Consider the following 288,358-nt stretch of genomic DNA (forward strand, 5'->3'; position numbering starts at 1 on the left):
CAGCTGGAGCAGCCAATCAGGGCCCAGCCGGCCTACATAAAAGGAAGCTGCAGACCAGCGCACATAGTCTGCTGCAGGGAGTCCCAGGGAGAAGACTGGCTTCCTAGAGGGCTACAGAGAGACCAGCACTGGGGGAAGGGCAGGTGCTAACAGGGACCAGGAGAGCTCCTGACAGGCTGCCAGGACTTACAGGCTTGAGGCCCTGGGAAAAGGAGCTGGAGCCAGAGGCAGGAGCAGAAGGAACCGAGGCTGAGGGGAAGTGGCCCAGGGAATAGAGACAGTGAGCTGGAAGGAAGGAGCAGCCTGGCTGTGGACTGCCAAGCTGCTGAGAGGAGTGGCTGGACGCTTGTTGGAGGAGTCCCCCGGAAGTGGGGAACCGGATGGTGACATGGCTGGAGGGCTGTGCCACAAAGCAGATGAGAGAAAGGAGCTGTAATGGGTCTGCAGGCAGAGGTGAGAACGGGAGAGCCACCACCCGAGTACGCACCTGCTGGACTGAGCTAATTCCTGAAATGACCAGCAGGTGGTGCCAGTGTGGTGAGTGATGCCGTGACAGGGATAAGCAGGTTCCTTTCAAGCAGGAGGTGAGAGATGCTTCTCTCTCTGTCTGAACTGGTGTGTGCTGTAAGACTCACACTGGATGCCTATTTGCTTTACGGAGCCTGAGCCTAATCAAGAGTTTGCAAAGTCTACAAGAAAGATGCAGACAGGAGAAAGCATCCAGCAGGGGGCATCCTGTTTATGAGCAAAGACAATGGATGTGGGAGGAGGGGTATAACTGGGAGTACTGGGGTACACATGTGAGCCTAAAACTAGGACGGGTTACCAGCATGCATGTCTTATGAAAGGAGGGTCCCAGCTGTTAAGTGCTGAGAGAAAGACTTTGGGTGAGCTAAGCTTCGTTAGATGGGGAAGTATCTCTGGTTAGTTAAGTTTAGGCTCTAGAAACCATGTTATGATTTTATTTGACAGGTAACCATTTGTTTCCAATATTTGTTACTTGCTGCTTCTCAAACCTCTATTCTTAATTAAACTTATACTTGGTTTCACTTTATAAACATGTCTAAGCACTGTGTTTCAAGTGGAGCTGTGTTCTGAGGTGTAGCTGCTAAACTGCAGTGTCTGGCTCCTTTGGGAGCAGTGTAGCCAAAGGCATGGTGAGTGTCCCATGGCACAGGGGCTGGCCTCTCCAGGGGGATGCTCACAGGGCTTGGGTTGGAGTGCATCTATTGCTAACCCTCACAATTACTCTGTCCCCTTTTCCCTCCCCAACATCCCTGTCCCTCCCTCCCTCTCCCCCCCCCCCACAATTCCACTGTGTCCCTCCTCCTCCCCACTAGTAGGGTTGCCAACTTTCTAATCCCTGAAAACCAAACACCCCTGCCCCACCTCTCCCCCACTCCATCACTTGCTCTCCACCCCAGCCCCCATGACTCATGCCCCCAGGACTCACCTGCTGCCTTGTCACCATGCCTCAGTGGGTCACAACTGAATACCAAATTCAGACCAAACGGCTGAGAAATAGGGCAGATACGCCCCAAAACTGGTGGCTATTCTTCCATAAAATATACCAAATCAGCAACAAAAGTAAACTTCTGTCTCACCACACTGGCTAACAAGAAGTCAGAAATTTAGCCTCCTTAGATATTCCAGTCCTGGATTCAACATCCAGACACTAGACTTAATGATGAGTGATTATTTAAAACCAATTTCATCAAACAAAGGGTTCTTCTGATCCCAAAGGAGCGGCCACATACCCAGGTCAATATATAACTCAGATCTTACCCAATAATCACGCTGTTGTCAGTCCTTTAGTATCTCATATCTAAAGGTTTATTTACAGAAAGAGGTGAGAGTTAAAATTGGTTAAAGGAATCAAATACATATAATAATTGTGAAGTTCTTGGTTCAGGCTTGAAGCAGGGATGCACTAAACTGCTGGCTTGTTAAATCTCTGGTTGCTTCCAAATGACTTGGAAGGTCCTCAGTCCTTTGGTTAGAATGCTTCCATAGCCCAGACATTACAGCAGGGACGAGGCAAAATGGAGATGTTTCTTGGGCCTGTTATAGCTTCTGCTGTGTGGAGGGAAACCCATTGTTCTAAGCAAAGCCCTCAGCACAGTTTGTGGAAAAGTACAGGCACACAAGATGGAGTTTAGTATCCCATGATCTAGTCACATGCCCATGCATGCTTCGATGAGTCATATCAGAGGCCATGACCCATATTCTAGCTGGAAAGTCCATCAGGTAGGGATAAGCCTTTTCTATGGTCCAGTGTGAGTTAAGTGTTCTTTGATGGGCCATTCAACTTGTATAATCCCTTCACAATGTGCTGGCCAGACTAGAAGTAAGATGTCTTGTGGGTGTGACCACAGGAGCAAACACATTTGAAATGCAGGTATACAATCAATATTCATAACGTTAGATATAAAAAGATAGGATAATCCTATTCAGCAAACCATAACTTTTGGGGGGCACAGTGGGGTGGGGTGGGGGGGGTCCCTGGAGCGAGGGGCTGGGGAGGGGAAATCAGAGCACAGCAGAGTGAGGGAGGTCGGCCCCTGGAGTGAGGGGCTGGGGAAATCGGGGCGGGAGGCAGACAGGTTACCCCCCCCCCCCGGACGGCACTGGTATCTACTTTGGAGACCAATCCAGGAGCCAATCAGTTCTGTCTGTCAGGCCTGGAGGGGCGGGAAGAGCAGCAGCTGCTGAGCGGAGCCGCTTCTCCAGCAACAGCTGCTGCTCTTCCCGCTCCCCGGTGGCAGAGGCGGGTTACTGCACGTAACTGGACTTTTAGTGTCCGGTCAGCTGTGCTGACTGGACCCTGCTAGTTTCCCTTTTTGACCGGACGTTCTAGTCAAAAACTGGACACCTGGCAACCCTACCCACTAGTCCCTGAGCTCCCCACATCGCTGGGGCGCCCCCAGGGGTGAAAGTAAGTTAGAGGACTTACCGGTACGCCGGAGTCCTGAGCAGGGGGTGTGGCCTCCTCTGGAAGAGGCAGGGCCTTAACTCCCCAGGCCAGGGCTCCAGCTGCGGTAGTGGCGGCTGGGAGCCCGGGGCCCTTTAAATCACACCCGAGCTACCAGCTGCAGAGGCGGCTGGGAGGCTCGGGGGCGATTTAAAGGGCCCAGGGCTCCAGCTGCCGCTACCGCAGCTGAGCCCTGGGCCTTTTAAATCACTGAGGAGCCCTGGAGGCTCCCGGCTGTCACTGCTACCCCGGGACTCTGGGCTCTGGCAGAGCTTTAAAGGGCCTGGGGCTTCGCTGTGGTAGCAGCTGCCAGAGCCCCGAGCCCTTTAAATCCCCACCTGAGCCCTGCTGCCCGAGCCCTGGGGTAGCGGTGGCCAGGCTCCATTGGGGATTTAAGGGGCTCCAGCCGCCGCTACCGCCCCGGCCCTTTAAATGCCCGCCGGAGCCCCACCGCCGCTACCCCAGGGCTTCGGCAGCAGGGCTCCGGCGGGGATTTAAAGGGCCGGGGCAGTAGCGGTGACTGGAGCTCCGGGGCTCTTTAAATCCCCGCCAGAGCCCCCCCACCCCTACCCCAGGGCTCGGGCAGCAGGGGCAGTTAGTCCTGCTTGCCAGTACTGCTTGCCGTTAGCGTTCTTTGTCAAAAACTCCTGAAAAAAGAAAATAATTGATTGCAATAAAATATGGCCCAAATCTAAGGCACCACCCCAATCCCACCTCACACAGCCCGTACTCCTCTCTGGCTCTCTGTTGTTCTCCTTGTGCCGAGATGTGGCCCATTGGGTTAGGCAGCGACTGAGATCGAGGCCCCATTGTGCCAGGTGCTTCACAGACACCTAGTGAAAGACGCTCCCTGCCCCAAAGAGCTTACAATCCAACAGACAAAACCAAGGGTGAGAGGGGAAACTAAGGCATGGTGATTTGTGCCAGGTCACACAGAAGGTCAGTGGCAGAGCAGCGAGTAGGACCCAGCTGTCCTGGCTCCCAGGCTTGTCCTGCACCACTAGACCAGGCTGGCTCCCCTCCCAAAGGACCTGCTGAGGGAGCTGCGGCTCTGGATGGATGTGGAAGCACCCTGTGGACATGGAGGCTAGGCAGGAAACATCAGGGAGCTCCCAAGTGACCATGATCTCATGGATCCCAGTCCTCCACCAGACGCTGTGTGTCCTTTCCCCATCACTCCTTACAATCAGGGGTCTCTCTCGACTCCCGCAAAGGTTTGCTTCCCAGGGAGCTTCCCTGGAGCTGTCAGGCTGACTTGCCTGAGGGTCCCCAGCAGCCTGACTGGCGCTTGGGATGAATTGTGCAGTAACTCTTGGGAGCTGGGGGAGTGCCCGAAGTCTGTGTTCTGGGAAGCGGTTTGCTACTCGGTCCTGTGCCAATAGATGGTGCTCAAGTATATGTAGCCTGGTCCCTGGGTTTTGTAGGGCCAAGACAATTTCTTGTGCACTGCAAATGGCTACCTCAGAGCGGCCATACTGGGTCAGGCCAATGGCCCATCTAGCCCAGTGTCCTGTCTTGCGACAGTGGCCAGGGCCAGGTGCTTCAGAGGGCATGAACAGAACAGGGCAATTATTGAGTAATCCATCCCTTGTTATCCACTCCCAGCTTCTGGCAGTCGGAGGCTTAGGGACACCCAGAGCATGGGGTTACGTCCCTGACCATCTTGGCTAATAGCCATTGTTGGACCTGTCCTCCAGGATCTCATCTCATTCTTTTTTGACCCTAGTTATACTTTTGGCCTCCACAACATCCCCTGGCAGTGAGTTCCTCAGACTGACTTTGTGCTGTGTGAAGAAATACCTCCTTAGGTTTGGTTTAAACCTGCTGCCTATTAATTTCATCAGGTGACGCCTAGTTCTTGTGTTCTGTGAAGGGTCAATAACACTTCTTTATTCACTGTCTCCGCACCCGTCCTGGTTTTATAGCCTCTGTCACATCCCCCCCTTAGCCGTCCCTTTTCCAAGCTGAACAGTCCCACTCTTTTTAATCTCTCCTCATCTGGAAGCTGTTCCAGCCCCCTGATCATTTTTGTTGCCCTTCTTGTGCACATCTTTACACTGGTGCATAATGTATTTCCTAGGCACTGAGCAGAGAAACATCAGCTACTATCCTGTCCCCAGGCATCTCTCTCATGCCAAGAGCCTCCCAGTTGCTGGGAGACCATCTCCACCCCCTGTCCGGGCTGTGTGGCTGGACTCAGTGAGCCTGACTTACCTGCTTTTGTGGGTTATCAAGAATAATCAGCTCGGCACCTTGGTCTTTGCAGGCCTGCTTGGCATAGGACCAGTGTTTACACACTGTGGAGAAGTAGTAGCAGGTCCCTGAATTCAGCAGCCAGCCAGCTGGACAAATGCTGCAGGCAGAGTCTGCAATGCGAGACAAGCAGAGGTCACTCTCAGCGCTGGACTGCAACGGACAATAATAGCGTCTGCCTAGTGCCCTTTAGCCAATGACCTCAACGCGCTTAGCCAAGGTGGGGAAGCGTCACCCTTAATTTGCAGAGGGGGGGAAACTGAGACAGAGAGAGGTGCAGTAACTTGCTCAAGACCATTCCCAAGCTGGGAAGAGAACTCAGGAGACCTGATTTCCGGCCTCACCTGCCCTAACCACTAGCCCAGTGGTTTTCAACCTTTTTTCGTTTACGGCCCTTTAAACCATTTCTAATGGTGGTGCAGACCCCTTTGGAAATCTTAGACATAGTCTGCAGACCCCCAGGGATCCGTGTACCACAGGTTGAAAGCCACTGCACTGGACAACATTGACTTCAAGGAGCTGGGAATAGAAGCCAGGAGTCCCAGTGGCCAGCCCTCTGCTCTAACCACTAGACTTCATATACCTCCCAGAGATGGGAATAGAAGCCAGGTGTCCTGCATTCCAGTCCCCTGCTCTAACTATTAGACAAAACTGACTCCTTGACAAACTAGGGGAAATCCCAGCTAGCCCCCTGAACATTATCACTGCTTGTGGGGAAAAGGAGCAGGAATCCTAACTGCACGAGGTGCCATGGCCCAGGCCCCCATTTGCTGGGTGCTGTACATTATTTATTACATGAATTATGGCAGTGCTTAGATGCCGCAGTCATAGATCAGGCCCCATTCTGTTAGGCATGGTACAAACACAAAACAGAAAGACAGTCCCTGCCGTGAAGAGCTGACAGTCTCAGCAAGTCGAGGCTGGCGTGTGTCTCACCGTTCCTTTTCTGGACAGCATCCAGAATCTTGTAGGCTTCAGCCCTGATGTCATCTCTGTCACTTTTCGCTTTGGCCAGACCCTCCGACACTGCAAACACAACACATGTCACATGTAGGAATAGGGTTGTATCCCTATAAACAGTCTGTGAGCCTCCAGTGGCGCTCACCATATTCTGTACTTCAGAAGCTGCCAGAAGCCAGCTAGAGCAGCGGGTGTGTGCAGCTAGGCCTGGCACACCTGTGTGCAGATCGTAAACACTAGGACTTGGGGCCTGGCTGTGACACTGAAGTGGGGCCCGTATCCCAGCAGCAGGAGTCACAGAGCTTGTTACACGGTCAGTCTGATACAGTCATTAGGGACTGGAGACCTGGCCGGAATCACCAGCTGAACCTGAACCTTTCACAAGGGTCAAAATCATTCATCTAAAACCAGGTCCCCACCCCCAAACCTCAGCAGGAGCCCTGCCCTCGCCTCACACCCAGGCACACTGCCCTGCCCCACAATTCCCTACCTCTGGCTCCCCAGTTTATTACACCTGGGCCATCTTCTGCCCAGCCCTTTAATCTATCTGCCTCCCCTCAGCCACTAATGAGTCACCATCCCTATTTCCCTCCCCCCGGCCCTCCCCTGCTTCCAAAACACATATCCCCTCTCCTAGCGGTCCCAAGTGAACCTAGGGAGAAAGAAACGGCCAGATCCCCCCTCTGTAGCAGCCCAGCCCATGGGAGTCCCTGAAGGCCAGAGACTCCTGCAGTGACCGGGAATGCACCTGGGGTGAGAATCCCTGGAACTGAAGAGTGAACTGGCTTCCCCAGTTCACCCCAGCTAGTCACACACCCTGAGCCTGGTACAAGAGGAGCCCTGAGTGCAGAGGCTCTGTGGGCACTGGCTGTGTCCCCGCCCCTCCGGTGGGTCACCCAGAGTAGGGCAGGGCCCTGGTTTCCGGCCTCGGTGACTTGATCCCAAATGCTGCTTGCGCGGGCTGGCCTGGCGGGGTAGGGTGGAATGGATCCCAAATCGCCATGGGAACCTGGCGCTGGGATTCTCCACCCCGCTCTCTTCTTTCTGCTGTTCTCCACCCCCTCCTCTGCCTGAGCCCTGCTCCTTGCCCCCCACCCCGCCATGGGCACTCACCTTCCACTCTCAGCGTGGCCTGGTCCGACTGCAGCCTCTTCAGCTCCGTGGCCAGCTCCACCTCTGAGAGATAAACAGGGCTGATCACGTTCCTGAGAGGGGACCCAGGGCTCAGCGGGAACAAGGAGGTGGCCAGGGAATGGGGGATGTTGGGGGGAGCTTGGAAGGAGGAGGAGTGACTTGACTGGGGTGCAGGAGGTTCGTAGAGGTGATGCTGGGCTGTGGGTCTGTGAGGGCTTCAGTACGTACCAGTGCTGTGCATGGCGGACTGGTTGAAATGAAGTGTCTCCAGTTGCTTCGCTGTCTTGGAGCCTGGAAGAGACAGAGGCCGGTGAGCTGGGAACTACCCCTCTCTTCATCTCGTGGGGCAGGGCCGTGTTCCCTAGCAGAGCGGGTCTGTCAGGTACTGGGGTCTCCTGGGGCTGGTTTCCTTCCTGGGAAGAGGCGGCGCGGGTGGATTTTCTTTCATCCCCTGGCCATGACGGTCCATGACTCAGGCTCCGAGATGGAGAGCGACTTGCCCCAGGCCAGGTAGTGAAGCAAGATTAGAACTCGGGGCTCCCTGACTTGTGCTCATTCCCTCAGACCCCACCTCCAGCTACCAGCCCTGCCTGGGGACAGCTTGTTAGTGAGTTTAGTTAGGGCCCATCCAGACTAGGGAAATTTGTACTAGTGTCACCGTGGACTGGTGCAAATCCCTAGTGCAGACACATGGCACAAGGCTTGCACAGGTTACCAGGATTAGACCCACTGATGTGAGTCCTACTTTGCATTATCCCAGTGTGTGTCTACATTAGTGGTTTGCATCAGCATTTACCTATCAGGACACGGTCTGTAGACAAGGGGCAGGTTCTCCATCACCTGGAATTATTAAAAGATTGTCTGTCTCTTCCTAAAAGTTCCACTCCAGCTTGACTGCCAGATATGGGCTGGATATAGGAATCGCTGGGTGGGATTCTGTGGCCTCTGCTATGCAGGAGGTCAGACTAGAGGCCCATAACAGTCCCTTCTGGCTGTAACATCTATGAGCAACGATGGTGCAAACTTCCCTAATGCAGACAGGAACCTAGCTAGTTAGATAGACCCTGAGCCAAACACCACTGAAGACAATGGGAGCCTTTCTATTGGTTCGGTGGGTTTCAGATCAAACCATTAGTTAGTTAATAGGAGCAGAACAGAAAAGAAGAGAGGTTTGGAATTTCTTGTTTCCCTGTGTCCCTCTGCCTGTCTGTCTGTCTCCACCTATCACCCCATGTCTTACACTTAGGTTGGAAGCTCTTTGGGGCAGGAACTGGATTTGTGTACTGTGTTTGTACAGCACCTCACACAATGGAGTCCTGGTTCATAACTGGGGCTCCTGGGTGCTGCCATAATACACCTAACAGGCGAGTCTGGGATCCATAGACAATCACAGTCCTTGTTATAGCCAATGAGTGCCAAGTATCCACTTTTAGACACAACAGGAGGAGCTATCAACCTCATTTATGTAGTGAAACAGCTGCAGATAATGAAAGTGACCACCCAAGGCACCAGGCTGCATGGCAGGAAAGAGCCGTGTGGGCCGAGGGGCACCCTGGTTGTAGCCCCAGGTGTTCGGAGCAGCCTGTGTGTGAGGGAGGCTGAAGGAGCTGTGAGCGGGACCCTGTCAGGAAGCAGAGATGGAGTTTCTTGGGCACAGAGCTTAAGGGGCAGAAGGGGGATTTCCGAGGCAGGGAACAGCCTGCAGCTGTTTGTTCCTGCTGTGTTCAAGGGAACAAGATGTTCTAACTAAACAAGATCACAGCGAGAACAGACCTGCTTGGGAGCAGCGATTGCTCCCCCTAACAGGAACAAACCTGACAGCACCTCTGATTTTTGGCTTCTGCCAAAGGGGCAACATCAGTAATACAAATACACGGACACTCATAAGTAAACTGAATTGTTACCGTTGCCTCTCAGCACGGATTGACCAGTCCGCAACTGCTCCAGCTCCTTGGACATCTCCGAGTCTAGACAGAAGGACAGATGCCAGCTGTTGTTTATATGGTTTGGGGGGGGGGGAGGGGGCTGAGTTTTCGATTTGGGTTCACAGCGTAGAGCGACATGCTGCATTTCTACTTTCCAACTTCCCCCTGTGGAGATAATCTCTGAGGGTGATATCCCCAAAGGGATTTCGGCATTGCAATGCTGAGCACCACAGTGCCTAGAAAATCCCAGGAACACCCACAAAGCCGAGTTACATGCCCAGGCTCCGATACAATGACTGGGGAGAGCAATGCATCTGAGTGCAATCCCCAAAACCCAGCACGCTAGGCGGGGAGCTGTGTAAGTAGCCAATGGGAGATACTGATGAGCCATCCCCACCCTTTTCTCAGAGCTAGGCATGCTAATCCAGGCTGCAGGAATGGGAAGTATCTAGCTCCTCTAGTCATCCACAGACAGGAACTCCTCTCCTGGCTTAGGCACCTAGGTAGTGTCTTTTGGGAATGAGTTAGGTGCCTGCCTCATTCTACACAAAATGCAGGGGAGGAGGTGCTGCTGCCCACCTTATAATTTATAGCCCAATGGTCAGAACACTCACTTGGGATGTGGGCGACCCAGGTTCAAATCCCTCCTCCCTGGCAGAGGAGCAGAAAGGATTTGTATAGGGGCTTAGGTGGGAGACAAGCATCCAGATGCCTCGAGGGAGGCAGGAGTGCGCATGTCTAGAGGTGTCGAGTGAGTTTAGGCGCCTACAGTGCTCAGTGGGAGTTTTGTGGATTGCAGTAGGAGACTTAGGTGCCTCACTGGCTTCAAGGATTTCACCCAGAGTCCCCTCTGAATGACTTCTGCCCTGGCGCAGTCTGGCCAACTCCAGAGGTTAAAAACCAATCACAAGATTGGCTTAAAAATCATGAGATTTGTGAAAAATAATAGACTTTACTTTTCTTTTCTTTGCCTCCTGGTTTCTGAGCCATTACATCGCTTTCCCAAGTTTTTCTGTGCAACTAGAATCCGTCTCAGTATCTTTAAATGAAAGCTCAGATTCTCACCTAATCACAAGACTCCTGGAGCCGGGGCTTCAATTCAAACACCACCTAGAGTTCACAACGCTGAGGCTGCTGTGTGTAATGACACCCACCAAGGCTCCTCAGCAGGACGTGAATCCCTGCCACAGCAAAGACCTTTTGAGCTACAGGAGCTACTCTGTTAGCTGGCAGGAGTAGTTAGGCTGTTATCCTGTGTGGAGCAGCTGCTAGAGGGCATCCCAGCACACATTGTACTCACTTGTACCTGTGAATACATTCAAGAGTCAAACACCAGCGTGTTCCTGCTCACAGTGTGGGCTCTGGGAAGGTGCCCCACTGCTGTGAATTGGAGGGCAGGTGGCCTGACTTAATGAGCCTTGTCTTACAATTAGCAGCACTATGGCACAATGAAACACATTGCGGGGGCCTATATCCCTTCTCCTGCAGTGTCTTGACACTGGCCATTGCCAGACATAAGGGGACCTGGCTGGGAGGGACTCTTGGCCTGAAATCCTGGCCTTGCTGAAGCCAATGAGAGTTTGGCCATTGACTTAATGGAGTCAGGATTTCACCCCGGTCTTTTCCACGGGTCCATTCCTGTGTGATAGTCCTAAATGCACTCCGGGATACTTACACTTTCCAATCACCATGGCGAGGAGGATGACCCATAACACAAACGACACGGCGTGCACAGCGTAAAGGGTTAATACTGACCTTTCCTCCCCATTCAGGCCCCTACCGCACTGCAGCAAGGAATTCCCTGGAAGGCAGGAGCAGAGACAGCGGGGGTTAGAGCATCGGTCCCTGCCCTCTGGCGAACCAGTGCTGCGGGGGCAGGTGTGCTCGAAGCCTCGCGGGGAAGGCACTAGGGGAATTCAGAATTCACTGTTATTGTAATTCATAAATAGTGATGGACGTGCCACTGGGGTCAGGAATCTCTGTGCAGCACAGAGCATGCCGGGGAATTCACACCCTCTATCTATCTATCCCTATAGAATCATAGAATATTAGGGTTGAAAGAGACATCAGGAGGTCATCTAGTCCAACCCCCTGCTCAAAGCAGGACCAATCCCCAACTAAATCATCCCAGCCAGGGCTTTGTCAAGCCGGGCCTTAAAAACTTCTAAGGATGGAGATTCCACCACCTCCCTAGGTAACCCATTCCAGTGCTTCACCACCCTCCTAGTGAAAGAGTTTTTCCTAATATCCAACCTAGACCTCTGCCACTGCAACTTGCGACCATTGCTCCTTATATCCACCCTATCTATCTATCATTTGCCCACCTGGATTTCCATTGAGCCTAAGCCCCAGAAGTAAGAGAACCCCATTTCCTGGGAGTCCCCTCTGTTTTCCCAAGGATCCTTTGGGGGAGCCAGGCCATGAGATCCATGTGAGATGCTGGGATGATTCCCTGGGGTTTCACCTCCCACCCTTTCTTCTCTCTGCTTTGACTGCCTTCCACCATCAGGATACAGCTCCGCGGCTGCAACCCCTGCCTACATCTCCCCCTCACCCCCTGTTCAGTCCGTGCTCCCCTCCTGATGGTTGCTTGTACCACCTCCCTATTGCCAGCCCTGGCCTCCCCCCCAGTGCCCTATGCTCTCCCATACACTGTCCTCTAAGATTCCTCCCCATCTTGCTGCAGACTCATGCGCCATGAAGCCTGCCAGGCAGAAAGGCTGCCCCCCGCTCTGTGCTGCTCTGTCCCATCCACTGTAGCCTCCTCCAGGCAGGGACAAGCCCTTGGTTCAGAGCGTTGCTCCATGCACAGTACCATGTACTCACCAGCCAAACCCCCCTTCCTCCACTGCCTCAGCCCACTGTGCTGCTGTCAGTGGGGAGGGGAAGGAAGCAGCTGTGTCTCCAACGCCTACATCTCAAATCAGCGCCCCCTCCCACACACACATGCACATATCCCCCTTCACTTCCCAGGAATGAAAGTAAAAAAAGAGGAAGAAAAGAAGCACAAATCTGCTGTAAGCACAGAATTGCACGAGGCATGTTCCTATTGCACAATGCAGGGACAGTCCGCCTGATCAGCAGAACTCTGGCTCCGAAATGCCTCTCGTAACACGTCCACCCCTGGGCCTGGGACAGGGATCAGGGCCAAGGCTCCTGATGGTATAACCTGCAATTGTGTACGACGGGCTCCAGCGCCCAGCAACTCGTGCATTGTGGACACTAGTCCTGAGTGCAATATGGATGCAAAATGGATCTATTTATCCATTTATCCATTCAATCCCATAAATGCTAGCCATCCCTATACAACCCCAGCCAGCCATCCCCATACTCCTCCATCCGTCCATCCATCCATCCATCCCCATACACCCCCCTCCATTCATCTCCATATACCCCCCATCCACCCATCACCATAAACCCCCCTCCATCCAACCATCCCCATACACCCCCCTCCATCCATCTCCATATACCCCCCCATCCATCTATCCATCCCCATACACACACATCCATCCCTATCTATCTCACAATCTCCATACACACCAGTTCATCCACATCTATCTATCTATCTATCATCATACAGCACCCCTCCGTCCCCACACACTCTCTCTCTCACTCCCCCGCTTTTAAACCCCTCATTGCCATAGTATGCAAGCACCAAACATAAACATCTGATGAAATGCTGCTGAGACAAGCCTGGAATTCTCAGCCTGGCTCTGCCCAGCACCTCCTGCTGTGACGTATGAAACGCCACCCTCCCAAAGTACAGACCTGCCTTCGAGTCTGACTTCGCTGCTGAGCACTATGCCACTCCATAAGTAGGGCCCAATCCTGCAAACCTCGCTGACACCGCCCTCCTCTTGGCTTCACTGGGGTGTGAAGTCTGCAGGATCAGGACGTGTTATCAAGGAGTGAGCTGATTAGCAGGAAATGATTGCGCACTCTCCCACTAATGCAGCCTGCTCTCCCAAAAGCCATTTCTGTCTCCTGTTCCTTGAGCGTCCCTTGGTTGGACTCTTCGCACTTTTGGTAAATGCTGCATCTGAGCCTCTTCCTACCCCAATGGCTCCAGCGGCTTTTATACCAGCTGAGGCTCTGAGCATCTTTCCTGGAAAAGGAAACACATGTACCCAGCCACTCTTCCTCTCTTCAGAACACAGAGATCTGTGACCCTGTCACTTCTCCTCTAGCAGCTGGGAGCCTTCATCCAACCAGGATTCCTGGTGCAGCTGACAAATAATAGCCACCCACCCAGTGACCCAAGGGGCACAGACAATCTTTAAGTGGGAGGATCTTTTCGGAGCTGGGCATGTCCTTACCCTGGGCCCGGCAAGAGGGGTTCTCGCGTGTGCAGTCTGTGAACATTGCTGTTCAGGGAAACAGAATGGTGAACATCTTGCAAATAAACAAACGGCACTAAGAAAACACCTGACTCCATGTCACCGATTTCTGCTCCAAACAGGAAGCCAATCTGCAAGGGCCTGAAAAGTCACTTGTCAAAGGGCACCAACATCTTTCTCTCTTTTCAGGGTCTTTGTGCCATTGATGGCACTTGGCATCTTGTCAGTTTCACTGGTTTGCAGCCCTGCATAGGCTGTGTGTCGGGTTCCCCTGTTGTTTGCATTGGTCTCTCTCACAGCACCAGGGAGGGGAAAACAAGGAAAATGTAATGGTAAAAGTACAAAAATTGGCAGGAGTACCCGGGGGAGGAGTAGGAGCTGAAACAACTTGTGTAACTAAAATCACTAGGGGGAATATTTTCAAAAGCACCTAAGGGGATGTCTACACTGCAGCAAAAGCCATGCGGCATGGCTGCGGCTGACCCAGGTCAGCTGACTCAGGCTTGTGGGATGCAGCCTGCAGGGGCTAAAAATTGCAGTGTAGACATTTGGGCTCGGGTGGGAGCCCAGGCTTTGAGACCCTGCCCCTCACCATGTTTCAGAGCCGGGGCTCCAGCCCAAGCCCAAATGTCTATGCTGCAATTTTTAGCTCCACAGCACAAGTCCCAGAAGCCCAAGTCGATTGACCCCAGTTCTGTGGCTCAGTGCAGTGGATTTTTTATCACAGTGTAGACGTACCCTAAGTAATTTAGGAGCATAAATCCCAGTTTCAAAAGGCACTTGGGGCCAGATTTTCAAAGGTATCTGGCCCCTAGAGATGCAAAATCATCTCTCCAGCCCAGAGACTGTAACAGTGATGTTGGTGTCTCAGGGAGTTCTGTTCTGAGTAGAGTTCTAAGAAAGGGGATGATATCTTGGGTTCTGGTACCTGACCAGGACTCCTAGATGCTACTGTAATACAAATAAATAATAATCGTCTGTTCCTCAAGAAATGGCTCTCATCTCCAGCTGGCTGACTCCAACGCCAAGATTGCTCAGGACAGAGACACTGCCAGTGACAGAGCTGCAGAATACCTCTGAAAACTGGGCTGAGAGGGGAACCCAGCGGAGGAAGAGGAAAAGGAAGATCTCACCTGGGCCAGCAGGTAAATGATTGGCTTGGCTCCGCCGCCTCTCTGTGGGCTGCTCTGCCTCAGTTTTTGCACCAATGTCACTAAGCCCTGGTCTACACTAGGACTTTAGGTCGAATTTAGCAGCGTAAAATCGATCTAAACCTGCACCCGTCCACAGGATGAAGCCCTTTATTTCGACTTAAAGGGCTCTTAAAATTGATTTCCATACTCCACCCCTGACAAGTGGATTAGCGCTTAAATCGGCCTTGCCGGGTCGAATTTGGGCTACTGTGGACACAATTCGACGGTATTGGCCTCCAGGAGCTATCCCAGAGTGCTCCATTGTGACCGCCCTGGACAGCACTCTCAACTCAGATGCATTGGCCAGGTAGACAGGAAAAGAACTGCGAACTTTTGAATCTCGTTTCCTGTTTGGCCAGCGTGGCAAGCTGCAGGTGAGCATGCAGAGCTCATCAGCAGAGGTGACCATGATGGAGTCCCAGAATCGCAAAAGAGCTCCAGCATGGACTGAACGGGAGGTATGGGATCTGATCACTGTATGGGGAGAGGAATCCGTGCTATCAGAACTCTGTTCCAGTTTTCGAAATGCCAAAACCTTTGTCAAAATCTCCCAGGGCATGAAGGACAGAGGCCATAACAGGGATCCGAAGCAGTGCCGCGTGAAACTTAAGGAGCTGAGGCAAGCCTACCAGAAAACCAGAGGGGCGAACGGCCGCTCCGGGTCAGAGCCCCAGACATGCCACTTCTATGATGAGCAGCATGCCATTTTAGGGGGTTCAGCCACCACTACCCCAGCCGTGTTGTTTGACTCTGTCAAGGTTCCTTCCCCACTCTGAACACCAGGGTACAGATGTGGGGACCTGCATGAAAAACCTCCTAAGCTTCTCTTTACCAGCGTAGGTCAAAACTTCCCCAAGGTACAAAATATTCCACCCTTTGTCCTTGGATTGGCCGCTGCCACCACCAAACAAATACTGGTTACTGGGGAAGAGCTGTTTGGAAACGTCTTTCCCTCCAAAATCCTTCCCAAAACCTTGCACCCCACTTCCTGGACAAGGTTTGGTAAAAAGCCTCACCAATTTGCCTAGGTGACTACAGACCCTGACCCTTGGATCTTAAGAACAATGAACAATCCTCCCAACACTTGCACTCCCCCTTTCCAGGGAAATGTTGGATTAAAAAGCCTCACCAATTTGCATAGGTGACCACAGACCCAAACCCTTGGATCTGAGAACAATGAAAAAGCATTCAGTTTTCTTACAAGAAGACTTTTAATAGAAATAAAAGTAAATAGAAGTAAAGAAATCCCCTCTGTAAAATCAGGATGGTAGATACCTTACAGGGTAATTAGATTCAAAACATAGAGAACCCCTCTAGGCAAAACCTTAAGTTACAAAAAAGATACACAGACAGAAATAGTTATTCTATTCAGCACAATTCTTTTCTCAGCCATTTAAAGAAATCATAATCTAACACATACCTAGCTAGATTACTTACTAAAAGTTCTAAGACTCCATTCCTGGTCTATCCCCGACAAAAGCAGCATATAGACAGACAGAGACCCTTTGTTTCTCTCCCTCCTCCCAGCTTTTGAAAGTATCTTGTCTCCTCACTGGTCATTTTGGTCAGGTGCCAGCGAGGTTACCTTTAGCTTCTTAACCCTTTACAGGTGAGAGGAGTTTTCCTCTGGCCAGGAGGGATTTTAAAGGGGTTTACCCTTCCCTTTATATTTATGACACGCCCCCCAAATCTCAGCTAGGGTGAAACACTGGCTGGGATTTCTTCCTGGAGCTCTAGGAAAAACAGAGGTAATAAGACACATGCATCTCTAAATATACTACCAAGTACATAAAGACTAACAATATTTTCCACATCTCAAGGACGATTTTAACCAGTTGATTCTGGGAAACTTTCACGGGAGAGTGCATCAGCCACTTTCTTAGAAGCTCCTGAGATGTGTTGGATGTCAAAATCAAAATCTTGGAGAGCTAAACTCCACCGAAGAAGTTTTTTGCTATTTTCTTTGACGGTGTGAAGCCACTTCAGTGCAGCATGGTCGGTTTGCAGGTGGAAACGCCGTCCCCAAACATATGGGCGTAGCTCTTCCAGAGCATAGACAATGGCGTAACATTCTTTTTCAGTGACTGACCAGTTGCTTTCCTTCTCAGACAGTTTTTTGCTGAGAAACACTACAGGGTGAAATTCTTGATCAGGTCCTTTCTACATTAAAACTGCTCCCACACCACGCTCGGATGCATCTGTGGTTACTAGGAACGGTTTGTCAAAGTCTGGGGCCCTTAGTACAGGGTCAGACATGAGTGTCGCTTTAAGCTTGTTAAAGGCCTTCTGACACTTTTCGGTCCACTGAACAGCATTTGGCTGTTTCTTTTTGGTTAGGTCTGTCAGTGGGGCAGCGATTTGGCTCTATTGCGGTACAAATCGTCTGTAATAACCAGCCAAGCCTAAGAAGGATTGAACCTGTTTCTTTGACTTTGGGACAGGCCACTTTTGGATAGCATCCACTTTGGCCTGTAGGGGGCTGATAGTTCCTTGACCCACCTGGTGTCCAAGGTAAGTCACTCTGTTTAGACCTATTTGACACTTCTTAGCCTTAACAGTTAGTCCTGCCTCCCTTATGCGCTCAAGGACTTTTTGTAGATGTTCCAGGTGGTCTGCCCAGGAATCCGAAAATATGGCCACATCGTCAAGGTAGGCGACTGCATATTCTCCTAATCCCGCTAGGAGACCATCTAAAAGTCTTTGGAAGGTGGCGGGTGCATTTCACAGCCCGAAAGGGAGTACATTAAATTCATGTAGCCCGAGATGTGTGGTGAAGGCTGACCTTTCCTTGGCAGATTCATCTAGCGGTACCTGCCAGTACCCCTTGGTTAAGTCCAAGGTAGAGATGAACTGGGCCCGTCCCAGTTTCTCTAATAGTTCATCTGTGCGTGGCATTGGATAGTTGTCTGGGCGAGTTACAGCATTTAGCTTACGGTAGTCCATGCAAAAACGTATTTCCCCATCTGGTTTGGGAACTAGAACCACTGGAGATGCCCATGCACTTCCAGAGGGGCGGATTACACCCATCTGTAACATATCCTGGATCTCCCGGTCTATAGCAGTTTTAGCTTGAGGAGACACCCGGTAAGGTTGGACCCTAATTGGGTGAGCATTACCTGTGTCAATGGAGTGGTATGCCCGTTCAGTCAGTCCTGGGGTGGCTGAGAATGTTGGCACGTAGCTAGTGCACAGCTCCTTGATCTGCTGTCGCTGCATACGCCCAAGGGTCATGGAGAGGTTCACCTCTTCCACGCCACCAGCACTTTTCCCTTCGTAGTAGACACCTTCAGGCCACTCAGCGTCGTCTCCTCCCTGGGCTGTAAACTGACAAACCTTTAATTCTCTGGAATAAAAGGGCTTTAGAGAATTAATATGGTACACCTTAGGCTTTTTGTTGGAGGTGGGGAATGCTATGAGATAATTAACAGCTCCCAGGCGCTCCTGGACCGTGAATGGCCCTTCCCACGATGCTTCCATTTTATGGGCCTGGAGCGCCTTTAAGACCATGACCTAGACCCCTACTTTGAAGGAACGCTCTCTGGCATGTTTATCATACCAGGCTTTTTGCTCTTTTTGAGCATCCTGTAAGTTTTCTTTAGCAAGGGCTAAAGAGGTTCGGAGGGTGTTTTGTAGGTTGGTTACAAAGTCCAGAATGTTAGTTCCTGGAGAAGGTGTAAATCCCTCCCATTGCTGCTTCACCAACTGTAATGTCACCTTAACCTCACGGCCATATACAAGTTCAAATGGGGAAAACCCGAAACTGGGATGTGGTACAGCTCTGTAGGCAAAGAGCAACTGCTGCAACACTAGGTCCCAATCATTGGAGTGCTCATTTACGAATTTACGTATCATGGCCACCAAAGTTCCATTAAACTTCTCCACCATGCCATTTGTTTGATGGTGGTAAGGAGTGGCAACCAAGTGATTTACCCTCAAGGGATTATGAGTGGTACACTGTCGGTAGCAGTACTGTAATAGATGGGCAAAGGAGGGCGGGTTGTGCTGTTGTGACCCTCCATGACACTGTGGAAGCTGAAGGTTTGCCTGCTGGGACCTCTGCCTAGCTTGCCAAACTAATAGCCCTGACCCGTGCACTTGAACTGTCAAAAGGAAAGCCGGTCAACATTTTTACTGATTCAAAGTATGCTTTTGGTGTGCTACATGCTCATGCTGGCCTATGGAAGCAAAGGGGAATGCTGACAGCCCAAGGCTCCCCAGTCAAGTACGGGCCCCAAATCCTCCGGCTCCTAGAAGCTGTACAGCTTCCCTCGGAAGTGGCGGTGGTACACTGTAAGGCCCATCAAAGGGAAGATCAAGATGTGGCCAGAGGTAACGCCCGGGCAGATAGAGAGGCTAAGCATGCTGCCACCCTGCCATCCCCTCAGACTGAGAATGCCCATATGCATGCCCTTATCCCATCAGTAGGGGAGCTTCCAACCCCTCAGTACTCGGAGGAGGAGAGACAGCTAACTGACAAACTCGGTCTCCGGGAAAAGGAAGGATGGCTCCATTCCCCAGAAGGGAAGGTCCTCTTACCAAAGGGCCTGATCCAGCCGGTGCTGCAGAAACTACATCAAACCGCTCATGCTGGCAGGGAAGCACTTATCCAGCTAATGGGAAAATACTTTATCACTTCCGGACTCCGACCCCTGGCTGCCCAGGTACAAGCGGACTGCTTAGTCTGCCAAAAGAATAACCCCCGACCGGGACATCCTGTGCCACCAGCTGCCCTAGAACCCACTCCGGGCCCCGGACAAATGTGGCAAATAGACTTTACTGAGTTTCCCCGGACCCAAGGGTTCAAATATCTCCTTGTCATAGTGGATTGGTTCAGCGGATGGCCAGAAGCCTTCCCATGCCGTAATTGCACTGCCAGAACAGTGGCCCTCAAGTTTGTTAAGGAGATCATTCCTCGCTTTGGACTCCCCCTGTGGATGGAATCTGACAACAGGACACATTTCACGTCAAAAATCATTCAAAGCATCTCACATGCCTTACAGATCCCCTGGAAACTCCATACGCCCTGGAGACTGCAAGCCAGTGGGGTAGTGGAGCGTACCAATCAGACCCTTAAACGGCATCTCTCAAAAGTGTGCCAAGAAGCCTCACTGCGATGGCCTGATGCTTTGCCCCTCGTCCTACTTCGTATCTGCATTCTTCCTAAGGGTAGATTAGGGCTTAGTCCCTTTGAAATTATGTTTGGAAGGGCATGGCCTATGAATGGTACCCCGGTTCTGTCAGGGGAATGGGAGCTGGGTAATGTTTTTTTGTTACAGTATATGTGTTCCCTGTCTGCTGTTCTCTTGTCTCTTCACAGGTATACCAAGGATTCCCAGCCTCTCCCCTTGGACTCTCCCTTCCACTCCTTACAGCCCGATGACTCTGTGCTTGTTCGTACCTGGAAAGACGAGCCTCTCCAGGAAAAGTGGAAAGGACCCTATACCATCCTGCTGGTCTCCCATACAGCGGCAAAGATCGAGGGACACAAAAACTGGATCCATCACTCTCGTCTGAAGGCAGTACCCGCCCCCTCGTCAGCAGAACAGTGGACTGTCCAACCTGCTGACTCCTCATCTAGTGACGATCTCGGGCTAAAGCTACTGTTTAAAAGACACAAATAGTGGGCATCTTAACGCTAAAATGGGCCCACCCAGGTACTGGAGACCCTGGGTTGGGAAGACTCTGGTGATAATTAATTGGGTAACATTGTTATTCTCTGTATTGTTATTTCCAAACTGTGCATATCGGGAGCATAACTCCTTTGTTTCGCTTGCGCACCATGTTGCTACTTTAACAAACCAGACTGATTGCTGGGTATGTGCTCCGACTCCACGGTCCCCCAAAACGGGAATGCCCCTTGACATGCTGCCCTTGACCCTAGCAGAATTAGCCGCCACCAAAGAGCAGGAAAGAACGGACTCGCCGTTCTGGAATAAGACCTCTTTACAGCAGGCCACCTATCAGGACCAGGAGTATTCAGTTGCAGTACTCACTGAGGGAGCGTTATGTTTTACCCGAAACCAATCTGATCACTATGGGCGTCCTGTGGGAAAAAGCTCCTGTGTTATTACACAGTGGGCTGATGGGTATTGGGTAAAGACCAAAAGGGGAGGCCAACAGTGTGGGTGTAATGGTTCCTCCCCTTTTAGGGAAACTCTTACAAATAATCTTACCACAAAAGAAAGGTTTGGAAATAGAACTTCCCGTCCAGTTAATATCTCCAACGTAGCAAGCCAATGGTGGGTTTGTAGTGGTCCCTATGGCGAGTGTAATTTGAACGGCACAATTATAAACGCCCCCACTTGAACCCAATCAGGAAGATGGGATGTCCCTTTAGGGGCATATGAACCATTTGGAAAAGCAGCCAAAGCAGCTTTAAATATCCCAGGAATCCCCTTAAGAAACAGTCCTTACTGGGCCCTACAGGGTCACTATTTTGTATGTGGCCGAAAGGCTTACAAGGTGCTGCCAGCCAACTGGACAGGTAGCTGTTATATAGCTCGTGGAGTTCCTCATCTTTCCATAAATGCCACACTGCCCAAAGGAAAGATTAGAAATGCCCGAGAAACCTCTGTTGAGTCACGAGAAAAGACCCTGCGGTGACTGACTACGGCATTGGAGGGCAATATGAAGAATTCCCTCACAACCGAGAAGCTTGTAGGATGCTCTGTACTGGGAATAGCGTCACTGTTTACTGGGCCAGCCATGGCATGCATAGGCCGCTATACTGCAAGGCTGCAAGTGGTACTTGAGAAAGTGGCCTTTGAGTTAGAGGACTTGGTTAGTGATTTAGGATCAGCAGTAAAAACATTAAATAAAGAGGTACAGCAGCTCAGGACATTTTCCCTCCAAAAAAGGCTGGCTTTGGACTAATCTCTTGGCATCCCAAGGAGGGGTTTGTGCCCTCGTCGGGCCCCGATGTTGTGTATATGTCAGTGATAGCAGTTATGAGATCTATGAAAAGATGGTACAGGTTGAGGCCCATGCCTGAGCCGGAGCACAGGTTGCCTATACTGTTCCAGAGAGCGATTGGTTGCAAACCTTGTTTTCAGGCTGGGGTTTGTTGTCTTGGCATGGTGGTATATTTAGCCTGTTATTGAAACTTTTCTTTCCTGTATTGCTTGTATTACTGGTATTATGCTGTGCAGTATCATGTGTTAGGGCCCTTTTGCAAAAGTTAATAAGTCATTCTCTTCAGGGCTATCACAAAGTGCTTATGCAAAGTCCTATTGTAAAGAAATAAGTAGCCCAAGTGAGAAAACTCAGAGCCAAGGCTGTTGAGTGTTCTCAAGGGAGGGAGTTGTTGGGGACACTGGGGCATGGCCACTAGGTAACTCGAGGGGATGGAAGACCACGAGTGTCGATGAAGCCCCCTCGCACTAGGCCCAGGTGTCCTTACTTTATGTTTCAAATGTGAATGGTGTCCGCTGTGTCAATTAATTTTTTTAAATTATGACCATGATCTAAGATCCACATTTTCAGAATTTTCTTACATCATTCACATGCTCGGATGAATAAGGCTGCTTTCCTGAACTGCGGTCCATATTTGGAACTGTCTTTATAGTTTAGACTCAACCACCCTTCTTATACAGTTTGGAAGTTGTTCGATACTCCCTCGGGACCAGATTTACTCTTCTTTACACAGATTTGGGCCCTAGTCGGGGAGCGACGTACTCATGTAACCGAGGAGCAGAATTTGGCCCTCATATGGGTTCAGTCTCTCAGTTAGGCCTGTCTTTTTATCTTATCTATTGATATGGCATCCATCCCGAGAGTAGAAGAGCAGCTGTCCCATTTCAGACAAGATACATCAATACCTATATTGATTATTCACAATGTTTTTATCTTTGTTGTACTGTTCCTTTTGAGAAATAAGAAAATAGAGTAAAAGTAAAATGTACTTTTTCTCCCAAATCTATGTGCCATTCCTGATCTTGATTGAACAGGGGAGAGCGTCTTTCCTCTGGATTAAGAATCCAGCTGAGACAACTACCCCAGCCCCACACATTCTACAAGGGAATCCAAAGTCAGAGCAGTGGCATTCAGTGAAGGGTAGCTGCTCTCTTTGAACATCCTGATAGATGAAATAAAGGACTGGGGGTCATCATTAAAAGTACCTTAAATGGGAGCTCAATCCCCAGAGCTATGATTGCCGAATCAGGAAAAAACAAGAAAGTATGTCCTCTCAGGGATTGGCATATTCAAGTTTACAAGAGAGACGATAAAGACTGGCCATGACGTAGAAAAATCAAAATTCAAGATCGCCAGTAAGAAAAGAGCCTGAGTAATAGTCAGCTAAAGAGTGAAAGGGACCAGTTTACCCAGGAAGTTACAAGAGCCTTTATTAAAATGGAGAGCTACTTTTGTCCTTCTGTCTGCTTGCTTCTGGCAAAGGTTGATTCAGGAATAGAGGGGGAATCTCTTGGGGTCCAGCAACTCTGCTGGCTTGGGAAAGTGTGCACTGCATCACCCACTCCTCCCTGTGTGAGACAATCTCTGGGCCTCTGTTTCGACAGTTCAAAACCCTTAAAAATATCTTTCTTTACAGCTCAATTCAGAAATTGCCAGAACCTAGTCCTGTACTTTTTTCTTTAAAAACAAACAATGAAATGGGGATGTTTGCACGACAATGATATGAATCGATGTCTGTATTTTTATATCTTTAGACGCCCAACAAATATATAAAAATCTGCATTAAAATAACAATTAGTAAGTTTGCAAAACTGAGCAATGGAAAGTTCAGAAATGTTAGGATTCAGGGAGTCTGAGTACTGCGCACGTGCATTTTGACACAGTCTTTAATTGCACAATTGTACTATTTTTTTTCACAGGCCCCTCATTCTGTGACCATTGAAGTGTTGTTTGCCTTCAGACACTGTGTACATACTTCTGCAACGTGACCACATCAAGTCAGGTTCCAGGTCGCAGTCCTTCTCTTCCAGGGGCTCAGTGGCCAGGGCCCAGTATATCTAAAATATCAGGTAAATCCCTGGGATTAGGGTTGTGGCTGACAGGGCCTATTTCTCAGGCACCATGAAGTGTTCTACTATAAGGATGAGGCTTGTCTGTGCAGTAGATAGAGCTTTCTCAGGGGACAGTCTGTGACAGGAGAACAAACTCCCATGTCATTCCGAGGCTATTAGAGAGACAAGGTGGGTGAGGGATAGGGTGACCAGATAGTGAGTATGAAAAATCGTGATGGGGGTGGGGTGGGATTGATAGGCGCCTAAACCCCGAATATCTGGACTGTCCCTATAAACTTAGGACATCTGGTCACCCTAGCTGAGGTAATATCTTCTCTTGGACCAACTTCTGTTGGTGAAAGAAATAACCTTTCAAGGACCTGAAGGAGAACTCTGTGCAGTCCTTTCACCAACAGAAGTTAGTCCAATAAAAGATATTACCATGACAGATGTGAGTCATATTATTAATGTACTAGAGGAAGCTGCTCAGATACTTCATTGATGAGATCAGTAGAAAAACCTATATAGAATAAAGTGAAGGAGAAAGAGAGAGCCTCTTTCTGAGATTATCCTTTTCCTTCTCCCTAATGATCCTATTTGCTAACAAATACATACATTCTTAGTGCTGTTGTGGCTTTGTGCAGAAGTGTGAATTGTCTCAGTAGATTCTGATGTATTGTATCTTTTAGGCAAAGATATCGAAAACAGGGAATACAAACAACACCTGTTATGCAAACCCGCACCAGTAGGTGGAAGCAGATATTCTGAGTTGTCATTAATTGAGAAACCATTTCAAAAAGCGAAGTAATGTTCTTGGAATTCTGCTTTAAGCCACAAGGCACACAGCTAAGCAGAGTCATCTTTTGCGTGCTGGATCTTTAATTTTTTTTCCATACGAGAACCTGCTTAAAATCCCATTAATAAACTGTGTTCTCTTCACTCTCCTATTTGTCTGTGCTGTGACAGAAGAATAGAATTGTCTGTCAATAATGGCTTTTATTTGAAGCAGAGAGTTAGAAAACATGTGTGTAAAATGCTTTGAAGAAGAAAATCTCTCTAGAAATGCAAATTATTATTATTGTTGTTATTGGGTCAAATTCTACAGTAGGGATTTAGGCTCCTAGCTTCCACTGATTTCAGTGGAAGTTAGGAGTCGAAAGACCTTTGAGGAGCTGGGCCTCATACCCTACTCAGACAAAACTTTGACTGACTTTAATTCAGCCTAGCCCTGCGTTGGGTTAAGCCCAATATCTTACTGTACATTGTACAGAAGCTTCTTGCTAGCAGGAGTCAATCTGCAGCTGTTCTTTCAGTAATGCTGTCAAGGTTCCTTCCCCACTCTGAACTCTAGGGTACAGATGTGGGGACCTGCATGAAAACCTCCTAAGCTTACTTTTACCAGCTTAGGTTAAAACTTCCCCAAGGTACAAATTAATTTTACCCTTTGCCCTTGGAATTTCCACTGCCACCACCAAACTTTAACTGGGTTTACTGGGAAACGTAGTTTGGACACATCTTTCCCCCCCAAAAAATCCTCCCAACCCTTGCACCCCACTTCCTGGGGAAGGTTTGGTAAAAATCCTCACCAATTTGCATAGGTGACCACAGACCCACACCCTTGGATCTTAGAACAATGAAAAAGCATTCAGTTTTCTTACAAGAAGACTTTTAATAGAAGTAAAGGAATCACCTCTGTAAAATCAGGATGGTAGATACCTTACAGGGTAATTAGATTCAAAACATAGAGAATCCCTCTAGGCAAAACCTTAAGTTACAAAAAAGACACACAGACAAGAATCGTCATTCTATTCAGCACAACTCTTCTCAGCCATTTAAAGAAATCATAATCTAACTCATACCTAGCTAGATTACTTACTAAAAGTTCTAAGACTCCAGTCCTGTTCTGTCCCCGGCACAAGCAGCATACAGACAGACACAGACCCTTTGTTTTTTCTCCCTCCTCCCAGCTTTTGAAAGGATCTTGTCTCCTCATCGGTCATTTTGGTCAGGTGCCAACGAGGTTCCCTTTAGCTTCTTAACCCTTTACAGGTGAGAGGATTTTTCCTCTGGCCAGGAGGGATTTTAAAGGGGTTTACCCTTCCCTTTATATTTATGACAAATGCATTTTCTGAATTTACCAGCTTTGTTTTCTTGCATCCTCAGTCATTTTGGGCCTTGTACATAATGTGTATAAATGGAATATTTATCATCCTCTCTGACTGTAATGTGTTTTAAGTGATGGTATATTGTCAAGCTGCATTCAGTATGGGTTGATCTGTTGATCCTCATTAGTGAGAGAAGTGTATGAATTACGAGCCCAAGCAGGATCCCGCTGCTCATTGCTGCAGCTCAGCTTGCACTGCTGCAGAACACTATTTGTGTGTGTGCACAAGGCTTGTGTTGTGAAAACCTTGCCCCCTGTAAATACACTCAAAGTCAACCTCTGATCCAGCTCTTGTCAAATGCAGCCAGTTAACATCACAGTGACCACGGCTGTAAAGCTGTGGCCTCCTCCTTTTGAGGGTCTACTGTTGCCCAAGCTCTAAGTCAAGCTGAGGCGGTGTTGGGGTGATGAGGTGCTAATTTATGAGCTCCTTGATGCCTGCACAGTGTTTGTCATGGCTTTGCCACACATACTCTTGTTCTGTTCTTGATCTTAATTTGTTCTGTGGCATTACATAGTTCATGGTGTTACTTGTCACATGCATGAACACTCTTCCCATCACTGGTCCATCCGTCGTGGACTTATATGTGGATGCCTTGCCCGGATGTTAACAGCTGCAATGAGCAAGCATTCTTACAATTACCTGTGCTCCTACCTGATGCTGCATTTTGGAAAGGCCCGACTTTATGGAGCCAGGTGTAGACAGTGAGGGGTGCAGAACACCAGCACAGAGACAGGCAAACTCTCTGTGCTGACCAGGCCCTTAGCTTCTTGCAGAGTGGCCTACTGTTTATGTACTAAACATGGAGTAGGCCTCAACGGTGTGCCACTGGATACTTTCCATCTTGTGCAAATGTACGAGTCCCCAGTTTACACAATGGCATGGAACAGGGGCTGAGTCACATCAGACCCTGAATCAGGAAGAAAGTTCCCGAAATAGGTAGCACTATATTAGTTATCTGCTGATACCTGGTCAAAGGGGGCTTTTTTGCTTGCTTTATTATCCTCTTGTCTGTTTGTTGTGCTGTTAAGATGTGTTAATTAATTAATGACAGTTAAGGACCATCTTGTTCTCTGTTTGTACAGGTCCTAGCGCAATGGGATCCTGCTCTGTGACTGGGACTGTGAGGCAGGACTGCAATACAAATAATCACATGCTGATCTCCAGAAATATTTTTATACCGTGGCCATCCCCACTAGCTTAAGAGATTAATCACAGAAAATGGAAGTTTGTGAACCTGACATCTGCAGTTTAACTCAGTCCCCTTGTCTCCTGCACTGAGTGTTCTTTCTGCTCAATACACACTCAATGGTAGGCATGCCCACGGAATAGGGTTATGAAGATGGGTCTCTGGGAGGCTTTGACTTCCTCTACCATGGGATGCTATTGCAGCAAGGAGGTTTGCTGGGAAGAGATGGGGTCCGTCTGACCAAGAAGGAGAAGAACATCTTCATGCACTGACTCACCAACCTTAGGAGAAGAGCTTAAAACTAAGTTCAGAGGGGGCAGGTGAAAAAAGCCACCAGGTAAAAAAAGGTGGCCTTAATAGAGGACTAGCTGCGTGGGGAGAAGTAGATGTGGAAAACTGCAGTAGAATTATCGGAGAAACAAGAGGGAAATCCATGGGGGCATCTGCTTAACATCTTAGATGTCTGTACACACAAGCAAGGAGTAATAACAATGGGAAATAAACAGTAAGAACTGGGAGTTTTAGTACATAAATCTTAACTGAGCTTAACTGCATCACAGATACTTGATGGGATAAATCTCATGACTGGACTATTGGTATAGAGGGCTATAGCTTGTTGAGGAAGGACAGGCAGGAAAAAAAAGAGAGGACATATTGCATTGTAAACCTGTTCTGAGGTCCAGAAGGAGGTGAGAAGCAGACCAGTTGAAAGTCTCTGAGTAAAGATAAAAGAGGGAATAAACAGGGGTGAGGTCCTGGTAGGGGTCTATTACAGACCACCAAATCAGGAAGAGGAGGGAGACGAGGCATTTCTAGGACAAACAACAGAAATATGCAAAACACAAATCCTGATCGTAATGGGGGACTTTACCTACCCAGACATCTGCTGAAAAAGGAATATGGTAAAACCCAAAATTACCCAATAAGTTCCTGGAATGTACTGGGGACAATGCTTTGTTTCAGAAAATGGAGGAAGTGACCGGGGGGACAGCCATTTTAGACTTGATTCTGACCAGCAGGGAGGAGCTGGTGGTGAATGTGAAGGTGGAAGGTGATTTGGGTGAAAGGGGTCATGAATGATAGATTTCATGATTCTAAGGAAAGGAAGGAGTGAGAGTGACAGGAGAAGGACTGCCAAAAGCAGACTTTAACATCCTGAGAGAATTGGTAGGTAGCGACCCATGGGGAAAAAGTCTAAGGCATAAAGGAGTTCAGGAAAGCTGGCAGTTTCTCCAGGAGACAATATTAAAGGCACAACTGCCAATGCAAAGGAAAGAGAGGAAGAATTGTAAGAGGCCAATGGCTCCATCAGAAGTTTTGTAATGACCTGAAAATCAAAAAGAAATCCTACAAAATGGGGAAACATGGACGAATTACTAAGGAGGAGTACAAAAGAATAGCATGTCCGTGTAAGGGCAAAATCAGAAAGGGTAAGGCACAAAATCAGTTATACATAGCAAAGGACACATGTAACTGGAATTCTTTTTCCATATGGTTTACTGCAAAGAGTGTCATCACTCTGAATGCTTTAAAGGCAACATCATCTCCAAAATCAAGTGTGGCCTCTACATATGGCCATACATATGACACCACACTGTATTAAACGCAACAAAAAATAATTTAGTTGATTTGTTTGGCGGGACATGGAAATGAAGAATAAATTTCAATTCATTGTAAAACAATATAAAAATCAATATTTGTAATACAGTCCAATAAGATTTCATCAAGCTTTTTAATCAACCGAATTAAAAAGCAAAGGAAACCAACCACCCACACTCAAGTGTCACTGTGCATTCCAACCAACCAACCACACTCAAGTGTCACTGTGCATTCCAACCAACCAACCACACTCAAGTGTCACTGTGCATTCTCCAAGGCAGTTTCTTCTCTTTCTTTGTTCGGTGCTTTTATTTTCTATCTATTCAACCAGGAGCAGATTTTCCAATAAAACCAATATTGGCAAGTGTGGCAAACTGAGAGAGGGATGGAACCAAAATTCAAAATGATTTAGAGCGAATGAGAAATTCTACACTGGAGCAAATGTAGCCACCTATTGGACTGCGTACATGGATGGGCCCAGATATTGAAATGTATTTAGGTTCCTCACATCTATTGATTTCAGTGCGAGTTAGGAGCCTAAATACCTTTGAGGCTCTTGTCCATGTCATCACAGCACCTACCTGGTCAGTGGCAGTTTATGTGCTATGCCACAGTCACAGCGATGTCATAATAGTGCTTGCATAATCTGAACTGGCTATCCTGGACAGGACAGCCTGAGAGGCCAGCTGCCTATCAGTACTGGAGCTCTTTGGAGAAAGGACTGGAGGAAGTGTTGAGGAAAGATTAAAACATGAATAAATTTGTGAGTGAGCAGGAGGTAACCGACAGAGGTAAGGGTCAGCATTGTATTCTCTATATCCAGTCTATATTCACACACACATTTAGAAAGCATAGGCATACAGATTAGCTGTAATGTTCTCCATTTGTATGAGCAGAACCTTAGCTGCTGTAAACCAATGTCCCTCTGTTGACTTCCTTGTAGCTGTGTTGATTTACAGCAGTTGAGGAGTTGGCCTACAGCCTCTGGACCTGGAAACTTTCCTGAGAATCTGAGTTTCTAGGGAATGTTATGGGGGAGGTCTTCCTTCTTTTCTCCCAGTTGTTTTATGTTTGTTCTGGGTCCTCATTTTGTGTCTTCTGCATCCATGGAGCCAACTCCATCAGAAATAGGGGAAATTAGAACAAAAAAGGCAGAAGGACTTCTCCTCTAGCTGTCTAAATGAAGCTCTGCTAATATCTTAAATGAGGGAGAACAAAGCATGGGGTCACATTTCTTAGCAATACTAGTGCTCCTCATCCCACACAGATGGGCAGAGTAGGTTACAGTTATGATTCCGTTTGCATCTGGGTGTTACAACTGAAGGATGCAATTTGCATAACGGATGGGCAATCACCTAACCTCAAGCAGTCTTTCCTGGGAAGGGGAAATCTTGTTAGTTCCTCCTTCATGCTTGGAATGCTGTTACAATGGAGACAGATAAACACGGCATTTCAGATTTCTTGTGAAATATTAAGTCTCCTGGAGAATTTCTGCCCAGAGCGAAGAGATACATGGGAGATCAAATCCTGATTTTTTTCATACACCAGCTATTTCATTGTTTCCTCGAGTTTAAGGCCAGAAGGGACCATTAGATCATCTAGTCTGACTTCCTGTATTTCACAGGCCACTAAATTTCACCTAGCAACCCTACACTGAACCCCAAAACTTGTCTTGGATGAAAACATTTCAGTCTTTAGGAGACAAAACTGTTGTGTGCCATCGGCAGAGGACAGGAGAGACTGAGGTTCCACCAATGCTTGAGGCCCTTGCCGTGGTCGAGAATTGATTAGGTCAGATATACTCAGATTATCCTAGCAGGTGATCAGTGCCCCATCCTGCCACTCAAAGGTCCCTGCCAATCTGACCAGGGGGAAATTCCTTCCCACCCACAACTCTGGAGATCAGTTGGACCCTGAGCATGTGAGCAGGACAGCTAAGGAAACAGATTCTCTGAACCATCTTAGAGCACTGGTCCACCCTAGCAGGTGTCCCGTCTCCTGCTATGGTCAATCCCTGACGCTTCAGATGAAGGTTGGAGGGACCCACCCCACCCCACCCCACTCACAGCGTACACCTCGCCAATTGTGCATGGGGGTGGGGGGGGCGGGGGCGGGGGAATTCCTTTATGACCTCTACAGGCAACTGTACAGGGGGGAGGGATAGCTCAGTGGTTTGAGCATTGGCCTGCTAAACCCAGGGTTGTGAGTTCAATCCTTGAGGGGGCCATTTAGGGATCTGGGGCAAAATTTGGGGATTGGTCCTGCTTTGAGCAGGGGGTCGGACTAGATGACCTCCTGAGGTCCCTTCCAACCCTGATATTCTATGAACTGGATGAACTCCATTCCATGAGTCTTCTCTGCAAGTATTTCAACTACCATAAAAGAAGATTAAAGGCTTTCTTCAAAACAAGGGGCCTAAAGTTAGGCTTCTAAATTCATACTGAGGTCTCCAACAGTGGCCTGATTTTCAAGAGATACCGAGCCCCAAAAGTTCCCAGCATAGCTAATAGGTACATCTGGGTGCTCAGGATTTTTGAAAATGAGGCCCTGACTAAGCAAAACTCTTAAGCATGTGCTTAACTTTAGCTCTATTTCTTGGCTTAGAGTTAAATTATTACTCTGTATGCTATCAAAACTCATCAATTGACAGTAAAGAGGGAAAGGAAGATTATTTTACGTGGGAACCTACTTGAAAGGAGCAAATTTGCTTCATTATGATTTCCCCCCAAGCACACTGGGTAGTTCAGCAAACAAACCTGGTCATGAGGAGGAAGGAAGAGGATTTCCAGGATTCCCAGGTCTCCTTCTCACAGTGTTTGGGCTCCTGCAGAATCTTTACTGGATAGTGAATTAAAGAGGCCAGCACCAATTTCTGCTATCAGTGGTAACCAGCCGAATCCTTTTATTTAATTTCAGGTGTTTATAATGAGGTTGTTTCCCTCCTGGCACATATGGATGACCAAAATAAGGACAAAATTGCCCTCAGGATTGCCTTTATAGCCAAGATCAAGCAGGCTATCATTCTGACAGTTCTGCTCGAGAAACTGCAAAAGGATGAGGTAGGGCAGTTTCATGAAATTACATCCGCTTTCCAGGTGTCCACACCAAATTCTGCCTGACTTCATGGGGGTACAGGGGACTGCACGGGGGTAATTCAGTGTAGAACTTGGCCTGGCGCACCATCAGGAGAATCAGTATTCGCCCTTCTGTCCTCAGGCGTAAACTCATCATGCAAAATGCTGTTCTTACAGATCAGGATGATATAATGCTCTCTAAAGAGAGCATTGTCCTTTTACACACAGTGGAGTACATGGGCTGTAGACAGTAAAAGTACACGATCGGACCAGCAGAAATCTCTTCTAATAATACTTTGCCCTTCTTTAGCATCTTCATCCAAAAATCTCAAAGCACTTCCCTAATACTAATGAATTAAGACTCACAGCACCCTGGTGAGAATGGGAAGCATTATCCCCATTTACGGATGACTTGTGTCACAGGGAATTAAGTAACTTGCTCAACACCACTTAGCAAGTTAGTCAAAGAATGTGAATAAAACCCAAGTGAACTGACTCCCTGCTCTAAATCCCAGCCAACTCTCCTTTATTATGATGACATATTATTGAGATTATAGCATTGAAGGGACCCTTATCTATATATTTTCTACTGGGGGAGTTCTGCAAGAAAAAAATAAAAATGATGCGTACAATATTTGAGAAGTTCTGCAAAATTCTGCATATTTTGTTTGTCAAAATAATACAATATAATTACACCCGTTAAAATTATTTTTGGTTATTTATTTCAAAATACCTGTCAGCAAGTATGTCTGTATGAATACAGACAACAAAAAGGATTCAGGAAATGTTTTTTGACAAACCAATTCCTTACTATGCATGTTAATAGAGAACTCTGAGTAATAATTCATTTAAACTCAATACAGAAGCATATTTCTTGCACCCCTTAGGCGCAGTGCGAAGGCTTGGTAGAGTCAGGGGTAATGGAGGAGCTGAGGGAGAGGGAAGTAAATTGCTGAGAAGGAGCCTGGGTGTGAACTTGGAGCGTTGCTGGGTATGGGTGGGAAAAGTATGGAACAGTTTTTTTGGGAGGGGCGGGGAGGAATTGTTAGGCAGCTCCCCCCATGCAGACCCTGTCTGACCCCTAAGCTCTCCCATTCAGTAAGGCACATCTGCCCCTGTCTCCATGTGTTCCTGCACACCCATGGGTCCTTGCACCCCCTGTCCACATGTGTCCCTCCACCCCCACTCATAAACCCACTCCCCCCATCCCCATGTGTGTTAGGGGGATTATTCCTTCACCCACTTACTTCCCTGGTCCTTCTCGCATGAACAGACAGCAACAATACCCGAAGTCCAAAGATGCAAACAATTCGATATTTATTGGGTGAACTTCCAGCAAGCATGATTCCAGTTTCCTTCCTTAGTGTCCCCCTTCCCAGCTCTGACACCACAGAGCCTTACAGCTGTGTCCCTGTTCTCATTCCTGCCTTTAGCCAAACATGATTCCAATTTCCCCACCCCATTCCCTGTTCCCGTTTCCCCCTTTAGCAAAACATGATTCCAATTTCCCCACCCCCATTCCCTGTTCCCATTTCCCCCACCCACACACCCACCCCCTCACCTCCTGATTGACTGCAGACTATCTAGTAAAACTTGACTTCTGCTTAGCTATACCTTAACCAATCCTTTTCCTGAAATTTAACTAACCAATCCTAACATATTGTAACATGATTATTTAACCAATTATATCCCACCACCTTAATTAGTTTACACCCAGCAAAATTAATTATACAGCAGAGAAAAACAATCACAGAACCAGACAGAGATTATACAGACAAACAATGGGGACTACAGTGATAGAAGAAACACAGAAATGAGGATTTCACATCCCAGCTAGTGATAAGTGAGTTCTTGCCAGACAGGATGCTATCAAACTAAGTTTCCTTTTACATCTTCTTGGCCCTTCCCTTTCTCTGGAGGCGATAGGCATTATCAGGACAGCATTGTGTTCCTAACAGCCCAATAGCACCTTATTTCAATGTGACTAGCTGGGAATGTGAGGAGGTGACCTGTCACTTCCCAGCTTATGGCTGCCTCTGCTGCTTAGCCAAAGGCCTTAGCCTAAGAACAGGGCCTCAGACTGTCACAGTAAGAGAAGAACCTTACACTGGCAGACAGTGATTTTGATTCTTTCTTTTATACCTCTAGAACTAGCCAAGTGATAAGAATACACCTAAATTCTTAGATGATAGGCCTTTACAGACAGGCCTGAACATCTATATCCTAACAATGTGTCCCTGTACCCCCTCCCCCTGTCCCCATGTGTCTCTGTGCCCCCAGCCAACCACCCCCTGTCCTTATGTAACTCTGCACCTCCTCCCCAATCTCTACGGGGCCCTGAACTTCCCTCCTCCTCTAACTCTGTGCCTCCACTCCCATTCAGCCCCTGCCCCAGTCTGTCCTCCCCCACTAGCCCTTATGAGCCCCTGACTGACCCCACTCCAGCATCCCACACTGTCTTTCTCCCCATAGCCCCTATCTCCTGACCTGGCCTGCTGTGAAGAAGACAGGCTCTCTCTCTTCCTTCGCTGATAGGGAGTTGCTGCTTTGTTCTATTGCCACAGCACCCTTTGGTGGGCAAGAGATGGAACGGCAGCAGCATTTCAGCAGAAGCTTTTTACTGTGCAAAAAAATAAAAATATGCGGGGCTCATTAATTATGCACCTGTGCAGTAGTGCAGAATTGCCCCAGGAGGAATATTCAGACCCCTTTTTTCCATTGATTAATACTTGCATCCGACAAAGTCCATTTCTCTATTAAGGGCCAACACAGAAGGCATTTTAGTTTCCATTAAAGTACTAGGAGGCCAACTGAACTGCTTGTCTTGGCCTCCGACTCCTTTAATTATTTGAATTACTTGATTAATTATAAAAAGAAAAGGAGGATTTGTGGCACCTTAGAGACTAACCAATTTATTTGAGCATAAGTTTTCGTGAGCTACAGCTCACTTCATCGGATGCATTCAGTGGAAAATACAGTGAGGAGATTGATATACACACAGAACATGAAAAAATGGGTGTTATCATACTCACTGTAAGGAGAGTGATTAATTATGTTAATTCATTTGATTAATTACTTGAATTATGTAGTGCTTATGTATTGATAAGTTATCAGTGACAATATTCAATTAAAAAAATCCTCCTTACATTTAAAAATGAATGGAAGGGGCTTCTCCCCAGTGGAGCTGTCTGCTATGATTGCAGTTTGCAGAAGCATGCCTTTTAAAGCAGAACCACTGGAACGTATAGCCAATCAAGAGATCTGATGCAGACCCTGTCTGACCCCTAACCTCTCCCATTCAGAGATCTGATTGGCTTTGAACATTCCAAAGTGGGTTATGACCTTGGCATGCAGGTCACACAGATGTCTAGACTCACAGGAGACAGAGATGGAAAAGACCTATTGGATCATCCAGTCCATTTCCCTGCTAATGCAGGAGCATTCCCAGCAGCCATTTTCCACTGTTTTGGCCAAACTAATTTGAAAAGCCCCTAAGGACTGAACTTCCGCCTCTTTCCTAGGAAGACTATGTCATAACCTAATAGCCCTGTCTCACAGTTGGGGCATTTTTCCTGTTATCAAAGTCTAAATTGAAGGTCCTTTTTTAGCTTAATCTCATTACTGCTACTTTTACCGAAATGTATTATCCTAAAAAATTCCTCTCCCTCCTTGGTGTTCACACCCTCCAGGTAGTTGTATGGTATTATCCTCTCTCCCTCAGAGTCATCCCTTGGCCGCATCGGACACAGACAGCTCTTTCCGTCTGTCTGCAGAAGTAGGGGTCTGCTCGGGCCCAATTTTTAAGCCCAACCTGAACTGGCCCCCGGCCCACTCACCTCACCCTGAGAGGGCTGAATCATTTTCCATCCTGGTCCCAACCCTTCCCCCCGCAACTGGATACTGCCGCTGCATCCTGCTCATGGGGCTGGTGCAGCGGCCACTGTGTGCAGCGATGGCTCCATCCTCTGACACGGCCCCTGTTGCGCTGGGTCTGCGCTGCAGGGAGAGAGGGAGACACTGTGACTCCTCGGCATCCTCGCTCCACAGCGCGTGCAGCGCAGGAAGGAGGTGGTGGCTGGCAGGAACACGCAGTCACGGTTGTGCCGATCCCAGGGGCTAAAGGAGGAGAGCCGACCTGACCCGAGCCCAAGAGGGTCCAGTTGTTTTCTCATCCAACCTGACCCGGACGCCTGTGGTCAGGTCCCCTAGGATTTGGGTCAGGTTGCAGGGCTCTATCCAGAAGTCACTTCTGCCAGCCCCCTGCATTCTTTTTTGCTCTCCCAGGAATGACTTCCCATTTGTTGATCTCTCTGGGAATGTGGGGCTAGAAAAGGCACTCATCCAGATGCAGTCACAGCTCAGCTGAACAGAGAGGAACTGTTGTCTTCCTGCTTTGTGCCATGATCCCTGTGTGTAAAAGACCCAACCACATGGCTCTTTGTGGTAGCCATCACACCTTGCATATACCTGTTGACTTTGTTTTCCACTGTCTCCCCCAGGGCACTTGTTGCTTCCCACTTGTCTCCCTCCCATTCTGTCAGTTACTTCTACCTCCTTTCCAGAGGTGCTAGTTTGCAGTTTTCTGAAATGAATCTTGTTCTCTCCTCAGGCTTTTAATTGCTCTGTGTCCCGCTTTATTTTTTCTCGGTCCCAACTGATCCTACAACTCCTCCATAGTTAGTCTCATCTGTGAAGTTCTACACTGATGGGCCGCATAAAAGACACCTTCGAGCGTGCTACTGTCAGTGTAGATCTAACGGCTGAGCTCATTGCCCCTGGGAGCGGTTGAGGACTTACTGCAGGAGTTGGGTATTTTATATTCCACATTTACAAATTCTGCCTGGAGTGGCTAGAGCAAGGGCAAGGGGCTCATTTTTATTGTTTGTTCTGAATAAATGAAACTAGAGAAGGGGGCAGTGAAGGGCGCTTCTTCTGGCTCTTTTCTCTCCAGGAAGATTAAACGATGTCAGTTGCTCGGCTGCTTCTGAAGCGCTGCTAAATGCGGTGCTTGTGGAGGGCAGGGCATGTTTTACACCAATTAAGCCACCAATTAGGGCAGGGGCTTATTAGCCAAATTACTGTCTGGTCGTCAAGAAAAACTTTTCCCAATTCTTCTCTTTTATGTTTTGTCCCCAGCAAAACAGAGTAAACATTTACTGTGTCCTGGAGAAAGTCTTACAGCAGGACATCCAGGGCCTAGAGAGACGGCTTCTGGAGAAACTAATAACACTAGCCTCAAACCACATGACAGAGACTCAGGTAAGTTAGTTCTCCCGAGATACCAATCAAAGGATCCAAAGCTTTAACTCATTCAAACTCTCTTTTTGGGGGATAAACTATATACTGAAATGAAAATGTATTCTTCTGTTAGAGGCCCACACCTTCCTCCAGACCAAAGCCCAGGTCCTAGACAGCACTTGTGCACATGCATAAGATGGGACAACTCACGTGCTGAAAGTTACACATGTGCTGAAGTGCTTTGCAGGATCAGGACCTGAGACACATGATCTCAGACCCAGAGACAGGCCTATGGTGTCTTAAGGAGCAAGTCTTTCCCAAAGTCTACTCGGGATTTCATTACTGATACTGATTTTATGTGGAAGGCGCTCTGATACCGTAGCGATAAGTGGCAGTATAAAGCCCCAAGACAGACAGAATCTGAGCTATCTCCAAAAGAAGCAGCATTGGATTTAGAATATAGTTTGCCAGCAGGAAAACCCATGGAAAAATCCCCCTCTTGTTCCAAAGGAAGTCAGCCTCCTTTTGGGGGACAGTTTATTCCAGGAAAGCTCTCGGAATATCGTGAAGCTGCCCAGTCTGTGTCTCACTTACCGCCTCAGGGAAGGGCAGGGAAAATATCATGTGACTATGGTGACCAGTCACCCACCACAAGTAGCTAACAGCGAATAGGCTAACGAGGCAGCTTGCAAGCAACTCAAAGGCTGAAAACTGTTTCGCCAAGTGACTCAAGGAATATTTATGACGAATGACTCTACCCTCAGAAAGTTGGGTTGGTTCATTCACAACTTGTGCACAGAAAGAAGGACTTGACTCATGTAAACAACTCTGGCTAGTGCAACCGGCTTCAGTCACCTCAGTCTCTCTCTTTTGGTTTTTGTTTTTAGGAAGCAAGAAATGAACTAAAAGTGGCAGCTAGCAACACCTTAGTGACTCTGGCACGCTGCTATTTCAATGATGTCATGTTTGAGCTGATGTATCGTCTGGAGCTGCCTGAAGAGTTTATTTTCATTACGTTGGGCAACCTGTCATCCGCCTATGGTATGGTCACTTCCCTCTTTTCTTTCAAAGTGATTCTTTTTCATTTAAGGACAGGGGATTATCTCTCTACCTAAAAATGTTACCGCTAAACAGAGCTCTGTTTGAGTGTGTGTGTGTGTGTGTGTGTGTGTGTGTGTAGAAACACAAGATTAACTGCTGTTGCTAGTTCTGGACTCCAGATCATGAGCGATCCAGATGGAGGTGCAAGCTCTAACTTATGCCCCTGAGTGAAGTACCTTAAGGATGGGAATGAGTGGAAGATCAGGTCTAGTGGAGCTCTTCTCCACCCCACTTCCCATCCCGCCCCAGTGCCCTCTCCCTTTACTCTGGGAGTGAGTTGGGCATTGGGCACAGCTGTACACTTGTGGAGGATTCCCCTCTTCAGGGTGAATCCCCCACTGGCTTTCAATGGCTGCTTTAAAGCCATTCTGCTCTGCTTACGCAGCGCCAATGGCCTCGGAACCCATAGCATCCTGCCCCACAGTGTTTCTAAGTGTGTTGTCAGAAGGCAGAGAGCAGCTGATTGTCTGTCTTCCTTCTCTTCTGGCCTTTCTCTGCAGCACTTAAGTGTATCCCTTTTGTGGGAGTGATCCTGAACGACATGATCTCCATGTTGGAGTTAGTCAAGGACAGCAGGATGAGACAAGCATCTTGTGGTGGTAAGTGCCAGCACTTCCTGTAGGTGCCCCAAATGGATATTTAGGGGGTCTTGGTACAGATTTAAGTGACTGACCAAGTTTGCAAACAGGCCCTGAATTGTGCTCCCTTCCCTGGATTGCACCAGGTGCTGTGTTCCTTGGCTCCCGTGGCACTCAGTGAAGTTGAGAGTGCTCCTTACTTTGCAGGAGGTGCTGAGCATTTGTAACTTCAGGCCCTTTGTGACTCACGCATATCGTTTAAAATAAACAGACACAAAGGCTGAAGCTGTCCCTCTGCCAGGAGGCTCCTGGGGGAGGAGGTGAAGGGAGCAGATTTCATTACTGTACATTTAAAAATCCCCTGTTTCCCACTCCTCCACCCATTCTCTCTCCTTAGTTTCTTCCTCATCATCATCTCCTTTCACCCTCTTTCTCTGTCTTCTCCACTTCTCTCTTCCTTTGCTTTTCAGGTGATGCTCAGTAAGGGGTTAATCCTGTGCCCTTGAGGGAAATGGGAATTTTGCCATCCACTTCAGAGAGAACAGGATTGGGCCCTAATTCGTCTTAGCAAGGACACTAGATACACCTACTTTTAGGGCAAAGTGCTCCCCACTACCTTCAAATCCCAGGAAAGCCAATGGCAGTTAGGGGCACTGAACATCTTTCAGACAAACTGTAACTCAAGATGAAATCATACAGTGTTCGGGTTGAACAAACAACAACTGCAGAGGACGCGAGTCTTCAGATGATGGTCATTGAAAAAAGATGGAGAGATGTACAAAGAAAAAAGCCTTTTAAGAAACAAGAAATGGAATGGGGGAAAGAGAAATAGCTCCAGATTGATATGGGATTTCAGCATCTAGTCCTGAACTGAGCAGTAGCTGCCATGGAATTGGAGTAAGCGATAGGCCTGGGTGTCTTCTCTGAGAAAGCAACTTCTCCTCATTATTACTATGTCCTTTTCACATTGCCTGTCTTCTCTCCTTCCGTGCAGTTCTGGAAAAATGGTCAAGGGCAGTGAATGTATATTTTACAAACTGGGAAAAGTGCCCATTCCCCAGAATGGGGGAATCACAATTCTGCATAGAATCATAGAATCATAGAATATCAGGGTTGGAAGGGACCCCAGAAGGTCATCTAGTCCAACCCCCTGCTCAAAGCAGGACCAATTCCCAGTTAAATCATCCCAGCCAGGGCTTTGTCAAGCCTGACCTTAAAAACCTCTAAGGAAGGAGATTCTACCACCTCCCTAGGTAACGCATTCCAGTGTTTCACCACCCTCTTAGTGAAAAAGTTTTTCCTAATATCCAATCTAAACCTCCCCCATTGCAACTTGAGACCATTACTCCTCGTTCTGTCATCTGCTACCATTGAGAACAGTCTAGAGCCATCCTCTTTGGAACCCCCTTTCAGGTAGTTGAAAGCAGCTATCAAATCCCCCCTCATTCTTCTCTTCTGCAGACTAAACAATCCCAGCTCCCTCAGCCTCTCCTCATAAGTCATGTGCTCTAGACCCCTAATCATTTTTGTTGCCCTTCGCTGGACTCTCTCCAATTTATCCACATCCTTCTTGTAGTGGGGGGCCCAAAACTGGACACAGTACTCCAGATGAGGCCTCACCAGTGTCGAATAGAGGGGAACGATCACATCCCTCGATCTGCTCGCTATGCCCCTACTTATACATCCCAAAATGCCATTGGCCTTCTTGGCAACAAGGGCACACTGTTGACTCATATCCAGCTTCTCGTCCACTGTCACCCCTAGGTCCTTTTCCGCAGAACTGCTGCCTAGCCATTCGGTCCCTAGTCTGTAGCGGTGCATTGGATTCTTCCATCCTAAGTGCAGGACCCTGCACTTATCCTTATTGAACCTCATCAGATTTCTTTTGGCCCAATCCTCCAATTTGTCTAGGTCCTTCTGTATCCTATCCCTCCCCTCCAGCGTATCTACCACTCCTCCCAGTTTAGTATCATCTGCAAATTTGCTGAGAGTGCAATCCACACCATCCTCCAGATCATTTATGAAGATATTGAACAAAACCGGCCCCAGGACCGACCCCTGGGGCACTCCACTTGACACCGGCTGCCAACTAGACATGGAGCCATTGATCACTACCCGTTGAGCCCGACAATCTAGCCAGCTTTCTACCCACCTTATAGTGCATTCATCTAGCCCATACTTCCTTAACTTGCTGACAAGAATACTGTGGGAGACCGTGTCAAAAGCTTTGCTAAAGTCAAGAAACAATACATCCACTGCTTTCCTTTCATCCACAGAACCAGTAATCTCATCATAAAAGGCGATTAGATTAGTAAGGCATGACCTTCCCTTGGTGAATCCATGCTGACTGTTCCTGATCACTTTCCTCTCATGTAAGTGCTTCAGGATTGATTCTTTGAGGACCTGCTCCATGATTTTTCCAGGGACTGAGGTGAGGCTGACTGGCCTGTAGTTCCCAGGATCCTCCTTCTTCCCTTTTTTAAAGATTGGCACTACATTAGCCTTTTTCCAGTCATCCGGGACTTCCCCCGTTCGCCACGAGTTTTCAAAGATAATGGCCAAGGGCTCTGCAATCACAGCCGCCAATTCCTTCAGCACTCTCGGATGTAACTCGTCCAGCCCCATGGACTTGTGCACGTCCAGCTTTTCTAAATAGTCCCTAACCACCTCTATCTCCACAGAGGGCTGGCCATCTCTTCCCCATTCTGTGATGCCCAGCGCAGCAGTCTGGGAGCTGACCTTGTTAGTGAAAACAGAGGCAAAAAAAGCATTGAGTACATTAGCTTTTTTTTTTTTTTTTTTTTTTTTAGCAATGACATTCTTCCCTTATATTGTCATGTGACCAGCAACTGGCTGACCTGTGAGGAGCTGGAGGTGAGAATTGCTGGCTTTCTAAACCTTTAGCGGAAATTGTGATGTTACATTCTGTGTGTCTGGCACTCTTTGTGATGATGGCATTTAATGGTAGGTCCTTTTGGATGGAACAGATTGTCATGTAAAACATCGAAAACCCATACGTTTATAATGTCACCACATCATGGAAATTCTGTCTGTACCCAGTGTACATGGAGTCTAGTTTTGTGCACCTAATGTGCAGATGAACCCGGGATAGTGGGCTAAATTAATTCCTGGTCTAAGTCCATTCAGCCCCAGTGGAGTTACAGCAGGGATGAGTTGGCCTAGAAAGCATACTAATCTGGGGAAATATTTTACCTGGTCTAGGTGTGAGGTGCATTAGAATATAATCCTGACACCAATCCCTACGAGTCCTGGTTCTTTACCAGGAAATATTGGGATAGGACCGTTCCGACAGTGGAACAAGGGAAACTGCACTCATTAGAAGTAGAAAAGGTGTGCCTATTGGAAGATATTGAATGAATTCGTAGGAACATAAATTCTGTGTCTCATCTATGCAGCTCAAGCAGGCCATCATCAAAGCCCTTGGTCCCATGATGGGCATCCTGCTACACAAAAAGGAGCCACAAAATCCCATATTTAAAGAGATCTCATGGCTCCTTGAGCAATATAAGGAGGAAATTGATGTTTTGCACATCACCAAGGTGAGGTACCACTCATTAAGGTAACTGTCTCTGTGTGTGCATGTATGAACTGCAGGAGGAATTTGCTGCCAGTGGGGTTTCCTGGTCTAGATAGTGACTTGTTAGATAATAAATATGCACACAAGTTCTGGGTTTATACACATGGTGACCCAGGCAACAAGATTTGTAGGTAACTGCCTCTGATGAAAAGCATCCTCTGTTTCCTGGGGGGGAGGAGGAGGAGGAGGAGGAGATAAAAAACAAAACACCTGCACAACAAGATACTCCCTCCTTGTGATTTCGCAAAACATCCTGTCAACTCTGTGTCTCTCTTTTAGATCATAAGCTCCTCAGAGCAGGGGCTACCATATGTTGTCTCTGGTCGGTACCAAGCCAACTGTCAACGGTTGAAAATTAATAATAAGGAGGCTTGAGGGTCATTGCTTTGCACTGCATAACTAGATAGATATAAAATCATTGCCCGTCTGTTTCATCTACCGTTCTATGCAGTGCTGTTGTAGCCATGTTGGTCCAAGATATTGGAGCGACAAGGTGGGTGTGATAATCTAATTGAAGATATTGTCTCACTCACCTTGTCTCTCTATTTCATCCCCCCTCAGTACCACATGAGCGAGAAGTAAGGGGCCATATTCTGTCTTCAGTGGGGCTACACAGTTGTAAATGAAGTCATGAGACAGCTCTAACTTCTTGGTAGTGATATTTACTCACCGTCTATGTTGGTTGAAGCTTTCTAGTACAGAGTATGTGGTCACTTTGGGGGTTGAAATACCCATGATTTGGAGGGAACCAATGCATCATGGACTTGTTTGATAGCATCAGGGCACTACGCAACTGTGTAAACATAGTAAAATATGTAGATGGCATCCGAGACATTCTGGAAGCGTCAAGCAGCAAAGGAGAAAAGTGTGTTAGATGCAGGAAGGAATTCGATTTTCACCTTTTTTTTAATCAATAACCTGGCAGAGGACATAAAATCATCCCTGATAAAGTTTGCAGATGAGATAAAAATGGGGGAGTGGTAAATAATGGAGAGGACAGCTCACGGATTCAGAGTGATCTAGATCACTTAGCAAACAGGGCGCAAAGAAACAATATGCCACAATATGCCTTTAAATACGGCTGAATGTAAATGTATGCGTCTAGGCACAAGGGATTTAGGCCAGACATACATGATGGGGGATGCTGTCCTGGGAAGCAGTGACTCTGAAAAAGATTTTGGAGGTCATGGGGCATAATCAGCTGAACATGAACTCATGCTGTGGCCAGAAAAGCTAAAGCTGGGATGCATAAAAAGGGGAATCTCAAGGAGGAGCACAGTGGTTATTTTACCTCTAAATCTGGCACTTGTCTGACGACCGTTGGAATCCTGTGTCCAGTTCTAGTGCCCACAATTCAAAAAGGGTGTTGATAAATTGGCAGAAGAGCCACAGTGACGAAAGGATTAGAAAACATGCCTTACAGAGGGAGAATCAAGGAAGTCAATCTATTTAGTTTAATACACAGAAAGTAAAAGGGTGTGTGATGGGGTTTACCTACGCCGCATTGGTTCAGCAGGGGTTAATCATGCTTTGTGGGCCGAGGAGGCCAGGCCCCCTCATCTCTGCTGGGCATGCTTCAGCTGGACCCAGGATACAAAAGAGAGCCGCTCAGCTCAGGCTGGGATGGCTGCCGAAGGGAGCGGAGGCGCATTGCAGGCTCCTGCAGAGAGACTGCCAGTGCTCCAGGATTCAGAGGCCAGCCGGACTGTGGCTGCAGCTGACCCCAGCCACCCAATGCCAGAGATGGAGGAGAGACCCCAGAATCCCTGAGACTCCCAGCTGCGGAAGAACGGGTGGGAAGCAGCCTAGGTGGACGAAGCATTGATCCAGTTGAGGTAGCAGGCTTGACTCAGCATGCTTTGGAAGGATCCCCGCTGAGTTGGTGGCAGATACCCCTGCGCCCTGGGCTGGGACCCTGTGGAATAGGTAGGACCCAGTGGAGAAGGGCTCACCACTAGGCAACACTTCCCTGCCGCAAAAGGTGGTTCTATCGACTCTGGCCACTAGGCCGCATTGCCCTGCAGCCAAGGGTGGGTCTATTGACTTTGGCCACTAGGCCGCACTGCCATCCCTAGGAGGGCAGCCCAAGTGACTCAGGCTGTTGGGCCGCGGACCCTCACCCAAGGGCTGCTGCACTGATCCCGACCATTAGGTGATGCTGCCCTAGGAGCCCGGACTGCTGTGGTGGTTAGGGAGACTAGGCCAGTTGGGCCACTCCAGATCTACTTCAATTCCTCCTCAACCTGATACCACCCTGACGGGGTGGACCTATCCTGTGACAGGGTAACTTAATTACAGTCTATAATATCTTACATGAGGGACTCCTATTATCTAATGGGCTCTTCCCATTAGCAGAGAAAGGTGTCACTTGATCCAATGGCTAGAAACTGAAGCTAGACACTTGCAGACTGGAAATACGGCGTGCATTTTTAATGGTGAGATAATTAACCATTAGAGCCATTTATCAAGGGCCGAGGCGGATTCTGACGATTTTTCAATCAGGATTGGTATGTTTTTCTAAAAGCTCTGCTCTGGGAATTATTCTGGGCAAGGTCTATGGCCTGTGTCATACCGACCGGAGGTCAGACTAGATGATGGCAAGAATCCGGTCCGGCTTTGGAATCTAGGAATCCCCTGAATCTGCTTCAGTCACTACATATGGCTCCTTTGTGTGCCCACCATCTGACTTTCGCCCTCTGTTGCAGAGTCTGAGCCAGCTCTTGGAGGTCTCTGTTGAATATAAGATCCCTCTACCTAAAGGGAAGTTTCAAGCCATCTGCAGTGCTCTGCACAACCAGGTGAGGGTTGGTTTTGCTTGGATCCCTTGAGCTTAGGCACAGCAGATCTGAAGCATATTAACACTAAAAAATCGATGGAATGATCGTGCAGAGCCTGGGGACCTCCTCATGCCTTACTGATTTCTGCAGGCTCAAGAGTAAGCAGGGAGCGCTCTAATTTTCTTAGCTACTATCCAGCTCAGTTTGTAAAGCAATTTCACCATAAGCCGATTATCGGGGGGAGTCAGAGTTGTAAAGTAAAAACTGTGGCCGTGTCTTGATTAGGTCAGCTCTGCTGCTCAAAACACTTTAGCTTCTCTTATCTAATGGATTGGTCATTGTCTTTGAGTCTTGCTGTGCATGCAGGACCATCTCCCTGGGGTTCAGACCTCTAGTTGGAGCAGCAGGAAGTGGAAGCTTAGAAATTAATTGAACATTTTTCTTTTCCATTGCTTGTGATTAGTTTTTCTTTGACCATTTCCCTTCTTCCCACAGATCTATTCTCCAGCTAAGCAGCTCAGCATAGAAAACCACAAAGAGCTCTTCCATTGTGTACTTCTGCTAGGTAAGGGGAAGAGACTCTGAGTTGCACAGTGGTTTCTTTGTAACTTCCTTACCTTTGTGAGGTACGGTAAGAAGAAGAGTTCTGCAGACAGTGAGGATGTGATTTCTTCCCTTGCAGCCCGTTCTTCTCCTGATGACCTGCTAGCATTTCTACACCAGCAGCTGCAGATTGAGCATGAGGCCGTTCGTGTGGCGTCTTTAGAGCTCCTGAGAGCTATTGTTGGGGCTGACTGTAAGTAACACAGGAGCAACTGTGCCAGCTGCCCTCTTGGCCGACATGCTGAGGGTTGAGTTGAGGACATCCAGAGCTAAAAGCTTGAGCTACTAGAGATTGAGCTAAAGAACCAAGGCTCTGTAGGCACGGCAGGGCTGCAACAGACTCATCACCTCTGCACCTGGGGCACAGAGGCTCTAGAACACACAGTCACCAGTGGTTTGGAGATCCACTAAGGGACCAAATGCTGCCCTAAGTTACCCCCATATGGCCCCATATGGAAATCAACAGGTTCAACTAAGTGCTGAATGTAGCCCAAGATATTTGTCAAGGTCTTTTTCAACGTCAAATACAGAAGTTAACTTGGGGCTAATGCATGTTAACAATAATTAGATAAAAATAGAATAATACTCCTGACTCGAGAATCCTAAGTATTATACACTCTAGACTAGATTCTGAGTCCTCTTATGCCGGTGTAAACACAGATTAACTTCAGTCTCCTCAGTCTATCAAACTCCTTTATAATATTTCCATCATGGTAGTAGGATGGCACTATTTAGAGAAATGGAATTACTTTAGATTTACACTGGTGCAACTGAGACCAGAATCTGGTCCTATGTTTTCCCCACTGATTCTGTAGAGGAGAGAAGCTTGGTACTGTTCTTAACTAGGGCCCTTTGAAATCCAGGATTAATTCCAATGTGGAAAGTGAGTGTGTGTGGAACAAAGAAGTACTGTACACCTCTCCTTATCTTTCAGTGCCTGAGACAAGAGTTAAAAAGCTTCTGATTGTGAAGGCAGTGAAATCCACTCTCAGTGATCAGAATGCTACGGTAAGATTGTGTGTGGAACAGTGAACTATTTCAACTTTTTCAGTGTTATGGGATGAATGGATATCTGGGTGGAGCTTTCATTCCGATCCAGATGAGAGACTGCAGAATAGAGAAGACATGTCATTCTCCTGCCGGTGTTAAATGTATCCATGTTTCTAATCCAAGGAGACAAAATCAAAAGCATAAGGACTCTCCTATCATATCCTAGCTCCTATTTCAGGCAGAAGGGCTAACAAGAAGTCCTGTGTGTAATCTCTACCCTTGCAGGTGAGGAAGGCAGCTCTTCATTTCATCAGGACGCTGCTCAGTTCAGGAAGTGTGGAGAATTGTGCAGCATGGGATCTGGTAGCATATGTTTTCAGCGAGTTCAGTGTGTCCACCAGCAAATTGGTAAGGAGAGTTCTTATCACTCAGGACTCGGTCCTACCATTCTTGCATGCTGATTGCTCCCCTTGACTTCAGTGGGAGTTTTGACTCCAGGACAGCTGGACTGAATGAATAGAGCCAGAATCGGATCCGTGATATTGGTGTAAAGTCAAGGTAACTCCACTGACTTTAGTGGTGTTACTCTGGATTTATACCAGTGTAACAGAGACCAGAATCTCACGCTGGGTATTTCCATCTAACAGAGTTATCTGTGCTACACACAGAATGACCAAGCTGGTTGGGGCATCAGAAGAAAGAGATTGGATCCCCCTGTTCTGCATATTTGTTTCCCCTGGGCAGAATCGGAATGTTTTTCCTCAGAGATCAAAAGATGAAACAGTTTTTCAAATTTTAAAAAATTGAACACTGTTGGGGGAACTCTTTTGTGTTCAGTGAATCATTCCCTTCATTTTAGGGTTTTCCTAAGCCTGGGATCTGACCCACCAGTTCGGAGTTTCTATTATTCTCTTCCCTTCAGACATTTGTGCACTTCCAGTGCCGTAGAAAAGCAGGCACAGGTCAATGCTCAAGATGGCTTTGTAAGAGAAGGACACTGGTTCTATTGCCAGTGTCTCACTACTAGCGAATAAGTTCTATGTAGCTATCTCACAGCAGGGAACAACACTTCTCGCCCAGGGTGTTGAGGAAGAAAGCACGATCCAAACCCTGTGCATTGACATCCTGCAATCTCTGGACACCTCAGTCAATGGAATGACCCAAGTAAGTGACCTCTTGCTACTGCTTCTTGAAATAGGGACCTTCTTCCTTACGTTCCTTGTACCCCTCCACGAGGAAGCTTTCTGAAAGTCAGCATAATGGAGGATCAGCATGTCAAATTCATGTCAGGGATGATGTGACCCCTTCATCATGGAGTAAGCGGTTCACATTAGAGAAAAAATATAAAGCAACTTAACTGGAAAGAATCATGTTGCAGAGATCGTCTCTTAATTCTTTCCACTGTCTGAGTGCAACTTCCCCTTAGATCCCCCATGAATACTTCTGAAATATAGAGTTGGTGATCCTGGATTTGAAGAGATATTGGGGCTGGGACTGTGCCTTATATAGGTCTGTCAAGTTCTGGGTAAGCTTATGGTATTATCTAAAAATCTCCATAATGCTCTAATGCTGGGAAAGAGGATTCATCTCTGGGTGAGAGCCCAATTGCTCACCAAACAAGATAGTGTCTTTAAAAGACAGAGTGAGGGGGCAGCGGACAGGTAGAGTGAGCTAATGGGGAGAGAGAGGTGAGGTGATAGGTTAAGGAAGGGTCCTTGATGAATCAAAGGAGAAGCTACATGACAGGGAGGGATTCAGACAGCAGGATACTGGAGGTCGGGGAACGGAAATAGCTCCGTACTGAACAGTCTCGCTCTTCTGTGCAGGTGTTATGGCCAAGGCTGCTGGAATATGTGGTGCCAGCTCAGTACATGGGTACTTTGAAGCCTCTCTGCGGATGCCTGAGGGAACTGGCTGAGAAAAAGCAGCAGGAAGGAGAAGCAGCTGCTTGCCTCGACTACAGTGGATGAGGTTTATAACAGAAACTCTTTCATTTCTTCTCTCCAGGCACTATGAAATGAACAGGTTCAGTCTGCTCCAGTTCTCTCATCTGTGATCAGGAGGCTCAAATGAATGAGGGATGGTCTTGTGATTACAACACGGCCATGGGAGGGAGCTAGGAAATGTGGGTTCTGTTCCCAGCTCGCCACCAAAATTCTGATGTGACCTTGGGGAAATCACTTGATCTTTCTCTCTCAGCTTCCCCACTTGTGAAATGAAGGAGTAATTCATGTCAAGCTCACAGAGGTGCTGTGAGGTGGAATTCATACATGTTTGTAGAGCATTTTGAGATGCTCAGACTGAAAGCACTATGGAAATGCAAATTATTATCAGCTGTATTCAACATTGGTGGGCATGTTGGAAATGGATAGGTGAAGAACATCAGCAGGACTCTCTGCAAAGCCTGGCATAATTAACGCTATTCTGTTTCTTTCCCTAGTGCAACTCCCTACACCCCAGGGGCTGCTGGCGCGACTCCTGGTGAGTAGACCATGAAAACAGGTTTTCTGTGGAATGGGACAGTTAACTATACAAATTGGTTTTGTAGCTAGATGCTTGACTTAGGCTGAGGAATGTGTATGATTGGCTCTCTCTCTCTCCGGCCTCTCCTGAGACACACTGTTCTGCATCCTCCTACTAGCTAGAATGCTTTCTTCTTCAGGAAGGCACTGCAGTAGAAGCAACAACTCTATTGGATGGTCTCCATAATGAGAGTCTCTGAACTATTCCCTCCCTCCGGAACAAACGGGTATTGTGCCGACAAAACTTAGCCTGTTTTTTCTCTTTCATTGACAGGTAGTAGCCTCATCCCCTTATGAAAGAGAAGGACACGGATGTGCTGCCTTGCAGTTACTAAAGACCCTGCACCAAACTATCCATGCAGCAGTGGGTGAGATGTGGGGAGTAAAGATCCCATCTCTGCTGCAGTACATTGAAGGTAAAGTGCTAGTTAGGAGGAGTGTGGTCCATGGAGAATAGAAGGGAAGCCAGAAAATGCAGCTTCGTATTGACGTGTGTTGTGCCATTCCTGTTGCAGTACGTGGGAACAGTGGGGAATTGAAATGGGGCTTCTAGGCCCACACTTTTCCTTCATCTGGATATCTGTGAACCACTGAGGCCAATTCAAACAGGGCAGAATCAGGCCAGGAAGGTTTCAGCTGAATGGAAATTTCACAGCAGTTTCCCCCACACCTTTGCTAGGTTATTTTTTGGGAAGGTCAATATGCAGGAAGCTGGAGGTTAGTGGAAGATTTTGGGGTTACATATAGAGTCTGATTTTGCAAACGGACTTTTTCTGAAAATTAAACCCCATGTTTACTTTCAGGGGGGATTCAGTTAAAAAACCCAGAGTTTGTCTTTCTGTAAGGAAACCTGAGCCATAAAAGCTAGGCTGGCCAAGTGGGTGCCCTAGGGAGAATCTAGGTATTGTGGGCCTAATAATGTCTTTCACCAATTTTACAGCGGTATGAATCTATTGACATCCATGGAAAAAACCCGTCAGTCAGCGTAGGCTGCGTCTACACGGTGCCGTTATGCCAGCAGAGCTCCAGTGACACTAGCTGCGGCTGTCTAGTCTCTGTGGAGCAGGACAGACCCTAAGTGCAGCACAAGCCCGATATGTTTCTCATGAACTTCGAACCCCACAATGGACAAGTGGGTTTGATATTCCGAAAAAGATTTAAAAAAATGAGCTGTATCTTCCCTCCTTGCTGTGGCTGTACAGAGTCCCCAGCACTACATTGTGCCGACATTAAAGAAGGCTAGGTTAGAGCTGGACACTCAGAAACAGGGCCAGATTCTCAGCTGATGTAAATCAGTATAATTCCATTGACTTCAGTGAAGCTACACCGATTTACATCCAGTTCGGATCAAGTCCAGAATCTCTGATTCTGCAGGAAAAGTTTGTATTCCTATTAAACCCAGTCTTCTGATGTGCTGAACAGTTTTGTGAGGTGCTCAGCACCCTCAGCTCCCATTCAAGTCAAGAGGAATTGGGAGGGCTCAGCATCTCACTCCTGGTGGGTTGACAGACCCTGAATAAAAATGCCAGCAGGGTACGTAACATCTGACGAAGTGAGCTGTAGCTCACGAAAGCTTACGCTCAAATAAATTTCTTAGTCTCTAAGGTGCCACAAGTCCTCCGTTTCTTTTTGCGGATACAGGCTGACACGGCTGCTACTCTGAAACAGGACATTTTCTGTTGGTCCAACAAAGAACGTTGGCGCAGGTCCCTGTGACGGCGCAACGACTCACCCCTGCAGCGCCTCCTGCTGGCCATCTGGGAATTAGCTCTTTCCAGCACAGAGCACCCTCTGCAGGCCCGTGTCCCTCTCAGACCCCGGTGCCCTTTTTACCCAGGGTGCTGCCCCCTGGCAGTACCCCCTCAGTCTGTATGGGTCTCCCTTCTCTGGGGAATGCCCAACCCTCTAATCCCCACCTTGCCTCAGTCTGGGCTACTGCCCATCATCATCGTCACTATCAAGCCCCTGCACCTTGGGGCAGATTGCAGTGTAAGAGCCAGTCACCACAGGCAAGGGGGTTTGGGTCTGCTGCCTTTCCCTGCAACCCAGTACTCCTATGGGCCTTGGACCAGGCCCGATAACCTGGGGAGTTGCCAGCCTAGAGCTTCCCTGCTCCTCTGGCCTTTCCCCAGCCCGCCCTCATTCCCAGTACCCTTTCTGCAGGCAGGCCCTGCTCCCTTCAAAACTAGAGAGAAAGACCTTCTCCTACTGGCCCACGGCCCTGATTACCCTGGCTACGGCTGTGGCTGCTTTCCCTGTCAGCCCAGCTGTTGTTAATCCCTTTCATAGATTCATAGATAGCAAGGTCAGAAGGGACCATTATGATCATCTAGTCCGACCTCCTGCACAACGCAGGCCACAGAATCTCACCCACCCGCTCCTGCGAAAAACCTCTCACCTCTTTCCCTCCTACAGCCCTCGCCCAGGGCTGTTTTAAGCCCCTCAGGACAGGAGCGGGGTGACTCTCCCAGAACCCAATAGGTACAGTCCCATTTCGCCTTGAAAGCCCAGGTATGTTACAGCTTGGCAGACCAGGAGTTTTAGAAGGACTCATCGCAAAGGAGATACCTGGGATGACTCTTCTTGCTAATCTAGGTGACATTATTGTTTTGCCTCCTGCTTTATAGGAAACACAGAGAATTCCCTGGACCATGCACGGTGGGAGCACATGCTGCTTCAGGTAGAGGATGGCTTTCAGATGTATTGTCACAGTCCTCCCTTCCCCCTCCAAATGTATCAGCTGGGGAAAAAAATAATGATAAATTATTCATTATAAGCAGAGCTGGTCAAACCATTTCATTTGCAACTTTTGTTCAATTAAAAATGGCCTTTTTATTTTCATGGGACATTTTCAAATTTTTCAGGGTTCTTTTTTTTTTTTAAACACACACACAAAAAAACCAAAACAAAATAAGCCCAACCCAAATAGAAAATGTTTAGTTTTTTGAAACTGAAGCTGATTTTTTTTCCCAGTTGCTTTGCTGTTTGTCTCCTTCCCCCTTCCCTTCCCCCCCCACCTTTTCAATCACAAGTGGAAGAGGGGGAAAAAAGCACAGGGACGAGGGATAAAGGGAAGGAAATGGGGAAAACAAAGAATTGAATAATGGTCATTTTTGATTTTGAAAAACAAAATATTTTTGTGTTTTCACTTTTCATTTGTATGTTGAAAAATCAAGAAAACAAAAAAATCCCACTTGTTTTGTGAAATGGACTTACTATTGTTCAACCAGCTCTAGTTATAAATCCCTCTGTATTACCCCTGGGAACAACACAAAACTTAACCAGAAACCCAGCATGCTAATGGTGCTAATGCATCACTGGGGGACGTCTAAAGGATTTTTTTTTTCTATTTGCCACTCAAAAGAAAACTTGCTCTGAGAAACCCAAAAAGGAAAAGAGACAAGACAAGGTTTGGTGTCTGTATCTCATGGAGAAGCCTTTGTGGTCAGAAAGAGCTCTTTACAGCCTCATGTAAATCCAGAGAAGGAAGATTTTTATGGCGAGGGCTGAAAATGAAAGGAAAGGACCGAGTGACAAAGAAGCCCCAGAAGGTTTGGAGTTCCATTTGGGGTTGGATTACACTCTAGAATTTCCCATTCCAGATCCAGCCTCATTTGAAATTCTTTGGGCTCAAAAATCAACTAAGATTAGGTTCTCTTGTGAGGTTTCTGATATTTCCTGGCTGCTGTTCAAAAGTCGGGCCTGAAACAGCAAAGTGCTGAGAGTTACTAACCTCTGGCTGACTTCAATGGGAGTTGAGGGTGTGAGCCCGGGTCCTTTGGGTACCCACTGGCAGAGGCCACAGGAGTGCATAGGGTTCCCAGGATTCCCTGGATCTGATCTCTATATCATCAAAGGGTGTCATGTAAAGCCTTTCCTGGATGCCTGTGCCACACTGCATAATCCTCATAATCATTGCACAGTGACTGGATGGATAATATCTAAGGAGTTATGGTTGTCTACTGAAATTGATGCTTTGAAGGTCTGTGCGTTGGGGCTGGTCACCAGAAGGCGATAAAGAAGTTTCTTTCAGGCAGAAGATGCTTACCTGCTTGAATGGCTGTATGTAGACTGAGTAATTATTCCCAGTGGATGCTAATCAACAGAGCAAAATTCTAATCAAGTGATTGCAAAGTCTCCAGAGGAGATTCGAGACAAGAAAAACAAACAAACAATAGGGGGTACCCTGTTTACAAGCGGACAATGGATGCTTGGAACTATATCTGGAGGTCCAGAGGTATCCTGCACCAGGTATCCTTCACCTATTGGACAAATTGCCAAGTGGCTTGTCTTATGAATGGAGGATCACATTTGGTCTGGGTGTTTCCTGCTGGGAGAGAGATTTGGGGGAGCTATCCCTTGTGAGACAGGGGACTGTTTGGTTCTTTAAGTTGAAGCTCTAGAAGTGTGTTAGGATTTTATTTTTATGTAACCATTTGTTTCCATTAATTTTTCTTGCTGCTTCTCAAATCTCTGATCTTGGTGAATTAAGCTCTACTTGTTTTCACTGTCAATGTATCGAAGTGTGTGAAATGGAGCGGTGATGCTGAGGTGAAACGGGTAAGGTGGTGTGTGGCAAACCTCTGAATTCTGTGAGTGTCCAGTGGAACAGGGGCTGGACATTCTGGGGATGCCCAGAGGGCTGGGCGGGTGGAGTGTACCGATTGCTTATCTGTAGAAGGAGAGTGGAGCCTGGATGGGGTGAGAAGGGTGTGCTTGTGTTTCCTGTGACTGGCAGAGTCAGGAGCTGACACTTGGCAGGTACAGAGAAGGCTTCCTCATGCTAAGGGCAGGTGGTAGTGAGGTCCCTCACAACCCTGGGTACCCTCGGGAGGTGTCCTAAAGGGTCCATAGCACTTCAGAGAAGGTGCCTGGTCCTTCGTAGTCCAGGGCCCTTTGTTCAAGTTGACTAGACCCATCGTCCATCCACTCGAAAATCACTCCTCGATGGTCAGATGTCTTGGCTCCCTCTCATTCTCCAATTCAGTGTCCATCTGGGTTTGGGGACTGAGAGGAATCCTCAGGCAAAGGTTCAAGAACAAGAGGCAGAGGAAGTCTGGGTTGTCAATGTTTATAGTTCTCATAGGGAAATAATCTTCCCATGACACCTGAATATTGGAAAGTTTACAACAGAACAAGGAAGCAAAAACCAACCAACCAAACAAAACCCCAAAACAACCCCCACATTCTTGCAATTAACCATCTGCTTTAACTCTGGTTTTACACTCAGTTCCTAAGAACATCTCTGGAGATGATAGACGACAGTGCCTGGAGCAGCCAGATATCCCTTGAGTTGAGCTGGCAGATGGGCGGCTATGCCAGCCCCTCCAAAGAGAAGGTTTGTTCTCTGTTAAGGTTTAGTTTCTAGTTACTTTCCCCTGAAATTCTGATTGGAGGGCTGCATAAGGCTTCTCTCAAGGTTTCATTATTTGATATTTTATTCTGCGTATAAAATGTGTTTGTACTTCTTCCCTGCTCTCTTGCCCCCCTGCCCTTCCAATATTTGCTTGGACAGGCTGCTTCTCTGTACTGCATTGTTGGTTCTCTGGCTGGGCTAGACGATGGGATGTTTCTGCAGCATGGGTGCTTGGACTTGGCTGTCTTGTTCCTTCCTGAGTGTTGCTGAGCTGGGTCTGTACTGACAGGCACGTTGTGTTCCTGATATCCCAGGGCTGGTCTCTTTCTTTCAGAGTTTCCTGTATAAGGCGCTAGGAACGTCCTTAGCAGCTTGTCAGGACCTGGTCCATGTTAAATCACAGATTCATACACTTCTGACGACAGCAGATTATATGGAAGCCCCTGAGAGACAGGTGAGGCCTCTGTCCCTCTCCCCATTTTACCAAGTAATCCCTGAATGCTCCCTGTGGGGCTCAGCTCTGAGTTGGCCTGGGACAGATGCCATTTTGCTTCCTATCCTCTTGATTGCTATTTCACTCAGCGCCCGCTCCCCATGTGTCTCAGGCCTGATTGGCACTTTACACCACTTTGGGTGAAAGGAATGGACTTGTGGGCTCTATCAGACACCTGGTTCGATCGTAACCTGTATTTCTCTTGGGTGACAGGGAGTCGTTTCCATCCTCGCAGTCTGTGCTGCGAGCCACTTGGACCTCACCTTGAAGGCACTTCAGGAGTTTGGGGCTGCAATGAGCCAGGTTAAGATTTCTGGGTTCGTCAGCCGCCTGAAGGTAAAGGAGCCAGGGGGTTCTCTCAAACTTTCTCTCCCTCTAAAGCAGGGGCAGCAGCCCCACGGTAGTGTCTGCTCCGGTCAGCTAGCATTGTCCCCCAATGTATGCGTTCTACGTGATGCCTGCCGTTAAGCAGAGAGGAGCACAATGTGGAGCTGGGGTTCTCTCAAATGATTTTTATGGTCTGATGTCTCATGGCTTGAGCGCCCCCCCCCATGCACAATGTGTGGGAATTACATCAGGCATAAAATTATAAAAGTGTCCTAGCACATTATTCCTGAAAAAAGACTGCTTATTTTCCCATTTTTGCCCTAGAATTAGAAAATAAATCAACTGGAATCTACATATTGTACCTGCATTTCAGTGGGCAGTATATAGAGTAGTCTAAAGAAGCCATTGTATGAAATTTGAGTTAGTAACTTTGCAAGTGCTTTCTTTGTCGTCTGCTGTAAAACTAGGCAAATATCTAGATGAGTTGATATACCCCCTGGAAGACCCCTGCAGACCCTCAGGGGTACAGAAGTCCCCCTGGTTGAACACCACTGATCTAGAGGATAGAGCAGGAGACTAGGCCTCTGGGCTCCCATTGCTGGCTCGGCCATTTACTCACTGTGCAGCCTTAGGCAAGACATTTAGCGCCTGATCTTGTACCCACCAGTGTCAATGACTAAGCTCCCGTGTACTCCACTGCTGTCGGTTCAGCCTTTTTGGCTCTCTGGGTCAGAGTTACCCAGTGGGAATGATGGCGACGGGGTGGCGAGTTCTATGAGCTCATGGTGCCCGGGCTCCAGCAGTATTCAAGGCTCGGGGGCCCGGCTCCACCAATGTTTGATTCATTCCAAGGCCAAATGAATCAGAAGAACTTGTCTCTAGTGACGTTTCCTATTGTCTAGGACTACCACCATGAGACAAGAGGCAAGACTCGCCGCACCCTGATGCTGACATACAGCAACGTGGCTGTCCATGCTCCAACAGAGCAGCTTCTCTCCCGAGTAGAGGCAGACTGTGACGATGTGACGCAGCAGGGAGGGGGGAGTGTTGACCTGGGAATGCGCCCTGGGGACGGGAGACCTGAGAGCCTGTCACCTGAGCCAGGAGGGGGAGGGGGAGGTAACACCTCTGCCCAGGAATGTGGAGGGAGGCTGCAGCAGGGAACCTGCTCGGTGGGTTTAGTTTCAGTTTGGGGCTGGGTGGAGGAACACAGGGAACCCCAGGGCTGGGGTCTAAGCTCCCTGCTCCCCCAGAAGGACTTCACTGAGGGGTCCTGGGTGTACCCACAAGCTCTGTTTTGGACTGTGTTCCTGTTGTCCAATAAACCTTCGGTTTTACTGGCTGGCTGAGAGTCTCAGTGAATCCCAGGAAGAGGGGTGCAGGGCCTGGACTCCCCCACACTCCGTGACAACTGGTGGCAGCGGTGGGATCTACTGCACCCCGTGAACGGCGCTTCCTGCAGTAAGTGACTGGGGAACAGTAAAACGAAGGGGGATTGACGGGGACCAGGCGTGCTGAAGATTCAGAGAGAGAGACGGTTTCAGGGGGCGGTTAACCCCTGGGAGTGTGTCACCAGAGAGAAGGACTTTTGCAGTAACAGGGTCCCCCGGGGGATTGCAGCGAGCGGTCCCAGGGGCGGAGGAGTCTGCAACTCGACCCTGGCAAAGAGGTGGTGACCTCAAGAAGGACTGGCACACTAGGGGCTTTTCCTGGAAACCGTGGACAGCTGCCCGGCCTGCGAGTGGCCAGCCGGGAGATGTACGCTAAACGCCTTAAGAGCGACCTGGTGGAGCTGTGCAGGCAGAGGGGGCTGCGCGTCGGGAGGTCCACCAAGGAACAGCTGATTGCCCAGCTGGAGGAGAGGGATCGCTTGGATGACCCGATCCCTGTCCCTGAGGGAAGCCGCCCGGCGGACGCAGCGTGGGCCCTGGGGCCTGACCAGGCTGGGAGGGGTCAGACTGCTGCCCAGGACACCCCGAGACCCTTCCTACCTATGCCTGGGGGAGGGGTTGTGGGAAGCCCAGCGAATACCGAGGGCCCCCTGACCCCAGCAGCCAGCAGGGGATCCTCCCAGCGGAGCTCCCCATCCCTGGAGCGGATGCGGCTGGAATGGGAGAGGGAGAGGAAAATGAGGGAGCTGGAGGATCATGAAAAACAACGTCAACATGAGGAGAAACAACGTCAACATGAGCAGGAGGAGAAGGAGAAACAACGTCAACATGAGCAGGAGGAGAAGGAGAGGGAGCGTCAGGAGAAGGAGAGGGAGCGTCAGGAGAAGGAGAGGGAACGTCAGGAGAAGGAGAGGGAGCGTCAGGAGAAGGAGAGGGAACGTCAACATGAGCAGCAGGAGAAGGAGAAACAAAGACAGCATGAACTGGAGCTGGCCAGGCTGAGGAGCAGTGGGGCCCCGGCTGCGGTGAGTGAGGGGGGACCCAAGACTGCAAGGAGCTTTGATAAGTGCTTCCTGGCCCAGCGGAAGGAGGGGGAGGACATAGATAGCTTCCTGACGGCCTTTGAGAATGCCTGCGAGCTGCACAGGGTTGACCCTGCAGACAGGCTCCAGTTCCTCACCCCCTTACTGGACCCCAAAGCCGTGGAGGTCTACAGCCGGATGACAGGGGCAGAGGCAGGGGACTATGAACTGTTCAAACAGGCTCTGCTCCGTGAGTTTGGGCTGACCCCCGAGATGTACCGGAGAAGGTTCCGGAGTCAGCGTAAAACGCCTGAGGTCACCTACCTACAACTGGTCAACAGGATGCAGGGATATGCCCGCAAGTGGACAGCGGGGGCCCAAACTAAAGAGGACCTGCTTGACCTGTTTGTACTGGAGCACCTGTATGAACAGTGCCCTTCCCACCTGAGGCTGTGGCTGGTGGACAAAAAGCTCGCGAACCCCCAGCATGCAGGGCAGCGGGCCGACGAGTTTGTGAACAGTCGGTCAGGGGGTAGCCGGGAGGAGTCCCAAAAGAACAGGCCCCCCCCGATGCAGAGAGAGAGTCACCATGGGGCCTCCCAGTGGGGAAATAGGGAGAACCCCCTCCAAAGGGGAACGCCTGGTGTCGGGCCCCTCCGACCCGTTCGAGGGGACCAACGTGACCTGAGCTGCTATCACTGTGGCCAGAGAGGCCACGTACGGGCCCAGTGCCCCGGGCTCAGGGACAAACTGAGCAGACCCAACCTACCCAGGGTTAACTGGGTAGGGACTCAGCTGGACGAGGGGCAGGCGACCCAGGAAAGGGGGGCTACCAGTTTGCCACCTGCTCAGGAGGGAAGAGTACCCCCAGCCAGCCCCGCCAGAGGGCTGGAGGCTCTGGACTCAGGGTGCTCGGTTTACAGGGTGGGTGCGGGGCTGTCCCTCCGGAGAGAGTGCCTTGTTCCCCTGGAGGTGGATGGGAGGAAGGTCAATGGATACTGGGATACGGGCGCGGAGGTGACGCTGGCCCGGCCCGAGGTGGTGGCCCCAGATCGGGTGGTGCCCAACACCTACCTGACCCTGACGGGGGTGGGCGGGACCCCATTTAAGGTGCCCGTGGCAAGGGTACACCTGAAATGGGGGACCAAGGAGGGCCCCAAGGATGTGGGGGTACACCACCATTTGCCCACTGAAGTTTTGATGGGGGGAGACCTAGAGGACTGGCCAAGCGACCCCCAGACCGCCCTGGTTGTGACCCGTAGCCAGAGCCGGCGAGGGGCACTGCGACCTGACCCTGGGGAGGGTACCACACTGGAGGCGCGAGACCCTACTCGGGTGGGGAGGGAGCGCCGAGGGGCACGGCTCAGAGAGGCTGCGGCCTCAGACCTGGCCACGGAGGGGGAACCGGGCCCCATCCCTTCCCCAGCCGCTGAGTTCCAGGCCGAGTTGAGGAAAGATCCCTCCTTGCAGAAGCTCAGGGACCTGGCCGACCTCAGTGAGGGACGGACCATGAGGAGAGGCTGCCAGGAGAGGTTCCTGTGGGAGAAGGGGTTCCTGTACCGAGAATGGGCTCCCCCAGGGGAAGGGGAGTCCTGTGGGATCAGGAGGCAGCTGGTGGTCCCCCAGAAGTACCGCCGCAAGCTCCTGTCCCTGGCCCATGACATCCCCCTCGCAGGGCACCAGGGAATCCGGCGCACCCGGCAGAGGTTGCTACAGAACTTTTACTGGCCCGGGGTCTTTACCACCGTCCGGCAGTATTGCCGATCCTGTGACCCCTGTCAGAGGGTGGGGAAGGCCCGGGACAAGGGGAAAGCGGCGTTGAGACCTTTGCCCATCATAGAGGAGCCTTTCCAGAAGGTGGCCATGGACATCGTGGGGCCTCTCAGCAAGACGACCCGGTCGGGGAAGAAATACATTCTGGTGGTGGTAGATTTCGCCACCCGCTACCCCGAGGCAGTGCCCTTAGCTTCCATTGAAGCAGACACCGTGGCAGATGCGCTCCTGACCATTTTCAGCCGAGTGGGGTTCCCCAGGGAAGTCTTGACAGACCAAGGCTCCAACTTCATGTCGGCCCTGCTCCGGTGCTTGTGGGAGAAATGTGGGGTCCGGCATGACTGGGCCTCAGCGTATCACCCCCAGTCCAATGGGCTGGTGGAGAGGTTTAACGGGACGCTAAAGATGATGCTGAAAACCTTTATGAACCAGCACCCGCAGGATTGGGACAAGTACTTACCTCACCTGCTGTTCGCGTACAGGGAGGTGCCCCAGGAGTCTACCGGATTTTCGCCTTTCGAACTGTTATATGGAAGGAGGGTGAGGGGCCCCCTGGACCTGATGAGAGACGAGTGGGAGGGGAAGGCCACTCCCGATGGAGAGTCAGTGGTGGAGTATGTCCTGACCTTCCGAGAGAGACTGGCTGAACTCATGGGCCTGGCCAGGGAGAATCTGGCCAGAGCCCAGAGGAAGCAGAAGGTCTGGTATGACCGCACGGCGCGGGCCCGTGCCTACGCCACCGGGGATCAGGTGATGGTTCTCATCCCCGTGAGAAAGAACAAACTACAGGCCGCCTGGGAGGGCCCGTTCAAGGTCGTCAAGCAGCTCAATGAGGTAAACTATGTGGTGGAGCTGTCGAACCGGGCCCACCACCGCCGGGTGTACCATGTGAATATGATGAAGCCATATTATGCCAGGGGGAATGTGGTGTTAGCTGTGTGTGGTCAGTGGGAGGAGCAGGGAGATGACCCTTTAGTAGATCTATTCCCTGGGACCAGAGCTGGTTCCCCCCTGGAAACAATCCCCCTCTCGGATCAGCTCACCCCTGCCCAGCAAGCTGAGGTCAGGGGGGTGCTGCATCCGTACCGACAGCTGTTTTCCAACCAGCCTGGACGCACTAATCTGACTGTCCACCGGGTGCAGACAGGGTCGCACCCGCCGATAAGATGCTCCCCCTTCCGAGTCACAGGGAAAACTGCTCAGGACCTGGAAAGAGAGGTCCGGGACATGCTGGCTTTGGGGGTGATCCAGCCATCGGCCAGCCCTTGGGCCTCGCCGGTGGTGCTGGTCCCCAAAAAGGATGGGTCAGTCCGGTTCTGTGTGGACTATCGGAAGCTCAATGCCATCACTGTATCGGATGCCTACCCCATGCCCAGGCCGGACGAGCTCCTAGACAAGCTGGGAGGAGCTCGGTACCTTACCACCATGGACCTTACAAAGGGCTACTGGCAAGTGCCGCTGGATGCAGATGCCCGGCTGAAATCGGCCTTTATCACCCCTCTGGGGCTCTATGAGTTTCTGACCCTGCCTTTCGGCCTCAAGGGAGCGCCGGCCACCTTCCAGCGCCTGGTGGACCAGCTCCTGAGGGGGATGGAGAGTTTTGCCGTGGCGTATATTGACGACATCTGTGTCTTTAGCCAGACCTGGGAGGACCACGTGTCCCAGGTTAGACAAGTGCTGGACCGACTCCAGGGGGCTGGGCTGACTGTCAAAGCGGAGAAGTGCAAGGTGGGGATGGCTGAAGTATCTTACCTGGGCCATCGGGTGGGGAGCGGCCGCCTAAAGCCGGAACCGGCCAAGGTGGAGGTGATCAGAGACTGGCCCGCTCCCCACACCAAAAAGCAGGTCCAAGCCTTTATTGGGATGGCAGGATACTACCGAAGATTTGTGCCCCACTTTAGCGCCATAGCCACCCCCATCACTGAGCTATGCAAGAAGGGGAAGCCAGACAAGGTGGTCTGGACCGAGCAGTGCCAGGAGGCTTTCCGGGCGCTGAAGGAGGCTCTGGTCAGTGGCCCAGTTCTAGCAAACCCAGACTTTGACAAGCCCTTTGTGGTGTTCACCGACGCCTCCGACACGGGACTGGGGGCGGTGCTAATGCAGGAGGATGAAAAGGGGGAGAGACACCCCGTCGTGTACCTGAGCAAGAAGTTGCTACCCCGGGAGCAACACTACGCGGCCATCGAGAAGGAGTGCCTGGCCATGGTGTGGGCCCTCAAGAAACTAGAGCCCTATCTCTTCGGGCGACACTTCACCGTCTACACCGACCACTCTCCCCTGACCTGGCTGCACCAGATGAAAGGAGCCAACGCCAAGCTCCTGAGGTGGAGCCTGCTCCTGCAGGATTACGACATGGACGTGGTCCACGTGAAGGGAAGTGCCAACCTGATAGCGGATGCGCTGTCCCGGAGAGGGGGCCCCGAACTTCCCCAGGTCACTGGTCACAGTGACCCCGCTCAGTTCAGTCTCGAAGGGGGGAGAGATGTGACGATGTGACGCAGCAGGGAGGGGGGAGTGTTGACCTGGGAATGCGCCCTGGGGACGGGAGACCTGAGAGCCTGTCACCTGAGCCAGGAGGGGGAGGGGGAGGTAACACCTCTGCCCAGGAATGTGGAGGGAGGCTGCAGCAGGGAACCTGCTCGGTGGGTTTAGTTTCAGTTTGGGGCTGGGTGGAGGAACACAGGGAACCCCAGGGCTGGGGTCTAAGCTCCCTGCTCCCCCAGAAGGACTTCACTGAGGGGTCCTGGGTGTACCCACAAGCTCTGTTTTGGACTGTGTTCCTGTTGTCCAATAAACCTTCGGTTTTACTGGCTGGCTGAGAGTCTCAGTGAATCCCAGGAAGAGGGGTGCAGGGCCTGGACTCCCCCACACTCCGTGACACAGACATCACAAGGAACGTCATTCACCATTACAGAACCAGTTGTCAGGTAAGAGCTTTTGCGTGACAACTGTGAGGGGCATTACCCTGAAGTTATAGCATTGCCTCTGAGTTTATAGAGAGAGGGCTTGTATTTTCTAAAACTCTCCTTTGAGCAATAATTTGTCACGTAATTCAAATTTAAAACTGTAATGGAAGGAGCGTGAGCTGTCACATGTTGTGTCACTTTTGTTGCTCTTCTTTGTGTTTTCTCTAGTTTTTCTATATTCTTCTGAAATTCTGTCGAGCACAGCTACACAGTAATTCAGACGCAGTCACACTCAGGCTATTCAGAATAACACTCTAACTCCCCTAATATGTATGTGTATCTCGCTCTATCTTTTGCTAACCAAGAGAGAATGGTGCTAATTTGTATTTAGTTTCTTTGCTGTCACTCTGTTTCTTGGACTCACTACTTCCCTTACCTCTTCTCTGTCGTCTTGTTTGTCTGTGTGCTCGTTATTTCTGTTCCCTAGGTATCTGACTGCTGGTACTGACTCTCCTCTCAGTGCAACCTCGCCACGTCACTTTGCCATTCAATTCTGTCCTGTCTAAGTGAGAATCTCATTTAGCCTTTGTCAAAAAAGTTGATCACAGTTGAACCAAACGGATATCTTCCAGAAGTTCACAAATGCAAATATTCCGTAGGATGGCCCCTGATCTTGACCTCTGCAAAACACCCCCTCTGAATACATTTCCTGCCTTTTGGAAGATTTAACAATTATGATTTCTCTCTGCTCCATATTCACCAGCCAGGCCATTTTGAGGATGTGTGTTATGTGGGACTATAGACATTGCTAATAGCTGTTTTGCATTTCGTTTTTCAGGTGCTGGGCATCGCTCTTACAAACAAGGTAAATTCTAAATAATCTGCCCTCAGCTCTTGCCTTTTCTATCCACAAGTTGCTTGTTTAAATTGCATAGAGCTTGATTTCCTTGCTACATCAAGCAGGAGTCCTGGCTGCTCTGGTGTAAGTGGCCCTGGATTTCTTTCATGAACCTGGGTTTTCTCTTCTTCTGAGGTGGGTGCAGAGCCAGGGTCCTCTGCCTTCTGGAGTCTGTGGACACCTCTCTCCTCTCCTGAGGCTAGATTTAATTCCTGATCTTTATCTTCTGGACTCTGGTTCTTCTCTCTGTTTCTCATCCACATCCTCTTGTTTCTCCTTCTGGATTATGTAGGACATGCACCTAAAATTAACCCTCATCCAGAATGTCACGGAGATTAGCTGTGCCATTTTGGAGACCAGAGACTCCCAGAAGTTCAACTTCTCTTACAAACTGGAGCTCCTTGGCTACATGCTGGTGAGTGATTAGGAGCTTTGAGGACTGAAGTACAAAGGAGTTTGTTGTAATGTCATAAGACTGGTTTTCCAGGTAGATGTTGTTTTATCCATTGGCTGTGACTTTACCACTGCAGTCTCATAAGCTACCTGCACGGCACCCAGAATGCTGCTGGGTCCACTCTGAGCTTGGCAGGGATGCCGACCTATTGTGGGCTGTTAGTGGCAGGAATGGCTTGCGTCTGGCGAGTTATCTTTCTGTCCTCTATATAGCCTGCAGATGGCCCTACGGTCCATTTCTGAGGCAGAGAGCCTGCCGAGCACGGTGTCTGTTTATTACAGGTCTGGCATATGGCCCTGTTTCAGGGTGTGAGAGGAAAGCCTCTCTGCCTTTCAAACCCATTTCCCATTTTTTTCATTTCCCTATTCATGCATTTCAGGACTTCATTAAAAAGGAACCACTGGATTCCCTGGCATCTCCAGTTCACTACAAGGCAATTGTTGCCATTAGACATCTGAGGTAGGCTATTTTCTGCCATATTTCCTGGCACTGTGACGTCGTCTTTGTTAGTTCATGAGTGCCAGGTTGGGAGCAGTTTGATGCCTGCCGGGTTTGGCTCACATGCTGCTCACCAGCAGAACTTTAGTTCTTGAGGGTTTGAATGTGTCCATTTGGAGGTTTGTGCTTGAAAGACACAAACTTGGAGGTTGTGGGGCATGCAGTACAATGCAGGAGAGTTCAGATGGGGAGGGAGGTGTCTGGCTTGCTGGCAGGGGGAAGGAAGCTTGTGGGTTTCTCTAAAAAGGGGACTTGAAGCTTTAGCTTTACTTCTCGATGAGCCAATACTTAATAGAGGTGCAAAGAGGTGCTCAGCTGCAAAGTGAAGGGTTGTTTGCATTTGGGGTTTTAGATTGAGACAATCTCCAGTCATTGGACCCATTTCTTTTACTTGGAGGTGGTACTGAGTCTAATGCATGACTTTTCTCTCTCTCTCTCTCTTTCTTCTGCCAGCAAACTCAAACCGTCTTTGACCTTGAAGGAAAACCGTGAGCTCCTTCATCAGTGTTTCAAAAGTTTGTTTCCCCTCCCTTCCTTGGAGAAGATGATGAAAGAGGAAGGTGAGACAGCAAAGGATGCTCTGCCTATACAGGTACGTGACAACAATTCTCCTCAGGCACCATCCACTGTATTTCTGCCCAGCAGGCACTGGGTGATGGCAGTCACACATGGCCTCCCTGGCAAGGTTATGGTTAGCTTTCCCCAGCCCCCAGTCCCGTCCCCCCCCCGCCACACACACATAAATTATCTGTGCTGAGCCTCACTCCTTCTCTTCTGGTTTCAGTCACTGTACGTAGAGTCCTTGGAAGCCCTTGGCAAGCTAATGAAGACTTTGCTGGAGGAAGAACCAACCGCACACTGGTTCCAGGAAATGTTTCAAGTGAGTAGACCATTGAACCATGGTAGAGATTGTTTGTTTGTTTGTTTGTTTGTTTGTTGTGTTACTGCAGGGAAGAGTCAGAGATTTAGGGGGTCAAGCTTCAGTTGTGGAGGAATTTTCCACAATGGAGTGAATTGTCGGGGGAAAAAGCACCAAATTCTTCCTGGGATAAGCAGGCATGTGCCCCGCTGAAATCCACAGAAGCTATGCCATTTTATGCCAGGGCTGGATTGGGACCAACTTCTTACAATGTAGTTGACACTACTTGGACCGGCAAGAAAATCACCACTGCAGTAGCCAAATCCAAGAGATCCAGTTGAAACTGATCACTTCTTCAAAGAGGAATTCATTCATATTGAGTTAAGCCCTGTGTATGGAAACTCATCCAGAGGAGACTTCCTGTTCCTCAGACATGAACAGAATATCCTGAAGAGCTGAGGGGTGGGGAGTTTGATGCACCTTCAGTATAAAAATGAAGTTCTAAAAGGAGCTGGGCTGGGGGGGACTTCTCTGCTCTTCTTCAAATTATTAAAAAGAAATGCTCCTCTCTGTCATTTGGCCACTCCACGTGGGAGAAGTTGCCCAGGAAACAGAACACAGCAGCAGACATCAAACAGCATGCAATGTGGTAGACAGCGCCCATCAGACAGTCTACAGGAGACATCACGTACACAGGCCCAGATTCATCTCTCATGTAACTCCTTTGGCTTCAATCACTCAGAGGTGAATCTGGTCCCTGGGACTTCCATTAGACATGTAATTCCTTTGCTCCATGGAGGTCGGATGCTTTGGAGAGGGATTTTAGTGACAATTAAACCTGTTTAAGAGGAACTTTTGGGAGGGATTTTCTGGTATTAACTCTGTCCATTCCCCTGCTCTACCAAAAGCTATTAGAGACATGGCTCCGTTCAGAGAAGGAGTGGGAGAGAGAAAGGGCCTTGCAGGCCACCATCCAGCTGCTGACTGCCTATCAAGAGACAGTTCATAGCACAGTGAGTATAGCCTTCCTCTTCCTTGAGCTGACTTCCCTGCTTATATCCGATCTGACACTCAACGCAAATGCATGAAAAACACTTCCAGGGCAGCAGCTGGGATCTCAAAGTGACTAAGATCCCTCTGCTTCCATAAGAGAGAGGTTTACACAACAATGCTGTGACCACACTCCGGGCAGACTGCAAGAAGTAAAGGGCAGACAATCCCCCAAACTGATGGCTTATTCTAGAATTACATTCACCAAGTCAACAGCAAAAGAGCTTCCACCCTAGTTAACAAAATGCCAAACACGGTCCCCTTTTGGCATTCCAGACCTAGGCTCCCATCTAAACAGCCCAGTCTAATATAGTGAGGGGTTACTGAAAACCTGATTCACCATATGTGAGGTTCACCCATCATAAAAGACCAGATGCTTATCCCCAGGTCAATGTGAATCTCAGGTCTTTCCCAAATAGCATGCTGCCAGCCAATCCTTAATAACTAAATTGAAGATTTCTTCTTAAAAGAAAGAAGAGAGGTACAAATGGTTAAAAGATCAATAGCCATATAAGTGACTGTCAATGTTCATAGTTCAGGATCACAACAGTGATGGAATAAACTGCTGGCTTGTACAAGTCTCTCTGGAATCATCCCAACAGATCAGAATCCAAAGGCAGCTTAGATGTAAAGTCTGTTAGTTTTTCCATGCATTTTCCAGGTTCTTTCAAATGATGATTTGGAAGCTCTCTGTCTTATGGCTTACACTTTCCCTGTTCAAAGTTTCAGCAGACTAGAGATGACAGGATGAGGCCCGAGCCTTCTCTTTTCTAGCTATTCTAGCAGGCTGACAAGCCTACCTCACAAAAATGGTTACAGCAGGACCTTCCCCTGAGAAAGACTAGGCAATGCAGATCGCCTCCTGTATTTGGCTTTGAAGCTAATCTTCTATTGCTTGTGCATACACAGTAAACTAGTTACTCATTCGCATAAGGTGATTAGCCGTTCTTCCATTATAACACAGAGAGTTAAGCTGAAGACAATGTAGAAATTATTAGTTTCCTGCAGTATCTTACATCCTTCATTTTAAGGTTAACTGAACACCTTGCATACATAATGAAGACCTGAAAGGGAATGAGCATCTACAAGCTAATTTGGTTACATAGTGAAACTTCTAACCGCCTATAGATCAACACAGACAAATAGGCTTAGCATCTATTGTTCATTTTTGAATGAGTTGATGTTTGCTAGTCTAATCCCTCTCTTTGAAATTCACATGCAAGTGAACTGTCTTGATACAGTGGAAGTGCCTCTTGTTAAGTAATTATGGGTCATACACAGGTTGCCTGGTCTGCCAGTGTCACAAATGCATTCTTGGTTCTTATGCTCCCAGGGTGGTAAAGGAAAATTTCTATTTAACCAGCTAAGAACATAAAACATAAGAATGGCTAACCTGCCTCCCGCAAAAGAATGGTTCATCTGGCCCAGTATCCTGTCTTCTGACTGCATTGTGTGAAGATATGCTTCCTTTGGTTTGTTTTAAACCTGCTGCCTTTTAATTTCATTGGGGGACCCCTTGGTCTTGTGTTAGGTGAAGGGCTAAATAACACTTCCTTATTGACTTTCTCTACACCAGTCATGATTTTATAGACCTCTAGCATATTCCCTCTTAGTCGTCTCTTTTCCAAGCTGAAACGTCACTCTTTTTTTAATCTCCCTTGGGTGAGAAGTTATCCCATAGGCCTAATTTGTGTTGCTCTTCTCCGTATTTCTTCCCATTCTAACACATCTTTTTTGAGATGAGATGACCAAAACTGCACGCAGTACTCAAGGTGTGGGGGTCCTGTAGATTCATATTGTGGCATAATGATATTTGCTGTCTTCTTATCGATCCCTTTCCTAAGGGTTCCTAACATGTTGTTAACTTTTTTGACTGCATGTTGAGCGGCTGCTTTCAGAGAACTGTACACAATGACTCTGAGGTCTCTTTCTTGAGTGATAACAGCTAATTTAAACCCCATCCATTTCTATGTACAATTGGGATTATGTTTTCCAATGTGCATTACCCAGTACGGTACAGGAATCAGGGGCACAATGTTACCAGATGTACGTGTTACTTTGGGGTAGGCTCATTGATTAGGGTTACTCTTCTTGGGGGCGGGGTCTGTAATTCTATTACTGTGCTGCTTATGTCACTTGTGTGTTCCTATGGAGCTCTACTCCTTCCTTCTGCAAGTGCCCTCCCAATGGAGCTACCCTGCAGGACCTCGGTTCCCCAGGGCTGGGTCCCTCCAGCCCTAGAACTAGATGAACACGCACGCACGCACGCACACACTAGCAGAGCAAGTCTGAGCGGACCAGGTCCATCAGCCCTCTCCAGCTGATCCTCTCGTATGTCCCTGTACTCACTGGGCTGGGTTAAGCAGCACTTTCAGCTGCTCCCCTGTCAAGGTTCCTCCCCCACTCTGAACTCTAGGGTACAGATGTGGGGACCTGCATGAAAAAAACCTCCTAAGCTTATCTTTACCGGCTTAGGTCAAAACTTCCCCAAGGTACAAAATATTCCACCCTTTGTCCTTGGATTGGCCGCTACCACCACCAAACAAATACTGGTTACTGGGGAAGAGCTGTTTGGACACGTCTTTCCCCCCAAAATACTTCCCAAAACCACAAGGTTTGGTAAAAAGCCTCACCAATTTGCCTAGGTGACTACAGACCCAGACCCTTGGATCTTAAGAACAATGAACAATCCTTCAGTTTTCTTACAAAAAGACTTTTAATAGAAATAGAAGTAAATAGAAATAAAAAAAAATCCCCCCTGTAAAATCAGGATGGTAGATACCTTACAGGGTAATTAGATTCAGAACATAGAGAACCCCTCTAGGCAAAAACCTTAAGTTACAAAAAAGATACACAGACAGAAATAGTTATTCTATTCAGCACAATTCTTTTCTCAGCCATTTAAAGAAATCATAATCTAACACGTACCTAGCTAGATTACTTACTAAAAGTTCTAAGGCTTCATTCCTGGTCTATCCCCGGCAAAGACAGAATATAGACAGACACACATACCCTTTGTTTCTCTCCCTCCTCCCAGCTTTTTAAAGTATCTTGTCTCCTCATTGGTCATTTTGGTCAGGTGCCAGCGAGGTTACCTTTAGCTTCTTAACCCTTTACAGGTGAGAGGAGATTTCCTCTGGCCAGGAGGGATTTTAAAGGGGTTTACCCTTCCCTTTATATTTATGACATCCCCTCTTATGTGCCCCAAGTTTAACACATCCCTATCCCACTTTCACGTTACAATTGTACTGGTAGTAACCCACTTCATGAGCAAACCCCACAGTATTTTTGGGCGCTACCGGGATCTTTAGCTTAGGTAAAAGAAGGTTTGCTGCAGAGTAAATGGGGGAAGCGGAAAATACAGAGTAAAATTTGGAGAGAGAGAGAGAGAGAGAGAGAGAGAGAGAAGCAACCAGCTGAACCATAAAAGTTATTTATTGAATAATAGTGATAACTACACAAGGAGGGCTAAACAAACATAATGGTTACATTTGAAAGGTTAATACCTGAGGAAGAAAAGAAAACGGAGGGGCGAGGGGGGGGGAATCTCACCCACTCCATGAGGCTTGAACTCGGCGGGGTTCCCAGGTGATAGTGGTAGCTCAGGGTCCTGAGTGCTGGAGACAGGCAGAGCCCCCACCACGATCAGTCAGGAGATGGAATCCCAGTGGAACTGATGCAGAGTTTGGGTCTATACATCAGAACCCTTACTTGGGCATAGGTAGGGGGGTTTGTAGAGAAAATACAGTGGTTCAAGGGAGAACACTAGATTTGTTTATGGCTAAACTGATGGGTTTTCAAGGGTTTTCTTTAGGCTAGACAATAGGAGCTGATCGCTCTTGGGTATGGGTGGTGGTTTTTTCCAGGGAGCTCACAAGACAACTAGGCTGCTTCAGTATTTTAGGATAATAAAGATTTATTACTAGAATTGGTCTGATAATTGCTGAGCTAGGTGTGTGCAGGCGTAGGTTCATTAGCATCTGGAGCAGGGATTCCCATGATGCAGTGCGTCCCTGCTTTTCTGGTCCCAGAGTTGAGTGCGGTTCTCTGTTCCTCATTCTTCATGCTAATTCCTATCCCATCTTTCATGCAGATGAGGCTAGGGGAGTTGTCTCTGTTCTTCATTCTGTATGCAAATGGAGATGTCTTAATCTTGTCACCCTTCTCAGGAGGGGTCTAGGTGTGTCTCCCAATACCCTTCATTGTTCTCTGCAAGCCTTTTCTCTGATGGGTTTTGGTTCAAACAGAGACTGGTGGGGGCGGGGGGTGCCTTTCATGAGTCAGACAGGCTAGATACTGTGCCCTGGTTCCCCAAAAACACAGAGCTGACTGGTCTCAACAATAAGGATGGCAAGTGAAGTCTAGTCCAACTGGAGACCATTCATTCTTCGTTTTTCGTTCTTTTTTCATTAGACTCAGGGAACTTTTGATCGGTTTGGATCTCTGATTGGACTAATAGCACCATACAGCTGTGATTCGCTGGCCACGTCCCGTCAGTGGGTGGTTGACTGTATCAGCTGCCTTCTCTGTATACAAGGTGAGGAGACCATTAGCAGGTATAAGGAATTCTTCACCTTCTTTCACTGTTGTAATGTCCATTTGTCTGCCTGTCTAGTTCTTTCTGTCCTGTCTGTTGTCGCTTAGATAACAGAATGGTGGGCATCTTGTAAATACCTCATTAGAAGAGAAGATTCTGATGTGTAAAGAGCCTAGCACACTTTTGGGAACTGTACAACTAATCAATGGTCTGCATACAGGTAGATAAGCGCTAAATTCCTTCGGGCTTGTCTACACAGGGACACTAAGGAAAGTTAATCCAAATGAACTAAAGGTGTCCATTTAAAGTGCATGAGGTAAATGGCATTAAACACATGTGTGGATGCTCGGATTCTGAATTAAAATGGGCCTTATTAATTGTAGTGAATTCCATGAATGAAACTAACCTGAATGAAGGCCACTTTAATTCTAAATAAGTGTGTCCCCATAGGTGTTTAATGAAGTTTAACTAATGCATTTTGAAAATGAATGTGGATTAGCTTTCTTGAATATCTCCATGGAGACAAGCCCTTGGTACTAAACATTTTCATTCTCTTTCCCCTGCCACTGGCTGGATTGGAGGGGTTTCCTGGAATAATTCTGTAAACAAAAAGTTCTTCCAGCAGCCCTCTGTCATGAGCATTCAGAGCTATTGGAGTAAGTAGAGGCCATTTTTCCCCTCTGTGAAAGAGTAGGATATTCTCTTCACCTAATGGTTAGATGTTAAGGGATAGAGCTTGGTTATCGTTTAAGGCCATTTCCAATGAGGGTGACCAGACAGCAAATGTGAAACCTCGGGACAGGGGGTGGGGGGGAAGAGGAGTCTATATAAGAAAAAGACCCCAAAATGGGGACTGTCCCTATAAAATCGGGACCCCTGGTCACCCTATTTCCAATTATTCTTAATCAGTCCTAAAAACAGTGTTGGTGATTCAGAAACAGAATAAAGGACTCCAACCTTTGAATGTATGACATAGTAATCCCAGCATTGTTTAGAAGTGACTGATGAGCCTGGGTTTCTTGCCGAAGTTTTTTGTCTATCCCCGTCTCTTTTACAAGGAGAGTTTGGGGGAGGGATTCACCTCTGAACTGGAACCTCTGATCTACCTGCATGAGTTGTACTTGAATAGGAGCTGAGATGTAAATAGTGAGAGCAGAGAGACTACTGAAACCAGACACCCACAGAAAGCTGCTCCAAGCTGAACACAGAGCTTGTTCAATCCTGGATCATTCACAATAACATACCACGACTGGTAACGTTCAGACATTTCAGGGTGTAATCCCGACTCCATTCCAGTCACCAGGAGTTTTGCCATTGACTTCAATGGGGCCAAGATTTTACCCTATGCTGATGACAACATAGCACATGGATCCTCCCGTATGAAGATCCATGCAGTAGGGGTTCAGTTTCCTTAATCGTTACAGTACTTTTTCTCCTTTTCTCCACTCCAGGCCAGTCCATAAACCTGGGCTCAGCAGAGGAGGAGCTGAGATGTCTCCGTGAAGCAGTAACAGCTCCAGACCCCGAGGCTCTGTTTCAGGCATCTTCCAAAATGGCCAGGGTAACTGACTCAAAAAGCTTGTGCGGATGTGCGAGTGACCGGGCACCGTTCATTTGACATTTGCTCTTTCATGATGCCTTTCCGTACTCGGAGCGAGCTGTGGGAGCGGGGCGTTGGTTGCTAGTAACCAGCAAGATGCTTTTCATAGATGTGTGCTCTGAATGCCACGTAAAAACCAGATTCCACAGAACGTTGCACACCCATGAAAATGCGCACGCGGATGCACACACATGTACCTATCCAGCAGGGCCGGCTCTTGCTTTTTCACTGATCCAGAGCGGTGAAGCACAAAAAAAAAATGAAATAAAAGAGCCCCCATGCCACCCTAAGATTGTCCGGAACACCGCCCCTTGCAATCTGCCGCCCCAAGCACGAGCTTCCTCGGCGGGTGCCTGGAGCCGGCCCTGCCATCCAGCCATCCAGGAGAAAAACTGTGTTAGTGGAACATCAAGCTGAGAAACCACCCAGGATTCATTCTGTCACCTTGTGGGTTTGCCTTCGCCGATATTTGTGTGCATGCCTCTCTTGACTGACTTCTATGTGCTGTAAAAAGATGCAGTGTATGTAAGAGACTACAAAGGGGAAACTTACCTCCTGCATATCCAGTACAATGTTGTGCTAACTATGCAACAGAGTCTTTGCTTCTAACCTGATATCATCAGTGTAGAAGACAAAAATGTAGTCTATAGACTAGAGAGAGAATTGTAATCCCAAATGGCGAGCTAGACAGGAGGCTAATTCACCATTTGCTGATGCAGGTATATATATTTTTCCATTTTTAAAAGTGCTGGAGCCAAACATCATTGCGGTCTCTCCTGGTTTTGATTTGTTCCCAGGTTGTTAGTGAGTACTTTCCCTCCGAACAGGCCACAGACTTTATTGCGGCCACATTGGGTGGTCTGCTGTCTGCTAGCCCCACCTGTGCCACGGCAGCTGGACTGTGGATGAAGATCATCCTGAAGGAGTGTGGAGATGCCATGCTGGACCAGGTAAAACTGGGAACTGGAGAGCTTTTCTGCCTAAACTCTAGGCTTTTTGATCTTTGCCCTCATGTGTAAGGAAGAAAAATCTTGCTGTTTCTCCCCCTCGGACATAGAGTCGATTCCATCTCTGTTCCTACCCTAAGATAGGCAATGGCAGAATCAATAGCAGTAGACCGAGATAATCCAAGGGAAAAGGAAGATGGTTGGTTATTTATTGGTCTAGCTTGTTGCCACAGTATTCAGCCAAGAAAGTCTTGAGAAAACAGACTCTGGGGAAAATACAAGAAGACAGAATGACTGGCACTTGGAGGCCTCCAGGTATTAGGAGGCCTATGGCTAAGAGCTACATGGATTAAAAAGAGCACTGGGCTATTGCCACCATCTTGCCAGGTTTCTGAGCCTGGGCTCCAGCCTGAGCAGGAACAGCTCCACTTTTAGCCCCATCGTGCAAGCCCCACAGGCCCAGGTTGACCTGAGCTCTGAAACTCAGTGCTGTGGGATTTTTTTGCTGTGTAGACCTACCCTCCCTTTAAGAAGAGAAGGAGGGAGGGAGAAAACTCTAGTGTCTTTGGGATCCACTATTTATATGCCTTATTCTGGAGCCCAGTGCATTAGGGCTAGATGAAAGGAGCTCTCCACAAATCTTCTAACAAGGCTGGTGAAAGGCCTCAGGACAGGGAACCCTCGCAGCAGAACTGCCATGTTTGCACAGTGTTTTGAAGATGTGAAGGGCTAGGAATGAATATGAGAGGTAGTCCCCTGTTCACAGTCCCAGGCATTTACACACTGTCTTGAAAGCACTTGCATATTTTGTGCTTGTGGTTGTTGATGAGCTCTGCATTCTTCGAGGCAAATGGTCAGATTTGGCTGCTTAAATCACACCTGCAAAATCTGGGCAAGCAAAGCCACCTTTTGTGCATGTGAACTGGTTTATGTAATGCATAGCTGGGCACCACCACATTCAATTACCTGGTATGTCTATGTGTGTGTCAGTGTTAATTTTTACAGCCGTGTGTGGGCAATTTGTGTGGGTTCAAATTACGCAGACGTATTTGAACATTTGCTTCTTGAAGTGAGGCATTTCTAAAAAAGCAGCAAATGGCTAAAGAAAGGTTTTGATTCTGTAGACTGAATGGAGAGAAAGAAAAAGGGACATTTCTTTCTGGTTTTGTTCCTTCCAGGTGCCTGATATCCTGGCTATACTATATCGCCACATGCCTACTATCCAGGAGGGCAGCTTGAGGCAGTTCCTGGTGGAGGCAGTGTCCATTTTAGCTCACCATCACCAAGAGGCAGTGATCTCCAGCCTCCTCAGCAAAGGTCTGCCGATGGACAGGTATATACCGCTACCTATTGCATTCATCTTGGTAAAACATGGATCCCACAGCTTTACTAGGAGATGTAGGGCTTCATTTAAGCAGCAGACAGTTTGGGATCATTCCTAAGGGTTAATAGCCTGGCTCTTTCTGCAGGAAGGTCCAAGAACATGTTAAGGTGGGGTGCGGAGAGAAATTAAGTGTCATCCTGTTTCCATTCATTAATAGCTGCTTTGACATCCTAAAGACCTATCTTTACTGGTATAACTGGAGTGTATTGTTGGAAACATCTACCTCTCTAGACGCCTGAATTGAGCTCACTCTGGAAATGAGCAGTGGCTATTGGTTTCCTGGTAGCATGACAGCTTCAGGTGCAAATCCCTGGCTGATTGCAAAGACTAGGGCCAATATTATCATCAGACCTCTGCTTGGCATCAGTGAGGGTGTGGCCGCCAGAGCAGAATTGCCACCCTTGGTACTTAAAAGTGGACTGGAAGCAGATCCATCATTTCATTTAAAGATCCCTAACTGAGTTATCAGTGATCAGTGCTGGAATCTAAGATCATGAGAACGGCCATACTGGGTCAGACCAAAAGGCCATCTAGGCCAGTAGTCTGTCTTGCGACCGTGACCAGTGCCACATGCCCCAGAGGAAATGAACACAACAGGTCCTTGTCAAGTGATCCATCCCCTGTTGCCCAGTCCCAGCTTCTGGCAAACAGAGGGTAGGGACACCATTTGTGAAGGGGACCTAGGATGGCCATGAATATTCGTTCTCATAGTTGTATGTCCATCGAGTAGGAATCTGGCTTTTCTTTCATCCACTTGCCTTCCAAACCCTAGCTCTTCGGGAGCCACATGCTCATGATTCCATATTGACTGGGAAGTGGAGCAAACAGGAAGTGAGGTTGGCGCTCTGTGTCCTGTTCTTCTGAAGTCTAGTATTAATGGTTAGGCTGCAGGAAGACTAGGTCACTTAACTTAGTTCTGTAACTGGAAACTCCATATTTAAACACGAGGAGCGTTAAAGGAGGACAGGACTCCTAACTCTCTCATCATAGGCAAGGAGAACATTTGGTCTTTACTAAAATATGACGCATTCAGTGTGAGCCACAAAAGTGTCCAGGGCTCACCTGTAACTTCTGTTAAACTGCAGTGACACCGCTGAGCTGTGGAGATCTCTGGGGGGAGACCCCTTGCTTGCCACTCAAGTCCTACAAGCCCTAATAGAGAAGATAAAGACTCCAACAAGAACAGAAGGCAGCATCACCTCACAGACAGAAATTGACAGGCATTTGGCAGCTGCTGAACCTCTCTCAGTAAGTTAGATGACAGACACGTCTTTCAGGCTTTCCTGTGCCCTGTGACAATCCCGCTGATGGAAAGCGGGAAGTGTGGTATAATATTGGTGTGTGGGCACTATCTCCTCTGATGGACTGTTTCCCTGAGTCCGGCTCTGCTGTCTGTGGAACAAATACGGCAGTTTTAGATACGTTACTGATTTACTTAATACTCTCTGGCCATTAGAAAGTCTTTGGAGCAGGTTTCTCACAGTGCTTTGCAAATCTTCCTTTGGACTCACAGCATGCCTTGGGAGGTCATACACATTTGTACAGATGTGGGAAAGTAAGCCACGAGTTAAGCAAGTTGCTCGCTGTCATTCAAGTTACTGGCAGAAGGGAGAATTTAGTACAGCAGATATCAGAAGGGGAGACAGGGTGTGATGGCGTTGGGAAGAGATCTCCTTTTTTACCATGCTCTCCTTTCAGGCAACATGTGCCATCTTTGAGGTGGTGTCAGCCCTGCAGTCGAGCAAAGCTGTGCAGGAACTGCTCCCAGAGTTGTTTCCTGTTCTCCTGCAGCAGGTCAGCCATACCCTTGGACAAAAGTTGCCTTTGCCAACGAGAAGCAGCCCGAGCCAATTGCGAAGAGGGCTACAACTTACTGAGGGGAACCCTTGCCGGTAATTAGAAGGAAGGGAGAGAAACAAAGAGAATTCCAGTAGAGTTGTGTGACGCTCCCCAGGAGCTCCCAGGGTTACGAGGCACCTTACCATCATATGCCCTTCGAGTGAGGAAGTCTTGTCTGTGCCTGCTGTGGGTCAGTTCCCTGAAACAAACGCTGGCAAAACAAACGCTGCCACCCAGGCCTCCTCAGACCTCAGTCTCTTTGTACAGGTTAATGACAGGCACACACCAACCCCCGAGTCTTCTGACCATTCCGTAGAGTGTCCAGACCTTTATCCACTGAACTCCCACAGAATGATCAGGCCTGCTGTTCCCAATGGAACAGGACACACCAGTTTATTACTTCTACTTTAGACTCTACACTAGATACTTATACTCTGTACTGCAAAACACACAGCACCTAGATATATTTCTAGTGAAAACAAGAACCGAGATTCTCGAAGACCAGAGATTCCAGTGACCGTGAGTAAGAATGCAAGCAAAAAATGGTTACATTTCAAATGAAATCATATCCTGCTCCTAGAAACTAAACTTAACCAACAGGTTAACCTCCTGTCTAAAGAGGTTTCTCACCCAAAGTTCTCAACCAAGCCTGATCGTGACCCCTCTTTCATGAAGCAAACTCGCGGTCCATCTACTTCCTAAGTGAAAGATGTCCCCCAAATAGACTAGAGCAAACCTTTGATGTGTACCCCAAAATTGGGTCCCCACCCCCTGTCTACTTCCTGCTACTTTTCTTTCTTTGAAGTTCTCACAGGCCTTCTCAACTGAATGTGAACCCTACATGCTTAATGTACATGTAAACAAAGAGATGGATAAACATTTCTTGCCTGAAAGAAAACCATTTTGTCACCTTTCCTGGTGACTAGTCCCGAGACACAGATCCTAAGAATGTAATTTTCAACGCATATCCATGACTCTTGACACAGCATCTGTACATGCATTTCACAATGATGTTGGTGACATGGGCTTTTATTTGAGACTCATGGGGCAATCTTTTAGTGAGCTAGAATGTACGTACCAGGCCCCTCGGCACCCACTCTGTGCCCCTCGCCAGTTAACACTAAGATTCCTGAGTCCTCAGTTGACTTCAGCTCTGGTAGCACATTCATGTACATTTCCCACCAATCTCACAACATTATTAGTTTCTCTTCTTGTTGTGTTTCTTTATTCACTGCCAACAAGGTGCTCAAATTACAGACTTCATGGTTTTATAATGTCTCTGAATTTTCCTAGGAAACCAGGATCTCAGCTCTGTTCACGGATGGGCAGCAGGTATCAAATAAACATAAGGAAGTACTACTTCACACAACACACGGTCAACCTGTGGAACTCATTGCCAAGGGGTGTTGTGAAGGCCAAAAGTATAACTGGGTTTAAAAAAAAAAAAAGAATGAGATAAGTTCATGGAGAACAGGTCCATCAATGGCTATTAGGCAAGATGGTCAGGGATGCAACCCCAAGCTCTGGGTGTCCCTAGGCCTCTGACCGCCAGAAACTGAGACTGGAGAACAGGGATTGGATCATTTCATGATTGCCCTGTTCTGTTCATTCCTGCTGAAGAAGCTGGCATAGACCACTGTTGGAAGACAGTGTACTGGACTAGATGGACCATTGGACTGACCCAGTAAGGCTGATCTTATGTAGTGGCCACAGTGGGTCAGGTTTTCAAGATGGGTGCCTCAGTTTTGTCCACAAAACTTGAATTTGTTCAGATGGATGGGTACCTAGCTATGTGATTGCTGGCGCTGCAGACACGAGTATATATTCTGCTCATGCTGTTGGCCCATGTGCAGGCCCATTTTAGGTACCTATATGTGACGGGGTGGTAGGCTGTGCCCCGGCCTCTTCCATGGACACAGACTGCTCTGAGTCCCTCCAAAGTGTTCTAGGGATGCCTGCTCCTGAGATCCTGGTGGTAAGGGCTCTGATGACTGTTTGACCCCAATGGATGATCTTAAGTCACCTTTACGCTTGACCTTTGTTTTCTTTCTCCTCCCTCTTGTCTATACTTTCGTGTCTAGGTTCCTCCAGCCCCTTTACCTATATTTCCTCTTTACCTGGCCCTTCAGGTTTTATTTCCGCCCTCCTGGGCCTCCATACCTGCCTTGGTGTCCCTGTTAGAAAGGGATTCCAGTCCATGCCCAGTAGAAGGCAGTGGGGCAATCCATCCACTACCCCTACATGTTTCTGCCTAAACTTCCCCTTAATTTTCAGAGTCACCTCTGCCATTGGGCAGAATTTATTGTCCCCATGGACCTGGTATTCAGTTTTGATCCTACCTCTGGGAAGTATCCAGTGGGGTTTCACTAACTCCTGCCTGATTAGCAAACAGGATGAAGCTGTGTCCATTAGTCCCTTTGGTGGCTCCTCCCTACCCAGACCGATATGGTAGGTACTTTCTTTTTTCTTCCCTGCCTGGGAGTCTTGTCCCAACCACAAAACTGGGCAAACCCACAGTCCATTTTCGGACAGTCTCTTTTTAGATGTCCTTCAGGTCCATGTCGGAAGCACACCGTAGGCCAAGCTCCCACTACAGTTCCTTGAGGCTCCTCCCTCTTCTTCTTGCTGCCCTTCCCAGCTGTAGGCACTCTGGTCCTTCTCAAATCTAGTCCCTTAAACCACTGACTCACTCTGGGAATGTCCGCCTCTGCAAATTCCTCTCACTTGAACTGTGGGGTCCAGATGAACTGGCTGGCGCCACAGAACCCATACTCGGGTATGCTCAGGGAGACTCTGAAGAAACTTCCAGAACCATGCAGTCCATGATCTCCCCCACAGTCTGAGTATCTGGCCTTACCAATGAGTGGCCCAATCTTTTAATTTCTGTCCAAATGCACAGAGGCATAATCCCTCAATCCATCTTTCAACTCTACATTTCTGGCAGTACTTTTCCGTGGACAGGCCCCACCTCGTCCAGCATGGCTGCCTTAATCATGTCATAATCTCTTGCCTGCTCATCACTAAAAGCCCTATATGTGCTTCCCCGGTTAAATAGGGTGTCAGTTGAAGGGCCCACATTGTTCTGTCCCTAAGAGGTCTCACTGCTCCTCCTTGAAGAGTAACCAAAAACACATCGGGGTTGTTCGCAGGTCCCATTTTACAGTCTGATCTCCTGTGCCTGGTTTCCATTTCCTGTCACGGGACTCACCAAACTTTGGAGGAGTTGTTGCCAGACCTGGGCTTGCTCCCGTATAAATTCCTGCCGACTCTTTTGCTGTTAAACCTCCCAGGCAAGGAAAGGCTGTTTTTCTGTCTGCTGGGATTGTTGGAAGGTCTGTCGGGTCTTCTGCACCAGTGGTCTCCAAACTAGGGTGTGTGGGATGATCCCGGGGGGTGCGTGGCAGCAGTAGCGCCGCCGGACTGCACTCCGCCATTTTTTTCCTTCAGCAGCAGCTCTGCACGTCCACGGCTGGTGCTCCCCTCTGGCGGCCCGCCTGCGGCAGGTCTTCCATCGGTGGCGCATCTGCGGCAGGTCACCCTGGGGGTGCGAGAGCCAAAACGTTTGGAGACCACTGTTCTACACCAGCAGTTCTCAACCGGGCCGGTTTTAGGGGGTCTGCCAAGCAGGGTTGGCTTTAGACTAGCTGGGGCTCAGGGCAGAAAGCTGAAGCCTTGAGCCCAGCACCTGCACTAAAGCCCCAAGCCCCTGCACCCTGTGGGGTTAAAATCTGGAGCCAGGAGCCCCAAACTCTGATGCCTGGCGGGGCAGAGGCCTGGAACTGGGCCATGGAGTATTTCTAGTATGTTGAGGGTGGGGGGAGGCTCAGAAACAGAAAGGTTGAGAACCCCTGTTCTACACTTCTCTTTGCTGCTTCATCACCCATTTCAGTGCTCCCTCCATCACCTGGACTGCCAAACCTCTACACCGGCTTCTCCAACAGGCTCTCCATTTGCATAGATAACAGGGAAATCCCTGATGATCCCCCAGCTGTGACAGAGAGGGGTGTTGCACCCCCACATCCTCCACAAACACAGACTGCGTTGAGACTTTTTTGCTTGTAAACACCAACGTATAGTCTATTTAATCCCCCTACCAATACATAGCACCTTTATATTGTATCTCAACTTTCTAAACTCTTCTCCAAAAGTCAGGTGGGGGGTAAGGTGTTTCCACTCAGAGACCTCACTTTGTCAGGCTCTCCTAGCTTTTTGTCTTTCTGTTTCTCTTAGGGTGACCAGACAGCAAGTGTCAAAAACCAGGACGGGGGTGGGGGTGGGGGGGAGGGAATAGGCACGTGTATAAGATAAAGCCCCAAATATCGCTCCATCTGGTCACCCAAGTTTCTTTCTCTGTCTGTTCCCCTCAAAGGGCTCCTGCCCATGTCCTTTTATACAGTTTCCCTGTTAATGGAATGATTGGTTCCTTGACTCACTAGCTCCAATCTGACCTCGTAATCAGGTACACCTCTATCCAATTAGGCCTTCTGTGAGGAACCGAATTCGTACGAATAGTGACCAGAGTGCTGACTCAAGTGCAAACCCCCAGCACTCTGTCACCTCATATCTGGAGATATGACCCCAAAATGTCCATTAGTGATCACCACACTCTATGCCCCCTGTTTCTGGGTCCTGATCATGTATCTTTTCCATATCACTGTACTCTGCTAGTGCCCATACTCCTTGCAGAAAGAGAAAAAGGACTGCAAAATTTTGTCCCTAGCAAAACTAGTCCTATGAGATGTATGAGACTGAAACTTACCTCCCAGCATCAAGTCCTTCCAGGGACACTGGTGTCCAGGACATTGCCAATGGGTGAACTGCCGATTGAACAGCAGACCTGAGAAGTAACCGGGGCTTCCTGACTCTCTGTTCAAGCTGCACCTTCCTCCTGATTGCTGCAGTTCTGTGCCTCTCTTTCCCCAGGCTTTCTATCAAAGCATTAGAATCTGTGCTTTTCAAGGGTGGCAATGAGAGACTGGTGAGAGCGCTCAGGAAGCAGAGGACTTGGACTCTTGTGGAAAACCCCAAGACTCACCATGAGGGAGTGTGTCTGCTGGTGAGGTAAGAGATCTAGGAGGCATCATTTTATCCTTGGGAATGAGTAGCCAATAGAGTGGCTGAGAGGGAACCTCCCGTTTATAGCTTTGTGGGCAGGGGGTGCGGGGGTGTCCTGGGTGGAAACACACAGCTCCCACTCCTAGCTATCAGAGCTGTATGCTCAGAGCAGCTGAGTTTTTGAAGTGTGCAATCTAGCCCATGAGCGGTTTCTTTTGTCTTCCAGTCTTCTGCTAAGATCTGGACTCATAACACCTGAGATCATACAGAGCCTCCTCCCCTGGGTGAATTCCCCCTCAGAAAACCACCGAGTCACCAGCACAGCTTTCCTTGCCCAGGTAAGACACAGGGCTCTGAAGAGCAGTTTCACCATTAGACTCTTGTCTGCCTTTCTTTCGGGAGTTGTACAGTTCAGTTCATAGGAGTAATTGTCATTTTAGACGGTAGAATAGCTCCTCCTTTATATGGAAACCTCACCAGGAACTTCACGATACCTTTCTGAGTCCTCTCTCTGTGGTTTTTATTGCCGTCATTGCCTATACTAGCTACACAGCCACAGGTGCTGGCTGAGAGAGATACGGACAGAGTTTGGATGAGTGGACCTCTTCTGCCAAGTCCTAGTGCTGATCCTAACCAACAGCTCCTGATTTTGGTTTAGCTCAGCACATCTTCTGAATGAACCGAGTGTCCTAATACTACCAACCAAGCAACCTACAACTACATTAATGTCTATCTTAGGTTCTCATTACTCTAGTATCTGAGTAGCTCCAAACTCTTTAATGTCTGTATCCCCACCACACTCCTGCGAGGTAGGGAAGCACTATGTTTCCTATTTTACAGGCAGGGAACTGATGCACAGAAGGGCTAAGTGACTTGCCCAAGGTCACACAGGAAGTCTTTGAGGGAGCAGGAAATGGAACCTGGGTCTCCTAAGTCCTAGGCTAGTGTGGGGATACCTGCTGGAGCATCCTCCCTTTCCACAGTCTTCCTCCAACATCTGCATCATATTTCCCACTTATGCTAAGCAACTATCTTCGGGGCTTATCTGGTTCTAAGAAAAACAACCTCTCTGTGCCTGTGATGGGCTGTACCTGGGCTTTAAGGCTCCTTACAAGAGGCCCCGTGGTCCTACTACACCCTGCCCCAGGAAAAGAGCCCCCAATCTGGGTCTGTCTAGAGAGGCCTCATGAAAGCAGCCAATCCGAGCCCATCAGGCTTGGCTAAAAGGAGCTGAAGGGCTTTAGCAGGTCGGTTCCTGGCAGGAACTGGAGGGGCAAGAAAGGGCGCTGCTCTCTGGCCACAGAAATTCAGGGGACAGCCAGAGTTTGATTCTGGCAGCCTTTACTTAAGCTGGGTTTTCAGGAAGAGAGTCCCGAAGAACTTTAACCCTGAGGTGAGGGTGAAGCTAAAAGTGGCCGGTAGGAAGAAGTGACAATGAACTGAAATCAAGCAGTGCCTAGCTCCTGTTTATAGGATCCATGGTTTGGAACCCAGAGTTAGGGGAAGGCCCAGGTTCCCCTACCACCAACAGTGGCATAAGCCCCATGGAGGGGACAATGCTAATGGAGAGCTTGAACAAAGGGCAGAATGTAAAGGACCCAGAGTTGGGGCTGGAGACCCTAGTGAGGGCAATGGGACTGTTCTGGACTACCCCAGAAGGGGTTCATTTGGACTTTGGGACTCAGCCAGAGGCCTGAGCCACAGAAGACTCACTGAGGACGGCTGGCAGGGTGCACCAGGGGTGAGAAAAGGACTGTGATACCATACCCAGCCACTAAGAGGCTCTCAAGAGGTGAGTGGATCCCTATTCTAGTGCCCAAAAGGAAAGCTCCATGTTTTGTAGACCTTTCTCATTTGTGTGGAATACTAAAGTTACAGTGTATTATGTGCCAAGTATCAGAGGGGTAGCCATATTTGTTTGTATCCTCAAGACTGGGGCTGTAGGAGGACTCCTTGTTGTTTTTATTGTATGACATGTCTGCTCAAATTCTATTCCCAATCTTAACGATCCTATTGGGGCTAATGGACAAGTTGATTTTCTTTCAGCTAATGAGTGATCCCATGCTCAGGGAGAAGAAGTTCCTTAAGCCAGTCTTACACATCTTGGAAGAAAAGTCCCATGATAGGAACAGCATTGTCCGGCAGATGGCTGTAAGAGGCCTGGGAAATTTAGTCTATGGGGCGCCTGAGAAGGTAAGAGAGAATACTGACTAGAATGCAGCATAACTAGAGAAACCAAGGGAAACAGTTGTTCGGCATTTACAGAGGCTGCACACAATGCACTAGGCCAAATTCTGCTCTCTCACATACCCGAGTAACCTCTTTGCAGTCAATACAGAGCAAGCTAGATCCTTTGCTAAGCTGGGCATAAGCAAACAATCTGTGCACTTTAATATGACCATGTGTAAATGTCTCCATCTAGGAACAAAAAATGCAGGCCATACTTACAGGATGAGAGACTCTATCCTAAGAAGCAATGATGCTGAAAACCACTTGAGTCATGGCAGAGAATCAGTTGAACATAAGGTGTCCCAATGCGAAGTTGTGGCCAAAAGGGCTGAAATGATCCTTAGAGGCATAAAGAGAGGAATCTTGACTAAGAGTAAAGAAGTTCTTTTCCCTCTGAATATGACACTCATGTGAGCACTGCTGGAATGCTGTGTCCAGATAAGGTGTCCACAATTCAAGAAGGATGCTGATAAATTAGAGAGGATTCAGAGAAGAGTCCCAAGAATTCTCAAAGGATTGGGAAAGATACCTCTAGTGATAGACTCAAGGAGCTCAATCTATTTAGCTTTACAAAGAGAAGGTTAAGGAGTGACTTGAGGACAGTCTAGAACTACTCACATGGGGAGCACATTTTGAGAATGGGTTCTTCCCATTAGCAAACAAAGGGATAAGAAGATTCAATGGGGGAAAATGAAGCTAGACTAATTCAGACTGGTCACAAGGCATTGATTTTTAATGGTAATTTTAATTAACCATTGGAACAATTTACCAAGGGTTGTAGTGGATTCTCTGTCACTAGCAATTTTAAAATCAAGATTGGATGTTTTTCTAAAAGATACACTCTAGTTCCAACAGAGTCTATTTCGGGGAAGTTCAATGTTATGCAGGAGGTCAGACTGGATAATCACAAGGGTTCCTTTTGGCCTTGGAATCTAAGTAACTAGGAATCTAATAATAGGATGACACAGGTGTATTATGGCCCCGAGTTTGGCTCATTGTAGCTGGAACCTGGTCTGAAATATAGCTATAGGCCTCCAGGGGGTGGAAGGGGGATATGAAATTCCCACAGCTTCATAATGCTAAAGAAAACGTATTAGAAGTGTGATCAGGGATAAGTGTTCTTTAATGTCGTATGTTTGTCCAGGTGAAAAAGCACAAGAACTTTCTTATGGTCATACTGATCAGGGCCTTAAGTGACCCTTTCAGTTCTGAAGTCATTGGCGAGAGCATGAAAGCAGTGGCCAAAGTCCTGAAGGAGCTGAAAGAGAAGGACATAGGTTCTTCCTTCAGAGACCTCACCCAACAGATCCGGACCTACTTTGACAACGTATGTGACCAGAACTCTCCAGCCCCAGTTCAACCGATCTTGATTAGACTCCATTTACTCCCTGGGCATTGCTCATGTCAGAGTGAAGAGATGTTTCGGCCCCAGGGAAGAGAGGTGTTTTACAGAGGAGGAGAACATTAGGAGGATGGGGATGACATCCCTGCTCCCACAGTCTCCCCCTTCTGTTCTTCTTTCTTGCCACTGAGAACCTCAAAGAAAGTCTGAATACTAGATTAGGTAGCTAGATAACCATGAAAAGGGGGTTCCAAGGTACAATAGAGAGTGTTGGGCCTGCTCTATACCATTTTCACGTGAGAGGGTTGGAATGATTCCGTTTTGCAGAGAATTCTGAGATTTCAAATTTTGGTTTTGTTCCTATTTGTGGGAATCCCTCTCCCCAAACTTCAAGACTCTTTGTGAAACAGAATGACTATTCTCAGCCGAGCTCTATTGAAAGCCTTGGGTCCGGGCAGTCTGCTCTCAGACTATCCCGGTGCTGGGAACCCAGGAAACTGTGGGAGCTAGAAGTGCCAGGGAGTTGCCAATTTGAGAGCTGGGGTCCCAGACGCTGGGGGTTTGGAAGCCCACGATCCCAGTCAGCCTGCTAGATGGGCTTCCAAGGAGCTGAATGGGTGCACTGGCAAGACAGCAGGCAGGTTTCGAAGGACCCCTGCCTGGCTTCTGGAGGAATTTCATCCAAATGGAACTGTCGCTAAAATAGTTTGATGAATCAGCAAATTCGAATCAAAAATTAGTTCATGAAAGTGTTTCCGACTAGCTGTAGTTGGAATCCCTCGACTTTAGCGTAGAAGAGATGGCTGTGCGAAGTACGTGATGTGATTGTCCCTTAGTTACTAACTTGTGGGGCTTTCTTGGCTGTAGGAGGACGATGCTCTTCGTTTATTGTCCTTTGTCCTGTTTGGCATCCTGGCCCGCCTGATCAAAAGAAAATGGAAGGGCTATTTCGCCGAGCAGGTTAGACAGAGCTGGGTCACACTTCTGCTGCACCTGCAAGACCCGAACCCCAGGGTTTCAGTGGTAAGACCGAGAGTGACTTATTTACTAAGCCAAAGGAATCTTCCTCCCAATGCCAGGGGAGCTCTGCTATTCCTGCCTGCTGTGGAGGCCCAAATTCTCCCCTCAGTTCATTGCCCTCCTGCTGAGTCAGTTCCCGCCAGGTTGCTCCATGGCTGCCTCACCAGAATCCAGGATAGGTCCTGGGTCTGAGCCTGACAGCTCTCTATTCCTGTCTGTCTCTGCACCCCAGGCCCCTGCCTCCCCAGAACAGAAGAGAGACCTGGTGAAGCAGCTTTCATAGGTAGATCTGTTCCAAAAAGACATTGATGCTACCTCCAGGTTGCAGTGGAAGCTCTCCCCTCTATTAGTCATTCCTGCATGTTTTCTGCCAATTACATCCAGATGAATCCCTTTTTATCCTGGAATAGATGAGCAGTCAAGCAGATGAGTTCCCTTTGAACGACCATAGCACTCGGTAGGGAACAATTAAATGGTGTGACACGCTTTCTTTTTTTCAGGAATGCAGAGCTACGTTTCACCTCTGTGTCCCGTTTTTGGGACTGAAGAGGCTCCAAACTGCCATGAATCAACACCTTGATGTCACAGCCGAGCTGAAGCCTGAAGAGCTCCAGGTGGACATTTGCAGACACCTTGTGAGTGAGCTGTTGAAGTGTCTGAGATTCTTGACTGGAGTGGCATGTGGTGGCGTAGAGGTGTGGGGGGGATGTGTGATGGGTAATGGAAATAACGGTCAGAGTGGGATATATGACTGAGGGTGACGGGAAATGTAAATCTGCCACAGATCCCCATTTTTCCCACGTCCACCCAGTCACCTGTTCTTTCTCTGATTTACCTGTGGCTCGTAAAAGCATGTGCTGGCAGTCAAAGGGCACTTCTAGCCAGAGAGAGCTCATGTGTCCCTGATTTCCTCTAGGCCAAAGAGAATGCTGAGCTGCTGGAGAATTTGTACAAAAGCACCATCACGTACTTCTTTAGCAGCTGGGAAGAGATCCGGTCAGTTGCAGCCAAGTTAGCTGGTGAGAGATGATGCCCAGTGTCCCTTTTGGTATTCCCATTGAGGGAGAGAGAAAAAAATCCCACTGTGCAGCACTGAGCTGCCATTAATCTCTCTGTGTCTCAGCTTCCCATACATAAATCTCTCCAGTGTGGTGGTCGGAGGAAATCATGACTTGCTATAAAGTGCTTTGGGATTGTTGCAGGGAAAGCACGGTGCAGTCATTTAGTAGTAGAGGCTGGGACACTGTCTCATAGGGCATGTTTACACTTGGAGCTGGGGTCTAATTCCCAGCTTGATGAGACATACCCGCACTAGCCCTGAGTGCTAAAAATAGAGAGTAGCTGCGATGGCAGGAGCAGCAGGAGGTTTAACCACCCCAAGTATGTCCCATCCAAACCCCAAAGTCGATTCTCAAGGTGGCTAGCTCCTCCCACTGCTCGTGCTGCTTTAGCTACATTCTAATTTTAGCATGCGAGCGCTGTGCGAGCTAGTGTGGGCCTGTCCCATTGAACTGGGAGTGATCCCCCTCGCTCAAAGTGCAGACCCACCCACAGTGTTGCTCAGTGCTCTTCACTACTACTTCATCATTGGGAGGCATGCAGCTCACCTGCCCTCAGCGCCTGCTGTTTCAGGTTCCTGGCCACACCACCTTGTCAAGGAGACAAAAGGTTCCTCCGCTTTGGCCGTCTGCCCTCTTCTCCCAAGCATACCCAGGTGAGACAGGCAGGCATTGTGGCCTAAGTCTCACCTATCAGTCACCTTGTGGGATCCCTGCTTAGAACTCACTTATTCCTGGCCCCAGTCCTTTGCTCAGACCACTAGACCAAGACACTAGCTTAGTATATCTCCAATAAGTGACAGCAGTGGCAAGAGGAACACAGACTCTTTAAAGCAAACGGGTTTTGTGTAAACATTCTTAAAAAAAAAAGTCTTTCTCATTCTCTTCAGTGTGGACTCTAAACTGCACTAGCATCCTCTTGCCCACAGCTCACCCTTAGGCCCACAGTAGGAGAGGCCAAAGACCTGTCTAGGGGCTGCTAATATCACTTTGCACTCAACAAGGGAAGGTTTTATTGTTGTTGTTGTTTGTTTTCCATTGTGTATTTAGGCATCATCCTGGAACACACAGACAGGCAGCGTATGAAATGGCTGGACCTGGAACATCTGCTGATGTGTAAGTAATAAATACAGCTGAAGTTCTGCTCATCCGTGAGTTCTAAAGGAATTTAGCTGACAAGCAGCAGTAACCGATACCACTGGTGCAAAGTGCATCAGCCACACATCAAGGGACAAATTCACTCTCGCCCAGTAGAAAGTCAGCTTTAATTTCCCCTGAAGGAGGCAGCTGCAGAGGGTGTGATGTGAGTCCATGCATCTCCTGGTTGTCCTGGCAAGGCCCCCTCCGCAGCCAGTGCTATCCATTCTTTGGGCTTTATTGGCTCTCTGTGGACTCCCCAGGTGAGGAGAAATTGTAGCCACTTCCTGCTACCCCCAATTTCCCACCAGCAATTTTTCTTCCAGTAGGTGCCCTGCATCCTGCACAAACCAGCTTGGACCTGGCCTCTGTTCAATTCCAGGGTTAGAGATGGAAAATAAACTGAAAAGTGGAAGCTATTGAAACAATGGACCTTCTTCCATTTACAGCAGAGTGGATGACCTTCTGGTCGAGTCAGGGTCTCCCCGCCTGTTGGGAGCACGGAAGGGAGCCAATGGAGGAACCTAAAGCTTTCTTTGTATTGGAGAGCTTCTGTAGCGTGGTATTCAGAGGTAGTAAGTCTCCAGCTATTTCAGGCACAGGTGACAATATGAAAAGTGAGGCATATTCATCTCTCATGTAATTTCCATCCCAATAGAAGGACTGAGCCCAGTTTCACATTTTACCATGTGATCATTCTGCTCTGGTACTTCAAGATTCTGTGATCACGCTTAGCTGTGATTTGACAGTCTGTACACTAACATGTTGTCCTCTGTCATTTCAGCTCTCCACGTCCTCAAGAAAGACCCAAGTCCCTCTGTCCAGCTGGTGGCAACTGAGGTCCTAAATGACATCTGTCCTGGCCGAGTGCTTGGGGAATGAAGCGGGAGACAAAGAGAACAAGGCGCTCCAGTAGTATAAGGCCCTACCGTCAATCAAACGTTAACCCCACACTTGGCCCTCGTAAGCCTTGCCCACCGGTCACTGGAAGTCCCAAGCCATGAGGTATTACTTCCAGGGTCAAGGCAGACAAACGACTGGAAGCAACGTGTGTCATTTGACCCCTCTAAGAACTCCTCCCATTGTCCTTTACCAATCGGGATGGGTTTTGCCCTGATAGGAACGCCCCAAGAGAAGATTTGACCAATCAGGGGGAGTTCCGGGGCAGGATGACCTGTCTGGAAGTGGTTCGTGTGACCCCTCTAAGAATACCTCCCACCACCTCTACCAATCAGTAGGGGTTTGAGCCACTGGGGACCACCCCGAGAGGAGGTTTGACCAATCATGTGGAGTTCCGGGGTGGGGTGATGTGTCTGGAAGTGGTTTGTGTGACCCCTCTAAGAATTCCTCCCACCTCCCTCTACCAATCAGGAGGAGTTTGAGCCACTGGGGACCACCCCGAGAGGAGGTTTGACCAATCATGGGGAGTTCCGGGGTGGGGTGATCTGTCTGGAAGTGGTTTGTGTGACCCCTCTAAGAATTCCTCCCACCGCCCTCTACCAATCAGGAGGGTTTTGAGCCACTGGGGACCACCCCGAGAGGAGATTTGACCAACTGGGGGGATTCCGGGGTGGGGTGACCCGTCTGGAAGTGCTTCGTGTGACCGCTCTAAGAACTCCTCCCACCACCTTCTACCAATCACGATGGGTTACGGCTGCAGAGGACCGCCCCGAGAAGAGATTTGACCAAAATGGGGCAGGTTCTCGGATTGGGTGAACCGTCCAGAAGAGGGTCATGTGAGCCCTCTAAGAACTCCTCCCAACGCCCTCTGCCAATCAGAGTGCAGCACCATCACCCCATAAGTCCCAGCGCTGGGCAGAGGATGCCATCTCTTACCAAGAAGACATGTTTTAGAAATTGTGGAAAGGCTGAGAGGAAACATGGACTCCTTTACCACCCCCGTGAGACCTTCAGATTTTGTTTTAGCTCCGAGGACCTTTGGAGTTGTGTGGAGAAAGCGCTACGGCAGTGACAGTTCCGAGGAGGGCCCTTTGACTCAACCCTTGATGGATACGTCGGAACCCGACCCCAAAATCCAAACCTTTGTGAGGCACCCCGATGAGTGTGACAGCCTCTCATTGTCCATGCCCTAAAGTTGGAAGGCGATTGTGGCTTGGGGGAGTCACAAGGTGAACGGGAAAGACGGCGCTCAGGTAAATGAATGATTAAGAAGCGACGGTCGATCATGGGGGTGTAATGGGGTTAGGAATCGACCTGGCATTGCATAAATCTAAAAACAGGCAGTGGGGTGCTTACACTGTTTTTTTTGTCTGAAAATCTCTCAACAGCTCGACGATGCCTTTCTAGAGGCCTTTGAGAAGTTACACATCGGTAGCCCTGTGGGAGTAAATCCATCACACATCAGCTGTTTTTGCTCCTGTCTGAGACCCAGATCTCAAGAGGAAAATCCAGAAAAGGACAAAAATGGAAGAATGAACCAGCTCAGACTCCCTCATGGTAGGGATCATGGCATCCTTTGTTTCAGGCGGCTGTAAAAGATTGTGTTAAACCAGGCGATTAATAAAACTTATTTAAATGTGTCAGAATGAACGTGTCCCCCTCCATACTTGTGTTCATAAAAGACGGTCCCAGGAACAGTTATGTCTCCACAGACGGCTCCGTTAAAGAAAATCTGTTAAGCCCCCAGGAAAGTTGGGGGCTTTGACGGGGTCAATCTTCTTTTTCAAGTGGCCAAAAAGCATCCTAAAACTTTAAATAGAAGACAGGTAAGAGCTTGGCTTTCACACCAGGATGCTTACACTTTACACAAACCAGCTCAAATACGTTTTAAAAGAACCAGGACCGTTGTTTCAGATGTGGACGCGCAATGGCAGGCAGATTTGGTCCGTATGCACCGCTTCTCCAAACACAACAGCGGTTTTAAGTACATCTTAACAGTGATAGACATTCTATCCAAATATGCCTGGGCCTTAGGCCTAAAAGACAAGATGAGCGGTGAGGAATCCAAGGCCTTTAAAGCTATTTCTTGCCAAGGTCGCGTGCCTCAAAAATGACAAACTAATCGGTGGAAAGAATTTTGAAACAAACCTTTTAGCAGATTGTTGAAACGGCACAGCGTTAATGCTTTTTGTTACTGATAATGAAGTCAAAGCAGGGGTTGTGAAGCGATTTTAACAGAACTTGAAAAAGATGTGGAGGATGTGGCGATATTTTACAGCCCATAACGCCTTTCGCCACATTGACCTGTTACCTGACTTTATGAAGAGTTACAACCAGAGCTTTTACAGAACTCTACGTACCAGACCCGCTGATGTTAACCCTTCCAATTCTCTGAAGATATGGAAACCGGTCGATAGAGACGGTTTTAAAATAAAACTGGTTGTTGCCCCTTTTAGAAAAGGCGACCACATGAGACTATCTAAAACCAAAGGAGCTTTTGAAAAAGGTTGTGAACAGACGTTTACCAATGAGATATTTATAGTGGATGAAGCCTTAACCAGGAGCCCGAGACCTGTATACCGATTAAAAGATTACGAGGGTGAGACAGTTACTGGATCTTTTTACCCTGAAGATTTACAAAAAGTAAACCCCAAACAAGACAAGATTTGCAGGATCGAAAAAGTTCTAGCGGAGAAAGGAAAAGGGAGAAAAAAGCAGCTACTGGTGAAATGGTTTGTGGGGGGGGCGATAAGTTTACCAGCTGGGTGGAAGCTTCTCAATTCTGACGTTTAGACACAAGCAAAAAAAAAGATTCCTCCTGCAAAGACTGAGGGAGCGAAAAATGAGCGACAGCGGGTTTTACATGACTTTGCCCAGCAATGCCAGCTCTCCAGTTTTTCCTCAAAACACCAGCTCGAACTTTACAATACAGCTAATTAAGCCCTTGGGTCTCCCGGGTGCCTGGCAGGTGGGGTTAGTGGAAATACAACAGCCGCACAGCTGGAACGCTATATCAACGAGGACACCCCTTTTGAAATCACCTTTGAAGATATGGCATAGAGTTTTATCCTACAACGAGGTTATTACTCGTCCATACCCGAATGATTGGATCATATGAACAGTACCGTGACTCGTCCTCCCCCACCGCCTGAGGTGGTCATGAACGATGACCCTGTGGGTAGAAAAGTTAGCCTTAAATCCGCTGATTTTACTTTTATGTTTTCTACCAGCAGGGAGCTAGCTAACATTCTAGGTTTGGGCCCCAAGCGCAGCGTCCAAAAATTCCCCTTCTGGGCAGACATCACAGGGGGGGTTAATTCCCTGTATCTGCACACAGATATTGTAGAACACCAGTTTGTGAGGGACTTTTCTGTTCCCCTGTTACGCTGTGTCCCTGTCTGAGGAAGGAACAATGAGTTTGTCACCATCACCTACGATAAACCTCATCACGTTCCTGTCAGAAAACACCACATCGATACCATTACCATTGAAATAAAGACAGATCAGAACAGATACGTCTCATTTGTTGAACGGAGTGGATGTGAAAATTTAAACTGACGCGCAGATAAGACGCTTTCTGTTTAATGGGCAGTGCAGCCAAAGGCTTTAAATTGCGCATTGTATCAGCATCCCTTTTTGTGAAGAAAGTATGGGTGGCCCTGAGCGTTCGTCTGGGGCACACGGAGTCCCTGCTTACCACAAATGCTAAATATCCCGTGGACCATGTGGGAATGAAAGTGTTTAGCATCCCCGTGGGCAGCAGGGTCAATAACCAGGAGAACCTGTTTTTGGGGACAGTTACCCAAAATGCTTGTCCTAGGGTTTGTCTTATGCCTTGAGTGGAAGTTACACTAAAAATCCCTTTCATTTTAAACATTATGATATTAATTTTGTGGCCTTGTATGTGGATGGTGAACAGATACCAACCAAGCCTCTGCAACCAGACTTCGAGGCAGGATGCTGCGTGAGAGAATACATGAATCTGGTTCAGACACTGGTAAACACATGACAGATCGTTCTCTGTTAATCGACCGTGAGGAGTTTCCACAGGGTTACACCTTGTTTGCCTTTGACCTGTCTCCCAACCAGGAATGCGCCAATGACTATTCCCTGATTCAAACCGGGAACCTGAGAGCAGAAATACGTTTTGGGAAGGCTTTAACCATCACCATCAATCTGATCGTGCATGGGGTTTTTGACAACATCATAGAGAGAAATCAGAGGAGAGACGTTCTGCTTGACCATATGTGAACATGGACACCGTGCAGCTCTCGTGTGTCTTATCAAGGTGCCTTACACAAAAAAGAATTTCTTAGATGTGTTCCCTTGTGATTTGGCTCCCTGGCGACAAGCTGTCTCAGAGACCCCTAGGTTTGTATCACACATCCACACAACCAACCTGGTGAACACTGGCTTGCCTTGTGTCTGGCGGAGCGTAACCGTGGAGAGTTTTTAGACTCATGAGGGCACCCCCCAAAGAGCATGTTGTTTCCTAAAAGCATTATGAAATTTTTAAACAAAAATGCCACAGGCATGGTGTTTCACAATAGACAATTACAAGACCCCCGCTCTGTCGCCTGCGGCTATCACTGAGTGTTTCTTACATCATCGGAGCAAGGGTTTATCTTGTGACCGGATTTTAAAATTGTATTCTAACGACTTAGTGCAAAACGACCGGATGGTGATGAACTTTGTAAAAAATACATTTAAATACTTGGGCATGCCTAGCCTTGCTCAAAATGTGTTTCAACAAGCCCAGACATGTGTATCTTGCAATGCTTTTTATAGCCATGTTATCCAATATTCTCAGGCATAACAGACAATGTTTTGTTTGGCATTATCCAACACATTTTTTATAAAGTAACTTTTCCCACAGTTGCTAGGCCCCGCGAGAATTGCAGAAAAGGGGTGTTTCCACCTCGTATTCATTTTAAAATCCGTAGGGCAGGGTTTTAAACCCTTCTCCTAGGACCCTCTTGTTGTAAATGACTTTCTGTGTTTTCTTAAGGGTTTTGGTCTCTATTTACCACTGATTTTTGTTCCTTACGATAGAGGGCTGCTGCACCTCTCTCTTTTTTGAGGTGTTTTCTCGCAGGCCCGTGCAATAGTCCAGGACTAGATCTTTCAAACTGTCAAAGTTGATCTTTTGACAGTTTGCCAAGTTCAGGGTAATACCTTTGACTTTCATACAGGCCTTTCCTCCCGACAGCTTATACCCGTATGTTTTCAGGCCTGCCGACACAAACTCGGTGATGTGTTGATCTGGCGGGATCTCGCTCGTGAGGGAATTTAGAAAGAGTTTAGCGATTTGGCGTTTAGCGGGGTTAAACCTGATCTCATGTTGGCACAAACGCACACCTTCTTTCTGGTAGAAATAGTTCATGTACTTATTTTGTTTTTCTTTGTCTGTGCACCAGCTGGGATACCCTGAAGCCTCTTGTTTCTGGCGGAGGTGTCATTTGATGTACTCTGAAAAGAGTTCATCAGATTTTTCATTAAAAAGCCAGATTTCATATATTTTTGCCACCGCGTACCCCTTCGCTATGGCCGCGTTCAATTCCACCGTGCACCAAGTCCCCAGGATGGCCCTCTCCTCATCAGTATGGATGCATATCTCCCGCTGCTCGGTTTCCGCACAGGTTCGGCATATCGGGAACATAAGTTTGCCACCCACTCTGACAGGTAACAATGGGAAAAAGAAGCCTTGTGTGGGGTACTCTTTAACTTTTGCAATTCCAAAATAATTTGCAAGGGGTCCAAATTTGTCATAAACTATATCGGGGTGTCCGATAGGGTATTCTTTGGTTTTCTTTACAAAAAGGTAGAAGCTGGTAAAATCATAATAGTGGATTTCTTCCCCGGAGTTAAGTTTGTAATATAGGCGGATAGCGTTTGTCCTCCCCGCAAAAAGAGCATCCCTAGGCACGAGAGGCTAGGGCAACTGGGCTCATTTTAAATACCTGCAAGCTCCCTGTCTGTTTCTTTCCTCACTTCCCACTCTTGCTCCCAAAGAGTCCTCACTACAAAACCAAGTGGTTTCAGATAGTCGGTCTTGAGCTGCGTCTTGTAATAAAGAAACCCAAAAGTTGTCCCCGTCATAGGGTTTTGTGCTTTTTCACAATGACAGGTGGCACAAGCGTGGAAAAGAACACCCGTTAAACTCTAAGGCTGTGTGTACCCTGTCAACACTGGCATAACCGTCTAAAGAATAGGAGCCTACCTCTAGTTCCCCACCCTGTAAAGCATGCCGTATTTGTATAGTTTCTTTGTGAGAGGTATACAACAGCCACTGAACAGATGGGGTTGAATATCTTTTTCTGCCTGTCATCATTGTCTGGAGGGAGAAGAGCTACCATGTTAGGCTCCAGAAACATAAACCTGTACACAGCCATGCAGACAGATGCCAGTGCTATGTACCAGAATGGATCTATACACAGTTTTATCTCGGTGAATTTACCAGGTTCTCTCTCTAGTAGATCTCCCTTCTCCATCATTTTCATAATCTCTTTTCTGTATAGGATACAAGGCTGTCTCAAAATGTTGACATCCTGCTGACAGTAATACGCGAGCTCTTTCTGCAAGTCAAACGTCTCCTCCCTGTGGGCCTGCTACCAGTCGAGAAACTCTGCTTTTTCCCTGGGCATCATGCTTTCTACACCATAGTGCTCCACACATAGGGCATAGGCCGCACGTCATTTTGATTTTCAAAAGTGTTCAAAAAATGTGGAAAATACCCTTTGCACCCTTCAAACCCCATCACCTGCGGGAGCTTACAAAGCTTCATGGGCAAGAAGTTTAAAGAGTCTATAAAACGAATGCCCAGGGCCTTAACTTCCACACACATTAGTTTACTACCCTGAGTGATCAGTTCTAGGCACATCTTTTCCTTCAGTAACTGTCTAATGATGAAGTATGCATCGTAACCTTTGGAATTGTGCGCCTGGAACGTGTAGACCCGGAACTCTTTGCCAATAAAGGTCTGAACAAACATAGAAAGACACTCATCACCCTTAAATTCCCAGGACTTTTCCGGCTTGAGGGACAAAGCAAAAATGTAATTGGGAGTGTGCAACCCAGTCTCCTGTGTGTGTTCGGAATCATAACAAATACACTTTTCTGAGGATTCGGGCTTTCTAAGGCTGTCCATAAAACCGAGGTGACCGTCTACATCACCAGCAATCAAACCCTGACCCTGCTTACAGCGCCTCCCTTTACACCTGTGCCGCTTGTCCACGTAAGACTGACCCTTATCGCACAACGCTTTAGACAGGCATTCAGCTTGTTCTGTCGATGCCCAGTCGATGTGTCTGTCTAAACGCTCTCTGGACTGACAATACAGTCTACGGCGAGGACACCTCAGCTGCACGTCCACGCTGTCTGAGCATGTTACGCTCAAGCAGAGGCAGCAGCTGGACCTGCAAGAGTGGTCGTGACTGTGCACCGTGGGGCAAAACTCACCATAATTTTTTGCTCCGAACAACTTTTTCACAACCAGAACCCCATAGTAATGCTCATCGTGCAACAGGATGAAAGAAGTCTTGGGGTAAACTGCCCCCCCGTTTAAAAAAAGCCCCTTTCGCCACATACAGCACCACCTGTATGTTGACTCCTAAATGCTGTTCAGACATTACTACGTCACTGAGCATAATCTTTTTTTGATCTGACCAGCCCAGTTTCTCATGCAACTTTCTCACCCCCCCGCTAACGATTCCGCGTCCGTAGGTTTATGGTCGGACATGACGGCCAAGAGCCCACGCGCAAAACACAGATTGGTAGCCGTGTAAGTCAGGTCTACTAAACATTGTCTCTTTTTTATGGATGATTTGACTACTGAGGATAGAATTTAAAACTCTACGAGCGGCCTCCACCCCTGTTTTTTTACAACTGTCACAACGAGGTGCAATGTCCCATTGACATGCAACTCTATTGCTCTGTGGCAGCTTTGAGGTCTGATTGAAGAAATCCTCAGCAGACAGCTCATCCCTAGTTCTTCAGACCGAAAACAACGGGTTAGTTAAATTACGGCTCTCTAAATGTAACTGAACATAATCATCAGGGCCCACCCTACCATTAACGTCATGGAGAACTAACTGTATCCCCCTTTGTATGGCTTCAACAACCTGCTGAGCTGAATTTATTCGCTCAAGCTTGACAAAATGAAATTCCTCACAATACACCGACCCCCCCAAATCTAGGTAATTCACGTTGCCAACTTCTCACTCTCTCCATACACACTTCTGCATTTTCAGGGTTACTTGGGGGTTCCTCTACGGGACCATCTACATCAGATGCTATTTGAGAGTCAGACTCTGAGGCGCCTCTGTGAGGGTCATTGGGAGGAGATGGGGACCCATCATTCTAGAGAGCCCTCTGGGGAATTTTCTAAACCAGACTGTGTGAGAGTCTGATTCCACCTCCCCATTTTCAGACATGCCAGTTTGAGAGCCTCCAGTCGAGGGCATCTCTTTTTGTCCCCCCTCTCCATTACCTCTTTAGCCCTTTTTAAAATTTTTACAGCGACCCTGGCCTGGAACTTTTTGGCAGCCATTTGTTTGTCCCCCCTTTTGTTTACACCTGAGCTGATGTGTATCCTTGAGGTGCCCCTTTTACCCAGGCCCCTTTCCACGACTAGTCACGCCTGCGCAGAGCCAAAAATTGAAGTATTTTTCAAAAAGTCACCCACCAAAGCTTTTGCTTTGTTGATGTGCTTTCCAGCCCTCCTTTCTTTTAGACCCCCTGAAGATACACCGTTCACCGGTATTCTGAACGAAGCATCATATTTTCCCCAAACCTTTTTAGAATACCGTTCTTTTAGAACCCCTGAGGATACAGCGTCCCTCAGTCTTCTGAAGGAAGCATCGTAGGTGGGCGTTTTCACTCACGATTTTCTCAGGGCTTGGTGTGGAGGTGGCCTCTGAGGAACTGGAGTTGTGTTTGCGTGGTTAGTTTTTACCAGAGTCTTTGGTTTTGTCCTTGGGTTTGACGTATTTGAGGTTTGGACTGCCCTGATGCTTCATCTGCACTCTTGGGCTGTTTTGAGTTGTTAAAGGTCTCAAAGCAGATTTCTGGTTCTTTGGCTGGTCTGGTGGAGGTGTCCCTGTAGCTCTGACTACAGCATTGTCAGGAGAACTGCACATACCCGATTAGGGGGGAAGGAACATATAACAAAACTTAACTTTACCATCTTTCTCACCCACACCGATGTATTTACTTAAAATACAAAACCTCATAACCTCACAAACACAGTATATTTACTGGGCTTCATCCATCCATCTGGTGAATTTTTCTTTTCAGCTGTCTCTTTTCTTTTTCTTTTAAGCTTGTTTACCCTCTGGTCTAAGGGTCTCTCATGTTTTGACCGTACTCTGGAGCAGACAATATTATTATGATTATGATTATTATAAATCACATGAAACTGTCTTGTAAACTTAAAAATAAAATATTCATTAGGGTGTTTGTCTATTTAAAAAGTCAGAGCTTTAAAACAAAATAATCCATTTCAGGCTGTACAACAAAGAGGAGTTTTGAGTTTATTTCTACCACTTTAAAACAAAAAACAACAAACCCGCAAACATTTTTTTAAATACACCTCATTTTGCAAAATAAAAACCAAACTGCTTTTAAAATCAACTTTTAAAATCCAGTTTAAAACACATTTTGCACAGTAAAAAAACACCCTGTTAGTTTGAAACACACCATTACCATCAGTTTGCAGCCATATACTTTAAAAAAAAACCACCTATTTTTTTTACAGAGAGAGAGAGAGAGTTTAAAACACAGTTTGCAACAAAATACTTTTCAATAAACCCACATGCATTTAAAAGCCAATTGCAGAAAGTTACGCCCCCACCCCCACCCCACCCCCATGTGTGTTTGGGCCTTTGGATTAAAGAACAAGCAAAAATGTTAGTTAGTATTACCCCCAAATCCCTATCCAACCTGTGTAATACCTGAAGTTATTAAGCAAAACTCCAGTTAAAATGGTTTTTACCTTGGCCCGATGATGAAATGCAGTTTAAAGTGACTGGTTCCATGCTAAACAGATCACACTGCAAGAAACATAGGCACCATTATTTACTAAGACAGCATGGCCAACGAGTGATAGAATAGAATATATATTTTGAGAGTTAAAAACAGGGAGCATGGCTCCTTTTGCAGTCCAGGAGCCATTCAAGAGAGTTTCTGTTGAAAGAGTCTCCAAAATACCTGAGGTTTTTACACCATCCTAAGCCTTTGTTTCAAACAGACTTCAAAATAGGAGCTAGCAGGTTGATTTGATCGCTACAACTCTCAAATAATAGCTACTTAAGGACGTTAGGCACCCCTCCCTAACATTCCCTTTTGTGATCTGGGGTGGGGGAATTTGTTATACCAATAAAATAAAAGCCAGCAGGATCTTATTAAAAGGGAAAAGGCAAAATGCCACATTTATTGTGAATACAGAAAGAATCATAGTAAGCAGTTAGTTATAGCTATAACATTCCATTCAATTTCATATTTATTCACACATTCATTCATACACACACACACACACACACACAGAGGTTCTGCAAGGTTGTTATCATAGTTACCAGCCTTAGGGTTGCTCATGCCAAGCCACTGGCCAGGTGGCCTGGAGACGAGGAGGGAGCAGGGCCTTGTCAGATGCACATCTGATGCTCCTGGAAGTTGGTTTGCAGAATCAGACCCCAAAGCTTTCCGTTTCTAGAGTCCATTTTTATAGGAATTTATTCCTATGCCAGTCTATGGGAATTGCTTCATCATGCTGTTGCTGAATCAATCAGCAGATGGAACATTCCTGATGGCTCCGTCTTGTTCTTCGGTTCTCCCATCCTTGAAGCTGTTGGGTGGATTCCAGTCTGCCCTCCGGGTGTCCTCTGGTTGACGCTTTCTTTGGCCGACGGACACTGGATTCTTAGGCTGGCACCTCCCTGATCATTCAGTTATTATCCACACCAAGCATCCATCCACATACATCCTCTATCTCTATTTTAAAGCACAATCGTTAACAAAGCCAGATAAATACAACAAAAGGGCGGGGAGTCTCTGTGTGCTGTTTCTGTTGTTACAAAGTATTGCTTTGAGAACAGACTCCGTCTAGGATGTACTAACACAATTAGCAGCTTGCAACTTTCACACGGCGAGGGAGAGAAACAGTACCAAAACCCAAGAGACCTCTTAATTAGTAATACCCTGGAATTTAAACTATGGGGAATCAAACTCATTTGTGATTTTAATACAGAACTTCTTTAGTATGATCCAACAAATTAAGCTGTCTGCACAACCGAGCTGCTTTTGGCCACATTTTTTTTCCTTTTAATTAAAATACATTTTTCTGTAGGGCCTTCTTGCAGTATTAAACAGTAAATCACCAATCCGTAATGTAACTGTACCCATTTCCAAGTGGGGACCCTTTGCAGATCTCAGTAAATGTCTTTGGGGCTTGTTTTTTAAACATGTTTCTTTCATGCTTAAAGTTTGGGGTGGGGGGTTGAAATAAAATGGTTGTATCACAACCATAATAAGCACCCACAGCTTTTAAAAATTTGTCTTTCGAGCAAATGATTGTTCTAAAGCATGGTGAAGATTTGTGAACCCTTCAAACATTTCAGTTTTGGGTTAGACCCGTGTGTGTGTGTGTGTGTGTGTGTGTGGTGGGATTTTTTGGTTGGTTGTTTTGGGTTTTTTGGTAAATATAGTATTTTAAACTTTTAATGGCTTTGAATTGCTAGAAAGAGTGACCCATAGCATTCAGACAACTCCTGGCTCATATTTAAACTGTCCAGTAGAGTTCTGCCAGTTCCTGGGTCATTTTCACTGTCCAATAGTGCTCTACCAACTCCAGGGATTATATTTAAACTGCCCAATAGCATCTGCGAATTCCTGAGGTTTTATTTCATTTCATATTAATCCGAACTCACCCACCCACCTCCCTTACTATGGGTGCACACCCATCAAATTTATCCCTATAGCAACAAGGGTAAGGAATCACAGTTACCTTCGCTATTCAGTGGGGTGTGTGGTTAAAACCATTCAGTTCAACAGGATGAGTCAACTCTGTTGTACTCAAACACATGTCTGAACCATCCCTGTTTTGTTTTCCTGTTGTAAGCAGAGGCAGGATGAGCTCTACCCTGACATCTGGTGGTGAGTTGTGGAAAAGGACTTCAGGAGCTGATCTCCTTTGCACAGGACACTCACCCCACCTAGCATGAGCCCACAGGAGCTCAAATGGTCACTTTGGCTGCTGTGGGATCCCCAGTTTCTCTGTTATTGGGGCAGGAAGAATAAAGTGTTGTTATCCTGATGATGTGAATCAAGGACAGTGGAACTGTCCTTGGCCTTTTATGACAGAGGGACTCGCCATCAACTAAGTAGCACTCACTAGGCAAGGGACAAGGATTCCAAAAGCCAGTAAATTGAGAGAGTTTGGAGGTTTGTGCCTAGTGGTGTGAGCTCCCTTTTGAGGGCCCCAAACACCAATTGCACTTTCTCTCCATTGTGTAATGTCAGAGGTAATTTTGATTCTATTAGGAGTTTGGTTACAGACTGCAGAGCTGAATTCACTTTGGGTTCATGGTGCCCCAGCTCTGAGGCCCCCCTACTACTTAACACACTATTCAGTGATTTCAACTTGTCGTAGGGGAGCTTCAGTGCCCCACTGGTGGGGGCTTGACCCGGTTTTGCATCGTGTTACTGGAATGGAACTCCGAGATACTGAATCCAGCCCCTGTTGTGGCCAACTCTGATGGGCAGAAGGGTTACACTGTAAACACATTTTTAGGATTTGTTCCCCTCCCACTTCACAGCTTTTTGCTGTAAATGGGTCTCTTTTACACAAAGACACAAGACCTAGGTTCTCACAAACCATTTTTTTAAATTTAAAAATCATACAGCTTCTTGAAAACAAACCCAGATGCTCCATTAAAACTTTTAGCTCACTTAAGGGCCAGAGACCTTCTAACAGAAACACAGATAATCACAAAGCCCTTGTCATTCGATTTTTTTAAATGTACAGCGACCAAGTTTTATATTGCATATCTGTCACCTCATCATTCTCTCAATTAATCCTTTCAGATTTCTTACAAATAGTCTTTTTCTTAAGCAGGGTTCTGTCCCTTTTTGTGTGGACCAGGCGGTCAATGTAACGCTGTAAGCAGGCATCTTCCGGTTTGGACATTTTCTTTAAAACACGGTCAGGGTCTCCACTGAATTGCACAGCATTTCTCAAGGTCACCCCTTGCGCTAAATGTTCTTGGGTTAGGCACAGAGGTTGCATAACATAACCTATGGCAATAATAGTGTTCAATCAGCTTTCCAAACACAGCTCAGCACACAGGCCCCAGAACTTGCAGTGTCTAGCCATTGAAGTCCAAGTCACAGTCATGGTGCCATTGGGCTGGGGCATCTATGACACAGACCTCACAATTTTCAAAAAGCTTTTCCCTAAGACAGTGATGAAGAACAGCATAAACAGCAACGCGTACAATAGTCCGCATAACATTTTTACGCTCGTGACGTGGCACTGGCTCAGCGAGTTCCATGCCAGGCCTCCTCCTAAACTCCTCCTAGCCGTCCTCCTCGGAGTCATCTTCCACAATTTCTAGCGGCGTTGAGCAAAAACAAAACGGGCCTGGTTCACCTTCGCTGCTTGATGCAACGCCGTCCAGGGCCTCCGGGTCCTCTAGAAAGGCATCGTCAAGCTGTCGAGAGATTTTCAGACAAGAAACAAGCGTAAGTTCCCACTGCTTGTTTTTAGATTTACACAACCCCTGGTTCCTAACCCCATTACACCCAATCATCGACTGTCGCTTCTTAATCATTCATTTACCTGAGCTACGTCTTTTCCATTCACCTTGTCTGCCAGTGCCTCCCCCAAGCCATGATCGCCTTCCTCCTCCAGGGTGGCGGATGACGAGAGGCCACCATGCTCATCGGGGTGTCTCATGAGCGGTTGGGCTTCAGGGTCGGATTCTGGCATATCCATCAATGGCTGGGCCAAAGGAATCCCCTTGGCTTCTCTCTCATCCTCTTCAGAACTGTCGCTGCTGTAGTGCTTTCTCCACACAACTCCAAAGGTCCTCAGGGCTAAAACAAAGTCCTAAGTTCTCACAGGGGTGGTAAAAGAGTCCACATTTCCTCTCAGCCTTTCCAAAATTTCTAAAACACGTCTTCTTGGTAAGAGATGGCCTCCTCTTCCCAGCGCTGGGACTTATGAGGTGATGGTGCTGCACTCTGATTGGCAGAGGGTGTTGGAAGGAGGCCTTAGAGGGGTCACACGACCCTCTTCTGGGCGGTTGACCCCGTCCCAGAACCCACCCTATTTTGGTCGAATCTCCTTTTGGGGCTGTCCAATGTGGCCAAAACCCATCGCGATTGGTAGAGGGTGGTGGGAGGAGTTCTTAGAGGGGTCACACGAGCCACTTCCTGACGGGTCACCCCGCCCCAGAATTCCCCCCAGTTGGACAAATCTCCTCTCGGGGTGGTCCCCAGCGGCTGAAAACCCTCCTGATTGGTAGAGGGCAGTGGGAGGAGTTCTTAGAGGGGTCACACAAACCCCGGAACTCCCCCTGATTGGTCAAATCTTCTCTCGAGGCGTTCCTGATCAGCAGAGGACAGTGGGAGGAGTTCTTACAGGGGTCACATGACACACCTTGCTTCCGGACATGTGTCCGCCTTGACCCTGGAAGTAATACTCCCATGAGGTGGGACTTCCAGTGACCCGTGTGCAGGGCTTACAGGGCCAAGGGGTGGGGTTAACGTTCGATTGATGGTAAGGCCCTTATACTACTCGCTCCCGCTACCCAAAATTGGAACAAGAGAGACTATAATACTGGAGAGAAAGAAAGGAATCTTTTAAATGTTTTAAATTCTTGTACTGTGCTATACATTCTTTTCCCTAAATTAATTCAAAACATTAATTTGTATTTTTTATTTTTCTATTTTTTGTTGTTGTTTTATAACACAATACAGCAACTAGAATACTGGCCAGTATTAGCCATTCTCCTACTGCTCAGATGCTGTAAGGGAGAGAAGGATCAGGCCCTGTAAAGTAGGCTGGGTTGATTTTTTATGACTCGAAGTGTTTTTATTACACATCAGGACATCTAGTCATTCTGATGGACGTGCAGCCTCTGGACAAGCTCAGTGATAAGCATGTACATTACACTGCTTGCTCAGGGGTCATTACTATAGAAACAGCCAAGTACTGGCCCAGATCCTCAAATACACCTGAGCTTTAGACTCTGGGTTGTTCTAAATTACGCTGTCTTGTAACAGCCATTGCTGTACGGGAGATTGCTGTAGCACCGGGGTCGGCAACGTTTGGCACGCAGCCCCCCAGAGTAAGCCCCGTGGCGGGCCGGGCCAGTTTCTTTACCTGCCGCGTCCGCAGGTTTGGCCGATCGTGGATCCCACTGGCCGCGGTTCCCCACTGCAGGCCAACGGGGGCTGCAGGAAGCCGTGGCCAGCACATCCCTCGCCCCGCGCTGCTTCCCGCAGTAAAACAGAAGGTTTATTAGACGACAGGAACATGGTCTAATACAGAGCTTGTAGGTGCAGAGAACCGGACCCTTCAGCTGGGGGGGGTCCATTTTGGGGGGCAGTGAGCCAGACAACCACGTCTGCCCTTCACTCCATGTCCCAGCCAGCCCCAAACTGAAACTCCCTCCAGCCCCTCCTCCTCTGGGCTTTGTCCCTTTCCCCGTCCAGGAGGGCACCTGATTCCTTTGTTCTCCAACCCTTTAGCTCTCACCTTGCAGGGGGGAAGGGCCCAGGCCATCAGTTGCCAGGAAACAGGTTGTCGGCCATTCTCTGTGTCCAGACTCCTGCACACACCTGCCCTCTAGGGATCTGCAATGATCATACACCCTTACCCCACCACCTAGATCCTTAAGAACTGCCTAGGGGAAACCGAGGCACCCCCACACTATTCAGAGGAAACATTAAGAACAGTCCCACTTTGTCACACTGGGTATGAGATTTTGCTGTTTGTGCAGGGAGCTGGGAGCCCCAGGGCGCCCTGTTTAACCCTGGGACTTGGTGCCTCGCCAAGAGGCCCTGCAATGAGTGTTGGGCTGAAACCCAGCCAGCTTGGTTTACATCCGGCCCACAACAGCGTCAGATGGAGCGAACGGGCCAAAGTGAAAGCAGAGCCACTCCCCAAGCCTCTGGGAAAGACTGACCTGCCTTGACGGGCGGGTGTGCAATTCCTAGCTTCTGCCTCCCTCCCGCCTGCTGTTAACAGGAGGCAAACAGAGACTGCAATAAACCCCTCTGGTAGGAACGAGCCTGCGCCACTGGGGAACGGAGCCACCCAGAGCGGATTAAAAGCCCTAGTCCCAGAGCCAGGGCAAGCGTTCTCCTCTGGACAGCGGATGGGGACGTCATACAGGGAGGCTTTCGGGCCCAGGGTTCTCATCCTGGCGCTTCAGCTGCTAGTGACCTAGGGCCTCCTGTTCTGCAGTGCTGAGTCCCACAGCTGCACTGAAGTCACTGGGGCAGATCCACTGCTCGTGTCAGTGACCACGGCTCCAGGAACAGGGCTGGAGAATGTGCTGCGCCCCTGAACAGGGCTGGGACAAACTGCCCCAGCTGAGGTCTGCCCCGATGGGAGCTGTGGGGAGCCCAGTATACTGGAAGCTGCTGCTGCCCCGGGGTTTGTGATGGAGAATGTGGGGTGACGGGGGGGGGGAGCAATTCAGCACAAACAGCTCCTTTCGATTTCCTCCCAGCCACCCCAGCATGCCTGGGGACTCCCCTCCCCAATCAATCAAAGCCCAAGATGGGGATCTGAAGCTTGATATGAAGTTACTCTTCCGCCAGCTGATGTAACCCACGCGCCTTCTGGGTGTGGTGTTGTGTCCCATCGAGTGGCACCAAGACCATTCGAGAGAGAGAGAAGATGAGTCTGCTCTGCAGCCGTCGCTACCAGCCAGGGGGCTTTTAGCTCATGCAATAGAGGCTCATGCACTAAGCTCCAGAGGCCCCAGGTTGGATCCCCACCCACCGACGACCAGGGTCTGTGGGTGTGACGCTGGCGTGGCTGGCAAGGGGCAGCAGGAAGGGTTTCCACTGAGCGTTAAGGGAAAGGAACTTGCTGGCTGCGGCACGGTGCAGCCGTCTGGTTGGCACACCGGGAAAGGAACATGGAGAAGAGCTCCAGCCCTGGCTGCGTCCCCAGCTCTCGTCTTGGCCTTGTAAAAGGCTAACAGATATAGTGCGAGGTTTGATAGCGAACACACCGTGTTCTGGGCCTGGAGCAGTGGCTGGGAAGCGTTCCCAATCAACAACCGCCCCGGGATCCCTGTAATCCACACCAGAGTGCAGGGGGAGGGGAGGGAGCTGGAGGGCCTTTGAAAACACAGACAGCTTGATGCCAGCCTTCCCTGGCTGCATGGATCTATCCTCCAGAACCATGCCACCAAGGGCCCAGTCCTGCAGCGGGACAGCCGGAGGGTTGGTGTCGCTATCCTCCCGTTCTACAGAGGGGGAAACTGAGGCACAGAGCTGGGCCACGTCAGGGCGCAGCTGGGGATGGAGCCCGTCAGATCCTCACGAGATGCTGTGCGGCGCTAACGCTTGCGTCTGCACCAGGTATAAACACAGGCCCCCTTGTGCAGGCCCAGCCGTCCGTCCCCTGGCGGGCAGCAGTGCCCATGCGGGAGCACCCACGCAGCCCCCCACCGCCCTCGGCTGCAAAGCAGCCCCTGCCCCACGGAAGGGTTATGTTCTCCTCCCCTGCCCTGTGTTCTGGCTCCTCCAGGACCCTTCACGAGGCTGGCAGGGGAGCGCTGAGCTTGGAGCCTGGCCAGGCTGGAGCTGGCCCAAAGGAAACACCTCCACGGTCTTTCCAGGTGCCACCCGGTACCCCGGCGCCTGCAGGAAGGTTTGGGGTAATCACACACACGCTGGGTCTCCCAGTCACCAACGCTTTGCCCGGAGCCTGGCTCGGAGGGAAGCGCAGACCCAGTCCAGCCAGCCTTGACGTCCCTCTCCGCGGAGCTGGGAGCGCACCTGGAGCTGTCAGCCCAGTCCTGTCTACTCAGCGAACGTCTTGCTGCTGCTCTTTCCCGGGTCTCCTCCTCCCTCCCCAGCCCTGGAGCCAGACGAACACCCACACACAGGCCTACTGTGCCCATGGCTGTACAGCGGCTGCAGGGCTGCAGCCATCGCATCCTGGACATATTCAAGGGGAGCCCGATGGGATTGGCCAGGCAAGGAGGGCATGAGCCCTGCCCAGCTAGGATGGGGCACCGTCCCCAGGCTGCTGCATCAAAGCCAGCCCTGGTGTCATAAAAATAAAGGGAAGGGTAAACCCCTTTGAAATCCCTCCTGGCCAGGGGAAAGCTCCTCTCACCTGTAAAGGGTTAAGAAGCTACAGGTATCCTCGCTGGCACCTGACCAAAATGACCAATGAGGAGACAAGATACTTTCAAAAGCTGGGAGGAGGGAGAGAAACAAAGGGTCTGTGTGTCTGTCTATATTCTGTCTTTGCCGGGGATAGACCAGGAATGGAGTCTTAGAACTTTTAGTAAGTAATCTAGCTAGGTATGTGTTAGATTATGATTTCTTTAAATGGCTGAGAAAAGAATTGTGCTGAATAGAATAACTATTTCTGTCTGTGTATCTTTTTTGTAACTTAAGGTTTTGCCTAGAGGGGTTCTCTATGTTTTGAATCTAATTACCCTGTAAGGTATCTACCATTCTGATTTTACAGGGGGGATTTCTTATTTCTAATTACTTCTATTTTTATTAAAAGTCTTCTTGTAAGAAAACTGAATGCTTTTTCATTGTTCTCAGATCCAAGGGTTTGGGTCTGTGGTCACCTATGCAAATTGGTGAGGCTTTTTATCCAACATTTCCCAGGAAAGGGGGGGTGCAAGTGTTGGGAGGATTGTTCATTGTTCTTAGGATCCAAGGGTCTGGGTCTGTAGTCACCTAGGCAAATTGGTGAGGCTTTTTACCAAACCTTGTCCAGAAAGTGGGGTGCAAGGTTTTGGGAAGTATTTTGGGGGGAAAGACGTGTCCAAACAGCTCTTCCCCAGTAACCAGTATTTCTTTGGTGGTGGTAGCGGCCAATCCAAGGACTAAGGGTGGAATATTTTGTACCTTGGGGAAGTTTTGACCTAAGCTGGTAAAGCTGCTGCATCAAAGCCAGCCCTGGCTAGGAGTGATCAGCGACACTGCACTGGCTGATAGGTGCCATGAGCTGGGTGGGTCTCATCATCCTTCTTCGGGTGCCGCTGCAGAGGCGAGCTCCTAGACCAAGGGGGAGGGAAACAGGCACAGGGAAGGGGAGTGACCGCACCCCCTCCTTCCGCACCCCACCCCCTGCCCCATCCCTGAGCCCAGTCCAGCACTTCAAACGCTTTGGCCCCAGCCCATAGCCCCTGCCTGCACCACAAACCCCTCATCCCCAGCCCCACCCCAGAGCCCACAGCCGGAGCCCTCACCCCCTTCCCCAGCCTGGAGACCCCTCCAACACTACAAACCCCTCGGCCCTCTCCCCCAGCAGCAGGTCAGAGCCAGGCATAGAACCCAGGTGTCCTGACTCCCAGGCTACTGCCCGCTAGGCCGATGTAGCTGGGCCACCCAGATGATGCTTAGCACATGGCTCCCCCATGTGATGGGTGTCATCACCCCCGTTTCACAGAGGGGGAAACTGAGGCACAGAGCAGGTGAGGGGCTGGCCCAGTGGGTGCCTGAGCCAGTGTTCGGTGCTCCTGGCTCCCAGACCTGTGCTGAGACAAACATCCACCCCCTTGGCACTCGCTGGGTGGGCTGGCAAAGGGGATGCAGCAGGACAGCTGCAGCCCCTAGTTTGAACAGGCTGCAACCCCAGCACCTTTCACCAGCCTCAACCCCCAAAACAAAGGCCCCTCCTAGCACCAGCAGCTCCCTCCTGAAGTGTCCAGCCTGAAGCGCCCCCAGAAGGTCCTGGGAACAGCTCAGTAAAGAGTCCCCTGTTTGCCTTCTCTGTCTGCCCCCTGCATCAGCCCCCTACCCCAGGCCTGTCCCCCCAGCTCCAGGGAGTCACACCCGTCAGCGACCTCCCTTTTTCCACCATATGCTTTTCATTTTAACCTGACTTGAGAAACTGGAAGAAGTGGGGGGGGGGGGGGCAGGGTGAGGCAGTGCGATGGGGGCAGGGGGTAAGGAGGTGGGGTGGGGGAAATGAGGGGTGAGGAGGGGGTGGAACTGCGGTTGTGGGTGGGGGGCATGAAGAGTAAGGGGGGAGTGGGGCTGTGGTTGGGGCAAGGAGGCGTGTGGGTCAGTAGGGTGGGGCAGGGAGGAGGAGGTGCGTTGGTCAGTGTGATGGGCGCAGGGAGGAAGCATGTGGGTCAAGGAGGAGGAAGCGTGTGGGTCAGTGCAGTGGATCAGTGGGGTGGGTGCAGGGAGGAGGCGTGTGGGTCAGTTGTTCCATGTCAGTCAGTGAATCATTCCCCCCGACCCCTGTGTACTGCATCCCTATCGAGGACCCCCCACCCGCCAGGTGACCAGGCCATTGAACAAGCTGCAAGAGGAGCCAGTGAGTGCCCCAGCTGGCGCAGGGGCGCCAGGTGCCAGGGCGAGGGAGAAGCTCGGAGCTCTGCTCTGGCTGCATTTCTGTGCCCTCTGGCTCTGCTGGGGGTGGGGGATGTCTGCGCTGTCAGCCCTGTGCTGCGGGGAACTGGGCTGAGACCAGCTCACCTCTGTGTCTTCTGGGCCACACCTCAGAGGCCCTTGCCCCCTGGAAGCTGAGTGAGTCAGCTGGGGGACGGCAGAGCTGGTGAGAGAACCCAGGAGTCCTGATGCCCAGCCTCCGTGCTGTAACCCCCAGACCCTGCTCCCCTCCCAGAGCCGGGACAGAACTAGGGTTGCCAGGTGTCCGGTTTGCAACCTGAACTCCCGGTCGAAAAGGGACCCTGGCGGCACCGGTCAGCACTGCTGACTGGGCCACTAAAAGTCCGGTCAGCAGCACAGCAGGGCTAAGGCAGGCTCCCTACCTGCCCTGGCTCCGTGTGGATCTTGGGAAGCGGCCAGCATGTCCGGCTCCTAGGCACAGGGGCAGCCAAGGGGTCTCTGTGCACTGCCCCCACCCTGAGCATCAGCTCCATAGCTCCCATTGGCCAGGAACGGTGGCCAATGGGAGCGGTGGGGGCAGATCCTGCAGCTGGGGACAGTCTGTAGAGCTGCCTGGCCACACTTCCATCTAGGAGCCGCAGGAACATGCCGGCCACTTCCAGGAGCTGCCTGAGGTAAGCACTGCCCGCGCGCACACACCCCGCACACCAACCCCCTGCCCTAGCTCTGAGCCCCATCCCGTCCTCCGAACCCCTTGGCCCCAGCCCAGAGCCCCTGAACCCCTCATCCCCAGTCCCACCCCAAAGGCCGCACCCCCAACCGCAGCCCTAACCCCCGCCCCCCAACCCTCTGCCCCGGCCTAGTGAAAGTGAGTAAGAGTGGGGGAGAGCGAGCGATGGTGTCAATCAATTAAGGTGCTGGGGTATGACTGGTTAAAGAATTGTTTTGCAATGTGCTAGGATTAATTAGAAAATTGTTTTGTAATATTTTAGTAAAATGATGTTTAAGGTCGAGCTAAGCAAGACTCAAGTTTCACTACATAAAGGTGGGTCCAAAAGGAAGTTCTTTGGAACCAACTCCAGGACACAGCCCCAAGGTCGGAGCTGCCAGACCTCAACACCCGCCAATCACACCGTGTGGAAGCTGGAGTCCCCCAGATGACCTGACCCTGGCTGGCAATCAAGAAAAGGTCAGCTGCCTTATTGGGAGTAGTGAGTGGTGAGCATTGTATGCGGAGCGGGTGCATTCTGTTTTGGTGACTGTCAATAAATAGAGGTTAAGGATATTCCTGTGTAAGGCTCTTTCACTGGTAAAAGACCCCACAAACCTGCAGAGTGTGAGGTTACGCCCTGGGGCCACGGAAGGGTAATGGTGGATGCCCTAGAGCGTGAGGTTACGCCTGAGCCCTAGGAACTGGGTACGGGTTGGTGCCCCTAGAGTGTGTGAGTAACGAAGTATTGTGTGCATAACAGTCCTTCTCACACAGGACTGGAGTCAGGATTGTCACCCCCATTTAACAACAGGGGAAACTGAGGCACGGGCTAGTGAACGTGCTTAGAGCCAGCCCAGGCGGCTGAATGGCACCAGGCCTGAGCTCTGGCCCTCCACAGGGTTAGCTCGGGTCTCAGGCCAAAGAGTGCCATGCCCCTGCACCCTGCCTGTCGGGGCTGGCTGGGGCTGGGGGGACAGACCTGGTGGGGCGGGTTGACCCCTTGACGCCAGCATGGGCAGCGTGGCCATGGGGCATGTGGCAGCCTGGACGTGGGACACGTGGCCTGGGGGAGTGGGGAGCTGATGGGCCGGAAGCTGGAGGCTGCTGTTCTGTTTCCTCAGAGTCACTTCCACTGGCTGCAGGCTCAGGGCGTGATTCACCCTGTGACAGCCGTCAGGAGCTGGCCAGGATGGGAGCAGCAGGCACCGTGCTGGGGCCCTGAGAGGCAGCCGCTGGAGATCACTGATGCTGTGTCACCCTCCAGGAGAGATCAGCCCCTCTGCACCAGCCAGCCCCATCTGCAGGGGGGGGTCACAGGGTACAGCTATGGCAGGGCTCGGTTTAGCCTGGGGAACCCTCAAGTTCATCTCCTTACTGAGGCATTGTCTGGGCCAAACATGGCTCCAGAGCCCCCCCCTTCCCCCGGATTACCCCCCCTCCATGAGCTGCCCCTCCGCCCCCAGGGGTGCAGAATCCCCCCTGCCCAGGCCGCTGGCTGCTCTGGCTGGCTGCAGAGGGGATTGTTCCCCCGTGCAGCGCACAGGCCCTGCCCACAGAGCCACGTGCAGCCCTCAGGTGCTGCACTGCCTCCTGCTGGCTGCACAGGGGTCCTGCCCCATCAGGGAGCCATGGGGCTCACCTGGCCAGTGCAGATACAAGAGCCTGCCCCAAAGCTTTGCTGGTGAGTCCACGGGGCAGGGAGAAACTTGTCCCTGCTGAGCTCTGTGCAGGCCCTGGGGAGCCGTGCCCTTGCACTGCCCTTCAGGCCAGGCTTCCACAGGTATGTAGGTGCCTAACTGCTGGGGTTCAGTGGGACTTTGGTGCCTAAATCCAGCCCTTAGTTTCCCGTGCCCCAGTTTCCCTCACATGATGAGGGTAGTGGCCCTGCAGTTGGGGGAGGGTTGTGAGGATAAAGGCACTGAAGCCCCTGAGGGGCCCAGGCACTGGAGGTATGGGGGCCACCTTACCCAGAGCTGGCAGGATGGGAGTGGTGCTGGGTTTGGGTGCGCCCTACAGCAGGGCTCAAAGAGCCACCTCTGCCTTCCTCCCCAGAGCCCACAAGCTGACTGTTGTCGCTGTGGGTTTTATCCAGTTCAACGCACCGCCCTGGCATCACCGTGCAGGAAAACAACCCGCCCACTCCCTGGTGCACAGCTGAGCTAGCTGTGCCGCGGGGACCTGCCCTTTGCAGCCGGCGGGGCGTGGCCCAGTGCCAGCTGCAACTTGGGGCAGCTCTGCCTGTCTGTGCTGGGGCACCAGCGCCACTGGGCTCTGGGCTACTGAGGCCTGAAACTGCCGGCGCAGAAAGGCCTGTGTGCCCCTTTCCTACGACAGACACCCCAGGACCCTGCGTTAGCAGGGAGCCCCGGGGTCACGGCGAGAAGGGCAGAGCCACAGCCATGGGGAGAAGGAGCCGCGGCCTGTGGCCATGATAGCAGATTGTGGGGAACGGGGTCACTCTCCACTGGGGCAGGGTCGCCCCTCTGCCCTTCCCCCTGGGAAGCTGTTTGGGTCAGGGGAGGCACAATCTGAATCTGGGCCTGGCACTTTGCTCAGCTTTGAGTGACACCTCGGCCCCAGGGGCACTGGGCTGGGGGGGGCAGCCCCTGGGGGGATCAGCGCCTGTGCCAGTGGGGAGGCATCTCTCTGCTCTCAAGCCACCTCCTGCATTCAGATGCCCTGTGAGTGGGGCTTGTAGGCAGGCTGTGGAGGGGTCAGCCTGGGAGGGATGCTGCGGGGGCTACAGGGGGTCAGCCTGGGCTGAGCTGGGAGGATGCCGGGAGGGTGATGGAGGGTGAGGCTGGGAGGGATGGTTGGGGGGTGATGGAGGGTCGGGCTGGGCTGAGCTGGGAGGATGCTGGGAGGGTGATGGAGGGTCGGGCTGGGAGGGATGGTTGGGGGGTGTTGGAGGGTTGGGCTGGGCTGAGCTGGGAGGATGCTGGGGGGTAATGGAGGGTCGGGCTGGGCTGAGCTGGGAGGATGCTGGGAGGGTGATGGAGGGTCGGGCTGGGCTGAGCTGGGAGGATGCTGGGAGGGTGATGGAGGGTCGGGCTGGGCTGAGCTGGGAGGATGCTGGGAGGGTGATGGAGGGTTGGGCTGGGCTGAGCTGGGAGGATGCTGGGAGGGTGATGGAGGGTCGGGCTGGGCTGAGCTGGGAGGGATGGTTGGAGGGTGATGGAGGGTCGGGCTGGGCTGAGCTGGGAGGGATGGTGCAGGGGGGCGACAGAGGGTAGGGCTGGGAGGGATGGTGGGGGGGCGACGGAGGGTCGGGCTGGGCTGAGCTGGGAGGATGCTGGGAGGGTGATGGAGGGTCGGGCTGGGCTGAGCTGGGAGGATGCTGGGAGGGTGTTGGAGGGTTGGGCTGGGCTGAGCTGGGAGGATGCTGGGAGGGTAATGGAGGGTCGGGCTGGGCTGAGCTGGGAGGATGCTGGGGGGGTAATGGAGGGTCGGGCTGGGCTGAGCTGGGAGGATGCTGGGAGGGTGATGGAGGGTCGGGCTGGGCTGAGCTGGGAGGATGCTGGGAGGGTGATGGAGGGTCGGGCTGGGCTGAGCTGGGAGGATGCTGGGAGGGTGATGGAGGGTCGGGCTGGGCTGAGCTGGGAGGATGCTGGGAGGGTGATGGAGGGTCGGGCTGGGAGGGATGGTTGGGGGGTGTTGGAGGGTTGGGCTGGGCTGAGCTGGGAGGATGCTGGGGGGTAATGGAGGGTCGGGCTGGGCTGAGCTGGGAGGATGCTGGGAGGGTGATGGAGGGTCGGGCTGGGCTGAGCTGGGAGGATGCTGGGAGGGTGATGGAGGGTCGGGCTGGGCTGAGCTGGGAGGATGCTGGGAGGGTGATGGAGGGTTGGGCTGGGCTGAGCTGGGAGGATGCTGGGAGGGTGATGGAGGGTCGGGCTGGGCTGAGCTGGGAGGGATGGTTGGAGGGTGATGGAGGGTCGGGCTGGGCTGAGCTGGGAGGGATGGTGCAGGGGGGCGACAGAGGGTAGGGCTGGGAGGGATGGTGGGGGGGCGACGGAGGGTCGGGCTGGGCTGAGCTGGGAGGATGCTGGGAGGGTGATGGAGGGTCGGGCTGGGCTGAGCTGGGAGGATGCTGGGAGGGTGTTGGAGGGTTGGGCTGGGCTGAGCTGGGAGGATGCTGGGAGGGTAATGGAGGGTCGGGCTGGGCTGAGCTGGGAGGATGCTGGGGGGGTAATGGAGGGTCGGGCTGGGCTGAGCTGGGAGGATGCTGGGAGGGTGATGGAGGGTCGGGCTGGGCTGAGCTGGGAGGATGCTGGGAGGGTGATGGAGGGTCGGGCTGGGCTGAGCTGGGAGGATGCTGGGAGGGTGATGGAGGGTCGGGCTGGGCTGAGCTGGGAGGATGCTGGGAGGGTGATGGAGGGTCGGGCTGGGAGGGATGGTGGGGGGCAACAGAGGGTTGGGCTGGGCTGAGCTGGGAGGGATGCTCGGCTGTAGTGGAGCTACAAAGCTGGGGGTTGTAGTCGAGGAGAGAGGTTGTCTTCACGGTGTTGCTCAAGGATTGTCTTGTAGGCAGTTGGTGCTGTGGGCTTGTGTGGAAGAATGAGGTGGGCAGTAGAGGTGACTGGGTTGGCAGTACCAAGATACCTGCCTCCATGGTGCTGCAACCAGCTTGGCTGGGGAAGCACAGGGCTGAACTTACAGCTGATGTCCCCAGTCCAGGCCAGATAGGTGCATGGTGCAGTGGAACCCAATGGGTGGGAGGAGACTACCTCTCCCCCCATGGCGCCCTCACAGACAGCCAGTGGGCAAGGGGCAGCTGTCTATGCCCGGGGGTCTTAGTGTTTGCAGTGTAGCTGTAGCCAAGTGGGGCCCAGCATACAGAGGGGGAATCTCTTTCATTGGACCAACTTCTGCTGGAGAGAGAAGCTTCAGAGCCACACCAAGCCCTTCTTCGGGTGTGAAGTTCTCCCAGCTCACAGCAAGGGGCAAGTGCACAGATTGCTCAGCGTAAGGAGTCAGCACATGTTGTAAGTGACCTGTGAGGTGTGGTGGTGCGTTAACATCGCTGCAGGGGCAGGAGAACAAGGGGGCTGGTGGGTTACAGGTGGTTGTAATAAGTCGGAGAGCCAGTGTCTGTTCAGCCCATGATTTTCAGTGTCTAGCCGTTAGGAATTGAGCCTTAACCACTAGCCCCCCTTTTTGTCCTATGTTAACAGGCCACTCTACCGCACCTGGCCCCTTCCACCATTTGCTAACTGTGACGGTGCACTCATATGATGTTATGAAAATATGCGAATGAGCGTGAATATGATGTAACTGGAATATGCTTCATGCAAAAGGTCTCTTGTAAGGTATCATTACAAAGCTTATAATCTACCGTGTGTGTTCATCCAATGTGTATAAATGTATCATTCTTGTATCTGAAACTAGAAATATGAAATATAACTCTGAGGTCCTATTTGTAATTACGCAAAGTGTGGGCCATTAATGGTGGCTTGGAATCTTGATGGCTCCCATTAACCAGGACAATTGGTTGTAAATGGCTCTGTTTACTTGTAAGTCTTCCTGTATACATGTGCTAGCAAGTGGGTAATGAAGTCTTACAGTGACATGTGATCATGTCACCTGAACTGGAATCCATCTTTAACCTGGTGCTTTTCCATTTAGAAACCCAGAAAGGGACAGAGGATTCCTGCCTTGTGCAAAAGATGTATAAGGGGGTGGAACAGAACAAAGGGGGCTGCAGTCATGAGAAATCCCCTAGCTACCACCTGAGCTGGAACAAGGGCTGTACCAGGGGAAAGGATTGTGCCCAGACTAGGAAGGCGTCCAGTCTGTGAAAGAAGCTTATTGAAACATCTCTGAGGGTGAGATTTTATCTATATTCAGTTTTCTACTGTATTAGGCTTAGACTTGTGTGTTTCATTTTATTTTGCTTGGGAATTTACTTTGTTCTGCCTGTTATTACTTGGAACCACTTAAATCCTACTTTTTTTATTTAATAGAATCACTTTTTACTTATTAACCCAGAGTAAGTATTCATACCTGGGGGGCAAAGAGCTGTGCGTATCTCTCTATCAGTGTTATAGAGGGCGAACAATTTATGAGTTTACCCTGTATAAGCTTTATATAGGGTAAAACAGATTTATTTGGGGTTTGGACCCCATTGGGAGCTGGGTATCTGAGTGCTGGAGACAGGAGCACTTCTTAAGCAGTTTTTAGTTAAGTCTGCAGCTTGTGGGGGATGGGCTCCCACCTCATCTCTAGGGGATCAGTAATAGCTGTAGTGACTAGCAGCTCCAGGGCACTGGGGCAGGGACAGCCCCTTCCCACTCCCCCGAGGAGATAGCAGCCTCCAAGCATCCCCTGGGGCAGGTGTTTATGTGACTGCTCTGCCCCAGAGAAAGCCCCCAGCCCTGCCCTCCTACATGCTTCACCAAAGCCCAGCCACTGGGAGCGGGTCCCCTGGGCTGCCTGCCTAACAATGGCCCAGACCTGCAGGGCTGGGAGAGACCCTGAGCGATGCCAAGGGAACCCCCCTCTCCCTCTCCAGCAGGATGCCCAGCCCCATGGCCTGCAGCCTGGAGAGAACTCCTTAGAGCCACCCCCATCGGGAGCCAGCCCAGGACGTGGGCTGGTCCCGGAGTCACTGCTGCACTGCAGCCCCTCCTCGCTGCTACTGCTACCCCCAACCCACTGCTGTCCCCTTGCACTGCCAGCCCCATTCCCTGTGCTGCCCTGCCAAAGCAGGATGGCGGTGGGGGCAGAACAAGGTAGGGGCTGGGTCAGTGCAGGTCCCATTTCATCCATCTCCTCTCTGAGTCAGCCAGTTTTTCCAGCCTCTCCCAGCTGGCCTGGGTGCCATCACTTGCTGGCAGTTTCCGAGGCTCCTGGCCCAGGGAGAGTTAGGTTTCCAGGCATGCCTGGCACCTGGAAATGCAGGTTCTGGTGGTGGGGGGGCACTGGGGAATGGAGCCCCCCTGAGCCTGGCAGACAATCCCTCGGGCACCCGTCCCAGCATGGTGCTGGTGGTGGGGTGCTCAGTGCACTCTGTAGAGCCATGTTGTTATTGATGTGGGAAGCCGTGTTCACCTCCCCAGGCAACAGAGCCAGGAAATAGAACCCAGGAGTCCTGGCTCTCAGCCCCTCCCCCTTCCTGCTGTAATCACTAGACCCCACTTCCACCCCAGAGTTGGGAACACAGTCCTGGAGACCTGATTCGCTGTCCCTCTGCTCTAACCACTTGACCACCTGCCCTCCCACCCGTGAAGAAGGCAAGGGAGACTTGACAAAGGGATTCCCTATACCAGCTCTCCAGTGCCATCTGCTGCCCCAGGAGCCCGGTTTGTTTTACAGAGGCCCTGGCTTAAGCATTTATTTTCAAGATGAAATTTTTTTGATGAAACACAAGAACAAAATCAAAACAAGTGTTTATATTAAAACAGAGTGATTCCGCAAAACAAATGGCATTATAACTTATTGTAGCCTTTTTTGGAGGCAAAATGTTTGAGTCTCTTTTCTTTCTCAAGGCAGGACTAAGTATTATCTAGACCATCCCTGACAGGGGTTTGTCCAACCTGCTCTTAAAAATCCCCAGTGATGGAGATTCCACCATCTCCCTAGGCAATTTATTCCAGTGCTTCACCACCCTGACAGGTAGGAAGTTTTTCCTAACGTCCAACCTAAACCTCCCTTGCTGCAATTTAAGCCCATGGCTTCTTGTCCCATCCTCAGAGGTTAAGATGAACTACGCCACCATCCTCCTGGTTTCCAGAAAGGCTCAGCCGGCGCAGGGCCCTGCTGCTCGGCAGAAGAGGGTGAGGGCTGGTCTACACGGGCACTTTACAGCGCGGCAACTTGCTCACTCGGGGTGTGAAAAAACACCCCCCTGAGCACAGCAAGTTTCAGCGCTGCAAAGTGCCCGTGTAGACAAGGCCCCAGGCTGGGAGCTATTCCCCTCGTGGAGGTGGGTTTTTTTAGAGCGCTGGGAGCCCCAGCGCTGTGCCGTGACCACACAAGCCACGTAAAAGCGCTGCCACAGCAGTGCCAGTGTAGACTAGCCGTGAGACTGGGAGGGGGGAGGAAGAGCAGGGGGCTCTTCCTCTTCTCCCCTCCCCCCTCTCCTGGCCATGCCAGACTGTGCTGTCCTTGGGGCAAGGACCATGGCCAATAGCCAGGGCTGGGGTGGGACAGGCTGCACAGTGCCTGAGGCTGAGGAGCCAGGCCATTTCGTCAGGAGCCAGGGGTGCTTTGCCCTGAGGGAGGCTGCTGCGCAGGGGCACGCAGATCCCAGCTCCCCCTCACGCCCACAGGGTGGGCTGCACTCTGCCGTGGCTGGGGAGGGGTTGCTGGTGTAAGGGGCGGACTCAAACCCTCCCTCCAGAGGTCACTCCTGTCCTGTCTCCCACAATGCCACAGGGCCATGCCTACCAGGACAGCATCTTGAGGGGCAATTGCCACCTCGCCACCCTCCCAAGCCAAAGCGAATGGGGAGTCCCCCAGGGACCCAGAAACAAACCAGGCACTCTAAAACTCATCCTGCCATCCCCAAACCTAGTGACTCCAGCCAGCCACCCCGCCTTGGAATCCGACCTTGGCTCAGCTCACTGGGCAACATCCACCCCAGAGCTTAATCTGTTCCCCCCCGGCTCGTCGTATCCGCAGTAACAGGATAAGGCCTCTAGCTTGCCCTTCCCCCATCAGCTGCAGCTTACCTCAGGAACAGGCCTGCCCCAGCGCTCGCTGGTTACAGATAAAATGCCAAATTAACAGTTGGGTCGATGCTTTATTTTTGCAATTAAGAAGTATACCTGCCACCCTCCCCGCACCTGCAGCCTGCAGGGCTTCGTGGGGATTATTCACTCCACAGTGGAGTGGGTTGTGGCTAAATGCTTTTATCCTCTCAGGCTGAAACACAAACATGAGGCTGAGAAAAGCAGGTCTGCAAAGAACCCGACTTAAACAAGTCTGGAAGCAAAGCCCAGAAGGAGATTGCACAGGCAAAGCCTCAATTGCAGCCTTCCAGCCACACAGCGCCTCGGAAAGCGTGGAAAGAAAGAAAAGCAACTCTCGGCCCCGTGGGGTGCCCGCCGCATGTGAGAGGAGTGAATGCAAGGGCTGCAAGGGCTGCCTGCCCTTCAAAAGTCCCAGCATTGACATTCTGAAATAAGGTTTCCATTAGGCGGTCTGTATTTCACAGACAACATGAAATAGACAATTCGCTGAAGCTATTGACAGAAATATGCTGCTTCTTAAGGTGCCATAAAGGGGTCAACAGTGTTTGAGATGCTTGTCCAGCCTGGTGGGATGGATGCTCAGCTTCCAGGCTGCTCTAAATGCTCCGCACATAAATAAAGGGGATTTCAAACTCCTGTCTGACAAGCACAGCTGCAGGCCTTGGAGCCGTTTGTGCTTTAAAAAATGTAGTCACAGGCAGCAAAGATAAACAAGGAGTCACGCGCGTTATGAGAACCCCAGCTCTGCAGGGACCTGGGAGGGGTTATTTAAAAGTTTATTCCCCCACCTCCCCAAATCAGACATTTTTACCTGGATTAATTCTGGCAGGTGCTTGAAGTGTTTGTTTCCTTTTGCAGTACCCAAAACACAATTTTGAGACTATTTTAAACTGATAGCTAAAAAATGTGATCAAAGCAAAGGTAGCAGAGCTGATGCACCGCAGCACCAGGGAACTTAACACTTTCTTAAAGAACCTTCCCAAAGCGGAATTGTCCTAGGGACTATTCAAACGGTGAGCTCTCGCTTCAGCTCAAGTTCTAAGGGCACAGCACCAAACAGCAACAGAACAAACCTATCCCAACGTAAAAGTTCTCTGCTTCTGAAAGCCAAACTCGTGTGACATGCATGGCTGACTTGTAAGCCTGGGTCCTGCAAACATGTATTTAATGTATTCAATGGGACCACAGGTGACTACAGAGAAGCACATTTAGATAAGCCTTTATACAACCAGGTTTAAGTCACCTTCTTTGTTAGCTCTGGGCCACAGCTGGCTGCTGGCATAGATTGCCATCGCTCCAATGTAGAGTTCTGACAGTTTCCCCTAGCTGATGATGTCCTTCTGTTTTAAATTGTGTGTCACAGGCTTCAAAACTATGGGGATTTTTTCTTTCATTCATGAAAGATTTTAGAAATAGCTTCCAAAAGAAAAGTGTGAAGAATTACAGACAAGTGTTCAAGGAACAATCTCTGTTTACACTAAACTGGTAACAGGTTCATATTTTCAATAACTGACTTAGGATGGTGAACTCCTTTGATTTTCAATGAGCTTAGACTCAAGTTTCTCATTCACTTTTGAAAATGGGATTTAGGTCTTGGCTATCAAGGGAATCCCATGAAACTGACTGATATGTTTTGCAGACTGCCAAGGCTGAAGATTAGGTTAGTCATTGTGATTGGTATTTTGTTGACATGTAAGGTCAGTGTCTATGTTATTACTTTACCACAAGTTATACAAACTGAGGAAGATACTGACAGATGCAGTAGCTAGTGCACTTCAGACTCAACATTACGTTCATTAGAATTGGTAATTTGGTTCAAGCTAAGGCTGGGGGGGTGGGGTTGGTTTTGTGACAGAATAAATTAGGAGTCTTGCTGTTTTACGAGACAATGGAATTTATGTTGAAATCTTAATTTTGTATTTCCTAATATTGTTTGCATTGGAAACTGAGAAATGAGTGATGGGCATGACTGGAACTCAGGTCAATGCAGCTGTTTGGAAATAGTGATGCCAGTGGTGTAACCCGCCTGCAGGGGCACTCTTATTCCAGTAGAAGAGTGGGTTACTGGGGGTGGTTTAGCTTAAACCCCTTCCTCAATTGATATAAACCAAACCAAGGCCCTTTGGATACTGAACTCAGTGTCCACGAGCATCAGACCCATGCAGCTAGAAAGTCTGAATTTTAACCATTCACTTAAACCAAAAAATATTTTCCCACACCAACAAGGCCAAAGGCTCTTAAGTAATTGAAGCACTGGAAATGTTACCTACAGCCTAAACTCTATTTGTGCTGTTCTAGGTTGCCACTAGTGGGGGCTCATTTTCCTCTTGCTAGACTGGATCAATTGCCTCCTTAAAATCAGATTTATTCTTCAATGCACCACCTTGTTAAAGGCATACACAGCTCATTCACACCAATCTCACTACAATCTAGAATTCACCGGTCGGTGCTGGAGGTAATGTAATCTACCATTCTGAGACGATGGAATTCTTGAGAGCAGATAGGGCTGCTTATAGGATTAGAGAGATGCTATAAACAGGTTATTTTTCTCTTCATTTTTGTCAGAAGACAAAGGAAAAGGAAATAAAATGGCCTGCTAAAGTGGTGTAAGATGACAAGGCAGTGTGAGCAATCCAAAAAGCAGGTTTTATTGAAATACAAACAAAATTACAGCCATGGACAGCTTTTAGGAACAGCATTTCCAAAACATGGGGAACAAAACAAAAGCTCAAACTCAGGTTATTTTCACCCCTGAGAAATGAACTAAACTCTTAACAGTGTCTCTTTTCTCTACATGGCTCATTGTTTTAGCTTTATGCAGTGTAACATTACGGCGCTGTGCAACGCGCAAACAAACGCACAGTGATGTCCCCAAAAGCACTTAAGTGCAGCCAAAGCAGCTCCCTCCACAATGCTGATTTGAGCGCGTTTGGCCAGGTTTCCCGGTAGCCTCCATTCTTCTTCAGGGGCGCTCCTGGGTAATCTTGAAAATCTGCTACCAAGTTGTGGGACCCCATTTTCACAAGTGCATCTAACCAGCGCAGGAATGGTGGCCCAGCGGCTATTAGCTAGTACCACTGTTGCTAATGGCCCTATGTACCCATAATCAGACTAGCAAGTTGTAGGTTTTCAGCCCATCCTGAACACTTCCACAAATAAAACTTTAGCTCAACGCACTTGTTTTTTTTTTTTTTTCAATAAAGGAAACCAGAGAGTAACTTTTGCCAACGGGCTTCTCAAACTTCCCCTTGTTTCTAACCCTGGAGGAGCATCAAGTTGCTGGGTGGTCAGGTGAAGCTTTTTTGTAAGGAAGACCACCACTGATTTATCCTGCATACAGACATTCTGCCCCAGCTCACTGCTGTCCTGTGCCTTGAGACAGTCACTCCCACCACCGCAAAGCTGCTGCGACATGCTACCACAAGTGCAAGGGCACCAAGGAACTGGGCCCCGTCTCTCTCTGCAGGAGGCACTCTCCAAACACCAGATCTGGCTCCGATTTTGGAAAAGGGCTATATTTCTACACAAGGCAGATGGTGCTGGGCAGTCTCTGACAGCATAGCCCTGGTTTCCAGCTCAGGTACAAGTGCCTTTGGTGGGTCCTAACTAATCCTAACTAACCCAGGATAACTAACATGGAGAGAGGGTTGAAAAGAATCAATAGGATTGATTCCTCACAATCCAAACCCACAAATGAAAAATGTGCGGGTGTTAGAGCAGCAGAGAGCTTGTAACCTCAAGAGACAAGAGCAGCTGAGTGCAGAGTTCAGGAGCGCTTTGCCTAACTCTGCCAGAGCAGAGGGGACATCAGAGTAGGTTTCCTTTTCTCTAAGATGTCCCCTTGCAGTTGCAGTACCTTATCTGCAATCTACTAGATAAAAGGTTATAAACAGCTTGCTTCTATTGCAGTTAGGCTCCCCCAAACTGCCAGACCCCTTTTGGGTATGCTTTGAAAGGGGGAGGGGTGTGTGTGTGTATGTTGGTTATTTATTGCATGGATCTTTTAGATCAAAACTCAACCCAGCTTCTGATAACAAGTTAGCTGTAAGGTCACATGTACATTATGTTAACGCCCTACTAAGGTGGGGCAGGCAGGGTAAGGTCAGAGCTTGTCAGTATGAGTGCTGCAGGTGACAGGCTGGGACAAGACACAGCATTGACTGACAACAGGGGATTATTTCCATGATCACACAGTGGGGGAAGGGGTACTCTGCCCTAAACCCAGCTGAGAATTTTCTTGCCCTTTAATCCTGGAGAGTGGGAGTTTGAGAAACATGCAGCTTTGGCCTAACTGCTCCACTGAAGCCAGCGCCTTCCACTAGCGTCACCAGGAGCAGTCAGGGTCTCTACACACGGAAGTCTCCCAGAATAGCGACATCTGTCTCAGGCCCCGTGCAGACATACTGTTCTAGAATACGAGTGCCTTTTTCTCATTTAGCTTAATCCACTTTGGAGGTGGATTAAGTTTTAAACTAAATTAGAAAACGATACTCTTATTCAGCTGTAAATGTCCACACAGGGAGTTAATCCAGAACAGCTATTTCAATAACTTTCCCACTGTAGACAAGCTTGAAGGCCAACACCAAGCCCTTTGGGAAATCCCAGAGGTAGCTCCACGCAACGCTGTTTCAGTTCCTGCCCTGGTGCTGATGGGCACGCTCAGTGTCTGAGGTCTGTGCACCTTCCTGCCTCCACAAATCTTTGAGGCAATGAATCAGAATAGCTAGCCTAAAAGAAGTCCCATGACATCTGTCCTCTGGAGGTGAACATGCTGACCTAACAGGACACGCAGAATGTATTCTATGGAGGCGCTACAGACTGCGCCAATCTGGAGTGCGGAGGTTAGTGACATGCTGCCACTATGTACAATTGTTAGGGAGAGTTATTCTGCATACACTGGGATCTCCACAGACTAGTTTTAATGGCCAAACTAAAGATGTATAGTTTGCTTTGCTGCTAAGAAGCTGACTACTTAACTCTGCCCTCAAGAGAAATATGTTCAAGTTGCAAAGACTTAAAAAAACTACGCAACAAGTTTTATCACAGAGCTGCTGCTAATGGAGGGGAAGGTGCTATTACCCGTTATCACAACTTTTTAGACATTGCTCTCATCAGGTTTGCAAGTGGGACCTACTAAACCACAATGCCAGGAGTGGAACACTGAAATCCCTCCCAAGAGAGTATCTCGTGGATACAACAATGGGTGTATGAAGAGCTCACTAACCAGAGCACATATTTATTTCTTGTCAGAATGGCAGGGTGGCAAAAGCGGATTTTGCTACACTTGCCTTCTGACCAAACACACTTCACTCCCTCAAAGGGCCAGCCCTATAGTTGTTTCCACGGTGACAAGCGGATGTCAGGCGCAGGATTATTCTTCCTGTACAGGATCAAGCAGTGATGCTCGGCTAAGAGCACGGAGGGGCCTTTGCTCTTTACTCAGAATATCAAATCTTCTCTTTTGTGCGGTGGAGGGGAACAGGACAAGACAGGTTTGACGAGAATGTGATGGCCAGATCCTATGTCTGGCTGACATGCAGATGCTGGAGCCAGCTGGGGATAGAAATATCTTCTAGTGTAATTAATGCCGGCTAAGGACTACTTGAAACTACGCTGACTACCACAGTTCTCCCGAGACTGCTCTTTGGGCCAAGAATGGCTGGAGCGTATGTTGCTTTAGGGAGGCCCACTCCAGCACTTCTCTGCCCAGGAGAAGGGAGCAGGTAGCATGAAACTCGTTATGATGTCAGGGAAATTCCTGGCTGCCCTCTGTTCCCTTTGCTCTGCTGGACAGACACAGATGGGACAGAGCTACAGACCAGGATCTGGCTGGATATTCTCACGCTTTAATGTTGTCCAGATCACGTGACACCAGGTGTTAGACTGGGTGGATGTTCCAGGATGCGTAATGTTCCTGCCACCCCAGCCCTGTTCTTACAACAATTAACATTCCCTCACCTTCTCCATGAAGCACAAGGACACCCACACATGCCCCTGCTCAGAACTAAATGGCGCTCCCTGTGACGGAGTACAAAAATCATTTGCAAGTCCCCACAGCCCAAGAGAGTCTGAGCGAGACTAGAGAGGGGCACCAGGCCAGAGGTGCTCAAGCAGCAGCATGCACTGGGCATCACATATGTGAAGTGTGGTGTTAGGGCTGCCACGGTGGGAGGGCACAGTGCAACTGTTTTATTGATAAGGCAGCCACTTTTCAGCAGAATCCCCCATCCCAGCTCTCTTACAGATGAACTTTTAGGCCTAATCTAAACAGCAATGAGAATATTTTGTTTTAAGACTTTTTGCTTTGACTCCCCCATACACCATCTACAGTCTGAATGGCAGCTCCTTTTTCACATCTAGGTGGGTGCGCATAACAGGCAGGCCTTAGAGCTACAGCTGATCTGATCCTGAGACACACAAACACATTCAAGGTCTCTGGAGGGAAACAGAGGGAACCAAACATTCAGGTGCCTAACTCCCCATCGGGGAGAGATGTACCACCGAGAGCTTACCCCCAGTGTGGGCTCACATGGAGCAATGGTCTGACCTGGCACAGCAATCCCTATGAGAGGGACGTACCATCAGCACCATGCAGTGGTAAACAGCTGCAACGCATTTAAATCCAAAGACATGCAGGGCTTGAGCAATGATTTACACAAACACCCTACAGGAGGTAACTTGTAGAGCATGCTGATCCAGACAGTTTGAACTCTGCTAGCTCCTTGGCATCAGCGTGTGTGGAGTTAGTTTTTGAGGGTTTGATCTCTGATATCAAGGGTTAACAGCATTCTGTCTAATTACCTTGGTCGGGATAATTTTGGGACAGCAGCCGATATGTGAAGAACAGTTCTGCAGGAAGGTTAGGGCTGCGAGTGCTTAGCCAACACAGAGGGAATTTATAAGTCTGAGTCTCCTAACCAGCACCTCACATTTCTAAAGGAAACAGATGATGAGCACTCAATAGCAGCCTCTTCTCTGGTCTTCAGTTACCGGCTCCTGCAATTAGATTAAAAAGCAAGACATTTTAGATAGTCAACAATAGCAGCTCTAACATCATCCCCCAGTTGTAAGCAACAGACAAGCTGCTTTGGACTCAGTCTAGGTCCACAAGCTACCCCCTCACCAAAGTCAATCACTGTGTTGAAACGCAGACACTTGGACTGTTCTTGCACACTCGTGCTCACAGCCAGGCAGTTTGTGGTCTCCCCAAAGCAGCGACGCAGCACTCCTCATGCTACCACCACCAGAGCACAAGCAACTCCTGTACTAGCACAGGGAGCTAGCGTTTTGCTCCTTGGTCAGCACACCAGGGAGTAGGGGAATGGGACTGGAGGCCTGGATAAGGGCTTAGGGGCCCTTTCATATACACAGAGAAGGGGGCAGTTTATTAGACAAACTGTTCTCTGTTTACAAGCAACATGCAGGAAAAGCTCCTTAACTGGGGGAAGCAGATGTCTGACTGCTCTATATAGAGTCCCAGTGTATGGTGACGATGCTCTTATTCCTGCCCCTTTGGTTGTGCTCATGCAAGATCAGGACTAGTGCCCAACCTGAGCCCAGAGCTCAGCATTAGTTCCTTCCCAAAAATAGACCCAGCCTGTCTGGCTGGAGCTCCAACACCTTCAGTGGAATGAAAACCAAGCAACCGTCCTTACTGCTGTGTCTTTGGGAGCCGACCCAGCAGAACAAGGCTGATGCCATGCATCAGCCCATAGTGCAATGATTCATTAAGAAAGATCAAATATGAAGCACAGGTACGTTCTGTAGGTCTCCAGGAAGCCCTGCTAGACTGGATCCTCACCACACCTTGGCTAGAAAGCTGGCTAAAGCTTTATATGACCAGCTGCTCTATTTGGGCACGTTAAGGGTCGTTACCACAGACTTGGAGTAAGTCCTTCTGCTTTAGCTCACTCTCAACCAATCCAAATGTACACAGACACATCTGAACTCATCTCCAGTGTGTGTTTATCAATGCTGTGACCTTCAGGCACTGAGCTAAGCCATTCCCCCTTTCACCCAAGTATCCTCCTTAGAAAACCTCATCTCACAAGATTAATATACTAGAAAATCTAATCAGATACAGGTGCACACAATCCCAAGGTGGCCTGCCCATACAGCGACAAGACTGATTGCAGGTTTTGTCTGTGAAATGTTCCAGTACCTGTCCAATGATACCTGTGGACTCTCCACCTGAAATCAGGACACCTACTGTCCAGCATCTGGAAATGGTCGACTATTCCATACCACAGCCAGCCAGCCCATAGTGATGACCGTAGCAAAAGCTGATGAGCAGTCATTTTTCAAGTACCAATTTCCCATCCATGCACCTCAGCATAAAAAAAAAGCAGAGGGCTGCCGACAACACACCCTGTACTCCCTAGACACATGCACCCAGCAGATTTTATTGTGAAATTGGTACAATATCCTGGGCTGCCTGGCTTTTTAATCATGGGAGGTGATTAAGCATCTGGTTGTACCTAATCGGTCTGCTTAAAAAGGAGTCCAAAAGAGGTGTTTTCAAGGCAAAATGCAAGCTTCACTGCTGCTGTAAGTACTGGAACATTTTTAAAGTTTAGCTCTGGCTTGAAAAGCGAGGATATTAGACAGTTCCCTTTACTCTGACCTGCCACTTATGTGCATTTGTTTGTTATCTTTCTGCTTACTTTACTGACCAAACTACTTCTGCTAGCACTGCAAAGCCAGCAAAGCTGAGAGGGAGAGCTGGCTTGCGTATAGCCAGATTAGTCAAACTGAGTTCCAGCTGCAGAATCTCTAATTCTTGGCAATGCACAAGCCAGCGTGACTTTCAGATTCTTACTTGGATTCTAAGCTCTTTGGGGAAGGGACTGTCTTTTTGTTCTCTGTTTGTACAGCCCTTAGCACCATGAGATCCTGGTTGTAACAACGATATAAATAATATCATCATGAATTTTCTGGCCTAACACCTGAGGAAAACTTGGGAATTAATCATCTCTCTCTTGTTCCCCCGCCCATGTGTTTTATGTAAGGCTGCTTTTGACAGGACAACTGCACTTAAAGGGTAAAAAAAAAATACCCTGCTTGGTGCAAAGAAGGAGTCGATTAGCATAATGTATTACAATTTTCAGATTTTTCTTAAATCAGATTGCAACCAGACTATTAGACGTTATGCTTTTGAAATGTATTCATCGCTCAGCACCTCAGAGTTACAGTTACATGAATCCTGACCTACTAGCTCAAAATACAGTGATAAAAATAAACTACAGAAATAAGCTTCACACCAAGCCCCCATTTATGTGGAGTGTGTTTTGTACTGCAAATAACTGTGTCCACGATGCTGCATTCTCAGTTCATTCACGCTTTTGCCTGGCAATTTACAGCAGGCGTCAAGTAACGTGTGTATTTCAATGGGGATCTCCTGCAAAAGTGGAGGCCTTTTTTTTTAAACTGGCAAATTCCTACCCAAAGTGTAAACCGCAAAAATGCTATTTTGTGCTTCTCCATCACCTTTCATCTGAGGATGCGTTATAAGTTGCATGTTTATCTTCTCAGCTAACTAGTAATACTTAACTTGCAGGGTAAGTATTACCATCCCTCCATTCTGTAGATGGGGAAACTGAGGCACGGGGAGCTTAAGTAACTTGCCCAAGATCAAGGAGACAGTCTCTGTAGCAAGTGGGGCTCACACTGGGAACAGATGCTCAGATCACAGAAACTCTGTCATATACTCAGAAGTAAAAGACCATAATCCTCCCCAATGTTTAAACTAATGGCTACTTCAAAGGAATTCTCTTGCAAAATCTTGCTTTCTTTCAAGCCACAGGCATCCCCGGAACAGGACAGCTTTATGGCCAGTCCGTCACGGCTACAGTTTGACAAGGGGACCAAGAAAAACGCTCAATGGGTCACACCTCCTTCCAGTTAATGCTTGTTGCTGTTTAAGGGGTAAAAGATTTTCAATTAAGTATAGTGTAAGTACATGAAACTCCCTCCCTAAGATCCAAATGGCATGGAATACCACCAGGCTGTTTAATAATAGTTACCCTGAACTCAATGCTTTGGGAATCGGGTTCTTGGGACACTGGGCAACTGAATCAGTTTTTAAAGAACAAAACCTTGTGAAGAGTCATATGTGGCAAGAGCTCATAAGAGCTGCAATACTGGGTCAGATCATATTCCATCTTGCTCAGTATCCTGTCTCCAACAGTAGCCCCTACCAGAGCTTCAAGGGGAGTAAACACAACAGAGCAATTATGGAGTGATCCATCCCTCTCTTCCACTCCCAGCTTCTAGCAGTTACAGATTTAGAGTCACCTAAAGCATGGGGTAACATCCCTTATCATCTTGGCTAATAGCTATTGATGGAGCTATCCTCCATGAACTTATCCACTTCTTGCTTAAGCCCAGTTACACTTTTGGTCACCACAACATCCCATGTCAATGAGTTCCACAGGTTAGTTGTGCACGGTGTGAAAAAGTACTTCCTTTTGTTTGTATTAAATCTACTGCCTATTCATTTGATCAGGTGACCCCCTGGTTTTTGTATTGTGTGAAATGGTAAATAATGCTTCTCTATTCACTTTTTCTACAACAATCATGATTTTATAGGCCTCTATCACATCCCGCTTAGTCATCTTTTTAGTCTCTCCTTGTATGGAAGCCATTCCAGACCCTGGGTAATTTTTGCTTCTCTTTTCTGAGCCGTTTCCAGTCCCCACAGCCTGACATCTGCGGATCGGAGATCCACGTCCCCTCCACTAGCAGGACATGTGGTGGACAGGAAAGCACGGCAGCCATGCAGCAAAGGGCTGAGACAGGGCATTCAGAGTAAGGCATGGAGCTGAAGCTCAGGATCTGACTTTGGGAGGGATAACAGCCATTTCAGCTCATCAGGGATGGACTCAGATGACTGAGAAAAATGCCAAGTCTTGAGCCCACACTCCCCAACAACTACAATAGACTCATCCATAGACACCATTGGGAACAGACCCAGGCTTGTATATAGGGGAAATTACCAACATTTACTCCAGGGGGAATTTTGTGCCACAACACAGTGCAGAATTTGCACATAATTTCATTTCCCCCCTCCCCCCAGAGCAGAATTAGTGCTGCAAAGCTGCTGGCTGTCAGTAGCAGATGCGGGACCTAGCAGAGCCTGGCTCTCCAGCTTGCAAATACATGACACTGCCAGGGCGAGGGGGAGCTGGACTTTTCCATGCAGGTGCAGTTCCCAGCATGTCCTGAAGGAAGAAAGTGGCATGCAGGAAACTCTGTACAAGCCTGGGACCCAGCATCAGGCTGTTTCTCCCTCTGGATCCCTGGGTTCTGGGTGGTAGGGGGTGCAGGTGTCTGGGGCACCCCCTTAGTCCCCCACAGCTGGACTCTGGGAGGGTAGGGGGTGTGGATGCCTAAGACTGGAGGGACAGAGATTTCTCCCAAAGATGGGCCCAGCTGATGTGTGTGACACACTCAGAGAGGTGCCCAACAAAAGCATAACAGAGAAACAGGAACTGGGTTGCTGTAGGAGTTTCTTTGACTCTCTACTCCTGGGGGAATCTTTTTTGCTGTCTGTATTGTTACAGACATACTGGCTGACAGGTAGTTTGAAAGAAGATACCAAAATAATTGAAACTGGTGTGATTATATTATTATTTTGACAAATAAAATATACAGAATTTTAAAAGATTGTGTGCAGAATGTTTAATTTTTTAGTGCAGAATTCCCTAAGGAATACACATTACTACACCACTAAGTGGGTGACTTCCTACGTGAACACTTATTCCAAACAATGGCCTTTTTCGTTTAGATTACATCCCCTTGGAAGTAACACTGGTAGGTTTTCCTGGATAGACACACCCTAGCTCTGAGATTTCAATCAAGTTTTGCAAAACCAACCAAATGCTACAGCTGCTGCACACGTGTACAGCGTCCACTGACTTCAGTAGCAGCTGAACCCGAAGAGCTACAACTGTGCTGAGCTCCACTGTGCCAAACTCAGCCCTGTTTGTAAGCCTCGACTTTTGTTCAACCAAGAGCGGTGAACAATTTAAATGTCAGATGCTACAGTAATGGGGGCAATACATGGAGCCTGACAACCTTTGACACAATGCCACCTACAGCAAAATAAAACCTGGATACAGAAGACACTCCATCCACTACAGAAATGCAGCTGCTTCTAGGGAGGACTGTGTTACAGAGCTCTCCATCTCCACTTGCTGATGGTGGTAATAAAAGCATTTCAGTTTATGTAGGGGAATGCTGACACACGGAATAAAAATACAGAGAAAAGTTATCCCGTTCCACTTTGAGCTAACATGTAGGTCCCAGCTTACAGCATGAGGAGACCACCAGCCGTTGTACTTACTGCTTTTCCAGGGTAGGCTATATGGTAAGGACTTAGGTGCTCTCATTCCTGACATTAGGTTACTCTTCTGTTCCATTACTACGCTGGACCCAGGGCTGAAAGAGATCAAATACAAATTATCCTACACATGTGTACTTCTTTTAGCCAAGTACCTTTTACTATAAATATTCAAGTATTTTTCTAAAACTGAAGACAGAGTATGTTAATTTAAACAAACCTTCATGCAATCAGAACAGTTACTTCTCCTCGCAAAGGCTAGAGAAAAGTGTGCAACATGTTGATGCCATCTACTTTGACTAAAATCCCCAGAATCAGTCATCCAGACAAGAAAGAAATAAGCCAAAGACAGCAAGAAAAACCAGAGTTAAAGCTTGATTATCAGTATTGCACTGCCCTCAACTGTAAATGGCATCTCAGCACACATGCCCTAGTCATCTCTATACATGCAGACTTCATGCAGACGTCTAACAGTGAATGCCAGTGAAAATGAGATAGGATCAGAGGCTAAAATAGGGAAAGAACAAGTTAAAAATTACTTAGACAAGTTAGATGTCTTCAAGTCAGCAGGGCCTGATGAAATACATCCTAAAATATTCAAGGTGCTGTCTGAGGAGATATCTGAGCCATAAGCAATTATCTTTGAAAAGTCATGGAAGACAGGAGATTCCAGAGGCCTGGAAAAGGGGCAAATATAGCGCCAAATCTATAAAAAGGGGAATAAGGACAACTTGGGGAATTACAGACCAGTCAGCTTAACATCAGTACCCGAGAAGATAATGGAGCAAATAATTAAGCAATCAAATTGCCGAATCCTAGAAAATAATAAGGCGATAAGGAACAGTCAGCATGGATTTGCCAAGAACAAATCGTGGCAAAACCAACCTAATAGCTTTCTTTGACAGTGTAACAAGCCTTGCGGATGGGGGAGGGTAATGGTAGATGTGGTGTATCTTAAGTTTAATAAGGCTTTTGATATGGTCTCGCATGACCTCCTCATAAACAAACTAGGGAAATACAACCTAGATGGAGCTCCTACAAGGTGGGTGAATAACTGGTTGGAAAATCGTTCCCAGAGAGTAGGTGGCTCACAGTCAAGCTGGAAGGGCATATTGAGTGGGGTCCCACAGGGATCAGTTCTGGGTCCGCTTCTGTTCAGTATCTTCATCAGCAATTTAGATAATGGCATAGAGAGCACATTTATAAAGTTTGCAGACAACACCAAGCTGCAAGGGGTTACAAGTACTTTGGGGGATAGGATTAAAATTCAAAATGATCTGGACAAACTGGAGAAATGGTCTGAAGTAAATAGGATGTGCAACACTCCATATTCATCATAGTGTTATTATTAGGATCATTGATTATGGCATAATTATGATGTTTTGTACAAGATCGGTCATGTAAGGTGTCATTGGAAAAATTATGATTTGCTGAATATGATTATCCTATTTGTATGCATGAATATTGACTAGGTATCTGTATTTCAAAGGGGCTTACTCTGGAAAACACCCACAGCCAGCCTTTCAGGTACAACAGTGAAGAAGCCAAACAGTGCTAATGGCTCATCAACAAAGACAATGGACTGTGGAATAGCTTAGCCTTCCTGTGGAAGGCCACTCTGTAAGTTATGGCTGCTATGACTCTGCAAGGGCACGTGACCAGACCATGCTTCTGGACTCCATTTGGGGTACCTGAATTTTTCCACAAACTGGTCTGGGAACCAAGTTTGAAACAGAGCTCCTGCCATATGAAAAAGCTATATAAGGCAAGGAGTGACATCGTTGGTTGTTCTTCACTTCCCCACAACTCCACAGAGAGAAGCTCTAAAAGAAAAAGTCTTGGAACAGGGTAGGAGATCCCAAGCTGCAAAACAAATGCAGCTTGTCCCTTAAGAATCTGCAAGCCTGACTATCATCAGCCTAGGGTGAGAATTTGTTAATTCATATCCAATCTTTCTAGTATTTTCGGCTTATAGTTTGCAGTTCTGTTTATTTACGAGGTAATCTGCTTTGGTCTGTTTTCTATCATTTATAATCTCTCTTTTGTAGTTAAACTTTTTTGCTTTATCTAAACTGGTATGCCTGTGACCAAAGCGTCTGGGGAAAAATCTCAGCCTGGTTAACACAAGTATGCATTGTCCTCTCCACATTGAAGGAATGGCGAACTGGGTAATAAATTCATACTGATTGGGGTTTTGATCAGGGCGGGATGGTACAGCTCTGGGGTCCCAGACTGGGGGTTATTTTGGCTGTAGCCTCTCTATTGCTGGATCATGCAGTGGCTGTCCAAAGCCTGCATGAAACTGCAGCTGGGTGTGTCCCTGCCTGTGTGAATGCTGCTGGGAATGTAGGTCCAGGAGCCGTCTATAGCCTGTGACAGCAGCACAGTGCTGAGAGGGAGCCCAGGCTGGTGAGTCAGTGGGCTCAGTGGAACCCCAGTCCCAGGTGGCACCCCTGGGGGAACCCGTCACAGGATGAAATTCAATAAGAACAAATTCAGAGTACTCCACTATCAGTTGCACACATACAAAATGGGAAATGACTGCCTAGGATGGAGTACTGAAGAAAAGGATCTGAGGGACATACTGGATCACAAGCTAAATAGGAGTCAACATCATTCTGAGATGCATTAGCAGGAGTGTTGTAAGCAAGACGCGAGAAGTAATTCTTCTGCTCTACTCCATGCTGATTAAATGTCATCTGGAGTATTGTGTCCAATGATTGGTGCCACATTTCAGGAAAGATGTGGACAAATTGAAGGAAGTTCAGAGAAGAGCAACAAAACTGATTAAAGGTCTAGAAAACATGACCTATGGGGAAAGATTGAAAAAAATTGGGTTTGTTTAGCCTGGAGAAGAGAAGACTGAGGAGGGACATAACGGTTTTCAAGTAGAGAAAAGGTTGCTACAAGGAAAAGGGAGAAAAACTGTTCTCTTTAACCACTGAGAATAGGACAAGAAACAATGGGCTTAAATTTCAGCAAGGGCGGTTTAGGTTTGACAGGAAGTTTTTCCTTTTGTCCAAGTGGTTGAGCACTGGAATAAATTGCTTAGGGAGGTTGCAGAATCTCCATCACTGGAGATTTTTAAGAGCAAGTTAGACAGACAGCTGTGAGGGATGGTCTAGATCAGTGGTTTTCAAACTTTTTTTCTGGTGACCCAGTTGAAAAAAAATTGTTGATGCCCGCGATCCAAAGGAGCTGGGGATGAGGAGTCTGGGGTGTGGGCTGCGGCCAGGAATGAGGGGCTCAGAGTGTGGGAGGGGGTCAGGGCTCTGGGCTGGGGCTGCAGGAGGGGGCTCAGAGCTGGGGCAGGGGTGTGGTGTTATCTCGGGAGGCTCCTGGTCAGCGGTGCAGCTGGGGTGCAGAGGCAGGCTTCCTGCCTTTCCTGGCACCGCGGACAACACTGCACCCCGGAAGCGGCCAGCAGCATGTCTGGCTCCCAGGCGCAGGGGTGCAAGTAGCTCCGCATGGCTCTCGCCCACAGGCATTGCCCCACCCAGCTCCCACTGGCCGGGAACTGGCCAATGGGAGTGCAGAGCCGGTGCTCGGGGCGGGGGCAGCGCATGGAGCCCTGGGGCTCACCCCCCACCTAAGAGCTGGACCTGCTGCTGGCCGCTTCCAGGGCACAGTGCAGTGTCGGAACAGCTAGGGACTAGCCTGCCTTAGCTGGGCAGCACCACCGACGGGACTTTTAACAGTCAGCAGTGCTGACGAGAGCCGCTGCGACCCAGTGCCCTTCATTCCGCAACCCAGTTCTGGGTCACGACCCGCAGTTTGAAAACCACTGGTCTAGATAATACTTAGTCCTGCCATGAGTGCATGGGACTGGACTAGAGGACCTTGAGGTCCCTTCAGTCCTACAATTCTATGTCACTGTTACAGGCTGTAGAAGTTCATATGTTGATGACCTCTGATTAGACAGGTAAGGCGCAGTACAATGATTTGGGTGTTCAGGGGTGAGACAGAGATAATGACCAGACACATTATGCTTCATTTTCCAATCCCGCATTGTGATTACACAAACAACAAAATGATTATTTCTGACTCAGGTCATGAGAGATTAGATTAGCTGTCAGAAGTTTAAGCCTAAATTGCTTAACAGCTGACATCAGTCTGCATTTCTATCAAGCCCAGCATAACAGTTTAGCGTTTAATAACCCCCCCCACACACAAATACAGAACCAGTGGGGATTGAACCCAGGACCATCAGCACTAATAATACTACAGTAGAACTAGAGGAGTAACCATTATCTGGTAGCAACAGTATGTTCTTATACTCTCATATGGATCTGCCACTAAAAGGAGACAGGAAACATTGACCCAGGGGCACAGGACTGTTGAGTCATGCCAGTGGGAACGCCCCCACCATCACCCCAAAAATAGGATTCATAAACAACACAGCAGCAAGAGTTCAAAGTAGTCTGAAAGCACATCATTTATGGAAAGCACTGTCACAAGAAATACACCTTTTGCTACCTGTTGTTTACGCCACTACTGAACGTGCCCCAAACGAAAGTAGAATTTGATTGCTCCTGTAGATCTGCCAAGAGGAAACAGACATCACTGTGGCTCAGTACTGAGTAACTTCTGCAAGCATCATAGCAACATCAAATAAGAAATACGACAGAGACGCTGCTAGGTTTACAAAACGGAATGAGAATTTTCTAAGGCTTGGCATAAGTGACAGCAGAGCAGACATTTAACTGAGAAATATAAAGTGTAAAGGTTATCATCAATTTCCATTTTCATCAAAGCACAGATGGTGCAACAGACTATATGGAAAACAACAGAAGTTCTGTAAAGAATAGAAGGCATGTGGAAGAGCCTGTGAAGCAGGGGAACTTAATTTGTTCAGGGACAGTATAATTGGGTGTCCCAACACATGATCTGTGCAGAAGGATCTATGGGACCTCTCTCTCCTAGTCCATGTGACTTCTTTGGGGACAAGAAGAAGGGAATAGCAGGCGCTGACAGCCCGTGTCCTCAGCCTACTTCCTTACCTCTATCCCAATCTTCGTCACATGGGGGCGGCTGCCACATGCTGACAATGTTCATCTTCTCTCCCTGGCAGTTATTTGAGTGACTCACTTAAAGCAAAGAAGAGTCTTAGTGAGAAAATCTTTTTGGATAAAATAAAATCCTATTTTAGGTACATTAATCATTTTTTGACCTAGCTGTAGAATAGCTCTAGGCCTTGGAGAGGAGCAGCATACACTGGAAGCTGATCAGGTACTCCCCTAGTCTTAGGAGCAAAACTCTTGAGGCCAGGGATGGGCATTTTGAAGGTAGCAAAGGGATACAAAATCCATGAGAACCCTTTGGTGGGCCATACCTTAAGAGGCTATATATTGTCTAACTCAGAAAGGTTTGCTACAACACCGAATGTTTGGCAAGCCAAATCAAATGATCTGGCAGGGTGGATGTGGCCCCCATTTGCCAATGCCTGTTTTAGGCCTTTTCTAAAGCTAAACAATTCTGCACACATCTTTCAGCAATGGTGCAGCTGCTCCAACATACGAATTGGGAGAGGGTTCAGGTGTGTTTCTACTGTCATGTCACAAAAATCTTCTCAGGGTTTTTTCACTACTGTCATGCTCTAAGCCCTGTCTACATTAACATGCACATCATTGCTATCTTCAGTACAACTCTACATTTGCCAGAGAATAGGTATGTTTTCCAGTGTAGTGATAGCCGTATAGATATCAGTGGGGGGAAGAACTGGAACACAACCCACATAACCAAGTGATTTAGGTGCTGGGCTGACAGACCTGGATAGTGAACTCCTCATCACAGAGCAGACAGCATGGGCAGTGGTAGGGAAGCTTCTCCATAGTCCCCTCCCCAACTTGCCCCACTCTGAACTGGAGGAACCCAACTCCTGTTGGGAAAGTTATTCAGCCTCCCTGGCTCAGTCATGGCTTTTCTGCTAAGATAGTCAAGTAGGATGTAACAGAAGGGAGGATTGTTATGATCTAGACACTTGTCCATTAAGAACTGGACTGAGACCAATTTATTTCACATATGCCACTAGACAGGCTATAAAGATTTTCGGTCACTATCAGGTCAGATCTGCACTGGAGACCCACCTCTCTCATGGCCACTATCTTTCCTCTCTAAGCCATCCAGATTCCCAACTAGATCTCATTCAACACACACAGTTTATGGCATAATGCACAATTCCCATTTTAATGCTAAAATCTCTGGCAGATAACACATGTAATGCAAGCCAGTTGCTTCTCAGATGCTTAGGAGAATTTCCATGGACACAGAATGAATGAAACTCAAGCCTTCAAGGACTCCTGCTACTTCAGGATCATGAAGCACTACAGGTAAAGGGTTGCTTATGGAATAATAGAGCATTAAAACAATCTAACATTAACAGCAAAAGTTACGTTAGAACTCCGTTAGCCCAAGAGTTCCCAAAGTGAGTTTACAGAGCCAAAGGAGTCTACTATTTTCTCACCAATGTCTTCCTCAATGCAGCTTTTGTCATCACAGCTTGATATATGATGGCTGATCTCAGCTCGGGGAACCTGATGGCGGGCATTAAAGGGGCATGTGGCTAGCTGCTTTGCAATTTCAGGGTGGTTCTAGAGAAACAGAAAAAGCATGTGCTATCTCACTGAATTCACCCAAACCCTTGTGTTTTCTAATCACTAGTGAAGGGTTTGTGCAATCTGCATCCTGAAATAGGTTGAAAAAATTAAAACAAGGAAAGTCAAACTTAGTTCAGGTCCTGAGCACAAAAGCAGTGGAAAAACAGCAAAGCATACGCATCCTTTATGATACAGCCTATGTTTGTTTATTTTTACATTTAAACTACGCCCTGAATTTATCTGACTGAAGATCAGCCCCAGAACAAGCACAGTGAAACTGTTGCAGTGTCAGCACTGGCATGGTTCAATGCACAGATGAAATTGCCCTAAGAAGCCGACCTGGGGAGTAAGTGCTTTGAAACCCTAAATAATTCAGCCACTTTATTTTTAAATTAAGTAAGCGACAAACTAGAGAACAAGAAGAAAGTCAAGGGAAGTGTGAATGATGGAGGCAACCTAGTGACAGAGGATGTGGAAAAAGCTAATGTACTTTTTTTGCCTCTGTCTTCACGAACAAGGTCAGCTCCCAGACTACTGCACTGGGCAGCACAGCGTGCGGAGGAGGTGACCAGCCCTCTGTGGAGAAAGAAGTGGTTCGGGACTATTTAGAAAAGCTGGACGAGCACAAGTCCATGGGGCTGGATGTGCTGCATCCGAGAGTCCTAAAGGAATTGGCGGATACGACTGCAGAGCCACTGGCCATTCTCTTTGAAAACTCATGGTGATCGGGGGAGGTCCCGGATGACTGGAAAAAGGCTAATGTAGTGCCCATCTTTAAAAAAGGAAAGAAGGAGGATCCAGGGAACTACAGGCCAGTCAGCCTCACCTCAGTCCCTGGAAAAATCATGGAGCAGGTCCTCAAGGAATCAATTCCGAAGCACTTAGAGGAGAGGAAAGTGATCAGGAACAGTCAGCATGGAGTCACCCAGGGCAAGTCATGCCCGACTAATCTAATTGCCTTCTATGACGAGATAACTGGTTCTGTGGATGAAAGGAAAGCAGTGGACATGTTATTCCTTGACTTTAGCAAAGCTTTTGACATGGTCTCCCACAGTATTCTTGCCAGCAAGTTAAAGAAGTATGGACTGGATGAATGAACTATAAGGTGGATAGAAAGCTGGTTAGATTGTCGGGCTCAACGGGTAGCGATCAATGGCTCCATGTCTAGCTGGCAGCCGGTATCAAGTGGAGTGCCCCAAGGGTCGGTCCTGGGGCCGGTTTTGTTCAATGTCTTCATAAATAATCTGGAGGATGGCGTGGATTGCACCCTCAGCAAGTTTGCAGATGACACTAAACTGGGAGGAGAGGTAGATACACTGGAGGGTAGGGATAGAATACAGAGGGACCTAGACAAGTTGCAGGATTGTGCCAAAAGAAATCTGATGAGGTTCAACAGGGACAAGTGCAGAGTCCTGCACTTCGGAGCGAAGAATCCCATGCACCGCTACAGACTAGGGACCGAATGGCTCGGCAACAGTTCTGTAGAAAAGGACCTAGGGGTGACAGTGGACGAGAAGCTGGATATGAGTCAACAGTGTGCCCTTGTTGCCAAGAAGGCCAATGGCATTTTGGGATGTATAAGTAGGGGCATTGCCAGCAGAGCTAGGGACGTGATCGTTGCCCTCTACTCGACATTGGCGATGCCTCATCTGGAGTACTGTGTCCAGTTTTGGGCCCCACTCTACAAGAAGGATGTGAAAAAATTGGAAAACGTCCAGCGGAGGGCAACAAGAATGATTAGGGGACTGGAACACATGACTTATGAGGAGAAACTGAGGGAACAGGGATCGTTTAGTCTGCAGAAGAGAAGAAGGAGGGGGGGATTTGATAGCTGCTTTCCAATACCTGAAAGGGGGTTCCAAAGAGGATGGATATAGACTGTTCTCAGTGGTACCAGATGACAGAACGAGGAGTAATGGTCTCAAGTCGCAGTGGGGGAGGTTTAGGTTGGATATTAGGAAAAACTTTTTCACTAGGAAGGTGGCGAAGCACTGGAATGGGTTACCTAGGGAGGTGGTGGAATCTCCTTCCTTAGAAGTTTTTAAGGTCAGGCTTGACAAAGCCCTGGCTGGGATGATTTAGTTGGGGATTGGTCCTGCTTTGAGCAGGGGGTTGGACTAGATGACCTCCTGAGGTCCCTTCCAACCCCGATATTCTATGATAAGTCTCTGCCTGCGCTAGAGCTTAAGTCTTTGCAGTTAATTTAACCCTCCTGAAACAGGAGGGAAGTTACTCAATGTTCCAGCTGAGGCCACATCTATATTGGGAGCATTTTGCCAGTATAGGTAAACTAGTGTGGACATAAAAGAGCACTACTGGCCCCCACTGAATGAAGAGCCTTTACCCTTAGAAAAGAGCAAGAATACAAAGAGGAAGAACCCACTGCTCAGGCTTGCTCTGCATGGCTTTTATATTACTAGAGCTATGTTGGCTAGGGGCGTGATTCCTAACCAATACAATCAGACCAGGACATCATCTTTACACGTGGATGCAGTTATACCGGTATAAGTGCGCTTATACCAGTACAACTAATATACACTAGCACTGGAGAGCTTAAAATAAGATACTAGACTGAGAGGACAAAAGAAAGGAGCAGATTCTCCTCTTAAATATACAGCATTCTCGCCCAGGATAGAAGACTGCGAAGAGGGACTTGCAGACAGATGTACACTGAATAGAGTTATTAGCAATATAAAAAAAAAGATGGCTTAGCAGCTCTCCTGCTCTGATTGCAAAGTAAAGAATTAACTGCAACATCAGATCACTTCTGCTTTGGCCAGCCAGAAGGCATCCATATAACACTGGCTGCATTTGCTCCATGGCCTGAAGTGGGAAGTAAATAGCCTGGTCCCATGAGTGAACTGTTGGAAGAGAATAGGATCCCATCACTGAGCTAGGTATTCTGAAGAACCTGTTTCGCCTTTCTTCAGGGTAAATGCACTGATCCGAAGGGCATTACTAAATATGAACTGGATGCTTTTACGAAGTGGTAAATGGATGAGCGATATAAATATGAAATAAAGACGGCTTCTTCCAGCCCAATAGCAAGTGAATGCATCCTTCTAGCAAAAGGCAGCACAGCATACTGAGCTCACCATGCATTAGCATTTGCAAAAATATGATTTCCCAAGTGCATTAGAGACCTTAACATCCCATCCTACCTTCCTGCACTTTATAAGATGATAGGGAAACCGACAGGCCCTGATTTGATGATATTTATCATAGGGACATTGTATTAACCTCTCTGGATCCAAAGCATCAACTGGAAGAGAAGGAATAAAAAGACAAAAGAAAAAACATTCTGTAAAACAAGATTTAAGTTCATCATCAACACAATTAACAAGAGTGGAAGCATACTAGGTACTGGAACTGCCCTCTAACGGGGTTAAGCCATCAATTTTTAATAGCCGAGACAAAAATGCTAAACTGCTAAGTTGGCACTCGCTGTGTGTACCCAACCAAATTCACTTCGGATTTTGGGCGAGTGGAATATTCAATTAAAAATGAGGAAAGCGCAATCAGTAGTGCAGAGTGGCCAGTACATATTAATGACTATACTTATGCAGAACAGTGAGCTGGAAATAAACATTACTATAAAAACCCTTGAAGCTACCAAATTAGCTAGTTGTACAGTAGTGACATGCTAAGGATTGGCAGAAGCACGGCATTCTGAAGTAAATCCTTTTGCATTTACCTTCAGACTCCAAGGCCATCTCTGCTGGATTAAGAAAAAAATCAAACTGAAACAAACATGTCTGGAGTAAAGGATGCAATTTGCACTACAGTGCACTTGGCCCTGTAAAGTGCAGAGGTTGGCAGGTGCTTAAGAGCCCAACACTCACTGAACATAGTGAGGGCCTAAGTCACAGGCACTTTTTGAAAATGTTCCCTCCTAGTCCATACTATGACCCAGAGACAGGCATGAATCACCTTAATCACTTAACAGTTACACAGAAGGGACAAGGTAGGGGAGGACCAACTTCTGATAGTGAGACACACAAGCTTTCAAGCATACATAGACCTCTTCTTCAGGATTCAGTTTGTGTCCATGCAGCAGCTTTCTTGCCATCACAAATGTGTCTCCCCTCACACCTTCCATGCTATTTATCCATGTTTGTATCAGAGTACAGAGGGCATGCACAGAAAGGAACATGGGCCAACGGACTGTGGGAGGTTTTCTAGATAGCTGGAAGTAAGGGGGACAGGCCAGATTGATTACATAAATCAGTGTTTTTCAACCTTTTTGATACCAGGGACCAGCTTAGAATCATAGAATATCAGGGTTGGAAGGGACCTCAGGAGGTCATCTAGTCCAACCCCCTGCTCAAAGCAAGACCAACACCAACTAAATCATCCAAGCCAAGGCTTTGTCAAGCCGGGCCTTGAAAACCTCTAAGGATGGAGTTTCCACCATCTCCCTAGGTAACCCATTCCAGTGCTTCACCACCCTCCTAGTGAAATAGTGTTTCCTAATATCCAACCTAGACCTCCCTCACTGCAACTTGAGACCATTGCTTCTTGTTCTGTCATCTGCCACCACTGAAAACAGCTTTGCTCTATCCTCTTTGGAACCCCCCTTCAGGTAGTTAAAGACTGCTATCAAATTCCCCCTCACTCTTCACTTCTGCAGACTAAATAACCCCAGTTCCCTCAGCCTCTCCTTGTAAGTCATGTGCCCCAGCTCCTTAATAATTTTTGTTGCCCTCCGCTGGACTCCCTCCAATTTGTCCACATCCCTTCTGTAGAGGGGGGACCAAAACTGGACGCAACGCTCCAGGTGTGGCCTCACCAGTGCCAAATGGAGGGGAATAACCACTTCCCTCGATCTGCTGGCAATGCTCCTACTAATACAGCCCAATATACCATTGGCCTTCTTGACAACAAGGGCACACTGCTGACTCATATCCAGCTTCTCATCCACTGTAATCCCCAGGTCCTTTTCTACACTGTAGCAGTGCATGGGATTTCCTTCCTTCCTTCCCAAGTGCAGAGTTCTGCACTTGTCCTTTTTGAACCTTATCAGATTTCTCTTGGCCCAATCCTCCAATTTGTCTAGGTCACTCTGGACCCTTCCCTACCTTCCAGCGTATCTACTTCTCCTCCCAGTTTAGTGTCATCTGCAAACTTGCTGAGGATGCAATTAATCCCATCATCCAGATCATTAATAAAGATGTTGAACAAAACCAGCCCCAGGACTGACCCCTGGGGCACTCCGAATGATACCAACTGCCAACTAGACATGGAGCCATTGATCACTACCCGTTGAGCCCGACAATCTAGCCAGCTTTCTATCCACCTTATAGACCATTCATCCAATCCACACTACTTTAACTTGCTGGCAACAATATTGTGGGAGACCGTATCAAAAGCTCTGCTAAAGTCAAGATATATCACATGCACTGCTTTCCCCATATCCACAGAACCAGTTATCTCATCACGGAAGGCAATCAGGTTGGTCAGGCATCACTTGCCCGTGGTGAATCCAAAGCTTGCAGCCTTTCTAAACAGTGTCAGGGAGATCTGAGGGACAGGCCATTGAGAAAGACTGACACAGGTACTTAGGACAAATGGCTACTTGTGACGAAGTGGAAAGTGTCCTAGTGTTTGTATGAATACTGTGCGCGCCTCAGTTTTCCCTATGCGTTGCACAAGTATCTAGGTGGGGGGAGAAGGGTGTGGGACCTTTGCAGATACCCCGAGAGGGAAGGTGCAAGTGCCATCTAGCTCCCTGGGCCCAGACAATAGTTGTATCCTGGCAACTGATTTTCGGGGCCCATCCTCTGCAAGAGCCAGTCAGAGGAATTGGAGAACAAAGGGAGGTGGAGGCCAGGTGACCGGTTTGCCTGGGGAACAGCATACAAGATGGAGGAGGGGCAACTGGGTGTGACTGTAGGTGGACTGCTGGAGGCTGGTCAGACTCCTGGTTTGGGACTCAGGAGGAGAGCCCATGGCTCTGGGGCGCCTCAAGTTGAACTTTGCTGTAACTTCCTGCTTTCTGTGCTAAATAGATTCTGCTCTATGCTGTGTTCCAGACGACTAATAAACCCTTCTGTTTTACACCGCTGGCTGAGAGTCACTCCTGACAGCTGAAGTCGGGGGTGCATGGCCCCTTTGGAGGGCGTGTAAGGTTTCCCCAGGTGTCCTATTCAGGTGGCTCACTGCAGGGAGCTTATGGCGTGCGACAGGGATGCTGAATGCTCCGAGGTCAGACCAAGGAGGAGCTGAAGCCCAGGAGGCTTGTCCTAGTGAGAGTGTGCCCCGAGGAGTCGTCACACTGCAAGAGGGTCCTGGTCCGGGGGCTAGTCTTCACCAGACTCACTGCAGCTGCGCTAATGTAGGGCAGTAGTGTAAACGCACTATGAAGACCAGAGAGCGCTTTCCTGTCAGCATAATTACTCCACCTCAGTGAAAGGTGGAAGCTATGACAGAATGAGAGTGTGTCCCACTGACTTAGTGCTGGTGCGGACAGCTCAGGGGGGTGGCTTTTTCATATCCATGACCGACACAAGTTACATCAACTTAAGCGGAAGCGTAGACAAGCCCTGAACTTCATTCAATGGTTCCAGAGCACCAAGCCCGTGCACCCACGAACTACTACTATGGGGGGAAAAAGTCCCCAATGCCTCAAACCAACACCATATACCTGGCTAGGCCTCTGGAGAGGGCAGCACCCTTACCTGACCATGGTACTAATTAGGGCTGTCGATTAATCACAGTTAACTCACGCGATTAACTCAAAAAAAATTTAAAAAAAAAAAATGAATCGCACAGTTACATTTCAATTGGTATTCTATTGTGTGTGTGTATTAAACATTTTCGGGTGTATTCTACATTTTCAAATATATTGATTTCAATTACAACACAGAATACAAAATGTACAGTGCTCACTCTATTCTATTTATTACAAATATTTGCACTGTAAAAATGATAAACAAAAGAAATCTCATTTTTCAATTCACCTCATACAAGTACTGACGTGCAATCTCTTTATCGTGAAAGTGCAACTTACAAATATAGATTTTTCTGTTACATAACTGCACCCAAAAACAAACCCAATGTAAAACTTTAGACCTTACAAGTCTCCTCACTCCTACCTCTTGTTCAGTCAGTCACTGAGAGAAACAAGTCTGTTGACATTTATGGGAGATATGCTGCCCACTTCTTATTCACAATGTCACCTGAAAGTGAGAACAGGCGTTTGTATGGCACTTTTGTAGCCGGCATTGCAAGGTGTTTACATGCCAGAGGTGCTGAACATTCGTATGCCCCTTCATGCCTCGGCCACTGTTCCAGAGGACATGCTTCCATGAGGATGACACTTGTTAAAAAAATAATGGGTTAAATAACGTGTGACTGAATTCCTTGGGGGAGAGCGGTGCGCCCCCTGCACTGTTTCACCCGCATGCTGCCACAGATTTTCTGTTATAGCAGTCGCAGATGAATACCCAGCAAATGATGTTCATTTTAAGAACACTTTCACTGCAGATATGACCAAACACAAAGAAGGTACCAATCTGAGATTTCTAAAGATAGCTACAATACTCGACCCAAGGTTTAAGAATCTGAAGTGCCTTCCAAAATCTGAGAGAAACGAGGTGTGGAGCATGCTTTCAGAAGTCTTAAAAGAGCAATACTCCAATGTGGAAACTACAGATCTAAACCACCAAAAGAGAAAATCAGCCTTCTGCTGGTGGCATCTAACTCAGATGATGAAAGTGAACATGTGTGGGCCACACTGCTTTGGATCGTTATTGAGCAGAACTCATCAGCGTGGACACATTTTCTCCTGCAAATGTAAACAAACTTGTTTGTCTTAGCAATTGGCTGAACAAGAAGCAAGACTGAGTGTACTTGTAGGCTCTAAAGTTTTACATTGCATTCTCAAACAAAACAATTTTTTTTGTACATAATTCTACATTTGCGAGTTCAACTTTCATGATAAAGAGATTGCACTATATTACTTGTATTAGGTCAAGTGAAAAACACTATTTCTTTTGTTTTTTGTACAGTATAAATATTTGTAATGAAAAATAAATATAAGTGAGCACTGTACACTCTGTATTCTGTGTTGTAATTGAAATAAATATATTTGAAAATGTAGAAAACATCCACAAATGTTTAAATGGTATTCTATTATTTTTAAGTGCGCGATTACATTTTTCAATTGCTTGACAGCCCTAGTACTAACAGGATATTAACCATGTTGCGTCTGGAGCAAAACGCATTTTGGAGCCAGCCACTGGTAATAAAGTCTATTATGAATTATGGCAAGGACAGGGCCTTGATAAGAACCGTCACTTCACTGGGATGATCCCCAGGAAATTGATTTAGGCCCTGGCTGCACAAGACATGACTGTAGCTTTATAACCAGTTTGTACCCCACACAGCAAATTTGATCTGCTAGTTGGATCATCCATTTCTCCACACCACAGACATGCTGCAGCTGGGGGACATAGTCCACTAGGTCAGTGTGGGAACTCACAAACCATGATGCACACTGTGGAGGACTGCAAAACGGCAACTTCCTGGAGCTCTTCATGCCTTGAACATCACTGATAAGAACGCTGCGGCTTGGCCGGATTGCATACACTAAATTAATAAAACGAACCACACACAGCTGAGTTACGCCCCCACTCCAGCCTTCCTGGCTCACAAAGGTTGGGGCATGATGTAGAGTATCTGCACCCAATACACTGCTTAGAAGCATTTGTCTCAGAACACCCAGGCCCCGACCCAACAACTACATATTACCCAGCCGGTCTCACACCCACCTTGAAAAACCTAGGTATTGTTTCTTGCTGTGATATTGACCCACATCATCCTTTATTGCCTCTAAAGTTTGTGTGGTTTTGAATTGCAAGACCACCGCTGCACCTCGTTTTGGGTCCCAGAATGAAAGAAGTTGTGAACTGCTGCTCTAATACACAGAAGCATATATTCACCAAACTTAATGCCTATAGCGGAAAGTTACTCCACTCCCTCCTTTAACCAAGTTTAAGATACTTTCAAAGATCTAAGCGATCTCTCACTGTATCTTTGCAGGAACCATGAATAGAAACAGAGAATTGCAGGACTGGAAGGGACCTCGAGAGGTCATCTAGGCCAGTTCCCTGCATGAATATTAGAAGCCAGCAAAGAAACACTTACCATAGTTGCCTTCTAAATCCATTTGACTGATGCTGAAAGAACTGAAGCTTTGTTGGAGGACGCTTTGAGCCAGTCTCTGAGTGTCACTCTCCTCCTAAAAATATGAACCCTACAGATGAAAAATGAGGAGATTCACAGATTTCTAAGGCCAGAAGAGAATTATGATAATCTAGGAGTGGTTTTTAACCTGCCACCGGCAGACCTCGGGGGGTTCACAGATTATGTCTAGGATTTCCAAAGGGGTCCTGCTCCTCCATTCAAAATTTTTTAGGAGTCCTCAAATGAAAAAAAGTTGAAAACTACTGATCTAGGCTGACCTTCTGTAGAACACAAGGCATAGGACTGCCAGGAATTAATTCCCATTTGACCTAGAGCAGATCTTTTTGAAATCAAAATTGGATGTCTTTCGAAAATTTGATGGAGAATCTACAACAGTTGGTAATTTTTCCAATGGTTAATTATCCTCACTGTTAAAAATAAACCTTATTTCCATTCTGCATTTTTCTAGCTTCAACTTCCAGGCACTGGAAATAACTTTAAAGTCATTTCAATTTATCCATCACAGCTATTAAGTGTCAAAGATCAACTGCACTACAGCAAGTGGTAGACTTTACAGCTACGCTGTGCAGGCATAGGATACAAGCTTATTCTTGGGGGCCCACGTATAATGTAGGGTACCGGGAACCACGTATTCTTGTGCTCCACAGAGAAAAGGTTTCCTCCAAGATGCTAAAATCCACAGATTTTTGTCTGAAACATCCTCTTTTCCCAATACATTTAAGAGGATTCAAAGAACCAGTTCCCAAGAAAAATTAAGCCATGTATTTGGGGAGCTCACTTATCTTTTCTTATACACACTTAAAGTAATACTCCATCCTGAGCCCCTCCACCTGCCTGAGAGGTCAACACTTTTACACCTACCTTGTGGCTCATGATCTGTATGAAGAACTTGGTTCCTGATGTTTTAGTTAAAACAAACAAACAAACAACACAAACAACACAAAGAGTTAGATTCTCTCCTGTCTTCACTGCAATTCATACAATTTGAATGCATCAGTCATCTAAAAAAAATCCTTCCCCCCAAGATTATAAGTCTAAATAAGAGAGAATTTAAAGGACTGCACAGTCTAGAGACAACCTGAATCTCAGATTTGGTTGCTCATCAGAAAATATGTTTGCTGCCCAGCCGGGGAAAGGGGAAGGGGGAGGGAGGGGAAAGGGCTACCCGGCTGGGGGGAGGGAAGAGGGAAGAGGTTACCGGCCCGGGGGAGGGGAGGGGAACCCGGCAGGAGGCGTTACCCAGCAGACTTTGCGCCGAACCGGAGGCGCGTGGTCTCAGTGCGAAGGCGGCTCCTGGAGCTCCGGAGCAGGCACCGCGAAGCTCCCGCGTCCTGCGCCGTGAGACTACAGCGAGGCTCCAACCCCCCCCTCCCCTCGGGCACCCCAGCGAGGCTCCAACCGCCGCCCCCCTTCAGGCACCCCAGCGAGGCTCCAACCCCCCCTCCCCTCGGGCACCCCAGCGAGGCTCCAACCCCCCCTCCCCTCGGGCACCCCAGCGAGGCTGCTCAAGTCAGCCCGCCCGCGGAAGGGGCGGGGCGGGAGGGGCCTGGGCACTCGGCGCAGGGGTTAGCTGGCACCCCCCAGGGTCGGGCTTGGATTGGAGCAGGCCGTGTTGGGAGGGCGGGGCGAACGGGGGAGTGCGGCTAAGGGGCCATGGTGCAGGCTGGGACAGCAGTGGTGGCAGGGGATGGAGCGCAGCCTGGATGGTAGAGCAGTGCATGCTGGGAACGTGGTTCAGAGGTGGAGCGGTGCAGGCTGGGACAGCAGGTGAGGGGCAGGAGCAGTGCATGCTGGGAACATGGGTCCGAGGTGGAGTGGTGCAGGCTGGGACAGCAGGTGATGGGCAGGAGCAGTGCGTGCTGGGAACGTGGGTCCGAGGTGGAGCAGTGCAGGCTGGGACAGCAGCCGAGGGCAGGAGCAGTGCATCCTGGGAACGTGGGTCAGAGGTGGAGCGGTGCAGGCTGGGGCAGCAGCGGAGGGGCAGGAGCAGTGCATGCTGGGAACGTGGGTCAGAGGTGGAGCGATGCAGGCTGGGACAGCAGGTGAGGGGCAGGAGCAGTGCATCCTGGGAACGTGGGTCCGAGGTAGAGCGGTGCAGGCTGGGGCAGCAGCGGAGGGGCAGGAGCAGTGCATGCTGGGAATGTGGGTCAGGGGTGGAGCAGTGTATGCTGGGACATCAGCTGAGAGGGGAGCAGTGCACTCTGGGAGTGCAGCTTGAGGGTCTGGGAGCTGTTTATGCTTTGGGTTACCAACTTTCTAATTGCACAAAACCAAACACCCTGCCCCTGCGCCTGCCCCTGCCCCTGCCCCTGCCCCCCTCTCACTACATTCCCCCTCCCTCGGTGGCTCGCTCTCCCCTGCCCTCAATCACTTTTGCTGGGCTGGGGCAGGGGATTGGAGTATGGGAGGGGTGAGGGCTCTAACTGGGGGTGCAGACTCTGGGGTGGGGCCAGAAATGAGGGGTTCAGGCAGGAGGGAGCTCTGGGCTGGGGCAGGGAGCTGGAGTGCGGGAGGAGGTGAGGGTTCCAGCTGGAGTGTGGGCTCTGGGGTGTGGCCAGGGATGAGGGGTTTGGGGTGCAGGAGGGGCTCCAGGCTGGGGCTGAGGAATTCAGAGTGTGGGAGGGGGCTGTGGGTTGAGGCAGGGGGTTGGGGTGCAGGATTGGGTATGGACTCCAGCTGGCGGTGCAGGCTCTGGGGTGGAGCTGGGGGTGCAAGACGGAGCTCTGGGTTTGGGGGAGTGGCTCAGGGCTGGAGCAGGGGGTTGGGGCACATGCTTACCTCAGTCAGCGGGGCTAAGGCAGGCTCCCTGCCTGTCCTGGCTCTGCGCTTGACTTGGAAGTGGCCAGCAGCAGGTCCAGCTCCTAGGCTGGGGGCCAGGAGGCTCGGTGCGCTGCTCTCACCCACAAGCACTGACACCCCCCCTGCCGCCCGCTCCCATTGGCTGCAGTTCCCAACCAATGGGAGTGTGGAGCTGGTGCTCAGGGTGGGGGCAGCACACAGAGCCCCATGGCTCCCGCTCCTAGGAGCTGGACCTGCTGGCCGCTTCTGGGGCGCAACGCAGTGCCAGGACAGGTTGGGACCAGCCTGCCTTAGCCCTGCAGCACCGCCGACCGGACTTTTAACGGGACCCTTTTCAGGGTCCCTTTCCAACTGGGCGTTCCAGTCAAAAACCAGACACCTGGCAACCCTATGTATGCTGGGAGTGTGGGCAAGTAGGGAGGGGTGTCTGCTCATGAGCTACGGGCTGCCCTGCTTAGACTAAGCTGCCCGGCCCATGCTGGGGCCTCTGGAAGTTGTCACTTCAGTACCATGATGTGCTTTTGCTCTGAAACGTGACTGGCTAAAAATGGCATCTCCTTAGCTGCCCTGGGGGTGTGTGTGTGTGTGTGTGTGTGTGTGTGTGTGTGTGTGTTGGAATCAGAGCTGTGACGGTAGTGACAAAAATGAGAAGGGGGAGGATTTGTTGCATTTTGCTCGTTTTAACTCATCAGAGCCAGCCCAGCTACAGGAGGGAGAGCTCAGATCTATTCTGCATCATCATTGTTATTATTTATTTGTATTAGCATAGTGCCCAGGAGCCCTAGTCATGGACAAAGATCTGTTGTGGAAGGCACTGTATAGTGATTAAACAAATGCAACATTAACAGAATTAATATCATATTGCCGCTATATAAATCCACACTACATCCATATCTTGAATACTGTGTGCAGATGTGGTCGCCCCATCTCAAAAAGATATATTGAAAATGGAAAAGATACAGAAAGGGGCAACAAAAATGATTAGGGGTATGGAACAGCTTCCTTATAAGGAGAGAGAAGACTAGGACTTTTCAGCTTGGAAAAGAAACGACTAAGGGGGGGGATATGATTGAGGTCTATAAAATCATGACTGGTGTGGAGAAACTAAATAAGGCAGTGCTATTTCTGCTTCTCATAACACAAGAACCAGAGGTCACCAAATGAAATTAATAGGCAACAGGCTTAAAACAAACAAAAGGAAGTATTTCTTCACACAATGCACAGTCAACCTGTGGAACTCCTTGCCAGAGGAAGTTGTGAAGGCCAAGACTATAACAGGGTTTAAAAAAGAACTAGATTAATTCATGAATTAGTCAGGATGAGCAGGGATGCAAACCCAAGCTCTGAAGTGTACCTAGCCTCTGTTTGCCAGAAGCTGGGAATGGGCCAACAATAGGTAAGGAGGAATTCTAGGCTACCCTTAGCTGTATGGTTATGACACTGTCTGACCCCCCTACTGGGTCCCAAGGCCATAGAGCCATTCAGCCAAATGGATGGTATTGAGATGGGGGACTATGACCTGTTCAAAGAGGCTTTGCTGCTGAAGTATGAACTGACCCCCAAGGCGTACAGGAAACGATTCCGGGGTGTACGCAAGACCCCAGGTGTCACTTACAAGGAGGTCGCCAATCTGCTGGGGGAATATCCCTGTAGGTGTGGGAAGGGCACAGGGGCCACTACCACAGAGGAGGGGTGTAACCTGGTGGGGTTGGGGCAGCTGTATGACATCTGCCCTCCAGACCTTAGGATGTGGTTAGTGGACTGGAAGCCTAAAGATCTGCGCAGTGCAGGGGCACTATTGGATGAGTTTGTGAACAGCAGATAGGGGGCAGGAGGGAGTTCCACATCAGGAATTATGATGTGATTGGAATAACAGAGACTTGGTGGGATAACTCACATGACTGGAGTACTGTCATGGATGGATATAAACTGTTCAGGAAGGACAGGCAGGGCAGAAAAGGTGGGAGAGTTGCACTGTATGTAAGGGAGCAGTATGACTGCTCAGAGCTCAAGATTGAAACTGCAGAAAAACCTGAGTGTTTCTGGATTAAGTTTAGAAGCGTGAGCAACAAGGGTGATGTCGTGGTGGGAGTCTGCTATAGACCACCGGACCAGGGGGATGAGGTGGACGAGGCTTTCTTCCAGCAACTCACAGAAGTTACTAGATCGCAGGCCCTGGTTCTCATCAGGGTGACTGAAGTCTCCCATATCTGCTGGGAGAGCAATACAGCGGTGCACAGACAATCCAGGAAGTTTTTGGAAAGTGTAGGGGACAATTTCCTGGTGCAAGTGCTGGAGGAACCAACTAAGGGCAGAGCTCTTTTTGACCTGCTGCTCACAAACCGGGAAGAATTAGTAGGGGAAGGTAAAGTGGATGGGAACCTGGGAGGCAGTGACCATGAGATGGTCGAGTTCAGGATCCTGACACAGGGAAGAAAGGAGAGCAGCAGAATACGGACCCTGGACTTCAGAAAAGCAGACTTTGACTCCCTCAGGGAACTGATGGGCAGGATCCCCTGGGAGAATAACATGAGGGGGAAAGGAGTCCAGGAGAGCTGGCTGTATTTTAAAGAATCCTTATTGAGGTTACAGGGACAAACCATCCCGATGTGTAGAAAGAATAGTAAATATGGCAGGCGACCAGCTTGGCTTAACAGTGAAATCCTTGCTGATCTTAAAACACAAAAAAGAAGAAGCTTACAAGAAGTGGAAGAGTGGACAAATGACCAGGGAAGAGTATAAAAATATTGCTCGGGCATGCAGGAGTGAAATCAGGAAGGCCAAGCCACACCTGGAGTTGCAGCTAGCAAGAGATGTTAAGAGTAACAAGAAGGGTTTCTTCAGGTATGTTAGCAACAAGAAGAAAGTAAAGGAAAGTGTGGGCCCCTTACTGAATGAGGGAGGCAACCTACTGGCAGAGGATGTGGAAAAAGCGAATGTACTCAATGCTTTTTTTGCCTCTGTCTTCACGAACAAGGTCAGCTCCCAGACTACGGCACTGGGCAGCACAGCATGGGGAGGAGGTGACCAGCCCTCTGTGGAGAAAGAAGTGGTTCGGGACTATTTAGAAAAGCTGGGCGAGCACAAGTCCATGGGGCCTGATGCACTCCATCCGAGAGTGCTAAAGGAGTTGGCGGATGTGATTGCAGAGCCATTGGCCATTCTCTTTGAAAACTCATGGCGATCGGGGGAAGTCCCGGACGACTGGAAAAAGGCTAATGTAGTGCCCATCTTTAAAAAAGGGAAGAAGGAGGATCCTGGGAACTACAGGCCAGTCAGCCTCACCTCAGTCCCTGGAAAAATCATGGAGCAGGTCCTCAAGGAATCAATTCTGATGCACTTAGAGGAGAGGAAAGTGATCAGGAACAGTCAGCATGGATTCACCCAGGGCAAGTCATGCCTGACTAATCTAATTGCCTTCTATGACGAGATAACTGGCTCTGTGGATGAAGGGAAAGCGGTGGACGTGTTGTTCCTTGACTTTAGCAAAGCTTCTGACACGGTCTCCCACAGTGTTCTTGCCAGCAAGTTAAAGAAGTATGGGCTGGAAGAATGGACTATAAGGTGGATAGAAAGCTGGCTAGATTGTCGGGCTCAACGGGTAGTGATCAATGGCTCCATGTCGAGGTGGCAGCCGGTATCAAGTGGAGTGCCCCAAGGGTCGGTCCTGGGGCCGGTTTTGTTCAATATCTTCATAAATAATCTGGAGGATGGTGTGGATTGCACCCTCAGCAAGTTTGCAGATGACACTAATCTGGGAGGAGAGGTAGATATGCTGGAGGGTAGGGATAGGATACAGAGGGACCTAGACAAGTTGGAGGATTGTGCCAAAAGAAATCTGATGAGGTTCAACAAGGACAAGTGCAGAGTCCTGCACTTCGGAGGGAAGAATCCCATGCACCGCTACAGACTAGGGACCGAATGGCTCGGCAGCAGTTCTGCAGAAAAGGACCTATGGGTGACAGTGGACGAGAAGCTGGATGTGAGTCAACAGTGTGCCCTTGTTGCCAAGAAGGCCAATGGCATTTTGGGATGTATAAGTAGGGGCATTGCCAGCAGATCGAGGGATGTGGTTGTTCCCCTCTACTCGACATTGGTGAGGCCTCATCTGGAGTACTGTGTCCAGTTTTGGGCCCCACACTACAAGAAGGATGTGAAAAAATTGGAAAGAGTCCAGTGGAGGGCAACAAGAATGATTAGGGGACTGGAACACATGACTTATGAGGAGAGGCTGAGGGAACTGGGATTGTTTAGTCTGCGGAAGAGAAGAAGGAGGGGGGATTTGATAGCTGCTTTCAACTACCTGAAAGGGTGTTCCAAAGAGGATGGATCTAGACTGTTCTCAGTGGTGGTAGATGACAGAACGAGGAGTAATGGTCTCAAGATGCAGTGGGGGAGGTTTAGGTTGGATATTAGGAAAAACGTTTTCACTAGGAGGGTGGTGAAGCACTGGAATGCGTTACCTAGGGAGGTGGTGGACTCTCCTTCCTTAGATATTTTTAAGGTCAGGCTTCACAAAGCCCTGGCTGGGATGATTTAGTTGGGGATTAGTCCTGCTTTGAGCAGGGGGTTGGACTAGATGACCTCCTGAGGTCCCTTCCAACCCTGATATTCTATGATTCTATGACTCAGAAAGGGAGTCACACAGAGACCTCTCCAGGGTGGGACTCCAGGTAGCCCAACTCACGGGTGCCCCTGAAGGTCGGGGTGGGCCAATCCCCCGTGGGACTTGAGGGACCTGAAATGTAATTACTGTGGCCAAAAAGGACACAAGGTGGCTCAATGCCTGAAGATGGAGGAAATGGCAGCCGAGCAGAACCCGGCGGGGGGGGGTCAACCGAAGCCCACCAAGAGGGGGCACTGCAGGTCCAGGGGGCCGCAGTCGATAGGGCTATGCTGGGGTTGGGTGGGGGGGAGATACCAAAGCACCGAGGGTAGGGCTTGACAGTGTTGGGCCAGAGCCTCTGTCCCAAGGTGGGGAAACTGAGGCACTGCGAACCAGGGCTGTACCCTCAAACCCAGCAGCCAAATTCCAGATGGAGCTGCAGGAGGATCCCTCCTTAGAGAAACTGAGGGCCCTTGCTGGCCACAGTGGTGCAGGATCCCAGGGGGAGGACTGCCGGGAGAGATTTCTGTGGGAGAAGGGATTCCTGTACCGGGAATGGGCTGTGTCAAGGTTCCTTCTCCATTCTGAACTCTAGGGTACAGATGTGGGGACCTGCATGAAAACCTCATAAGCTTACTTTTACCAGCTTAGGTTAAAACTTCCCCAAGGTACAAAATTATTTTACTCTTGGATTTCCACTGCCACCACCAAACTTTAACTGGGTTTACTGGGAAAATGTAGTTTGGACACGTCTTTCCCCCCAAAATTCTCCCAACCCTTGCACCCCACTTCCTGGGGAAGGTTTGGTAAAAATCCTCACCAATTTGCATAGGTGACCACAGACCCAAACCCTTGGATCTTAGAACAATGAAAAAGCATTCAATTTTCTTACAAGAAGACTTTTAATAGAAGTAAAGGAATCACCTCTGTAAAATCAGGATGGTAGATACCTTATAGGGTAATTAGATTCAAAACAAAGAGAATCCCTCTAGGCAAAACCTTAAGTTACAAAAAAGACACACAGACAGGAATAGTCATTCTATTCAGCACAACTCTTCTCAGCCATTTAAAGAAATCATAATCTAACACATACCTAGCTAGATTACTTACTAAAAGTTCTAAGACTCCATTCCTGTTCTGTCCCTCGCAAAAGCAGCATACAGACAGACACAGACCCTTTGTTTCTCTCCCTCCTCCCAGCTTTTGAAAGGATCTTGTCTCCTCATTGGTCATTTTGGTCAGGTGCCAGCGAGGTTACCTTTAGCTTCTTAACCCTTTACGGGTGAGAGGATTTTTCCTCTGGCCAGGAGGGATTTTAAAGGGGTTTACCCTTCCCTTTATATTTATGACAGGCTGGTTCAGGGCCAACTGAACCTTGGAAAGCCAGGAGGCAATTGGTGGTCCTCCCCCAGAGGGACCACCACAGACTGTTGTATTTGGCCCACAATATTCCCCTTTCAGGGCATCTGGTGCACCAGGCAGAGGCTGCTGCAGCACTTTTAGTGGCCCGGGGCCTTTGATGCCGTCCAACAGTATTGAGGGCCTGGGACTCCTGCCAGAGTGGGGGGGGGGGGGAAGGCCCAGGATAAGTGTAAAGCAGCTCTGAGACCTCTACCCATCATAGAGGAGCCTTTCCAGAGGGTGGCCTTGGACATAGTGGGGCCCCTCAGCAGGGCAACCCAGTCGGGGAAGAAATACATTCTGGTGGTGGTAGATTTTGCTATGCGCTACCCCGAGGCAGTGGCCATGTCCTCTATGGAGGCAGTCACCGTGGCAGACGCGCTGCTCACCATTTTTAGCAGAGTGGGTTCCCCAAGGAGGTCCTTACAGACCAGAGGTCCAACTTCATGTCAACCCTGCTCCAGTGCTTGTGGGAGAAGTGTGGGGTCTGACACACCTGGGCCTCAGCGTCTCACCCTCAGTCCAACAGGCTGGGGGAGAGGTTCAATGGGACCCTAAAGATGATGCTGAAAACCTTTCTGGACCAGCACCCACAGGAGTGGGAGAAGTATTTACCCCACCTGCTGTTCCCATACAGGGAAGTGACCCAGGAATCCACAGGGTTTTCCCCTTTCGAGTTGTTGTATAGGAGGAGGGTGAGGGGACCCCTCGACTTGATGAGGGACGAGTGCGGGGGGAAGGCCTCCCCCGATGGAGTATGTTCTGACCTTTCTGGAAAAGCTCGCGGAGCTCATGGGCTTGGCCAGGGGAAACCTAGCCAGGGCACAGAGGAAGCAGAAGGTCTGGTATGACCGCTCAGCACGTGCCTGCTTCTAGGCTACCAGGGATCAGGGGATGCTTCTCATCCCCATGAGGAAGCACAAGCTGCAAGCTGCCTGGGACGGCCCCTTCAAGGTCATCAGACAGGAAAATGAAGTGAAATATGTCGTGGAACTGTCCATCCGGGCACACCGCCACCGGGTGCACCATGTCAACATGATGAAGCCATACTGGGACAGGGAGAAGTTGGGGCTGGCTGGGTGTGGGCAGTGGGAGGAGAAGGGAGAGGATCCCCTGGTGGGACTCCTCCCTGAGGGGGGGGCTGACCCCTCGCTGGAATCAATTCTCCTCTCAGACCAGCTAACCCCTGCCCAGCAGGCAGAGATCAGAGAGGTGCTGCCTTCACACCGGCAGCTGTTCTCCAGCCGGCCTGGGCTCACTAACCTGGCTGTTCACCGGGTGGAAACAGGAGCCAATCTTCCCATCAGGTGTTCCCCATTCAGGGTCACTAGGAAAACAGCCCAGGACCTGGAGAGAGAGGTTGGAGACATGCTGGCTTTAGGGGTGATCCAGCCATCCTCCAGCCCCTGGGCCTCTTCCATGGTGCTGGTCCCCAAGAAGGATGGGTTGATCCGGTTCTGTGTGGATATCGGAAGTTCAGTGCCATCACCGTGTCCGATGCCTACCACCGATAAAATCCTAGACAAGTTGTGGGGGCGCTGATGTGACGAAGTGGGACTGTTCTTAATGTTTCCTCTGAATAGTGTGGGGGTGCCTCAGTTTCCCCTATGCAGTTCTTAAGGATCTAGGTGGTGGGATAAGGGTGTCTGATCACTGCAGAGCCCTAGAGGGCAGGTGTGTGCAGGAGTCTGGACACAGAGAATGGCCGACACCCTGTTTCCTGGCCACTGATGGCCTGGCCCCTTCCCCCCTGCAAGGTGAGAGCTAAAGGGTTGGAGAACAAGGGAATCAGGTTCCCTACTGGCCAGGGAATGGGACAAAGCCCAGAGGAGGAGGGGCTGGAGGGAGTTTCAGTTTGGGGCTGGCTGGGACATGGAGTGAAGGGCAGACGTGGTTGTCTGGCTCACTGCCCCCCAAAATGGACCCAGCTGAGGGGTCCTGTTCTCTGCACCTACAAGCTCTGTTTTAGACCATGTTCCTGTCATTTAATAAACCTCTGTTTTACTGGCTGGCTGAGAGTCACATCTGACTGTGAAGTTGGGGTGCAGGACCCTCTGGCTTCCCCAGGAGCCCTGCCTGAGCGGACTCGCTGTGGGAAGCGCACGGAGGGGCAGAGGATGCTGAATGCTCTGAGGTCAGACCCAGGAAGCTGTGTGAGCCGTGTGTCCTGCAGACAGTCTGCTCACAGACAGGAGACTTCCCCAGAGTCCTGACTGGCTTCATGGGGAGCAGTTCCAGAGCATCGCCCGGGGACTCCATGACAGCTATCAAATCCCCCCTCACTCTTCTCTTCTGCAGACAAAATAACCACAGTTCCCTCAGCCTCTCCCCATAAGTCACGTGCCCCAGCTCCCTACTCATTTTCATTGCCCTCCGCTGGACTCTCTCCAATTTGTCCGCATCCTTTCTGTAGTGGGGGCCCAAAACTGGACGCAATACTCCAGATGAGGCCCTCACCAGTGCTGAATAGAGGGGAATAATCACTTCCCTCGATCTGTGGGCAATGCTCCTACTAATGCAGCCCAATATGCTGTTAGCCTTTTTGGCAACACGGGCACACTGCTGACTCATCTCCAGCTTCTCATCTGCTGTAACCCCAGGTCCTTTTCTGCAGGTCCTTTTCACCAGTTCCTTATCCACCTTTCAATTCTCATATTAAACCCCATCTTCTCCAATTGAACTAATTTCCCAATTGTATCAAATGCCTCACTGACATCCAGGTAGATTAGATCATTGGTTCTCAAACTGGGGGTCACCACCCGGTTAAGTGGGGGGGGTCACGAGCCCCGACCCCAGCACGCGGCTGTAAGTTGCGAGCCCCGACCCCTGCGCCAGGCTGTCAGCCCCGACCCCTGTGTGGAGCTACGAGCCCCAACCCGGGCACACGGCTGTGGATCACGACCCCTGTGCTAGGCTATGAGCCCTGACCCCGGTGTGCGGCTGTGAGTCCCGACCCCGACCCCTGGGCCGGGCTGTGAGCCCCGACCCCGACAGGGAATCGTGGTTGCGAGCCCCGACTCCAACCCCCACACAGGGCTGCAAGCCCAGACCCCAACCCTGGCCAGGAGCGGGGCTGTGATCCCTGAGTCTGACTGCCACATGGGGTTGCAAGTCCTGACCCCAACCAGGAGCGGGGCTGTGAGCCCTGAGCTGGGGCATCCAGGACGCTGGGAGCCCCGACCCCTGTAATGGGGTTTCAGGCGGAGCCCGGCCATGCTGAGGGTTATCAGCCGGGAGCACGCACAGGGTTGTCAGCCCCGAGCCCCGCCACCCGCTGTGTTTTAGTCTTAATTTAAAAGCAGTGAGTAAAGGTCAATTCATTTTAAGCAATAGGGTTTAAATTTAGTATTTAACATGGTGTTAAATATCAAAAATGTTGTTAATTTTTAAGGGGGGGTCGCACTCAGAGGCTTGGTGTTCGAAAGGGGTCACCAATACAAAACGTTTGAGAACCACTGGATTAGATCTACTGCGTTTCCTTTGTCTGAAACCTCAGTTATCTTTGCAGAGACACCGCTCAGGTTGGCCTGGCAGGACCTACCGATTGTAAAACCAGGGTGTATTTTATCCCAGTTACCGTTCACCCCTTTGTCCTTCGTTACTTTCTCTCTCAGAATTTGTCACCAGACCTGGCAGAGAGCTGAGGTCAAATTAAAAGGCCTGTAGATACCTGGACCACGTTTTTTTCCATTTCTTAAAAATAGGAACTATATTAGCAATTCTCCACTCCCCCGCCCCGAGTTTACAGAGTCATCAGAAATCCTTGGTATTGGGCTTGCAATTCCATGTGCCAGTCCCTTACTATGCATGGATGGAGCTTATGGGGTGCTAGGGGCTGCAGTGAGTGGGGTGAGTGAGGACCCAGTAGGGGGCACTCGCCCCTTCTAGTCTGTGCCGGCCCCAGCATAGTGCTCAATTTGTGCTATTTTGGGGGTTGTAAATCTAAGCTCCTGAGCGCTTGTCACTAAGGAGCCCATGTGCAGGGCAGCCTGGTCATAGAATCATAGACTATCAGGGTTGGAAGGGACCTCAGGAGGTCATCGAGTCCAACCCCCTGCTCAAAGCAGGGCCAATCCCCAATTTTTCCCCAGATCCCTAAATGGCCCCCTCAAGGATTGAACTCACAACCCTGGGTTTAGCAGGCCAATGCTCAAACCACTGAGCTATCCCTCCCCCCCGGCTCCCTGGCCCAGCTCCCCACGCTCTGTGCAGCGCAGTGCAACTAGATGTGGGATTCTTCACTTGTCCTAATCTACTTGCTGTGTGGCTGTTAAACAGCTGCTCCGTCCCACCCCAGAGGTGGCTGCATCTCAGTGCTGGGCAAAGGATCCCTGTGTAAATAGCCCCTGCACCCCACCCCAGAGGTGGCTACTTCTCAACCCCAGGGATGAACTGAGTGACTGGAATACAAGTGACTCTAGTCCTGGGAGTCACCAGGGCTGCTGGGCCTCTTGCCAGGGAGGTGGGCAAGGCCTCAGCAGAGATTGGGGCCCTGGGGTGGTGCAAGGCCGGAGCCGAGATTCTTCTGGCCGTGGGAGCCCAGTGACTCAGTCAGTGCCCCGCTCCCAGCCAGCCCTCCTCATTCACCGAGCCCTTCGTGCCAGCCATGTCGCTCTGAGTCGCACTAGGTGCCACTCGATAGGTCACCTAAAATCACACGGTTTCTTTTCGGTGCCTCGACTGGGCAGCGGGTAATGAGCGGTGGATAACGGATTCTCCAGGCCAGGACTACAGACCTGCTCCCCTGCTGTGCCAGGGATGCCCCGCTGGTCCCATCTCTGCCCCAAGAGCCTCCCCCTGCAGTCCCTGGCAGGGAAGGGATTGCCCCACTGCCAGCGCACAGCAGGCCTATGTGTGACATGAGTTTGGGGGTCTCAACCCCGTCCCTAGGGGGATGGGTCCATGCTCTGACGGGCATTAGCTGACAGCCAAGGACTGGCCAAGAGTGCCCTCCCCGCCTTCTCGGGCAGGGCAAGGGGTGGAGTACAGAGTGATCTGCTGTGGGGCCCAGGCCCTCAGTCTCTGGGGCTGGCAGCACTGCCCCAGCGATGAACCTCCCCCAGGGGCAGGGAGCAGCTGCCGGGTCCAAAGCATCCCAGCAAACACTGGCCATTTGGCACCAGCCAGGGGAAAGTCTCGCACCCAGGCCATTCTGGATCAGAAGCGTGTGTGGGGAGATGGGAGCTGAACACAGACCCCTCTCCAAACGCCCAGCAGCCCCCAGGGCCTCGTCCCTGCAATCCCTCTAACACCATGGGCACAGGGTCCCTCAGCCAGCACCCCCATAGGACCCAACAGTGGGGAACCCAGCCCCTTACCTGGCTGCTACCTCCCACGGCCTTGACGCTGGCCCCAGTTCAGACCAGTTCCCCCACTCTGCAGGGCACTGGAGAAGCCTCCACTGGCAGCTTTGCCCCTGGCTCTCTGTGGCAGCTCCTGCCGAGGCCCCAGGGCCCACGCAGGGCAGCGCTGCCCTCCCAGGGGGCTCGTTAACCAGGGCCATGCAGAAGCCTGGGCCCCAAAAGCCAACCATGGCTCCCCAGCCGGGAGCAGGTTTCCTTGACACCTGGGTACCCCAGGAGGCCAGATCCTAAAGAGCAGGAGGGGAAGATGCAGAAAGAGGAGAGCTGTGCACGGGGCCATGGAGCGGGGGGAAGGGACAGAGAGACGTTTAAATCAGAGGGGCGGAGGGCACGCCCCATCTTTCTCAGAGCCCTGGGCTGGCCTGTGCCCCGTGGCACCAGGGGTGGAGGCTGGAAAGTGACTTGCCTTGCCCCAGAGTGCCAAGGCCACTGGCTGTACCGGAGAGGCAGTGCGGCTGCAGGAAATGCCCCCCCTCCCCTCGAGCCGGGCTCCGTGGGGCCAGGATTCAGGCCTGGGGAGCTTTGGGCCTTGTGGAGGGGACTCCAGCACTGGGGAAAGGGCCAGCTCGACTGCCCCAGAGCCCAAGGCTTGCGTCACACCCCCATCCCCCACGCCAACGGCCCTGCCCTGAAGGGACCCATCTAGGGGCAGAGCGGAGCTCAGGCTCTGTAGCCCCAGCGTGCCAGTCCCACAGCCGGCAGGCAACACGGGTGCTGTCCCAACAGGAACTTGACTGAGCCCCTCTCCACAGCCACCACCCACTGTCAGACACTGCTTCCCTGGGACAGATTCGAACCCGTGCCCCAGAGAGGAGAGACGCCCCCTAGCCAGCCCAGAATATTATTATTCATCTTACATAGCACTGTCCAGCAAAACACTTCCCAAAGGAGGTCAGTGTCATCATCCCCACTGTACACCTGGGGAAACTGAGGCAGAGGGCAGGGAAGGGATTTGCTCAAGGTCACCCAGTGGCAGAGCCAGCCATAGACCTCCAGTCTGCCGCATCCCAGATCAGTGCTTTACCCACTAGGCCACACTGCCTCTCTTGACTCTGTGGCCATAGCTCGGGAGCGGCTTTCCCTCCATGCACTGCCAGGGGGAGCCATGAGATGTTTAGTATTGTCTGTCCCAAGTGTGGGGAGGCACGAGCCACCCCGGGTCCCACACAGGTGCCTCTGTCCAGATGGCACGAAGGCCGAGCGGGCCCATCAGCTTTGGTGCCCCTCTTGCGTCCCAACATTCAGAAGTCACTAGTCAGGCCTCAAAATCATGAGATTTGCTTAAAAAATCACAAGATTTTAATATTTGTTTGCATTCTGGCATGGCTGTGTTTGGGAGGTTCGAGGTCTGGGGCTTCTCCTCCATGCCGAGGGTGGGCACTTTATCTAACGAAAGCGAAGATTCTTCGTTACTGATCCCATTCCAACTCACCCCCCCACCCACTGCTGGGCTCACCATGCAATGATGGGCGTTGGCAACGCTGGCCATTTAAGGGTTAAAGTGTGACAGGGTGTTGGTCTACCCTGGCACTAGAAGGGCAGCAGGAAGAGCAGCAGCCCCACAATTGAGCTGCCTTGGAAATTTGGGGGTGTGTGTGGAACCCTTATGTTTTCACCCCTTGCAAAAAATTTTCAAAAGCCAAAAATGTACGTGTGTGTGTGTGTGTGTGTGGTTTTTTTCATCCCCTCCCATCCACTTTCCAGTGGCAAATGAGAAAAGGACAAAGGGCAGAGAAATGGGGGAGGGAGGGGTAACTTTTCGAAGGCTGTTTTTAAATTGCTCATCAAAAACCTGAAATGTTTAGAAAGAAGCAAATTTTTTCTACAACACTGTCAAGAAAAAGGCCAATTTACCAACAAAAAAGCTCAGGCTTTTGTTTAAAGAGGAGCGAAAGAAGCAGGGTTGAAATAGGTACAGAATATAATGAAAGGAGGGGGGTGCTCCTATTTGCCCCCCCTTCACCTGCCCCAGTGTTGCAAGAGCAATGGGACGCTCTGTGAAAGCAAATGTCAAGGGAAGTTACATAATTAGCCAGGGGAACTCACTGCCACTAGATGTCAATGACATTGCGAGCCGGGCAGGATTCAGACAAGGATGGTGGGGGTAGGGGAGCAAGGGTGTCAGGACAGAATTTAGAAAAGAGGGCACAAGGCCACTGCTGACTGTCAGGATGAGGGGGATATGCCCCCCTTCCCCCCCTCCCCCGACTGGTTATGTCATCATTAGCCACTAGGAGGGGGTTCTTGCACCTTCCTCTGAAGTAGCTGGTGCTGGGGTGGCTGGCCCCATTGATCTGATTTGGGGAAGGAGGCAGCAGGGAGAGGGCGGGGTACTGGGCTCGATGGGCCCTGTGACGCTAGCAGACCAGGTGCCAGCTCATGCCCAGGCCCTTAGGCCTCACTGAACACGGACAAATGCAGAGCTTGACCCAGCCTGTGTGTTAGCCGTGTGAAAACAGCTGCTGATCAGCGTGTGTGGAGTGTTTCGACTTGTGGAATTGCTTGCAGGATTGATCTCTCCCATAACCTCTGTAGCCTGTGGTATAAAGTTAGAATGAATGTTTGCATCGTAAACCTCTGTAACTGCTCTACACCACTGAGTTTGCAAGGCAGCTTACGTCCACCTAACACTGCGTCTACACTAAAATTTGGCTCCCGCTGATGTAACTCACCTGCTTTGCTGACTTAATCATGCCACCGCCCCCAGTCAGCGTAGTTAGGTCAATGCAGTGTCAGTGTACATACTGCGTTGCTTACATCGACTGTCCCGCAATGCCCCACACTGACAGTACAATCGATACCACACACCACAGACACAAGGAGCCAGGTGTACGCACACACAAGTGCTGTAACTACTGTGGCGGCTGCACGCAGGGCGATTTGATTTTGTAGTGTAGCCATGGCCTGTGTAACTCCCCCAACAGGGGAGAAGCATGAATTAGTGTAAAGTGCTGGGCCTGCCCTTTGAAACCAAACGAGCCATTGTGAAACATCCTTACTGATTGCCTCTGTTGTTAGATATTTCACTGCGTGTGTGTGTGTTCTCCCTGTGTGCTGCCCCAGCTTTGCGCAGACAGCCAGCACAGCAGACCTTGAGTGAACCGCCCAATGACCACAAGATCCGTTAAGGGACGAAGGCACCCGGCCAGGTTTATTGTTGACAAGGCATGGTAATAGCACCTGGCAGACTCTACGAGGATACTAAGACATGTATGCCTGTGACAATGGACGCAGCTCAGTGAATGGCGGGACTTTCCATTTCCCCCTTGGCTGGACAAACACATTCTCTCAGAGATACCCTGATACAAACAAGCTGCCCCTCTGACTTAGATACTGCCCTCTGACCTGGCTAGTTATTGTCCACTTTTTTGTACATGTTGGTTTGATTAAAACATTTGTATTTATTACGTTGCTATTTGACCTTATCTTTTAGGAGGGCTCAGTGTGTTCCTGTTATCCTTGGAGAATGTTTTTGTGCCATTCTTGATATTGTGGTTTTTGTACCACGCTTCTGGAATGTGTTTGTGTGAGTCCTTTGTGCCGAGCACTGTCCAGGACTGCACGTTTCTGCACGATCAGCGCTGGGCTGGCCAGATTCTGGGGACGTGCAAGTGGGCAGGGCCTGACGTTTGCTCACAGCAGGGAGAGGGGATACTGGGCTGGATGGGCCCTGTAGGAACCAGCCAGGCTGAGTTTCCTGCAGGGCAGAGGGAGGTGAGTGGGCCTCATTAGATACAGCCTGGGGGGCTGGCTGTGGTGAGGGGGGTCTCGGGCTTTGGGGGGGTTCTCTCCAACAGGCTGTCTCTGTGACTGATGCTGATCACACTACGCTGCCCCCTTCTTAAAGCCCAGCCCAGCCCAGCAGCTGGAGCCCACCCACTAATTAGGAAATGTGATTTAATTTCAGGCAATGAAATGCCAGGAAAGTGGCGGGTGAGCCGGCTTTGGGCTGCGTGGTAAGATGATAAGCAGCATCACATGGGCTGGTTGCATAATTGTGAACTTGGCTCAGGCCGGTCGCCTTCCCCACCCCCCACCCAGCCCTGGAGGTTGGGGGCCGACTCTGGGGAGGGCTGGGGGACGAGATGCTGGGTCCCTGCCTGGGAGAAGGGGTGTGCGCTGGGCATCATTCTGGGATCGCTCAGACCCCAGCATGGCCAGGCCCAGGGCAGGGGACACCGGGCTGCAGTTCATACCCACAAGGGATGGGCAGGTTGGGGACAGGGCTAGCTCAGCCTGGGTTTGGTGAACTCCGATCTTTAGACAATATTTCCTCTAGGGCCAATTGGATGCACCCGTGCTGCCTACAGGGGGCACTGCCGCTGAATGGGGGTATCACCCACCCGCACCTCCTGCCTCCCACTTCCCCACCCCAAATCACGCCCTGGCCCCTCAACCCATCCACTGTATACAGCTTGCAGTTACTGTAAACCTCTCCCCCTCCCTGCTACCCCCATTGCCTCCCCCCAGCCCTGCTGTAAGCCCCCCAAGTCACCCTGCTCTGCCCCAAACAATCTCCCTCCAGCAGGGTCTGCATGCAGGTCTCTGCAGGATGAGCTCTTCTGCAAGCCTGGTGCAGCTTCACCTGTCCCTGGGTCTCAGCTCCACCCTAGTCATGATCCCCCCCAATCCAGGCTCAAAGGTCTTGGGGGCCCTGGCACAGCTGACACTGGGAGCTTATGCTCAAATAAATTGGTTAGTCTCTAAGGTGCCACAAGTACTTCGTTTCTTTTTCCAAACCCAAATGTATCCCATTGGCTACAAGGAGTTCCAAGCTGGGACAAGTTCACCTTGATGTCTTTCTCCAGCAGGCAGATGGTTGCAGAATCTCTCCTGGGTTGCAGAATCGCTCCTAGCCAGGTCTGGCTTTGATGCAGCAGCCTGGGGACGGTGCCCCATCCTAGCTGGGCAGGGCTCATGCCCTCCTTGCCTGGCCAATCCCATCGGGCTCCCCTTGAATATGTCCAGGACACGATGGCTGCAGCCCTGCAGCCGCTGTACAGCCATGGGCACAGTAGGCCTGTGTGTGGGTGTTCGTCTGGCTCCAGGGCTGGGGAGGGAGGAGGAGACCCGGGAAAGAGCAGCAGCAAGCCGTTCGCTGAGTAGACGGGACTGGGCTGGCAGCTCCAGGCGCGTTCCCAGCTCCGCGGAGAGGGACGTCAAGGCTGGCTGGACTGGGTCTGCGCTTCCCTCCGAGCCAGGCTCCGGGCAAAGCGTTGGTGACTGGGAGACCCAGCGTGTGTGTGATTACCCCAAACCTTCCTGCAGGCGCCGGGGGACTGGGTGGCACCTGGAAAGACCATGGAGGTGTTTCCTTTGGGCCAGCTCCAGCCTGGCCAGGCTCCAAGCTCAGCGCTCCCCTGCCAGCCTCGTGAAGGGTCCTGGAGGAGCCAGAACACAGGGCAGGGGAGGAGAACGTAACCCTGCCGTGGGGCTGGGGCTGCTTTGCAGCCGAGGGTGGTGGGGGGCTGCGTGGGTGCTCCCGCATGGGCACTGCTGCCTGCCAGGGGACGGACGGCTGGGCCTGCACAAGGGGGCCTGTGTTTATAGCTGGCGCAGACACAAGCGCTAGCGCTGCACAGCAGCTCATGAGGATCTGACGGGCTCCATCCCCAGCCGCGCCCTGACGTGGCCCAGCTCTGTGCCTCAGTTTCCCCCTCTGTAGAACGGGAGGATAGCGACACCAACCCTCCGGCTGTCCCGCTGCAGGACTGGGCCCTTGGTGGCATGGTTCTGGAGGATAGCTTCATGCAGCCAGGGAAGGCTGGCATCAAGCTGTCTGTGTTTTCAAAGGCCCTCCAGCTCCCTCCCCTCCCCCTGCACTCTGTTGCGGATTACAGGGATCCCGGGGCAGTTGTTGATTGGGAACGCTTCCCAGCCGCTGCTCCAGGCCCAGAATACGGTGTGTTGGCTTTCAAACCTCGCACTGCATCTGTTAGCCTCTTAGAACGCCAAGACAAGAGCTGGGGACGCAGCCAGGGCTGGAGCTCTTCTCCATGTTCCTTTCCCGGTGTGCCAACCAGACGGCTGCACCGTGTCACCGCCAGCAAGTTCCTTTCCCTTAACGCTCAGTGGAAACCCTTCCTGCTGCCCCTTGCCAGCCACGCCAGCGTCACACCCACAGACCCTGGTCGTCGGTGGGTGGGGATCCAACCTGGGGCCTCTGGAGCTTAGTGCATGAGCCTCTATTGCATGAGCTAAAAGCCCCCTGGCTGGTAGCGACGGCTGCAGAGCAGACTCATCTTCTCTCTCTCTCGAATGGTCTTGGTGCCACTCGATGGGACACAACACCACACCCAGAAGGCGCGTGGGTTACGTCAGCTGGCGGAGGATTAACTTCATATCGAGCTTCAGATCCCCGTCTTGGGCTTTGATTGATTGGGGAGGGGAGTCCCCAGGCATGCTGGGGTGGCTGGGAGGAAATCAAAAGGAGCTGTTTGTGCTGAATTGCCCCTCCCTCCCCCGTCACCCCACATTCTCCATCACAAACTCCGGGGCAGCAGCAGCTTCCAGTACACTGGGCTCCCCACAGCTCCCATCGGGGCAGACCTCGGCTGGGGCAGTTTGTCCCAGCCCTGTTCAGGGGCACAGCACATTCTCCAGCCCCGTTCCTGGAGCCGTGGTCACTGACACGAGCAGTGGATCTGCCCCAGTGACTTCAGTGCAGCTGTGGGACTCAGCGCTGCAGAACAGGAGGCCCTAGGTCACTAGCAGCTGAAGCGCCAGGGTGAACCCTGGGCCCGAAAGCCGCCCTGTATGACGTCCCCATCCGCTGTCCAGAGGAGAGCGCTTGCCCTGGCTCTGGGACTAGGGCTTTTAATCCGCTCCGAGTGGCTCCGTTCCCCAGCGGCGCAGGCTCGTTCCTACCAGAGGGGTTTATTGCAGTCTCTGTTTGCCTCCCGTTAACAGCAGGCGGGAGGGAGGCAGAAGCTAGGAATTGCACACCCGCCCCGCAAGGCAGGTCAGTCTTTCCCAGAGGCTTGGGGAGTGGCTCTGCTTTCACTTTGGCCCGTTCGCTCCATCTGACGCTGTTGTGGGCCGGATGTAAACCAAGCTGGCTGGGTTTCAGCCCAACACTCATTGCAGGGCCTCTTGGCGAGGCACCAAGTCCCAGGGTTAACCAGGGCGCCCTGGGGCTCCCAGCTCCCTGCACAAACAGCAAAATCTCATACCCAGTGTGACAAAGTGGGACTGTTCTTAATGTTTCCTCTGAATAGTGTGGGGGTGCCTCGGTTTCCCCAGGCAGTTCTTAAGGATCTAGGTGGTGGGGTAAGGGTGTATGATCACTGCAGAGCCCTAGAGGGCAGGTGTGTGCAGGGGTCTGGACACAGAGAATGGCCGACACCCTGTTTCCTGGCAACTGATGGCCTGGGCCCTTCCCCCCTGCAAGGTGAGAGCTAAAGGGTTGGAGAACAAAGGAATCAGGTGCCCTCCTGGTCGGGGAAAGGGACAAAGCCCAGAGGAGGAGGGGCTGGAGGGAGTTTCAGTTTGGGGCTGGCTGGGACATGGAGTGAAGGGCAGATGTGGTTCTCTGGCTCACTGCCCCCCAAAATGGACCCCCCCCCCCAGCTGAAGGGTCCGGTTCTCTGCACCTACAAGCTCTGTATTAGACCATGTTCCTGTCGTCCAATAAACCTTCTGTTTTACTGCGGGAAGCAGCGCGGGGCGAGGGATGTGCTGGCCACGGCTTCCTGCAGCCCCCGTTGGCCTGCAGTGGGGATCCGCGATCGGCCAAACCTGCGGATGCGGCAGGTAAAAAAACTGGCCTGACCCGCCAGGGGGCTAAACCTGGGGGGCTGCGTGCCAAACGTTGCCGACCCCGGTGCTACAGCAATCTCCCGTACAGCAATGGCTGTTACAAGACAGCGTAATTTAGAACAACCCAGAGTCTAAAGCTCAGGTGTATTTGAGGATCTGGGCCAGTACTTGGCTGTTTCTATAGTAATGACCCCTGAGCAAGCAGTGTAATGTACATGCTTATCACTGAGCGTGTCCAGAGGCTGTACGTCCATCAGAATGACTAGATGTCCTGATGTGTAATAAAAACACTTGGAGTCATAAAAAATCAACCCAGCCTACTTTACAGGGCCTGATCCTTCTCTCCCTTACAGCATCTGAGCAGTAGGAGAATGGCTAATACGGGCCAGTATTCTAGTTGCTGCATTGTGTTATAAAACAACAACAAAAATAGAAAAATAAAAAATACAAATTAATGTTTTGAATTAATTTAGGGAAAAGAATTTACAGCACAGTACAAGAATTTAAAACATTTAAAACATTCCTTTCTTTCTCTCCAGTATTATAGTCTCTCTTGTTCCAATTTTGGGTAGCGGGAGCGAGTAGTATAAGGGCCCTACCATCAATCGAACGTTAACCCCACCCCTTGGCCCCGTAAGCCCTGCACACGGGTCACTGGAAGTCCCACCTCATGGGAGTATTACTTCCAGGGTCAAGGCGGACACATGTCCGGAAGCAAGGTGTGTCATGTGACCCCTGTAAGAACTCCTCCCACTGTCCTCTGCTGATCAGGATGGATTTTGCCCCCACAGGAACGCCTCGAGAGAAGATTTGACCAATCAGGGGGAGTTACGGGGTTTGTGTGACCCTTCTAAGAACTCCTCCCACTGCCCTCTACCAATCAGGAGGGTTTTCAGCCGCTGGGGACCACCCCGAGAGGAGATTTGTCCAATTGGGGGGAATTCTGGGGCGGGGTGACCCATCAGGAAGTGGCTCGTGTGACCCCTATAAGAACTCCTCCCACCACCCTCTACCAATCGCGATGGGTTTTGGCCACATTGGACAGCCCCAAAAGGAGATTCAACCAAAATAGGGTGGGTTCTGGGACGGGGTCAACCGCCCAGAAGAGGGTCGTGTGACCCCTCTAAGGACTCCTTCCAACACCCTCTGCCAATCAGAGTGCAGCACCATCACCTCATAAGTCCCAGCGCTGGGAAGAGGAGGCCATCTCTTACCAAGAAGACGTGGTTTAGAAATTGTGGAAAGGCTGAGAGGAAACGTGGACTCCTTTACCACCCCTGTGAGAACTTCAGACTTTGTTTTAGCCCCGAGGACCTTTGGAGTTGTGTGGAGAAAGCGCTACAGCAGCGACAGTTCTGAAGAGGATGAGAGAGAAGCCAAGGGGATTCCTCTGGCCCAGCCATTGATGGATATGCCAGAATCCGACCCTGAAGCCCAACCGCTCATGAGACACCCCGATGAGCATGGTGGCCTCTCGTCCTCCGCCACCCTGGAAGAGGAAGGCGATCATGGCTTGGGGGAGGCACTGGCAGACAAGGTGAATGGAAAAGACGTAGCTCAGGTAAATGAATGATTAAGAAGCGACGGTCGATGATTGGGTGTAATGGGGTTAGGAACCAGGGGTTGTGTAAATCTAAAAACAAGCAGTGGGAACTTACGCTTGTTTCTTGTCTGAAAATCTCTCGACAGCTTGACGATGCCTTTCTAGAGGACCCGGAGGCCCTGGACGGCGTTGCATCAAGCAGCGAAGGTGAACCAGGCCCGTCTTCTTTTTGCTCAACACCGCTAGAAATTGTTGAAGATGACTCCGAGGAGGACGGCTAGGAGGAGTTTAGGAGGAGGCCTGGCATGGAACTCGCTGAGCCAGTGCCACGTCACGAGCGTAAAAATGTTATGCGGACTATTGTACGCGTTGCTGTTTATGCTGTTCTTCATCACTGTCTTAGGGAAAAGCTTTTTGAAAATTGTGAGGGCTGTGTCATAGATGCCCCAGCCCAATGGCACCATGACTGTGACTTGGACTTCAATGGCTAGAAACTGCAAGTTCTGGGGCCTGTGTGCTGAGCTGTGTTTGGAAAGCTTATTGAACACTATTATTGCCATAGGTTATGTTATGCAACGTCTGTGCCTAACCCAAGAACATTTAGCGCAAGGGGTGACCTTGAGAAATGCTGTGCAATTCAGTGGAGACCCTGACCGTGTTTTAAAGAAAATGTCCAAACCGGAAGATGCCTGCTTCCAGCGTTACATTGACCGCCTGGTCCACACAAAAAGGGACAGAACCCTGCTTAAGAAAAAGATTATTTGTAAGAAATCTAAAAGGATTAATTGAGAGAATGATGAGGGGACAAACATGCAATATAAAACTTGGTCGCTGTACATTTTAAAAAATCGAATGAAAAGGGCTTTTTGATTATCTGTGTTTCTGTTAGAAGGTCTCTGGCCCTTAAGTGAGCTAAAAGTTTTAATGGAGCATCTGGGTTTGTTTTCAAGAAGCTGTATGATTTTTAAATTTAAAAAAATGGTTTGTGAGAACCTAGGTCTTGTGTCTTTTTGTAAAAGAGACCCATTTACAGCAAAAAGCTGTGAAGTGGGAGGGGAACAAATCCTAAAAATGTGTTTACAGTGTAACCCTTCTGCCCATCAGAGTCGGCCACAACAGGGGCTGGGTTCAGTATCTAGGAGTTCCATTCCAGTAACACGATGCAAAACCGGGTCAAGCCCCCACCAGTGGGGCACTGAAGCTCCCCTACAACAAGTTGAAATCACTGAATACTGTGTTAAACAGTAGGGGGGCCTCACAGCTGGGGCACCATGAACCCAAAGTGAATTCAGCTCTGCAGTTTGTAACCAAACTCCTAATAGAATCAAAATTACCTCTGACATTACACAATGGAGAGAAAGTGCAATTGGTCTTTGGGGCCCTCAGAAGGGAGCTCACACCACTAAGCACAAACCTTCAAACTCTCTCAATTCACTGGCTTTTGGAATCCTTGTCCCTTGCCTAGTGAGTGCTACTTAGTTGATGGTGAGTCCCTCTGTCATAAAAGGCCAAGGACAGTTCCACTGTCCTTGATTCACATCATCAGGATAACAACACTTTATTCTTCCTGCCCCAATAACAGAGAAACTGGGAATCCCACAGCAGCCAAAGTGACCATTTGGGCTCCTGTGGGCTCATGCTAGGTGGGGTGAGTGTCCTGTGCAAAGGAGATCAGCTCCTGAAGTCCTTTTCCACAACTCACCACCTGATGTCAGGGTAGAGCTCATCCTGCCTCTGCTGACAACAGGAAAACAAAACAGGGATGGTTCAGACATGTGTTTGAGTACAACAGAGTTGACTCATCCTGTTGAACTGAATGGTTTTAACCACACCCCCACTGAATAGCGAAGGTAACTGTGATTCCTAACCCTTGTTGCTATAGGGATAAATTTGATGGGTGTGCACCCATAGTAAGGGAGGTGGGTGGGTGAGTTCGGATTAATATGAAATGAAATAAAACCTCAGGAATTCGCAGATGCTATTGGGCAGTTTAAATATAATCCCTGGAGTTGGTAGAGCACTATTGGACAGTGAAAATGACCCAGGAACTGGCAGAACTCTACTGGACAGTTTAAATATGACCCAGGAGTTGTTTGAATGCTATGGGTCACTCTTTCTAGCAATTCAAAGCCATTAAAAGTTTAAAATACTATATTTACCAAAAAAAACCCCCAAAACAACCAACCAAAAAATCCCACCACACACACACACACATACACACACGGGTCTAACCCAAAACTGAAATGTTTGAAGGGTTCACAAATCTTCACCATGCTTTAGAACAATCATTTGCTCGAAAGAGAAATTTTTAAAAGCTGTGGGTGCTTATTATGGTTGTGATACAACCATTTTATTTCAACCCCCCACCCCAAACTTTAAGCATGAAAGAAACATGTTTAAAAAACAAGCCCCAAAGACATTTACTGAGATCTGCAAAGGGTCCCCACTTGGAAATGGGTACAGTTACATTACGGATTGGTGATTTACTGTTTAATACTGTAAGAAGGCCCTACAGAAAAATGTATTTTAACTAAAAGGAAAAAAATGTGCCCAAAAGCAGCTCGGTTGTGCAGACAGCTTAATTTGTTGGATCATACTAAAGAAGTTCTGTATTAAAATCACAAATGAGTTTGATTCCCCATAGTTTAAATTCCAGGGTATTACTAATTAAGAGGTCTCTTGGGTTTTGGTACTGTTTCTCTCCCTCGCCGGGTGAAAGTTGCAAGCTGCTAATTGTGTTAGTACATCCTAGACGGAGTCTGTTCTCAAAGCAATACTTTGTAACAACAGAAACAGCACACAGAGACTCCCCGCCCTTTTGTTGTATTTATCTGGCTTTGTTAATGATTGTGCTTTAAAATAGAGATAGAGGATGTATGTGGATGGATGCTTGGTGTGGATAATAACTGAATGATCAGGGAGGTGCCAGCCTAAGAATCCAGTGTCCGTCGGCCAAAGCAGGCGTCAACCAGAGGACCCCCGGAGGGCAGACTGGAATCCACCCAACAGCTTCAAGGATGGGAGAACCGAAGAACAAGACGGAGCCGTCAGGAATGTGCCATCTGCTGATTGATTCAGCAACAGCATGATGAAGCAATTCCCATAGACTGGCATAGGAATAAATTCCTATAAAAAGGGACTCTAGAAACGGAAAGCTTTGGGGTCTGATTCTGCAAACCAACTTCCAGGAGTGTCAGATGTGCATCTGACAAGGCCCTGCTCCCTCCTCGTCTCCAGGCCACCTGGCCAGTGGCTTGGCATGAGCAACTCTAAGGCTGGTAACTCTGATAACAACCTTGCAGAACCTCTGTTTGTGTGTGTGTGTGTGTGTGTGTATGAATGAATGTGTGAATAAATATGAAATTGAATGGAATGTTATAGCTATAACTAACTGCTTACTATGATTCTTTCTGTATTCACAATAAATGTGGCATTTTGCCTTTTCCCTTTTAATAAGATCCTGCTGGCTTTTATTTTATTGGTATAACAAATTCCCCCACCCCAGATCACAAAAGGGAATGTTAGGGAGGGGTGCCTAACGCCCGTAAGTAGCTATTATTTGAGAGTTGTAGCGATCAAACCAACCTGCTAGCTCCTATTTTGAAGTCTGTTTGAAACAAAGGCTTAGGATGGTGTAAAAACCTCAGGTATTTTGGAGATTCTTTCAACAGAAACTCTCTTGAATGGCTGCTGGACTGCAAAAGGAGCCATGCTCCCTGTTTTTAACTCTGAAAATATATATTCTATTCTATCACTCGTTGGCCATGCTGTCTTAGTAAATAATGGTGCCTATGTTTCTTGCAGTGTGATCTGTTTAGCATGGAACCAGTCACTGTAAACTGCATTTCATCACCGGGCCAAGATAAAAACCATTTTAACTGGAGTTTTGCTTAATAACTTCAGGTATTACACAGGTTGGATAGGGATTTGGGGGTAATACTAACTAACATTTTTGCTTGTTCTTTAATCCAAAGGCCCAAACACACATGGGGGTGGGGTGGGGGGGGGGTGTAACTTTCTGCAATTGGCTTTTAAATGCATGTGGTTTTATTGAAAAGTATTTTGTTGCAAACTGTGTTTTAAACTCTCTCTCTCTCTCTCTCTCTCTCTCTCTGTAAAAAAATAGGTGGTTTTTTTTAAAGTATATGGCTGCAAACTGATGGTAATGGTGTGTTTCAAACTAACAGGGTGTTTTTTTACTGTGCAAAATATGTTTTAAACTGGATTTTAAAAGTTGATTTTAAAAGAGATGCCCTCGACTGGAGGCTCTCAAACTGGCATGTCTGAAAATGGGGAGGTGGAATCAGACTCTCACAGAGTCTGGTTTAGAAAATTCCCCAGAGGGCTCTGTAGAATGATGGGTCCCCATCTCCTCCCGATGACCCTCACGGAAGCGCCTCAGAGTCTGACTCTCAAATAGCATCTGATGTAGATGGTCCCGTAGAGGCACCCCCAAGTAACCCTGAAAATGCAGAGGTGTGTATGGAGAGAGTGAGAAGTTGGCAACGTGAATTACCTAGATTTGGGGGGGGGTCGGTGTATTGTGAGGAATTTCATTTTGTCAATCTTGAGCGAATAAATTCAGCTCAGCAGGTTGTTGAAGCCATACAAAGGGGGATACAGTTAGTTCTCCATGACGTTAATGGTAGGGTGGGCCCTGATGATTATGTTCAGTTACATTTAGAGAGCCGTAATTTAACTAACCCGTTGTTTTCGGTCTGAAGAACTAGGGATGAGCTGTCTGCTGAGGATTTCGTCAATCAGACCTCAAAGCTGCCACAGAGCAATAGAGTTGCATGTCAATGGGACATTGCACCTCGTTGTGACAGTTGTAAAAAAACAGGGGTGGAGGCCGCTCGTAGAGTTTTAAATTCTATCCTCAGTAGTCAAATCATCCATAAAAAAGAGACAATGTTTAGTAGACCTGACTTACACGGCTACCAATCTGTGTTTTGCGCGTGGGCTCTTGGCTGTCATGTCTGACCATAAACCTACGGACGCGGAATCGTTAGCGGGGGGATGAGAAAGTTGCATGAGAAACTGGGCTGGTCAGATCAAAAGAAGATTATGCTCAGTGACGTAGTAATGTCTGAACAGCATTTAGGAGTCAACATACAGGTGGTGCTGTATGCGGCGAAAGGGGCTTTTTTTAAATGGGGGGGGCAGTTTACCCCAAGACTTATTTCATCCTGTTGCACGATGAGCATTACTATGGGGTTCTGGTTGTGAAAAAGTTGTTCGGAGCAAAAAATTATGGTGAGTTTTGCCCCACGGTGCACAGTCCCGGCCACTCTTGCAGGTCCAGCTGCTGCCTCTGCTTGAGCGTAACATGCTCAGACAGCGTGGACGTGCAGCTGAGGTGTCCTCGCTGTAGACTGTATTGTCAGTCCAGAGAGCGTTTAGACAGACACATTGACTGGGCATCAACAGAACAAGTTGAATGCCTGTCTAAAACGTTGTGCGATAAGGGTCAGTCTTACGTGGACAAGCGGCACAGGTGTAAAGGGAGGCGCTGTAAGCAGGGTCAGGGTTTGATCGCTGGTGATGTAGACGGTCACCTCGGTTTTATGGACAGCCTTAGAAAGCCCGAATCCTCAGAAAAGTGTATTTGTTATGATTCCGAATACACACAGGAGACTGGGTTGCACACTCCCAATTACATTTTTGCTTTGTCCCTCAAGCCGGAAAAGTCCTGGGAATTTAAGGGTGATGAGTGTCTTTCTATGCTTGTTCAGACCTTTATTGGCAAAGAGTTCCGGGTCTACACGTTCCAGGCGCACAATTCCAAAGGTTACGATGCATATTTCATCATTAGACAGTTACTGAAGGAAAAGATGTGCCTAGAACTGATCACTCAGGGTAGTAAACTAATGTGTGTGGAAGTTAAGGCCCTGGGCATTCGTTTTCTAGACTCTTTAAACTTCTTGCCCATTAAGCTTGGAAAGCTCCCGCAGGTGATGGGGTTTGAAGGGTGCAAAGGGTATTTTCCACATTTTTTGAACACTTTCGAAAATCAAAATGACGTGCGGCCTATGCCCTATGTGTGGAGCACTATGGTGTAGAAAGCATGATGCCCAGGGAAAAAGCAGAGTTTCTCGACTGCTAGCAGGCCCACAGGGAGGAGAATTTGACTTGCAGAAAGAGCTTGTGTATTACTGTCAGCAGGATGTCAAAATTTTGAGACAGCTTTGTATCCTATACAGAAAAGAGATTATGAAAATGATGGAGAAGGGAGATCTAGTAGAGAGAGAACCTGGTAAATTCACCGAGATAAAACTGTGTATAGATCCATTCTGGTACATAGCACTGGCATCTGTCTGCATGGCTGTGTACAGGTTTATGTTTCTGGAGCCTAACACGGTAGCTCTTCTCCCTCCAGACAATGATGACAGGCAGAAAAAGATATTCGACCCCATCTGTTCAGTGGCTGTTGTATACCTCTCACAAAGAAACTATACAAATACGGCATGCTTTACAGGGTGGGGAACTAGAGGTAGGCTCCTACTCTTTAGAGGGTTATGCCAGTGTTGACAGGGTACACGCAGCCTTAGAGTTTAACGGGTGTTCTTTTCCACGGTTGTGTCACCTGTCATTGTGAAAAAGCACAAAACCCTATGACGGGGACAACTTTTGGGTTTCTTTATTACAAGACGCAGCTCAAGACCGACTATCTGAAACCACTTGGTTTTGTAGTGAGGACTCTTTGGGAGCAAGAGTGGGAAGTGAGGACAGAAACAGACAGGGAGCTTGCAGGTATTTAAAATGAGCCCAGTTGCCCTAGCCTCTCGTGCCTAGGGATGCTCTTTTTGGGGGGAGGACAAACGCTATCCGCCTATATTACAAACTTAACTCCGGGGAAGAAATCCACTATTATGATTTTACCAGCTTCTACCCTTTTGTAAAGAAAACCAAAGAATACCCTATCGGACACCCCGATAGAGTTTATGACAAATTTGGACCCCTTGCAAATTATTTCGGAATTTCAAAAGTTAAAGTGTACCCCACACAAGGCTTCTTTTTCCCATTGTTACCTGTCAGAGTGGGTGGCAAACTTATGTTCCCGATATGCCGAACCTGTGCGGAAACCGAGCAGCGGGAGATGTGCATCCATACTGATGAGGAGAGGGCCATCCTGGGGACTTGGTGCACGGTGGAATTGAACGCAGCCATAGCGAAGGGGTACGCGGTGGCAAAAATATATGAAATCTGGCTTTTTAATGAAAAATCTGATGAACTCTTTTCAGAGTACATCAAATGACACCTCCGCCAGAAACAAGAGGCTTCAGGGTATCCCAGCTGGTGCACAGACAAAGAAAAACAAAATAAGTACATGAACTATTTCTACCAGAAAGAAGGCGTGCGTTTGTGCCAACACGAGATCATTTTTAACCCCGCTAAACACCAAATCGCTAAACTCTAAATTCCCTCACGAGCGAGATCCCGCCAGATCAACACATCACCGAGTTTGTGTCGGCAGGCCCGAAAACGTACGGGTATAAGCTGTCGGGAGGAAAGGCCTGTATGAAAGTCAAAGGTATTACCCTGAACTTGGCAAACTGTCAAAAGATCAACTTTGACAGTTTGAAAGATCTAGTCCTGGACTATTGCACGGGCCTGCGAGAAAACACCTCAAAAAAGAGAGAGGTGCAGCAGCCCTCTATCGTAAGGAACAAAAATCAGTGGTAAATAGAGACCAAAACCCTTAAGAAAACACAGAAAGTCATTTACAACAAGAGGGTCCTAGGAGAAGGGTTTAAAACCCTGCCCTATGGATTTTAAAATGGATACGAGGTGGAAACACCCCTTTTCTGCAATTCTCGCGGGGCCTAGCAACTCTGGGAAAAGTTACTTTGTAAAAAATGTGTTGGATAATGCCAAACAAAACATTGTCTGTTATGCCTGAGAATATTGGATAACATGGCTATAAAAAGCATTGCAAGATACACATGTCTGGGCTTGTTGAAACACATTTTGAGCAAGGCTAGGCATGCCCAAGAATTTAAATGTATTTTTTACAAAGTTCATCACCATCCGGTCGTTTTGCACTAAGTCGTTAGAATACAATTTTAAAATCCGGTCACAAGATAAACCCTTGCTCGGATGATGTAAGAAACACTCAGTGATAGCCGCAGGCGACAGAGCGGGGGTCTTGTAATTGTCTATTGTGAAACACAATGCCTATGGCATTTTTGTTTAAAAATTTCAGAATGCTTTTAGGAAACAACATGCTCTTCGGGGGGTGCCCGTATGAGTCTAAAAACTCTCCACAGTTATGCTCCGCCAGACACAAGGCAAGCCAGTGTTCACCAGGTTGGTTGTGTGGATGCGCGATACAAACCTAGGGGTCTCTGAGACAGCTTGTCGCCAGGGAGCCAAATCACAAGGGAACACATCTAAGAAATTCTTTTTTGTGTAAGGCACCTTGATAAGACACACGAGAGCTGCACGGTGTCCATGTTCACATATGGTCAAGCAGAACGTCTCTCCTCTGATTTCTCTCTATGATGTTGTCAAAAACCCCATGCACGATCAGATTGATGGTGATGGTTAAAGCCTTCCCATAACGTATTTCTGCTCTCAGGTTCCCGGTTTGAATCAGGGAATAGTCATCGGCGCATTCCTGGTCGGGAGACAGGTCAAAGGCAAACAAGGTGTAACCCTGTGGAAACTCCTCACGGTCGATTAACAGAGAACGATCTGTCATGTGTTTACCAGCGTCTGTACCAGATTCATGTATTCTCTCACGCAGCATCCTGCCTCGAAGTCTGGTTGCAGAGGCTTGGTTGGTATCTGTTCACCATCCACATACAAGGCCACAAAATTAATATCATAATGTTTAAAATGAAAGAGATTTTTAGTGTAACTTCCACTCAAGGCATAAGACAAACCCTAGGACAAGCATTTTGGGTAACTGTCCCAAAAAACAGGTTCTCCTGGTTATTGACCCTGCTGCCCACGGGGATGCTAAACACTTTCATTCCCACACGGTCCACGGGATATTTAGCATTTGTGGTAAGCAGGGACTCTGCGTGCCCCAGACGAACACTCAGGGCCACCCGTACTTTCTTCACAAAAAGGGATGCTGATACAATGTGCAATTTAAAGCCTTCGGCTGCACTGCCCATTAAACAGAAAGCGTCTTATCTGCATGTCAGTTTAAATTTTCACATCCACTCCGTTCAACAAATGAGACGTATCTGTTCTGATCTGTCTTTATTTCAATGGTAATGGTATCGATGTGGTGTTTTCTGACAGGAACGTGATGAGGTTTATCGTAGGTGATGGTGACAAACTCATTGTTCCTTCCTCAGACAGGGACACAGCGTAACAGGGGAACAGAAAAGTCCCTCACAAACTGGTGTTCTACAATATCTGTGTGCAGATACAGGGAATTAACCCCCCCTGTGATGTCTGCCCAGAAGGGGAATTTTTGGACGCTGCGCTTGGGGCCCAAACCTAGAATGTTAGCTAGCTCCCTGCTGGTAGAAAACATAAAAGTAAAATCAGCGGATTTAAGGCTAACTTTTCTACCCACAGGGTCATCGTTCATGACCACCTCAGGCGGTGGGGGATGACGAGCCATGGTACTGTTCATATGATCCAATCATTCGGGTATGGACGAGTAATAACCTCATCGTAGGATAAAACTCTATGCCATATCTTCAAAGGTGATTTCAAAAGGGGTGTCCTCGTTGATAGCGTTCCAGCTGTGCGGGTGTTGTATTTCCACTAACCCCACCTCCCAGGCACCCGGGAGATCCAAGGGCTTAATTAGCTGTATTGTAAAGTTCGAGCTGGTGTTTTGAGGAAAAACTGCAGAGCTGGCATTGCTGGGCAAAGTCATGTAAAACCCGCTGTCGCTCATTTTTCGCTCCCTCAGTCTTTGCAGGAGGAATCTTTTTGTTTGTTTGTGTCTAAACGTCAGAATTGAGAAGCTTCCACCCAGCTGGTAAACTTATCGCCCCCCCCACCCGCAAACCATTTCACCAGTAGCTGCTTTTTTCTCCCTTTTCCTTTCTCCGCTAGAACTTTTTTGATCCTGCAAATCTTGTCTTGTTTGGGGTTTACTTTTTGTAAATCTTCAGGGTAAAAAGATCCAGTAACTGTCTCACCCTCGTAATCTTTTAATCGGTATACAGGTCTCGGGCTCCTGGTTAAGGCTTCATCCACTATAAATATCTCATTGGTAAACGTCTGTTCACAACCTTTTTCAAAAGCTCCTTTGGTTTTAGATAGTCTCACGTGGTCGCCTTTTCTAAAAGGGGCAACAACCGGTTTTATTTTAAAACCGTCTCTATCGACCGGTTTCCATATCTTCAGAGAATTGGAAGGGTTAACATCAGCGGGTCTGGTACGTAGAGTTCTGTAAAAGCTCTGGTTGTAACTCTTCATAAAGTCAGGTAACAGGTCAATGTGGCGAAAGGCGTTATGGGCTGTAAAATATCGCCACATCCTCCACATCTTTTTCAAGTTGTGTTAAAATCGCTCCACAACCCCTGCTTTGACTTCATTATCAGTAACAAAAAGCGTTATCGCTGTGCCGTTTCAACAATCTGCTAAAAGGTTTGTTTCAAAATTCTTTCCACCGATTAGTTTGTCATTTTTGAGGCACGCGACCTTGGCTAAAAATAGCTTTAAAGGCCTTGGATTCCTCACCGCTCATCTTGTCTTTTAGGCCTAAGGCCCAGGCATATTTGGATAGAATGTCTATCACTGTTAAGATGTACTTAAAACCGCTGTTGTGTTTGGAGAAGCGGTGCATACGGACCAAATCTGCCTGCCATTGCGCGTCCACATCTGAAACAACGGTCCTGGTTCTTTTAAAACGTATTTGAGCTGGTTTGTGTAAAGTGTAAGCATCCTGGTGTGAAAGCCAAGCTCTTACCTGTCTTCTATTTAAAGTTTTAGGATGCTTTTTGGCCACTTGAAAAAGAAGATTGACCCCGTCAAAGCCCCCAACTTTCCTGGGGGTTTAACAGATTTTCTTTAACAGAGCCGTCTGTGGAGACATGACTGTTCCTGGGACCGTCTTTTACGAACACAAGTATGGAGGGGGACACGTTCATTCTGACACATTTAAATAAGTTTTATTAATCGCCTGGTTTAACACAATCTTTTACAGCCGCCTGAAACAAAGGATGCCATGATCTCTACCATGAGGGAGTCTGAGCTGGTTCATTCTTCCATTTTTGTCCTTCTCTGGATTTTCCTCTTGAGATCTGGGTCTCAGACAGGAGCAAAAACAGCTGATGCGCGATGGATTTACTCCCACAGGGCTACCGATGTGTAACTTCTCAAAGGCCTCTAGAAAGGCATCGTCGAGCTGTTGAGAGATTTTCAGACAAAAAAACAGTGTAAGCACCCCACTGCCTGTTTTTAGATTTATGCAATGCCAGGTCGATTCCTAACCCCATTACGCCCCCATGATCGACCGTCGCTTCTTAATCATTCATTTACCTGAGCGCCGTCTTTCCCGTTCACCTTGTGACTCCCCCAAGCCACAATCGCCTTCCAACTTTAGGGCATGGACAATGAGAGGCTGTCACACTCATCGGGGTGCCTCACAAAGGTTTGGATTTTGGGGTCGGGTTCCGACGTATCCATCAAGGGTTGAGTCAAAGGGCCCTCCTCGGAACTGTCACTACCGTAGAGCTTTCTCCACACAACTCCAAAGGTCCTCGGAGCTAAAACAAAATCTGAAGGTCTCACGGGGGTGGTAAAGGAGTCCATGTTTCCTCTCAGCCTTTCCACAATTTCTAAAACATGTCTTCTTGGTAAGAGATGGCGTCCTCTGCCCAGCGCTGGGACTTATGGGGTGATGGTGCTGCACTCTGATTGGCAGAGGGCGTTGGGAGGAGTTCTTAGAGGGCTCACATGACCCTCTTCTGGACGGTTCACCCAATCCGAGAACCTGCCCCATTTTGGTCAAATCTCTTCTCGGGGCGGTCCTCTGCAGCCGAAACCCATCGCGATTAGTAGAAGGTGGTGGGAGGAGTTCTTAGAAGGGTCACACGAAGCACTTCCAGACGGGTCACCCCACTCCGGACCTCCCCCCAGTTGGTCAAATCTCCTCTCGGGGTGGTCCCCAGTGGCTCAAACCCCTCCTGATTGGTAGAGGGCAGTGGGAGGAATTCTTAGAGGGGTCACACAAACCACTTCCAGACACATCACCCCACCCCGCAACTCCCCATGATTGGTCAAACCTCCTCTCGGGGTGGTCCCCAGTGGCTCAAACCCCTCCTGATTGGTAGACGGTGGTGGGAGGAATTCTTAGAGGGGTCACACAAACCACTTCCAGACACATCACCCCACCCCGGAACTCCCCATGATTGGTCAAACCTCCTCTCGGGGTGGTCCCCAGTGGCTCAAACCCCTACTGATTGGTAGATGGTGGTGGGAGGTATTCTTAGAGGGGTCACACGAACCACTTCCAGACAGGTCATCCTGCCCTGGAACTCCCCCTGATTGGTCAAATCTTCTCTTGGGGCGTTCCTATCAGGGCAAAACCCATCCCGATTGGTAGAGGACAATGGGAGGAGTTCTTAGAGGGGTCACATGACACACGTTGCTTCCGGTCATTTGTCTGCCTTGACCCTGGAAGTAATACCTCATGGCTTGGGACTTCCAGTGACCGGTGGGCAAGGCTTACGAGGGCCAAGGGTGGGGTTAACGTTTGATTGATGGCAGGGCCCTTATACTACTGGACCGCCTTGTTCTCTTTGTCTCCCGCTTCATTCCCCAAGCACTCGGCCAGGACAGATGTCATTTAGGACCTCAGTTGCCACCAGCTGGACAGAGGGACTTGGGTCTTTCTTGAGGACCTGGAGAGCTGAAATGACAGAGGACAACATGTTAGTGAACAGACTGTCAAATCACAGCTAAGCGTGATCACAGAATCTTGAAGTACCAGAGCAGAATGATCACATGGTAAAATGTGAAACTGGGCTCAGTCCTTCTATTGGGATGGAAAATACATGAGAGATGAATATGCCTCACTTTTCATATTGTCACCTGTGCCTGAAATAGCTGGAGACTTACTACCTCTGAATACCACGCTACACAAGCTCTCCAATAGAAAGAAAGCTTTAGGTTCCTCCATTGGCTCCCTTCCGTGCTCCCAACAAGCAGGGAGACCCTGACTCGACCAGAAGGTCATCCACTCTGCTGTAAATGGAAGAAGGTCCATTGTTTCAATAGCTTCCACTTTTCAGTTTATTTTCCATCTCTAACCCTGGAATTGAACAGAGGCCAGGTCCCAGCTGGTTTGTGCAGGATGCAGGGCACCTACTGGAAGAAAAATTGCTGGTGGGAAATTTGGGGTAGCAGAAAGTGGCTACAATTTCTCCTCACCTGGGGAGACCACAGAGAGCCAATAAAGCCCAAAGAGTGGATAGCACTGGCTGCGGAGGGGGCCTTGGCAACCAGGAGACAACCAGGAGATGCACGGACTCATATCACACCCTCTGCAGCTGCCTCCTTCAGGGGAAATTAAAGCTGACTTTCTACTGGGCGAGAGTGAATTTGTCCCTTGATGTGTGGCTGATGCACTTTGCACCAGTGGTATCAGTTACTTTTGCTTGTCAGCTAAATTATTTAGAACTCACGGATGAGCAGAACTTCAGCTGTATTTATTACTTACACATCAGCAGATGTTCCAGGTCCAGCCATTTCATATGCTGCCTGTCTGTGTGTTCCAGGATGATGCCTAAATACACAATGGAAAACAAACAACAACCATAAAACCTTCCCTTGTTGAGTGCAAAGTGATATTAGCAGCCCTAGACAGGTCTTTGGCCTCTCCTACTGTGGGCCTAAGGGTGAGCTGTGGGCAAGAGGATGTTAGTGCAGTTTAGAGTCCACACTGAAGAGAATGAGAAAGACTTTTTTTTTTTTAAGAATGTTTACACAAAACCCATTTGCTTCCTCTTGCCACTGCTGTCACTTATTGGAGACATACTAAGCTAGTGTCTTGGTCTAGTGGTCTGAGCAAAGGACTGGGGCCAGGAATAAGTGAGTTCTAAGCAGGGATCCCACAAGGTGACTGATAGGTGAGACTTAGGCCACAATGCCTGCCTGTCTCACCTGGGTATGCTTGGGAGAAGAGGGCACAGGGCCAAAGCGGAGGAACCTTTTGCCTCCTTGACAAGGTGGTGTGGCCAGGAACCTGAAGAGCAGGCGCTGAGGGCATGTGGGCTGCATGCCTCCCAATGACGAAGTAGTAGTGAAGAGCACTGAGCAACACTGTGGGTGGGTCTGCACTTTGAGCGAGGGGGATCACTCCCAGTTCAATGGGACAGGCCCACACTAGCTCGCACAGCGCTCGCATGCTAAAATTAGAATGTAGCTAAAGCAGCACGAGCAGTGGGAGGAGCTAGCCACCTTGAGAATCGACTTTGGGGTTTGGATGGGACATACTTGGGGTGGTTAAACCTCCTGCTGCTCCTGCCATCGCAGCTACTCTCTATTTTTAGCACTCAGGGCTAGTGCGGGTATGTCTCATCAAGCTGGGAATTAGACCCCAGCTCCAAGTGTAAACATGCCCTATGAGACAGTGTCCCAGCCTCTACTACTAAATGACTGCACCGCGCTTTCCCTGCAACAATCCCAAGTCATGATTTCCTCCGACCACCACACTGGAGAGGTAGGGATATTAACCTCCCCATTTATGTATGGGAAGCTGAGGCACAGAGAGATTAATGGCAGCTCAGTGCTGCACAGTGGGATTTTTTTCTCTCTCCCTCAATGGGAATACCAAAAGGGACACTGGGCATCATCTCTCACCAGCTAACTTGGCTGCAACTGCCCGGATCTCTTCCCAGCTGCTAAAGAAGTACGTGATGGTGCTTTTGTACAAGTTCTCCAGCAGCTCGGCATTCTCTTTGGCCTAGAGGAAATCAGGGACACATGAGATCTCTCTGGCTAGAAGTGCCCTTTGACTGCCAGCACATGCTTTTACGAGCCACAGGTAAATCAGAGAAAGAACAGGTGACTGGGTGGACGTGGGAAAAATGGGGATCTGTGGCAGATTTACATTTCCCGTCACCCTCAGTCATATATCCCACTCTGACCGTTATTTCCATTACCCATCACACATCCCCCCCACACCTCTATACCACCACATGCCACTCCAGTCAAGAATCTCAGACACTTCAACAGCTCACTCACAAGGTGTCTGCAAATGTCCATCTGGAGCTCTTCAGGCTTCAGCTCGGCTGTGCCATCAAGGTGTTGATTCACGGCAGTTTGGAACCTCTTCAGTCCCAAAAACGGGACACAGAGGTGAAACGTAGCTCTGCATTCCTGAAAAAAAGAAAGCGTGTCACACCATTTAATTGTTCCCTACTGAGTGCTTTGGTCATTCAAAGGGAACTCATCTGCTTGACTGCTCATTTATTCCAGGATAAAAAGGGATTCATCTGGATGTAATTGGCAGAAAACATGCAGGAATGACTAATAGAGGGGAGAGCTTCCACTGCAACCTGGAGGTAGCATCAATGTCTTTTTGGAACAGATCTACCTATGAAAGCTGCTTCACCAGGTCTCTCTTCTGTTCTGGAGAAGCAGGGGCCTGGGGTGCAGAGACAGACAGGAATAGAGAGCTGTCGGGCTCAGACCCATGACCTATCCTGGATTCTGGTGAGGCAGCCATGGAGCAACCTGGTGGGAACTGACTCAGCAGGAGGGCAATGAACTGAGGGGAGAATTTGGGCCTCCACAGCAGGCAGGAATAGCAGAGCTCCCCTGGCATTGGGAGGAAGATTCCTTTGGCTTAGTAAATAAGTCACTCTCGGTCTTACCACTGAAACCCTGGGGTTCGGGTCTTGCAGGTGCAGCAGAAGTGTGACCCAGCTCTGTCTAACCTGCTCGGCGAAATAGCCCTTCCATTTTCTTTTGGTCAGGCGGGCCAGGATGCCAAACAGGACAAAGGACAATAAACGAAGAGCATCGTCCTCCTACAGCCAAGAAAGCCCCACAAGTTAGTAACTAAGGGACAATCACATCACGTACTTCGCACAGCCATCTCTTCTATGCTAAAGTCGAGGGATTCCAACTACAGCTAGTCGGAAACACTTTCATGAACTAATTTTTGATTCGAATTTCCTGATTCATCAAACTATTTTAGCGACAGTTCCATTTGGATGAAATTCCTCCAGAAGCCAGGCAGGGGTCCTTCGAAACCTGCCTGCTGTCTAGCCAGTGCACCCATTCAGCTCCTTGGAAGCCCATCTAGCAGGCTGACTGGGATCGTGGGCTTCCAAACCCCCAGCGTCTGGGACCCCGGCTCTCAAATTGGCAACTCCCTGGCACTTCTAGCTCCCACAGTTTCCTGGGTTCCCAGCACCGGGATAGTCTGAGAGCAGACTGCCCGGACCCAAGGCTTTCAATAGAGCTCGGCTGAGAATAGTCATTCTGTTTCACAAAGAGTTTTGAAGTTTGGGGAGAGGGATTCCCACAAATAGGAACAAAATCAAAATTTGAAATCTCAAAATTCTCTGCAAAACGGAATCATTCCAACCCTCTCACGTAAAAATGGTATAGAGCAGGCCCAACACTCTCTATTGTACCTTGGAACCCCCTTTTCATGGTTATCTAGCTACCTAATCTAGTATTCAGACTTTCTTTGAGGTTCTCAGTGGCAAGAAAGAAGAACAAAAGGGGGAGACTGTGGGAGCAGGGGTGTCATCCCCATCCTCCTAATGTTCTCCTCCTCCGTAAAACACCTGTCTTCCCTGGGGCCGAAACATCTCTTCACTCTGACATGAGCAATGCCCAGGGAGTAAATGGAGTCTAATCAAGATCGGTTGAACTGGGGCTGGAGAGTTCTGGTCACATACGTTGTCAAAGTAGGTCCGGATCTGTTGGGTGAGGTCTCTGAAGGAAGAACCTATGTCCTTCTCTTTCAGCTCCTTCAGGACTTTGGCCACTGCTTTCATGCTCTCGCCAATGACTTCAGAACTGAAAGGGTCACTTAAGGCCCTGATCAGTATGACCATAAGAAACTTCTTGTGCTTTTTCACCTGGACAAACATACGACATTAAAGAACACTTATCACTGATCACACTTCTAATACGTTTTCTTTAGCAGTTATGAAGCTGTGGGAATTTCATCTCCCCCTCCCACCCCCCCGGAGACCTATAGCTATATTTCAGACCAGGTTCCAGCTACAATGAGCCAAACTCGGTGCCATAATACACCTGTGTCATCCTATTATTAGATTCCTAGTTACTTAGATTCCAAGGCCAAAAGGAACCCTTGTGATTATCCGGTCTGACCTCCTGCATAACATTGAACTTCCCCGAAATAGTCTCTGTTGGAACTAGAGTGTATCTTTTAGAAAAACGTTCAATCTTGATTTTAAAATTGCTAGTGACAGAGAATCCACTACAACCCTTGGTAAATTGTTCCAATGGTTAATTAAAATTACCATTAAAAATCAATGCCTTATTACCAGTCTGAATTAGTCTAGCTTCATTTTCCCCCATTGAATCTTCTTATCCCTTTGTTTGCTAATGGGAAGAACCCATTCTCAAAATGTGCTCCCCATGTGAGTAGTTCTAGACTGTCCTCAAGTCACTCCTTAACCTTCTCTTTGTAAAGCTAAATAGATTGAGCTCCTTGAGTCTATCACTAGAGGTATCTTTTCCAATCCTTTGAGAATTCTTGGGACTCTTCTCTGAATCCTCTCTAATTTATCAGCATCCTTCTTGAATTGTGGACACCTGATCTGGACACAGCATTCCAGCAGTGCTCACATGAGTGTCATATTCAGAGGGAAAAGAACTTCTTTACTCTTAGTCAAGATTCCTCTCTTTATGCCTCTAAGGATCATTTCAGCCCTTTTGGCCACAACTTCGCATTGGGACACCTTATGTTCAACTGATTCTCTGCCATGACTCAAGTGGTTTTCAGCATCATTGCTTCTTGGGATAGAGTCTCTCATCCTGTAAGTATGGCCTGCATTTTTTGTTCCTAAATGGAGACATTTACACATGGTCATATAAAAGTGCACAGATTGTTTGCTTATGCCCAGCTTAGCAAAGGATCTAGCTTGCTCTGTATTGACTGCAAAGAGGTTAATAGTTGCAAAGGGAAATAGTTGCAAAGGGAAATGCAAAGGGAAATAGTTGTTCGGAGTTTACAGAGGCTGCACACAATGCACGAGGCCAAATTCTGCTCTCTCACATACCCGAGGTATGTGAGAGAGCAGAATTTGGCCTCGTGCATTGTGTGCAGCCTCTGTAAACTCCGAACAACTGTTTCCCTTGGTTTCTCTAGTTATGCTGCATTCTAGTCAGTATTCTCTCTTACCTTCTCAGGCGCCCCATAGACTAAATTTCCCAGGCCTCTTACAGCCATCTGCCGGACAATGCTGTTCCTATCATGGGACTTTTCTTCCAAGATGTGTAAGACTGGCTTAAGGAACTTCTTCTCCCTGAGCATGGGATCACTCATTAGCTGAAAGAAAATCAACCTGTCCATTAGCCCCAATATGATCGTTAAGATTGGGAATAGAATTTGAGCCGACATGTCATACACTAAAAACAACAAGGAGTCCTCCTACAGCCCCAGTCTTGAGGATACAGACAAATATGGCTACCCCTCTGATACTTGGCACATAATACACTGTCACTTTAGTATTCCACACAAATGAGAAAGGTCTACAAAACATGGAGCTTTCCTTTTGGGCACTAAAATAGGGATCCACTCACCTCTTGAGAGCCTCTTAGTGGCTGGGTATGGTATCACAGTCCTTTTCTCACCCCTGGTGCACCCTGCCAGCCGTCCTCAGTGAGTCTTCTGTGGCTCAGGCCTCTGGCTGAGTCCCAAAGTCCAAATGAACCCCTTCTGGGGTAGTCCAGAACAGTCCCATTGCCCTCACTAGGGTCTCCAGCCCCAACTCTGGGTCCTTTACATTCTGCCCTTTGTTCAAGCTCTCCATTAGCATTGTCCCCTCCATGGTGCTTATGTCACTGTTGGTGGTAGGGGAACCTGGGCCTGCCCCTAACTCTGGGTTCCAAACCATGGATCCTATAAACAGGAGCTAGGCACTGCTTGATTTCAGTTCATTGTCGCTTCTTCCTACCGGCCACTTTTAGCTTCACCCTCACCTCAGGGTTAAAGTTCTTCGGGACTCTCTTCCTGAAAACCCAGCTTAAGTAAAGGCTGCCAGAATCAAACTCTGGCTGTCCCCTGAATTTCTGTGGCCAGAGAGCAGCACCCTTTCTTGCCCCTCCAGTTCCTGCCAGGAACTGACCTGCTAAAGCCCTTCAGCTCCTTTTAGCCGAGCCTGATGGGCTCGGATTGGCTGCTTTCATGAGGCCTCTCTAGACAGACCCAGATTGGGGGCTCTTTTCCTGGGGCAGGGTGTAGTAGGACCACGGGGCCTCTTGTAAGGAGCCTTAAAGCCCAGGTACAGCCCATCACAGGCACAGAGAGGTTGTTTTTCTTAGAACCAGATAAGCCCCGAAGATAGTTGCTTAGCATAAGTGGGAAATGTGATGCAGATGTTGGAGGAAGACTGTGGAAAGGGAGGATGCTCCAGCAGGTATCCCCACACTAGCCTAGGACTTAGGAGACCCAGGTTCCATTTCCTGCTCCCTCAAAGACTTCCTGTGTGACCTTGGGCAAGTCACTTAGCCCTTCTGTGCATCAGTTCCCTGCCTGTAAAATAGGAAACATAGTGCTTCCCTACCTCGCAGGAGTGTGGTGGGGATACAGACATTAAAGAGTTTGGAGGTACTCAGATACTAGAGTAATGAGAACCTAAGATAGACATTAATGTAGTTGTAGGTTGCTTGGTTGCTAGTATTAGGACGCTCGGTTCATTCAGAAGATGTGCTGAGCTAAACCAAAATCAGGAGCTGTTGGTTAGGATCAGCACTAGGACTTGGCAGAAGAGGTCCACTCATTCAAACTCCGTCCGTATCTCTCTCAGCCAGCACCTGTGGTTGTGTAGCTAGTATAGGCAATGATGGTAATAAAAACCACAGAGAGAGAAGGACTCAGAAAGGTATCGTGAAGTTCCTGGTGAGGTTTCCATATAAAGGAGGAGCTATTCTACCGTCTAAAATGACAATTACTCCTATGAACTGAACTGTACAACTCCCGAAAGAAAGGCAGACAAGAGTCTAATGGTGAAACTGCTCTTCAGAGCCCTGTGTCTTACCTGGGCAAGGAAAGCTGTGCTGGTGACTCGGTGGTTTTCTGAGGGGGAATTCACCCAGGGGAGGAGGCTCTGTATGATCTCAGGTGTTATGAGTCCAGATCTTAGCAGAAGACTGGAAGACAAAAGAAACCGCTCATGGGCTAGATTGCACACTTCAAAAACTCAGCTGCTCTGAGCATACAGTTCTGATAGCTAGGAGTGGGAGCTGTGTGTTTCCACCCAGGACACCCCCGCACCCCCCGCCCACAAAGCTATAAACGGGAGGTTCCCTCTCAGCCACTCTAGTGGCTACTCATTCCCAAGGATAAAATGATGCCTCCTAGATCTCTTACCTCACCAGCAGACACACTCCCTCATGGTGAGTCTTGGGGTTTTCCACAAGAGTCCAAGTCCTCTGCTTCCTGAGCGCTCTCACCAGTCTCTCATTCCCACCCTTGAAAAGCACAGATTCTAATGCTTTGATAGAAAGCCTGGGGAAAGAGAGGCACAGAACTGCAGCAATCAGGAGGAAGGTGCAGCTTGAACAGAGAGTCAGGAAGCTCCAGTTACTTCTCAGGTCTGCTGTTCAATCGGCAGTTCATCCATTGGCAACGTCCTGGACACCAGTGTCCCTGGAAGGACTTGATGCTGGGAGGTAAGTTTCAGTCTCATACATCTCATGGACTAGTTTTGCTAGGGACAAAATTTTGCAGTCCTTTTTCTCTTTCTGCAAGGAGTATGGGCACTAGCAGAGTACAGTGATATGGAAAAGATACATGATCAGGACCCAGAAACAGGGGGCATAGAGTGTGGTGATCACTAATGGACATTTTGGGGTCATATCTCCAGATATGAGGTGACAGAGTGCTGAGGGTTTGCACTTGAGTCAGCACTCTGGTCACTATTCGTACGAATTCGGTTCCTCACAGAAGGCCTAATTGGATAGAGGTGTACCTGATTACGAGGTCAGATTGGGGCTAGTGAGTCAAGGAACCAATCATTCCATTAACAGGGAAACTGTATAAAAGGACATGGGCAGGAGCCCTTTGAGGGGAACAGACAGAGAAAGAAACTTGGGTGACCAGATGTCCCGATATTTGGGGCTTTATCTTATACACGTGCCTATTCCCTCCCCCACCCCCGTCCTGATTTTTCACACTTGCTGTCTGGTCACCCTAAGAGAAACAGAAAGACAAAAAGCTAGGAGAGCCTGACAAAGTGAGGTCTCTGAGTGGAAACACCTTACCCCCCACCTGACTTTTGGAGAAGAGTTTAGAAAGTTGAGATACAATATAAAGGTGCTATGTATTGGTAGGGGGATTAAATAGACTATACGTTGGTGTTTACAAGCAAAAAAGTCTCAACGCAGTCTGTGTTTGTGGAAGATGTGGGGGTGCAACACCCCTCTCTGTCACAGCTGGGGGATCATCAGGGATTTCCCTGTAATCTATGCAAATGGAGAGCCTGTTGGAGAAGCCGGTGTAGAGGTTTGGCAGTCCAGGTGATGGAGGGAACACTGAAATGGGTGATGAAGCAGCAAAGAGAAGTGTAGAACAGGGGTTCTCAACCTTTCCGTTTCTGAGCCTCCCCCCACCCTCAACATGCTAAAAATACTCCATGGCCCAGTTCCAGGCCTCTGCCCTGCCAGGCATCAGAGTTTGGGGCTCCTGGCTCCAGATTTTAACCCCACAGGGTGCAGGGACTTGGGGCTTTAGTGCAGGTGCTGGGCTCAAGGCTTCAGCTTTCTGCCCTGAGCCCCAGCTAGTCTAAAGCCAACCCTGCTTGGCAGACCCCCTAAAACCGGCCCGGTTGAGAACTGCTGGTGTAGAACAGTGGTCTCCAAACGTTTTGGCTCACGCACCCCCAGGGTGACCTGCCACAGACGCGCCACCGATGGAAGACCTGCCGCAGGCGGGCCGCCAGAGGGGAGCACCAGCCGTGGACGTGCAGAGCTGCTGCCGAAGGAAAAAAATGGCGGAGTGCAGTCCGGCGGCGCTACTGCTGCCACGCACCCCCCGGGATCATCCCGCGCACCCTAGTTTGGAGACCACTGGTGTAGAAGACCCGACAGACCTTCCAACAATCCCAGCAGGCAGAAAAACAGCTTTTCCTTGCCCGGTAGGTTTAACAGCAAAAGAGTCGGCAGGAATTTATACGGGAGCAAGCCCAGGTCTGGCAACAACTCCTCCAAAGTTTGGTGAGTCCCGTGACAGGAAATGGAAACCAGGCACAGGAGATCAGACTGTAAAATGGGACCTGCGAACAACCCGATGTGTTTTTGGTTACCTTTCAAGGAAGAGCAGTGAGACCTCCTCGGGACAGAACAATGTGGGCCCTTCAACTGACACCCTATTTAACTGGGGAAGCACATATAGGGCTTTTAGTGATGAGCAGGCAAGAGATTATGACATGATTAAGGCAGCCATGCTGGACGAGGTGGGGCCTGTCCACGGAAAAGTACTGCCAGAAATGTAGAGTTGAAAGATGGATTGAGGGATTATGCCTCTGTGCATTTGGACAGAAATTAAAAGATTGGGCCACTCATTGGTAAGGCCAGATACTCAGACTGTGGGGGAGATCATGGACTGCATGGTTCTGGAAGTTTCTTCAGAGTCTCCCTGAGCATACCCGAGTATGGATTCGGTGGCGCCAGCCAGTTCATCTGGACCCCACAGTTCAAGTGAGAGGAATTTGCAGAGGCGGACATTCCCAGAGTGAGTCAGTGGTTTAAGGGACTAGATTTGAGAAGGACCAGAGTGCCTACAGCTGGGAAGGGCAGCAAGAAGAAGAGGGAGGAGCCTCAAGGAACTGTAGTGGGAGCTTGGCCTACGGTGTGCTTCCGACATGGACCTGAAGGACATCTAAAAAGAGACTGTCCGAAAATGGACTGTGGGTTTGCCCAGTTTTGTGGTTGGGACAAGACTCCCAGGCAGGGAAGAAAAAAGAAAGTACCTACCATATCGGTCTGGGTAGGGAGGAGCCACCAAAGGGACTAATGGACACAGCTTCATCCTGTTTGCTAATCAGGCAGGAGTTAGTGAAACCCCACTGGATACTTCCCAGAGGTAGGATCAAAACTGAATACCAGGTCCATGGGGACAATAAATTCTGCCCAATGGCAGAGGTGACTCTGAAAATTAAGGGGAAGTTTAGGCAGAAACATGTAGGGGTAGTGGATGGATTGTCCCACTGCCTTCTACTGGGCATGGACTGGAATCCCTTTCTAACAGGGACACCAAGGCAGGTATGGAGGCCCAGAAGGGTGGAAATAAAACCTGAAGGGCCAGGTAAAGAGGAAATATAGGTAAAGGGGCTGGAGGAACCTAGACACGAAAGTATAGACAAGAGGGAGGAGAAAGAAAACAAAGGTTAAGTGTAAAGGTGACTTAAGATCATCCATTGGGGTCAAACAGTCATCAGAGCCCTTACCACCAGGATCTCAGGAGCAGGCATCCCTAGAACACTTTGGAGGGACTCAGAGCAGTCTGTGTCCATGGAAGAGGCCGGGGCACAGCCTACCACCCCGTCACATATAGGTACCTAAAATGGGCCTGCACATGGGCCAACAGCATGAGCAGAATATATACTCGTGTCTGCAGCGCCAGCAATCACATAGCTAGGTACCCATCCATCTGAACAAATTCAAGTTTTGTGGACAAAACTGAGGCACCCATCTTGAAAACCTGACCCACTGTGGCCACTACATAAGATCAGCCTTACTGGGTCAGTTCAATGGTCCATCTAGTCCAGTACACTGTCTTCCAACAGTGGTCTATGCCAGCTTCTTCAGCAGGAATGAACAGAACAGGGCAATCATGAAATGATCCAATCCCTGTTCTCCAGTCTCAGTTTCTGGCGGTCAGAGGCCTAGGGACACCCAGAGCTTGGGGTTGCATCCCTGACCATCTTGCCTAATAGCCATTGATGGACCTGTTCTCCATGAACTTATCTCATTCTTTTTTTTTTTTTTTAAACCCAGTTATACTTTTGGCCTTCACAACACCCCTTGGCAATGAGTTCCACAGGTTGACCGTGTGTTGTGTGAAGTAGTACTTCCTTATGTTTATTTGATACCTGCTGCCCATCCGTGAACAGAGCTGAGATCCTGGTTTCCTAGGAAAATTCAGAGACATTATAAAACCATGAAGTCTGTAATTTGAGCACCTTGTTGGCAGTGAATAAAGAAACACAACAAGAAGAGAAACTAATAATGTTGTGAGATTGGTGGGAAATGTACATGAATGTGCTACCAGAGCTGAAGTCAACTGAGGACTCAGGAATCTTAGTGTTAACTGGCGAGGGGCACAGAGTGGGTGCCGAGGGGCCTGGTACGTACATTCTAGCTCACTAAAAGATTGCCCCATGAGTCTCAAATAAAAGCCCAGGTCACCAATATCATTGTGAAACGCATGTACAGATGCTGTGTCAAGAGTCATGGATATGCGTTGAAAATTACATTCTTAGGATCTGTGTCTCGGGACTAGTCACCAGGAAAGGTGACAAAATGGTTTTCTTTCAGGCAAGAAATGTTTATCCATCTCTTTGTTTACATGTACATTAAGCATGTAGGGTTCACATTCAGTTGAGAAGGCCTGTGAGAACTTCAAAGAAAGAAAAGTAGCAGGAAGTAGACAGGGGGTGGGGACCCAATTTTGGGGTACACATCAAAGGTTTGCTCTAGTCTATTTGGGGGACATCTTTCACTTAGGAAGTAGATGGACCGCGAGTTTGCTTCATGAAAGAGAGGTCGCGATCAGGCTTGGTTGAGAACTTTGGGTGAGAAACATCTTTAGACAGGAGGTTAACCTGTTGGTTAAGTTTAGTTTCTAGGAGCAGGATATGATTTCATTTGAAATGTAACCATTTTTTGCTTGCATTCTTAGTCACGGTCACTGGAATCTCTGTTCTTTGAGAATCTCGGTTCTTGTTTTCACTAGAAATATATCTAGGTGCTGTGAGTTTTGCAGTACAGAGTATAAGTATCTAGTGTAGAGTCTAAAGTAGAAGTAATAAACTGGTGTGTCCTGTTCCATTGGGAACAGCAGGCCTGATCATTCTGTGGGAGTTCAGTGGATAAAGGTCTGGACACTCTACGGAATGGTCAGAAGACTCGGGGGTTGGTGTGTGCCTGTCATTAACCTGGTATAGTGGTATATACAGTTTCAGGGAACTGACCCACAGCAGGCACAGACAAGACTTCCTCACTCGAAGGGCATGTGATGGTAAGGTGCCTCGTAACCCTGGGAACTCTTGGGGAGCGTCACACAACTCTACTGGAATTCTCTTTGTTTCTCTCCCTTCCTTCTAATTACTGGCAAGGGTTGCCCTCAGTAAGTTGTAGCCCTCTTCGCAGTTGGCTCGGGCTGCTTCTCGTTGGCAAAGGCAGCTTTTGTCCGAGGGTATGGCTGACCTGCTGCAGGAGAACAGGAAACAACTCTGGGAGCAGTTCCTGCACAGCTTTGCTCGACTGCAGGGCTGACACCACCTCAAAGATGGCACATGTTGCCTGAAAGGAGAGCATGGTAAAAAAGGAGATCTCTTCCCAACGCCATCACACCCTGTCTCCCCTTCTGATATCTGCTGTACTAAATTCTCCCTTCTGCCAGTAACTTGAATGACAGCGAGCAGCTTGCTTAACTCGTGGCTCACTTTCCCACATCTGTACAAATGTGTAATGATCTCCCAAGGCATGCTGTGAGTCCAAAGGAAGATTTGCAAAGAAACCTGTTCCAAAGACTTTCTAATGGCCAGATAGTATTAAGTAAATCAGTAACGTATCTAAAACTGCTGTATTTGTTCCACAGACAGCAGAGCCGGACTCAGGGAAACAGTCCATCAGAGGAGAAGTGCCCACACACCAATATTATACCACACTTCCCGCTTTCCATCAGCAGGATTGTCACAGGGCACAGGAAAGCCTGAAAGACATGTCTGTCATCTAACTTACTGAGAGTGGTTCAGCAGCTGCCAAATGCCTGTCAATTTCTGTCTCTGAGGTGATGCTGCCTTCTGTTCTTGTTGGAGTCTTTATCTTCTCTATTAGGGCTTGTAGGACTTGAGTGGCAAGCAAGGGGTCTCCCCCCAGAGATCTCCACAGATCAGCGGTGTCACTGCAGTTTAACAGAAGTTACAGGTGAGCCCTGGACACTTTTGTGGCTCACACTGAACGCGTCATATTTTAGTAAAGACCAAATGTTCTCCTTGCCTATGATGAGAGAGTTTGGAGTCCTGTCCTCCTTTAACGTTCCTCGTGTTTAAATATTGCGTTTCCAGTTACAGAACTAAGTTAAGTGACCTAGTCTTCTTGCAGCCTAACCATTAATACTAGACTTCAGAAGGACAGGACACAGAGCGCCAACCTCACTTCCTGTTTGCTCCACTTCCCAGTCAATATGGAATCATGAGCATGTGGCTCCCAAAGAGCTAGGGTTTGGAAGGCAAGTGGATGAAAGAAAAGCCAGATTCCTACTCGATGGACATACAACTATGAGAACATGGCCATCCTAGGTCCCCTTCACAAATGGTGTCCCTACCCTCTGTTTGCCAGAAGCTGGGACTGGGCAACAGGGGATGGATCACTTGACAATGACCTGTTGTGTTCATTTCCTCTGGGGCATGTGGCACTGGTCACGGTCGCAAGACAGACTACTGGCCTAGATGGCCTTTTGGTCTGACCCAGTATGGCCGTTCTTATGATCTTAGATTCCAGCACTGATCACTGATAACTCAGTTAGGGATCTTTAAATGAAATGATGGATCTGCTTCCAGTCCACTTTTAAGTACCAAGGGTGGCAATTCTGCTCTGGCGGCCACACCCTCACTGATGCCAAGCAGAGGTCTGATGATAATATTGGCCCTAGTCTTTGCAATCAGCCAGGGATTTGCACCTGAAGCTGTCATGCTACCAGGAAACCAACAGCCACTGCTCATTTCCGGAGTGAGCTCAATTCAGGTGTCTAGAAAGGTAGATGTTTCCAACAATACACTCCAGTTATACCAGTAAAAATAGGTCTTTAGGATGTCAAAGCAGCTATTAATGAATGGAAACAGGATGACACTTAATTTCTCTCCGCACCCCACCTTAACATGTTCTTGGACCTTCCTGCAGAAAGAGCCAGGCTATTAACCCTTAGGAATGATCCCAAACTGTCTGCTGCTTAAATGAAGCCCTACATCTCCTAGTAAAGCTGTGGGATCCATGTTTTACCAAGATGAATGCAATAGGTAGCGGTATATACCTGTCCATCGGCAGACCTTTGCTGAGGAGGCTGGAGATCACTGCCTCTTGGTGATGGTGAGCTAAAATGGACACTGCCTCCACCAGGAACTGCCTCAAGCTGCCCTCCTGGATAGTAGGCATGTGGCGATATAGTATAGCCAGGATATCGGGCACCTGGAAGGAACAAAACCAGAAAGAAATGTCCCTTTTTCTTTCTCTCCATTCAGTCTACAGAATCAAAACCTTTCTTTAGCCATTTGCTGCTTTTTTAGAAATGCCTCACTTCAAGAAGCAAATGTTCAAATACGTCTGCGTAACTTGAACCCACACAAATTGCCCACACACGGCTGTAAAAATTAACACTGACACACACATAGACATACCAGGTAATTGAATGTGGTGGTGCCCAGCTATGCATTACATAAACCAGTTCACATGCACAAAAGGCGGCTTTGCTTGCCCAGATTTTGCAGGTGTGATTTAAGCAGCCAAATCTGACCATTTGCCTCGAAGAATGCAGAGCTCATCAACAACCACAAGCACAAAATATGCAAGTGCTTTCAAGACAGTGTGTAAATGCCTGGGACTGTGAACAGGGGACTACCTCTCATATTCATTCCTAGCCCTTCACATCTTCAAAACACTGTGCAAACATGGCAGTTCTGCTGCGAGGGTTCCCTGTCCTGAGGCCTTTCACCAGCCTTGTTAGAAGATTTGTGGAGAGCTCCTTTCATCTAGCTCTAATGCACTGGGCTCCAGAATAAGGCATATAAATAGTGGATCCCAAAGACAATAGAGTTTTCTCCCTCCCTCCTTCTCTTCTTAAAGGGAGGGTAGGTCTACACAGCAAAAAAATCCCACAGCACTGAGTTTCAGAGCTCAGGGCAACCTGGGCCTGTGGGGCTTGCACGATGGGGCTAAAAGTGGAGCTGTTCCTGCTCGGGCTGGAGCCCAGGCTCAGAAACCTGGCAAGAGGGTGGCAATAGCCCAGTGCTCTTTTTAATCCATGTAGCCCTTAGCCATAGGCCTCCTAATACCTGGAGGCCTCCAAGTGCCAGTCATTCTGTCTTCTTGTATTTTCCCCAGAGTCTGTTTTCTCAAGCCTTTCCTGGCTGAATACTGTGGCAACAAGCTAGACCAATAAATAACCAACCATCTTCCTTTTCCCTTGGATTATCTCGGTCTACTGCTGTTGATTCGGCCATTGCCTATCTTAGGGTAGGAACAGAGATGGAATCGACTCTATGTCCGAGGGGGAGAAACAGCAAGATTTGTCTTCCTTACACATGAGGGCAAAGATCAAAAAGCCTAGAGTTTAGGCAGAAAAGCTCTCCAGTTCCCAGTTTTACCTTGTCCAGCATGGCATCTCCACACTCCTTCAGGATGATCTTCATCCACAGTCCAGCTGCCGTGGCACAGGTGGGGCTAGCAGACAGCAGACCACCCAATGTGGCCTCAGTAAACTCAGTGGCCTGTTCGGAGGGAAAGTACTTACTAACAACCTGGGAACAAATCAAAACCAGGAGAGACCGCAATGATGTTTGGCTCTAGCACTTTTAAAAACGGAAAAAAATATATATACCTGCATCAGCAAATGGTGAATTAGCCTCCTGTCTAGCTCGCCATTTGGGATTACAATTCTCTCTCTAGTCTATAGACTACATTTTTGTCTTCTACACTAATGATATCAGGTTAGAGGCAAAGACTCTGTTGCATAGTTAGCACAACATTGTACTGGATATGCAGGAGGTAAGTTTCCCCTTTGTAGTCTCTTACATACACTGCATCTTTTTACAGCACATAGAAGTCAGTCAAGAGAGGCATGCAAACAAATATCGGCGAAGGCAAACCCACAAGGTGACAGAATGAATCCTGGGTGGTTTCTCAGCTTGATGTTCCACTAACACAGTTTTTCTCCTGGATGGCTGGATGGCAGGGCCGGCTCCAGGCACCCGTCGAGGAAGCTCGTGCTTGGGGCGGCAGATTGCAAGGGGCGGTGTTCCGGCCAATCTTGGGGCGGCATGGGGGCTCTTTTATTTCATTATTTTTTTGTGCTTCACCGCTCTGGATCAGTGAAAAAGCAAGAGCCGGCCCTGCTGGATAGGTACATGTGTGTGCATCCGCGTGCGCATTTTCATGGGTGTGCAACGTTCTGTGGAATCTGGTTTTTACGTGGCATTCAGAGCACACATCTATGAAAAGCATCTTGCTGGTTACTAGCAACCAACGCCCCGCTCCCACAGCTCGCTCCGAGTACGGAAAGGCATCATGAAAGAGCAAATGTCAAATGAACGGTGCCCGGTCACTCGCACATCCGCACAAGCTTTTTGAGTCAGTTACCCTGGCCATTTTGGAAGATGCCTGAAACAGAGCCTCGGGGTCTGGAGCTGTTAGTGCTTCACGGAGACATCTCAGCTCCTCCTCTGCTGAGCCCAGGTTTATGGACTGGCCTGGAGTGGAGAAAAGGAGAAAAAGTACTGTAACGATGAAGGAAACTGAACCCCTACTGCATGGTTCTTCATACGGGAGGATCCATGTGCTATGTTGTCATCAGCTTGGCGTAAAATCTTGGCCCCACTGAAGTCAATGGCAAAACTCCTGGTGACTGGAATGGAGTCGGGATTACACCCTGAAATGTCTGAACGTTACCAGTCGTGGTATGTTATTGTGAATGATCCAGGATTGAACAAGCTCTGTGTTCAGCTTGGAGCAGCTTTCTGTGGGTGTCTGGTTTCAGTAGTCTCTCTGCTCTCACTATTTACATCTCAGCTCCTATTCAAGTACAACTCATGCAGGTAGATCAGAGGTTCCAGTTCAGAGGTGAATCCCTCCCCCAAACTCTCCTTGTAAAAGAGACGGGGATAGACAAAAAACTTCAGCAAGAAACCCAGGCTCATCAGTCACTTCTAAACAATGCTGGGATTACTATGTCGTACATTCAAAGGTTGGAGTCCTTTATTCTGTTTCTGAATCACCAACACTGTTTTTAGGACTGATTAAGAATAATTGGAAATAGGATGACCAGGGGTCCTGATTTTATAGGGACAGTCCCCATTTTGGGGTCTTTTTCTTATATAGACTCCTCTTCCCCCCCACCCCCTGTCCCGAGGTTTCACATTTGCAGTCTGGTCACCCTCATTGGAAATGGCCTTAAACGATAACCAAGTTCTATCCTTTAACATCTAACCATTAGGTGAAAAGAATATCCTACTCTTTCACAGAGGGGAAAAATGGCCTCTACTTACTCCAATAGCTCTGAATGCTCATGACAGAGGGCTGCTGGAAGAACTTTTTGTTTACAGAATTATTCCAGGAAACCCCTCCAATCCAGCCAGTGGCAGGGGAAAGAGAATGAAAATGTTTAGTACCAAGGGCTTGTCTCCATGGAGATATTCAAGAAAGCTAATCCACATTCATTTTCAAAATGCATTAGTTAAACTTCATTAAATACCTATGGGGACACACTTATTTAGAATTAAAGTGGCCTTCATTCAGGTTAGTTTCATTCATGGAATTCACTACAATTAATAAGGCCCATTTTAATTCAGAATCCGAGCATCCACACATGTGTTTAATGCCATTTACCTCATGCACTTTAAATGGACACCTTTAGTTCATTTGGATTAACTTTCCTTAGTGTCCCTGTGTAGACAAGCCCGAAGGAATTTAGCACTTATCTACCTGTATGCAGACCATTTATTAGTTGTACAGTTCCCAAACGTGTGCTAGGCTCTTTACACATCAGAATCTTCTCTTCTAATGAGGTATTTACAAGATGCCCACCATTCTGTTATCTAAGCGACAACAGACAGGACAGAAAGAACTAGATAGGCAGACAAATGGACATTACAACAGTGAAAGAAGGTGAAGAATTCCTTATACCTGCTAATGGTCTCCTCACCTTGTATACAGAGAAGGCAGCTGATACAGTCAACCACCCACTGACGGGACGTGGCCAGCGAATCACAGCTGTATGGTGCTCTTAGTCCAATCAGAGATCCAAACCGATCAAAAGTTCCCTGAGTCTAATGAAAAAAGAACAAAGAATGAATGGTCTCCAGTTGGACTAGACTTCACTTGCCATCCTTATTGTTGAGACCAGTCAGCTCTGTGTTTTTGGGGAACCAGGGCGCAGTATCTAGCCTGTCTGACTCATGAAAGACACCCCCCGCCCCCACCAGTCTCTGTTTGAACCAAAACCCATCAGAGAAAAGGCTTGCAGAGAACAATGAAGGGTGTTGGGAGACACACCTAGACCCCTCCTGAGAAGGGTGACAAGATTAAGACATCTCCATTTGCATACAGAATGAAGAACAGAGACAACTCCCCTAGCCTCATCTGCATGAAAGATGGGATAGGAATTAGCATGAAGAATGAGGAACAGAGAACCGCACTGAACTCTGGGACCAGAAAAGCAGGGACGCACTGCATCATGGGAATCCCTGCTCCAGATGCTAATGAACCTACGCCTGCACACACCTAGCTCAGCAATTATCAGACCAGTTCTAGTAATAAATCTTTATTATCCTAAAATACTGAAGCAGCCTAGTTGTCTTGTGAGCTCCCTGGAAAAAACCACCACCCATACCCAAGAGCGATCAGCTCCTATTGTCTAGCCTAAAGAAAACCCTTGAAAATCCATCAGTTTACCCATAAACAAATCTAGTGTTCTCCCTTGAACCACTGTATTTTCTCTACAAACCCCCCTACCTATGCCCAAGTAAGGGTTCTGATGTATAGACCCAAACTCTGCATCAGTTCCACTGGGATTCCATCTCCTGACTGATCATAGAATCATAGAATCATAGAATATCAGGGTTGGAAGGGACCCCAGAAGGTCATCTAGTCCAACCCCCTGCTCAAAGCAGGACCAATTCCCAGTTAAATCATCCCAGCCAGGGCTTTGTCAAGCCTGACCTTAAAAACCTCTAAGGAAGGAGATTCTACCACCTCCCTAGGTAACGCATTCCAGTGTTTCACCACCCTCTTAGTGAAAAAGTTTTTCCTAATATCCAATCTAAACCTCCCCCATTGCAACTTGAGACCATTACTCCTCGTTCTGTCATCTGCTACCATTGAGAACAGTCTAGAGCCATCCTCTTTGGAACCCCCTTTCAGGTAGTTGAAAGCAGCTATCAAATCCCCCCTCATTCTTCTCTTCTGCAGACTAAACAATCCCAGCTCCCTCAGCCTCTCTTCATAAGTCATGTGCTCTAGACCCCTAATCATTTTTGTTGCCCTTCGCTGGATTCTCCAATTTATCCACATCCTTCTTGTAGTGTGGGGCCCAAAACTGGACACAGTACTCCAGATGAGGCCTCACCAGTGTCGAATAGAGGGGAACGATCACATCCCTCGATCTGCTCGCTATGCCCCTACTTATACATCCCAAAATGCCATTGGCCTTCTTGGCAACAAGGGCACACTCTTGACTCATATCCAGCTTCTCGTCCACTGTCACCCCTAGGTCCTTTTCCGCAGAACTGCTGCCTAGCCATTCGGTCCCTAGTCTGTAGCGGTGCATTGGATTCTTCCATCCTAAGTGCAGGACCCTTATTGAACCTCATCAGATTTCTTTTGGCCCAATCCTCCAATTTGTCTAGGTCCTTCTGTATCCTATCCTTCCCCTCCAGCGTATCTACCACTCCTCCCAGTTTAGTATCATCTGCAAATTTGCTGAGAGTGCAATCCACACCATCCTCCAGATCATTTATGAAGATATTGAACAAAACCGGCCCCAGGACCAACCCCTGGGGCACTCCACTTGACACCGGCTGCCAACTAGACACGGAGCCATTGATCACTACCCGTTGAGCCCGACAATCTAGCCAGCTTTCTACCCACCTTATAGTGCATTCATCTAGCCCATACTTCCTTAACTTGCTGACAAGAATACTGTGGGAGACCGTGTCAAAAGCTTTGCTAAAGTCAAGAAACAATACATCCACTGCTTTCCCTTCATCCACAGAACCAGTAATCTCATCATAAAAGGCGATTAGATTAGTCAGGCATGACCTTCCCTTGGTGAATCCATGCTGACTGTTCCTGATCACTTTCCTCTCATGTAAGTGCTTCAGGATTGATTCTTTGAGGACCTGCTCCATGATTTTTCCAGGGACTGAGGTGAGGCTGACTGGCCTGTAGTTCCCAGGATCCTCCTTCTTCCCTTTTTTAAAGATTGGCACTACATTAGCCTTTTTCCAGTCATCCGGAACTTCCCCCGTTCGCCACGAGTTTTCAAAGATAATGGCCAAGGGCTCTGCAATCACAGCCGCCAATTCCTTCAGCACTCTCGGATGTAACTCGTCCGGCCCCATGGACTTGTGCACGTCCAGCTTTTCTAAATAGTCCCTAACCACCTCTATCTCCACAGAGGGCTGGCCATCTCTTCCCCATTCTGTGATGCCCAGCGTAGCAGTCTGGGAGCTGATCTTGTTAGTGAAAACAGAGGCAAAAAAAGCATTGAGTACATTAGCTTTTTCCACATCCTCTGTCACTAGGTTGCCTCCCTCATTCAGTAAGGGGCCCACACTTTCCTTGGCTTTCTTCTTGTTGCCAACATACCTGAAGAAACCCTTCTTGTTACTCTTGACATCTCTTGCTAGCTGCAGCTCCAGGTGCGATTTGGCCCTCCTGATATCTTTCCTACATGCCCGAGCAATATTTTTATATTCTTCCCTGGTCATATGTCCAACCTTCCACTTCTTGTAAGCTTCTTTTTTATGTTTAAGATCCGCTAGGATTTCACCATTAAGCCAAGCTGGTCGCTTGCCATGTTTACTATTCTTTCGACTCATCGGGATGGTTTGTCCCTGTAACCTCAACAGGGATTCCTTGAAATACAGCCAGCTCTCCTGGACTCCCTTCCCCTTCATGTTAGTCCCCCAGGGGATCCTGGCCATCTGTTCCCTGAGGGAGTCGAAGTCTGCTTTCCTGAAGTCCAGGGTCTGTTTTATACTGCTGCTTACCTTTCTTCCCTGCGTCAGGATCCTGAACTCAACCAACTCATGGTCACTGCCTCCCAGATTCCCATCCACTTTTGCTTCCCCCACTAATTCTACCCGGTTTGTGAGCAGCAGGTCAAGAAAAGCGCCCCCCCTAGTTGGCTCCCCTAGCACTTGCGCCAGGAAATTGTCCCCTACGCTTTCCAAAAACTTCCTGGATTGTCTATGCACCGCTGTATTGCTCTCCCAGCAGATATCAGGAAGATTAAAGTCACCCATGAGAATCAGGGCATGCGATCTAGTAGCTTCCGTGAGTTGCCGGAAGAAAGCCTCATCCACCTCATCCCCCTGGTCCGGTGGTCTATAGCAGACTCCCACCACTACATCACTCTTGTTGCACACACTTCTAAACTTAATCCAGAGACACTCAGGTTTTACCACAGTTTCGTACCGGAGCTCTGAGCAGTCATACTGCTCCCTTACATACAGTGCTACTCCCCCACCTTTTCTGCCCTGCCTGTCCTTCCTGAACAGTTTATAACCATCCATGACTGTACTCCAGTCATGTGAGTTATCCCACCAAGTCTCTGTTATTCCAATCACGTCATAGTGTCTCCAGCACTCAGGACCCTGAGCTACCACCATCACCTGGGAACCCCGCCGAGTTCAAGCCTCATGGAGTGGGTGAGATTCCCCCCCCCTCGCCCCTCCGTTTTCTTTTCTTCCTCAGGTATTAACCTTTCAAATGTAACCATTATGTTTGTTTAGCCCTCCTTGTGTAGTTATCACTATTATTCAATAAATAACTTTTATGGTTCAGCTGGTTGCTTCTCTCTCTCTCTCTCTCTCTCTCTCTCTCTCTCTCTCTCTCTCTCTCCAAATTTTACTCTGTATTTTACGCTTCCCCCATTTACTCTGCAGCAACCCTTCTTTTACCTAAGCTAAAGATCCCGGTAGCGCCCAAAAATACTGTGGGGTTTGCTCATGAAGTGGGTTACTACCAGTACAATCGTAACGTGAAAGTGGGATAGGGATGTGTTAAACTTGGGGCACATAAGAGGGGATGTCATAAATATAAAGGGAAGGGTAAACCCCTTTAAAATCCCTCCTGGCCAGAGGAAATCTCCTCTCACCTGTAAAGGGTTAAGAAGCTAAAGGTAACCTCGCTGGCACCTGACCAAAATGACCAATGAGGAAACAAGATACTTTCAAAAGCTGGGAGGAGGGAGAGAAACAAAGGGTATGTGTGTCTGTCTATATTCTGTCTTTGCCGGGGATAGACCAGGAATGAAGCCTTAGAACTTTTAGTAAGTAATCTAGCTAGGTATGTGTTAGATTATGATTTCTTTAAATGGCTGAGAAAAGAATTGTGCTGAATAGAATAACTATTTCTGTCTGTGTATCTTTTTTGTAACTTAAGGTTTTTGCCTAGAGGGGTTCTCTATGTTTTGAATCTAATTACCCTGTAAGGTATCTACCATCCTGATTTTACAGGGGGGATTTTTTTTTATTTCTATTTACTTCTATTTCTATTAAAAGTCTTTTTGTAAGAAAACTGAAGGATTGTTCATTGTTCTTAAGATCCAAGGGTCTGGGTCTGTAGTCACCAAGGCAAATTGGTGAGGCTTTTTACCAAACCTTGTGGTTTTGAGAAGTATTTTTGGGGGAAAGACGTGACCAAACAGCTCTTCCCTAGTAACCAGTATTTGTTTGGTGGTGGTAGCGGCCAATCCAAGGACAAAGGGTGGAATATTTTGTACCTTGGGGAAGTTTTGACCTAAGCTGGTAAAGATAAACTTAGGAGGTTTTTTTCATGCAGGTCCCCACATCTGTACCCTAGAGTTCAGAGTGGGGGAGGAACCTTGACAGGGGAGCAGCTGAAAGTGCTGCTTAACCCAGCCCATTGAGTACAGGGACATACGAGAGGATCAGCTGGAGAGGGCTGATGGACCTGGTCCGCTCAGACTTGCTCTGCTAGTGTGTGCGTGCGTGTTCATCTAGTTCTAGGGCTGGAGGGACCCAGCCCTGGGGAACCGAGGTCCTGCAGGGTAGCTCCATTGGGAGGGCACTTGCAGAAGGAAGGAGTAGAGCTCCATAGGAACACACAAGTGACATAAGCAGCACAGTAATAGAATTACAGACCCCGCCCCCAAGAAGAGTAACCCTAATCAATGAGCCTACCCCAAAGTAACAGGCACATCTGGTAACATTGTGCCCCTGATTCCTGTACTGTACTGTGTAATGCACATTGGAAAACATAATCCCAATTGTACATAGAAATGGATGGGGTCTAAATTAGCTGTTATCACTCAAGAAAGAGACCTCAGAGTCATTGTGTACAGTTCTCTGAAAGCAGCCGCTCAACATGCAGTCAAAAAAGTTAACAACATGTTAGGAACCCTTAGGAAAGGGATCGATAAGAAGACAGCAAATATCATTATGCCACAGTATGAATCTACAGGACCCCCACACCTTGAGTACTGCGTGCAGTTTTGGTCATCTCATCTCAGAAAAAGATGTGTTAGAATGGGAAGAAATACGGAGAAGAGCAACAAAAATTAGGCCTATGGGATAACTTCTCACCCAAGGGAGATTAAAAAAAGAGCGACATTTCAGCTTGGAAAAGAGATGACTAAGAGGGAATATGCTAGAGGTCTATAAAATCATGACTGGTGTAGAGAAAGTCAATAAGGAAGTGTTATTTAGCCCTTCACCTAACACAAGACCAAGGGGTCCCCCAATGAAATTAATAGGCAGCAGGTTTAAAACAAACCAAAGGAAGCATTTCTTCACACAATGCAGTCAGAAGACAGGATACTGGGCCAGATGAACCATTCTTTTGCGGGAGGCAGGTTAGCCATTCTTATGTTTTATGTTCTTAGCTGGTTAAATAGAAATTTTCCTTTACCACCCTGGGAGCATAAGAACCAAGAATGCATTTGTGACGCTGGCAGACCAGGCAACCTGTGTATGACCCATAATTACTTAACAAGAGGCACTTCCCCTGTATCAAGACAGTTCACTTGCATGTGAATTTCAAAGAGATGGATTAGACTAGCAAACATCAACTCATTCAAAAATGAACAATAGATGCTAAGTCTATTTGTCTGTGTTGATCTATACGCGGTTAGAAGTTTCACTATGTAACCAAATTAGCTTGTAGATGCTCATTCCCTTTCAGGTCTTCATTATGTATGCAAGGTGTTCAGTTAACCTTAAAATGAAAGATGTAAGATACTGCAGGAAACTAATAATTTCTACATTGTCTTCAGCTTAACTCTCTGTGTTATAATGGAAGAACGGCTAATCACCTTATGCGAATGAGTAACTAGTTTACTGTGTATGCACACGCAATAGAAGATTAGCTTCAAAGCCAAGTACAGGAGGCGATCTGCATTGCCTAGTCTTTCTCAGGGGAAGGTCCTGCTGTAACCATTTTTGTGAGGTAGGCTTGTCAGCCTGCTAGAATAGCTAGAAAAGAGAAGGCTCGGGCCTCATCCTGTCATCTCTAGTCTGCTGAAACTTTGAACAGGGAAAGTGTAAGCCATAAGACAGAGAGCTTCCAAATCATCATTTGAAAGAACCTGGAAAATGCATGGAAAAACTAACAGACTTTACATCTAAGCTGCCTTTGGATTCTGATCTGTTTGGATGATTCCAGAGAGACTTGTACAAGCCAGCAGTTTATTCCATCACTGTTGTGATCCTGAACTATGAACATTGACAGTCACTTATATGGATATTGATCTTTTAACCATTTGTACCTCTCTTCTTTCTTTTAAGAAGAAATCTTCAATTTAGTTATTAAGGATTGGCTGGCAGCATGCTATTTGGGAAAGACCTGAGATTCACATTGACCTGGGGATCAGCATCTGGTCTTTTATGATGGGTGAACCTCACATATGGTGAATCAGGTTTTCAGTAACCCCTCACTATATTAGACTGGGCTGTTTAGATGGGAGCTTAGGTCTGGAATGCCAAAAGGGGACCATGTTTGGCATTTTGTTAACTAGGGTGGAAGGTCTTTTGCTGTTGACTTGGTGAATGTAATTCTAGAATAAGCCATCGGTTTGGGGGATTGTCTGCCCTTTACTTCTTGCAGTCTGCCCGGAGTGTGGTCACAGCATTGTTGTGTAAACCTCTCTCTTATGGAAGCAGAGGGATCTTAGTCACTTTGAGATCCCAGCTGCTGCCCTGGAAGTGTTTTTCATGCATTTGCGTTGAGTGTCAGATCGGATATAAGCAGGGAAGTCAGCTCAAGGAAGAGGAAGGCTATACTCACTGTGCTATGAACTGTCTCTTGATAGGCAGTCAGCAGCTGGATGGTGGCCTGCAAGGCCCTTTCTCTCTCCCACTCCTTCTCTGAACGGAGCCATGTCTCTAGTAGCTGTTGGTAGAGCAGGGGAATGGACAGAGTTAGTACCAGAAAATCCCTCCCAAAAGTTCCTCTTAAACAGGTTTAATTGTCACTAAAATCCCTCTCCAAAGCATCCGACCTCCATGGAGCGAAGGAATTACATGTCTAATGGAAGTCCCAGGGACCAGATTCACCTCTGAGTGATTGAAGCCAAAGGAGTTACATGAGAGATGAATCTGGGCCTGTGTACGTGATGTCTCCTGTAGACTGTCTGATGGGAGCTGTCTACCACATTGCATGCTGTTTGATGTCTGCTGCTGTGTTCTGTTTCCTGGGCAACTTCTCCCACGTGGAGTGGCCAAATGACAGAGAGGAGCATTTCTTTTTATTAATTTGAAGAAGAGCAGAGAAGTCCCCCCCAGCCCAGCTCCTTTTAGAACTTCATTTTTATACTGAAGGTGCATCAAACTCCCCACCCCTCAGCTCTTCAGGATATTCTGTTCATGTCTGAGGAACAGGAAGTCTCCTCTGGATGAGTTTCCATACACAGGGCTTAACTCAATATGAATGAATTCCTCTTTGAAGAAGTGATCAGTTTCAACTGGTTCTCTTGGATTTGGCTACTGCAGTGGTGATTTTCTTGCCGGTCCAAGTAGTGTCAACTACATTGTAAGAAGTTGGTCCCAATCCAGCCCTGGCATAAAATGGCATAGCTTCTGTGGATTTCAGCGGGGCACATGCCTGCTTATCCCAGGAAGAATTTGGTGCTTTTTCCCCCGACAATTCACTCCATTGTGGAAAATTCCTCCACAACTGAAGCTTGACCCCCTAAATCTCTGACTCTTCCCTGCAGTAACACAACAAACAAACAAACAAACAAACAAACAAACAAACAATCTCCACCATGGTTCAATGGTCTACTCACTTGAAACATTTCCTGGAACCAGTGTGCGGTTGGTTCTTCCTCCAGCAAAGTCTTCATTAGCTTGCCAAGGGCTTCCAAGGACTCTACGTACAGTGACTGAAACCAGAAGAGAAGGAGTGAGGCTCAGCACAGATAATTTATGTGTGTGTGTGTGTGGGGGGGCGGGACTGGGGAAAGCTAACCATAACCTTGCCAGGGAGGCCATGTGTGACTGCCATCACCCAGTGCCTGCTGGGCAGAAATACAGTGGATGGTGCCTGAGGAGAATTGTTGTCACGTACCTGTATAGGCAGAGCATCCTTTGCTGTCTCACCTTCCTCTTTCATCATCTTCTCCAAGGGAGGGAGGGGAAACAAACTTTTGAAACACTGATGAAGGAGCTCACGGTTTTCCTTCAAGGTCAAAGACGGTTTGAGTTTGCTGGCAGAAGAAAGAGAGAGAGAGAAAAGTCATGCATTAGACTCAGTACCACCTCCAAGTAAAAGAAATGGGTCCAATGACTGGAAATTGTCTCAATCTAAAACCCCAAATGCAAACAACCCTTCACTTTGCAGCTGAGCACCTCTTTGCACCTCTATTAAGTATTGGCTCATCGAGAAGTAAAGCTAAAGCTTCAAGTTCCCTTTTTAGAGAAACCCACAAGCTTCCTTCCCCCTGCCAGCAAGCCAGACACCTCCCTCCCCATCTGAACTCTCCTGCATTGTACTGCATGCCCCACAACCTCCAAGTTTGTGTCTTTCAAGCACAAACCTCCAAATGGACACATTCAAACCCTCAAGAACTAAAGTTCTGCTGGTGAGCAGCATGTGAGCCAAACCCGGCAGGCATCAAACTGCTCCCAACCTGGCACTCATGAACTAACAAAGATGACGTCACAGTGCCAGGAAATATGGCAGAAAATAGCCTACCTCAGATGTCTAATGGCAAGAATTGCCTTGTAGCGAACTGGAGATGCCAGGGAATCCAGTGGTTCCTTTTTAATGAACTCCTGAAATGCATGAATAGGGAAATGAAAAAAATGGGAAATGGATTTGAAAGGCAGAGAGGCTTTCCTCTCACACCCTGAAACAGGGCCATATGCCAGACCTGTAATAAACAGACACCGTGCTCGGCAGGCTCTCTGCCTCAGAAATGGACCGTAGGGCCATCTGCAGGCTATACAGAGGACAGAAAGATAACTCGCCAGACGCAAGCCATTCCTGCCACTTACAGCCCACAATAGGTCGGCATCCCTGCCAAGCTCAGAGTGGACCCAGCAGCATTCTGGGTGCCATGCAGGTAGCTTATGAGACTGCAGTGGTACAGTCACAGCCAATGGATAAAACAACATCTACCTGGAAAACCAGTCTTATGACATTACAACAAACTCCTTTGTACTTCAGTCCTCAAAGCTCCTAATCACTCACCAGCATGTAGCCAAGGAGCTCCAGTTTGTAAGAGAAGTTGAACTTCTGGGAGTCTCTGGTCTCCAAAATGGCACAGCTAATCTCCGTGACATTCTGGATGAGGGTTAATTTTAGGTGCATGTCCTACATAATCCAGAAGGAGAAACAAGAGGATGTGGATGAGAAACGGAGAGAAGAACCAGAGTCCAGAAGATAAAGATCAGGAATTAAATCTAGCCTCAGGAGAGGAGAGAGGTGTCCACAGACTCCAGAAGGCAGAGGACCCTGGCTCTGCACCCACCTCAGAAGAAGAGAAAACCCAGGTTCATGAAAGAAATCCAGGGCCACTTACACCAGAGCAGCCAGGACTCCTGCTTGATGTAGCAAGGAAATCAAGCTCTATGCAATTTAAACAAGCAACTTGTGGATAGAAAAGGCAAGAGCTGAGGGCAGATTATTTAGAATTTACCTTGTTTGTAAGAGCGATGCCCAGCACCTGAAAAACATGAACAGCTATTAGCAATGTCTATAGTCCCACATAACACACATCCTCAAAATGGCCTGGCTGGTGAATATGGAGCAGAGAGGGAAGGGCCTAGAAGATGTAAAAGGAAACTTAGTTTGATAGCATCCTGTCTGGCAAGAACTCACTTATCACTAGCTGGGATGTGAAATCCTCATTTCTGTGTTTGTTCTATCACTGTAGTCCCCATTTCCCCATTGTTTGTCTATATAATCTCTGTCTGGTTCTGTGATTGTTTCTCTCTGCTGTATAATTAATTTTGCTGGGTGTAAACTAATTAAGGTGGTGGGATATAATTGGTTACATAATCATGTTACAATATGTTAGGATTGGTTAGTTAAATTTCAGGAAAAGGATTGGTTAAGGTATAGCTAAGCAGAAGTCAAGTTTTACTAGATAGTCTGCAGTCAATCAGGAGGTGAGGGGGTGGGTGTGTGGGTGGGGGAAATGGGAACAGGGAATGGGGGTGTGGAAATTGGAATCATGTTTTGCTAAAGGGGGAAATGGGAACAGGGAATGGGGCTGGGGAAATTGGAATCATGTTTGGCTAAGGGCAGGAATGGGAACAGGGACACAGCTGTAAGGCTCTGTGGTGTCAGAGCTGGGAAGGGGGACACTAAGGAAGGAAATTGAAATCATGCTTGCTGGAAGTTCACCCAATAAACATCGAATTGTTTGCACCTTTGGACTTCGGGTATTGTTGCTCTCTGTTCATGCGAGAAGGACCAGGGAAGTAAGTGGGTGAAGGAATAAGCCCCCTAACACACATGGGGATGCGGGGGAGTGGGTTTCTGAGTGGGAGTGGAGGGACACGTGGACGGGGGTGCAAGGACCCATGGGTGTGCAGGAACACATGGAGACAGGGGCAGATGTGCCTTACTGAATGGGAGAGCTTAGGGGTCAGACAGGGTCTGCATGGGGGGAGCTGCCTAACAATTCCTCCCCGCCCCTCCCAAAAAAACTGTTCCATACTTTTCCCACCCATACCCAGCAACGCTCCAAGTTCACACCCAGGCTCCTTCCCAGCAATTTACTTCCCTCCATTACCCCTGACTCTACCAAGCCTTTGCACTGCGCCTAAGGGGTGCAAGAAATATGGTTCTGTATTGAGTTTAAATGAATTATTACTCAGAGTTCTCTATTAACATGCATAGTAAGGTATTGGTTTGTCAAAAAACATTTCCTGAATCCTTTTTGGTGTCTGTATTCATACAGACATACTTGCTGACAGGTATTTTGAAATAAATAACCAAAAATAATTTTAACGGGTGTAATCATATTGTATTATTTTGACAAACAAAATATGCAGAATTTTGCAGAACTTCTAAAATATTGTACGCATCATTTTTATTTTTTTCTTGCAGAATTCCCCCAGTAGAAAATATATAGATAAGGGTCCCTTCGATGCTATAATCTCAATAATATGTCATCATAACAAAGGAGTGTTGGCTAGGATTTAGAGCAGGGAGTCAGTTCACTTGGGTTTTATTCACATTCTTTGACTAACTTGCTAAGTGGTGTTGAGCAAGTTACTTAATTCCCTGTGACACAAGTCATCCGTAAATGGGGATAATGCTTCCCATTCTCACCAGGGTGCTGTGAGTCTTAATTCATTAGTATTAGGGAAGTGCTTTGAGATTTTTGGACGAAGATGCTAAAGAAGGGCAAAGTATTATTAGAAGAGATTACTGCTAGTCCGATCGTGTACTTTTACTGTCTACAGCCCATGTACTCCACTGTGTGTAAAAGGACAATGCTCTCTTTAGAGAGCATTATATCATCCTGATCTGTAAGAACAGCATTTTGCATGATGAGTTTACGCCTGAGGACAGAAGGGCGAATACTGATTCTCCTGATGGTGCGCCAGGCCAAGTTCTACACTGAATTACCCCCGTGCAGTCCCCTGTACCCCCATGAAGTCAGGCAGAATTTGGTGTGGACACCTGGAAAGTGGATGTAATTTCATGAAACTGCCCTACCTCATCCTTTTGCAGTTTCTCGAGCAGAACTGTCAGAACGATAGCCCGCTTGATCTTGGCTATAAAGGCAATCCTAAGGGCAATTTTGCCCTTATCTTGGTCACCCATATGTGCCAGGAGGGAAACAACCTCATTATAAACACCTGAAATTAAATAAAAGGATTCGGCTGGTTACCACTGATAGCAGAAATTGGTGCTGGCCTCTTTAATTCACTATCCAGTAAAGATTCTGCAGGAGCCCAAACACTGTGAGAAGTAGACCTGGGAATCCTGGAAATCCTCTTCCTTCCTCCTCATGACCAGGTTTGTTTGCTGAACTACCCAGTGTGCTTGGGGGGAAATCATAATGAAGCAACTTTGCTCCTTTCAAGTAGGTCCCCACGTAAAATAATCTTCCTTTCCCTCTTTATTGTCAATTGATGAGTTTTGATAGCATACAGAATAATAATTTAACTCTAAGCCAAGAAATAGAGCTAAAGTTAAGCACATGCTTAAGAGTTTTGCTTAGTCAGGGCCTCATTTTCAAAAATCCTGCACACCCAGATGTATCTATTGGCTATGCTGGGAACTTTTGGGGCTCGGTATCTCTTGAAAATCAGGCCACTGTTGTAGACCTCAGTATGAATTTAGAAGCTTAACTTTAGGCCCCTTGTTTTGAAGAAAGCCTTTAATCTTCTTTTATGGTAGTTGAAATACTTGCAGAGAAGACTCATGGAACGGAGTTCATCCAGTTCATTGAATATCAGGGTTGGAAGGGACCTCAGGAGGTCATCTAGTCCGACCCCCTGCTCAAAGCAGGACCAATCCCCAACTTTTGCCCCAGATCCCTAAATGGCCCCCTCAAGGATTGAACCCACAACCCTGGGTTTAGCAGGCCAATGCTCAAACCACTGAGCTATCCCTCCCCCCTGTACAGTTGCCTGTAGAGGTCATAAAGGAATTCCCCTGCCCCCGCCCCCCCCACCCCCATGCACAATTGGTGAGGTGTACGCTGTGAGTGGGGTGGGGTGGGGTGGGGTGGGTCCCTCCAACCTTCATCTGAAGCATCAGGGATTGACCGTAGCAGGAGATGGGACACCTGCTAGGGTGGACCAGTGCTCTAAGATGGTTCAGAGAATCTGTTTCCTTAGCTGTCCTGCTCACATGCTCAGGGTCCAACTGATCTCCAGAGTTGTGGGTGGGAAGGAATTTCCCCCTGGTCGGATTGGCAGGGACCTTTGAATGGCAGGATGGGGCACTGATCACCTGCTAGGATAATCTGAGTATATCTGACCTAATCAATTCTCGACCATTGCAAGGGCCTCAGGCATTGGTGGAACCTCAGTCTCTCCTGTCCTCTGCCGATGGCACACAACAGTTTTGTCTCCTAAAGACTGAAATGGTTTCGTCCAAGACAAGTTTTGGGGTTCAGTGTAGGGTTGCTAGGTGAAATTTAGTGGCCTGTGAAATACAGGAAGTCAGACTAGAGGATCTAATGGTCCCTTCTGGCCTTAAACTCGAGGAAACAATGAAATAGCGGGTGTATGAAAAAAATCAGGATTTGATCTCCCATGTATCTCTTCGCTCTGGGCAGAAATTCTCCAGGAGACTTAATATTTCACAAGAAATCTGAAAGGCCGTATTTATCTGTCTCCATTGTAACAGCATTCCAAGCATGAAGGAGGAACTAACAAGATTTCCCCTTCCCAGGAAAGACTGCTTGAGGTTAGGTGATTGCCCATCCGTTATGTAAATTGCATCCTTCAGTTGTAACACCCAGATGCAAACGGAATCATAACTGTAACCTACTCTGCCCATCTGTGTGGGATGAGAAGCACTAGTGTTGCTAAGAAATGTGAGCCCATGCTTTGTTCTCTTGCATTTAAGATATTAGCAGAGCTTCATTTAGACAGCTAGAGGAGAAGTCCTTCTGCCTTTTTTGTTCTAATTTCCCCTATCTCTGATGGAGTTGGCTCCATGGATGCAGAAGACACAAAATGAGGACCCAGAACAAACATAAAACAACTGGGAGAAAAGAAGGAAGACCTCCCCCATAACATTCCCTAGAAACTCAGATTCTCAGGAAAGTTTCCAGGTCCAGAGGCTGTAGGCCAACTCCTCAACTGGTGTAAATCAACACAGCTACAAGGAAGTCAACAGAGGGACACTGGTTTACAGCAGCTGAGGTTCTGCTCATACAAATGGAGAACATTACAGCTAATCTGTATGCCTATGCTTTCTAAATGTGTGTGTGAATATAGAATGGATATAGAGAATACAATGCTGACCCTTACCTCTGTCGGTTACCTCCTGCTCACTCACAAATTTATTCATGTTTTAATCTTTCCTCAACACTTCCTCCAGTCCTTTCTCCAAAGAGCTCCAGTACTGATAGGCAGCTGGCCTCTCAGGCTGTCCTGTCCAGGATAGCCAGTTCAGAATATGCAAGCACTATTATGACATCGCTGTGACTGTGACATAGCACATAAACTGCCGCTGACCAGGTAGGTGCTGTGATGACATGGACAAGAGCCTCAAAGGTATTTAGGCTCCGAACTCGCACTGAAATCAATAGATGTGAGGAACCTAAATACATTTCAATATCTGGGCCCATCCATGTACGCAGTCCAATAGGTGGCTACATTTGCTCCAGTGTAGAATTTCTCATTCGCTCTAAATCATTTTGAATTTTGGTTCCTTCCCTCTCTCAGTTTGCCACACTTTCCAATATTGGTTTTATTGGAAAATCTGCTCCTGGTTGAATGGATAGAAAATAAAAGCACCGAACAAAGAAAGAGAAGAAACTGCCTTGGAGAATGCACAGTGACACTTGAGTGTGGTTGGTTGGTTGGAATGCACAGTGACACTTGAGTGTGGGTGGTTGGTTTCCTTTGCTTTTTAATTCGGTTGATTAAAAAGCTTGATGAAATCTTATTGGACTGTATTACAAATATTGATTTTTATATTGTTTTACAATGAATTGAAATTTATTCTTCATTTCCATGTCCCGCCAAACAAATCAACTAAATTATTTTTTGTTGTGTTTAATACAGTGTGGTGTCATGTGTATGGCCATATGTAGAGCCCACACTTGATTTTGGAGATGATGTTGCCTTTAAAGCATTCAGAGTGATGACACTCTTTGCAGTAAACCATATGGAAAAAGAATTCCAATTACATGTGTCCTTTGCTATGTATAACTGATTTTGTGCCTTACCCTTTCTGATTTTGCCCTTACACGGACACCCTATTCTTTTGTACTCCTCCTTAGTAATTCGTCCAAGTTTCCCCATTTTGTAGGATTTCTTTTTGATTTTCAGGTCATTACAAAACTTCTGATGGAGCCATTGGCCTCTTACTATTCTTCCTCTCTTTCCTTTGCATTGGCAGTTGTGCCTTTAATATTGTCTCCTGGAGAAACTGCCAGCTTTCCTGAACTCCTTTATGCCTTAGACTTTTGCACCATGGGTCACTACCTACCAATTCTCTCAGGATGTTAAAGTCTGCTTTTGGCAGTCCTTCTCCTGTCATTCTCACTCCTTCCTTTCCTTAGAATCATGAAATCTATCATTCATGACCCCTTTCACCCAAATCACCTTCCACCTTCACATTCACCACCAGCTCCTCCCTGCTGGTCAGAATCAAGTCTAAAATGGCTGTCCCCCCGGTCACTTCCTCCATTTTCTGAAACAAAGCATTGTCCCCAGTACATTCCAGGAACTTATTGGGGAATTTTGGGTTTTACCATATTCCTTTTTCAGCAGATGTCTGGGTAGGTAAAGTCCCCCATTACGATCAGGATTTGTGTTTTGCATATTTCTGTTGTTTGTTCTAGAAATGCCTCATCTCCCTCCTCTTCCTGATTTGGTGGTCTGTAATAGACCCCTACCAGGTCCTCACCCCTGTTTATTCCCTCTTTTATCTTTACTCAGAGACTTTCAACTGGTCTGCTTCTCACCTCCTTCTGGACCTCAAAACAGGTTTACAATGCAATATGTCCTCTCTTTTTTTTCCTGCCTGTCCTTCCTCAACAAGCTGTAGTCCTCTATACCAATAGTCCAGTCATGAGATTTACCCCATCAAGTATCTGTGATGCAGTTAAGCTCAGTGAAGATTTATGTACTAAAACTCCCAGTTCTTACTGTTTATTCCCCATTATTATTCCTCCTTGCTTGTGTGTACAGACATCTAAGATGTTAAGCAGATGCCCCCATGGATTTCCCTCTTCTTTCTCCTATAATTCTACTGCAATTTTCCACATCTACTTCTCCCCACACAGCTAGTCCTCTATTAAGGCCACCTTTTTTTACCTGGTGGCTTTTTTCACCTGCCCCCTCTGAACTTAGTTTTAAGCTCTTCTCCTAAGGTTGGTGAGTCAGTGCATGAAGATGTTCTTCTCCTTCTTGGTCAGACGGACCCCATCTCTTCCCAGCAAACCTCCTTCCTGCAATAGCATCCCATGGTAGAGGAAGTCAAAGCCTCCCAGAGACCCATCTTCATAACCCTATTCTGTGGGCATGCCTACCATTGAGTGTGTATTGAGCAGAAAGAACACTCGGTGCAGGAGACAAGGGGACTGAGTTAAACTGCAGATGTCAGGTTCACAAACTTCCATTTTCCGTGACTAATCTCTTAAGCTAGTGGGGATGGCCACGGTATAAAAATATTTCTGGAGATCAGCATGTGATTATTTGTATTGCAGTCCTGCCTCACAGTCCCAGTCACAGAGCAGGATCCCATTGTGCTAGGACCTGTACAAACAGAGAACAAGATGGTCCTTAACTGTCATTAATTAATTAACACATCTTAACAGCACAACAAACAGACAAGAGGATAATAAAGCAAGCAAAAAAGCCCCCTTTGACCAGGTACCAGCAGATAACTAATATAGTGCTACCTATTTCGGGAACTTTCTTCCTGATTCAGGGTCTGATGTGACTCAGCCCCTGTTCCATGCCATTGTGTAAACTGGGGACTCGTACATTTGCACAAGATGGAAAGTATCCAGTGGCACACCGTTGAGGCCTACTCCATTTTTAGTACATAAACAGCAGGCCACTCTGCAAGAAGCTAAGGGCCTGGTCAGCACAGAGAGTTTGCCTGTCTCTGGGCTGGTGTTCTGCAGCCCTCGCTGTCTACACCTGGCTCCATAAAGTCGGGCCTTTCCAAAATGCAGCATCAGGTAGGAGCACAGGTAATTGTAAGAATGCTTGCTCATTGCAGCTGTTACCATCCGGGCAAGGCATCCACATATAAGTCCACTACGGATGGACCAGTGATGGGAAGAGTGTTCATGCATGTGACAAGTAACACCATGAACTATGTAATGCCACAGAACAAATTAAGATCAAGAACAGAACAAGAGTATGTGTGGCAAAGCCATGACAAACACTGTGCAGGCATCAAGGAGCTCACAAATTAGCACCTCATCACCCCAACACTGCCTCAGCTTGACTTAGAGCTTGGGCAACAGTAGACCCTCAAAAGGAGGAGGCCACAGCTTTACAGCCGTGGTCACTGTGATGTTAACTGGCTGCATATGACAAGAGCTGGATCAGAGGTTGACTTTGAGTGTATTTACAGGGGGCAAGGTTTTCACAACACAAGCCTTGTGCACACACACAAATAGTGTTCTGCAGTAGGGCAAGCTGAGCTGCAGCAATGAGCAGCGGGATCCTGCTTGGGCTCGTAATTCATACACTTCTCTCACTAATGAGGATCAACAGATCAACCCATACTGAATGCAGCTTGACAATATACCATTACTTAAAACACATTAGAATCATAGAATCATAGAATATCAGGGTTGGAAGGGACCCCAGAAGGTCATCTAGTCCAACCCCCTGCTCGAAGCAGGACCAATTCCCAGTTAAATCATCCCAGCCAGGGCTTTGTCAAGCCTGACCTTAAAAACCTCTAAGGAAGGAGATTCTACCACCTCCCTAGGTAACGCATTCCAGTGTTTCACCACCCTCTTAGTGAAAAAGTTTTTCCTAATATCCAATCTAAACCTCCCCCATTGCAACTTGAGACCATTACTCCTCGTTCTGTCATCTGCTACCATTGAGAACAGTCTAGAGCCATCCTCTTTGGAACCCCCTTTCAGGTAGTTGAAAGCAGCTATCAAATCCCCCCTCATTCTTCTCTTCCGCAGACTAAACAATCCCAGCTCCCTCAGCCTCTCCTCATAAGTCATGTGCTCTAGACCCCTAATCATTTTTGTTGCCCTTCGCTGGACTCTCTCCAATTTATCCACATCCTTCTTGTAGTGTGGGGCCCAAAACTGGACACAGTACTCCAGATGAGGCCTCACCAGTGTCAAATAGAGGGGAACGATCACATCCCTCGATCTGCTGGCTATGCCCCTACTTATACATACCAAAATGCCATTGGCCTTCTTGGCAACAAGGGCACACTGTTGACTCATATCCAGCTTCTCGTCCACTGTCACCCCTAGGTCCTTTTCCGCAGAACTGCTGCCTAGCCATTCGGTCCCTAGTCTGTAGCGGTGCATTGGATTCTTCCATCCTAAGTGCAGGACCCTGCACTTATCCTTATTGAACCTCATCAGATTTCTTTTGGCCCAATCCTCCAATTTGTCTAGGTCCTTCTGTATCCTATCCCTCCCCTCCAGCGTATCTACCACTCCTCCCAGTTTAGTATCATCTGCAAATTTGCTGAGAGTGCAATCCACACCATCCTCCAGATCATTTATGAAGATATTGAACAAAACCGGCCCCAGGACCGACCCCTGGGGCACTCCACTTGACACCGGTTGCCAACTAGACATGGAGCCATTTATCACTACCCGTTGAGCCCGACAATCTAGCCAGCTTTCTACCCACCTTATAGTGCATTCATCCAGCCCATACTTCTTTAACTTGCTGACAAGAATACTGTGGGAGACCGTGTCAAAAGCTTTGCTAAAGTCAAGAAACAATACATCCACTGCTTTCCCTTCATCCACAGAACCAGTAATCTCATCATAAAAGGCGATTAGATTAGTCAGGCATGACCTTCCCTTGGTGAATCCATGCTGACTGTTCCTGATCACTTTCCTCTCATGTAAGTGCTTCAGGATTGATTCTTTGAGGACCTGCTCCATGATTTTTCCAGGGACTGAGGTGAGGCTGACCGGCCTGTAGTTCCCAGTCAGAGAGGATGATAAATATTCCATTTATACACATTATGTACAAGGCCCAAAATGACTGAGGATGCAAGAAAACAAAGCTGGTAAATACAGAAGATGCATTTGTCATAAATATAAAGGGAAGGGTAAACCCCTTTAAAATCCCTCCTGGCCAGAGGAAAAATCCTCTCACCCGTAAAGGGTTAAGAAGCTCAAGGTAACCTCGTTGGCACCTGATCAAAATGACCAATGAGGAGACAAGATCCTTTCAAAAGCTGAGAGGAGGGAGAAAAAACAAAGGGTCTGTTTCTGTCTGCCTGCCTGCCTGCCTGCCTGCCTGCTGCTGCTGCTGCTGCTGCTGCTTGTGCCAGGGACAGAACAGGACTGGAGTCTTAGAACTTTTAGTAAGTAATCTAGCTAGGTATGTGTTAGATTATGATTTCTTTAAATGGCTGAGAAGAGTTGTGCTGAATAGAATGACTATTCTTGTCTGTGTGTCTTTTTTGTAACTTAAGGTTTTGCCTAGAGGGATTCTCTATGTTTTGAATCTAATTACCCTGTAAGGTATCTACCATCCTGATTTTACAGAGGTATTCCTTGACTTCTATTAAAAGTCTTCTTGTAAGAAAACTGAATGCTTTTTCATTGTTCTAAGATCCAAGGGTGTGGGTCTGTGGTCACCTATGCAAATTGGTGAGGATTTTTACCAAACCTTCCCCAGGAAGTGGGGTGCAAGAGTTGGGAGGATTTTGGGGGGAAAGACGTGTCCAAACTACATTTCCCAGTAAACCCAGTTAAAGTTTGGTGGTGGCAGTGGAAATTCCAAGGGCAAAGGGTAAAATTAATTTGTATCTTGGAGAAGTTTTAACCTAAGCTGGTAAAAGTAAGCTTAGAAGGTTTTCATGCAGGTCCCCACATCTGTACCCTAGAGTTCAGAGTGGGGAAGGAACCTTGACAGCATTACTGAAAAAACAGCTGCAGACTGACTCCTGCTAGCAAGAAGCTTCTGTACAATGTACAGTAAGATATTGGGCTTAACCCAACGCAGGGCTAGGCTGAATTAAAGTCAGTCAAAGTTTTGTCTGAGTAGGGTATGAGGCCCAGCTCCTCAAAGGTCTTTCGACTCCTAACTTCCACTGAAATCAGTGGAAGCTAGGAGCCTAAATCCCTACTGTAGAATTTGACCCAATAACAACAATAATAAGAATAATTTGCATTTCTAGAGAGATTTTCTTCTTCAAAGCATTTTACACACATGTTTTCTAACTCTCTGCTTCAAATAAAAGCCATTATTGACAGACAATTCTATTTTTCCGTCACAGCACAGACAAATAGGAGAGTGAAGAGAACACAGTTTATTAATGGGATTTTAAGCAGGTTCTCGTATGGAAAAAAAATTAAAGATCCAGCTCTCAAAAGATGACTCTGCTTAGCTGTGTGCCTTGTGGCTTAAAGCAGAATTCCAAGAACATTACTTCGCTTTTTGAAATGGTTTCTCAATTAATGACAACTCAAAATATCTGCTTCCACCTAGTGGTGCGGGTTTGCATAACATGTGTTGTTTGTATTCCCTGTTTTCGATATCTTTGCCTAAAAGATACAATACATCAGAATCTACTGAGACAATTCACACTTCTGCACAAAGCCACAACAGCACTAAGAATGTATGTATTTGTTAGCAAATAGGATCATTAGGGAGAAGGAAAAGGATAATCTCAGAAAGAGGCTCTCTCTTTCTCCTTCACTTTATTCTATATAGGTTTTTCTACTGTTCTCATCAATGAAGTACCTGAGCAGCTTCCTCTAGTACATTAATAATATGACTCACATCTGTCATGGTAATATCTTTTATTGGACTAACTTCTGTTGGTGAAAGGACTGCACAGAGTTCTCCTTCAGGTCCTTGAAAGGTTATTTCTTTCACCAACAGAAGTTGGTCCAAGAGAAGATATTACCTCAGCTAGGGTGACCAGATGTCCTAAGTTTATAGGGACAGTCCAGATATTCGGGGTTTAGGCGCCTATCAATCCCACCCCACCCCCATCACGATTTTTCATACTCACTATCTGGTCACCCTATCCCTCACCCACCTTGTCTCTCTACTAGCCTTGGAATGACATGGGAGTTTGTTCTCCTGTCACAGACTGTCCCCTGAGAAAGCTCTATCTACTGCACAGACAAGCCTCATCCTTATAGTAGAAAACTTCATGGTGCCTGAGAAATAGGCCCTGTCAGCCACAACCCTAATCCCAGGGATTTACCTGATATTTTAGATATACTGGGCCCTGGCCACTGAGCCCCTGGAAGAGAAGGACTGCGACCTGGAACCTGACTTGATGTGTTCACGTTGCAGAAGTATGTACACAGCGTCTGAAGGCAAACAACAAACAACACTTCAATGGTCACAGAATGAGGGGCCTGTGGGAAAAAATAGTATAATTGTGCAATTAAAGACTGTGTCAAAATGCACGTGCGCAGTACTCAGACTCCCTGAATCCTGGCATTTCCGAACTTTCCATTGCTCAGTTTTGCAAACTTACTAATTGTTATTTTAATGCAGATTTTTATATATTTGTTGGGCGTCTAAAGATATAAAAATACAGACATCGATTCATATCATTGTCGTGCAAACATCCCCATTTCATTGTTTGTTTTTAAAGAAAAAAGTACAGGACTAGGTTCTGGCAATTTCTGTATTGAGCTGTAAAGAAAGGTATTTTTAAGGGTTTTGAACTGTCGAAACAGAGGCCCAGAGATTGTCTCACACAGGGAGGAGTGGGTGATGCAGTGCACACTTTCCCAAGCCAGCAGAGTTGCTGGACCCCAAGAGATTCCCCCTCTATTCCTGAGCCAACCTTTGCCAGAAGCAAGCAGACAGAAGGACAAAAGTAGCTCTCCATTTTAATAAAGGCTCTTGTAATTTCCTGGGTAAACTGGTCCCTTCCATTCTTTAGCTGACTATTACTCAGGCTCTTTTCTTACTGGCGAACTTGAATTTGATTTTTCTACGTCATGGCCAGTCTTTATCGTCTCTCTTGTAAACTTGAATATGCCAATCCCTGAGAGGACGTACTTTCTTGTTTTTTCCTGATTCGGCAATCATAGCTCTGGGGATTGAGCTCCCATTTAAGGTACTTTTAATGATGACCCCCAGTCCTTTATTTCATCTATCAAGATGTTCAAAGAGAGCAGCTACCCTTCACTGAATGCCACTACTCTGACTTTGGATTCCCTTGTAGAATGTGTGGGGCTGGGGTAGTTGTCTCAGCTGGATTCTTAATCCAGAGGAAAGACGCTCTCCCCTGTTCAATCAAGATCAGGAATGGCACATAGATTTGGGAGAAAAAGTACATTTTACTTTTACTCTATTTTCTTATTTCTCAAAAGGAACAGTACAACAAAGATAAAAACATTGTGAATAATCAATATAGGTATTGATGTATCTTGTCTGAAATGGGACAGCTGCTCTTCTACTCTCGGGATGGATGCCATATCAATAGATAAGATAAAAAGACAGGCCTAACTGAGAGACTGAACCCATATGAGGGCTCCTCATATTCTGCTCCTCGGTTACATGAGTACGTCGCTCCCCGACTAGGGCCCAAATCTGTGTAAAGAAGAGTAAATCTGGTCCCGAGGGAGTATCGAAGAACTTCCAAACTGTATAAGGAGGGTGGTTGAGTCTAAACTATAAAGACAGTTCCAAATATGGACCGCAGTTCAGGAAAGCAGCCTTATTCATCCAAGCATATGAATGATGTAAGAAAATTCTGAAAATGTGGATCTTAGATCATGGTCATAATTTAAAAAAATTAATTGACACAGCGGACACCATTCACATTTGAAACATAAAGTAGCTTAAAACTGTCCTAGCTTGAAGTGGTTTGAAACTGCTTCAGGAAATGTGGTCCTCTTACAAGTGTAGATGTGAGGTTGCATATATGGTAAAGCCATGTATAGAGAATACATGCTGATTTTAATCCTACAAATTTCCCAAACACTATACAGAATATCGAATGGCTTATTTTTAAATCCTAATCAGAGAAAAATTAAAATGATTTGTGCAAATAATTGAATTCTAAGGATTGTGTAACAACAAACACTCTTATTTTCTAGATCTACTGCGAGCTAGCTCTGAGAGAACAAAACAGTATTTTCAGTGTTTATGGTTCTTTACTGAAGCAGGTCTATTCTTTATCTAAGAACAGGAAAACAAAAGAATTCACAATATTGTTATCCCTTTTGACCTGAGCAATTAGTGACTATTTTGGGTCTTGTGAGTTGTTTCCATTAGGGGGAGAAATGGATGATGGAGTCAGGTATTTTTTTGACACAATCCTGCTTATTTACAAAGAATGTACACAAAGTTCTGTTTCCCTAACGACAGCAGGAATAGTTTCTTGGCTCACAATTCCAAGCCTCTTTCTATCCAGCAGTCTACCCTAAAGCGCGCACGCGCTCTCTCTCTCTCTCTCTCTCTCTCAACTCTTTCTGAGATCACACTACAAATACTTCTCTGGGGCTCCTTTGTGCTTCTGCGGTGTCACACTCCCTCTCTTCCTCCCCCCCCCCGCCCCGAACCCCATCCCCCTGCATTTGCATTCAGACCCCAATGAAAGCCCATTCCACTGTATGGCTCAACTCCTATTCCAGCTTTACTTGATCGTGACTTCTATTAAGTCAGCCATCTATTCCACAAAAGAGCTTGATTGTTTTTACATTGATCCTGAATAAAGGACAACTGGTATGCCCACCAGCTTCAATAAGGCTTCCCCTTTCCCCAGCATAACTACCTGTTTTCATGTTGTTTTTATAAATCTGTATCTTGTACACGTCCGCAAAACCCACAGCATTCTTTTATTTTTACTAACCTGAAACAGGATATTGAATGCATAATTTCAGTTACACCAATGTAAATCTGTGTTAATTCATTAGAATTATTCCATATTTATCCTGGTGGCAAAATATGTTAGCACGTCACTAGAGAAAACATGACACTTTTTGATAATTGTTATTGTTGCCGGCACCCGGTGCCGAGAGGCTAAACAACAGCTGAGGTTGGTTCGCTACCCGGTGTGCTACACCCAATAATCACAACGGGGTGGAGAAGCAGAAAAGTTTATTTGCAGCTGCAAAAAGGTACAGGGAGAATAAAATCTCCAATCCTGCACCCAGAGCAGGAAGTTACACAGGCTTTTATACATCCTTTTTCCCAGCATACCTATCCAATAGCAAGCTGCCCTAAGTATCCATATAGCCAGCCAATCCAGTTCCCGGCTAGTTCCCTTGTTCTCTGTATCATTTGTTAAACCATACATAAAGCTGCTTTATTCAGCATTGTTCTTCCATATCTGCCCTGTTTGGCCTTGTTTAGTTTCAGGCAGTCTGACTCTGCAACATATTGTTGCAGATCCTCAGCATAACTGCTGCGAGTGCCTCCAGGCGGGGGGGGCAAGGACACTTGGGCCTAGTACACAGAGCTGCTGCGAGTGCCTCTAGGCTGGCGGGGGGGGGGGGGGGGCGCCAAGGACACCTGGGCCTAGTGCGAGGGGGCTTCATCGACACTCGTGGTCTTCCATCCCCTCGAGTTACCTAGTGGCCATGCCCCAGTGTCCCCACTCAACTCCCACATCTGAACTCCCAGCCAGAGCCCGTACGTACTCCACTACTAGAGGCCCTGATGCAGCAAGCCACCCCTATAGAGCAAAACAAAACTACTTCCCACATGGCATTAGGATAGCAAACGATAATAGAGAAAGATAAGAACTTGCTATAACAGGGGTTCTCAAACTTCATTGCACCACGACCCCCTTCTGACAACAAAAATTACTACGCGACCCCAGGAGGGAGAACCAAACCCTGAGCCCGCCCAAGCCCTAGCTCCCCCGGGCCAGAAGGGGCCAAAGTCAAAACCCAAGGGCTTCAGGCCCAGGCAGGGGGTGGGGGGAGCTGTAACCTGATCCCAGGGCTGAAGCCCAAGTCTCAGCCCTGCTGCCCAGGGCTCAGGCTTGGGCTTCAGCCCTGGGCCCAGGCAAGTCTAACTCCAGCCCTGGCGACCCTATTAAAAAGGGATCCCGACCCACAGTTTGAGAATTGCTGTGCAGTAACATGCACTGATTATTGGTGATGCTTGGTTTCCTCACAAAGGCATGCACAAGGTTACATGGAACTCACCAGATGGTTAAACCACAAACCAGACTGAGCACATGTCAGGAGACCGGGTTGTAGGCGGTCAGGAATAGTGGTCAGAGTGGGAGTCATGCCTAGTGGTGAGTGTCCAAATGCCAAAAGCAGGGATTGAGACAGGGCCAAAACCAAGAAGCATGTCCAAAGATTAGAACTAGAGTCAGAATCCAAATGCCAGAACCAAGAATCAAGTAGGGTGACAAGACAGCAAATGTGAAAAATCGGGATGGGGGTGGGGGGAAATAGGAACCTATATAAGAAAAAGACCCCCAGATCAGGACTGTTCCTATCAAATCGGGATATCTGGTCACTCTAGAATCAAGAGAGAGTCGGAGTCAGGAATCAGAGCCAAGGGTCAGAACCAGATCACCGGGGGCAGGGAAGAAGGGAGCAGGGCTGGTTCTGAGGCAGGAGCAAGGCTGGGTGTAGGACAGGATCTGGGCTGAAGCTGTGGAGGAACAGAGCAAAAGCAAGGCTTGGCAAGAGCTGAGCACAGGGAGGCAGAAAATCACTGAGCACCCAGCGAGCGACTGCTGCTGCTGAGTTGAAGAACCAGACAGCTAACTTCTTCAGCCAATCTGGCAGGGTGGTCCAAGCAGGACAGTGTCGGAGGATGGTGCCGTGGGGAAGGCGAGCAGAGCTTCATCATCATGGGCTTGCTTCTGGACGGCGCCGTGCCTTGTGGTGCCGGAGGTCTATCTTGCCTGGTGGGAAACTGCGATGCCATCATGGCAATCAAGTCCCTGGCCACCTCAAACGTGTCCAGGATGGAAGGGAGCTCCTGCTCCTCCACCTGGCACTCTCTAGCAGGAGGGTCCAGTGGCACCAGACTTGACGGATCCCTCTGCAGGCCCAAAGTCGACAGTGCTGATCCCTGCGTAGGATGCATACCGCTTATGCTGTCAGACTCAGTGCTCTGACCATGGGTGAGCGCCCTCTATTCGTCTTCTTGTGCTGCTTAGGTGGCACCGGTGATTGCGAGCCGTAGTTTCTCTAACAGAGGCCAGAGCGCTGCACACAGAGGTGCTTAATGCCAAGTCCTGCTCGCCCAGAGCCGGCAGGGGACGGAGTGCTGCCTCCATAAGGAGTTCTTTGAGCCTGAAGTCCCTTTCTTTCTTTGTTCTCGGGCGGAGAACTTTGCAGATCTTGAAGCGATCTGTTTGATGTGCCTCCCCCAGACACTTTAGGCAGGAGTCATGGGGGTTGCCCATTGACATGAGCTTGTAGCAGGTCCCGTACGGCTTAAACTCTTGGGATGGAGGCATGTGCCGAACCCCAAGAGGGGAGGGAATTGGGCTTGGGGGAACCCCCCACTTCTATCAAACTAATTACTGAAAACTAACACTAACTAATTAACTATTTACAGGTTAACAGAAAGTCCAATCACTGGGGAAACTGCTTGCGGAGGCAAGAGAGACACACAGCTCCAACGACCGTCAGAGGCAGTAAGAACGAATTGAAGAGGTGGCGGGTCGGCAGGGACCTATATACACCGCCATGAAGGCGCAGCTCCGGGGGCTCCACAGCTGACCCGACGGGTACTGTTTGGGGAAAAACCTTCCGACGACTGTGCACGCGGCATACGCACACCTACTTGGAATCGACATGAGCAAGCACTCGAAGAACTTGGCAGATTCCCCCACAATGAAACCCTAATGCAGGGCAGCTTTACCGTTAATCTGTGCATTAGATTAGGAGTCAGCAAGCACCTGACAGGGCTGTAGCCATGAGTGGGCCTGAGTGGGCTGCGGCACACCCACTTAGCATCCAGCCCACCCAGATCGGGGCTGGAGTCCCACGAATCCACAGGCTGGGACTCCCAACACCGGGTCAGTGTCCATCCGTGTCCCGCTCCTGCCAGCGCCACATGCTGCTGCCCTGGTCTCCAGCCCTGCCCCTACAAGGTTCACCCCCGCCTCCCCCAGGCAGCCTCATGGTCAGGTGCCTGCTGAGCAGTAAAGGACGGCTAGAGTTGGTGGGGGAGGCCGGTCTCCCTATCCCCAACCGCCCCGTCATTGCCCACCCAGTTTCCCTGTCCTAGCTACGCCACTGCCTGTAAAGCTTTTCCTACAGAAGGAAAGTGCTCTCTTCAAATCACCACTCTGCCAGCAAAAATAGCTGAAGGCTGGTTCTTATCAGCCTTCCCTTGAAACTTCAGCAAAGCCTTAAATACAGGCCCTGGCAGAATTCCTCTGAAAGGAGATCCCGACAAAGGTGTGGTGAAGTCAAGGGGTAGTCAGTCCGTATAGCAGAGGGTACAGCTTCTCAACCAAGAAACAGGCCTTCTATCCCCAATATTCAGCTAAGCTCTATTCACGGTACCTCTACCACTACCCGACCACAGAAAACGTCTCATTTAAAAGAGGCTCTCTGAAAAGGCCCCCTTTGTACACTGGAAAGTGATCTCAGCAGGATTCGAATTAAATCCCATTTCCTTTACCCTTTTTAAGAACACTAGTACGGCTGCTTTAGTCTCCAGAGTGCTTTAGAAGCATTCCCAACAGCACCTGTGTGAGACAAATCATCCCGTCGTACTCGTGGGGAAAAAAGCGGGCACACACAGCCTGACACATTTCAGGCAAGTCACTTAATACTGAGAAAACTCTCAGGAGTCCTGCTAGAAGCTGCCGTTACACAATAATGCTGAATTTACTCCATTTGCTTTTCCATGACAATCGTGTGATGCCACAAACCCAGGATAATGACACCATAGCAGGCTCAAGTTCAAGGAGAGAAAGAACTGGGTTACAGTCTATGCATATATTTTGTTCTCATGCAGAGACCCAATAACAACAATCGTATCTAACTCACTGATCCCCACTCCTCCAGCATCTGGACATCCCCTCACAGTCAGACCCCACTGCTGAGCTCAATCTCCCCGCAACTCAACCCCCTCCCCCCACTGAGCCCCAACTACCTTCACCTGGACTCCCAATGCAGAATCCCATTACCTTTGCAGCCAGAACCCCCAACAAGCTCCTGGGCATCCAGATCACCCACTGAGCCGCCAGCTCCCAGATTGCCCCACACAGAACTCCCTCACCCCACAGCTGGATTCGTTCCACACTCGGATCCCACCTTGTGAGCCTCTCTGTCCACACCTGGTGCACCTGGCATGGTGGGGCAGGACTCTGGGGTGTTTCTGGGGCAGACCCAATCCTTGCATTGTGTCAGGGTTGGGTGCAGCCTCACCGGTGAGTCCCTGTCCCCTGGGGGCGGGGGGGGTGGGGAGGGGCGGCTGCACAATGATCTCCCACCTCTGTGCAGCCAGTGGCTTGTGCTCTCCAATGCCATGCTGGAGCCTCCACATTTAATTAACAAATAAAATTTGCAGAATTTTAAAATATTGTGCACAGAATTTTTCATTTTTGGGTGTAGAATGCCCTTAGCAGTACTCGGCTCACACCTACAAGGCAGTACCATGGCTGAAACAGAGCACTCCAACTAAAGGTACTGCAGCCATGATGCAGGTCCACTTCTGCTATTACAGATTCACATGCTGTCAAATTGTTGTGGTCAGCTGTACAACAAAAGGATTTCACCAGAGCTGACGTGATACCCCTACTCATGGTGATTTCCACAGCCACACAGAAGAACAAAACTTGTTTTCTCGCCTCCTTCTAGATGACACTAAGTCCCAGTTATCACTAGGCCCCTTCTCTACAAATCCCTTTAAATGCGTGGACCTCAAAATGCATACAATTGTTTCAAGAGCTCTAGTTCTCAATTACTGATATAAATTAAGCAACCTCATTTTCCTTTCTACAGTATGCAGAAGATTGTTTCCCCCCACCCCCTTCCAAAACTTAGACATTTATTTCCGAATCAGCATGAATGAGATCTAGCATAAAGCACATTCCGGTTGCTGAGAGCTTGCCTAAATACCCATTTCTGTTCCCACTCTTTTGTCATTGACTTTAATGGAAGTGGATTGGGCCCTAAACTAATAATCTACATTGAATGCTCATCACTAATCTCATAATTTAAAACCAAATTAAGCCCTCCCAACCTGATCACCATTGATTGAGGAAACAATTTAGATGCCAACTTGAAAAATCCCTTTCTAGAATACGAAAGAAAAGAAATGCAAAGCCTAACTTTCCAGCTGAACCACTAGGAACTTTTATCCTATAAGGAATATTGGTTGTGAGCCAATTTTCAGTCTATTTTGCAAACCATTTTCATGAACTCTAGCCTAACCTACAATGAACAATGTATTACATATTTAGTGAAGATTAATTGTAAAGAGGTTCCTTGATCAATTTTACACTTATTCCATACAGACATTCAGTTTTAAATAATTTTAGCAGACAACTATATGGGTAAAGGACTATCAAGAAAAAACTTTTTTTAAAAAAAATCAGTCTTAATAAAAATGTCAGAACAAGATATCAAAGTGTCAAAACATTTCTAGAGACAAAAATATACCCAGGCCATCTTACAAAACCTCAGACAGCAAAACATACATCAGTCTCTCATAGCTTTACGTGAACAAATATTACAGTCAAATTATACGTCTCCTCCTGGCCCAGGTGAACCAAAATATGCTGTTTACTGTCCAATACCTTCACTTTACATAAGCTCAAGCTTCCAATGAGAAGGTCAATTACTTACTGGGATAATAAATGCCAAGGTTTTGCCTGATCCAGTCTTTGCAGCTCCCAGTACATCTTTACCTTGCAACGACAAGCCTATGGTCTGCCTCTGTATCTCAGTAACCATGCGATACTGTGCTTCTTGCAAACCTAGTATTCGGGAGAGAAAAAAAAAGATTCTTACTTTTTGCCTTGGATAATGATACATTTTCCCATAAGGAAAAATCCTGCAGGTGGCAACATTATCTTGGAACTCTGATATTTAAAAACAAAACCTCCTGAAACAGCCAATGAAGAAGACTGATGAAAATTGGTCTTTTATTCAAATACTTTCCGAAGAACTGTTGGTGTACTTACCTTTCAATGTTTTGTTTGACAATGGGAAATCTGAAAATCTTTCAATTTCATTTGGGCTGATCTGAAACAAAAGGATTTTTAATCAATGCTAGAATATAAGAATACCATGGGATTGAAATGATATCCTTTTCATTTGCTGGTAACGTTGGTAGACTTTTTCGTGGGTTAATTCTAGGAGTACCCGGCAATCAACGTCAACCAGCTCACTGGAGGTAAAAGGTCTACACATAGGCATGGAGGAGCGATATAAATATGAAATAAAGACGGCTTCTTCCAGCCTAATAGCAAGTGAATGCATCCTTCTAGCAAAAGGCAGCACAGCATACTGAGCTCACCATGCATTAGCATTTGCAAAAATATGATTTCCCAAGTGCATTAGAGACCTTAACATCCCATCCTACCTTCCTGCACTTTATAAGATGATAGGGAAACCGACAGGCCCTGATTTGATGATATTTATCATAGGGACATTGTATTAACCTCTCTGGATCCAAAGCATCAACTGGAAGAGAAGGAATAAAAAGACAAAAGAAAACATTCTGTAAAACAAGATCTAAGTTCATCATCAACACAATTAACAAGAGTGGAAGCATACTAGGTACTGGAGCAGCCCTCTAACGGGGTTAAGCCATCAATTTTTAATAGCCGAGACAAAAATGCTAAACTGCTAAGTTGGCACTCACTGTGTGTACCCAACCAAATTCACTTTGGATTTTGGGTGAGTGGAATATTCAATTAAAAATGAGGAAAGGGCAATCAGTAGTGCAGAGTGGCCAGTACATATTAATGACTATATTTATGCAGAACAGTGAGCTGGAAATAAACATTACTATAAAAACCCTTGAAGCTACCAAATTAGCTAGTTGTACAGTAGTGACATGCTAAGGATTGGCAGAAGCACGGCATTCTGAAGTAAATCCTTTTGCATTTACCTTCAGACTCCAAGGCCATCTCTGCTGGATTAAGAAAAAAATCAAACTGAAACAAACATGTCTGGAGTTAAGGATTCAATTTGCACTACAGTGCACTTGGCCCTGTAAAGTGCAGAGGTTGGCAGGTGCTTAAGAGCCCAACACTCACTGAACATAGTGAGGGACTAAGTCACAGGCACTTTTTGAAAATGTTCCCTCCTAGTCCATACTATGACCCAGAGACAGGCACGAGTCACCTTAATCACTTAACAGTTACACAGAAGGGACAAGGTAGGGGAGGACCAACTTCTGATAGTGAGAGACACAAACTTCCAAGCATACATAGACCTCTTCTTCAGGATTCAGTTTGTGTCCGTGCAGCAGCTTTCTTGCCATCACAAATGTGTCTCCCCTCACACCTTCCATGCTATTTATCCACCTTTGTATCAGTGTGCAGAGGGCATGCACAGAAAGGAACATGGGCCAACGGACTGTGGGAGGTTTTCTAGATAGTTGGAAGTAAGGGCCCCGGCCAGATTGATTACATAAATCAGTGTTTTTCAACCTTTTTGATACCAGGGACCAGCTTAGAATCATGGAATATCAGGGTTGGAAGGGACCTCAGGAGGTCATCTAGTCCAACGCCCTGCTCAAAGCAAGACCAACACCAACTAAATCATCCAAGCCAAGGCTTTCTCAAGCCGGGCCTTAAAAACCTCTAAGGATGGAGTTTCCACAATCTTTCTAGGTAACCCATTCCAGTGTTTCTCCACCCTCCTAGTGAAATAGTGTTTCCTAATATCCAACCTAGACCTCCCCCACTGCAACTTGAGACCATTGCTTCTTGTTCTGTCATCTGCCACCACTTTGAACAGCCTAGCTCCATCCTCTTTGGAACCCCCTTTCAGATAGTTAAAGGCTGCTATCAAATTCCCCCTCACTCTTCTCTTCTGCAGACTAAATAACCCCAGTTCCCTCAGCCTCTCCTCATAAGTCATGTGCCCCAGCTCCTTAATAATTTTCGTTGCCCTCCGCTGGACTCCCTCCAATTTGTCCACATCCTTTCTGTAATGGGGGGGACCAAAACTGGACGCAACACTCGAGGTGTGGCCTCACCAGTGCCAAATGGAGGGGAATAACCACTTCCCTCGATCTGCTGGCAATGCTCCTACTAATACAGCCCAATATACCATTGGCCTTCTTGGCAACAAGGCCACACTGCTGACTCATATCCAGCTTCTCATCCACTGTAATCCCCAAGTCCTTTTCTGGAGAACTGCTGCTTAGCCAGTCAGTCCCCAGTCTAGCAGTGCATGGGATTTCCTTCCTTCCTTCCTAAGTGCAGAACTCTGCACTTGTCCTTGTTGAACCTTATCAGATTTCTTTTGGCCCAATCCTCCAATTTCTCTAGGTCACTCTGGACCCTTCCCTACCTTCCAGTGTATCTACTTCTCCCCCCAGTTTAGTGTCATCTGCAAATTTGCTGAGGGTGCAATTAATCCCATCATCCAGATCATTAATAAAGATATTGAACAAAACCGGCCCCAGGACTGACCCCTGGGGCACTCCGCTTGATACCAACTGCCAGCTAGACATGGAGCCATTGATCACTACCCGTTGAGCCCAAAAATCTAGCCAGCTTTCTATCCACCTTATAGTCCATTCATCCAATCCACACTACTTTAACTTGCTGGCAAGAATACTGTGGGAGACGGTATCAAAAGGTCTGCTAAAGTCAAGATATATCACATGCACTGCTTTCCCCATATACACAGAGCCAGTTATCTCATCTTGGAAGGCAATCAGGTTGGTCAGGCATGACTTGCCCTTGGTGAATCCAAAGCTTGCAGCCTTTCTAAACAGTGTCAGGGAGATCTGAGGGACATGCCATTGAGAAAGACTGACACAGGTCCTTAGGACAAATGGCTACTTGTGACGAAGTGGAAAGTGTCCTAGTGTTTGTATGAATACTGTGCGCGCCTCAGTTTTCCCTATGCGTTGCACAAGTATCTAGGTGGGGGGAGAAGGGTGTGGGACCTTTGCAGATACCCCGAGAGGGAAGGTGCAAGTGCCGTCTAGCTCCCTGGGCCCAGACAATAGATGTATCTTGGCAACTGATTGCTGGGGCCCATCCTCTGCAAGAGCCAGTTGGAGGAATTGGAGAACAAAGGGAGGTGGAGGCCAGGTGACCGGTTTGCCTGGGGAACAGCATACAGGATGGAGGAGGGGCAACTGGGTGTGACTGAAGGTGGGCTGCTGGAGGCTGGTCAGACTCCTGGTTTGGGACTCAGGAGGAGAGACCCATGGCTCTGGGGCTCCTCAAGATGAACTTTGCTGTAACTTCCTGCTTTCTGTGCTAACAAGATTCTGCTCTATGCTGTGTTCCAGACGACTAATAAACCCTTCTGTTTTACACCGCTGGCTGAGAGTCACTCCTGACTGCTGAAGTCGGGGGTGCATGGCCCCTTTGGAGGGCGTGTAAGGTTTCCCCAGCTGTCCTATTCAGGTGGCTCACTGCAGGGAGCTTATGGCATGAGACAGGGATGCTGAATGCTCCGAGGTCAGATCAAGGAGGAGCTGAAGCCCAGGAGGCTTGTCCTAGTGAGAGTGTGCCCCAAGGGGTCGTCACACTGCAAGAGGGTCCTGGTCCGGGGGCTAGTCTTCACCAGACTCACTGCAGCTGCGCTAATGTAGGGCAGTAGTGTAAACGCACTATGAAGACCAGAGAGCGCTTTCCTGTCAGCATAATTACTCCACCTCAGCGAAAGGTGGAAGCAATGACAGAATGAGAGTGTGTCCCACTGACTTAGCGCCGGTGCGGACAGCTCAGGGGGGTGGCTTTTTCATATCCGTGACCGACATAAGTTACATCAACTTAAGCGGAAGCGTAGACAAGCCCTGAACTTCATTCAATGGTTCCAGAGCACCAAGCCCGTGCATCCATGAACTACTATGGGGGGAAAAAGTCCCCAATGCCTCAAACCAACACCATATACCTGGCTAGGCCTCTGGAGAGGGCAGCACCCTTACCTGACCATGGTACTAATTAGGGCTGTCAATTAATCACAGTTAACTCACACGATTAACTCAAAAAAAATTATTAAAAAAATGAATCGCACAGTTACATTTCATTTGGTATTCTATTGTGTGTGTGTGTATTACACATTTTTGGATGTTTTCTACATTTTCAAATATATTGATTTCAGTTACAACACAGAATACAAAAGGTACAGTGCTCACTCTATTCTATTTATTGCAAATATTTGCATTGTAAAAATGATAAACAAAAGAAATTGCATTTTTCAATTCACCTCATACAAGTACTGAAGTGCAATCTCTTTATCGTGAAAGTGCAACTTACAAATATAGATTTTTTTGTTACATAACTGCACCCAAAAACAAAACAATGTAAAACTTTAGACCTTACAAGTCTACTCACTCCTACTTCTTGTTCAGTCAGTCACTGAGAGAAGCAAGTCTGTTAACATTTATGGGAGATATGCTGCCCACTTCTTGTTGACAATGTCACCTGAAAGTGAGAACAGGCATTTGCATGGCACTTTTGTAGCCGGCATTGCAAGGCATTTACATGCCAGAGATGCTGAACATTCGTATGCCCCTTCATGCCTCGGCCACCGTTCCAGAGGACGTGCTTCCATGCGGATGACACTTGTTAAAAAAAATAATGGGTTAAATAATGTGTGACTGAACTCCTTGGGGGAGAGCGATGCGCCCCCTGCACTGTTTCACCCGCACGCTGCCACAGATTTCCTGTTATAGCAGTCGCGGATGATGACCCAGCACATGTTGTTCATTTTAAGAACACTTTCACTGCAGATCTGACCAAACACAAAGAAGGTACCAATCTGAGATTTCTAAAGATAGCTACAGTACTCGACCCAAGGTTTAAGAATCTGAAGTGCCTTCCAAAATCTGAGAGGGTCGAGGTGTGGAGCATGCTTTCAGAAGTCTTAAAAGAGCAATACTCCAATGTGGAAACTACAGATCCAAACCACCAAAAGAGAAAATCAACCTTCTGCTGGTGGCATCTAACTCAGATGATGAAAGTGAACATGTGTGGGCCACACTGCTTTGGATCATTATTGAGCAGAACTCATCATCAGCATGGACACATTATCTCCTGCAAATGTAAACAAACTTGTTTGTCTTAGCAATTGGCTGAACAAGAAGTAAGACTGAGTGTACTTGTAGGCTCTAAAGTTTTACATTGTTTTGTTTGAGAATGCAATTTTTTTGTACATAATTCTACATTTGTGAGTTCTACTTTTGTGATAAAGAGATTGTTCTATATTACTTGTATTAGGTCAAGTGAAAAACACTATTTCTTTTGTTTTTTTTTGTACAGTATAAATATTTGAAATAAAAAATAAATATAAGTGAGCACTGTACACTCTGTATTCTGTGTTGTAATTGAAATAAATATATTTGAAAATGTAGAAAACATCCACAAATGTTTAAATGGTATTCTATTATTTTTAAGTGCGTGATTACATTTTTTAATTGCTTGACAGCCCTAGAACTAACAGGATATTAACCATGTTGCGTCTGTAGCAAAACGCATTTTGGAGCCAGCCACTGGTAATAAAGTCAATTATGAATTATGGCAAGGACAGGGCCTTGATAAGAACAGTCACTTCACTGGGATGATCCCCAGGAAACTGATTTAGGCCCTGGCTGCACAAGACATGACTGTAGCTTTATAACCAGTTTGTACCCCACACAGCAAATTTGATCTGCTAGTTGGATCATCCATTTCTCCAGACCACAGACATGCTGCAGCTGGGGGACATAGTCCTCTAGGTCAATGTGGGAACTCACAAACCATGATGCACACTGTGGAGGACTGCAAAATGGCAACTTCCTGCAGGTCTTCATGCCTTGAACATCACAGATAAGAACGCCACGGCTTGGCCGGATTTCATTCACTAAATAAATAAAACGAACCACACACAGCTGAGTTACACCCCCACTCCAGCCTTCCTGGCTCACAAAGATTGGGGCGTGAAGTAGAGTATGTGCACCCAATACACTGCCTAGAAGCATTTGTCTCAGTACACCCAGTCCCCAACCCAACATATCACCCAGCCAGTCTCACACCCACCTTGCAAAACCTAGGTATTGTTTCTTGCTGTGATATTGACCCACATCATCCTTTATTGCCTCTAACGTTTGTGTGGTTTTGAATTGCAAGACCACCACTCCACCTGGTTTTGGATCCCAGAATGAAAGAAGTTGTGAACTGCTGCTCTAATACACAGAAGCATATATTGACCAAACTTAATGCCTATAGCGGAAAGTTACTCCACTCCCTCCTTTAACCAAGTTTAAGATACTTTCATACTTTCAAAGATCTAAGCTGTCTCTCACTGTATCTTTGTAGGAACCATGAATAGAAAGAGAGAATTGTAGGACTGGAAGGGACCTCGAGAGGTCATCTAATCCAGTTCCCTGCATGAATATTAGAAGCCAGCAAAGAAACACTCACCATAGTTGCCTTCTAAATCCATTTGACTGATGCTGAAAGAACTGAAGCTTTGTTGGAGGACCCTTTGAGCCAGTCTCTGAGTGTCACTCTCCTCCTAAAAATATCAACCCTACAGATGAAAAATGAGGAGATTCACAGATTTCTAAGGCCAGAAGAGACAATTATGATAATCTAGGAGTGGTTTTTAACCTGTCACCTGCAGACCCCTGGGGGTCCACAGACTATGTCTAGGATTTCCAAAGGGGTCCTGCACCTCCATTCAGAAATTTTTAGGAGTCCTCAAATGAAGAAAAATTGAAAACTACTGATCTAGGCTGACATTCTGTATAACACAAGACATAGGACTGCCATGAATTAATTCCCATTTGTTCTAGAGCAGATCTTTTTGAAATCAAAATTGGATGTCTTTCTAAAATTTGATGGAGAATCTACAACAGTTGGTAATTTTTCCAGTGGTTAGTTATCCTCACTGTTAAAAATAAACCTTATTTCCATTCTGCGTTTTTCTAGCTTCAACTTCCAGGCACTGGAAATAACTTTAAAGTCATTTCAATTTATCCATCACAGCTATTAAGTGTCAAAGATCAACTGCACTACAGCAAGTGGTAGACTTTACAGCTACGCTGTGCAGGCATAGGATACAAGCTTATTCTTGGGGGCCCACGTATAATGTAGAGTACCGGGAACCACGTATTCTTGTGCTCCACAGAGAAAAGGTTTCCTCCAAGATGCTAAAATCCACAGATTTTTGTCTGAAACATCCTCTTTTCCCAATACATTTAAGAGGATTCAAAGAACCAGTTCCCAAGAAAAATTAAGCCATGTATTTGGGCAGCTCAGTTATCTTTTCTTATACACACTTAAAGTAATACTCCATCCTGAGCCCCTCCACCTGCCTGAGAGGTCAACACTTTTACACCTACCTTGTGGCTCATGATCTGTATGAAGAACTTGGTTCCTGATGTTTTAGTTAAAACAAACAAACAAAAAAACGCAAAGAGTTAGATTCTCTCCTGTCTTCACTGCAATTCACACAATTTGAATGCATCGGTCCGCTAAAAAAAATCCTTCCCCCCAAGATTATAAGTCTAAATAAGACAGAATTTAAAGGACTGCACAGTCTAGAGTCAACCTGAATCTCAGATTTGGTTGCCCATCAGAAAATATGTTTGCTACCCCACCGGCAAGTTGTCACTTCAGTACCATGATGTGCTTTTGTTCTGAAACGTGACTGGCTAAAAATGGCATCTCCTTAGCTGGCCTGCTCTGTGTGTGTGTATTGGAATCAGAGCTGTGACGGTTGTGACAAAAATGAGAAGGGGGAGGATTTGTTGCATTTTCCTCATCTTAACTCTGCAGAGCCAGCCCAGCTACAGGAGGGAGAGCTCAGGTCTATTCTGCATCATCATTGTTATTATTTATTTGTATTAGCATAGTGCCCAGGAGCCCTAGTCATGGACAAAGATCTGTTGTGCTAGGCACTGTACAGTGATTAAACAAATGCAACATTAACAGAAAGAAAAGGAGGACTTGTGGCACCTTAGAGACTAACCAATTTATTTGAGCATAAGCAGAATTAATATCATATTGCCTCTATATCAATCCACACTGCATCCATATCTTGAATACTGTGTGCAGATGTGGTGGCCCCATCTCAAAAAGATATATTGGAAATGGAAAAGATACAGAAAGGGGCAACAAAAATTATTAGGGGTATGGAACAGCTTCCTTATAAGAAGAGAGAAGACTGGGACTTTTCAGCTTAGAAAAGAGATGACTAAGGGGGTGAAAGTAAATAAGGAAGTGTTATTTCTGCTTCTCATAACACAAGAACTAGAGGTCATCAAATGAAATTAATAGGCAACAGGTTTAAAACAAACAAAAGGAAGTATTTCTTCACACAATGCACAGTCAACCTGTAGAACTCCTTGCCAGAGGAAGTTGTGAAAGCCAAGACTATAACAGGGTTTAAAAAAGAACTAGATAAGTTCATGAATTAGTCAGGATGAGCAGGGATGCAAAACCAAGCTCTGAAGTGTACCTAGCCTCTGTTTGCCAGAAGCTGGGAATGGGCCAACACTAGGTAAGGAGGAATTCTAGGCTACCCTGAGCTGTACGGTTATGACACTATCTGACCCCCCTGCTGGATCCCAAGGCCATAGAGCCATTCAGCCAAATGGATGGTATTGAGATGGGGGACTATGACCTGTTCAAACAGGCTTTGCTGCTGACATTTGAACTGACCCCCGAGGCGTACAGGAATCAATTCCGGGGTGTACGCAAGACCCCAGGTGTCACTTACAAGGAGGTCACCAATCTGCTGGGGGAATATCTCCGTAGCTGGGGGAAGGGCACAGGGGCCACTACCGCAGAGGAGGTGTGTAACCTGGTGGGGTTGGGGCAGCTGTATGACATCTGCCCTCCAGACTTTAAGGTGTGGTTAGTGGACCGGAAGCCTAAAGATCTGGGCAGTGCAGGGGCACTAGTGGATGAGTTTGTGAACAGCAGATAGGGGGCAGGAGGGAGACCCACATCAGGGACTCAGAAGGGGAGTCACACAGAAACCTCTCCAGGGTGGGACTCCAGGAAGCCCAACTCACAGGTGCCCCTGAAGGCTGGAGCAGGCCGACCCCCGTGGGACTTGAGGGAACTGAAATGTAATTACTGTGGCCAAAAAGGACACAAGGTGTCTCAATGCCTGAAGATGGAGGAAATGGCAGCCAAGCAGAACCCGCGGGGTGTCAACTGGGCGGAAGCCCACCGAGAGGGGGCACCACGGGTCCAGGGGGCCGCAGTCGATAGGGCTATGCTGGGGTCGGGGGACACACCAAAGCACGAGGGTAGGGCTTGACTGTGCTGGGCCAGAGCCTCTGTCCCAAGGTGGGGAAACTGAGGCACCGCCAACCAGGGCTGTCCCCTCAAACCCAGCAGCCGAATTCCAGATGAAGCTGCAGGAGGATCCCTCCTTAGAGAAGCTGAAGGCCCTTGCTGGCCACAATGGTGCAGGACCCCAGGGGGAGGACCGCCGGGAGAGATTCCTGTGGGAGAAGGGATTCCTGTACCGGGAATGGGCTGGTTCAGGGCCAACTTTGAACCTTGGAAAGCCAGGAGGCAATTGGTGGTCCTCCCCCAGAGGTACCACCACAGACTGTTGGACTTGGCCCACAATATCCCCCTTACAGGGCATCTGGCGCACCAGGCAGAGGCTGCTGCAGAACTTTTACTGGCCCGGGGCCTTTGATGCCGTCCAACAGCATTGCAGGGCCTGGGACTCCTGCCAGAGGGGGGGAAGGCCCAGGATAAGTGTAAAGCAGCTCTAAGACCTCTGCCCATCATAGAGGAGCCTTTCCAGAGGGTGGCCATGGACATAGTGGGGCCCCTCAGCAGGGCAACCCGGTCGGGGAAGAAATACATTCTGGTGGGGGTAGATTTCGCTGTGCGCTACCCGAGGCAGTGGCCATGTCCTCTATGGAGGCAGACACCGTGGCAGACGCGCTGCTCACCATTTTTAGCAGAGTGGGTTCCCCAAGGAGGTCCTTACAGACCAGAGGTCCAACTTCATGTCAGCCCTGCTCCAGTGCTTGTGGGAGAAGTGTGGGGTCTGACACACCTGGGCCTCGGCGTGTCACCCTCAGTCCAACGGGCTGGGGGAGAGGTTCAATGGGACCCTAAAGATGATGCTGAAAACCTTTCTGGACCAGCACCCACAGGAGTGGGAGAAGTATTTACCCCACCTGCTGTTCCCATACAGGGAAGTGCCCCAGGAATCCACAGGGTTTTCCCCTTTCAGAAATAGGAGGAGGGTGAGGGGACCCCTCGACTTGATGAAGGACAAGTGCGGGGGGAAGGCCTCCCCCGATGGAGTATGTTCTGACCTTTCTGGAAAAGCTCGTGGAGCTCATGGGTTTGGCCAGGGGAAACCTAGCCAGGGCACAGAGGAAGTAGAAGGTCTGGTACAACCGCTCAGCACGTGCCTGCTTCTAGGCTACCAGGGACCAGGGGATGCGTCTCATCCCCATGAGGAAGCACAAGCTGCAAGCTGCCTGGGACGGCCCCTTCAAGGTCATCAGACAGGTAAATGAAGTGAAATATATCGTGGAACTGTCCATCCGGGCACACCGCCACCGGGTGCACCATGTCAAGATGATGAAGCCATACTGGGACAGGGAGAAGTTGGGGCTGGCTGGGTGTGGGCAGTGGGAGGAGAAGGGAGAGGATCCCCTGGTGGGACTCCTCCCTGAGGTGGGGGCTGACCCCTCCCTGCCCAGCAGGCAGAGATCAGAGAGGTGCTGCATTCATACCGGCAGCTGTTCTCCAGCCGGCCTGGGCTCACTAACCTGGCTGTTCACCGGGTGGAGACGGGAGCCAATCTTCCCATCAGGTGTTCTCCATTCAGGGTCACTAGGAAAACAGCCCAGGACCTGGAGAGAGAGGTTGGAGACATGCTGGTTTTAAGGGTGATCCAGCCGTCCTCCAGCCCCTGGGCCTCTCCCATGGTGCTGGTCCCCAAGAAGGGCAGATCGATCCGGTTCTGTGTGGATATGGGAAGTTCAGTGCCATCACCGTGTCCGATGCCTACCACTGATAAAATCCTAGACAAGTTGGGGGGGCGCTGATGTGATGAAGTGGGACTGTTCTTAATGTTTCCTCTGAAGAGTGTGGGGGTGCCTCAGTTTCTCCTATGCAGTTCTTAAGTATCTAGGTGGTGGGAGAAGGGTGTATGATCACTGCAGAGCCCTAGAGGGCAGGTGTGTGCAGGAGTCTGGACACAGAGAATGGCCGACACCCTGTTTCCTGGCCACTGATGGCCTGGGCCCCTCCCCCTGCAAGGTGAGAGCTAAAGGGTTGGAGAACAAGGGAATCAGGTGACCTCCTGGCCGGGGAAAGGAACAAAGCCCAGAGGAGGAGGGGCTGGAGGGAGTTTCAGTTTGGGGCTGACTGGGACATGGAGTGAAGGGCAGACGTGGTTGTCTGGCTCACTGCCCCCCCAAATGGACCCAGCTCAGGGGTCCTGTTCTCTGCACCTACAAGCTCTGTTTTAGACCATGTTCCTGTCGTTTAATAAACCTCTGTTTCACTGGCTGGCTGAGAGTCACATCGGACTGCGAAGTTGGCGGTGCAGGACCCTCTGGCTTCCCCAGGAGCCCTGCCTGAGCGGACTCGCTGTGGGAAGCGAACGGAGGGGCAGAGGATGCTGAATGCTCCGAGGTCAGACCCAGGAAGCTGTGTGAGCTGTGTGTCTGCAGACAGTCTGCTCACAGACAGGAGACTTCCCCAGAGTCCTGACTGGCTTCATGGGGAGCAGTTCCAGAGCATCGCCCAGGGACTCCATGACAGCTATCAAATCCCCCCTCACTCTTCTCTTCTGCAGACAAAATAACCACAGTTCCCTCAGCCTCTCCCCATAAGTCACGTGCCCCAGCTCCCTATTCATTTTCATTGCCCTCCGTTGGACTCTCTCCAATTTGTCCGCATCCTTTCTGTAGTGGGGGCCCAAAACTGGACGCAATACTCCAGATGAGGCCCTCACCAGCTACAGGCACGTTCCCAGCTCCGCGGAGAGGGATGTCAAGGCTGGCTGGACTGGGTCTGCGCTTCCCTCCGAGCCAGGCTCCGGGCAAAGCGTTGGTGACTGGGAGACCCAGCGTGTGTGTGATTACCCCAAACCTTCCTGCAGGCGCCAGGGGACTGGGTAGCACCTGGGAAGACCATGGAGGTGTTTCCTTTGGGCCAGCTCCAGCCTGGCCAGGCTCCAAGCTCAGCGCTCCCCTGCCAGCCTCGTGAAGGGTCCTGGAGGAGCCAGAACACAGGGCAGGGGAGGAGAACGTAACCCTGCCGTGGGGCTGGGGCTCCTTTGCAGCCGAGGGCGGTGGGGGGCTGCGTGGGTGCTCCCGCATGGGCACTGCTGCCCGTCAGGGGATGGACGGCTGGGCCCGCACAAGGGGGCCTGTGTTTATAGCTGGCGCAGACACAAGCGCTAGCGCCACACAGCAGCTCGTGAGGATCTGACGGGCTCCATCCCCAGCCGCGCCCTGACGTGGCCCAGCTCTGTGCCTCAGTTTCCCCCTCTGTAGAACGGGAGGATAGCGACACCAACCCTCCGGCTGTCCCGCTGCAGGACTGGGCCCTTGGTGGCATGGTTCTGGAGGATAGCTTCATGCAGCCAGGGAAGGCTGGCATCAAGCTGTCTGTGTTTTCAAAGGCCCTCCTAGGTTTGTATCGCACATCCACACAACCAACCTGGTGAACACTGGCTTGCCTTGTGTCTGGCGGAGCGTAACTGTGGAGAGTTTTTAGACTCATACGGGCACCCCCCGAAGAGCATGTTGTTTCCTAAAAGCATTGTGAAATTTTTAAACAAAAATGCCACAGGCATTGTGTTTCACAATAGATAATTACAAGACCCCCGCTCTGTTGCCTGCGGCTATCACTGAGTGTTTTTCTTACATCATCGGAGCAAGGGTTTATCTTGTGACCGGATTTTAAAATTGTATTCTAACGACTTAGTGCAAAACGACCGGATGGTGATGAACTTTGTAAAAAATACATTTAAATTCTTGGGCATGCCTAGCCTTGCTCAAAATGTGTTTCAACAAGCCCAGACATGTGTATCTTGCAATGCTTTTTCTAGCCATGTTATCCAATATTCTCAGGCATAACAGACAATGTTTCGTTTGGCATTATCCAACACATTTTTCATAAAGTAACTTTTCCCACAGTTGCTAGGCCCCGCGAGAATTGCAGAAAAGGGGTGTTTCCACCTCGTACCCATTTTAAAATCCATAGGGCAGGGTTTTAAACCCTTCTCCTAGGACCCTCTTGTTGTAAATGACTTTCTGTGTTTTCTTAAGGGTTTTGGTCTCTATTTACCACTGATTTTTGTTCCTTACGATAGAGGGCTGCTGCACCTCTCTCTTTTTTGAGGTGTTTTCTCGCTGGCCCGTGCAATAGTCCAGGACTAGATCTTTCAAACTGTCAAAGTTGATCTTTTGACAGTTTGCCAAGTTCAGGGTAATACCTTTGACTTTCATACAGGCCTTTCCTCCCGACAGCTTATACCCGTATGTTTTCAGGCCTGCCGACACAAACTCGGTGATGTGTTGATCTGGCGGGATCTCGCTCGTGAGGGAATTTAGAAAGAGTTTAGCGATTTGGCGTTTAGCGGGGTTAAACCTGATCTCGTGTTGGCACAAACGCACGCCTTCTTTCTGGTAGAAATAGTTCATGTACTTATTTTGTTTTTCTTTGTCTGTGCACCAGCTGGGATACCCTGAAGCCTCTTGTTTCTGGCGGAGGTGTCATTTGATGTACTCTGAAAAGAGTTCATCAGATTTTTCATTAAAAAGCCAGATTTCATATATTTTTGCCACCGCGTACCCCTTCGCTATGGCCACGTTCAATTCCACCGTGCACCAAGTCCCCAGGATGGCCCTCTCCTCGTCAGTATGGATGCATATCTCCCGCTGCTCGGTTTCCGCACAGGTTCGGCATATCGGGAACATAAGTTTGCCACCCACTCTGACAGGTAACAATGGGAAAAAGAAGCCTTGTGTGGGGTACTCTTTAACTTTTGCAATTCCAAAATAATTTGCAAGGGGTCCAAATTTGTCATAAACTCTATCGGGGTGTCCGATAGGGTATTCTTTGGTTTTCTTTACAAAAGGGTAGAAGCTGGTAAAATCATAATAGTGGATTTCTTCCCCGGAGTTAAGTTTGTAATATAGGCGGATAGCGTTTGTCCTCCCCCCAAAAAGAGCCTCCCTAGGCACGAGAGGCTAGGGCAACTGGGCTCATTTTAAATGCCTGCAAGCTCCCTGTCTGTTTCTTTCCTCACTTCCCACTCTTGCTCCCAAAGAGTCCTCACTACAAAACCAAGTGGTTTCAGATAGTCGGTCTTGAGCTGCGTCTTGTAATAAAGAAACCCAAAAGTTGTCCCCGTCATAGGGTTTTGTGCTTTTTCACAATGACAGGTGGCACAAGCGTGGAAAAGAACACCCGTTAAACTCTAAGGCTGCGTGTACCCTGTCAACACTGGCATAACCCTCTAAAGAGTAGGAACCTACCTCTAGTTCCCCACCCTGTAAAGCATGCCGTATTTGTATAGTTTCTTTGTGAGAGGTATACAACAGCCACTGAACAGATGGGGTCGAATATCTTTTTCTGCCTGTCATCATTGTCTGGAGGGAGAAGAGCTACCATGTTAGGCTCCAGAAACATAAACCTGTACACAGCCATGCAGACAGATGACAGTGCTATATACCAGAATGGATCTATACACAGTTTTATCTCGGTGAATTTACCAGGTTCTCTCTCTAGTAGATCTCCCTTCTCCATCATTTTCATAATCTCTTTTCTGTATAGGATACAAGGCTGTCTCAAAATTTTGACATCCTGCTGACAGTAATACACAAGCTCTTTCTGCAAGTCAAATTCTCCTCCCTGTGGGCCTGCTAGCAGTCGAGAAACTCTGCTTTTTCCCTGGGCATCATGCTTTCTACACCATAGTGCTCCACACATAGGGCATAGGCCGCACGTCATTTTGATTTTCGAAAGTGTTCAAAAAATGTGGAAAATACCCTTTGCACCCTTCAAACCCCATCACCTGCGGGAGCTTACCAAGCTTCATGGGCAAGAAGTTTAAAGAGTCTAGAAAACGAATGCCCAGGGCCTTAACTTCCACACACATTAGTTTACTACCCTGAGTGATCAGTTCTAGGCACATCTTTTCCTTCAGTAACTGTCTAATGATGAAGTATGCATCGTAACCTTTGGAATTGTGCGCCTGGAACGTGTAGACCCGGAACTCTTTGCCAATAAAGGTCTGAACAAACATAGAAAGACACTCATCACCCTTAAATTCCCAGGACTTTTCCGGCTTGAGGGACAAAGCAAAAATGTAATTGGGAGTGTGCAACCCAGTCTCCTGTGTGTATTCGGAATCATAACAAATACACTTTTCTGAGGATTCGGGCTTTCTAAGGCTGTCCATAAAACCGAGGTGACCGTCTACATCACCAGCGATCAAACCCTGACCCTGCTTACAGCGCCTCCCTTTACACCTGTGCCGCTTGTCCACGTAAGACTGACCCTTATCGCACAACGTTTTAGACAGGCATTCAACTTGTTCTGTTGATGCCCAGTCAATGTGTCTGTCTAAACGCTCTCTGGACTGACAATACAGTCTACAGCGAGGACACCTCAGCTGCACGTCCACGCTGTCTGAGCATGTTACGCTCAAGCAGAGGCAGCAGCTGGACCTGCAAGAGTGGCCGGGACTGTGCACCGTGGGGCAAAACTCACCATAATTTTTTGCTCCGAACAACTTTTTCACAACCAGAACCCCATAGTAATGCTCATCGTGCAACAGGATGAAATAAGTCTTGGGGTAAACTGCCCCCCCCCGTTTAAAAAAAGCCCCTTTCGCCGCATACAGCACCACCTGTATGTTGACTCCTAAATGCTGTTCAGACATTACTATGTCACTGAGCATAATCTTCTTTTGATCTGACCAGCCCAGTTTCTCATGCAACTTTCTCATCCCCCCGCTAACGATTCCGCGTCCGTAGGTTTATGGTCAGACATGACGGCCAAGAGCCCACGCGCAAAACACAGATTGGTAGCCGTGTAAGTCAGGTCTACTAAACATTGTCTCTTTTTTATGGATGATTTGACTACTGAGGATAGAATTTAAAACTCTACGAGCGGCCTCCACCCCTGTTTTTTTACAACTGTCACAACGAGGTGCAATGTCCCATTGACATGCAACTCTATTGCTCTGTGGCAGCTTTGAGGTCTGATTGACGAAATCCTCAGCAGACAGCTCATCCCTAGTTCTTCAGACCGAAAACAACGGGTTAGTTAAATTACGGCTCTCTAAATGTAACTGAACATAATCATCAGGGCCCACCCTACCATTAACGTCATGGAGAACTAACTGTATCCCCCTTTGTATGGCTTCAACAACCTGCTGAGCTGAATTTATTCGCTCAAGATTGACAAAATGAAATTCCTCACAATACACCGACCCCCCCAAATCTAGGTAATTCACGTTGCCAACTTCTCACTCTCTCCATACACACCTCTGCATTTTCAGGGTTACTTGGGGGTGCCTCTACGGGACCATCTACATCAGATGCTATTTGAGAGTCAGACTCTGAGGCGCTTCCGTGAGGGTCATCGGGAGGAGATGGGGACCCATTATTCTAGAGAGCCCTCTGGGGAATTTTCTAAACCAGACTGTGTGAGAGTCTGATTCCACCTCCCCATTTTCAGACATGCCAGTTTGAGAGCCTCCAGTCGAGGGCATCTCTTTTAAAATCAACTTTTAAAATCCAGTTTAAAACACATTTTGCACAGTAAAAAAACACCCTGTTAGTTTGAAACACACCATTACCATCAGTTTGCAGCCATATACTTTAAAAAAAACCACCTATTTTTTTACAGAGAGAGAGAGAGAGAGAGAGAGAGAGAGAGTTTAAAACACAGTTTGCAACAAAATACTTTTCAATAAACCCACATGCATTTAAAAGCCAATTGCAGAAAGTTATGCCCCCCCCCACCCCACCCCCATGTGTGTTTGGGCCTTTGGATTAAAGAACAAGCAAAAATGTTAGTTAGTATTACCCCCAAATCCCTATCCAACCTGTGTAATACCTGAAGTTATTAAGCAAAACTCCAGTTAAAATGGTTTTTACCTTGGCCCGGTGATGAAATGCAGTTTACAGTGACTGGTTCCATGCTAAACAGATCACACTGCAAGAAACATAGGCACCATTATTTACTAAGACAGCATGGCCAACGAGTGATAGAATAGAATATATATTTTCAGAGTTAAAAACAGGGAGCATGGCTCCTTTTGCAGTCCAGCAGCCATTCAAGAGAGTTTCTGTTGAAAGAGTCTCCAAAATACCTGAGGTTTTTACACCATCCTAAGCCTTTGTTTCAAACAGACTTCAAAATAGGAGCTAGCAGGTTGGTTTGATCGCTACAACTCTCAAATAATAGCTACTTCAGGACGTTAGGCACCCCTCCCTAACATTCCCTTTTGTGATCTGGGGTGGGGGAATTTGTTATACCAATAAAATAAAAGCCAGCAGGATCTTATTAAAAGGGAAAAGGCAAAATGCCACATTTATTGTGAATACAGAAAGAATCATAGGAAGCAGTTAGTTATAGCTATAACATTCCATTCAATTTCATATTTATTCACACATTCATTCATACACACACACACACACACACAGAGGTTCTGCAAGGTTGTTATCAGAGTTACCAGCCTTAGAGTTGCTCATGCCAAGCCACTGGCCAGGTGGCCTGGAGACGAGGAGGGAGCAGGGCCTTGTCAGATGCACATCTGACGCTCCTGGAAGTTGGTTTGCAGAATCAGACCCCAAAGCTTTCCATTTCTAGAGTCCCTTTTTATAGGAATTTATTCCTATGCCAGTCTATGGGAATTGCTTCATCATGCTGTTGCTGAATCAATCAGCAGATGGCACATTCCTGACGGCTCCGTCTTGTTCTTCGGTTCTCCCATCCTTGAAGCTGTTGGGTGGATTCCAGTCTGCCCTCCGGGGGTCCTCTGGTTGACGCCTTCTTTGGCCGACGGACACTGGATTCTTAGGCTGGCACCTCCCTGATCATTCAGTTATTATCCACACCAAGCATCCATCCACATACATCCTCTATCTCTATTTTAAAGCACAATCGTTAACAAAGCCAGATAAATACAACAAAAGGGCGGGGAGTCTCTGTGTGCTGTTTCTGTTGTTACAAAGTATTGCTTTGAGAACAGACTCCGTCTAGGATGTACTAACACAATTAGCAGCTTGCAACTTTCACACGGCGAGGGAGAGAAACAGTACCAAAACCCAAGAGACCTCTTAATTAGTAATACCCTGGAATTTAAACTATGGGGAATCAAACTCATTTGTGATTTTAATACAGAACTTCTTTAGTATGATCCAACAAATTAAGCTGTCTGCACAACCGAGCTGCTTTTGGCCACATTTTTTTCCTTTTAGTTAAAATACATTTTTCTGTAGGGCCTTCTTATAGTATTAAACAGTAAATCACCAATCCGTAATGTAACTGTACCCATTTCCAAGTGGGGACCCTTTGCAGATCTCAGTAAATGTCTTTGGGGCTTGTTTTTTAAACATGTTTCTTTCATGCTTAAAGTTTGGGGTGGGGGGTTGAAATAAAATGGTTGTATCACAACCATAATAAGCACCCACAGCTTTTAAAAATTTCTCTTTCGAGCAAATGCTTGTTCTAAAGCATGGTGAAGATTTGTGAACCCTTCAAACATTTCAGTTTTGGGTTAGACGTGTGTGTGTGTGTGTGTGTGTGTGTGTGTGTGTGGTGGGATTTTTTGGTTGGTTGTTTTGGGTTTTTTGGGTAAATATAGTATTTTAAACTTTTAATGGCTTTGAATTGCTAGAAAGAGTGACCCATAGCATTCAAACAACTCCTGGGTCATATTTAAACTGTCCAGTAGAGTTCTGCCAGTTCCTGGGTCATTTTCACTGTCCAACAGTGCTCTACCAACTCCAGGGATTATATTTAAACTGCCCAATAGCATCTGCGAATTCCTGAGGTTTTATTTCATTTCATATTAATCCGAACTCACCCACCCACCTCCCTTACTATGGGTGCACACCCATCAAATTTATCCCTATAGCAACAAGGGTAAGGAATCACAGTTACCTTCGCTATTCAGTGGGGGTGTGGTTAAAACCATTCAGTTCAACAGGATGAGTCAACTCTGTTGTACTCAAACACATGTCTGAACCATCCCTGTTTTGTTTTCTTGTTGTAAGCAGAGGCAGGATGAGCTCTACTCTGACATCTGGTGGTGAGTTGTGGGAAAGGACTTCAGGAGCTGATCTCCTTTGCACAGGACACTCACCCCACCTAGCATGAGCCCACAGGAGCCCAAATGGTCACTTTGGCTGCTGTGGGATCCCTAGTTTCTCTGTTCTTGGGGCAGGAAGAATAAAGTGTTGTTATCCTGATGATGTGAATCAAGGACAGTGGAACTGTCCTTGGCCTTTTATGACAGAGGGACTCGCCATCAACTAAGTAGCACTCGCTAGGCAAGGGACAAGGATTCCAAAAGCCAGTGAATTGAAAGAGTTTGGAGGTTTGTGCCTAATGGTGTGAGCCCCCTTCTGAGGGCCCCAAACACCAATTGCACTTTCTCTCCATTGTGTAATGTCAGAGGTAATTTTGATTCTATTAGGAGTTTGGTTACAGACTGCAAGCTGAATTCACTTTGGGTTCAAGGTGCCCCAGCTCTGAGGCCCCCCTACTACTTAACACAGTATTCAGTGATTTCAACTTGTTGTAGGGGAGCTTCAGTGCCCCATTGGTGGGGGCTTGACCCGTTTTTGCATCGTGTTACTGGAATGGAGCTTCTAGATACTGAATCCAGCCCCTGTTGTGGCCAACTCTGATGGGCAGAAGGGTTACACTGTAAACACATTTTTAGGATTTGTTCCCCTCCCACTTCACAGCTTTTTGCTGTAAATGGGTCTCTTTTACACAAAGACACAAGACCTAGGTTCTCACAAACCATTTTTTTAAATTTAAAAATCATACAGCTTCTTGAAAACAAACCCAGATGCTCCATTAAAACTTTTTGCTCACTTAAGGGCCAGAGACCTTCTAAGAGAAACACAGATAATCACAAAGCCCTTTTCATTCGATTTTTTAAAATGTACAGCGACCAAGTTTTATATTGCATGTTTGTCCCCTCATCATTCTCTCAATTAATCCTTTTAGATTTCTTACAAATAGTCTTTTTCTTAAGCAGGGTTCTGTCCCTTTTTGTGTGGACCAGGCGGTCAATGTAACGCTGTAAGCAGGCATCTTCCGGTTTGGACATTTTCTTTAAAACACGGTCAGGGTCTCCACTGAATTGCACAGCATTTCTCAAGGTCACCCCTTGCGCTAAATGTTCTTGGGTTAGGCACAGACGTTGCATAACATAACCTATGGCAATAATAGTGTTCAATAAGCTTTCCAAACACAGCTCAGCACACAGGCCCCAGAACTTGCAGTGTCTAGCCATTGAAGTCCAAGTCACAGTCATGGTGCCATTGGGCTGGGGCATCTATGACACAGCCCTCACAATTTTCAAAAAGCTTTTCCCTAAGACAGTGATGAAGAACAGCATAAACAGCAACGCGTACAATAGTCCGCATAACATTTTTACGCTCGTGACGTGGCACTGTCTCAGCGAGTTCCATGCCAGGCCTCCTCCTAAACTCCTCCTAGCCGTCCTCCTCAGAGTCATCTTCAACAATTTCTAGCGGCGCTGAGCAAAACCAAAACGGGCCTGGTTCACCTTCGCTGCTTGATGCAACGCCGTCCAGGGCCTCCTGGTCCTCTAGAAAGGCATCGTTAAGCTGTCGAGAGATTTTTAGACAAGAAACAAGCGTAAGTTCCCACTGCTTGTTTTTAGATTTACACAACCCCTGGTTCCTAACCCCATTACACCCAATCATCGACCGTCGCTTCTTAATCATTCATTTACCTGAGCTACGTCTTTTCCATTCGCCTTTTCTGCCAGTGCCTCCCCCAAGCCATGATCGCCTTCCTCCTCCAGGGTGGCGGATGATGAGAGGCCACCATGCTCATCGGGGTGTCTCATGAGCGGTTGGGCTTCAGGGTCGGATTCTGGCATATCCATCAATGGCTGGGCCAGAGGAATCCCCTTGGCTTCTCTCTCATCCTCTTCAGAACTGTCGCTGCTGTAGCGCTTTCTCCACACAACTCCAAAGGTCCTCGGGGCTAAAACAAAGTCTGAAGTTCTCACAAGGGTGGTAAAGGAGTCCACGTTTCCTCTCAGCCTTTCCACAATTTCTAAACCACGTCTTCTTGGTAAGAGATGGCCTCCTCTTCCCAGCGCTGGGACTTATGAGGTGATGGTGCTGCACTCTGATTGGCAGAGGGTGTTGGAAGGAGTCCTTAGAGGGGTCACACGACCCTCTTCTGGGCGGTTGAGCCCGTCCCAGAACCCACCCTATTTTGGTCGAATCTCCTTTTGGGGCTGTCCAATGTGGCCAAAACCCATCGCGATTGGTAGAGGGTGGTGGGAGGAGTTCTTAGAGGGGTCACACGAGCCACTTCCTGACGGGTCACCCCGCCCCAGAATTCCCCCCAGTTGGACAAATCTCCTCTCGGGGTGGTCCCCAGCGGCTGAAAACTCTCCTGATTGGTAGAGGGCAGTGGGAGGAGTTCTTAGAGGGGTCACACAAACCCTGGAACTCCCCCTGATTGGTCAAATCTTCTCTCGAGGCGTTCCTGTGGGGGCAAAATCCATCCTGATCAGCAGAGGACAGTGGGAGGAGTTCTTACAGGGGTCACATGACACACCTTGCTTCCGGACATGTGTCCGCCTTGACCCTGGAAGTAATACTCCCATGAGGTGGGACTTCCAGTGACCCGTGTGCAGGGCTTACGGGGCCAAGGGGTGGGGTTAACGTTCGATTGATGGTAGGGCCCTTATACTACTCGCTCCCGCTACCCAAAATTGGAACAAGAGAGACTATAATACTGGAGAGAAAGAAAGGAATGTTTTAAATGTTTTAAATTCTTGTACTGTGCTGTACATTCTTTTCCCTAAATTAATTCAAAACATTAATTTGTATTTTTTATTTTTCTATTTTTTTTGTTGTTGTTTTATAACACAATACAGCAACTAGAATACTGGCCCGTATTAGCCATTCTCCTACTGCTCAGATGCTGTAAGGGAGAGAAGGATCAGGCCCTTTAAAGTAGGCTGGGTTGATTTTTTATGACTCGAAGTGTTTTTATTACACCTCAGGACATCTAGTCATTCTGATGGACGTGCAGCCTCTGGACACGCTCAGTGATAAGCATGTACATTACACTGCTTGCTCAGGGGTCATTACTATAGAAACAGCCAAGTACTGGCCCAGATCCTCAAATACACCTGAGCTTTAGACTCTGGGTTGTTCTAAATTACGCTGGCTTGTAACAGCCATTGCTGTACAGGAGATTGCTGTAGCACCGGGGTCAGCAACGTTTGGCACGCAGCCCCCCAGGGTAAGCCCCCTGGCGGGCCAGGCCAGTTTTTTTACCTGCCGCATCTGAGGTTTGGCCGATCGCGGATCCCACTGGCCGCGGTTCCCCACTGCAGGCCAACGGGGGCTGCAGGAAGCCGTGGCCAGCACATCCCTCGCCCCGCGCTGCTTCCCGCAGTAAAACAGAAGGTTTATTAGACGACAGGAACATGGTCTAATACAGAGCTTGTAGGTGCAGAGAACCGGACCCTTCAGCTGGGGGGGTCCATTTTGGGGGGCAGTGAGCCAGACAACCACGTCTGCCCTTCACTCCATGTCCCAGCCAGCCCCAAACTGAAACTCCCTCCAGCCCCTCCTCCTCTGGGCTTTGTCCCTTTCCCCGGCCAGGAGGGCACCTGATTCCTTTGTTCTCCAACCCTTTAGCTCTCACCTTGCAGGGGGGAAGGGCCCAGGCCATCAGTTGCCAGGAAACAGGGTGTCGGCCATTCTCTGTGTCCAGACCCCTGCACACACCTGCCCTCTAGGGATCTGCAATTATCATACACCCTTACCCCACCACCTAGATCCTTAAGAACTGCCTGGGGAAACCGAGGCACCCCCACACTATTCAGAGGAAACATTAAGAACAGTCCCATTTCGTCACACTGGGTATGAGATTTTGCTGTTTGTGCAGGGAGCTGGGAGCCCCAGGGCGCCCTGTTTAACCCTGGGACTTGGTGCCTAGCCAAGAGGCCCTGCAATGAGTGTTGGGCTGAAACCCAGCCAGCTTGGTTTACATCCGGCCCACAACAGTGTCAGGTGGAGCAAACAGGCCAAAGTGAAAGCAGAGCCACTCCCCAAGCCTCTGGGAAAGACTGACCTGCCTTGCGGGGCAGGTGTGCAATTCCTAGCTTCTGCCTCCCTCCCGCCTGCTGTTAACGGGAGGCAAACAGAGACTGCAATAAACCCCTCTGGTAGGAACGAGCCTGCGCCACTGGGGAACGGAGCCACCCGGAGCGGATTAAAAGCCCTAGTCCCAGAGCCAGGGCAAGCGCTCTCCTCTGGACAGCGGTTGGGGACGTCATACAGGGAGGCTTTCGGGCCCAGGGTTCATCCTGGCGCTTCAGCTGCTAGTGACCTAGGGCCTCCTGTTCTGCAGCGCTGAGTCCCACAGCTGCACTGAAGTCACTGGGGCAGATCCACTGCTCGTGTCAGTGACCACGGCTCCAGGAACGGGGCTGGAGAATGTGCTGTGCCCCTGGACAGGGCTGGGACAAACTGCCCCAGCCGAGGTCTGCCCCGATGGGAGCTGTGGGGAGCCCAGTGTACTGGAAGCTGCTGCTGCCCCGGGGTTTGTGATGGAGAATGTGGGGTGACGGGGGGGGGGAGCAATTCAGCACAAACAGCTCCTTTCGATTTCCTCCCAGCCACCCCAGCATGCCTGGGGACTCCCCTCCCCAATCAATCAAAGCCCAAGATGGGGATCTGAAGCTCGATATGAAGTTAATCCTCTGCCAGCTGATGTAACCCACGCACCTTCTGGGTGTGGTGTTGTGTCCCATCGAGTGGCACAAAGACCACTCGAGAGAGAGAGAATATGAGTCTGCTCTGCAGCCGTCGCTACCAGCCAGGGGGCTTTTAGCTCATGCAATAGAGGCTCATGCACTAAGCTCCAGAGGCCCCAGGTTTGATCCCCACCCGCTGACGACCAGGGTCTGTGGATGTGACGCTGGCGTGGCTGGCAAGAGGCAGCAGGAAGGGTTTCCACTGAGCGTTAAGGGAAAGGAACTTGCTGGCTGTGGCACGGTGCAGCCGTCTGGTTGGCACACCGGGAAAGGAACATGGAGAAGAGCTCCAGCCCTGGCTGCGTCCCCAGCTCTTGTCTTGGCCTTGTAAAAGGCTAACAGATATAGTGCGAGGTTTGAAAGCGAACACACCGTGTTCTGGGCCTGGAGCAGCGGCTGGGAAGCGTTCCCAATCAACAACAGCCACGGGATCCCTGTAATCCGCACCAGAGTGCAGGGGGAGGGGAGGGAGCTGGAGGGCCTTTGAAAACACAGACAGCTTGATGCCAGCCTTCCCTGGCTGCATGAAGCTATCCTCCAGAACCATGCCACCAAGGGCCCAGTCTTGCAGCGGGACAGCCGGAGGGTTGGTGTCGCTATCCTCCCGTTCTACAGAGGGGGAAACTGAGGCACAGAGCTGGGCCACGTCAGGGCGCGGCTGGGGATGGAGCCCGTCAGATCCTCACGAGCTGCTGTGCGGGGCTAGCGCTTGTGTCTGCGCCAGCTATAAACACAGGCCCCCTTGTGCAGGCCCAGCCGTCCGTCCCCTGACAGGCAGCTGTGCCCATGCGGGAGCACCCACGCAGCCCCCCACCGCCCTCGGCTGCAAAGGAGCCCCAGCCCCACGGCAGGGTTACGTTCTCCTCCCCTGCCCTGTGTTCTGGCTCCTCCAGGACCCTTCACGAGGCTGGCAGGGGAGCGCTGAGCTTGGAGCCTGGCCAGGATGGAGCTGGCCCAAAGGAAACACCTCCATGGTCTTCCCAGGTGCTACCCAGTCCCCCGGCGCCTGCAGGAAGGTTTGGGGTAATCACACACACACTGGGTCTCCCAGTCACCAACGCTTTGCCCGGAGCCTGGCTTGGAGGGAAGCGCATACCCAGTCCAGCCAGCCTTGACGTCCCTCTCCGCGGAGCTGGGAACGTGCCTGGAGCTGCCAGCCCAGTCCCGTCTACTCAGCGAACGGCTTGCTGCTGCTCTTTCCCGGGTCTCCTCCTCCCTCCCCAGCCCTGGAGCCAGACGAACACCCACACACAGGCCTACTGTGCCCATGGCTGTACAGCGGCTGCAGGGCTGCAGCCATCGCGTCCTGGACATATTCAAGGGGAGCCCGATGGGATTGGCCAGGCAAGGAGGGCATGAGCCCTGCCCAGCTAGGATGGGGCACCGTCCCCAGGCTGCTGCATCAAAGCCAGCCCTGGCTAGGAGCGATTCTGCAACCCAGGAGAGATTCTGCAACCATCCGCCTGCTGGAGAAAGACATCAAGGTGAACTTGTCCCAGCTTGGAACTCCCTGTAGCCAATGGGATACATTTGGGTTAGGAAAAAGAAACGAAGTACTTGTGGCACCTTAGAGACTAACCAATTTATTTGAGCATAAGCTCCCAGTGTCAGCTGTGCCAGGGCCCCCAAGACCTTTGGGCCTGGATTGGGGGATCATGACTAGGGTGGAGCTGGGACCCAGGGACAGGTGAAGCTGCACCAGGCTTGCAGAAGAGCTCATCCTGCAGAGACCTGCATGCAGACCCTGCTGGAGGGAGATTGTTTGGGACAGAGCGGGGTGACTTGGGGGGCTTACAGCAGGGCTGGGGGGAGGCAATGGGGGTAGCAGGGAGGGGGAGAGGTTTACAGTAACTGCAAGCTGTATACAGTGCATGGGTTGAGGGGCCAGGGGGTGATTTGGGGTGGGGCAGTGGGAGGCAGGAGGTGCGGGTGGGTGATACCCCCATGCAGCGGCAGTGCCCCCTGTAGGCAGCACGGGTGCATCCAATTGGCCCTAGAGGAAATATTGTCTAAAGATCGGAGTTCACCAAACCCAGGCTGAGCTAGCCCTGTCCCCAACCTGCCCATCCCTTGTGGGTATGGACTGCAGCCCGGTGCCCCCCTGCCCTGGGCCTGGCCATGCTGGGGTCTGAGCGATCCCAGAATGATGCCCAGCGTACACCCCTTCTCCCGGGCAGGGACCCAGCATCTCGTCCCCCAGCCCTCCCCAGAGTCGGCCCCCAACCTCCAGGGCTGGGTGGGGGGTGGGGAAGGCGACCGGCCTGAGCCAAGTTCACAATTATGCAACCAGCCCGTGTGATGCTGCTTATCATCTTACTGCGCAGCCCAAAGCCGGCTCACCTGCCACTTTCCTGGCATTTCGTTGCCTGAAATTAAATCACATTTCCTAATTACTGGGTGGGCTCCAGCTGCTGGGCTGGGCCGGGCTGGGCTGGGCTTTAAGAAGGGGGCAGCGTGGTGGGATCAGCATCAGTCACAGAGACAGCCTGTTGGAGAGAACCCCCCCAAAGCCCGAGACCCCCCTCACCACAGCCAGCTCCCCAGGCTGCATCTAACGAGGCCCACTCACCTCCCTCTGCCCTGCAGGAAACTCAGCCTGGCTGGTTCCTACAGGGCCCATCCAGCCCAGTATCCCCTCTCCCTGCTGTGAGCAAACGTCAGGCCCTGCCCACTTGCACGTTCCCAGAATCTGGCCAGCCCAGCGCTGATCGTGCAGAAACGCGCAGTCCTGGACAGTGCTCGGCACAAAGGACTCACACCAACACATTCCAGAAGCGTGGTACAAAAACCACAATATCAAGAAGGGCACAAAAACATTCTCCAAGGATAACAGGAACACACTGAGCCCTCCTAAAAGATAAGGTCAAATAGCAACGTAATAAATACAAATGTTTTAATCAAACCAACATGTACAAAAAAGTGGACAATAACTAGCCAGTTCAGAGGGCAGTATCTAAGTCAGAGGGGCAGCTTGTTTGTATCAGGGTATCTCTGAGAGAATGTGTTGGTCCAGCCAAGGGGGAAATGGAAAGTCCCGCCATTCACTGAGCTGCGTCCATTGTCACAGGCGTACATGTCTTAGTATCCTCGTAGAGTCTGCCAGGTGCTATTACCATTCCTTGTCAACAATAAACCTGGCCAGGTGCCTTCGTCCCTTAACGGATCTTGTGGTCATTGGGCGGTTCACTCAAGGTCTGCTGTGCTGTCTGTCTGCGCAGAGCTGGGGCAGCACACAGGGAGAACACACACACACGCAGTGAAATATCTAACAACAGAGGCAATCAGTAAGGATGTTTCGCAATGGCTCGTTTGGTTTCAATGGGCAGGCCCAGCACTTTCCACTAATTCATGCTTCTCCCCTGTTGGGGGAGTTACACAGGCCATGGCTACACTACAAAATCAAATCGCCCTGCGTGCAGCCGCCACAGTAGTTACAGCCCTTGTGTGTGCGTACACCTGGCTCCTTGTGTCTGTGGTGTGTGGTATCGATTGTACTGTCAGTGTGGGGCATTGCGGGACAGTCGATGTAAGCAACGCAGTATGTACACTGACACTGCATTGACCTAACTACGCTGACTGGGGGCGGTGGCATGATTAAGTCGGCAAAGCAGGTCAGTTACATCAGCGGGAGCCAAATTTTAGTGTAGACGCAGTGTTAGGTGGACGTAAGCTGCCTTGCAAACTCAGTGGTGTAGAGCAGTTACAGAGGTTTACGATGCAAACATTCATTCTAACTTTATACCACAGGCTACAGAGGTTATGGGAGAGATCAATCCTGCAAGCAATTCCACAAGTCGAAACACTCCACACACGCTGATCAGCAGCTGTTTTCACACGGCTAACACACAGGCTGGGTCAAGCTCTGCATTTGTCAGTGTTCAGTGAGGCCTAAGGGCCTGGGCATGAGCTGGCACCTGGTCTGCTAGCGTCACAGGGCCCATCTAGCCCAGTACCCCGCCCTCTCCCTGCTGCCTCCTTCCCCAATTCAGATCAATGGGGCCAGCCACCCCAGCACCAGCTACTTCAGAGGAAGGTGCAAGAACCCCCTCCTAGTGGCTAATGATGACATAACCAGTCGGGGGAGGGGGGAAGGGGGGCATATCCCCTTCATCCTGACAGTCAGCAGTGGCCTTGTGCCCTCTTTTCTAAATTCTGTCCTGACACCCTTGCTCCCCCACCCCCTACCATCCTTGTCTGAATCCTGCCCGGCTCGCAATGTCAGTGACATCTAGTGGCAGTGAGTTCCCCTGGCTAATTATGTAACTTCCCTTGACATTTGCTTTCACAGAGCGTCCCATTGCTCTTGCAACACTGGGGAAGGTGAAAGGGGGGCAAATAGGAGCACCCTCCTCCTTTCATTATATTCTGTACCTCTTTCAACCCTGCTTCTTTTGCTCCTCTTTTAATTAAAGCCTGAGCTTTTTTGTTGGTAAATTGGCCTTTTTCTTGACAGTGTTGTAGAAAAAATTTGCTTCTTTCTAAACATTTCAGGTTTTTGATGAGCAATTTAAAAACAGCCTTTGAAAAATTACCCCTCCCTCCCCCATTTCTCTGCCCTTTGTCCTTTTCTCATTTGCCACTGGAAAGTGGATGGGAGGGGATGAAAAAAACCACACACACACACACACACACGTACATTTTTGGCTTTTGAAAATTTTTTGCAAGGGGTGAAAACATAAGGGTTCCACACACCCCCCTAAATTTCCAAGGCAGCTCAATTGTGGGGCTGCTGCTCTTCCTGCTGCCCTTCTAGTGCCAGGGTAGAGCAACACCCTCTCACACTTTAACCTTTAAACGGCCAGCGTTGCCAACGCCCATCATTGCATGGTGAGCCCAGCAGTGGGTGGGGGGGTGAGTTGGAATGGGATCAGTAATGAAGAATCTTCGCTTTCGTTAGATAAAGTGCCCACCCTCGGCGTGGAGGAGAAGCCCCAGACCTCGCACCTCCCAAACACAGCCATGCCAGAATGCAAACAAATATTAAAATCTTGTGATTTTTTTAAGCAAATCTCATGATTTTGAGGCCTGACTAGTGACTTCTGAATGTTGGGACGCAGGAGGGGCACCAAAGCTGATGGGCCCGCTCGGCCTTCGTGCCATGTGGACAGAGGCACCTGTGTGGGACCCGGGGTGGCTCGTGCCTCCCCACACTTGGGACAGACAATACTAAACATCTCATGGCTCCCCCTGGCAGTGCGTGGAGGGAAAGCCGCTCCCGAGCTATGGCCACAGAGTCAAGAGAGGCAGTGTGGCCTAGTGGGTAAAGCACTGAACTGGGATGCAGCAGACTGGAGGTCTATGGCTGGCTCTGCCACTGGGTGACCTTGAGCAAATCCCTTCCCTTCCCTCTGCCTCAGTTTCCCCATGTGTACAGTGGGGATGACGACACTGACCTCCTTTGGGAAGTGTTTTGCTGGACAGTGCTATGTAAGATGAATAATAATATTCTGGGCTGGCTAGGGGGCGTCTCTCCTCTCTGGGGCACGGGTTCGAATCTGTCCCAGGGAAGCAGTGTCTGACAGTGGGTGGTGGCTGTGGAGAGGGGCTCAGTCCAGTTCCTGTTGGGACAGCACCCGCGTTGCCTGCCGGCTGTGGGACTGGCACGCTGGGGCTACAGAGCCTGAGCTCCGCTCTGCCCCTAGATGGGTCCCTTCAGGGCAGGGCCGTTGGCATGGGGGATGGGGGTGTGACGCAAGCCTTGGGCTCTGGGGCAGTCGAGCTGGCCCTTTCCCCAGTGCTGGAGTCCCCTCCACAAGGCCCAAAGCTCCCCAGGCCTGAATCCTGGCCCCACGGAGCCCGGCTCGAGGGGAGGGGGGGGCGTTTCCTGCAGCCGCACGGCCTCGCCGGTACAGCCAGTGGCCTTGGCACTCTGGGGCAAGGCAAGTCACTTTCCAGCCCCCACCCCTGGTGCCACGGGGCACAGGCCAGCCCAGGGCTCTGAGGAAGATGGGGCGCGCCCTCCGCCCCTCTGATTTAAACGTCTCTCTGTCCCTTCCCCCCGCTCCATGGCCCCGTGCACAGCTCTCCTCTTTCTGCATCTTCCCCTCCTGCTCTTTAGGATCTGGCCCCCTGGGGTACCCAGGTGTCAAGGAAACCTGCTCCTGGCTGGGGAGCCATGGTTGGCTTTTGGGACCCAGGCTTCTGCATGGCCCTGGCTAACGAGCCCCCTGGGAGGGCAGCGCTGCCCTGCGTGGGCCCTGGGGCCTCGGCAGGAGCTGCCACAGAGTGCCAGCGGCAAAGCTGCCAGTGGAGGCTTCTCCAGTGCCCTGCAGAGTGGGGGAACTGGTCTGAACTGGGGCCAGCGTCAAGGCCATGGGAGGTAGCAGCCAGGTAAGAGGCTGGGTTCCCCACTGTTGGGCCCTATGGGGGTGCTGGCTGAGGGACCCTGTGCCCATGGCGTTAGAGGGATCGCAGGGACGAGGCCCTGGGGGCTGCTGGGAGTTTGGAAAGGGGTCCGTGTTCAGCTCCCATCTCCCCACACACGCTTCTGATCCAGAATGGCCTGTGTGCGAGACTTTCCCCTGGCTGGTGCCAAATGGCCAGTGTTTGCTGGGATGCTTTGGACCCGGCAGCTGCTCCCTGCCCTTGGGGGAGGTTCATCACTGGGGCAGTGCTGCCAGCCCCAGAGACTGAGGGCCTGGGCCCCACAGCAGATCACTCTGTACTCCACCCCTTGCCCTGCCTGAGAAGGCGGGGAGGGCACTCTTGGCCAGTCCTTGGTTGTCAGCTAATGCCCGTCAGAGCATGGACCCATCCCCCTAGGGACGGGGTTGAGACCCCCAAACTCATGTCACACATAGGCCTGCTGTGCGCTGGCAGTGGGGCAATCCCTTCCCTGCCAGGGACTGCGGGGGGAGGCTCTTGGGGCAGAGATGGGACCAGCGGGGCATCCCTGGCACAGCGGGGGAGCAGGTCTGTAGTCCTGGTCTGGAGAATCTGTTATCCACCGCTCATTACCTGCTGCCCAGTCGAGGCACCGAAAAGAAACCGTGTGATTGTAGGTGACCTATCGAGTGGCACCTAGTGCGACTCAGAGCGACATGGCTGGCACGAAGGGCTCGGTGAATGGGGAGGGCTGGCTGGGAGCGGGGCACTGACTGAGTCACTGGGCTCCCACGGCCAGAAGAATCTCGGCTCCGGCCTTGCACCACCCCAGGGCCCCAATCTCTGCTGAGGCCTTGCCCACCTCCCTGGCAAGAGGCCCAGCAGCCCTGGTGACTCCCAGGACTAGAGTCACTTGTATTCCAGTCACTCAGTTCATCCCTGGGGTTGAGAAGTAGCCACCTCTGGGGTGGGGTGCAGGGGCTATTTATACAGGGATCCTTTGCCCAGCACTGAGATGCAGCCACCTCTGGGGTGGGACGGAGAAGCTGTTTAACAGCCACACAGCACAGTAGATTAGGACAAGTGAAGAATCCCACATCTAGTCGCACTGCGCTGCACAGAGCGTGGGGAGCTGGGCCAGGGAGCCGGGGGGAGGGACAGCTCAGTGGTTTGAGCATTGGCCTGCTAAACCCAGGGTTGTGAGTTCAATCCTTGAGGGGGCCATTTAGGGATCTGGGGCAAAAATTGGGGATTGGCCCTGCTTTGAGCAGGGGGTTGGACTCGATGACCTCCTGAGGTCCCTTCCAACCCTGATAGTCTATGATTCTATGACCAGGCTGCACTGCACATGGGCTCCTTAGTGACAAGCGCTCAGGAGCTTAGATTTACAACCCCCAAAATAGCACAAATTGAGCACTATGCTGGGGCCGGCACAGACTAGAAGGGGCGAGTGCCCCCTGCTGGGTCCTCCCACCCCACTCACTGCAGCCCCTAGCACCCCATAAGCTCCATCCATGCATAGTAAGGGGACTGGCACATGGAATTGCAAGCCCAATAGCAAGGATTTCTGATGACTGTAAACTTGGGGCGGGGGAGTGGAGAATTGCTAATATAGTTCCTATTTTTAAGAAATGGAAAAAAACGTGGTCCAGGTATCTACAGGCCTTTTAATTTGACCTCAGCTCTCTGCCGGGTCTGGGGACAAATTCTGAGAGAGAAAGTAACGAAGGACAAAGGGGTGAACGGTAACTGGGATAAAATACACCCTGGTTTTACAATCGGTAGGTCCTGCCAGGCCAACCTGAGCGGTGTCTCTGCGAAGATAACTGAGGTTTCAGACAAAGGAAACGCAGTAGATCTAATCCAGTGGTTCTCAAACTTTTTGTATTGGTGACCCCTTTCGAACACCCAGCCTCTGAGTGCGACCCCTCCTTAAAAATTAAAACCACATTTTTGATATTTAACACCATGTTAAATACTAAATTTAAACCCTATTGCTTAAAATGAATTGACCTTTACTCACTGCTTTTAAATTAAGACTAAAACACAGCGGGTGGCGGGGCTCGGGGCTGACAACCCTGTGTGTGCTCCCGGCTGATAACCCTCAGCATGGCCGGGCTCCGCCTGAAACCCCATTACAGGGGTCGGGGCTCCCAGCCTCCTGGAGGCCCCAGCTCAGGGCTCACAGCCCCACTCCTGGTTGGGGTCAGGACTTGCAACCCCATGTGGCAGTCAGACTCAGGGATCACAGCCCCGCTCCTGGCCAGGGTTGGGGTCTGGGCTTGCAGCCCTGTGTGGGGGTTGGAGTCGGGGCTCGCAACCACGATTCCCTGTCGGGGTCGGGGCTCACAGCCCGGCCCAGGGGTTGGGGTCAGGACTCACAGCTGCACACCGGGGTCGTGGCTCACAGCCCCGCGCAGGGGTCGGGGTCGGGACTCACAGCCGCACACCGGGGTCAGGGCTCACAGCCTGGCACAGGGGTCGTGATCCACAGCCGTGTGCCCGGGTTGGGGCTTGTCGCTCCACACAGGGGTCGGGGCTGATAGCCTGGCGCAGGGGTCAGGGCTCGCAACTTACAGCCGCACGCTGGGGTTGGGGCTCATGATCCCCCCACTTAACCGGGTTGTGACCCCCAGTTTGAGAACCAATGATCTAATCCACCTGGATGTCAGTGAGGCATTTGATACAATTGGGAAATTATTAGTTCAATTGGAGAAGATGGGGTTTAATATGAGAATTGAAAGGTGGATAAGGAACTGGTGAAAAGGACCTGCAGAAAAGGACCTGGGGTTACAGCAGATGAGAAGCTGGAGATGAGTCAGCAGTGTGCCCGTGTTGCCAGAAAGGCTAACAGCATATTGGGCTGCATTAGTAGGAGCATTGCCCACAGATCGAGGGAAGTGATTATTCCCCTTTATTCAGCACTGGTGAGGGCCTCATCTGGAGTATTGCGTCCAGTTTTGGGCCCCCACTACAGAAAGGATGCAGACAAATTGGAGAGAGTCCAGCGGAGGGCAATGAAAATGAGTAGGGAGCTGGGGCACGTGACTTATGGGGAGAGGCTGAGGGAACTGTGGTTATTTTGTCTGCAGAAGAGAAGACTGAGGGGGGATTTGATCGCTGTCATGGAGTCCCCGGGCGATGCTCTGGAACTGCTCCCCATGAAGCCAGTCAGGACTCTGGGGAAGTCTCCTGTCTGTGAGCAGACTGTCTGCAGGACACACGGCTCACACAGCTTCCTGGGTCTGACCTCGGAGCATTCAGCATCCTCTGCCCCTCCGTGCGCTTCCCACAGCGAGTCCGCTCAGGCAGGGCTCCTGGGGAAGCCAGAGGGTCCTGCACCCCAACTTCACAGTCCGATGTGACTCTCAGCCAGCCAGTAAAACAGAGGTTTATTAAACGACAGGAACATGGTCTAAAACAGAGCTTGTAGGTGCAGAGAACAGGACCCCTCAGCTGGGTCCATTTTGGGGGGCAGTGAGCCAGACAACCACGTCTGCCCTTCACTCCATGTCCCAGCCAGCCCCAAACTGAAACTCCCTCCAGCCCCTCCTCCTCTGGGCTTTGTCCCTTTCCCGGGCCAGGAGGGCACCTGATTCCTTTGTTCTCCAACCCTTTAGCTCTCACCTTGCAGGGGGGAAGGGCCCAGGCCATCAGTTGCCAGGAAACAGGGTGTCGGCCATTCTCTGTGTCCAGACTCCTGCACACACCTGCCCTCTAGGGCTCTGCAGTGATCAGACACCCTTATCCCACCACCTAGATCCTTAAGAACTGCATAGGTGAAACTGAGGCACCCCCACACTATTCAGAGGAAACATTAAGAACAGTCCCAATTCGTCACATCAGCGCCCCCACAACTTGTCTAGGATTTTATCGGTGGTAGGCATCGGACACGGTGATGGCACTGAACTTCCCATATCCACACAGAACCGGATCAACCCATCCTTCTTGGGGACCAGCACCATGGGAGAGGCCCAGGGGCTGGAGGATGGCTGGATCACCCCTAAAGCCAGCATGTCTCCAACCTCTCTCTCCAGGTCCTGGGCTGTTTTTCTAGTGACCCTGAATGGGGAACACCTGATGGGAAGATTGGCTCCTGTTTCCACCCGGTGAACAGCCAGGTTAGTGAGCCCAGGCCGGCTGGAGAACAGCTGCCGGTGTGAAGGCAGCACCTCTCTGATCTCTGCCTGCTGGGCAGGGGTTAGCTGGTCTGAGAGAAGAATTGATTCCAGCGAGGGGTCAGCCCCCACCTCAGGGAGGAGTCCCACCAGGGGATCCTCTCCCTTCTCCTCCCACTGCAAACACCCAGCCAGCCCCAACTTCTCCCTGTCCCAGTATGGCTTCATCATGTTGACATGGTGCACCCAGTGGCGGTGTGCCTGGATGGACAGTTCCACGACATATTTCACTTCATTTTCCTGTCTGATGACCTTGAAGGGGCCGTCCCAGGCAGCTTGCAGCTTGTGCTTCCTCATGGGGATGAGAAGCATCCCCTGATCCCTGGTAGCCTAGAAGCAGGCACGTGCTGAGCGGTCGTACCAGACCTTCTGCTTCCTCTGTGCCCTGGCTAGGTTTCCCCTGGCCAAGCCCATGAGCTCCACGAGCTTTTCCAGAAAGGTCAGAACATACTCCACCGGGGGAGACCTTCCCCCCGCACTTGTCCCTCATCAAGTCGAGGGGTCCCCTCACCCTCCTCCTATACAACAACTCGAAAGGGGAAAACCCTGTGGATTCCTGGGTCACTTCCCTGTATGGGAACAGCAGGTGGGGTAAATACTTCTCCCAGTCCTGTGGGTGCTGGTCCAGAAAGGTTTTCAGCATCATCTTTAGGGTCCCATTGAACCTGTCCCCCAGCCTGTTGGACTGAGGGTGACACGCCGAAGCCCAGGTGTGTCAGACCCCACACTTCTCCCACAAGCACTGGAGCAGGGCTGACATGAAGTTGGACGTCTGGTCTGTAAGGACCTCCTTGGGGAACCCACTCTGCTGAAAATGGTGAGCAGCGCGTCTGCCACGGTGTCTGCCTCCAGAGAGGACATGGCCACTGCCTCGGGATAGCGAAATCTACCCCCACCAGAATGTATTTCTTCCCCGACCGGGTTGCCCTGCTGAGGGGCCCCACTATGTCCATGGCCACCCTCTAGAAAGGCTCCTCTATGATGGGCAGAGGTCTCAGAGCTGCTTTACACTTCTCCTGGGCCTTCCCCCCCCTCTGGCAGGAGTCCCAGGCCCTGCAATGCTGTTGGATGGCGTCAAAGGCCCCGGGCCAGTAAAAGTGCTGCAGCAGCCTTTGCCTGGTGCGCCAGATGCCCGGAAAGGGGAATGTTGTGGGCCAAGTACAACGGTCTGTGGTGGTACCTCTGGGGGAGGACCACCAATTGCCTCCTGGCTTTCCAAGGTTCAGTTGGCCCTGAACCAGCCCATTCCCGGCACAGGAATCCCTTCTCCCACAGGAATCTCTCCCGGCGGTCCTCCCCCGGGGATCCTGAACCACTGTGGCCAGCAAGGGCCCTCAGCTTCTCTAAGGAGCGATCCTCCTGCAGCTCCATCTGGAATTCGACTGCTGGGTTTGAGGGGACAGCCCTGTTTGGCGGTGCCTCAGTTTCCCCACCTTGGGACAGAGGCTCTGGCCCAGCGCTGTCAAGCCCTACCCTCGTGCTTCGGTGTGTCCCCTGACCCCAGCATAGCCCTATCGACTGCGGCCCCCTGGACCCGCGGTGCCCCCTCTCGGTGGGCTTCCACCCAGTTGACACCCCGCGGGTTCTGCTTGGCTGCCATTTCCTCCATCTTCAGGCATTGAGCCACCTTGTGTCCTTTTTGGCCACAGTAATTACATTTCAGGTCCCTCAAGTCCCACGGGGGATTGGCCCACCCCGACCTTCAGGGGCACCCGTGAGTTGGGCTTCCTGGAGTCCCACTCTGGAGAGGTTTCTGTGTGACTCCCCTTCTGAGTCCCTGATGTGGGTCTCCCTCCTGCCCCCTATCTGCTGTTCACAAACTCATCCAGTAGTGCCCCTGCACTGCGCAGATCTTTAGGCTTCCAGTCCACTAACCACATCCTAAGGTCTGGAGGGCAGATGTCATACAGCTGCCCCAACCCCACCAGGTTACACCGCTCCTCTGTGGTAGTGGCCCCTGTGCCCTTCCCACACCTACAGGGATATTCCCCCAGCAGATTGGCGACCTCCTTGTAAGTGACACCTGGGGTCTTGCATACACCCCAGAATCTTTTCCTGGACGCCTTGGGGGTCAGTTCATATATCAGCAGCAAAGCCTCTTTGAACAGGTCATAGTCCCCCATCTCAATACCATCCATTTGGCTGAATGGCTCTATGGCCTTGGGACCCAGTAGGGGGGTCAGACAGTGTCATAACCATACAGCTAAGGGTAGCCTAGAATTCCTCCTTACCTATTGTTGGCCCATTCCCAGCTTCTGGCAAACAGAGGCTAGGTACACTTCAGAGCTTGGTTTTGCATCCCTGCTCATCCTGACTAATTCATGAACTTATCTAGTTCTTTTTTAAACCCTGTTATAGTCTTGGCTTTCACAACTTCTTCTGGCAAGGAGTTCCACAGGTTGACTGTGCATTGTGTGAAGAAATACTTCCTTTTGTTTGTTTTAAACCTGTTGCCTATTAATTTCATTTGATGACCTCTAGTTCTTGTGTTATGAGAAGCAGAAACAACACTTCCTTATTTACTTTCACCCCCTTAGTCATCTCTTTTCCAAGCTGAAAAGTCCCAGTCTTCTCTCTTCTTATAAGGAAGCTGTTCCATACCTCTAATAATTTTTGTTGCCCCTTTCTGTATCTTTTCCATTTCCAATATATCTTTTTGAGATGGGGCCACCACATCTGCACACAGTATTCAAGATATGGATGTAGTGTGGATTTATATAGAGGCAATATGATATTAATTCTGCTTATGCTCAAATAAGTTGGTTAGTCTCTAAGGTGCCACAAGTACACCTTTTCTTTCTGTTAATGTTGCATTTGTTTAATCACTGTACAGTGCCTAGCACAACAGATCTTTGACCATGACTAGGGCTCCTGGGCACTATGCTAATACAAACAAATAATAACAATGATGATGCAGAATAGACCTGAGCTCTCCCTCCTGTAGCTGGGCTGGCTCTGCAGAGTTAAGATGAGCAAAATGCAACAAATCCTCCCCCTTCTCATTTTTGTCACGACCGTCACAGCTCTGATTCCAATACACACACACAGAGCAGGCCAGCTAAGGAGATGCCATTTTTAGCCGGTCACGTTTCAGAGCAAAAGCACATCATGGTACTGAAGTGACAACTTGCCGGCGGGGTAGCAAACATATTTTCTGATGGGCAACCAAATCTGAGATTCAGGTTGACTCTAGACTGTGCAGTCCTTTAAATTCTGTCTTATTTAGAATTATAATCTTGGGGGGAAGGATTTTTTTTAGATGACTGATGCATTCAAATTGTGTGAATTGCAGTGAAGACAGGAGAGAATCTAACTCTTTGCGTTTTTTGTTTGTTTGTTTTAACTAAAACATCAGGAACCAAGTTCTTCATACAGATCATGAGCCACAAGGTAGGTGTAAAAGTGTTGACCTCTCAGGCAGGTGGAGGGGCTCAGGATGGAGTATTACTTTAAGTGTGTATAAGAAAAGATAACTGAGCTGCCCAAATACATGGCTTAATTTTTCTTGGGAACTGGTTCTTTGAATCCTCTTAAATGTATTGGGAAAAGAGGACGTTTCAGACAAAAATCTGTGGATTTTAGCATCTTGGAGGAAACCTTTTCTCTGTGGAGCACAAGAATACATGGTTCCCGGTACCCTACATTATACGTGGGCCCCCAAGAATAAGCTTGTATCCTATGCCTGCACAGCGTAGCTGTAAAGTCTACCACTTGCTGTAGTGCAGTTGATCTTTGACACTTAATAGCTGTGATGGATAAATTGAAATGACTTTAAAGTTATTTCCAGTGCCTGGAAGTTGAAGCTAGAAAAATGTAGAATGGAAATAAGGTTTATTTTTTACAGTGAGGATAAGTAACCACTAGAAAAATTACCAACTGTTGTAGATTCTCCATCAAATTTTCGAAAGACATCCAATTTTGATTTCAAAAAGATCTGCTCTAGGTCAAATGGGAATTAATTCCTGGCAGTCCTATGCCTTGTGTCCTACAGAAGGTCAGCCTAGATCAGTAGTTTTCAATTTTTCTTCATTTGAGGACTCCTAAAAATTTTTGAATGGAGGTGCAGCACACCTTTGGAAATCCTAGACATAGTCTGTGGACCCCCAGGGGTCTGCAGGTGACAGGTTAAAAACCACTCCTAGATTATCATAATTGTCTCTTCTGGCCTTAGAAATCTGTGAATCTCCCCATTTTTCGTCTGTAGGGTTGATATTTTTAGGAGGAGAGTGACACTCAGAGACTGGCTCAAAGGGTCCTCCAACAAAGCTTCAGTTCTTTCAGCATCATTCAAATGGATTTAGAAGGCAACTATGGTAAGTGTTTCTTTGCTGGCTTCTAATATTCATGCAGGGAACTGGATTAGATGACCTCTCGAGGTCCCTTCCAGTCCTACAATTCTCTCTTTCTATTCATGGTTCCTGCAAAGATACAGTGAGAGACCGCTTAGATCTTTGAAAGTATGAAAGTATCTTAAACTTGGTTAAAGGAGGGAGTGGAGTAACTTTCCGCTATAGGCATTAAGTTTGGTGAATATATGCTTCTGTGTATTAGAGCAGCAGTTCACAACTTCTTTCATTCTGGGACCCCAAACCAGGTGCAGTGGTGGTCTTGCAATTCAAAACCACACAAACTTTAGAGGCAATAAAGGATGATGTGGGTCAATATCACAGCAAGAAACAATACCTAGGTTTTGCAAGGTGGGTGTGAGACTGGCTGGGTAATATGTTGGGTTGGGGACTGGGTGTACTGAGACAAATGCTTCTAGGCAGTGTATTGGGTGCAGATACTCTACATCATGCCCCAACCTTTGTGAGCCAGGAAGGCTGGAGTGGGGGCGTAACTGCAGCTGTGTGTGGTTCGTTTTATTTATTTAGTGTATGCAATCCAGCCAAGCCGCAGCATTCTTATCAGTGATGTTCAAGGCATGAAGACCTCCAGGAAGTTGCCATTTTGCAGTCCTCCACAGTGTGCATCATGGTTTGTGGGTTCCCACATTGACCTAGTGGACTATGTCCCCCAGCTGCAGCATGTCTGTGGTCTGGAGAAATGGATGATCCAACTAGCAGATCAAATTTGCTGTGTGGGGTACAAACTGGTCATAAAGGTACAGTCATGTCTTGTGCAGCCAGGGCCTAAATCAGTTTCCTGGGGATCATCCCAGTGAAGTGACTGTTCTTATTAAGGCCCTGTCCTTGCCATAATTCATAATAGACTTTATTACCAGTGGCTGGCTCCAAAATGCGTTTTGCTACAGACGCAACATGGTTAATATCCTGTTAGTACTAGGGCTGTCAAGCAATTAAAAAATGTAATCACGCATTTAAAAATAATAGAATACCATTTAAACATTTGTGGATGTTTTCTACATTTTCAAATTTATTTATTTCAATTACAACACAGAATACAAAGTGTACAGTGCTCACTTATATTTATTTTTTATTACAAATATTTATACTGTACAAAAAAACAAAAGAAATAGTGTTTTTCACTTGACCTAATACAAGTAATATAGTGCAATCTCTTTATCATGAAAGTAGAACTCACAAATGTAGAATTATGTACAAAAAGATTGCATTCTCAAACAAAACAATGTAAAACTTTAGAGCCTACAAGTACACTCAGTCTTACTTCTTGTTCAGCCAATTGCTAAGACAAACAAGTTTGTTTACATTTGCAGGAGATAATGTGTCCATGCTGATGATGAGTTCTGCTCAATAATGATCCAAAGCAGTGTGGCCCACACATGTTCACTTTCATCATCTGAGTTAGATGCCACCAGCAGAAGGTTGATTTTCTCTTTTGGTGGTTTGGATCTGTAGTTTCCACATTGGAGTATTGCTCTTTTAAGACTTCTGAAAGCATGCTCCACACCTCGACCCTCTCAGATTTTGGAAGGCACTTCAGATTCTTAAACCTTGGGTCGAGTACTGTAGCTATCTTTAGAAATGTCAGATTGGTACCTTCTTTGTGTTTGGTCAGATCTGCAGTGAAAGTGTTCTTAAAATGAACAACATGTGCTGGGTCATCATCCGCGACTGCTATAACAGGAAATCTGTGGCAGCGTGCGGGTGAAACAGCGCAGGGGGCGCACCGCTCTCCCCCAAGGAGTTCAGTCACACATTATTTAACCCATTACCAAGTGTCATCCGCATGGAAGCACGTCCTCTGGAACGGTGGCCGAGGCATGAAGGGGCATACGAAAGTTCAGCATCTCTGGCATGTAAATACCTTGCAATGCTGGCTACAAAAGTGCCATACAAAGGCCTGTTCTCACTTTCAGGTGACATTGTGAATAAGAAGTGGGCAGCATATCTCCCATAAATGTCAACAGACTTGTTTCTCTCAGTGACTGACTGACTGAACAAGAGGTAGGAGTGAGTAGACTTGTAAGGTCTAAAGTTTTACATTGGTTTGTTTTTGGGTGCAGTTATGTAACAAAAAAATCTATATTTGTAAGTTGCACTTTCACGATAAAGAGATTGCACTTCAGTACTTGTATGAGGTGAATTGAAAAATGCAATTTCTTTTGTTTATCATTTTTACAATGCAAATATTTGCAATAAATAGAATAGAGTGAGCACTGTACCTTTTGTATTCTGTGTTGTAACTGAAATCAATATATTTGAAAATGTAGAAAACATCCCAAAATGTGTAACACACAATAGAATACCAATTGAAATGTAACTGTGCGATTCATTTTTTTAATAATTTTTTTTGAGTTAATCGCGTGAGTTAACTGTGATTAATCGACAGCCCTAATTAGTACCATGGTCAGGTAAGGGTGCTGCCCTCTCCAGAGGCCTAGCAAGGTATATGGTGTTGGTTTGAGTCATTGGGGACTTTTTCCCCCCATAGTAGTTCATGGATGCACGGGCTTGGTGCTCTGGAACCATTGAATGAAGTTCAGGGCTTGTCTACGCTTCCGCTTAAGTTGATGTAACTTATGTCGGTCACAGATATGAAAAAGCCACCCCCCTGAGCTGTCCGCACCGGCGCTAAGTGAGTGGGATACACTCTCATTCTGTCATAGCTTCCACCTTTCGCTGAGGTGGAGTAATTATGCTGACAGGAAAGCGCTCGCTGGTCTTCACAGTGCGTTTACACTACTGCCCTACATTAGCGCAGCTGCAGTGAGTCTGGTGAAGACTAGCCCCCGGACCAGGACCCTCTTGCAGTGTGACGACCCCTTGGGGCACACTCTCACTAGGACAAGCCTCCTGGGCTTCAGCTCCTCCTTGGTCTGACCTCGGAGCTTTCAGCATCCCTGTCTCATGCCATAAGCTCCCTGCAGTGAGCCACCTGAATAGGACAGCTGGGGAAACCTTACACGCCCTCCAAAGGGGCCATGCACCCCCGACTTCAGCAGTCAGGAGTGACTCTCAGCCAGCGGTGTAAAACAGAAGGGTTTATTAGTCGTCTGGAACACAGCATAGAGCAGAATCTTGTTAGCACAGAAAGCAGGAAGTTACAGCAAAGTTCATCTTGAGGAGACCCAGAGCCATGGGTCTCTCCTCCTGAGTCCCAAACCAGGAGTCTGACCAGCCTCCAGCAGCCCACCTACAGTCACACCCAGTTGCCCCTCCTCCATCTTGTATGCTGTTCCCCAGGCAAACCGGTCACCTGGCCTCCACCTCTCTTTGTTCTCCAATTCCTCCGACTGGCTCATGCAGAGGATGGGCCCCGGCAATCAGTTGCCAAGATACATCTATTGTCTGGGCCCAGGGAGCTAGACGGCACTTGCACCTTCCCTCTCGGGGTATCTGCAAAGGTCCCACACCCTTATCCCCCCACCTAGATACTTGTGCAACGCATAGGGAAAACTGAGGCGCGCACAGTATTCATACAAACACTAGGACACTTTCCACTTCGTCACAAGTAGCCATTTGTCCTAAGGACCTGTGTCAGTCTTTCTCAATGGCCTGTCCCTCAGATCTCCCTGACACTGTTTAGAAAGGCTGCAAGCTTTGGATTCACCAAGGGCAAGTCATGCCTGACCAACCTGATTGCCTTCCGTGATGAGATAACTGGTTCTGTGGATATGCGGAAAGCAGTGCATGTGATATATCTTGACTTTAGCAGAGCTTTTGATACGGTCTCCCACAGTATTCTTGCCAGCAAGTTAAAGTAGTGTGGATTGGATGAATGGACTATAAGGTGGATAGAAAGCTGGCTAGATTGTTGGGCTCAACGGGTAGTGATCAATGTCTCCAAGTCTAGTTGGCAGCTGATATCAAGAAGAGTGCCTCAGGGGTCAGTCCAGGGGCTGGTTTTGTTGAATATCTTTATTAATGATCTGGATGATGGGATTAATTGCACCCTCAGCAAGTTTGCAGATGACACTAAACTGGGGGGAGAAGTAGATACACTGGAGGGTAGGGAAGGGTCCAGAGTGACCTAGAGAAATTGGAGGATTGGGCCAAAAGAAATCTGATAAGGTTCAACAAGGACAAGTGCAGAGTTCTGCACTTAGGAAGGAAGGAAGGAAATCCCATGCACTGCTACAGACTGGGGACTGACTGGCTAAGCAGCAGTTCTGCAGAAAAGGACCTGGGGATTACAGTGGATGAGAAGCTGGATATGGGTCAGCAGTGTGGCCTTGTTGCCAAGAAGGCCAATGGTATATTGGGCTGTATTAGTAGGAGCATTGCCAGCAGATCGAGGGAAGTGGTTATTCCCCTCCATTTGGCACTGGTGAGGCCACACCTGGAGCGTTGCGTCCAGTTTTGGTCCCCCCATTACAGAAAGGATGTGGACAAATTGGAGGGAGTCCAGCGGAGGGCAACGAAAATTATTAAGGAGCTGGGGCACATGACTTATGAGGAGAGGCTGAGGGAACTGGGGTTATTTAGTCTGCAGAAGAGAAGAGTGAGGGGGAATTTGATAGCAGTCTTTAACTACCTGAAAGGGGGCTCCAAAGAGGATGGAGCTAGGCTGTTCAAAGTGGTGGCAGATGACAGAACAAGAAGCAATGGTCTCAAGTTGCAGTGGGGGAGGTCTAGGTTGGATATTAGGAAACACTATTTCACAAGGAGGGTGGTGAAACACTGGAATGGGTTACCTAGGGAGATGGTGGAAACTCCATCCTTAGAGGTCATTAAGGCCCGGCTTGACAGAGCCTTGGCTTGGATGATTTAGTTGGTGTTGGTCTTGCTTTGAGCAGGGGGTTGGACTAGATGACCTCCTGAGGTCCCTTCCAACCCTGATATTCTATGATTCTAAGCTGGTCCCTGGTATCAAAAAGGTTGAAAAACACTGATTTATGTAATCAATCTGGCCCATCCTCCTTACTTCCACCTATCTAGAAAACCTCCCACAGTCCGTTGGCCCATGTTCCTTTCTGTCCATGCCCTCTGTACACTGATACAAACGCGGATAAATAGCATGGAAGGTGTGAGGGGAGACACATTTGTGATGGCAAGAAAGCTGCTGCATGGACACAAACTGAATCCTGAAGAAGAGGTCTATGTATGCTTGAAAGCTTGTGTGTCTCACTGTCAGAAGTTAGTCCTCCCCTACCTTGTCCCTTCTGTGTAACTGTTAAGTGATTAAGGTGACTCATGCCTGTCTCTGGGTCATAGTATGGACTAGGAGGGAACATTTTCAAAAAGTGCCTGTGACTTAGGACCTCACTATGTTCAGTGAGTGTTGGGCTCTTAAGCACCTGCCAACCTCTGCACTTTACAGGGCCAAGTGCACTGTAGTGCAAATTGCATCCTTTACTCCAGACATGTTTGTTTGAGTCTGATATTTTTCTTAATCCAGCAGAGATGGCCTTTGTGGGATTCATACAGGGTTCATGCGCTTGGCAACATTCAGGGCACACCCGGAGTGTTGTGCTGGAGCTGTGCACACACAGCTCCTCTCAAGGGCATGAACCTTGGAATCTCGCCCAGATGACATGAACCGTGGGAAGCCTCCCAGGACTGGGCTCAAGGCCCGAGAGCAAGGAATGCGGTAGATAGAAATTGGTAAATAAGAATGTTAAACAAAGCCAGGGTATTCCTTTTATTGGTTGGAGAATGTAATGCGCGGGGGGAGAGAAAGAATAAAGGGGAAGGTGGAAAGCTGACAGGCAGAAGTCCGTTGGCAGACCAGCTCGCTTGCTTGCTAAAAGCTCTGTGCTGTCTTGTATTTGAACCGCCACAGGCCTTGGAGTATGAAGGTAAATGCAAAAGGATTTACTTCAGAATGCCGTGCTTCTGCCAATCCTTAGCATGTCACTACTGTACAACTAGTTAATTTGGTAGCTTCAAGGGTTTTTATAGTAATGTTTATTTCCAGCTCACTGTTCTGCATAAGTATAGTCATTAATATGTACTGGCCACTCTGCACTACTGATTGAGCTTTCCTCATTTTTAATTGAATATTCCACTCACCCAAAATCCGAAGTGAATTTGGTTGGGTACACACAGTGAGTGCCAACTTAGCAGTTTAGCATTTTTGTCTCGGCCATTAAAAATTGATGGCTTAACCCCGTTAGAGGGCAGCTCCAGTACCTAGTATGTTTCCACTCTTGTTAATTGTGTTGAAGATGAACTTAGATCTTGTTTTACAGAATGTTTTCTTTTGTCTTTTTATTCCTTCTCTTCCAGTTGATGCTTTGGATCCAGAGAGGTTAATACAATGTCCCTATGATAATGATCATCAAATCAGGGCCTGTCGGTTTCCCTATCATCTTATAAAGTGCAGGAAGGTAGGATGGGATGTTAAGGTCTCTAATGCACTTGGGAAATCATATTTTTGTAAATGCTAATGCATGGTGAGCTCGGTATGCTGTGCTGCCTTTTGCTAGAAGGATGCATTCACTTGCTATTAGGCTGGAAGAAGCCGTCTTTATTTCATATTTATATCGCTCATCCATTTACCACTTCGTAAAAGCATCCAGTTCATATTTAGTAATGCCCTTCGGATCAGTGCATTTACCCTGAAGAAAGGCGAAACAGGTTCTTCAGAATACCTAGCTCAGTGATGGGATCCTATTCTCTTCCAACAGTTCACTCATGGGACCAGGCTATTTACTTCCCACTTCAGGCCATGGAGCAAATGCAGCCAGTGTTATATGGATGCCTTCTGGCTGGCCAAAGCAGAAGTGATCTGATGTTGCAGTTAATTCTTTTAGTTTGCAATCAGAGCAGGAGAGCTGCTAAGCCATCTTTTGTTCTATTGCTAATAACTCTATTCAGTGTACATCTGTCTGCAAGTCCCTCTTCGCAGTCTTCTATCCTGGGCGAGAATGCTGTATATTTAAGAGGAGAATCTGCTCCTTTCTTTTGTCCTCTCAGTCTAGTATCTTATTTTAAGCTCTCCAGTGCTAGTGTATATCAGTTGTACTGGTATAAGCGCACTTATACCGGTATAACTGCATCCACGTGTAAAGATGATGTCCTGGTCTGATTGTATTGGTGAGGAATCACACCCCTAGCCAACATAGCTCTAGTAATATAAAAGCCATGCAGAGCAAGCCTGAGCAGTGGGTTCTTCCTCTTTGTATTCTTGCTCTTTTCTAAGGGTAAAGGCTCTTCATTCAGTGGGGGACAGTAGTGCTCTTCTATGTCCACACTAGTTTACCTATACTGGCAAAATGCTCCCAATATAGATGTGGCCTCAGCTGGAACATTGAGTAACTTCCCTCCTGTTTCAGGAGGGTTAAATTAACTGCGAAGACTTCAGCTCTAGCGCAGGCAGAGACTTATCATAGAATATCGGGGTTGGAAGGGACCTCAGGAGGTCATTTGGTCCAACCCCCTGCTCAAAGCCCGACCAATCCCCAACTAAATCATCCCAGCCAGGGCTTTGTCAAGCCTGACCTTAAAAACCTCTAAGGAAGGAGATTCCACCACCTCCCTAGATAACCCATTCCAGTGCTTCACCACACTCCTAGTGAAAAAGTTTTTCTTAATATCCAACCTAAACCTCCCCCACTGCAACTTGAGACCATTACTCCTTGTTCTGTCATCAGCTACCACTGAGAACAGTCTAGAGCCATCCTCTTTGGAACCCCCTTTCAGGTAGTTGAAAGCAGCTATCAAATCCCCCCCTCCTTCTTCTCTTCCGCAGACTAAACAATCCCAATTCCCTCAGCCTCTCCCCATAAGTCACGTGTTCCAGTCCCCTAATCATTCTTGTTGCCCTCTGCTGGACGTTTTCCAATTTTTTCACATCCTTCTTGTAGAGTGGGGCCCAAAACTGGACACAGTACTCCAGATGAGGCCTCACCAATGTCGAGTAGAGGGGAATGATCACGTCCCTCGATCTGCTGGCAATGCCCCTACTTATACATCCCAAAATGCCATTGGCCTTCTTGGCAACAAGGGCACACTCTTGACTCATATCCAGCTTCTCGTCCACTGTAACCCCTAGGTCCTTTTCTGCAGAACTGCTGCCGAGCCTTTCGGTCCCTAGTCTGCAGTGGTGCATGGGATTCTTCCCTCCGAAGTGCAGGACTCTGCACTTGTCCTTGTTGAAGCTCACCAGATTTCTTTTGGCACAATCCTCCAACTTGTCTAGGTCCCTCTGTATCCTATCCCTACCCTCCAGCCTATCTACTTTTCCTCCCAGTTTAGTGTCATCTGCAAACTTGCTGAGGGTGCAATCCACGCCATCCTCCAGATCATTAATGAAGATACTGAACAAAACCAGCCCCAGGACTGACCCCTGAGGCACTCTTCTTGATACCAGCTGCCAACTAGACATGGAGCCATTGATCACTACCCACTGAGCCCGACAATCTAACCAGCTTTCTATCCACCTTATAGTCCGTTCATCCAGCCCATACTTCTTTAACTTGCTGGCAAGAATACTGTGGGAGATCGTGTCAAAAGCTTTGCTAAAGTCAAGGAATAACACACCCACTGCTTTCCCCTCATCCACAGAGCCAGTTATCTCATCATAGAAGGCAATTAGTTTAGTCAGGCATGACTTGCCCTTGGTGAATCCATGCTGACTGTTCCTGATCACTTTCCTCTTGTAAGCAGAATCGGGATGAGCTCCACCCTGACATCTGGTGGTGAGGTGTGGCAAGTTGTGGAAAAGAACTTCAGGGGCCCATCTCATTTGCATAGGCACACCCAGCCCGCCTAGAATGAGGCCATAGCTGCCCAAATGGTCACTTTGGCTGCTGTGGGATCCCCATTGTCTCTGTTATTGGGGCAGGAAGAATAAATTGTTATTATCCTGATTATGGGAATCAAGGACAATGGAACTGTACTTGGCTTTTTGTTACGATGGAGGGACTCGCCATCAACTAAGTAGCACTCGCTAGGCAAGGGACATGGGTTCCAAAACTCTGTGAAGGGAGAGAGGCTGGGGACAGGTATTAATACTTGGTGGTATAGCAGCCCCCACCCCCCACCCCCCTCTGTTTCATGAGGGCCTTACATGCTAATTGCACTTCTTCCTCTTTCCACTACAATTTTGATTCCATTAGGAGTCTAGTTACAGGCTGCTGAGCTGAGCTCACTTTGGGCTAATGGTGCACCCACACTGAGGCTCCCCTACTACAAGCTGAAATCATGAAAGAGCTAAACTTACTAAGAGCTGAAATCACTGAGTGTTGTGTTAAGTAGTGGGGGAGCCTGAAGATCTATGGTAGAGCAGTTCGCGGGATGGCGAGCGGAGCGGAGCAGAGCGGCTGGGGGAGCAGAGCAGTTTGTTGGATGCCTAGAGCAACTCATGGGGCGGCTGGCAAAGCAGAGCCCCATGGAGAGGTGGGGCCATCAGCTTTGGACCATGTAAGGTGCCCCTTAACCCCAATCTCCACCCAGGTTGGGAGGTAAAACTCTGCAGATAAACTTTTGAACTCTGGGGCTGCCCTGACCAGGGACAGAGACTTTTGGGTCGTTGGACTTTTGGGACTTTGGGTGATTTTGGGTTGCTGGACTCAAGAACCAAAGGGAAAGGACATGCCCCAATTTGCTTGGGCTGGGTTTTTTGCCCATGGGTTGTATTATGAATCCTGTTGGTGGTGTTTCCCCAACATAATGCCACATTGTTTCTCTCTGTTACTGAAAGGTTTTTTGCTACACTCAGACTCTGTGCTTGCGAGAGGGGAAGTATTGCCTCGTGGAGGCGCCCAGCGGGGGTGGTATATATTTGTCCCAGGTCACTGGGTGGGGGCTCGAGCTGGTTTTCCATTGTGTTATTGGAATGGATCCCCTAGATACTGAACCCGGCCCTTGTTGCTGCCAACTCTGACAGGCAGAAAGGTTACACTTATGTTCTTAAGATACAAAGGCTGACTTTAGAGAACTGGCCTGGAGAGCAGGCCCCCGCTGCCCCAGTGGCAGAGCCCTTGCCCCACCCGCAGAGTTCATTCTCCACATCACAGCGTAGAGACCCACCTTGTGGGACTCAAACAGCTGCACCGATTTGGCTCAAACATTAGAAGAAAACCACTCGCCACCTTCAGGCGAACGCCAGGCGGCAAAGCTCCAGGCCCAAGGTGACAGCATGAAGCAGAGTTCAAATCAGAGTCCTGGTGTTACCGTAACACCGGCATGGCAGTCGGTGGCAGGCTGCCAAAGCTCAGGCTCCAGGCCCAGCCCTGCCCTCACCCTGTAGCCCCCTTATCGGCCAGGGAGAGGCTACAGATAACGAGGGTGAGGGATCAATGAACAGCAGCCGCCCTCTATCCCACACAGGCTCACAGACGAGCCCGTGATGCTGTTAACAGCCACCCAAGGGACAAAGGGTGTTGGATCAATGGGACCCAGCTTCCTGCCAGGGCAGCCATCTCCTCTCACCCCAAAGCTCTGGCACAGAAGGAAAGGCTGCCTGGGAGAACCCCTTGGCAGGGAGCTTTGCTCAGGACGCAAGGGTCCCTCTGCCGGCTCTCATGCAGGGTGCCCACTGAGGCATGGGGCAGAAGCAGTCAGGTTAATCCAGTTCTTGATTGCCTTTGCACTGCAGCAGCAGCCTCTGAAGACTGATCAGCAAGCGAGGCCACGCCCTGATAAGAGGGCTGGACAGACAGATGCTGTGTGGAAAGACCAAGCAAAGTGCCCGTGGCCTTCCCCACCCCACCAGCCCAGCCTTCCCTGCCCGCATCTGCCAAACCCAGCCTAGCCTTTGCCCCTTCTAGCCCACTGCCCATGCCCCCCATGTCCCAGCCCCCCAATTTTTCCCACCCAGCACCTGCTTCCCCCAACCCAGCCTCCTGCAACCAACACCCCCTCAACTTCCCACCCAGTGTCTGCCAGCACCTGCTGCTGCCACCGCCCCACCCCCTTCCCCACAAGCCTTCCCTGCCACCCTCAGCCAGCCTTCCCTCCCCCGGCCCAGTCAGTCTTCCCCACTTGCCATCTCACTCTCTCCAGCCTGCCCTGCCCCACCCAGCATCCCACCCCACAACCCACCCTTTCCCACCCAGTGGCTCAGCTAAGCCTTGCAGCTCCCCTCATTAACAGTGGCAGCTACTTCAGAGGACATCTCTGTGCTGGTTGTTGCTAGCGTACTTTGGAGCTAATAGGCACACAGAGCCCACCATCTATGCAGCGTCACCAGCTTCAGAGCTCAGAAGTGAGGCCCCCAAAATCATGGGATTACAAAACTGATCAGTTTGGGTTCTTTATTCATCCCTCCTTGGAGCTGCTGGACTGTGCTCCCCAGCCATGAGCGCTAGACACTGACTTCATTGGCTAGGCAAAACCTGGAATTCTCACAAATTCACATGACTCCAGGAGCTGGGACTTTAAGAAAGCCACCAGTTCTCCTGAGAGTCATTGACCTTGGCTGTGCTCAGGGGAGGCTCAGCTCTGTTCCCAGGTGCCCAGCTGTGCCCTGCTTGGGAGCACTCTGTCACAAGTGTGATATTGGGGAGAAAGGAGCACACAAGGGGCATGGCCCATGCCTGAGAGACAGTTGGACACATTTCCATGTGCAGCATCAGGTTTAAAACCTACCAGAGTATAATAAAGTGGGAATTTTCTGTAATATTTTTAATTAATTCTATGCATGCCTCAGTTTCCCTCTGCACTTCACACTGTTACCCAATGGGTCTGGAGGGTTAAAATGCCCATGGGGCAAAGCAGGAGACATGAGGTTCCTGGACTTTCAGAAAGCCTTTGACAAAGAGCCTTTGGTGCGGGTCCTAAGCAAAGTAAGCAGTCACGGGATAAGAGGGAAAGTCCTCTCATGGATCAGTAACTTAAAAGACAGGAAGCAAAGGATAGGAATAAATGGTCAATATTCAGCATGGAGAGAGGTAAACAGTGGTGTCCCCCAGGGATCTGTACGGGGACTAGTGATGTTCAACATATTCATAAATGATCTGGAAAAGGGGGTAAATGGTGATGTGGCAAAAAGTGCAAATGATAGAAACTTACTCAAGACACATAAGTCCAAAGCAGACCGTGAAGAATTACAAAGGAACCCCAGACAACTGGGTGACTGGGCAACAAAATGGCAGATGAATTTCCATGTTGGTAAGTGCAAAGTAATGCTCACTGGAAAACATAATCCCAACAATACATAGAAAATGAGGGGGGTTTATCATATCACTGATGAGCTGTTACCACTCAAGAAAGATCCTGGGGTCACTGTGGATAGTTCTCTGAAAGCATCTGCTCAGTGTGCAGCAGCAGTCAAAAAAGCGAACAGAATGTTAGCAACCATTAGGAAAGGGATAGATAATGAGACAGAAGATGCCATAGTGTTTCTATATAAATCCATCGTTTGCCCACAAGTTGTATACTATGCACAGATGATTGACCCATCTCAAAAAAGGTATCTTAGAGTTGGAAAGGGTACCGAGAAGGGCAAGAAAAATGATGAAGGGGGTAGAACAGCTTCCAGTAGGAGGGGAAATTAAAAAGACTGGGACTTTTCACAAGCTTGGAAAAATCGACAACGACGGGAGGTCTATAAAATCACGAGTGGTGTGAAAAAAATGAAGAAGGAAATGTTCGTTCTCTCTTCACATGTCAGAAGAACCAGGGGGTCACCCAATGAAATTTATTGGCAGCAGGTTAAAACTACCATAAGGAAGTACTTCTTCACACAGTGCACAGACAAGCTGTTGAACTCATTGGCAGGGGATGTTGTGAAGGCCAGAAATACAGCTGGGTTCAAAAAGAATGAGAGAAGTTCCTGGAGGACAGGTCCATCCATGACTATTAGCCAAGATGGTCAGGGATGCAACCCCATGCTCTGGGTGTCCCTAAACCACTGAACGCCAGAACCTGGGGCTGGATGATGGGGACGGATCACTCGAAATTGCCTTCTTCTGGTCATTCTCTCTGAAGCGTCTGGCACTGGCCACTGTTGTAGGGGCACTGGCACCATTTTTATAGTGGAGGTGCTCAAAGCCACTGAACAAAACTAAATGCACTATATGAGGGAAACCACTTCAAGCAAGAGGGTTCTGCCACACCCCCAGCACTCCTAGTTCCAGCACCTTGGAACTGCTGGAAGACAGGATACGGGCTGGATGGACCTTTGGTCCGACCCTGTATGGCCATTCTTAAGAGGTGTTGGGTCACGCTGTCTGAAGTTGAATGAATGGGTCATTAAGGACTGTTTGAAACTGACCCAGGTCAGTGGAGGATCTGAAAAGACAAGGGGAGCCCCAAAAACCAGGGCAGTCACACCTAGCAACCGAGGAGGAGATTTCCCCCACCTCTCTGCAGGGCCCCCAGCCAGCAGTTTTATAACCCCTCAGCCCAAGTCAGCTGACCCAGGCCAGCTGTGGGTTTCACTGCAGTGTAGACATAGCCCCCTCCTCACCCACCCAACCACCCACTCTCCCTGCCCGCTCCCAGAGCTCAGTGCAGAGTCTAACAAGTGCAGCACACCCACCCTCCTGACCCTGCTGCTGTCTAGGGCCACAGGAACTGCCAGGTGGAATCAAAGCCAGGGTCCCTCTTGCCCAGCAGCTGGTGCGAGCCCCACACTGATGGCATCTCTTCAATCATGGCCTGGCCTGGAGCTGCAGGGTCCAGGTCTTTGTTCACATTAGGGGCTGTGTCCACACACAACACATTAGCTGAGAAGGGCAATGCGAAAAAGAGACTCCAAGTGGGGAGCAGCGACCTGTGAGGAGAACTGCTCAGGGAGTGACCTCACCCCTGCACAGGATGGCAGTGCCCGGTGGGAGGCAGTGAGGTGTCAACTTGCTCCTCTGCACAAGGTTTGTGCCTTCGGCTGCAAGCTAGATGCAAAGGAGGATGCTCCAGAAGGCCAACAACCTTAGTGAGAGCTGGTGCCGGGCAAAGGAGGGAACTCAACACCCCAATGAAGCAGCCCCCACGCTGGGCAGATCAGCCACAAGACAACTGTGAGATGGACGCTGACTGCACCCCCAGAGGGGCTGACAGCATTGCATGCCGCTGTTCAGACAGAAGGGGGAGTTGGCCACAGACAGGCTTCTGAAGGCAGGAGATGTGCCACCCTCCTTAGCTGGAGTTGGGGGCCCAGGCTGGCATTCCCAGAAGCACTGGTATCCGGCTTGGCATTCATTCTGCCATTTTCTCTTTTCAATTCGTTGCCAAGTACACTTTGCCCTGGTGACTGGCCCCAGCAGGACAGGCACTGCCAGATGCTCCCCATCAGGAACCAGCATCTGCCCTTACAGCAGCAGCAGGAGCAGGAAATGCAGCTGCAGCAGGGTCTAAAGGCAGGGCTCCTGCTGAGAGCTGCCGCAGGGCATCTGGCTTGGGAAGTGCCAGGCATGTCTCTCGCATAGCAAAGGAGGCAGCGTGTCCACACCAGCTGTGAGCAGCAGCCCGAATACCCAGGCTATGCTCTCACCTGGCTGTCAGTGCATCCGCATTGCTGCACATGCACTAGGACACAGGGGGCCTGGCACAGCCAAGCTGGGCTCCTCACACACAGCCGCCCCTAGGTTAGCTCCGCGGGCTGCACGAGTGCCCGTTCCCTAGCACGTTTCCTGGCCCTGGACCCACAGCAGAGCTAGGCAGCAGCACTCTTGTGATGCTGGCACTCAGGCAGCTGGCCAGTATGGTGGGCACCCGTTATTAATACTTGGCCTTTCATCAGAGACGCCACGCCCACCACAAACCAGCTACTCAGCCCCAGTGCCCCTCCTGGGGGGATGACTGGCCCCATGTGACAAAGGGGAGCAACTCAGCTGAGGTGGCCCGGGAGTCAGTTGGTGCTGCAGAGCCTGTCTCCTGGGCACTGTCAGCTTAGATGAGGGTTTTCATCGCATCACACACCCGTCACTCGCCCAGCCCTTGCAGAGTGCAGAACTGGCTGCAACTCTGCCAGACCTGGCCCAAAGCAACATGCTCAAGGGGGAGAGTTAGCAGTGGACACAGGGGAGCAGCCTCTCGACTCTCACCTCTCAGGCTCTGGCCTTCAATCCCCTTCTGCCCCACCATTACTCAGGGTAACAGATTCCTCCCAGGCTCAGGGAATCCTGGCCTTTCATATACGTTGCCCGTACAAAGGCAGATGAACAGCCCGGCCTTCACTGGAACCATGTAGGTCAAACCAGATAAGACACCGGGGGTTGTGGAGCACCATCTCCCCTGGTGGGCAGGGGACCAGGACTCCAGCTTTTCATGCTCAGCTCTGCCACCAACTCCCTCTGTGACTTTGGGAGAGTCATTTGACCTCTCTGCGCCTCAGTTTCACAGTCTACAAAACACGCCTAATAAAATCCGGGGAAGCGTGCTTTATGGGTCAGGTCCCAGGCAGGAGAGGGGAGAGCCGCATTGAGAAGGCCAGAGGTTGTCGTTCTCTGCAGCAGAATCACGGGGCACAGCAGGGGCTTAGCGCTCTCCTCGGTCTACAGGACTCAGACCGGGGGTCATGCTGGCGTGTCTGAGAGCGGACGATGATCAGGAGCCACATGGCTCAGAGAAGCACAGAGATCTCATGGACCAGTTTCCAACTGGCCAGGCTCCGCCTTCACTCTCAGAGCCATGAGCCAGGCCCACTGTGTCACTAAGGCAGGGGTGGGCAAACTTTTTGGCCCGAGGGCCACATGGGGTTGTAAAACGGTATGGAGGGCCGGGTAGGGAAGACTGGGCCTCCCCAAATAGCATGGCCCCCACCCCTATCCACCCCCTCCCACTTCCCCCCCCCCCGACTGCCCCCCTCAGAATCCCCGACCCATCCAACCCCCTGCTCCCTGTCCCCTGACCGCCCCCTCCGGAGACCCCCCCACCCTAACTGCCCCTGGGACCCCAACCCCTACCCAACCCCCCCTGCTCCCTGTCCCCTGACCACCCCCTCCGGAGACCTCCGCACCCTAACTGCCCCTGGGACCCCAACCCCCCCCACTCCCTGTCCCCTATCCACACCCCGGGGGAGGGGAGGCAGCGGGGGAGGGGCCGGGGATTGGACAGGACGGTCCTGCGGGCCGGACGTCGTTTGCCCACGTCCTGTCCGGCCGCCTGAGCTCCCGGCCGGGGAGCGAACCCCGGCCCCTCCCCCGCAGCCGCTCGCCCTCTGCCCGCTGCTCCTGCCGCGGAGCGTTGCAGCGGCGGGACCGGCTCCGGCGAGCGGGGGGCGGGATTGGATGAGGGGCAGGGGGTTGCGGAGAGAGTCAGGGAGCCGGGGGCGTTGGATGGGGCGGAGATGGGGGGAGGGCGGTCGGGGGAGGGGCCGGGGCTTGCCTCCTTGGCCGGGAGCTCAGGCGGGCCCGACAGGCCAGTCCCGCGGGCCCTAGTTTGCCCGTGTTGGTCGCAGGCCGGGACTCAGAAGTGAGGGTTCCGGGTGCAGGGGGAATGGGACTGTGCAGGGGGTCCAGATGAAGGTGGTTGGGGGTCAGCAGGGGAGTCTGGGTGCTGAGGACTCAGCATGGGGGTCCAGGTGCTGGGGGGTTCAGTGGGATGGGGGGCTCATTTGGGATAGTCCAGGTGCAGGGGGCTAGTCAGGGCATGGGTCTGGATGAAGGGAGGAGGAGCTCAGCACAGATCCAGACGCAGGGGGGGCTCTGTGGGGGTAGGTCTGGATGCAGGGGGTCGCCATCCCTGCTGAAGGCAGCACAGAAGTGAGGATGTCAATCCTGCAATGCCCCTAGAGCAGCCTTGCAACACTCCCCCATCCCCTTTTGGGTTGGGGCCCCCACTATTACAACAGCCTGAAATTTCAGGGGTAAATTTCCAAAAATGTGAAATTGTCTTATTTTCAAATCCTATGGCTGTGAAATTGACCAGAATGGACTGTGAATTTGGTAGGGCCCTAGTAATAACAGAAAGTTTATCACTGCTGTATTCAGTCTCATAGTGTGCTCCATCGCAAACGTGACAAAACCCAATACAAGAATACACCACCAATTATGGGTTTTGCTCACAAGAGTGAAACAAGCCTAATCGAGGAAAGCATACACT

General features: G+C 48.9%; 1 pseudogene; it reads right to left on the reverse strand.

The window, feature by feature from the left end:
• Window positions 1-3,537: 3,537 nt before the first annotated feature.
• Window positions 3,538-191,064, reverse strand: LOC141975319 (uncharacterized; annotated as a pseudogene).
• Window positions 191,065-288,358: the final 97,294 nt, after the last annotated feature.

Source organism: Natator depressus, chromosome 20, assembly GCF_965152275.1.
Source record: "Natator depressus isolate rNatDep1 chromosome 20, rNatDep2.hap1, whole genome shotgun sequence".
NCBI lineage: Eukaryota > Metazoa > Chordata > Testudines > Cheloniidae > Natator > Natator depressus.